Source organism: Melozone crissalis, unplaced genomic scaffold (assembly GCF_028551555.1).
Source record: "Melozone crissalis strain CALT ecotype California unplaced genomic scaffold, PUWL_Pcris_2 ptg000002l_1, whole genome shotgun sequence".
Taxonomy (NCBI): domain Eukaryota; kingdom Metazoa; phylum Chordata; class Aves; order Passeriformes; family Passerellidae; genus Melozone; species Melozone crissalis.
The window spans coordinates 10,384,134-10,672,430 of record NW_026535780.1 but is presented as its reverse complement, the minus strand read 5'-3'; the positions used below and the strand labels follow the sequence as shown (position 1 = coordinate 10,672,430).

The 288,297-nt window shown below is 41.0% G+C and overlaps 4 protein-coding genes and 1 pseudogene across 4 annotated transcripts; 4 read left to right on the top strand and 1 right to left on the bottom strand.

The window, feature by feature from the left end:
- Positions 1 to 26,511: 26,511 nt before the first annotated feature.
- On the top strand, positions 26,512 to 42,745 carry SQLE (squalene epoxidase). The gene is made up of 11 exons (XM_054271440.1): positions 26,512 to 27,161; positions 29,177 to 29,429; positions 29,720 to 29,900; positions 32,534 to 32,630; positions 35,689 to 35,802; positions 36,599 to 36,770; positions 37,613 to 37,708; positions 38,256 to 38,398; positions 39,528 to 39,624; positions 40,045 to 40,132; positions 40,905 to 42,745. The coding sequence occupies exons 1-11, from the start codon at positions 26,871 to 26,873 to the stop codon at positions 41,095 to 41,097; spliced, it is 1,725 nt and encodes a 574-aa protein (XP_054127415.1). The 5' UTR covers positions 26,512 to 26,870; the 3' UTR covers positions 41,098 to 42,745.
- A 2,357-nt stretch (positions 42,746 to 45,102) lies between these two features.
- On the top strand, positions 45,103 to 57,342 carry LOC128933415 (NADH-ubiquinone oxidoreductase chain 2-like; annotated as a pseudogene).
- Positions 57,343 to 60,782: 3,440 nt separating this feature from the next.
- WASHC5 (WASH complex subunit 5) lies at positions 60,783 to 85,450 on the bottom strand. Its single transcript, XM_054271313.1, has 28 exons — positions 85,235 to 85,450; positions 82,611 to 82,756; positions 81,514 to 81,598; positions 81,141 to 81,241; positions 80,041 to 80,233; positions 79,325 to 79,477; positions 76,754 to 76,867; positions 75,483 to 75,654; positions 74,564 to 74,691; positions 74,125 to 74,254; positions 73,179 to 73,291; positions 72,378 to 72,544; positions 71,692 to 71,767; positions 70,893 to 71,003; positions 70,639 to 70,779; positions 69,111 to 69,191; positions 68,336 to 68,437; positions 67,555 to 67,734; positions 67,022 to 67,146; positions 66,484 to 66,646; positions 65,671 to 65,773; positions 65,480 to 65,559; positions 64,035 to 64,138; positions 63,410 to 63,539; positions 63,187 to 63,283; positions 62,638 to 62,791; positions 61,923 to 62,010; positions 60,783 to 60,871 (listed from the first exon to the last, which is right to left on the bottom strand). The coding sequence occupies exons 1-28, from the start codon at positions 85,418 to 85,420 to the stop codon at positions 60,815 to 60,817; spliced, it is 3,480 nt and encodes a 1,159-aa protein (XP_054127288.1). The 5' UTR covers positions 85,421 to 85,450; the 3' UTR covers positions 60,783 to 60,814.
- Positions 85,451 to 86,555: 1,105 nt separating this feature from the next.
- Positions 86,556 to 212,906, top strand: NSMCE2 (NSE2 (MMS21) homolog, SMC5-SMC6 complex SUMO ligase). Its single transcript, XM_054292955.1, is given in 8 exon segments — positions 86,556 to 86,651; positions 86,654 to 86,671; positions 90,159 to 90,300; positions 113,416 to 113,522; positions 146,427 to 146,580; positions 208,809 to 208,894; positions 209,225 to 209,331; positions 212,491 to 212,906. Coding segments are annotated over 8 exon segments (831 nt in total). The 3' UTR covers positions 212,612 to 212,906.
- A 9,287-nt stretch (positions 212,907 to 222,193) lies between these two features.
- Positions 222,194 to 227,529, top strand: TRIB1 (tribbles pseudokinase 1). The gene is made up of 3 exons (XM_054279240.1): positions 222,194 to 222,581; positions 222,965 to 223,257; positions 225,278 to 227,529. The coding sequence occupies exons 1-3, from the start codon at positions 222,276 to 222,278 to the stop codon at positions 225,744 to 225,746; spliced, it is 1,068 nt and encodes a 355-aa protein (XP_054135215.1). The 5' UTR covers positions 222,194 to 222,275; the 3' UTR covers positions 225,747 to 227,529.
- The last annotated feature ends 60,768 nt before the right edge of the window (positions 227,530 to 288,297 follow it).

Below are 288,297 nucleotides of genomic sequence, written 5' to 3'. Positions count from 1 at the left end.
GTCTGAGCAGATAGAGTACTTGTAGTACAACTCACTGTTGATGTCTGTGATGATTTAAAAGAAAAATAAAACTTCTTTGATTTGGTAATGATATCTACAATATTCATTCTCCAGTGAACAGTATCCAGCTATTAAGTAGAAGAAGGGGCTTTTTTTTATTATTACTGACATGCAAATAGAGCATGAATTCAAATCATGAAAGCTGTTCATAAGAAAGATAAAACACCTGCTTGGATAGACACCAAAGCTAAAACACATTCTTGACATTACAAGTTATCAAGTGAAAAGATCTTGCTCTTATGAAGTGTTTTTAGGTGGTAGGTTCAGGTTGGAAAGCATACTTAAAGGGAAATCAATACTGCAGGAAAACATATTGGGAAGCTGGCAGAGTGAATGAGGCACAAATTCTGCCAGCCAAGAGGACACTGGGAAGAAAGTCCTTGTCTCTCTATTCCATGATCAGGCTCGTTTCCTTGCAGACTGCTGCTGTGTTATTTTAAGATATGCATCATAAAGATGTGTGCAAAAATACCAAGAGAAAAACAGCCTTTGTGAATCATTGTTGGAATTTAACCCCAGCTGGCAACCCAGCCCTCATTCACTCACTCCCCTGTGGTGGAATGGTGGGAACTGAAATGGTAAAAGTGAGAAAACTTGTGGGCTGAGATAGAGACAGTTTAATAGGCAAAGCAAAGGCTGTGTACACAAGCAAAGCGAAACAAGGAATTCATTCACCACTTCCCATGGGCAAGCAGGTGTTCAGCCACCCCCAGGAAAGCAGGGCTCCATCACACATAGCAGTGACTTTGGAAAACAAATGCCATCACTTGGAATGTCCTCCCTTCCTCCTTCTTCCCAGCTTTATGAGCTGAGCAGATGCCATGTGGTGTGGGATGTCCCTTGGGTGATTTGGGGTCAGCTGTCCTGGCTGTGTCCCCTCCCAGCTCCTGGGGCACCCCCAGCCTCCTCACTGCTGGGGTGAGGAGCAGAAAAGACCTTGACTGTGTCAGGCCTGCTCAGGATAATGAAACATCCCAGTATTGATTACCACACTGTTTCCAGCACAAATCCGAAACACAGCCCCATGCAGCTACTATGGAGAAAATTAAATCTACCCCAGCTAAAACCACCTTAAGTGTTCATTCAAATTATTACAATACTGTATCAGGAGTTTGTCCACTGAAACCCAAAACTCTCCCATATCACCCGTTCAGACTCCCAGAACACATGGGACAACAGTGTTTCATGATGTTCAAGTAATATGTGAAAGAAAAAGTATACTTTAAATGTTTTTGCAGTCACTTTTCACCATATAACCCCTTAAAATAATTATTAGGACTATGTTCTGCTGTTTTTGAGAAGTATAAAATATGTATCTTTTCTTCTATACAAGAAATTTTTAAGAAATGTTGGAACAATTATTTTAATTTATTTTCTAACTATGAACCTCTCTTCCTACAATTACTTTAAACAGAAGCTGATAGTTTAGTGGATGAAAACATTAAAAAGTCCATAGTCAGTCACCTGCCTTTTGTAAGCCACAATAAAATCAGTTGTGATGATGTGAGGGAACTGATCTGGAATTGGAAAGACTGAGTTTCTTGAACACTCTTACATACACAATATCTGTTTATTACAGATGTTGAATTTACTTGGTTTATGATCTTTCCTCTATATCTCTCTGAGCTCACTGGGTTGGATCTGTGAAGGGCCATGAATTATTGATGTTAGGCTTTGGTGGTGTTTAGGTATTCACTTTAAAATATGCAAATCTCAAAAATTTCACTTAGCACTACACGATGTCTGTAGAGATATAAACTTTCCCTCATAAATTTTTCCAGCAACCTACAATTCTGCTTTTAGGACTACTCAGAAGGACCAGTCAAGCTCCACAGTCAGGTCATCCCTTGCCCACATTGTTTGAAGGTCCTGATCCCATTGTTGTGCTCAGGGAACACCTATAACATCCTTTTCCTCCTGTGGCTACTGCCACATTTGGAAACATGGCTAGGAGAAATCTCCCAGAGATCATACAGCTTGTCTTGTAGCTTAGGTGCTCTCATGGCAGGACAGCAAGGACTTGCTAACACACATGAAGAAGGGGTCAACCATCTCCTCTCTCCCCTAAAGAACATTGTGTCCTTCCCTTCCCTTCCCTTCCCTTCCCTTCCCTTCCCTTCCCTTCCCTTCATTAATTTTTTCACATTTCCTGGGCACAATAACACAATAGGGATTATCAATCATATTGTAAAACCTGGGGTCATCCAAACTTCACAGAGCTGCTTTTTAAATAGAGAAAATAGCAGAGAAGGCAATTGCATATCATCCATAGGACATAGCTACACAGCAGATTTTTTTTAAGTGCTCTATTTTCAATAAAACAATACTTTAAAAATTGGTCTGTAAGCTCCTAAAAGCTCCTAAACCAGCATCCTCTCTTTGTCCCTTTTCCAACCTCTGTTCAGTTCTTCTTGGACGTCCCAGGATATGAGTCAAGAATGACACTTGAAGGCAAGGGAAATCTGCAGCAACCAGCAAGCCTATTGTTCCATGGTATGTAAAGGCATTACCTGAATACACAGTCATCTTTGGCATAAAACCTGCTTGTTGATCCCAGCCCTTCTTTACCTTTATATTCTTTACTTTTACTGTATTTTATTCTTAGATAAAATCTGAAAATTTCTGGATTCCTTTAGTACACTCATGTGCTCAAATTCAAAGCCAGAGATTGTGAGTAGGTCCTTAGCAGATTATAAGGAGCCTTTCACCATTTTACACATGGTAAAATATTAAATTGATTTATTGTAAGAATATATTGCAACAAGAGTTTGTCTTGAAATCATGGATCATCAACCAGGGGACAAATTAGCCATCTACTGTACTCTGGGCTTTATCTCCTGTGACAACCCTGGAAAATACTTTATAGTGAATTTTAATGCCCTCCTTAGGTCAATTTTGAGCTGCAATTTGTCATGCATCATCAATTTAAAAGTCTAAACAAGACCTGATATTAATTATTGCTTCATAGTAGCTGAACATTGAATATTTATATAGCTGCAGTAATATTCCTGTTCTCAATCTCTACTTACAAGCATCTGGCTGCTGAGCATTTGGTACTCAGTGCTTATTTTGTTTCATGCACTGCATTTGCACCTACTAGGACAAATACTACAATATAAAGCCTGAGATTATAGTATTAATTTTTAAACCTCCTGTGTGGTATCTGACACACACAGAGATTTTCTCAGCTCTAGAAATCGAGTCACTGTCGTCTCAGACCAGCAACCACAACTAATGTTTTCAAAGCTGTCAGAAGCTGCACTCCTTTTCATACCCTTAGATGAAAGTGATCCGATTTTTAGAAGCATAAAAACTCCAATAAAATCCCAGCTGAAATCAATGAAGTGTAATTATTAGTATTTCTAATTAGCAGTAGTCTATATTGACTCGTAGGTGTTTGTGTCTAGTCATACTCTTTTACCTCTTTAGGCCAGACATTCCCAATAAACAGCCTGTTATATGAGAAAAGGAGTTCTTAAATTTGATATTAACGTTTCACAGCAGTGGCTGCGGCACAAAGGAACATAGGTACAGGTGATACCAATACATTAATTGCAACCAGCGTCTCAGAGAACCGATTTTTGATGGTATTGGAATTACTGAGAGTGGATAAAAATTACAAAGTGTAACATGGGTCTAAAAACTTGTCTTTACATACTTAAAGAATTTGAGAGTGTTGTAATTCCAGAGCTAATCATTAGCTTTGCAAAGGCTGATAAACAAAAGAAAGGAGGGGAGGGCTATTGTCAAAGAATTTTCCCTTAGAGAATCGCCTTGAGGGCACGGTGGGAGAGGTGAAGATTCCTTCCCGTCAGGCAGCCAAAAGGCAGAGCTTTCTTCCTTCAATCCTCCCTCGCCTTTCCTGCCCCCCTTCCTGAAGGGGCACCGAAATGAAGGCTGCAAAGGCAGCCCTGGGCTCCCAGCCCTGAGATCGGGGTGGCTCCGGCCGCTGCTGATGCTGCAGGGGAAGGGAAGGGAAGGGAAGGGAAGGGAAGGGAAGGGAAGGGAAGGGAAGGGCAGGAGGAGCAGGAAATCCCCCGATGTCAGGGAACAGATAACCTTCCTCGCCCTTCATCCCAAGGGCACTTTGAAGGAGCTGCCTCCATCCATCCTGGCCTGGAATGAGGCTGTGGTTTAGCCTGCCCCACCTTTTGTGGTTTGTTTCCCTGCAGCAGCAATGCGGCCGGGCCAGCCCGGCTGCGCCCAGCGGGCAGCGCCGCCGCTGGAGCCGCGCTGCGGCCGCCGAGGAACGCGGGACTCTCACATCCAGAGCCGGAATAACAACCGCGGTTCGTGCACGGGGCAGAGCCTGGGACTCTGCTTGAGAGGCCTGGTTATTTATTAATTATATTTAAAGTTTTATAACAGCTTAAAAGGAATGCGAGCCAGAGGCAACACTTGCAGTGAAGCCTCCCTTGTGCAATGCTTGTGTAATTCTCTTACTTTAGCGCTTGGATTTGTGCAGCTGCATTAGACTCGAGACTGTTCCCTTCTCTGATGCCTCCACTGGCCCTGGTGATTTCTTCATCCTTTGACACGGGAATGTTCTGACAGACAGACCCCCCCCCCCCAAAAGCACTACTGTCTTTTGGAAGTCGAGCAGGAAGACCAATACAAAATCTTTCCCAATCTCTTTCTAAGGAAAATCGGAAAGATTCTTGCCTTTTGCTACCCTCTTGGTAAAATTAGATAGAATATTTTGCAAACCACTTTCCTTCTCCTTAAAGTCCCACTTGCCATAATGAGATGAGCGTGTTTGATAGACTGCAGGATCCAAATTTCTGATAAAGAGCCTGACAAAATTAGAGTATCAAGGAGCGGTGTCAGTGAACGCGTTCAGGTGAGTCCAGAATTGAGGCATACTGGCTTGTCGAGTTGGGAAACGCTTTGATAAACATATTTATGATTTGCCACTACCTTTTACATAGTGCAAAGCAACCATTTATTCAGTAGTAGGCACTTCTAATGTAAAAATTCCCTGGTGTGAGTGGTTTGACTTCAAAACACTGGGAACAGGAGAAATTGATTTTGGCTGAGCCTATTTGGGGCATGGATAACCAAGGGCCGGACCCTGCCCAAAGACTGCTTGTAAAGGTACGTGGTATTAATGACTCCGGTGAGCCTGCTCCGGGTCTCCTCCAGCATCCTGGGACCTGCCCCATTCCAGGCAGCCGCTGCCATCTACAGCCACCTGCTGGCCCATCCCTGCATCCTGAATGTTCTGCACAAGCTCCTGCAAGGCATAAGGAGAAGGTAGGGTGTCAGTATTTCATACCACCAATGTCTTTTTAAACAAATATCACCTGTTAATCTGATCATAGCTTCTCGTTCTGAAGAGATCTGTTGAGAACTTTTACTGCCTTCGTGTTCTCTTTTAATCACTTTATGTGAGCCAAGTTTCTTCCAGACACTTAGCACATCTTAGCTAATGAAAACATTGCAGTTTTGCATGGCAGATGAGTATAATTATACCCATTTTGCAGCAGAGAGTACTGCGAATTAAGCCAGGTGAAGCTCCAAGATCTCAGAAGCATCATTGGTGGGGGCCCTTGTCTGAGCATTCCTGCCTGCACAGTTTGATACTTGCTGGTGTTTCTTGAGATGCTGGCCCCAAGGAAGGAGAGACTGGGAAATAAGACCTGCTGCACCTTGTTAGAAGATGTGTGAGGAGTCCTTGGAAATCTTTTCACCCTCTGTCCTTCCCTACTGCTGTGTTTAGCTTTGCAGAGTGCAAGCAGGGCAAGGCAGGCCTGAAAAACACAATGCAAATTCAATGTATTGCAGATGAGCTGCGGGTTGTACTTTAATTTACCAAATTTGCATAGCCAGTATTAGCTATATACTAATGTACTTAAAAATATGTTAATCAATTAAGAAGTGCTTAGAAAATGATATGCAAACTAAATGAAATAAGGCAGCTGAAGGTATGCTTAAGCAAGTGGTTCTAGAGAGGTTTCTTCAGCTCAGTGTCTGTGAAGATGCCACCCCATTTCAGCAAGGCCTTATCAAGATAAGCTACTAAGTGACTGCTTTGATTTTAGCAGTAAACAATATTATCTGTGTTTCTTGATTTCTTTTAAATTAATGTGCAACTTTCTGTACTTGTTGCAGGTTTCATAAACAAACACAGCAAAGGTAGCAAATGTAATTGACCCACTAACCGCAATGTAATATGATAATCAACAGCTTTTGTTATTTCCATTCTTGTTTTGCTGACTGTGCTATTTCTTCCCTATTCCCCTGTTCACTGCATTAATCCTTCAGTTACCCTGTTGATTTATTTTTGTCCTGGGAAACAAAATCTTCCTGGCCCATTATGCATCTCTTCTGACCTTTGGTGCTGTCCACTTGACTAGAGACAGAACCCTTGGTTCTACAGCTCTTGATGCTTACAACTGTTACAAAGAACAAAGCAGATGAACAAAGTGACTGTGGTGGCAATAAGGAAATAAATAGCTGTGATCTTAGACCAGTTTCAGTCTGTTCCTGATGGCTCCTCTTCGTAGACATCCTCCATGTACAATCACTGAAAAGTCTACTTCCTAACTTCCAAGGTTCAAGCTTGCATATCTTGGATGATCCTCATCCTCTCTGATTTATTGCCCTTGACACCAGTATTAAATGTCTGTCCTCTGATACCTTGTAGCACTCGGCATAAGGACTTTTCTATGCTCTTTTTGTTTCAGCCTAGACTTTCCCTCAAGTGTCTTTCCCCAAAGCTTTTCCTCCCACCTCAAGGTGGATCCTTCTCAAAAGGTATTGCTGCCTCCCATCCTGAGTCCTCTGTCCTTGGGTGACCTCTCCTGCTGATGTGTATGTAATTATTACCTCTATCCAACTACCTTTAAAATATTATCTACTGTTGATCTTCCACACATCAGTTTCACATCTCACTGCCTTCCTAATGCTACATCCTGACAGACAGCTTGCTACCAAGCTCCCTGAGATCCAAGAAAGGAACTCATTAAAAAACAAACCCAACAACACAGCTTTCCTTAGGTGTCTGGCCAGCAGCCAGTGTGTGTGTGTCAATTTAAATGTCTTTGATATTTAAATTTAGCTCCCTCTTGCTGCTGATACCATTTGGCAGAAGGTATGCTTACAATATTATTCCCAGAGCTATGCACCAGACATCACTGTGCTACACTCAAAACTTCCCAAGAATTCACATTTTTGAATAACAAATATGTAGGAATGAGTAAATTATCAATGTTGTCCTAATTGGCTAACAGGATGATTTCCTTTTTTTCACTCTCTTCTTTCTGCTCTCTATGTTTTTATGCTGTACCAAATCTTCTAGCCAAGGAATATCTTTAATTGTTCTTGACATACCTTAAGGTTTCTTAGAAAATTAATATGTGTTTTACAAGTTTGGTTTGTTTTGGTTTTTTTAAATGGAATTGCAAGGCAGTAAAAACATAATTTATTAATGGTACAGTATGACTATAGAGCTGCAATGCTGATATGTGGTATCAGAGGCAAATGTATTATCTGACTGAGAATGTTGTACTTCTAGGTCCCAGATTCGACATAGCTGTGCAAGGTAGTGCAGATCAGACTAGAGCTTTTCACACATTAAATGTCTTGGTTTAACAAGAGAAGGAAATAAATTGCCTGGCAGAAAGACTCAGAAAGATCCTTCAACTATATTAGCTCATGGCTTTTCTCAGAAAACTTCAAATCTTCAGAGTTGTGCAAGAATTGCCTTCATATATTTCTGAAGAATTACTTTCATATATTTCTGAATATATGAAGAATTCATATATTTATGAATTCTTCTTCACTGAGGTTCCTAGTTTCTCTTTTGAGAGGGACTGCTGAGCACTCTGTGTTTATTAGTATTCAAATCTGTAAATTTTAAAGTATTACAGAATGAAGTTACAAAACTAGGATTCAAGTGATTCTATGTAATTTTAGGTGGTTTTGAGCAAAATATAGGTGCTATTAGCTGTAATAAAACAGTAAATACATTTTTTCAAAAGAGAAAATTAGTGAGAATTACTTAGATGTTGCCATAACCTGACAATACTAACATCTATATCTTTACAGGACCCAGATACTTTGAATTTAGACAGAAACCCCAGATTCAGGGGACAATTTTTTTATCCCTTGTATTTCATCTGCAGGATTTGATACAATGTATATGCTGATATGTAATTCTATACAGTCATGGCTGGAGGTGCCTGCTTTTCATCCATAACAGCTCAGAAGTGAAGCATTCACCCAGACCTAAAACACTTCCAGGTTTTATCTCAGGACATTGGAATTGGCTAGGTGAGTGCTGTAGTCACCCAGCTGCTCAGGGGAGAAGTTCTGAAGTGGGCATTTCATTAAATTATTAAATACCAGGAAGAGCTGGCTAAAGCACCCACTTCTTGAATGCTCTAACAACCATATTGTACTGTACTTATTTGCTTTCTTTGTCATATTCAGGTGTGTCACACACAGCAGAATATCCTGTAGTAGATGGATAAAGTGATAGCAAAGAGGAGGGAGCTCTGGACTAACACCTTCTCCAGAGGAAGGCACTTGAACTTTGGTTTCCCACATCCTGGGTGCCTTGCCTGGGCAGCCAGATTATTGCCTTGAGCATTTAGATAAATGGTCAAGTCCTGGCAATCCTTTGAAAGGGCTGTTGACCTTCATCCCACTTTTCTTCCTAAGAGGACAATTACAACTCAGTAACTGCAGAATCAGAATCCCAAAGGCAAATGGTTAGAAAGCAGGAAGTACAGTAAAGCTCCCATGGATAAAATCTTGTAAATAGATAATTGTCTTTCATGGATAACTGCAAAAACCTCCCCTTCTGTCTTTCCCCTTAGCCCTTTTTTGTTCATGAACCCCTTATCATTCGGCTGCAGAGAAGACCTGCTCCTTTTAGCTCCTTAGAACTATCCAGCTAGGACTTTAGGGGGGTGATACTCAAACATGCAAGTTATACTGATTTTAGCAGTAAATTTGGCAGATTTAAAAATTCATTGGTTCTCCCAGCATCAGCCTGAGTGTAGTATTTATCTGTGAAGTTACCTATGGCTTGTTCTGTATTGCATCTTTTTCTTATACAGTTTTTGTTCACAATATAATAAAAAGCCTATTAAATTGAGTGGGAACTGTGTTGTCGCCTCTGTCACTCAGCTGGAGAATTTTTCTCATAGTGCTTTAAAAGCTCTGCAAAAATACAAGCAGGAAAGTTTCAGTGTGAGAAAACTGTTTGACATTAATTATTAATACATATTAATATTCATAAGAAACCTAATTAGCTGGGAAAGTCATAGTGATCTTATTTGCTGATTAGCAGAGAAAAAACTGACATATTTTTCCTAAATTAACCTTGTTGACTAAAATTTGTGTCAATGAGCAAGTGCAAGGTTAAGAGCAAGAGGATAATCGTCCTGGTGAGATAATAACTGCTGAAGGAAAACTGATGCAACAGTGATTTTTCAGCATTTAAGGAATCTAAAGTGATAGATAATTCAGTTTGGAAGGACCTCTCAAGATAGGTTGGTCCAATTCCCCCAACAAACCTGGGCCAAATTCGAAGTTACCTTCCGCAGTGCTCGGAGGGGACACTGCAGTGTTTACAAAACACCAAATGGGAAATGCTTGAGCAAAGAAGGTAGATGTAATTAGGTATAAGAGAGAAAGTTAAGGGTGGTTCTTTGCAGTTTCATCCAGGGAAAAAGGGAGGTGCAGTCATCGAGCTGTCCTGTTTGGCCAGGCAGTGTTAAAAGTAACCAAGGTAAGATGCTGAAACCCTATTTAAAATGAGTGGTTTCATTCTGATCATAAGGGAAGGTCCCCCAAGTGTTGTTAAAATAAACCTCAGACTTTCTGGAAAAAAAAAAAAATAAAGACAGTGATTCAGGACAGCCATGAATGTACTAAGTGACAGCTAGGCTTTACCAGACAATTTGTTTATGATGTATCTTCTCTCCTTACTGATGGGCCACTGCAGAAGTGGCTCACAGGAGACACCTGCCTCAGGCTGCCGGGGTAAGGCACAAACAGGCAGAAGAGCAGCCAGGCTGTGGGGATGTGGTGCTGAGAGCTGGCTGGGCTGAGCAGCAGCAGCACAGGCACAAACAGCCCCTGGAGGGAAGGGCAGCACCTCCTGCCCGCCTCCTGCCCATCCTTACACTGCTCTCCATCACATTTATTAAAGCCAGCAGAATTACTTTATTCCCACTCCTAGGAAGGGTCATTACCCAGGGATTTTATCCAGGAAACATTCAACCTTGTTACAGCTCTGCCCACTGCTGTTTAAGTGACTCATGTTGAGGGTGAGAATCAAAGGCAAGTGAAGTTCTTGTGGGAGCTGACCTTGTTCAGCAGGGCTCTGCCATCTTGAGACAATTTTCAGGTTGCCTCTTCACAGCAAGAAAAGGCTATGATGGAAGAAAAGGTACTCAATACTTCCAGGGACTTTTAGAATTGGATTTTGGCTTCTACTATTTCCACACTGAGAATGTTGCTATTTTTGCAGCTGAGATTGGGATAGTTTGACAGCTAGGGAAAAAAACAATGAAGATTCTTATGGAACTACTTGTACTTTTCCCTATAACCTGTACAGAAAGCCTCAAAATTTAAAAAATCGGGAATCTTACTTAATCATGTGAAACTTTGTGGATGCCTGATTTCTTCTTAAATTTTCTTCTTATTTTTCTCCCTAATGTTTGCTTTCTGTTTTGACCCACAGCCTTACTGACTGTGCATTTTTCATTATTTGGGTCTGATGCATTGGGGATTAATTTTTTAGGATCTGCTAGCTATTCTATTGTCTCATGAAGTCTTGTAACACTTGCTTTAATTTTTTTTTCTGCTAGTCAGAAAAGCAAGTAAAAGTCCTATTAAAAGGTTGTCTTTCCAGTGGTAGCTTCTGGATTTATGTAGGAGCCAGAGACTGAGTTTTTTGACCTTTCTGTTATGTTTACCAAAGTGTACAATGATTATTTTGGTAATTTGACCTCTCCAAATTAAGTTTTATCAAAAGACAGTGGATACAAAAGAAAATTTCTGACTAATATTAATCTGTGATTACAAAATTCCTAAGATAAGCTCAGATCATGTTTTTGCTATGCTGTTTTGAATTTAAAGCATCAGAAATTCCCAACTATCTCCTTGAGAAGATGAGCACAGTAGACTCTCAGTTCAGACCTGTTTTCAAATGCACAGGAATATGCATACCCAGAACTAAGGAAGATAAATTCAGAAAGGTTTAAATGATTGAAAAAAGACAGCCTGTGGTGTAGCCTGAAAGCTGTGACTATGACAGCAGAAAGGGAGAGGAAACACTTATGGATGTGACCTTGAGGAGATGCTGAATGTTGGTCCTCCTGTGACCAGGCCCTGGAGTCAGGCAAACCCTCTTTTACAGGCACTGAAACATCCCAGCACAGCTTCTGCTTCTGCCTGCTATGTACATTGTTTGCAAATAAACAAGATTATACTAAGATCATATCAAACTTGTATCAACAATTTTTATTTCAGTAAAAAAAAAAATCCTTGCAAGGCCTTGCAGTTTGATGATCTACTTGAGTGGGAAGGGCAACACTAGTCAATAGTATTTCAAATACAAAACTCTTCAAAGGACCTTGAAAGGCTTTGAAGAGTTTACTTTTCATTAGCATTTTGTTCTGGGGTAGGTTACAAAGTAGACTAAACCATCACATTGCATTTCTAGTTTTTCTCAAGTACTGGAGAGCAGTATGTGTGATTCTCCTGTATAAAATAAGACTAAAAGGAGAATTGCCTAAACTGATATTCAGAGCAGGCAAATCTGGACACAGCAGACAAGTAAGGAAACTGAAAAGGTTTGGAAAATACATAAATGCAAATCAGCAGAAAGTCTGAAATAGACCAGAAGTCTCAAACATGTTTGGTACTGCTACAGCAAAGGCAGGACTTTACATCATGGAAACTTCTACAGAGCTAGTTAGAAATGCAATTGAAAATGTTAGAAAAAATTTCAGAATTCTTGACAAATAGGAAAACTTGACATTTGTAACATAATGAGAGAATTTTTTTTGAGGAAAATATATATTTATATGGTTTATTTTAGATAGAAAATTTCAAAAAGTGAGAACAAAATAAAACAATTTACTTCAGAAAAAAAAGGAGTGATACCATGTTTTCATAGATGACAATAAATCAGATTAAAACAGAATTTTCCTGAAGCTGCAGATTCACCTTTAGGTCCTTGACACATATGCAGTGACAGATTAAATCTGGTTGGCTGAAATTGTTCTGACTCTGGCTATCCACCAAACCCTTAAGGCACAGCTAATGCCAGAGTGCTTTAAGTCAAAAATCCAAAAATGGATGGATCCTACATACAAATTGCCTTATCACAGTACTTATTCCATGGAAGGGTGAGGCACATAGATGGGGTGGGCTGAATGTGCCATCAATTTTAATCTGCCATCACATTGTGTTTAAGCATTAAGTACAGTTCTGCTGCTGCCAGAGAAGAGGAAGCTTTAGCCAAGATATGTCATTGGACAAGACAAACTTAAGCAAAATGTTCAGTCTGATCTGTGAGAAAAAAAACATACTGAAAGCCAGAGAAACTGAAGTTTTGTGGGTGAGATCAGTTCTATTAAAGGTATTAGCTGATCTTTAAATATTTAGCTCATCAACTGTATTTGGGAACAGCATGTAGAGGAGACAAAAAATACCCTTGTTCATGCAGCCAATTCTTTTTCTTTATAGCACAGTAGCATGAATATGGCCCAGACCACTTTGACCTTAGCTAATGACTTCTTTCACAGCAGAACTGCCCACTAATTCAAATGCTCCCTGCACGGTCTACTTGTCATAACAATCCTTTTGAATGTGAAATCAGGACTTCTCTGGGATCTTCTCTTTGGATCTGGCTCCAAATAACAAGAATGCCTTCTGGCATCCCAGCCAGAGAAAGTTAATGGACAGACCTCACTTGACACAATTCTAATGAACATGTTTTGTCTTTGTTGCTCTCAGTAAAGTCCCAGCACTGTTTTCTCAGACCAGATCTCCCAGGAATATTTGAATTGCTACAGCCCATTAGGTAATTACAGACCAGGATTCCTGAAATGCCAGAACAAGGTCTGTGTTCAGGCTTATCTAGGTCTGGCAAGACCAAGGAACAGCCAAGGCTATGGGGAAAGCTCAGTCAGCAGTACAGCAGGCTGAAAAGGAGGGCTTTTTGGGCAGCAGAGAGCATTCTGTGTCCAGTTCCCTGAGAAGCAGGGTATTTGTCCAGTCCTGCTACCACTGGTTCTTCTGTCAGAGCACCCTGAGCTCACCTCTCAGTCCCTCCTGATGCCTGTGTCTGGCTGACTGGTAAATAGTGAAGAATGTGGCTCATGTCAGTGATAATCACTGAAGAAACTGTTATCCAGCAATACATTGCTTGCTTTCACTCTTGAACCATCCCACCCACCAGCCAACAGGAGTAGAGGTGGCCTGCATAACAAAACATTAAAAACAAAAAATAAAATATATCATCTGGTCCAGCTGAGTCTGAAGATCTTCTTGGCTTTGGCTCCTTGAGAAGTGGGCCCATGAAGTTCCACAAGGCCAAGAGCAAGGTCCCTCACCTGGGCTGGGGCAATCCCCAGCATCAACACAGGCTGGCAGTGAAGGGATTGAGAGCAGCCCCATGGAGAAGCACTTGGAGACACTGGTAGACAAAAATTCTGAATGAATTGGCACCATGCACTTGCAGCCCAGAAAACCAACAGTACCCTGGTCTGTATCAAAGGAAGTGTGTCCTGCAGGCTGTGATAGAGGAGGGTTTTTTCTACCTCCACTCTAGTGAGGTCCCACCTTCAGCTGCATCCAGCTCTGGATGTACAAGAAAGAGCAAGAAAGACATGAAACTGTTGAAACAGGTCAGGAGGAGGACAGCAAGGGTGGTCAGGGGGCTGGAGCACCTCTGCTGTGAAGAAAGGCTGAGAAAATTGAGGAGATCTCATTGCAGCATTTCCATAATTAAAGGGGGCTCATATGAAAGAGGGAGATAGGCTTTTTACTACGAGTGTAGTGACAGGACAAAAGGCAAGGGTTTTAAACTAAAAAGGGTAAATTTAGGTTAGACATAAGGAAGAAGTTATTTTACAGTGATGGTGAGACACTGGAACAACAAGTTATCCAGAGAAGCTGTGGATGCTCCATCACTGGAAGTGCTTAAAGTCAGGTTGGATGGGGCTTTGATCAACCTGACACAGTGCAAGATGAGATGTTGGATTAGATGATCTTTCAAAGTCCCTTACAACCCAAACCATTTTATGATTTTATGATTCTTCACACCTGTCAGACTGTTGAAACAGAGAACAGATCAAAAGGTTGCTGTAGATGATAAAACAGAAGAGGCCTCCTTTTCTAGGTTCCTCTTTGTCCCTCTGTGTTTTAAGGTCACTGAAAAATCACTTTCAAAGGAGAATTATTGGCAAAACCAGATTTAATATAAAAGCAAAAGCACGAGAAAGTTTGTTGGCAAGTTTTCACTCCATTACCTATTGGGTAAAGCACACAGAGAAACAGCAAACACAAATCCAAAATAAATCAATCAATCCAAACCGAAATAAACCCAAAACTAAATATGTACAGGCTGAGGGAGGGGTGGTGAGAAAAGAATAGGGAAGGATTAGGATAAAAAGGAATATGGAAGACCTTCCTGTCCCCTCACTAAACAGAGCCTGGACTTACCAACAGGTAATGCCTAAGGGTCCAACAGCACTTCATCTTATGAGCACTTAACCTTAACAGCATTCAGCACTTAACCTTAACAGCACTTAACAGCACTTAAACAATGACAAGTTAAACAACTTGACAAAGGATTAATATAAAATTTATAAAAAATTCATTATAAAATTTACAATACCACAACAGTAACTTACTTGGAGGCCTTGCTTGTTTACAAATCTGAAGTATTAAAGAATCTAGGAGAGGAACATTCCTGGTACATTTGCTATAGCATATTCACACTTGCATGCACACAGACATAAAGGAGTCTGTACAGTGTACATCTGTGAAAAATTCCCCTTGAATTCAGTGAATTACTCATGCTCTGCCTTTGCATCCTCTCAATGGGTAAAGGGTTGAGCCTTAAGGTGTGGGGATATCAGCTACATCATACAGCTGTCCTCTGAGTTTAGTAAACTTCAGGTTTAGCAAACTTCAGAGTTTGCTGCCTCTTAAAAGCCCCACTCAGAGGGATTTTGCTGTTTGCAGCTGCTGCAGTCCAGGAGAGCTCCAAAGGTCTCACTTTGGACTGCTCTCTGTAGGGTTGTGAGAGAGTTGGCTTTAGTCAGAGTGATTTTCCATCCTGGCTGCAATTTGCATCAGTATCTTTCTTTGAAAGTTTGATAATGAAAATATTAATTCTCTTGGATTGTTATTCGGGCAAGAAAAATAAATTTCCAGTGCTGTTTGTTAAAAAAGCAGGAGCTCATTAGACAGCACTGGTTCCTGGGAGCCCTCAGTGTTTCTGACAAACTCAAGTGGAGCTGAGCCCAGGTGCAGCTCATCAAGGTCAAGGCCTAAGGAATGTTTCTCAGGTCACAGTGAGACTGTGGGTGAAAGTGGGATCCATCACCACACTGATGCATTTGCTTCAGACACTTCAGACTTGCTTTTTCTTTTTTTTCCATCCTCTTGCAGTCACTGTCATTTTGGGAATTCTGTTCACAAGTTCAGCTCAGGTATTTGCTCATGGAGGAAGCAGTCCCTCTCCTTTCCTAATCATTACACTAGCAGAGTCATATTCATCTTCATTTCATTATGTCAGCTATCAAGAAGTAACAAACTAATTTTTCCCTCTGCAAGGCAAAGCTGGATACTGCTTTAAGGTTTTCAGCTAGCATTTTCAAATAGGTTGTTGTAACACTCACTGCTTTTACCATCAAATCTGGCATCTACAGTTGACTCTGCTACAGTCAAGTACTTTGGTTTTGTATTTGGGATTTTTCCTAATACTTTATTTAATTAGCTTCCCTTGGCATTTTATAGATGCTCACATGGTATCTGAGGAGTGCAAGGGTGACTACTTCATTCATTAGCTCTACTTTCATAGCACAATTTTCCAGCTGATAAACAGATGGTTTTGAAACCATGAGAGAATACAAATTCATAGAACTGAGTTCCAGGAGGAGACACAGTAATTTAAACTGTCACATGTAACACAAACCATCTTATGTCAACCAGTTACCTCTGTATTTAACCCAATTACTTGTGTTGAACAAAAGCACTGCTTGTCGTTGACTAAAATATGTACATGACACCTGATTTACAGAGAAAAATTCATGTCTCTATCATCTCACCAGAGATGGGTTCTGGGCATTAATCACACTCAGTACTAAATATTTGGGCCTTATTCTTCATTTGAATGACTCTGGATCTGTTGGCAACCACTGCTTTTGAGCCACTGCTGTTTGAGTAAGAAACCCATTGGCATGCAGAACTTTTTTTCTAGAGGTGTTTCTTTGCTACATCCAGTCACTTCTCATTTATTTGACAAATTCAACACAATCAATATTTTAGATATTGTAGTGAAATGCATTTTCTCATTCTAAGAAAACAGATATAGACCTATTTTTCCCATATTTTTTTTCAATTATCAAGGTTGATTTTTGTCCTTGAGGTCACAAATTCCCACAGACCATTCTGGCATCAGCAGCAGCAGCAATACCATATACCACAGTGAAATAGTTTTACTCTTCCTACTTGCTGTGGTCATTTATACATCCAAAAATTACTGCTTTAATATATCTTGCTACAGCACTTCTATGGATATGCATGTTTGGTGAATTTCACAGGTACCAGTCCCTCATTTTGTATTGATTAAAGTTCCAAGAGAGCTTTGAAGATCTGTGAAGCTAAAAATATGTAAAGCGTGAGTTGAGCCTCAAGTACCTGTAAGTTTTTTTTTAAATGCTGCATCAACCAGTTAAAATAAAACTGAAAAAGCTGAAGGTAGAGATTAAGAAGTCCAAATAAGCCAAAATTAGTGATTAAGTTTAAAATAAGTTAAATTTCTCTACCGAAATCCTCCCATCTATCCTTGCTCCATTTCTATTGCAAACTAGCAGACAGGGCAGAAGCACGGCTGAGAGACTGATTGAGAGACAAAATACAGGAGTTGTGGTGTGTAATTTAGCAAAAGTCCACAAGAGGGGGGTACCAGCCACAAGCAAAGCCTGCTCTGAAATGGGATCTGCCTGGGCAGGTTTGCAGAGGGTTTTGCACTTACATGGCAGCGCTTCTGGGGACCCTCTGGAGATGGGCATCCAGCTCCAGTGTGTTTTTTACTTACACAGCCCGACCTCAGTTGTTTTTAGGATTCCAAAATAACCGAAATAGTTTTCATACAAAATAGTTGATAATAACATGTATTGAAGTAAACAGTTGAAAATACCCTATCAGTTACTTCAATTTTTTAGATAATAGGAAACAAAGTCTGGTTCTAGAAAGAAATACAGCAGCACCTAACAATAGAATTTTTTCCATGCCTTTACAGGAAAGGTAAAAACCCCAGAGATCCCTTTTTTACAGGAGGGTTACTGAGTCAAAACTGCAGATCTCCCTTAGGCCAGCATTGCTCATGTCTGACTGCACCATACAGAGCAGTACTGAAATCCCCATTTAACCTTTTATCTTACATTTTGGCCCTAGATATTTTGTGTGGGTGTTTTCTCCAATCTTGAGAGCTTGAAACACAAAACTCTAAAGCACAAGTCTTAAAAAATTTTAGATATTTTATATGTTGATTTTCAATGCAGCTTCATTCTCTTTTTTTCAATGATGAATGCTATGTAGAGAATACTTCTGTAATCAGGACACTGTGATAGCTGTTTGCCTGAAGAATCAAAAGTTCAGCCTGAGGGTCCTGACATTTCTGAGCAATACAGCATGAACTTCTCCAGCCTTGATGAAAGCTGAAGGCAACAACCATTCTTGAAAATCAGTTTTAGCTAAGAAAACTTAGGTAACTCTAGGTAAATGTGTGTAATTTCAGGTAAACCCAGTGTATATGTTTCTTGACATTTACATTTCCCCTGAAATGCATTTGTACTCAATATGCACTTGTTTCTCCTTTTGAAAGGCAGTTGATTGCTGGTTACTGCTGCTGTCATTCTGGAGATTTGAGCACCTGGCAGCTATTGTAACTTAGATCTATTACAGGAGGGTGCAATGGAAATGCAGTAATTGTAGCTGAAACTCCAGGTCTGGAGGAAAGGGACATGGGCTCTTTTCCCACTAGAGGTGGCTATTAGCTCATTACACACAAGTACAGAGTCCTGTAGGAGGCTGTAAATACTGTTAAAGCAATTCCTACAAGGGTTTCGTGTAGGAATATTCATCTACATTTTGACAGAGGGCTCTGGAGCATCTAAAGAGTGACCACACTCTACCATGGATACATCTCTCTTGGAGACTATGCTTATCCCACTAGCCCTTGCGGTGTACCTGCCAAACTCCATGTTTTTTCCTCACTCTTAGTGACTAAGGGAAGGGAGATTACCCAACCTAAGTGTGAGTCCTCTTGGCCTTCCACCAGGATGCTTGTGGCTGGTTGTAGGAGGCAGCAGCTCTACAAAGCCTGACTTCTTCAGTGGCTGTATGGTGGATGTCCATCGCCTGTCCTGGACATCACTTGTGAGGGACCCAGCTGCTCCCCAGAGGAAGAAAGGAAGCCAGGAATGACCATCAGTAAGCCTCATTCTGCTCATCAGCATTCTTGAAAGCCAGCCCAATCTTATACACAAAAGAACAAAATTGGGAGCCAGGGACCTGCCCTAATCTAGGGAAAGGAGAAGCCATGGGACATGGGCTTGGCACTGACAAAAACATGTGGAAGATGCTTAAGCTGGGGCAGAACTAGAGAAGGACATTCAGCAGTCACCATCTAGAGAGGAAGGGTGGAGACAGGCAGCTGACTGTAATTGCAGGAGTGATTCTGGCTTCATCTGAGGTACAGGTTATATTTCTCTGGTGGAGGAACAGCATGTGAAAAGGCAGAGCAGCCTTTCATCCAGGGGTTCCACTGCCTCTCATTCAAATTTGACATAGGTGAGTGATTTTCAGTCACTTTTATTGAGAAAATTATTTAGGTGGGAAAAAAATACATGAAAGCCTCACCAGATAAGACAAATAAGTAGCGAAAGTGAAGCAGTTGAAATTCTAACACTTAGGAGCATAAAGGTTAGAGGAGAATTCTGATATGAAAGACAAAAAAAATCAGGAGATCAGAAGAGAGCAGCTCAGCAGTACTGAGGGCATCCCTGCTCCACAGAGCAATGGAAGTCAGCCTCTCCCCATCTCACTCATGTTCTCCTCTGATAAGTAAAGAGCCTTAGGACATCTTACCATGGCCAGTGAGCCCAGTAGATTATTAGTTCTAGCTCTGTATTTGTTATGTATTTTCATAAAAAAAACTTCGAGTTTGGCAGTTGGCTCTTCGATAGTGTTTATCCTGCCTTAAGAGTTCTTGCTTAGAAAATAAAAGTTACCTGAACAAAGTGGCTTCTTTGTTTCACCACCTCATCTGGGCAGGGTGAATCACTGTAGAGATCAGTATCTTCAAGGAGATGAAAGAAGGGATGTTACATTCCATTAAATTAGGCTTGGAGTTTAGAGGTCAATCCAAAAGTGCATTTTGTTTAGGAGTACTTTTTCCAGCGTTTGAAGATTAAGAAGCAATTGCACCCCCTAATGAGAAACTGAAGTAGATGCAGAAGAGACTGAAGAGAACGGGGAAGATGGATGACAGAGAAAATATACAGAACTGAGTGGAAGAACTTATCTATGTCTTGAAATGATGTATTTTCAGAAGGTTTTATCACATGTTCCCACAGTCTAAAGAGACAATCTTTAGTTTACAAAGCAAGCAAGCAAGCAACCAAAAACCCTTCTAAATTGAATTTGCTAGCTGTGGATCCTCTCCTTGTTTTGTAGATAAGACATCTTGCTGTAATGTGCTTCTCTACAGTCTATAATTACAGGCTGTCCTCATTCTTACTGACATTTCCAACCTATAATATTCAGTCATAAATTCCACCTATCTTAGATGCCAAATTATTTGGGCTTTTATTAGCAAGCAGTACTTTTTGTTATGAAGTCATGTGGAATTTAGTATGTGGCAATTAATCTTGAGATTCATAGAATAGAATCACTGATATTGGAAAATACCTATAAATTCCTCAAATCCAACCATTAACACAGCACTGCCATGTCCACCATTAAGCCACATCTCTAGGCACCACATCTACTCTTATTTGGTGTCTCCACCCTTCCCTGGGCAGCCTGTTCCAGCCTGACAACCCTTTCCATGAAATTTTTTTTCCTAGTAATCAATCCAAACATCTCCTAGTACAACCTGAGACCATTTCCTTTCATCCTGTAACTTGTTAGTTGGGAGAAGAGACCAACCCCCATCTAGTTAAAACCTCGTTCCAGGGAGTTGCAGAGAGCTGCAGAGAGCCATAAGGTCTCCCCTGAGCCTCCTTTTTTCCAGGCTAAACTCCCCCAGCTCCCTCATCAGACCTGTGCTCCAGTAAGTTTGCTCAGCAGCAGGACAGAATTACTCAAAGCAGAGTTGATGTGGATTAATTCCTGTAGGTTTGTTTGGGGTTTTTTGGGTTTTTTTAGTATTTTCTAAGCTCTCTCTCCTGTTCCCTTCTTTGCTGGCTTGTCCTTCCTATTTGCCCTCCAGAGCTCACCTGTTCTGAATTTCTAGAGCATGCATGGATTACTATAATGTGTAATTTGCAATTCTACCTCATAGGAATTCACGAATACACCCAGCTCTTCTGTTCATAGGGCTGGTGCACCTCTTGCTTCATCATTGCTGCATACTGAACTTGAAGATGTGATTGTCTTCTGGGTGAAGCTGAGCTTCAGCTATGTAGAAACAAACTACTCGCCAAGCAAACAATGGAGTGAAGCAACCTCTGGGGTCCATAAAGAGAATGTGTTTGGATTGCATGTGGCAATAAAGCAGTGCAGAGGCTGCATTTCTATTCAGTGCTGTGTAACTGCTCAAAAGGAAAATAGTTTTTAAAAATGCCACTGCAATGCTGAAATGATTCTCCACCCCAACTCTGCCTCTTGGTTCTTCAACCCTTTTTTCTTTTCTCATGATCTGTAGCATATCTACTCTCTATTAACCCTAATCCTACATCACCATCTTCTCACTATAAGCCTGAAGATTGCAGTGCCTCGTGAAAACATTTTGCTGTCTTCAGCAAGGAACAACTAGGAAATGTCTGTGAAACACATAATCAAAATCAGAGAAAAACACAAAACACTGTCACAAGATGGTGTGAGGATTGTAATTTTTAAAACAATGAGTTAGCCTCTCCTTTCCATCCTTCCACCCTGGTTATCTGACTTGTGATTATGGATATCATTGGCTGAACACACACTTACTCTATAGAGTAAGAAAAAGAGTAAACATAATGATAGTATAGTTAAAAATCACCACGTGAAATCTGAGATAAAATGATATAAAAATGGACGGCATAATCTCAGCCTTACACAGAAAACAGAAAAAAGAAGGGGACTTGTTGGAACCCAGGACATTCCTCTGACTGCCCTGGATGACTGGAGACCCTGGCAGGGGGCTCAGAGACCTTGGCACGGACTCAAAGACACCTGTGCCTTCAACTTTACCCCATGGAAACAATTACCACTTTGTGCAAAGAGTTATAAGCCACAAGGGTTTGAGTAGAATGATAGTGAATTTGTCACAGGGTGAAAAAGTAGAATTTTGGGGATTTAGAATGGGGGTTCAGGAGGCAAGATGGAGGAATCTGGGTGTGTCCTGTCCTTCTTCTCGTCCTCCATCTTCTGCTGTGATGGTGACACTTTTGGATTGGTTTAGAGTAGAGACAAACTGTCTAACATAGGTGATACGTATTGGAAATTTATTGTAAATAAAGTAGACATAGTTCTTAGTATTAAAAGATAACACCAAGGGCAGTCAGTGTGCCATGAACCAACCTGCCAGACTGATCTCAGCAGGTCAGAGAAAGAATGTTAGAGATAAGAGAAAATAACCTTGAAAAGCAGAACCAACGAATCTTGACTTCTTCTTCAGTCCCAGGGCTGGGAAAAAGAGACTTTCTAATACCTTGGGGGTCATTTCAAGCACAGAAAACCCAAGAGGGACAAATGCCTATGGGTGTAGCTGTGGGGCTGCCACAGGATATGTAGCCACTGGCTACACCACAGCCTGTGTGTTGCCTGTGTCCCTCAAACCCAAACAACTTTAAATTACTGCCAGGATTCCCCAGGGATTACAACTTTGCCCCGAGATAGGTACCATTTTAAATATTCTGTACTATCTAACTGCAAAGAACATAATAGCTAGTGGCTTTAATTCCCTAATTATGCATTAATAAGACACAAATTATTTCACAATGTTCCTGCTGGAATAGAGAGAAAATATTGCTAAACATCCCTTGGTACACTTTAAAAATACAATAAATATATCATCAAGATCAACTTTTATGATGTGTTACATAATATTTTTAACTCCTTAATATAATTCCAGTTCATGCTTTACATATATATTCGATAATGTTTTTGCTGTTGTTCAGACACTATGCTGTTTTTTTGACATTCATTAAAATAATTCTAAAAACATTTGCAGAGTTCATTGTGATCAGTATTGAAAATATCCAGCTGCACTGCCCTACTTATTTTGATAAATTAGTTCAACTACCCAGCTTCTCAATAAAATGCCCACATAAAGGACGGTGGGTTTTTTATTCCTTCACACACCCAGTGATATAAACACAATTATTATAGCTTTTTATGTAAGTGGCCTCTTGCTTCAGAGCTTGAAGCATCTCTGATTCTGAGTAACTGCAGTTTCACATAATTATTCTTCTTGTTCTTCAGGATCCCTACCACGCCTCGTCCAAACATTTACCAGGCTCTGCTGCTTCTCATGATGATGAGTGAAACACAAGAATAGATCTTCTTCTTTTTCATTTCAGTTTATACACCAGACTTGCTCCATCTATCTACCTGTGCAGGTAGAAGACCATTACTAATTATTAATGACAAGGATGCATAGTGAGACCAGGCTCTTTGTCACCTGTAGCACATCCACGGACAGCAAGGGTCAGTGTCACGCTGACATTGTACTCCTGGGGCAGTTGTGACCAGGAACCACGAGGGACATGTGTTTTAAGGCTCTGCAGCTTAAGATGGCTCAGAACAATGCCTGCTCCTGCACAAGAGGCAGGTTTCATCAAATGATTTATTTTTTATACCTTGGAGTTCAGTCATTTCAGGTTATTCCAACATCACACCGCTGCCCTGCCAATTGCTGATCATCCAAGTCTGAAAAGAGCATTTTGCTGAGGGAAGGTGCATCCTGAGAAGGGTTAAAAGAAAAGACTGCTCAACTCCAACCTCTTCTTGGGAGCCTTTATTTCCTGGTTGCAAAGAGTTCAAAATTTTAGAAATTCCTGCTTCAGCCTTTTCATATTTGCCACTGTGAGATTTAAATAATTAAAAGATGTTTCACAGTAGTCATTTTAACAGGGTAATGCAAATGAAACAAGAAGTTCCTCATTCTAGAAAAAAAAAAAGTTCAGGAATGCACATAAATTGTAAAGTTGGATAATAAGGTCATGGCATTTAACAACAATAAAATCAGTAGCTCTATCTAGGTATCCACCTTAGTTACAACAACATAAGCAAAAAAAAGGTTGCTCTTACAGTGAACTTGCATTCCAAGAAATGTAAATATGCCAAGCTCTTCACCACAGCAAGGAGATTGAGAGTAAATGAAGGAGCAGGGAGCCACCCATTTCCAGAGTCCTGGCTGGAAATACAGAAATGTTCTGATAGCATCTGAGACTCAGATGCATCTGTCAGAATTCTGCAATTGCTTCAATTCCCAGCACTAACCACTCCAAACAGAAGTACCAAGAAAAATTACTCACAAATTACATAATCTTGAAATAAATTTTGCATGAGTATTTCATATAGAGAAGGCAATTTCTTGGGGTGGAAGGAGAATAAGCATGAGGTCTTGCTGATCACCTAATAAGATTTAATTATAGCCTGCAGCCAGAGAAACACCCACACTTACTCATTCCCATCCCTTCCATGGATTGCTGCCCTCTGCTCTGGCTCAGGCACAGTGGCTACAGGGTGACTTGGACAAGACAAAAAGTTCATGTTCTGTAGTGGGTTACACATACCTGTTGTGAGCAAAATAACCTTACAGCTGCATTAAGCAGGATCCTCATGGGGTGAAAGGTTTTGTGTAGTTGGCACTAAAAGGAAAGAAGAAATTCTACTCTTGTCTTAAAATCATCATTCCACTATCTTCATTCACAGAATTCTGCTTCCATCTGTCTCCTTGCCTACCATCCTTCTTTCTATTAGCCACTTCAGCTTCTTCTGCTCCTTGGTACAGTTCTGAATATGCCCTTGAATTAGTCTGGTATTAATTTTCAGCAATTGTTGGTTCATGTATAATAATTTACATCCCTTAGTCTTCAGAAGGTTTGTGTTGGTTCCAGTAACTTGAAGGCTACGGCTCTTCTTGTGTTTGGTCTCTAGCAAGAAATACCCAGAAGGGTTAAACACAGTTTAATTCTATATGTGGAGATTGGACCATAAGGAAAAGACATTTTTAGCAGGCACAAGGAATATTTATAAACTGAACATAGGAAATCAAGTGCAGATGTATTTAAGTTCAGTCTCCAGTGGTTTAGAACTTGTTGACAGCTGTAATAACCCTTGTTCAAACTGGGGAAAAGCAGTTCCTGCTGTGAACATGTTTTTACAGATAGATGTGTATGATTTTGGATGCTTCTGCTACACCAGAATTCATTTCATTGTTGAGGGAATAACCATCATTGTTGGATGAGACTCAGGTTTTTACCAAGTAGAAAAATCTGAGTTTGATCTCTTTAGTTCACAGAATCTTTACTTTTAGCCTGAACTGACAGATCAGATGAATGAACCAAAGCCCCACCTCTTAATGGCTTCCAATTTCACCTAGATTTATTCAAAAGTGTCAAACTGGTTTAATCTCATTTCACTGAGAAGCTACCAGATATTTCTCCCCTCTTCAAAATCTATTCCATTTTACCACTGGAAAGATCTCATCTCCTTTAGCTCGATATGAGTGTGATTGGTTTTGATTATTTCACTAACCTCCTGAAGTCCCATCGTGTTCCACAGATTCCTCACTTCAATACTGTTATGCTGTGATAGACAGACATGTTTGATATTGTTGCATTGCAGCAAGTACACAGCCCAAGAAAAGTCTCTCTTGGAGAAATGAGAGGACCACAGGTTAGTGTCCTTGAGGAGTTCAAGGCTAAAAGAGGAAGCTCAGGTTAATCGTGGGCTGCAGCAAAAGCAGTGGCCAGCAGGATGAGGGAAGGGATTCTGCTCCTTGGCTCTGCTCTGCTGAGACCTGAGAGCTGTGGGGAGCCCAACACAACACACACGGATCGATTCCAATGAGCCCAGAGGAGGTGCAGCACCTCTCTTGTGAAGAGGGCCAGGAGTGATGGGGCTGTTCAGCTCGGAGAAGCCTCTGTGGAGACCTGACAGCACATCCCAGTGTAAAGGGGCTACAACAGAGCCAGAGAGGGACCTTTCACAAGGGCATGGAGTGACACGACAAGGAGGGACGGCCTCAAACTGAAGAGGAGTAGATTTAGACCAGATATCAGTAAGAAATTCTTTACTGTGAGAGTGGTAAGGCACCGGAACAGGCTGCCCAGAGAAGCTCTGGATGCCTCATTCCCGAAAGCGTTCAAGGTTGGGCTGCATGGGGCTTTGAGCTGGTCTAGTGGAAGGTGTCGCTGTCCAACCTTCCAATTTCGCTTCCATCTCAAACCGTTCCATGATTCCCGGATTTCTCCGATGGGCGGTGCTTTCTCTCGCGTTCCCCGCGCAGGGACACAGCCTACCAGCGCCCCTCAACGGCTCCGCCCCTCAGCGTCACCACGGCAACCCGCCCCGCCCTTCGCGTCACATCGCCCGGCGGGCGCAAGCCCCGCCCCACCGGCTCTCCAATTGGTCGCTGGCCATAGCGCCATCTCGGCATAGCGCCGCCGATTGGCCGGCGCTGCTGAGGCACGGGCGCGCGGTGCCCGCGGGGCGGCGGCGGCCGTTACTCATTAGCATGGCCGCAGGGCCGCCCCTCCCGCGGGCCGCCCTCGTCATTCGCGCCCATTGCCCCTGGTTCCCTCCCACAGCCCCATTCCTGCCGCGAGGCGCCGCCGGGCGTCGCGACCGGGTCAAGGAGGGAGGCAGCGGCACCGCATCTGCTCTGCGTGAGGCGGCTGCGGGGTGCCCTGGTGCGGGCAGGTAGAGCAGAGCATCAGCCGCGCCCCCCTGGGCGTGCACCGTCCTCCCCCGCCCCGCGCGGCGCCGCTGCCTCATCCGCGGGCGTGAGGGCTCGGCAGCATCGCCGCCGCCAGCCGAGGAGGGTCCCGGCCCCGGGCGGGGCTGGGCACGGCCGAGGGGTGACTGGGGGCGGTGAGACGAGCTCCGGCTCCTCCGGCATCGCGTGTCCGGGAGGGGATTCTTGAGAAGACATTTTCTGTATTGGTTTTTTCCGGTTTCGGAATCGCTGTCCAGGCTCCTGTGGCAGCCTGGCGAGGTGGGGCTTGTTCCTCTTCTGGGGCTCCTTGTTTTTCCATTGAAATCTCCCCACCTTCCAGTAAAAAGGAGATCGTCGCTTTTCTGTAGATACGTTTTTTCATCCCTTCCACGAAACCCTATTTTCGGCAGCATCCATCTGCGGCGAAGGTTTGGAGCTACAATCGAGATCAGTGACCCTCACGATGTGGACCTTCCTGGGTATCGCCTCCTTCATTTACGTGTATAAAAAGTGTGGGGACCTCATGACTTACGCTAACAAGGAGGTGCTGCTCTCCGTGCTGGTGTTTTTCTCGCTCGGCTTGGTGCTGTCCTACAGGTACCACTTCAGGGGGCCCCGGCAGCGGCAGCAGCAGAAGCAGAAGTCGCACCTGGGGGTGCTCTCTGATGTGCTTTCAGCATTGCCGCTGGTTGGCTTCTTCTGGGCCAAACCCACCCCGGCATCTCAGCAAGTTGAGCAGCCCAAATCCAGAAAGGTGAGTTGGATTGAGACGCGGCACATGAGGTGAAGGGTCCTGCTGCTCTTCCCTCTGGCCACTGACACGCTGCTCTGGTGAGGGAAAAGAGCGAAGAAAGGGGTGGACAAGGTTTGTCTTTAGATGCTGGATGTTTGATTTGACATATTTTGTGTCAGTTTTGGATGGCAAAAGAAAGAGTGAAACTTACTTTGTGGTAGACAGTGGTAGACCAGGGGTTTTCTAGCATCAAAACAAATATGTTTTAAGAAAGATTTGGAGTAAAGGCTTATTGCAGTAGCAGAAAAATATCTTCGGTTGCCAGTCTGTTGTAGAGCTGAAGGACTGGAGAATCTCGCCTATGACGAGAGGCTGAGTGACTGTCCAGAACAGAAGGCTGTGTGTAAATACCTGCAGGAAGGGTGCAAGGAAGGCTGTGCCAAGGCTTTTTCCATCAGTGCCTGGTGACGGGAAGAGAGGTGCTGAGCAGACTGAAACAGAGATGTTTGCTCTGGGCATTGGGAGGCACTATTTACTGCCAGGGTGACTAAGCACTGCAACGTTCCCAGAGAGGTGGAAGAGTCTCCATCCTTGGAGGTATCCGAAACAGGGCCCAGGCCAGTCTGCTCTGACCCTGCTTGAACGGGGGCTTTGGACCCCATGATTTCCAGAAACCCTTTCCAACCTCTGCCATTCTGTAACTCTCTGATGAGCTTCATAATATTTATGGATAAAACACATTTGTTTATGCAACTGCAGATGGAGTTAGTGGGAAATGATTGCTGACCTATTGCTTGTACAGTAGGTGCAGGACTTGCTCAGATAGTCGGTCTGTTCCCTTGCTGTGGAACAAGTGGAGAGCTGTAGGTGGTGCCTGGAGCTTAGCTGGAGTCCTGCCATCCAAGACTATGAACTGGGCATAGATATCCAGTACATCTGTGGTCAGCACTATTTGGCTCCTTTCCTGTGTACTTCTGGGCAATTTCACATGAGCATGATCCCTCACACAGAAATACATGAAACTGGTATTGGCTGCAAGTCAAAGGTTTTTGATTTTTATTTAATTTTTCTCTTCAAGCCTGCCTTATCCAATTTCTTGTGCTACCTGAATTCAGATAGTTTTGCACTCTCTTGCTGTATTGTAGATACAAACATGACACTAGGCCACTAAAAATTCTGGTGTCAGTGTGTTTCACTGATGCAATCACATTTTACCAATGTCAGCGCTGCAGTGCTGAGGCATTTGTGAAAGACTGAATTGAACTCTCATCTACCAGCTGGAGAAATCATTTGCAGCTTTGCAATGGAGTTGCCCCTAAAATTATTTTTCACTTTGAAGTGAATGTGATTAGGTGCTGTTGGGGAGGTTCTATAACAGAGCTGATTTAAGATACCAGTTCTGTATTAACTGATGTCCTGTGCAATATATATCACCTCTTAACAGCTTTAGATGTAGATGAATGGTGATATTGATTATACTTTTAGATGTTACATGAGTCTTCATTTCAGGACTACTTCTTAAAAGCATTTCCCGGGCAGCTGCTTCTGCTGACACCTTTTCATTCTGAATATTACCATAAGTTGCTGTTTAGTTAGTTAGGTAGGTTCACTCAGAGTATAATTTAAAAGGAGTGTGTTTTCCAGAGAAATACATTTTCCACTAAATCTAATACCTTTTTCATTAAAAAGTGCTAAGGCCTCCATGCTGGAGTGGTTCACTGGCATGAAGGTATCAGTCTTACTTTATAGGACAAGAATATGGGACTGCCTTTTATATTAGCTTTTATAGCAGGTTTTAGCCAGGGTCTTGATTTGCAGCAGTGTTGGTTTTTCTTTTCTCTGCTTGTTGTGCTTTTGTTGCCTTGTAGAGTGTGACAGATTCAATTTTGGACAAAACTAAGCTGCAAGATGCCTTCCAACCTCCAATGCACCCTCAGTACCCTGGCTCAGAGTAGAGCTGCTCCAAAGTCAGCCCACTTGACAAGGTTATGGTACATATCCATTGGCATGTGTAACTTTGGCTTTGTTTTCTGAAGGGTAAAAGAGAAGTGAACTTCTCAGATGTGTATCTGACAGAGACCGCTCCAAACACAACGTTGTCACCCCAGTATGATCCAGAAATTATCATTGTGGGATCAGGAGTCCTTGGCTCTTCCTTGGCCACAGTGCTTTCCAGAGATGGAAGGAAGGTGACTGTGATAGAGAGGGACCTGAAGGAACCTGACAGGATAGTTGGAGAATTGCTGCAGCCTGGAGGATTCAATGCTCTTCGAGACCTGGGTCTTGAAGGTGGGTACATTTCAGAGTGTGAACAGATCTGTAACACAAGAGTTACTACACTCAACAGTGTATTTAGTTAAAGCATGCCTACAGGAAAAAATAAGAAAAACATTATCTGAACTTAACATTTGAATTAAAATCACTTGTGTATTTCCAGTTTGATATTTTGAAAATACTCTTCTTTCAACATGTCTATTTTGTTTAAGAAAATTGGACCCTGTGTAAATAAATGCCTTTCATAAAAAATTAGGCTTTGTTAAAGACTCATTTTAACCCATCTGTTGGCTTTTATCTTGCAGATACAGTAGAAGGTATTGATTCACAAATAGTAAATGGTTACATAATTCATGATCTAGAGAGCAAATTGGAGGTTGAGATTCCTTATCCAACATCTGAAGACGGACGTGTGGCCAGTGGAAGATCTTTTCATCATGGCCAGTTTATCATGGGCCTCCGAAGGGCAGCCATGGCAGAGCCCAAGTGAGTCACATTGTGAACAGCACAGTTGGCATCCAGAGATTCAGAAGCATTGTTCCCATCATTTCCATGAGATTCCTCAACCATTTCCCAGCACAGAGGGCTGTGATGAGCAGGAGTGAGAGAACATAGCAGCTGGAGTTACTCATTCTGCTCTCTGTAGACGAGTTCATAAGTTATATATATCACACTTTGGGACAACTTAATCTTTAAGGGAGTATGAGCTTTAAATATTAGGCAAGATATTTGCCCATCTGTGAGAGAGAACAGTTCACAGGTGCAGGGTTGATTCTCTTCTGCTGATTCTTGTGTTTGGCATTTTATCAGAAGTAGTGACCTCTTCTTGGTGAGCAGTGCACAGAACTTCTTTAGGCAAGGCATGAGTGGCAAATCTGGCACGATTTGTTAGCTCACAGAGAGGTTTGGGTTAGAAGGGATGACCTTTAAAGGTCAGGTGGTCCAGCCCTCCTGCACTGGGCAGTAGCTGTAGCTTTGACACTGATGTTATCAGTGATGATAGAAAGCAAGCATTTACATTTGTATGTTGTTTTACTTTCTTTTTTGACAGCAAGAAGTAAGCCAAAGTAACTAAAAAGCAGCATTAAATGGAAGTAGCTCTTTCCAGTTAATAATTTGTATGTTTCAGAATCTTGAAGACAATTTCTTTTCATAATTAAAAGAAAAAAAAAGGTGTTTTCTCTTAACTGTTTTCTTTCTTCTATAAAAGAGATGAGAAGTAAACTTTTAGTGTAATAGAATAGATTCTAGGTGCTGCTTTCTGTGTGGTAATTTTTTTGTACTGTCTTTTTTCCCCCCTAAATAATTTTTCCCCTAAGAATATGATAATGCCATATGTCCCTTGTAAAGGGACATATGGCATTATCATATTTTTATCTAACATCTTTATTCCAAGCTGGAAAATTGCTTTCTCCTTTCATGTTTGTTATATCATGTGAATTACTAAAAGTGGCACTAAAGATAGCAGCTCTGTAGTGCAGTTACAGTTAATGGTGACTGTTCACTAGCTCTGAAAGCTAAAACCTTCTCGAGGCTCTGAGTTCAATGAAATTTGGGCATCTGAGTGCTCAACTTGTGGGAAAAACTCCAGTAGCTGTTCACAGGATTTGAAACAAAAGCTTGCAAAAATCATGTTCATGACTTGAATGATATCCTTTCCCATTTTCCACACACTCCTGAATGTTTGTTTTGTGTATGCTTGCTTGCCATTTAATTTGTGGCATAGAAAACTGCATGTTTATGTGCACTGAAAGATCAAGAACTCTTAATGGTGACAGGAGATTTTGGGTTTTATTACAAAGCTTTTGAGGATATAGGGGGTAATTATTACTGATTAGTATATCCTCTTTATAAGCACTAGGCAATATGAATGTATTTTAAATAAGTTATTTTTGCTGCAGAAGGAGGTAAGGCATCATTGGTTTATAATAATAAACTAATTATATATAATTATAAACTCACTTATAGTGGATGAGAATGAGATGAAAAAGTGAGCACTCAGGTAACTGAAATGACAGCTGTAAAAGAAATGTAGAGCTGACAGATCTGCAGGACTCTGATTCCCTGGTATGCTGCTGCTGTCCCTCATGTTGAGGTCTCTGTTGAGTGCTCACTCATAACCATTCATATTTTGATACAGCCAATGTGCCTGTTTATTGTCAAATTAAGCCAGTCATGAGCTGCTCTGAAATGTCTGTGCTGGATGCCAGGGGAAAAAAACCCCATTACTTGAGATACTTGTATTCCTTTTAAGAGCCTAAAATAGCAAGCTGTTGTGTTCTCACGTGCACCTTTAGCTCAGTTCTGAAAGCTGTGGAATTCCATCTGGATATGGAATATTTGCAAGAGATTCAGTGTGTCCCATTTCAAGCTGCTGAGTCTGAAGTGCTCTGGTGAGGTCTAACAGCTTGGATCCAACAAAGAATATTAAGTTTAGAGGGATTTAATTTCTGAACTCAAAATAGTTTTGGTTGGGAGACAGAAGCAGGGGATGCTCCACTTGAACGTGTTAGCAGAACTTTACAAGCATAAATAGAAAAAAACCCAGAACTCCCTCCAAATTCCTGAGGTGACAAACTAGATACCTGTGTCCTAAGCAGGTTAGGTTAGTTTGGACTTCTCTGAGAGTTATGTGCCTGACTTTTATCTAGTGTTCACGTTAAGGGTTTAGGTGCTGCTGATCCTGCTCTTTAATTCTCCTCAGAGTTAGTTCTCACCTGCACTGTCAGCGATCCCTAGCTTTTAGCAGGGATGACTCAGGCAGCTCCCTGATTTCTGACCATTATTAGGTGTGAAACTCCTCTCAGCATCTCTCACAGGGCCGTGGGGCACAGCTGGGGACTCTACTAAGTGACAGGATGTTTATGATAAACAGTACAGTCTTTAGAATATTCAGGCATCAAACCAAAGGTAGTGTCAAAGTGAAATTTATGACCAACACTTTTTGACATTTAATGTGGCTTCAGAAAGTGTTCAAGAACCTTTTTTTTTTTTGCAAAATGTTAATCATGTTGGCAGAGACAACATTGTTGAAAATTTGGTTTTCTATCTATGTCTAGTGCCTTGAAATGCTGGCATCATTAATCCTCTTTTGTTTTAACCCCTCTGTTTCATTTCAGTGCAAAATTCATTGAAGGGACTGTGTTACAGTTACTTGAGGAAGATGACTGTGTTGTGGGTGTTCAGTACAAGGACAAAGAAACTGGTGACACTAAGGTAAGAGCTTTCTGTTACAATCTTTGTTGAACTGTTGAGAAAATTGAGGGTTGCTTTATATATATAATTTTTTAAAAGCTTGTATTTCAGAGCCCTGGTACAGAAATAATGTAGTTATCAAGAAAGCCAAAGATTCAATAAAGGGAGATTATTTTCTAGTGCATACAGTCTGGGAATATGGGAATTCTTGTTATAACTTCTTATGAAGCTTCTGCTTTCCATTTCTCTGGATAATTTGGTTCATTATTTGTTTCATTATGTTTATGTCTGGAGTTTAAAACCTTTCAAGAGTTCCAGGTGAAAAGAACAGTATATTAAGATTTGTGCTTCATCTGTGTGTAGTGGTCTGCATTTCCATATATACTTCCACCATCTAGTGAGGGACTGAGAATGAAAAAGCTACTTTTTGATAGTGAAAGCTCTGTCTTGTCATTTCTTGAATGACAGAAAAATAATTTTGGCATATTTTAATGCTAAACTGCTGGCTAAATGCTGTGAAACTGTGTGAACTTAGGAGAGACCAGTTTGGGTGGAACATTCTGTACTGAAGTTCTGGATATGCTGCCTATTCTCCAGGAAAACCAAATTTGTAATCTTCTTTGTGGACTTTGAAGTTCCTTTGTTCCCTAAAGTTATGTAGATGTACTCTGATGGGAAAGATGGGAATCTGCCTATGCCATGCTCCTCTCAATACTAGATGGAGAAAGGTCGTGAGTAGCTGGAAGATCCTGCTCAGATCTCTAAGATCAGAGGTCTCTGACATCTTTCCATCTCTAAGTCATTTACAGATGGGACTGGTAGCACAGAACCAAACAGGAGAGAGCCTTTTAAAAGCACTTGCCAAAGCTTAGGGGAGCAAGCTGGTTTTAGATTGTCCTCAGGCAAGTGCCATTTCAGCCACTCAATGGCTGAGTGCTGCAGCAGAGCAGAGAAGGAACAACACCCTTGACCCCTCTTGAGCTAGCTGGAGGAGGAGTGAGTTCCAAGTCTGTTCCTTGGTCTGGTTTAGCTGCCATTAAAATAAATGAAACTGTATTAATTAGGAAAGAGAATAAGCCACTGAATCACAGGTGTGGGAAAGACAGGGATATTGGAGAGGAGGAGGATTTTTTGCATTGAGAAAGGTGTTTGTTGGGATTTATTTTCCAAATTCAATTGGCTTTATCATCCAGGAACATAGAAGGGTGTTTTTATTTTGTTTGAGGGGTAGAAGGGGAACGTGTGTATTTTGTTTTGAGTTCTGTTTTTAAGCTTGACACACTTATGGATGTTATTGTTGTAATTTTAAGTGTGACTTACTTGAACACTAGGTGACCAGTGTTCTAGCCTGCATCTTTCCTGAAAGTCTGGATGTTGTTCTAAAGGCATTAAGTTTCCTGTCTCTATACTGGGGATAAACAAATTCATGTTTTGCACTGAATGCCAAAGTTCTGTGGCTGGAAAGAGCTGTCTCATTTGTTGGCTTAGATCTCCTTTGATTTTAGAAATCTAGTATATTAGAAATTTCCATTAAACATTTCTATTTACTTTGTTTCCCTACCTGTCAGTTTTTACAGTTTTTACAGCTAGGAAGTTCTTAGTTGAATAAAAAACCCAAACTCAAGCCTGTTTACATTCCTTAGCCTGCTTTTATAAAGAAAAGTGCCTGTGTTGTGTATGTGTTTTTCTGTTCTTTCCATCCTACATTCTCCACCACTTTACCCCTGAGATTTTTATTCTCTTAAATGAGGTTCAAATTAGCCAGTATGCTAAAACTTGCACAGTTTTTCAAAACTGGGCAACTGAATAGACTCAAGGTTGGTTGTGTTGACTGTGGAAGAATTGTAGCATGAGTGTTCTGCTCATTAGACAGCAGCAAACTGATATGGACAGGTGACTTTGGTCTAATTGCAGGAAAAATTAGAGCTTGCAGTCATCCAAGCTAGGAATCCATAGGAAAGAGGTGAATCCATAGTAGAGGTAACTCTACTCAGGAGCTCACTTTTATAAGCACAGACACATAAAACATGTTTTACCATACTCCCATCTACTGTCACCTGATTTTGTCCAACTTCCCTTCACACAGCAAAAGATGTTAAGGTTTGTGTGACCAAGTGGAGTCAGACTTGAAGATCCTTGTGAGTCCTCCCCAACTCAGAATATTCAATGATTTTATGAATTCACTCCAATACTGGTGGCAACTGCTCATAGAGGAACTCAGTCACAGAGTGACTCATCCATACAAGAGTAAAAGATTTGCTAGGAGTACTAGTGAAACACAGTGTGCTTTTTTTGCCTTACTTGCAAACTGAAAGCTTAAAGGGAGAAATACTTCTTACTGCTTATGCCAAGCAGATGAAATCACTGAAAGCTGAGGACTAATGCTTGTTGTAAATCTATTGTCATTTGAAGTTCAATCACTGAACACACTGACACTGAGAAAGCTGTAGATAGAAGGAAGCACCTACCTTTAAATGCTTCCTAGTATAATAATGTTGTTATATGACCATAAAAGTACATTTTAGTAACTGGAATTATTTGCTTATGTTCGAGAAGAATGTATGTGTTAAACATTAAGAATTTGCACAGACCTTCAGGCTGAACCTGATGAGTTTACTCAGATTTGTATTTTGTCCATATATATACTATTTGTCTAGTTCCTAAGTAAATTTGGAACTGCTCAGAGCTCCCTGTATGGCCTTTTAAAGAAGAGCCTATGTGCTTACAGCTTGTCAGTTTGTTATACTTTGGTTGGGTTTTCTATAGCTGCTTATACATAGTTCTTTAATTTGAAATTCTTTTTTGTTTTTTTTTTCTTCTGTGAGCATTATAGCCTGAAGGGAGCAAATACTTCTCTTTATTGTATTTTTTTAATCAAAGTTTCTACACAGTTCCCATAGCTGTGTTTTCTAAAAATGCTGGAGTGTGTTGTTAGATCAGCTTGTGTAGCAAATAGATAAATAGGAATACAAGGAAGGCAAACCCCACAGTATTTCTAATACCTGTGTTGGGAATTGCTTCTCATTGTTCTGTAGCAAAATTGATGGTGTCTTATCTTTATTTTTAATTTATGCTGCAGGAACTTCATGCTCCACTTACAGTTGTAGCTGATGGACTTTTCTCCAAATTCAGGAAAAACTTGATATCCAGCAAAGTTACTGTGTCCTCCCATTTTGTTGGTTGCATTTTGAAGGTAACTTTGAAGTATAATCCTATATAAACCACTGTGCTGTTGCTGAAGGTGGGCTACCCTGTAACCCATATGAACATGTTTGCCCTCAGGACCTACAAATGTCAAGAGAGAAGGTGGTGTCCTGGTTTTGGGCTGGGAATCTGGGTTGGTGGCTGGGTGGTTGGAGAATCCAGGTAGAAATCCTGTCTGGTTCTTTCACTCTGTGTCTGCTGCACTAACTGATGCATTAACAGCAAAAATAATTAAGGGAGCATGAACTGAAGCTAACAGAATTTTCACTAGCCTGGGAACACTGACTGGTAGGAACTCCAGTACTTTTGTGTCTCTAATCCAGTTACCTCTGCCCAAGTTTGTCTACTTTTGGGATCTCCTTTAAGACCTCTTTAGATAGGGCCCTGTGATTCTTCTTCAGTTGTATTTAGACTAATGGATTTCTTTCCCTCCCACCACTTTCTTTATGAAAGGAAAACAAAATTATCTTATTGAAAACTCCTACATTGATTATGTTACAGGTTTTTAATGGCATATATTAAAACTTGGTGAGGCATTCAAATGAAATGGATAAGTTAGTGATTCTAGTAAGTATTAAAATGTATTGGCAACAGAATTGTTGCTGCACTGAAATTCAGAACTTTCTTTTTGAAAACACTTTTTCATTCAAGAGAATAATAACACAAGCTTGATATGATAGAGTATTTTATTTAAAAGTGTTTTAGAAAATTATTTTTTATGTCTGATGTTTAATACCTTTTCATTAATCAGTCTCAATCTTTCTTCCCCTTCTTTCCTTTTTAAGGATGCATCACAGTTTAAAGTTAATTATGCTGAACTTGTTTTAGCAAAAACTAGTCCTGTGCTAATCTATAAGATTTCTTCAACTGAAACTCGAGTCCTTGTTGATATTCGAGGGGAAATGCCAAAAAATTTAAAAGAGTACATGATTGAAACCATTCATCCACAACTACCTGGTAAGTCTGGAGAGGCTTCTAGAGAATTGTCACATTTAAATATGTCAAAAAAAGGAGACACATTTCATTGAATTAATAGAGCTGTGTGGCTTTTCCCATGTGCACAGTCACTGTTTCAGGAGCCATTTACCCTTCTTTGGTTGCACACCACACAACACACAGAAGTTTGTTCAGCTCACATCTGTGAGGTCACCAAATTCAGGATTGTATAAAGCAATTCAGGATTATGTAAAGGTGAGGTCACCAAATTCAGGATTGTATAAAACTCTGGGGTCCCCAGCAGAGGAAGGACACTGACTTGTTGGAATGAGTCCAGAGGAGGCCAAGTTGACCAGAGGGATGGAGGGCCCCTCCTATGAGGAGTGGTTGAGAGAGTTTGATTTGTTCAGTCTGGAAAAGAGAAGGCTTTGGGGGGACCTAACTGTGGCCTTCCAGTACCTGAAGGGAATCTACCAGAAAGATGGGGCAGAACTTTTGACAAGGGCATCAGTGACAGGACAAGGGGGATGAGTTCAAATAGAGAATAGGTTTAGATTAGATATTAGGAACAAATTATTTACTGTGAGGGTGGTGAGGAACTAAAACAAGTTGCTCAGGGATTTTGTGGTTGCCACATCCCTGGAGATGTTCAAGGCCAGGTTGGATGGGGCTCTGAGCAGTCTGGTCTAGGGAAAGTCTCTCCCCCCATGGCAGGGGAGTTGGCACTACAGGATCTTCAAGGTCCCATTCCAACCCACACCATTCTCTGACTCTGTGATATCTCAAAGAGCTTAAAATGGATTGTGTACAAATGATTTGTGTTTTTGTCTAACTACTGTAACTAAAATATTTGGTTGTTGCAGATCATTTAAAGGAGCCCTTCTTAATAGCAGTTCAGAATGATCGTTTAAGGACTATGCCAGCCAGCTTCTTGCCTCCCTCAGCTGTAAACAAGAAAGGTGGGTATTATGAAATAAAAGGAACAAAAAAAGGCATTATAAGCATCTTCTGGGGCATAGGACTTCGTTGTCTTGGATCTGTTTTTGTTGTTCAATATAACTGTCTCATAAATCTTCTATAAAAAATAATATTTGAAAAATGTGTACCTTGGGCAACATTTAACTGGACTGTTTACGTTGACACCAGATGTTAAGTCAATGCCTGCTTTATCTGTAAGTTTAATTTACTCAGTTGCTCAAGCTTATACAGTGTGGCCTTTCCAAGAAAAAAATGATAAAAAATTAAATGAATTAACTTAAAAAGTGTGTCCTTTGACACATACCTATAAGGAAAAAATAGTTTGACCTTGATTATCTTAAAGCTGTTTCAAGCCTTTTAATTTAAAGACATACTTTGTGGGTTTTGTTTTTGAATTTCTAGTTGTTACACATCTTATTTTCTGCTGGTAATGAATTCTTAGTAAGTTTGATGTTTTTACAGAGGATTTGAATTTTAAGATTCCATAACAGTTGTGCAGTTTCCTGTTGTTTTTTCTCTTCTACCTAGGTGTTCTTCTATTAGGAGATGCATATAATATAAGACACCCTCTAACTGGTGGAGGAATGAGTGTTATTTTAAATGATGTTAAAATATGGAGACGTTTGCTCCAGGATATCCCAGACCTTTATGAAGATTCTGATGTTCTTAAGGTGATTCTTTATTTTGGATTTATTTTAGACAGCTTCTGCTGCAATTCAGCAACACACTTCTAGGTTTTATGTGACTCAGGGACAAGTAAGGTACTGGTGAGGCACAGCAGTTTTCAGAGCTTTGGCTGGAATATTCAGATATCAGGCATTCTCCAGTGGATGTGAATTAACTGCTGTGCTGTGTGGCAAGAGGCAGTTTCAAGACTTTGCACACTGACCTGCTGTGTTTGCTTAAGGAGACTGGTGTGCTGTGTCTAGTCAGGATACTTTGCTGGGATAACCTGATATTCCCATTTTCATAGGGCATTTTTAACCAGATTGATGCTAAATGTGGTGGGTTTGAACCATCACACTTGTGTGAGTGGAACCTGGACAGGAATGAGCTTGTGTACCCAGTCTTTCCAGAGACATCTCAGCCTCCACTGGCCTCTTGCCTGCTGCATTAATCTGAGTAGTAAATTAGAAGGGATCCTTCTTTCCCAGGATTTGCTCCATCAGTGTTCATGCAAGGTTTATTTTTTCTGTGATACTTAGTCCCAAAATTCTGATGAGTCGATACTAAGATTTATGTGTTTACTGTTTTTAAGGGGGCTGGGTGTATTGTCTTGGCTAAATTACAGATAGGTGTAATTGTAGACTACAGATAGTGTAATTGTAGACTACAAGTAGAAGGTTCCAAAAGTGTATTTGAAAATTGAGAAGCACTTGGAGGAACCCTGTATGCCAGGACAGTTCAGGATTTATCTGAATTTGTCTTAGCACATGCAGACACTTTAATGGCAGCTAGTGACCTCAGACTTGGTCATTTCCTATTTATTTTCAGTCAACTGAAGGAACTACATGAGCATTATCCTTCAAGTTTCAGCTGTATCCCAGACACCCCCTGTAGGATGAGAAACATGCTCTGGAACTTTTCCCTCCTATATTTAAGGCAAGGGAAGCCTGGATAACTGGTTCAACAAGTTTTTGAAATTCCTTAATGACCTAGCTTGGAATCAATCTAGCATATCACTAAATCCCTTCTACATGTCCATGAGCATGACTCTTGCCACCTCACCTCTTTGAGAATCTTTCGAAGGTTCCTTTGTATTTACTCACAGAAGTATTTCTTTTTCTTTTTTTTTTTCAGGCAAAAAGAACATTTTACTGGTCAAGAAAAAAATCTCATTCTTTTGTTGTGAATGTTCTTGCCCAGGCACTTTATGAGCTCTTTGCTGCCACAGATGGTAAATATATCTTAAAGTTAACCTCTGATTAGTTACAACTTGGTAAATAAATATGACTGGGAAGGGGATGTCCATGTCTCTGTGTGTGTATATTGTTATATATTGAAAATATATCAATCAAAGAATTTTAGTAAGTTTTCTTGTGTTCTCTGCCTAGATTTTTAAATAGAGTTTTAGCAATGTAAATGCAAGTCTGGAGTTAGAACTAAATAACAAACCAAAGAAAACAATAGTCAGTTAATACAAAAATATGTAGATATTCTGTAAGAGTATCCTTCGTATAAATAAAAGCAGCTTAAAGTCCTGCTGAATTGAACAGAACAACAAAGTCCTGGATTTAATATCAGTGTTGTGCATGCAGAAAAATGTTTCAGTATGTGTTGATTATATTTGCTTTATTAATTTTAATTAATTTTGTAGATTCCTTGCATCAGCTAAAGAAAGCCTGTTTCCATTACTTCAGACTTGGAGGAGAATGTGTTGCAGGTCCTGTTGGATTGCTCTCAGTGTAAGTTCACTGTGCTGGCAGTGGTTATTGTGAGCCCCTGAGAGATCTGCTTTGCCCCCATCAGGCTGCTCAACACAGGGAGGATGGCCCACATGAGCCTGGGTTTTAAGATGATACTGAAGGTTGGAGCTTTATTGGAAATTGTGTCTTTAAGTGCTGGTTCTTTTTATTTTTTTTCCCTGCATGAAAAAGGCCACTAAAAAGCTGGTGGCCCTAGTCTAGGTGGCACAGGAATTTGAATAAGGTAGAGGGGTCCAGAGCAGCTGGTGGAGATGATTCCTACTTGACAAACTGAGAGTAGTGTTGGGTGAGGCCTCCCATAAACAGCTGTAAGGAACAGGGAAGTCTCTAGCTAGGAAAGTGTTTGAATGACCCCTCAGAAACTTTGAATGCACACTAAACCCTCCTACTCTGAACACAGGAGAATGTGTGCTTTTATATTTCTCTCCTTTTGGACTGAGAGCTAAAACTTAAAAGCCTGTTTAAAATATTCCTCTGGGGGAAGACAAAGAGTAAGAGATAGCCAAAGAGAGCTAGAAATGAAGAGAAAGCAGCAGTGTGTGTTGGCCTTGCCGTAGAAGGGAATGCAGACTGGAGCAGCCCAAGAGAACCAAGTTTGTATTTTTCAGTTGAGTTGGCAGGACCACATCTGCCTAAATCAGAAGGGGCTGTGTGATCTTGAGTGGAGATCTGTATTTGTAAAATACAGAAGTTTTTCAGTTCTTTCTGATACTGTGTATTCACTAGTTTTATCTGTTTGTTTTTAATGCAGGTTATCTCCCAAACCAATGGTACTGATTGGCCACTTCTTTGCTGTGGCCTTGTATGCTGTTTATTTTTGCTTTAAGTCAGAGTCCTGGATCACCATACCTCGAGCAATTTTCAGCAGTGGAGCTATTCTTTACCGGAGCTGCTCTATAATATTTCCACTCATTTACTCTGAAATGAAGTATTTAGTCTATTAAAATCCAGGGTAAAGTGACTGGAGGAAGAAAGCATGAAAATCACAATGCCTTCAAAATCCTTGGACATGTATTATTTAATATTGTATCATGTTCTCCTCAAAATGCAATTTCCTTGATAAGCTTTTAACTTAATTTTGATTTTGTGGTTATATACATATATAATATATGTAAATATCTTTTCTTTGCAATTTAAGTTGAAAAAGGAGTTAGCTGTTTACAAAGACCATAATTAAGTGTTGACATGGTAGATAATTGACAGTTTTGACAGAATTTCTTTCCTTGCTTTATGCATTGCTGAGTGCACCACTAATATTAATAAACTGAGAAGTTAAAATTGTGAACCATATGCTGCTATTATCCTTCATGCTTTTTTCTGTTCAGTAGTTCCACAGACTTTATTACTGTGAAATAGCAAAACATTCTCAATTTGGTTATTTTGTTAGGATTTGCATCTGTTCTGTTTCTGTTGCAGCTAAGATACTGGTCTGTTGACACTTAAAAGGACACTGTAAAGGATGTCAGATCTTGATGTGTCACTATTTCTTTAATTTCAATTACTGTTGCAAGTGCCATGTTGCTCTTCTGAATTCCCTCTTTACACCAGAATTCATTTTAACAAGTAATAACCAAATCTTTGTTGGCTACTGCAATGCACTCAGGTAGTGAAAGCACATGTTTTTGAAAATTTCTTCTTATCTCATTTCCTTTCAAAACCTTGAAAGTTTGGAGTTGTTCTGCTTGGTGTGTGTGCAACTGAAGTTTAACACTGCCATGAACTGAAGCACAGCAACAAACTATCCACTGAAACAAATTGAGTCCAGGCTATTTCCAGTAGACAGTAATCTTTAATATTACTTCTGAAAATTAATGAAAAGCACCATGAAAGTGTCCTTTTAATACTTGGAGTGTGGTGGGATTATTTTTCCTGTAGGAATTACTGCATGCTACTAAAGAGTTCATGTCTGTTCCTATTGGTCACTATTCCTCTCGATGTTACCAGTGTGATTTCCTTTGCTCTTGTGCATCTGCATTTTCTCTACCTTTCTTATGATTTGTGTGGATATCACTGAATGGCTCTGCTCTTTTGGCATGCCTAAACAATCACACATGGGTGCAGGCAGCAGTCTGGAGAGTAGTAACAGGTTTTTATTCTTCTGTACTGGTGAAACTGTGACTCTACCTTGAAAATGACAGATTGCATAAGCTGTGTATAAACATCCATTTTATCTTGGACTGTGAAAAAAAATCTGTGGAGAGACTTTATTTAGTATTTTATTTGATGGATATTTCAAATGACTTTTTCTTTTCCAGAAGCAAAAGTATGTATATTTTTCTAACCATGATCACTTTTGATACCCTCTTGAAATTACACTCATCATGAATATGTCTATGTTGAAACTTTAGGGTAAAGTACTAATATTTTCAAATATATGTGGTAACTAAATTATGCCCCTTTAAGGGTACACAAAGTTTGCAGGATTTATACAAGTGTTTTCAAAATTTGTGACAATTTTGAAAATATTGATTAATTTTACATTTTTTATTTTTTTATATTATTTGCAGTCAGTCTCTTTAAAATCATGGATAAAAAGTCCTGAGCCAAATACACATCCTCAGCTTACCTAAATAAAAAGTTGTTATATCTGTAGATTATTTTTGTTGTGTGTCTCTGCCCAAAGAGTTTGGTTAAATTCTAATTTTTATGTTTAAATGTATGTATATATATATAAGGACTTTTTCCTTTCTTGTCCTGAATTCAGTGCCTGGTGAAGTGTCTTGATCAGGGTAGCAATCACTTATTGGAAATTGCGGGGGGAGAGATAAATGGGGAGGGGGGGGGGTGTGTGTGTAAGAAGGATCAGCCTGAAAATACAGCCATGAAATGGCTTCTGCCTTGTCCTCAGGGCAAGAGGAAAGGCTTCCTTTGGATGATCAGCCAGAGTGGGATCACTGGGACACAGCAGCACAGGATGGGGCTTCTGGCTGAGATTGCTGATGAGCTGCTCTCTGGTACGTTGGCTGGGTGCCGACTCCTGCTGGTGGTGGCCCACCAGCTCTGCCCCGGGGAAGAGCTGCAGGGCAGAATTTCAAGCTGTGTTCTGTGTCCCTGACTGCAGTTATTTTCTCATGGATGCAGAGGGATGTTGGGTGGTGGTGGAGAAATCATGAGAAAAGCAGTTCTTGAGTCAGCTGAGGCTAGGAAGAGTAGAGCTGGCAGTGAGTAAGTCATGTCCATAGGTAAAACAGAGAAATGGAATCCAGCAGCACCTAGTGCTGAGCTACAGCATGCAACAGATGGTGTGTAAATCCTTATTTTCATTCTCTACACCTGTATGCCACAAATAAAGCAGCATGTGAGGAAGGTTTTGTCACAGGCACGATTCAGAATCTGAGAGGAGCAGAATGGCAGGCATATTTGATGCAACTTGTGACTTGTCTATCTATTTTCTAATTCTGAAGGGGTTAATTCAAAGGATTTCTACACTGCAACATTTAATGGCAATGATGTGCTGTTAGGTAAGTGTTGTGGGCACAAGGAGATAGGAGTTGTGAGATGTGGTTATCCCTCTGTTCCAGGACTGCTGCAGCTGCTGGAGAGGGTAGAGGAAGAAGAGAAGTAGCTACATAGTGGTGGGTTTGTAGATGTTCACATGGTGCAGGAGTATGAAAACTTGCTTGTGGTGGAAAGAGGAGACTGACAGTGTCATGGAATCATAGAATCATAAACTTTGGAATAGATTGCCAAGATCAAGTCCAAGCTTTGACTGAACACCACCATGTCAACTAAAGCATAGCACTAAATGCCATGTCCAGTTGCTTCTTGAACACTTCCAGGGGTGGTGAGTCCACACTTGCCTGAGCAGCCCATTCCAGTGCATAACCACCCTTCCAGTGAAGAAACTCTTCTGATGTACAATGTGAACTGCACCTGGCACAGCCTGAAGCCATTTCCTCTTGTCCTGTCACTGACTGCTTGGGAGAGGAGGCAGACCCTGACCTGGCTGCAGCCTCCTTTCAGGCAGTTGTAGAGAGGGATAAGGTCCCTCTTGAGCCTCCTTTTCTGCAGGCTAAGCACTCCCTGCTCCCTCAGCAGCTCCTCACAATATTTGTGCTCCAGAGCTTTCCCAGCTCCACTTCCTTCTCTGGGCTCACTCAGCCCCTCAGTGTCCTTGTAGTGAGGGGCCTGAGACTGGACACAGGATTCAGCTGCTGCACTGCAGACAGGGTATGTCACCATGATATTTTCTGAAAAATCCCTTCATCAGGATTTCTTCTGGGAAGCTGGGAAGCTTCAGCTTCTCCCTGTTTTGCTGCTTTGGAATGTGATTTGGAGATTGTTTACCCAGCATGTGAATTGTTTCAATTTAATGACCAGTCATGGTCCAGCTGTGTTAAGGTTCTGAGGAGCCATGGGTTTTTATTTTTCATTCTTTTCTAGCCTTCGGATGTATTCTTTCTCTATAGTTTAGTATAGTTTTAGTATATAATTTCTTTTAATATAATATCATAAAATAATATATCAGCCTTCTGAGAACATGGAGTCAAATTCTCATCTCTTACCTTGTCCTAGAGATCTCATAAACACCACAGGGGTGGGGTAGGTGGGAAAGGTGTGGAACATGCTGCCTGTACTGGCTTTCCATGTGTAATCTGTCACCTTTGCTGCTTCAAAGGCTGCTCACATCCCCACCAACCTGTGTTGGTCTTTGCTGCAATACTGTTGGTGCTCATGGGTTGTTTTGTGACAGGAGGGTATTAATTTACTGTTGGATCATAGTCCTTGTACATACTGCTCTCTGAAACCAGCTTGTGTATTCTGCAGAAAAGTGAAATCCATTCAATCCAGAATAAATATGGGCAGTTGATAAATTATTCATCCTGAAATTCTGGCTTGTTCAGCAGGACACAGTACTACATGGAAAATAGTGTCAGCAGTTCCTAAACTGTTCCCTGTGAAGCTCCAAAGAGGTGCACCAGCTCCTGTGCTGTGCAGAGAACAGAGGCATGACTAAGCTTGCTGAGATGAAATTACTCAAGGTACTGACAATAAAAGCGGGCAGGATTTTCAATGATAACTGAAATCCACTGTAAATATAAGCAAAGTAACATAAATAGGAAAATAATCCTGATCATAGAATAATTTGTTTTGGAAGGGATGTTTAAATCTCATCTACTCCAACGCCACTGCAATGAGCAAGGACATTTTCAGCTAGATGAGGTTGCTCAGAGCCCTGTCAAGCCAGATCCTGAAAGTTTGCAGGGTTGGCTGTCTACCCTCCACCTCTGTGGGCAACCTGTTCCAATGTCTGAACATCCTCATTGTAAAAACATCTTCCTATTGCTAGTATAAATCAGCCCTTTTCCAGTTTAAAACCATTGTCCCTTGTCCTATTGCAACAGGTCTTGCTGAAAAGTTTGTCCCCATCCTTCTTATAGAACACTGTCAAGTACTGGAAGGCCTCAATAAGGTCTCCCTGGAGCCTTTTTTCCAGGCTGAACACCTTTCTTAGTCTGTTTTCATTGGAGACTGACTTCATCCTCTAAACATCATCCAGGCCCTCCTCTGGCCCTGCTTTGACAGGTCTGTGTCCTTCCTGTGCTGGGCACCCCAGAGCTGGATGCAGTTCTCTAGGGACACTCTCACATGAGCAAAGGGGGACAATCACCTCCTTTGCCCTGCTGGCCCTGCTGCTTTTGATGCAGCCCAGGATACAACTGGCTTTCTGGCTGTGGGTGCACACTGCTGGGTCATGGCCAGACCCATCTACCAGCACGCCCAAGTCCTTTTTGGCAGGGCTCCTCTTGAGCCATTTCTTCCCCAGCCTTTATAAATACTAGGAGTTTCCTCAGTACCTGTGCAGGACCTTGCATTTGGCCTTGCTGAACCTCATGAAAGTTCCATGGTCCCAGTCCTCAAGTCTGTCAGGGCCCCTCTGGATGGGATCCTGTCCCTCAGGTGTGTCAGCTGCACCCCTCAGCTTGGTTTCATCTGCAAACTTGTTGAGGGTGCACTCAATTCTGGTGTCTGTGTCATTGAGAAACATATTGAACAGTATTGATGCCAATACAGAGCCCTGAGAGACACCACTCATCACTACAGTCTGGACATTGAGCCATTGACCACTACCCTCTGGATGTGACCATTGAACTAGTTCCTTATTCACAGAACTGTGCACCCACCAAATCCATAGCTCTCCAATTCAAAAAGGATGTAGTGGGGGACCTTGTCAAAGGCCCTACAGAAGTCCAGAGAGTTGACATCTGTAGTCCTTCTCTTGTCCACAGATGAACACACCCCTCACAGTCCTTGGTGAAGCTGTCTGGCTTGAACAGCTGAATCACCTCTAGCACAGCTTCTAGGAGGATCTGCTCCATAGTGTTCCCAGGCTGATGGGTCAGTAGTTCCCAGGTTCCTCCTTTTTACCCTTTTTAAAGATGGGTACATTTCCCCTTTTCCAGTTGTGTGGACCTGACTGCCATGAATTTTTGAATATCATGGAGAGTGGCTTGGCAACTACATCAGCTAATTCCCTCAGGACTCTGGCAGGTGTAAGGGGATAGAATATAAGTAAATTAATGTAGTATAGAAAGTAATCTTACTCCCTAAAGAGTTGCAGCTGGGTTAATTATTAAAGATTAGAAGCAGGCCTGACTTTAACAGGCCACAGCTGTAGCCAATAAGAAGAGTGTTATAAAAAAGTGGATTGGTTTGTTGAGGGGAACTGGAGTCAGTTGCCTTCTGTGAGAAGGAGGAGTCAGTGCTTAGAGGAGCTGCCCACAAGCCATTGAAGTTGCCACTAAATACTTCCTAACCCAAGCAGCTGCTTCTGCCCTTGTCTTATTCTCCAGCATAACCAAGGCATGACATACTGGACAGTGGGACATCACCCAGCTTGCCCACTCAACATCCTGCTTGATCCTCACCTCAGCAATTGCAATAAAACTAGAACTAGTGCCCTTCCACTTCTGATTCCCAGAAGTACTCCAAGGCTCTCCTCTCACCACCGGTCTCCTCCTATCTACTATCATAAAACTCCCCCCAATCACATCACTCTACATAACCTCACCCTCACTAAATCCTACTCTCTTACCTATCTTAGCTATCCTCTCAGCAGTCCTAGGGGGATGAATGAGTCTCAACCAAACACAAATCTGAAAAATCTTAGCCTTTTCTTCCATCTCTCACCTAGGCTGAGTAGGAATCATCATCATCTACAACCCTAAACTCATCCTCCTCAACTTCTACCAGTACGCTGTAATAACTGCAACCATTTTCCTCACCCTAAACACAATTAAAGTCTTAAAACTATCTACCCTAATGACTGCATGAACCAAAATTCTGTCCTTGAACGCAATGCTGCTCCTAACCCTGCTCTCCCTTGCAGGGTTCCCTCCCCTGGCAAGATTCCTGCCCAAATGACTTATTATCCAGGAACTAACTAAGCAAGACATAGCCTCAGCAGCCACACTTATCTCCCTCCTCTCCCTGCTAAGCCTATTCTCCTACCTTCATCTCGCATACTGCGCAACAATTACACTCCTTCCCCACACCATAAACCATATAAAACAATGACGTACTAGCAAACCAACCAGCATTACAATTGCTATCTTAACCACCATGTCCGTCATACTCCCTCCTATCTCCTTTTTACCCTTTTTAAAGACGGGTACATTTCCCCTTTTCCAGTTGTGTGGACCTGATTGCCATGAATTTTGGATATCATGGAGAGTGGCTTGGCAGCTACATCAGCTAATTCCCTCAGGACTCTGGCAGGTGTAAGGGGATAGAATATAAGTAAATTAATGTAGTATGGAAAGTCATCTTACCCCCTAAAGAGTTGCAGCTGGGTTAATTATTAAAGATTAGGAGCAGGCCTGACTATAACAGGCCACAGCTGTAGGCAATAAGAAGAGTGTTATAAAAGAGTGGATTGGTTGGTTGAGGGGAACTGGAGTCAGTTGCCTTCTGTGAGAAGAAGGAGGAGTCAGTGCTTAGAGGAGCTCCTACCAGAAACATCAAGGAGGTACGAAATTCTAGCAATATGGAACCTTTACAATATAATGACAATAAAACTCTTGTGATATAATGAAAACAGGCAGGTATCTTTTTGGGTCCCATAGACTTCTGTAAGTTCAGGCTACTCAGATTCCTCACAAACCTGATCTTTTCTAATAGAGGGAATCACTTTGTTCCCTCAGATTCCATCCTGTTGTCCATCCACTTGAGAGGCGTGGAAGAGAGGTTTCCATTGAAGACTGAGACAAAACTTGTTGAGTAGCTCAGGCCTCTCCTCATCCCTTGTTACCAGTTTCATGGCCTTACTTCTTTCTTTGACCCTCCTTTTCTGGTTAACAAATCTGTAAAAGTCCTTGTTATTCTTTGAGGCTTGCCAGGTTCGGTTCTAGCTGTGCCTTGGCCTTCTTCACCCTGTGCCAACACAACCAAACCTCATCCCTATAATTTCCCCAAGTTACCTGTCCTTGTTTCCACTGCCTGTTCATTTGCTTCTTGCCCTGTAGTTTGACTAGCAGGTCCCTACTCAGCCACACCAATCTCTTGCCCTCCTTGCCTGATTTCTTGCTCCTGGTGATTACTGTCTGTCACACTCTATGGAAAGCATCCTTAAAGATCTGCCAGCTCTGTTCTGCTGCCTTGTTCCAGAGGGCAGTTTCCAGGGGGTCCTATTGTCCTAAAATTCAGGGTCCACATTTTAGTCTTTGCCTGACCCACATTCCTCAGGAGTGTGAACTCCACCACTGCACGATCCCTGCGGCCCAGGCTGCCTCCAGTCTTGGTGTCCCAGCTGAGCTCACTGCACTCACGGCCATCAGGTCCAGCATTGTGTCCCCTCTGGCAGGACTGGCTATTACCTGGCTGGAGAAGTTGCCCTCCAGGCATTCCAGGATTCTCCTGCACTGCTTACAGCTTGCTGTGCTACTTCCCCAGGAGATGTCAGGGTGGTTGAAATCCCCCAGCAGGACAGGAGTCTGTGAGTGCTATTGTAAATGCACATTCACCAATGAGGAGAAGAGAATGATGCATCTGATTCTATCTTATCAGAAGGCCAATTTATTACTTTATTATACTATGTTATAGTAAAGAATACTATACTAAAGAATACAGAAAAGATACTTATTGAATGCTAAAAGATAATAATGAAAACTTGTGACTCTTTCCAGAGTGCCAACACAGCTTGGCCCCAATTGGCCAATGAGTCAAAACAGCTCACACCAGAATCCAATCAGGCAATCACCTGTGGGTAAACAATCTCCAAACACATTCCAAATGAGCACAACGCAGGAGAAGCAAATGAGATAAGAATTGTTTTCCTTTTCTCTGAGGCCTCTCTCACTGCCTTTCAGCTTCCCAGGAGAAAAACCCTGGTTGAGGGAATTTTTCAGAGAATGTGAATGCCACAGAGTGCGATGCCTCCTGCAGCTGGAGCAGGAAGGCTCCATCAGCTGGTTCCCCTTCTGCAGCGGCCTGTAGTGACACCAACCACAAGGTTCCCATCTCAATAGCCTCACTCCAGTCATGGGATCTGTCCCACCAAGTTTCAGCAATGGCAAGTAGGTCACAGCTTTCTAGCAGCATGGTGGCTTCCAGCTCATGTCTGTTGGGTTCATTGGTGTAGAGGCCCTTCAGCTGGGCTGTCACCTGTGTCACCTTCTTAGAGATTCACCCCTTAATTCCTTTGAGGTATTTCACTGGTGTTTCCCTGATTGCCTCTATTATCCCAGGTGTCCCTGGCTCATCTCCATAAGATTTACAGTGTTCTCCAATGAGGACAACACCACTAGAGCTGCTTGTCTGAGGGCCCTCATTAGCACTCTGTCTCTTTAACCTTGGTGCATCCTCCCAGAGCTTGTCACAGGCAAGCCTGATATTATTTATCCCTCTTCCCTGGCATGTCTAGTTTAAAGCTCTCTCAATGAACCCCCCTGGCTCCTGAGCAAAGAGCCCCTTCTCCTTCTGAGAAAGGTGAATCTCACCTGATGGCAACAAGCCTGGTGCTGGGTAGCCCATCCCATTGTCAGAGGAACCAAAATTCTGGCAGTGACACCAGCCACAGAGCCATGAACTGGGCTGGGTCCATCTGTTTATTACTTCTTGGTTTTGCCAGCAACTGGAAGGAGAGGGGGAAAAATTATGTGCTCCACATTCCCTCATCAACAAAGCCAAGGTGCTGAAGTCTCTTTGGATGACCCTTGGATTGGGATGTTGTGGCTCCACTGCCACCCACGTGAAAGACCAGTAATGGGTCATAGAGCTGTGTCAGGCTAGGAAGTTTCCTGGAATTGTCCTGACCTTGGATCTCAGGGAGGCATCAGACTTTCCAACAGGAGCATTTATCCAGCATATTAGACCCTCTGTTCCCCTTAGAAAGGAATCACCAACAACTACAACCCAACTTTTCTTCCTCACAGAGGTGGTTGTGATGTCTTGTTTAGGCCTTTCTGACTCTGTCAATGCCTCTGGTATAGCTGGACCTTCATCCTCATCACACATTGACTGGCATTCCACCTCCAGAGCCTCAAGCATACTGTACAGAGGCACCTGGGAGAGTGAGGTGGACAGGGAGGGATTTCATCTGCTGCCCAGGTAAGGACTTTTTATCCATTTATTCCTTTCTTTGGAGCCACTGTTTTCTGCCTGATGGGGGGAGGGAGATACAGAAGACCCTTGATCATATATTTTTTCTGGTGGTTGTTCCTGTCTCAGGGAGGCAGGTTCTACCAGTCAGTCTCCTTCTCAGACTCCCTGACACTCCTGAACCATCCTGCTTCCTCTCTTTAGCTGTGCCACCAGGCTGAGCAAATCATCCACCTGGTGACACACGTGTTGCTTGTGCTGCTGTCCAATACCAGTGATGATGGTGGAACCCAACTGAGAGTGTCCTGGAATCACCATGACTGGTCCTCTCCGTGCTTCCACCCAGCTGGCAGCACCAGATAAAAAGGTAAACAGGATGTTGGAAATTGTTAGGGAAGGGCTAAAGCAAGCACATGACAATTTTGCTTGAAATAGGCCTTTGCACTGATTGGTGTATGGCAGAGCAGGAACTTCAGGCAGGGTCAAGGGAAGGTGCAGAGTGAAGTGTTTGGCCTTTGCTGGTATCATTTTCAGAAGGTAGAGATTGTCAAGGGCCATTGAAGAAGTGATTTCTAGTATTGCATCCAGGTTTTAGAGCTTAAAACCCTCTTCAAGCACAGGTTGCCAATCCAGCAATGACAAATAGCAGAACCATGGATCAAACGCTGAAATACTCATTAACCTTAAGGCAATAGGAACACAGGTAGTCACCAGCTCTTGAGAAGCACCCAGTGGGGTGTGTTGAATACTCATCCAATTTTAGATGGTTCCACCTATGCTATTAGAGTAGCTAATTTGTTTTTTTTTTGTGGGAACATATGAGTTTTCTTTGGCTCAACACCTTGTTTACCTGTGAGCCATTCTTATGCAACTACAGCTTTTTCAGGTTTCTGTGATGCAGCTTGTTTCCTTCAGGTGCAGATTCACATCCTTCATTCAGGCAAGGGCATCTTAATCCTGGTGTGGTTTCTGATAGCCCTGATGTAGGGGCTCATACTTATATGGTCCTGAAAATTTGTCATGCCTAGTAAAAGTATATAGTATACAGTATATATATATATATATATATATATATATATATATATATATATATATATATATATATATATATATATATATATATATATACACAGTATAAAAACACACAGAATTGTATGTTCAAGCATTGACTTCTAACTGTGAGTGTCAGCACACTCATGGCAGCACTGGTGGTGTGAGTTTGACCTCATGGGTGCTTCTAGGCTGTGATTCTTTAAGGGCAGGACAGGCAGGGGAAGCTTGCAAAGGAATAAGGGTCCACGGTCCCTGCTTGACCTGCCCTGGGAGACACCCAAGGATAATGGTTGTCCCTGCCCCTCACTGGTGGTGCTCTGCCAATGATGGCCTTGGATCCTCCTGGGAACGACTTCGGGGAAAAGGGAATAGCCTAGAGGAGGGATCATTGCAAACACTGGGTGAACCAGACTGCGTATTTTGGGTGTGGGCCATGCTGCACCACAGGATGGGTCCTGACATGTTTTATGTAGTTGTGAATCAAGATCCTGGACCCAAAGGCTGATGTGGGGCTCCTGGGCACAGTGCTGAGCACTGGTTCATAAACTTTTTATGTATGGTATAAATGAACCCCTCACCTATATTTCAACATAAATAAAAGCCTGCTATTAAGGTTTTAAGTTACAAAGCTTTACCACCTTCCTTGTGACTGGATCTATTTGCTGCCTCTGCACTTCCTCCGCCAGAACAGTGCTTTGCTCTCCTGTCTGCTGGAGGAAACTCTTGCAGAGGAGGTCATTGGTAACAAGAAATCAGTCACTATTTTGGGAATATGGTGGATGTGCATGAATTTTGGCTAATTCTGGTTTTGCTTTTTAAAATGGGGTTTGAAATGTATTTTGGTGATAAGGATCCCATCTTGATGCACAAGCTGTTGCAGACACATAAATCCATCAAGATTTGAGATAACATAGGGTCACCTACAGGAAACCTTCTCCAGAGCCCCTGCCTCCATCTGCTCTTGAGCCCTTGATAAATGATTCTGTTAACCTTGAGCCTTACTCTGCTTTTTCTAGGAAAGTTTTCTTTTTCAACTTGGAATCAACAGGAACGAGAGAAACTTTTGCAACAGGCTCTCCTGGGATGCTGGCAGTCACCTGTGCTCCCTGATGTCTTTTCTGATGCTAGAAAACTTTCCTGACTAATGCTGCCTATACCTATACAGCTTTCTGCTCCAAGGTCTCCATCTCTACGGACATCACCAGGCAGGAATCAGATTCAGTACTTGAGTTTTTCTGTGCCAAAGGTGAGCTCTGAAGTGGCACCACTGTGGCTTGGGTTTGTGTCGAAGGAAGGGGACTAGGACACTAGATGGTTCATCACAGGTCCAGTTTATTGAAGAAAGCATCAAACACTTATACAGCAAATAATAAGCTTATGAATATTCTGCAAGCCAAGCAATCTATTGGTTAAACTATACCATGAACTCTTCCTCACTCCTTAGGGGTTACATCTCTCTTTTCTCATGTTTCTTTCACTATTTGTTATCGTACTACAGCTAGGCCCAAGGACACACTATCTAGCAGGTGCAGAACTTGGAATTAGCCACGGCTTTGTACTTTTCCAGTCTCTAGTCAGCTAAATTTCCCAACAGGTTTGGCCATACAGTAACTGGGCAACCACCGGTATTTACAGGGGGTGGAAACTGGGTGTTGGCATACTACAGTTTCCTATTGTTGTGGTTGAACCCCAGCCAAGCCCCAGGCAGCTGCTCACTCACTCCCCCACCAGTGAGATCAGGGAGAGGATTGGAAGAGTAAATGCCAGAAGACTCAGGGGTTGAGATAGAGACAGCTTGCAGCGAGGTGTATTTGGCCTTCAAGGGCAGAGAAGGTCAGAGTCCGGCTAGCTGAGGTTAAGGCCAGCTGCATAACCTGCCAGCACCTCTCGGCGTCGTAAGGCCTCGGGCTGTGCTGGTTGCGGACTGGATCGCTGCTAAACGACAAGAAGGAAGGAGCTGGACACTCGCTGGGGACGAAATAGGTTTATTGAAAAGCCCACGATGCCAGCCAAGGCGGGATGCCCTGATGTACCAGCGAATTACCCAGAACACAAGGTGCCTCAGGGTTATAAAGGGAAGGGGTGGATAAGAGAGGGGTTTACAGAAGACCAATAGGGGGAGAAGAGGGGATGAGCTTAACACAAATGACATAGTGGAGAGCCCAATAGGTACCAGGTATGGGAGGGGCCCCGGGACCACAGCCAACCACAACCCCCAAAGAGGAGAAGCTTCTGGAATACTAGGTGGAGTGGGGGGGCGATTGACTGGCCCAGGGAGGAGGAAAAGCATACATACAAGGGAAAAAGGGGAGGAGGAATTATATAACCTAAAAGATTGACAATATAACTGGCAGGGCTGTGGCGGGAAAATTGAGGAGGGCAGAACCAATTTACACAAAATGGGGGGGAGCAGATACATAAAATGGGGGAGGAATTAAATGAACTTAACGAACACACTACAACAACAGCTTAATAGGGAAAGCAAAATCCATGCACACAAGCAAAGCAAAACAAAGAATTAATTCACTGTTTACCATGGGCAGGCAGGTGTTCAGCCACCTCTGTTACATGTGCCCCATCACATGTAGCAGTGATTTGGGAAGACAAACACCATCAGTCCAAACATCCCCTCCTTCCTCTTTCTTCCCCCCACTTTATATCCTGGGCATGATGTCATTTGCTCTGGAATATCCCTTTGGTCAGTTTGGGTCACCTGTCCTGGCTGTGTTTCCTCCCAGCTTCCTCACCAGCCTGGCTGTAGGAAAAGCAGAAAAGGCCTTAGCTCTGTGCAAACCCTGCTCAGCAATAACAAAAACATCTCTATATTATCAACCTTGTGTTCAGCACAAATCCAAAACACTGGGGAAAAAATGGCCTCTCATGCAGCCAAAACCAGCACACCTTTGTACACAAAGGGCACTTGCTGGTTGCTGCAGGGCATACATGGAGCTGCTCTCTCTATAATGCATTTGGTGGTTACATTTTCTATCCCATACAGGCTAGTTTCTGCTGCAAATGACATCTGCAAACAGACAGTGCATAGAGATGTTATGTGCAAGCCCAGCTTGGCATAATGAAATCAGAGCTCTCCTGTTTTCATGTGTCAGATCCCATCAGTATCACCCAGCATCACTCTACCCCACACAGAGCCTGCACACAGCACCTGTCTGTAGTGTATGAAAATCAGACTCACCAGCTCAATAAGAGCAAAATGAATTTGTTTAGTGCAGAGTTAAGACAGTACTTGTGCACTTTGTGTGGCATCTTTGTTCAGTCCTTCACACACAGCCTGACCAGGCCTGCAATGATTCCATCACCCTGACAGCTGGGTGGTTTCCCCAGGCTTTGCAGGCTTTCAAAGAAACAGGATGCTTCTTCTGTTCTCACACAGTGGGTAATCCAAGTTCTTCTGTGCTTCCCAAGAATTTCCTGCAGTGTTAGACTGCTGTTTCCTTTCACCTATCAGCTACTGTATTTGTCATATACCATCGTTATTGCCAGATAAATTAAAGCCTGGAATAGGGAGGTATTTCTCCTCTCAAGTTTCTGCATTTACCAGTCATCACTGCTCAATGCTGCTAAGAAGACTCTTTTGATTCCAATACTGTGGGGAGCTGCACAGCTTCAAAATATCCCTATAATCTGCTTTTAAGAAATGGCATACCTCTAGAAGGAAATAATCTTGATTATTTATTACCTCAGTATTCGGTGAAGGTGCTTATTTTCTAAATGCAAAATAGAGATGGACATGGCATTCAAAGGACAAGGTTTGAAAGACACAAACATGCAGAAATGATCTGTTTTCATGGATTTCTACTTATTTGAATTATGGACACATGAGACATTAGTCATGAGTATAATTAATTGATGCCTGCTAGTCACACCTATATAATTATTCTAAATATTAATTTTTCTAGTTTCATCTGAAGAGCCACAGGAGTTAAAATTAAGAACCATAATTAAAATTTGCATTAATTGCATTTTAATTTCTGTAGCACACTATTCATTGGTCTGTTTGTACCTGCTTGGAGTGAAAGGGATTCCTTGCACCGGTGGTTTTCACCCAGATGAGGTCATTTCTGGGATGGAAAGCCAGTTAATTCAGGCATTGTGGATACACCTCAAAGTAGATCAGTTCAGTCAGGGCTTCATAAATAATTTCTAAGACTGTGAGTGTAATACAGAATAAGAAATGCAGGGATATAATCCCTGCTGAGGAATACTGTGATGATCTGGAGCACAGGAAAGATTCCTGCTGACGTTTATGGGCTACTTCAGATGTAGAAACCAATTACAATTAATTTTCCACGGTTTTTCTTCTGGTCTATGAACCTTAGCTTTCCTTAATAATATCATTATTGATTTTTCTGCTTGCTGAGTCCCAGCAATGTAATGTACACTGCCAGTGAATGTGCACTGTCAGTGAATGCTCCTTGTAGCTGTTCTTGCCTAAATGTGAAGCTTCATCATAAATAATTGCAATAGTAATGTAAGTCTTAATGCATTAAGAATTTTCTGTGTATTTTAATTTAGCTATCTTTAGGAAGCTGTACTACTGCAGGGACAGAATATGTGCAGTCATTTGGGGAAATGGCTTCAGAGCTATTTAAAGGAAAAGCTTTAAATTGAATTGAAATAGAGAAAAAAGAGTGTGACACCAATTCATATTTTCCCACTGTTACTCTTTACTTTCCTACCTGTTAAAGTAGAAATACATAGTTCTTGTGTGGTTAAACATTTAAGACTTCAGGTTGTTAATGCTGGGTGACACCTGACTTCCCACCTCACCCATTTCACCTTCTCCTTTCTCTTTTTTTTTTTGTGCTGTCTTACCATGGTGCTCCCTTTCTTCTGCTCTGCAGCTTCATTTGCTTATCTGGCTTCAAAGTTGAGTCATGAAGAGCAACCAGCATGGAATTAACTAAAAGGCTTTTATTAGTGATCGAACAATGAACAAATGGTGATTAATTGATATCTGAATGAAAATCAAATGGCAATCAAAGGGTGATTGGGTATTTATTGGGTCTGGCTGAGAGGGAGTTCATTTTGCCACAGCAGCCCTCACAGGGCTGTGCTCTGCACTGGCACTGAAAGGTGTTGGCAGCACCCCAGAGTTTTGGCTGCTGCTGAGCAAGGCTGGCACAGCACCAGCCCTGCCTCTCCAACATCCCCTGCCACCAAGGGGCTGAGGTGGGCCAGATCCTGGGAGGGACAAAGCCAGGCCAGCTGGCCAGACTGACCAGAGGGGTATTCCATACTGCATGACATCAGCATCACAACAGCTACAAAAGTGAGGAGCAAGAGGGTGCATTTATTTTTTACAATGTTTGCCTTCTGTAGCAACTGCTCTGTTGTTGAGGCCCTTCTTCCTGGGAAGCAGCTGATAGGAAGTAGAGAATAATTTTATTTTTTCTTTTCTTTGCTTGTGCATGTGCAAACTTCTGCTTTTGCTTTGGTAAACTGACTTATCTCAAGCTATAAGTAATTTTCCATCCTATTTTTTCTCCCTTTCCAGCTTCCAGCTGAGGAAGGAAGTGATAGAGAAGCTGATGGACACCTGGCCTCCAGTCAAAGTCAACTCCACCATAGGGCAATAGCTGAATTTGTGACTTGAGGATGGACTTAAATTATGATTCACACAGTGATACACTGGTACTTGTTACCCTTTGTAAGAACAGCTGGATAATGTCACTGGAATATGGTATCACTCTGGGCCTAAGGAAAGCTGTCACTTCCTGCAGGTGTTTAAGAACTTAAAGACTGGATGTGGAACTTGGTGATACGGTCTATTTGACATGATTGTATTCAGTCAAAGGTTGGACTCTGTAATCTTGGAAATCTTCTCTAACCCAAGTGATTCTGTGCTTTAGGGGAGATCACTATGTGCTGCCCTTCAGGGGAGTGCAGTGGGCTGTACAGATTTTTATGAAGTGATTGACTCAGCCTGCCCCGCCTCTGGTGTACGTGCAGGCTGCAGCCATTGCTGTGTTAATCATGTCCACCCCCAGCTCAGCCAGTTCTCCTCACTCCTGGTAAGAGGCAGCCCAGGCTCCTCCATTCCTGGAAATGTGTGACCCAGTACAACTCCAGATCTGTACAGCAGGGCTGACCTCAGGGCCCTTGTCAGAGTTGCCCGAACCACTGTGCTGTTCATCCACCTGGAGCACACCTGGAGGGAGATGTGGAGGCCAGGAGGGCACTGGCTGCCAGGAGAGGCTGCAGTGTCTCAGACAGCATCAAAGCTCTTGTGTGGATGGGCAGGGAGCTGGTGCTGGGCAAGCCCCTGCCTGCTGGAGAGGGAAGGGCTGTACTCCCAAAACAGGTGCTGACACAGAATGCAGGAGTTAAAATCCTTCCCCAACCTGAAAACCAGGTTACTGTGGCATGGGTTCAGCTTTTGCGAATGCTGATTTAGAACAGGTGAAACAACAACACTCAGTGGTGCTGAACCCCCCAGATCAGAAGTCAGTTCTTCAGCAGAGGAGGACCAGGTTGGGGAACATATTTAAACAATGTGGGCATTCAGGACTCCATGGGAGCTGCTGGGATGCACTCCTGGACGTGAGGAGAGCAGGCAGGTGTCAGAGGCAACTCCCACTGTCCTGTGAATGGTGGTGGTGATCCTGAGGCCTGAACATCACTCCTGTCTCAGGGACAGCAAGGAGGAGGATGAGGAAAGCTGTAGGACAGCCAGCCTCACCACAGACCTTGGGAAGGTGATGAGACAGACCTGGAAACCATTCCCAAATATACAAAGAACAAGAAGGTGCTTGGGAGTACTCAGCATGGATTTACTAAGGGAAACCCAAACTGAGTGCACTGGCTCCACAGTGGGGCCCAGGGGATTGTGATGTGCACCATGATGTCTCCAGTTCCTAGAGGAGCACTCAGGGGCTGATACTGGGGCCAGAACTGTTCTGTGTCTTTGCTGTGACCAGTGGACCCCCAGCAGTCTGCAGGTGATACAAACCCACAAGGAGCAGCTACAGGTCAGAGGGGTGTGCTGCCATTCAGGGGCACCTGGACAGGATGGAGAAGTGGTTCAACACAAAGTCCATGAAGTCCAGAAACTGCTGGAAAACAACTTGGCAGACAGGTTGTTCCTGGGGAAAAGTTGCTTCCCCCTGGATTTCCCTGGAATCCTGGGAAAAATCAGTTCACTCCTGCAGCAGTGACTACCAGCTGCTGGCACATCTGCTGGCAGGTGAGGGAGACGAGCCTTCTGTTGGCTCAGCCCTAGCAAGAGACATCTGGGTGCTGAGTTCAGAGCTGGATTCCCCACTATGACAGACAGGGACAGACTGAGGGGCCATGGAGATGATTAAGAGCTTGGAGCCCTTGTCATATGAGGAGAGGCTGAGAGAGCTGAGACTGCTCAGCCTGGAGAAGAGGAAGCTAAAAGGGATCTTATTCATGTGGACAAATATTCAGTGGATGGAGAGAGAAAAGAAGAGTGACAGTCAGTTACAGTCAGTGGTGCACAGTGACAGGAGCCAATGGGGAAGAACTGAGACAGGTGAAATTCCATTTGAACATAAGAAAAAACTTCTTTCTGTGTTTAGATGGTCAAACACCTGGGCAGATCACCCAGAGAGACCATGGAGCCTCCATCCTAGGAATACTCAAAACTCAACTGGCTGTGGCCCTGAGCACCCTGTGCCAGCTGCCCTGCTCTGAGCAGGAGTGTGGGCTGGACAGGCCCCCAACAAGGGACTGTCCCTTGAGCTGTGGCCTCTGCCTCCTCTTTTTCAGTCTGATAATCACCAGGCTGTTTCTCTGATGGGGTAACAGGCCCTGCTGCCAATTCCACAGCAGCTCCATGCAAGATAATTAAGCCAGGTGTAAAATGTTCCATGCTGTGGAAACTTGGAAGATAAGGGGGCTTGTTGTGTCTGTAGCAAACTCCAGAAGCTGAGCCAATCAAGGATTATTGTAATAACAGCCAAGCATTGTTGTGGCTGGAAAGGGGCAATAGGAGGAAGGGAAGTGAGAGACAAATGTCCTTGTTCTGGCTCATGGAGATAACTTTCTTGACTGTCTTGTGCTTATCTCTAGGGTGGGAAAAACTTATCTCTAAAAAAGTACCCCCACAAAGCCTGGGTGTGCACCCCATCAGCTGGATTGGTGCTGGAGCCAGGACGGGTGATCTCTCTTTCTCTTTCTTCCTTTCTCTCTCTCTCTCTCTCTCTCTCTCTCTCTCTCTCTCTCTATCTCCCTTGTCACCCCACCTTTCATCCCACACCTTTTCCAAGCCCCACTGCTGTGTGCTCAGGCAAGAGGTCAGGGACTAACATATCAATTTCCAAGCCAAATGTGTAATTTATTAGTAAAACTTTGAGAGTTTTTGTGAACTCTCTTATTTCTGTCATTCCTTTTGACCACAAGCATCTGTGAATCTTGGGTGCTCCCTTCACCTTAAGGCTGGGACATTGCATGTACCATGAGTTAAAATTATGTGACTAAGCATCTTGTTTCCAACATTAGAAATGTTACAGTTACATTAATATTTGTGCCTTTAATTAGCCTAACAGGACTTTTCAGCTGTAAATATTTAATTATTTTATGTCCTCCATAGAATTACACTAACTGTTTGTAGCACACAGGCAGACATCAAACCTCTTTACACTGTATAAGCATTCTCACTCCTGGTTCTTTTAAAAAGAAAATTGTATTTCGAATCATTAGTCTTGGCAAACTATCCAACACCTTTATTTCCAATTTCACTGTTTGACAAAAGTCAAACTTCCACAGATAGTTCTTCAGAACAAAAAAATCTAAATGATTTATACATAAACAATTACATGCAGCATTTATAATGTGCAGTACAAAATGTACACTGTTTAGAGGAGATACACACTGTGTATCATGCCAAGATTTAAACAAGGGTTATACAGACTAGTGCTGATGGTTACATTTCACAGAGACAGCTGTAGGCACTGCCTTGAAGCAAAGAAAAGACACAGTCCTGAACAGCTGTACTTGCCTCACCCTCAGGCCCCGAGTCCTCACTTCAGGTTTGGAGAAATCCTCATTTCAGTTTTGGAGAAAAGCCTTGGTCTGTCTTCATATTCATAGAACAGTTCTGAATTCATCAAAAATGAAGCTTGGCACGTGTGCTTCAACAACCTGAGGGACACAGGAAGGCACAGTGGGGCACTTGCATTATCCATTTGTTGTCCATTCATCCATTACAAGCATATCAGACCCATGACTGGAGCACACACACTGCTGACCTGAGCCACCCTGGCATCAGGATGTGCTCAAAGCAAGGGAGGAACAGCCCAGCCAGGGCTGGCAGGAGGTGCCAGGAGCCCAGGAACAGAGCAGGACTGGAGGAATGCTGCTGTGCTCTCTGCTGGGCTCCACAGCATCACCTGCAGCTGCAGGACTGACACAGGGACCTTCCACCACCCAGAACTGTGGGCTGGGAATAATAGACTGGAAGAATCTCACTCTCCTCGTTGTGAATATTAACTGGGAAATGGCTATTGAATGTTCATTCAAGAACCACAGACATACAGCTTATATATAGCAATCAGGATTATGACTTATTTTGAACGCTATATATAAATGATGTATCATCTTCAAATGTAGTTAAGTTGCATTTAAACATGAAACAAAGTCTCTCTACAAGTAGATTTTTAGCATTTCCCTTGCATGTGAGACAAGGAGGCTGCCTGGAAAATCAGGCTTTGGCAGGAAGTGAAGGAAAGACTGGACACAGTGTTTCACCAAAATTTGGACTTTCTAATTAGCTTCTTGCCCTGTGTTTAGAACACTGCTAAGCTTAGTATTACCTGGAAATACCTTGGAACTTCTATTTTATTTCTTTCCTTCCCAACAGCCCCCAGCATTATACACTGAAGGTTAAATTTAATAGACTGCTTTGAAATTAGCACAAAGGTGAAATCCTTTATTTATCAGTATTCATCTATTTATTCCTGTAATAATGGGACTGAACTCTACAAACCAGGGCTGCTGCATCAGCAGGACCCTGAGCTGTTGTTTGTCATGTTGGCTCATTTGTAGCACAAATGGAAGGTGTGAGCGGTGTCTCCCTGGCCAGATTCCTTCTTTGGCTAAAGTGGAGTGGGAACACACATTTCTTGCTCATTTTTCCAGGGAAAATGGTTGGGGTGTTCAGGGGCATATTTAGAGACATGGAATTCTTTCTTACCTTTCTTGGTAACTTGGTGTATCGAATGTAATCTTCCAGGAACATGAGGGCACCCACTACATCAGCAGGCATTTCTGGAATCTTCTGGCTAAAATTAAACCACCATGGGGATCACACTCTTACTTATCAACCACTTACTTGGATTAAATTACCTGAAAATGCCAGCCTTCAAATAACATAATTTCCACTAGGTGTCATGTGATTCCATTACAAATAGAAATAGTATTTTAATTTTCTATTTAGTAAAATATTGTTGTTATTGTCTAATGCAATCATGGAATGGTTTGGGCTGGAGGGAACCTTAAGTGTCATGGAGTTACAACAGACTTGCCATGGGCAGGGACAATTTTCACTGGACCTGTTTTCTCAGGGCCCCATCCAACCTGGCCTTGAACACCTCCAGGCATGGAGCATCCACCATTTCTCTGTGAAACTCATTCCAGTGCCTCACTACCCTCATGGGAAAGAATTTCCTCCTAACATTAATCTCAATGTCCCCCCTCTTTTAGTTTAAACTATTCTCCCTTTTCCTGTCCCTGTCTGACCATGTAAAAAGACCCTCTCAACTTTTTTATAAGATCCCTTCAAGTACTAAAAGACTTCAAATGTCAATTATCCTCTGCTAGGACAAAAAATACTGAAAAAGCAGTGCTTTTCCACTGCTGAAGTCCTCTTCACAGAGGTGATACCTGGGTAAAAAGTAAAACATGGGTACCTTGTGCACTGCTCCATCGTTGAACGAATAAACTGACCAATCAGAGCCAAAAATTGTTCTGTGTATCTTGAGTGGAACTGTTTCAACAGGGTAAGGAGCCCCAGAACCAAAGGCAGCCAGTCAATTTGATCAGCTGGCCGCTTGCACACCACTCCTGCACAGAAAAAGCCCAAAACAACACACGTTTATAAACCAGGACATATTCTTATAGCACAGGCTAACTTATGTAATGTACTCTTCATGGCTTTTTTTGCTGTCTCCCCTTCTGCTCGCCCACACAAAAAAAGGTCCAAAATTGTACCAACTGCATGTCTTCCATGGTGAATGGCTTAATGATATTAACTGAGGCACAGGATAGAATGAGAAACCCAGGAGTCTGGATTCTGTTTCCTACCTTATTGTATTTGACTTAAATAGTATAACAAAACTGTCTGACCTGATAAAGTCAGGAACTGTCTATTTTCTATGCAGGCAATTTTACTATCTTCCCTACAGATAATTTCACATAGGTGTTAATTAGATTTAGACAAACAGCAACTTACACATTACCTAAATTTCTGTTGTACTGAAGTTTGGGAAACTGAGAAATGAGGAACAGGAAGTTGACGGTGGGAAAATATGGCAGACGTTTTGTTGTTATGTAGATCTGAGGGGAAAAAAAAAGAGTAGTACAGAACTTCTAAATATTATTTTTTTCTCAGTTAAAAAAAATTAGAAAGAAAAAAAACCAGAAAAAAGCAAACTGCACCAAGCACCAGAATGTATGCCTGACCTTATTTAATGGGTTGTGAATGCCAGCAGCCTCCAGATAAGCTGTGATTTCATATAAAAGAGTGTTGTCTTCTTTAGGATAAGGTAGTAATGGGTTCTGATAATGTGCTTCAATGTCAGCCAGTATTGCTCTAAAAGGAAAACAGATTATATTAAATAATTTAAAAAATTATCCCCAAATAAACCTTACATGATGCCCACATGTCATATTAATATAAAAATTTCAAAGATACAAAAACCTCTACATGGCCACAATCAAGAGTAAAACACCTTTTCTGGAGTACCTTTTTACAAACATCATATTTGATTCAAAATCAGCACCACATATATTCTCTTCCCTTTTCTCATCTAAATGTGACTTCAGAACCAGGTATAATCAAATGCTATTAGAAACTGCATGTTCAAACTAGTTACTTGCCAAGTATTTATTTTTAATGTTTTTGCTGGGTTAAAATTCAAATACTGATCAACAAAAATCTGCACACAAATCAGATGCCACATTTTGCTATAGATTTTAGATTTTGTAATTACAGATTTTTGTAATTTTAGATTTTAAGGATTGCTGAGCTTATAACAATTACATCACAATGATACAAGCAGCTCTTCAGCACATTTTGCTTTCTTACTTATTGAGATTTTCCAAAGCAGCAGCCAAATGCTTGGAGTCAAACCTGCAGGAATAATTTAATTGATTGGTAATCTGTCGTCTTAAAATCTGCATCTGACCAACCTGTGGACACAAACACAAAAAGGGTGGTGTGTTATACTGAATGCAATGAAGGGAAGAGTGGAGCCAAGGACTGACCCCAACTGCACAGTGCACTCAGAGCACAGATGCAGTCACAGTGCTTGAAGTTTACACACAGTTCCTGGTCATAGGTACAGGCCAAGGGAAAAGGGCATAAAAAAGATACCAGGTATAAAACCCCAGTTACTTGCTTTTCAGTGGTTTTCAGTGAAAATGCCTCTACTCTGCTTCCCACCTCTCTGTACATCTTAGGGTCAGCACAGCAGGAGAAGAAAACATGAGAAAGGCTGATTGCAGTCAACCTTCTCCTTCCCTGGCCTTTGCTCTTCACTCCAGTAACATAAACATCCACAGCACTCTGAGAAATGCTGCTCTCCATATATCATTACAGAGACAAGATAAAGAGCCACGATAGTGGGACAGCTTGTTTAAATCTCCAGCACAGACAATGCCTTCTGTGGCAAGGCAAGTGTGGGAAGTGCTACTGCTCCAAACTTTATCCTTGGGCATACCATGGTCACAAGGCACTGCAAGGAGGCTCAGGAGTTCCTGACACTGAACACTAACTTAGTCTGCCCAGATCAGATCTCTAGTGCCAGACTCTGCTTTTGGTGAATGATTTCTTATGAATCTCAGTGCTCAGCACTTTGTGGAGTATGAGGTGCCCACACAAATGAAGCTCAGGAGCTCTCGCAAACCCAGGCCTGCTTCACTTGTGATGCTACATAATTCCAAGTCAATATAATACAACATAGCAAAATAAGCAGATTAAAATATCACAGAATCACAGCACCATTAAGATTGGAAGAGATCCCTGAAATCATTGAGTCCAACCTACGACCAAACACCACCTTGTGAACTAAATCCTGGCACTGAGTACCACATCCAGTCTGTCCTTCAACACCTGACAGTGACTCCACACTTCCCTGGACAGCCCGTTTCAATGTTTAACAACCTTTTCTATGAAGAAATTCCTCCTGATGTCCAACCTCAACCTCCCCTGGTGCAGTTTGAAGCAATGTCCTCTTGTCCTGTCACTGTTACCTGGGAGAAGAGACCAACCCTCACCTGGCTAGAGCCTCCTGTCAGGCAGCTGTAGAGAGTGGTAAGGTCCCCCCTGAGCCTCCTCTTCTCCAGGCCAAACACCCCCAGCTCCCTCAGCTGCTCCTCACAGGAATTACCCTTTAGAGCCTGCGCCAGCTCTGCTGCCCTTTTCTGGACACGCTCCAGCACCCCCACGTCCCTCCTGAATTGAGAGATATAATATATATAACCAGAGAGCCTCGAGTGAATTCTGACTAACAATAAGTCACATGAACTTACCTTCATTATGGAGTCTAAATAAGCTGTCCAGATCTTCTGTGTTTTTGCAATTGCTGCAGAATAAACCTTGTTTGAATTTGCTGAGAAAAGAAGAAGCATGAGGCATTAAAAAAAAGAACAAGTAAGAAGAGAAATAAATGCAAGAGTACAAAGACAATTGCTTTCTTCCATGTTAACCAGGAAGCACTTACCTATGATTCCTTTGAGGGGACTGACAGTACTCATGAGCGCTTTTAAGGTATCTTGTACTGATCTGTCACGCAATATATTTTTCTGAAACATGCTGAGGAAATTCTAAATAAAAGAAAGAAATAAGTAAAGTAAAATTATCACACATGCAATCTATGATTAATCTTGATGGCACTTGGAGCCACATTTTTTAACAGCAGGGGAAGACTATTTCCATAGATAAAGAGTGGAGGAATTCTGTGGTTACAATTTTGCTTTTTGGAGTTATGTTAATCAATGTTAAGACATTAAGAAGATCCCCCTTGTCAGTATCTAATATCCACTCTGGACAAGGAGTAATTCAATTTTTCAGGAAGAACTGTTTGTTGATACTTATTTCCACTAAAATCTCTAACCAGGCTAGAACTAGATTCTTCTCAGGAAACAAAAACACTTGGTTTCACATAACAGGTACTAGGGAAACATTAATTTCACAAAATCGGCACCTTACATATCATAGACCCAAACAATCTTTGTTGATATTCTAGACAGAAAAATAGAAGATGACCTGAAATCAACTTTTAAGCACACACATAGTGTACATCTTCAGAAAGCATCCCCACACAACCTGGAATTACACAGCACCATCTACTTAAGAGCACCAACTTCCATGATTTCCTCTGTAACTGAAATTCTCACTTTTGCAGTTGAACAACCATTTTTCATTAAATTTTGATTTAATTTTGCCATTTCAGTAATTAACTTTTTTAAAAAAATTATTTCATTATTAAACAATAAAGCATTGTGGCCTTGAGAAAGTGAAGTTCAAAAATTACCTGCAGCTCCTTTACAATCATGAAACACAGCAGCCTGTCTAAGCCATTGAGACCAAAGGTACCCAAGGTATCTTGGATCTCTGAGAAGAGACGACTATTGGTTACTTCCTGATGAGTTTTGACATCATACCAGGTATTCATCTGGTCAATGTAACACGTGATTCTGAGGGAAAAAATCAGCAAACAACTTCAGAAAAAGCTGCAGACAGTTCCTGTGATACTCTCAGTATTGAGTTACCTTTCTTAGACAGATGAGAAAGATTCTCCAAGTTTCTCCAGTGATGTTTAGCTGTTCGTCTCTCCACCAGGGCTCTGTCACTCATCCCTGATTTCTTTTTCCTCCATTTGTTTAACACAGTTTTCCTTCTTAGACTGAAATTACCACTTTTCTAGACTAACCTTTAAAATGTACAGGATGGACTGGGTAAATCTGATTTTAGATAAAGATATGACAGCTAAGGAAAACCTATCTTTTGTATTTTGATTTGTGTATGGTGGAATTGAAGCTATCCAATGCATGGTGACACAAAGTACTTACTTTGGGTCTGTGATCCTCAGGATTTCTCTGCAAAGACGACCAATAAATGTTACAGATTCATCCACAGGTGTGAATTTTGGTATAGGAATGTGAGTAGACTGGTATATACTTTGCCAGTCTTGAATCTGAAAAACAAGTTTTACAGTAATTTGTAGTGTTCCCATTGCACCTTTTTAATTTAGAAATTTTCCTTTTGTTCAATTTAAAAGGAGCACACTGTAACACAGTTTTGTAAATTACACATAGCAGAACACTATAAAAACAGAATAAAGCAAAGAGAAGAATGAATCTTTTACAAAATGTACTAAAATATTCTATTTTGGGTACTTTCCTTTTATGTACAAATAATGCAGGGGAGATGCCTGCAACATTTCAGAATAAGCTGGGGGCAGTTTTACACAGTAGTTAGCACATTCAGCTAAAGTCACAGTGGTATGAACAATGGGTATACATGGTCCATCAGTCACAGGCTCTAACAGCCAACTCTAAAGACATCTATCAACTTTTTTGTTGTTTTTGGGTTTGAGTAGCACCTTTGTTCTTAAGAAGTTATTGCACTCCTGCTCCACGTTGTAGTTAATAATACGAGACACTTCCTCCTGCCAAATTTTTAACCCATATATGTTGACATAATCCTGGATGTATTCAAATGATCGATGGAACCCATCCATTGTAGCTGCCATTTCCTTCAGTTTGGGCATGAGTTCACTTGGCTGGAGACAAACAACAACAAAAAGATAAAACCAGAACTGTCAACAGGTAGAAATCAAAGAAAATGTAAAAGGCTTCTAAATACCCTTATAGAGCAACCTCTAGAGAATTTCACTGTGGTCCAGACAGGTCAGAAAAGCACTGAGAAATTTATCAAAGCTTGATATCTGAATTAATTCCTACTAAATATTTTTTCCTCCCTCTTTTTGTATTTTTTTTTTCCTTCAGTGGTACTATTGATTGATCTAGGAGATTCAACAATCTGGACAGGATCAAAACAAGGAGTCACTCCTTATTTTATCATTGCCTATCTATGTTTACTTGGCTTATGTGACCTGTCAATCATCACAGACAAAGGCAGTAGTGTGAATTCAGAATTGACAGGACACTTTGGGATAGAATAAAAAGATGTTTTTTAATTCTGTGTACACTTGGCAGTTTATTCAAAGTTTATATTTAAACTCATTTGAACATCAAATAAACAATTCCAAATAACCTTCAGTAGTCCAAAACTATTTTTGCAAAAAGGAAATCTGCATGTAAAAGCATAAATTATTTTTTAGAAGGCAGTATAATAATACATAAATAAAAAATTAAACCAACCTTGGCTCTAGGATTAAAGATGAGGCCCCTGTGAAGAGCCAGGGCCACCCGTTTTACCAACTCCTTCCTTATTCCATCCTCTAGTAACTGTTTTGGGTCCACCTAAGTAGAAGAAACACTTTTTCTTTAAAGTCAGAAAGCTATAAAAAATATAAAGGATTTATTTTGTACCAAGGAAGATAGTAAATACTTTGGATGAACAGGAAAGCACTGTTAACAGATGCACTTAGCCACCAGAGTCTGTTCAAAGAATAAAAAAATTTACATACTTCTACTAGAGAATAAATGATTTCTTCAAGCTGAATGGCAAAGATTTGTAGTTCCCATATTCAAATTTTGTTCATGATCCACTGAGAATGTTGTACAATTCTAAGAAGCCAGTATGCATCAAGAAGTGTATGTTTCCTCAACAATACTTGCTTCTAGTTCTCAAAGAGGTATCAATGAAGCCTTAATGTAAAACTGCAGGACAGGTTATACCAATGGAAGAAACAGCTCTTCAGAAAAGCTTTCCAGCAGGAAAAACCTCCAATGATCACCAAGTACAGTGGATGAATCTATTAAGAAGAGGGACTGTGGGCTCCTAGGAACCTGAAAAAAATATAGTTCTTATCTGGCTGCCAATTTTAGCATCACTGTTTGAAAATTTGTATGCGCATTTATATTTTCTTGTTGTTTTATTTTTCCTTGAGGTCTCATATGTTGTGCTGAAATCTGTGCTAAAGTACTAATTGCCACCAAACAACCTTTTCCTATTGAAATAATGGATCATTACCTTTATGATACCAACTAAAGTAGTTTTCATCATGAGGATACCTTCAGTGAAGATTGAAATTGCATGGGTTAGCTTGGCAACCTGTAACAGAAAAAAAATCACTGAAGTGATTCAACAAATGTAAATAATTACTCTAAAAAAAATCCTTGTTTCCCAGTGGTAGCTTCCTATTTTAGATTTAAATAATATGCACTGATATACTTTCAACTTTACATTTTGTTCTAGACTTACTTATAAAGTTACCTTCTTTTTTTTAGTCAGATAAATAGAAGTGTATTAGCAGTAGAAAAGAACAAGTACCTCTCAGAGGCTTCAGAGGGATTACAGAAGGGAAGACCAGCCATATCTTGTGTGCACAAATATTATGGACAAACCTTTGAGCAGGCTGGGAACACAGCTCACAGTAGTTATTCTATAATAAATCCTGCTGCCACCATGAGTCCACCTCAGTATTTCCACTGATATAATATGGCAACTCTGAGCATGAGGATAATAATAACTGTAACTAATTGTAAAACTTCAAGTGAAGTTTTACAATTAGTTACAGTTATTATTATCCTCATGCTCAGAGTTCAGACAAGCCAGTCTTCTGCCCTTCAGGTGTTTACAATACAGAATAGAAAAGACACTTCATATCTACAGTTCAACAGAAACTGGAAGTGTAAACAGCTTTAGTATAATTTGTTTTCCTTTTACTGTCTCAAAATAAAACATTACTGAACACTGCCTTCTCCTTCACTCCCACCCACACACAAGCCAGACTCACTTGAAAAAGTCTCATGGGGGAGAGTTTAAACCTAATGTTCAGGTCTGAACATCAGCTTAATCAGAGATCACAGCTTGTTTGCAGAAAACACCTAAGAAGTGAGCACTTTGGCAAAATCTCCAGGGAAAAGCTGGGATCTTAATTGATTATTAGATTCTCTGGGAGAAAGACTTACTGATCTGCTCAGGTTTTTGTGTTGCATCTTCCTCTACTGAAAATAAAACCACGTAATTTTAATGTTTGCTCACTCTTCCAGACTGGTTACAAAGCAGAAGAAAAACCAGAGACAAAATAAGCAACAGCAGCTTTATCTGGTCAAATCAACGTGCCTCCATCCTCTCCTCATTTGAGAACAGCAAAAAGCTTAACCTTGCTGGCTTGTTCAGTCATTGACCTTCTCCTCTTGGAACAAGAATGCCAAATGTGGAGGGCTTCATTCCAGACTCAGGTTTTCAGGGTTTCATCCTCTCCAATAAATAAATACATATTTATGCTCATTTATAAATTTATTTAGATTTTTTCCTCTCCTTCTCTACAAGATCAAAAATTTAAATTTCTACAAACAGAAGCTCAAAAGTTACTCATCTGTTCTTGTGAAACCTAAGGTATGCTCACAATAACACCCATCAGTTTTAACTTTAGGTCAACAAATATAACTTCACTGTTAAACTGTAACTCTATGGAGCTGTGTAGATATAAGCTTAGGTTAAAGTTGGCCACCTAGAAGGTTTCCTTTTTCAGAATTCCCTGTTTTAACAGCACCTCATATCGTGGTCCCAGCTGAGCATAATCTCGTAGCTTGTCCTTATCAAGGCGAGTAGGCACTTCAATAATATCATGCGTCTGGAGCTTTATGATTTTGAGAAGAGATGTAAACATGCTTTCTGGAATTATCTGTAGAACCTTTGTAAATGAGACAAGAAACACCCACAGTCAGTATATTCTCATGAAGAAAATAATCCTCAATTTAAAAAAATAATTAGAGAACAAAGCAGTGATGCCTTATAAGCACCCACCTTTCTCACATAGGAGACCAGCTCTCCAGAGTAATACTGGGACACACTGAGGAGGTCGGGACTGTTCGCTTGATTGATGCGGAGAAGTGGCAAATCAAGAGCAGAAGCAAGCTAGAAATAAAGTTAACACTTTAACTTGACGTTTGTTTTTCTGAGGAACCTTATATGCTTAAATTCTCTTGCTCAGGCTCTTATCCTACAACTCAAAGCACTAGATTCTTCCTAAGGAGCAGTGTTATACCAGGCTCTCCAAGAAAAAAAAGTCAAAGAAGTCCAACAGTCCATCAGACTACCTTCCCTAAGATGGTTAAAATCTAAACAGCTGCATGGGACATTTCGGTTGTAATTTTATATTCCCACTCACACTAATCCCCATTCTTATTTCTACAGATGATATATTCATCTAAAGCCAGAGCTTCATCAACAGACAAAGGGAACAGAGAACATAACATTTTAAATTCCTTCAGCCTGCTCTGATCCATATGCAGAAGATCCCATCTGTGCACCAATGCCTCCAGAAAACAGCTGTAATGAGTAGAGGCTGGACAAGAGACTTATTTGCTTAACAGCAGGAATGCAATTGTTGCATTATAAAAACATGCATAACTTGGTTTTATTTTCGTTAAAACTAACCTTAATTTAATTTAATAGTGAGGTAATTTAATACTGTCTAAAAAACTAGACATAGGAGATGCTGGTAAAATGAAGCCTTAACTGATTTCAGAGCATAAGGCCTTTTAAACAAACTGCTTGAATTGACCTGCAGTGTTCAAGTACACTCAGTATTGTTCCTACTTACCTTTAGGAAAGTGGCTCTGAGTTTAGTTACCATTGATGGACTGACTCTTATGCTGTCTTGCATAATAGATGTAAAGCTGGGGTAGGAAACAAACAAAACAAATCAGCTTCTTCCCCTGGAACTGTTATTATAACTGTTTAATTCTATGTCAACAGCACCAGTGTAATGTCTAAACAGCACAGGAGATCACTAACAAACTTCACTAGAGGAGGATTTAGGTCAGAAAAACCCTATATGAAAAAGGGGAGATGGGACAAAAGATGAAGCAACAGGGAGTGCTTTCAGCCACAGCAATGAAGCAGCAGCTCAGCAAAATCCCACCATGGAAACAGAGTTCTTGAGCATTACTCTTTCCTCATTTGTTTTTGGTTGAAAAATGAACTCCAGTATTTTGGAGAACACTTAATAAGACTAAAGGAAAGAGACAGGAGGTTAACAAAGCTGTTAGAACAGGATAGACAGTAAGAAGTTACACTGTAATTTAACCTGCAGTTAACAACCTGAGAAGGATGTATGTTAATTCCTATTCAAGCTGATTATAATTCAGTATATACAACTCACAGAACAATGCTTCAAGACCGTTTTTAAATTGGCATGTTGATAGTCTTAATAACATTTATGCATGTGACTTCCCACAAGTTTTACAAATGGTCACTGCCTGGAAGAAAAAGTTCCTGCTAACATACCTGTCAATTAATTGCCAAGCATAAGAAAGATCACCAACGATCTGCATGGTGATCAAGACCTCTTCTTTAATGTTGATAGTTCGGATCATCTGATGGAGAAATTTGCGGGTGTCAGCCAGAAACTGGCAAACTTGCAGGTTACTTTCCAGCTGGTGAAATTCTTGGACCTATATTTAAAAAACAAACAAATAAAACTCAAAAAAGGACTCTTTTTTTGTTGTTTTCTATTAATCTTTTAAGGACAACAATACACACAGAATCAGTAAACTGACACTTCTGGATGTTAGCAGTAGTAACACAATTAAATCCTGGCCTGTAATAGAGTGTATTAACAATAAATTTCACAAAGTTATTAAAGGAGGTGTACTGTGAAACATCACTCTGAGTACTCTTTTATATCCTGGAAATAAAAGAAGCACACACAAAACCAAGATTTTTTTAAATTTTGCCTTTCAAATCACTCTTTCTAGTTTCAAATGAATTTATTTTCAGAATTTCTAAAAAAAGGAGTAATATTGCCAAATAATGTTAAACACTGAATTAATTTCTTTGAAAAAACTGACAAACCCTCAGCTACAGGTAGCATGACCTTTCCTACTACATTCCTTATGTTACAGCACCAAGGTTTATACAAAAGTCCTGCTTACTGTAGATATGTAACAGCAAAGATCAAATAGATTTCAACAGTTGTTAAAATGCAGATCTGTTTTGCATCTCTGCTATCAGAAATCAGTACATGTGTAAAAAATGCTGCTGTTCCAGAAGGACAAGGTCATTTATCTTAAAATGTCTTTGCCATACCTCTTCCAAAGCCTGTATTAGCTGCACCGTTTTTCTGCCTGCTGCAGTGGAATCATCATAGTTCAGAGACATTATTTGCTTGGAGATTTCTCTGAACCAAGCCTGGAGATTTTCTATGAAAGAATTAAGAAAAAAATAATGAAACCTCTGCATATATGATAGGCACCTAAAATACAGGGAACTTGCTAGTCAAAAGAAACAAACAAGCTATACACACAGGAGATTATTTTTACAGGTTCTTATTTCACTGGTACATTTATAGTCTTTCAACAGGTACACTTGTAAAGTGGCAAATGCTCAGGTAAATTTCACATGCAATATTAAAAACACCTACCAACATATATGGGCATTAAAAAAATCTTATTTTCACCAGGTCAAGAAAAAAAAAAATAGGTGTTTCAAAAACAGTGCAAGGAATTTGGAAAGAAGCACAGATTTGACTTTTAAGTCCTTAGAGAACTTGGAGAATACCACTCAGTGTGGAGGACAAATAAAAGGTTTTCTTCTTTTAAAAAATGCTGATACAATTGAAATCCAGGTTATAGTCAGGGAAAGAATTAGGGAAGAGGTTAAACCATCCCTAAATTTAATGGGCAGGGTCTTCTCACTCCTTTGTACATAGAACATGGTAAAGTGAGCTCCATTATACATACAGAAGTGAACTGATATTTTATAGTTTTAACTGGTATATCTAAATAAAGGAATGAAACATTAGTTTTACAAATAGGGCCATCTAAATATTAGGTACCTAAATATTGCTTACATATGGAATAGGTGCTGAAAACCTAAACAAGACAAGAGCTAAAGAGACCTCTTTGGCAGCTGAGGGACATGAAAATTGTTCCTATATTATCACTATTAGACCCATGTATTTTATTTTGGTATCACTTTAGAAATATAAATTGAAATAACTTTTTCCCCCCACAGTGTAATTTTTAATAATTACCATTTTTCTCCACTCTAGTAAGAGGTTTAACTCCTGAGAAGACATCAGCAAGCTCAGTCATTCTTTCAGATCCCTCTTTTTTATAGTTCTCCCATTTTGCTTGTTTTTCTGACAGCATCTGCTTGAACATCTACTGAAACCCAAAGCATTTGGTTTACAAAACTGGCAAGGAGGCATATCACAATAGATAAAATAAAATACTTAAAAACAGATGGAACTAAGTGATTACTACATAATTTCAAGATCTTGCCAGAATATTAAAAACAAAATTAAAAATATTAAGAAATACAGACAGTACGATGGACATACAGTGACAGAAGCATACTGAATTTTATAGAACAGTACAATGCAGATTTTTTGATTCTTAGTCACTTTTAAAAATACCCAGTGAATTTTTCAGGTTAGAGATCTTAGAAGACTCTGGTTAGCAGCACATTACCTCTTTTAAAATGAATTCAAATTGAGCTGTATCCAGAAGAAGCTGGAAAAGGATCCTGGAATTGTACCTTGAGTCTGTTAAAATTTGATCCTTTATCTGGCGGAGACGTTTGTTATTTGGATCACAAGCTGAAAATGGAAAGACAACATTTCTCCACTGTTACACAGAATGTGGCCAAATTTTTCAATCTTTGTAAATACATTCTTTTTTAAGAGTTTGAAGGCAAAAAAATTTTGCTCTGGTATGTAAATCCCCACTTGTTTTCCATTTACATGGACTAACTATTCCTTTGAATAGAATATAATTAAAGTTTCCGTGGTGCTTCAGCCTTCTTAAGACTTCTGCAGGCTTCTGAAACTAAATGTGAATTTAGCCCCTCTGATCAAGAAGACCCAAGATGAGTATTTCTAAAACCATTACAAAAATTGTATTGAGGTGGAACAGAAGCCCTCTTGCATATCAAGAACTCTTACAAACAGCGCAAGCATTCAAACAAGGGAATGTCTAAATAGGTCAGTTACACACCCAAACTCACATGAGAGACATTACTCAACAGTTTCAGCTGAATTTCAATTCAACAGAACAAAAACCTCAGTTTCAACCTGTTAATTACTAACATTGTAAGAAGCTGGCCACTGCCTTGTTTTTGGAGCTAGGTAGAACTTTCAGAATTATGTTTTTCTGCAGAATATTATTCAACAACATCATGACTTCTACTACTAATTTTTGTATCCGTGTTCAGCTCACAAGAACTGAGGAAATGCATGTGCTGCTTCAGACAAGGCTTTAGGAAACTATTTGCAAAACAACAGCTCAACAATCTCCTGCAAACAGCAGGGGAAACTGCTCACTTCAGCAGCAGCAGAACTGAACTTTCCCCCCTCAGTGGAGCAGGACTGAGAGCCCAGCAGTGCCTTACTGGTGTCTGCAGTGTGCAGCATCAGCCAGCGGATGGCCACGTTGCAGTCTCGCAGGCAATTCAGCAGCTTGGGAATGTTGTCCAGCACCAGCTCCTCCCTCAGACAGCCCTCCTTGAGGAACTGCTGCACTTGCGTGTGCACTCGCTCCGTCACTGCAGCGTACCTGCTGGCCTTGAAACACAAAGCTTTCATCAATAAAATCCTTGCCTCAAACGGAATTCACCATGCTCCTGAGAGCTTAGCGGGCACACAGTTAAAAAAAAAGTGGTATAAAATTATTATCATTACTAGTAGGCAATATTATACACTGCAAGTGCATGACAAAGGATGCAAGATAAAAGCAAGGTAATACTTGTATAGGATTTATATAGCTCTCAAAGTAAAGTGAGAAAGACAAGAAGTAGATGTGGCACAAGTATTTCTCACAGGTGGTCAGGGTGAAAACCCTTAGGAATAAACCTCTGGAATGACCCAAAGCGACCCAGAAGCTAAAAACAGACACATAGAGATGGGAGAAGACCTTGATAAGCAGTTTTCCTATGTCAGAAAACACACAGCACTTATGTTCCCAGAAAAAGTAGGAACATTTGGCCGCGTGTCTGATGTTCTAGAGTCCAGGCTACACAGGAAGCATAATGTTTCAAAAATGCAGACTTTTCATATATTCACTTAAATACTCTCTAGGAATTATTCCTAATAAATGGTACTAACATTTTATTGCCTAATGGGAAAGAAAAAAAAATCTACCACAGAACGGAGATACTTATTTGTCACTGTTGGTCATAACAAACTGAAGAACACACTGTATTTAAGAAGGCTTCTCTATATTTATTTCACAGCATGCTGTCTTTTTATACTCTTTCACAAAGTTTATACTTATTCATTGGTGAGAATACAGCAACATAATCTTTACTGGAACAAGGTGGCCTGCCCCATGTTTATCTCCCTCTTTCCTTTGTTTCCAGGCTGACAGCCTTGGTAAAATTCCTTTCAGGAGCAAAGGCAACTCTTATCAGCTCCTCTTTTTCACTAACTCCTTCTGACTCACAGACCAGCTGTGAGCCCCTTCCACACTTATTATCAATTGAGTTCTACTTGGTTAACTTCTTCCCTAAAGATGAAGGAAAAATTTCTACTCGTATTCCCTAAGTTTGCCAGACAATATGGTACATACATTGCAGGCAGGAAGAAAAGACCCATGCATTATTGATGTCATATACTTCAGATGCCCACACATCTTGCTAAAAATACTTAATGCTGGCTTATGTACCTGCTCTTTGACATTTGAAAGATCCAGTGTGTAGTTGAGGGCAGTTTTAGCAGCTTTGTAGGGTTCCCATGCTTCTGCCAGATTGACAGTGATTCCCATGTAAATGCTAATGACCTAAAATTAGAAGCAGAAAACAAGAAGTTGTATTTATGTTATTATTAAGAAAAAGACAAGGTTTGCTTTTAGCAATATGACAGAAAGGGATATGCTGTGGGTATAAATAAGAGATAAATGAAGTTTTTTGGTAGCAGTACTTTTTGGTGTACCACCTTTGGAAAGCAAGAAGATTTTGAAACAAAAGGCACACAATCAATTAGAAGCTTCGTCTTGAAAACAAGATGACAGTTCTTTCAGCCACTATATATGATACTCAATTATTTTCTCCATGAACTCATGATTTATTTTTCATTTCCATGATGCTCTAAAGATTGATAAAAGCAACAGGGGAAAAAAGCTATGATAGGGAGGGCAAAATGAGATGAACTAATCTTACTGTGAGCATGCCCAAAGGATCAAATCAAACTGTAATGTATCTTTCACAGTGACACAACATAAAAATTATGATTAAACAGTATGATTTTTGAGGAGCAAAGAGAAACTGATTTCAGACTCGTTGCACAAGTTTAAGCATGATTAAAAATACAGAACTGTAAGTAACAAGTATTTGTAAGATAATTGATTAAAAACTGAAGACTTGGTTTACTGAAAGATGAAGGATGTGCAGAGCTGTGAGATTATGAGGTTTGCCACACTGATGCTCCAGTATTCCTCCATACAGGCATGATCACATTGAGGGGACACTGTCAGGCTCTGAGCTCTTCTGGCAGTGTCAAGTAAAGGAAAATGGGACTCAGGTCTGCTGATATGAAGATCTGTCTCATATCGTTGAAGTGAAGCTCATTATTTCCTGTAGATGACAGTTCCTCAAAAAGCTACACTTCAACTGCTAAGAATAATTTGAAATCAGCTTAGGAGTTGAGTATTTTGTATGATGCAGCTCACTTATCCATACCTGACCACAAGAAGATAGGTGATGTCTAAAAACATCAATTTGTACTATGAAATCAAGTTAATAAAAATGCTGACATAACCAAAATTTTGCAGTGTCAAGTTCTCATTTCTAAAAATAAGCTTGTAGTTCTCCAGAAACAGAGGGATTCTAATGTCTACTGAAATAGCCAGCTATTGCAGCTTCTTCCCTACCTGCTTCACTGCTCTATTTAGGTTACAGAAGAATAAAACTTGAAACCAACAGAGATACACAATTAATGCATAGTTTCTTTGTTAAGTCTGATTCCCTTTGATATAGATGACCTAGGGACTCCAGTCTTATATGCCAGCCTATTTCAACAGCAGTTTTTGCAGACTGGGGATTCTGGTTGGAAATCCTAAATCTCAGCACTGAAACACAGTAATTCAATTTTAATTACTACACTTGAAAAGGTCTATAGAAGCACACAGTGACAGCTTTAGCTTCTATATTATTTGGACAATAGCACAGAGCTAATCCTTAAACAAGTTTTCAAGAGCATCAGTGTGGGATGATTTGCTGGGGACTAAGACTGTCCTCTACAGCATTCTTGACATGCTGGTAGAATTCACCAGCAGAAACCAATGAAGGTCAGAAATGACAAAGTCCTGTACTTGGGACAAACCCAAACCCTTGCAACAACACAACTGGCTGCCTGTGTCACAATTCTGCAGAAAAGGACCTAAGTGTCCTGCTGGACAAACCAAGCATGAATCAGGCATGCAGCCTTATGACAACAAAGAATAATCAGACACTGGGCTATGCCAGACTGCAGTCAGCAGATTGGGGAAGTGAATCTTTCCTTCTAGTCAGCTCTCATGGGGTCTCATTGAGAGAAATGGGTCCAGATTTGGGCTCCTCAGTATGAGACAGACATGCACAAACCAGAATGAAGTGAACAGGAGGCCACCAACACACCTGTGGGGACCCAGTATGCAAGAACAGGGGTTGCTTAAGCTGGAGGAAAGATGTCAAAGGAATCTGACTGTGGTCTTCCACTACCAAAAGGGAAGTTATGACTAAGACAGTGCACAGTGAAAAGACAAGAAGCAACAGCCACAAGCTATAACAAAGGAAATTCCAGCGCTATAGAAGGAAGAAATTCTTCACCACTAGAGTGTTGAAGCACAGCCACAGGTGTCCATAGAGGCTGCAAAGTCTTCACTGTAGACATTTCCAAAGCTAACTGGACAAGGCCTGAGCAGCTTGATTTAGCTTTGAGAAGGCTGGACTAGAAGACACCTAAAATACCTTCCATCACACATTTTCCTGGGATTTACTTTATCTTGATGGTATTAGGGTGTAGTTGACTGAAGCATTTAAGACAATAAATTACACTTTCAAAGGACAGCCTTCCAGGCTTATCCAGAATGTTTGACTTGAACTGCTTCACTCCGAACAAAGTAAAATTTCCACAGAGAAGAATCTGTTCTAGTTTTAGGCTATTATTACATTTCTATAACACATGCTACAACAATAATTTCAATTGTTCTTATAACATGAAATCCAGGGAACAGTTTTAAAACAGAATTAATCTTTACCCAATTATCTGGGAAGTATTTGTCCACGATCTCTCTCATTTTTGCTTGTTGAGTGTGAAGAATAGAAGGGTCAAAATACAGTATGACATAGAGCATAGCAGCCTGAGTAGCCAGGGCAGTGCTGCGGTGTTCTGGTAATGGATATGCTGAAACCTGGAAAAAGTAACAAAACAAAGCTGAACATAATACAGTCCATCATAAAGAACCTGAAAATATTATGGGACACATTAAAGAGTGCAGTGTATAGATACTATAGAGCAAGAAGTTTATTTAGGTAAGCTGGACAGGCTTACTTATACAGCATATTTACCAGATGTATTTCCAGAGTGTAAATGTTGACTGCATAGATGTGTGCTACTTTTAACAGGCTACAGTAAGATTTTACTATGCTGTAAATGAGTCAAGTAAGACATGTCCAATCATAAGACATTAAACAAAAATGGCACTTTTTACTGCAAGGTTGGCCAAGTACTGCAGCAGATTGCCCAGAGAGGTTCTGTGGCTTGCACCTCTGGAGATACTCAAAATCCAACTGGGTGCAGCCCAGTGCAACCTGCTCCAACTGACTGTGCTTGAGCCAAGTCAGACTAGCTGACCTCAAGAGTCCCAACAACCTCTGTCATTCATTTTTTTCTGTACTTCATGGCTGAGTAATTGACCTGAGAATCAATTTGATGCTCCCCTTCAAGACCCTCTTTTATCTCAGGGCAGCTTACCTGGTTGTAAATGTCATCTGACCGCAGGCGGCCGATGACCATGCTAATGAACGTTTCACTTATAGGAACCCTGCTGAAGTAGCTCTCAGGGTAGTTTGGAGGTCTTTTAGCTCCAGGCTGGCTCGAGTATCCAGTGCTTCGAAGCAGTTTACAAACATCATCTAAATTGGAGTCAGCAGAGGATCGGGCGGCACTGTTTTACAAAAAAAGAGGAACAGAAATATGAGCTGTGTGACCTAGTAATTTCCTTTTCTCCCATCCCTTGTAACCACGCCCTTCTCACAAGAAAATTAACAAATACTAAAGGAGGTTTTTGATTTTTATTCCATTAATATCATGTTATAGGACACTGATGAATGTCCATACTGAAATTCCAGATAAGCGGAAAAGCACAAACAGAAAATTAAACTCAGGAACAGAAAGGAGCTTTATATTCAGAGAAGAATTTGTTCCCTTTTTTTCCCCCCTTCTTTTTAAAATTTTCATTTTCTTTCTCTCCATCTCTGAATTCCCCTTGTCAATTCACTTCTGCATTGCAGAGTTAAAGAATCTCTCATTATGTATTGGGAGGCATAAACATAGTCAAAGCAGCATTTTATATGTGTGGAAGAATTTGCACTGATACTCTTTAAGCTCCCAGCTGTTATACCCTGATGCTGAGAACCTACCCTGTAAAACTTGTTGCTGATTTACCAAATAAAGCGCTACAAGAAGTCTGACTTGCAGTACATTTGTCACCTAGGTAGTCAGGACTTTTCAGAAAGTTTCCTTGCATGTTTGGGAACCTGTGACACTTTCACAGCTGGCACTTGCAGCCTAAAAGCTTTAGCTGAAAGTTTATTTGTGGACTTCAAATGTCTGTTATAACAGAATGAAAAATCTGTTGCTCGTTTTGCAGCTGAACTTGCAAACACAGCTAAAAGCTAAAGCAAGGAGTTCTGCTGATATTCAGAAAGCTCTGCTGAATTATCTGTATAAAGTCAGTTGATGAAAAATGTGTCAATATTTCCATTTGTCTTAATTCAATGACCTAGGTCACTGAACATACTGCAGGTTACACATCTCAGCCTTGAGCGCTCCTGTACACCTATATACACCACCTGTATCGGTAGTAGGAAACCAACATTCTTTCTCTGACTTCTCCTTCAATCTTCTGGTCAATGACCAGTAGCATGACTCCATATAAATACAGGGCTTCACACTGTTTGGAAAGGGAAAGAATGAAGAAAGAAAATCACATAAACATGATTTTGCAGCAACATTTAAAGAAAAACACGTATTGGCAAACTAACCCAATGTCAACTACGTAGTTGACACAACATGAAAAGCAGCAACCCGAAGATTTTTGCTCTTTGTCCTCCTTGAAGTAAGCCACAGCACTTTCACACATTTGGTAAACTTAAATTTTTGTCTAGCTTGGCACTTACTGAGTGGGTTAAATTTTCTAGTATTACAAAACTAGTCAATACTCACTAGAAGCTGTTTTCCATCTTCATTGAGGAGGACGGTTTCTAATGTTTGCTGAATGTAAATTCCTTCATTGAGATCATCTAAGTATCTAGGAATCATGACAAAAACTTTGGTCATTGACTATTTTGCTCTCAAACTAAACTCAATCAGTGACATCTTCTCTGAAAGCCAACAGATGCATCAGAACATTTCCCTAGAACAAGCAGCATGGTATTTTTCATAGGATTTTTCCTAAAAAATTTTTCCTAAAAAATGAGAGACTGGAACCCCTAGCTAGTGCCAACCAGATGGCAAAAGTTTCCTTCCATATCCTGATGGTGTATGTGAAAGACACTGGAGGATACCTGGCAGCTTACAGCTCATCCTCTTAATCTTGTCATGGGTGAATACAGCCTGGGAAGGCTGCCATGCAATAATGCAGTAAAATTGTCATATTTTCAAGTTATCTAAGTATATCTCCTTGGAAATACCATAAATTGATCTCAATTGCAATTTGGAAGGTAGAGCTAGAAATAGCATATGTTCACCTGAATTAACAGAAGATTTATTCCTATTAAAGGATTTTCCAGTAACACTACTTAATAAGTAATATCAAACATTTGATCTTTTCACATAACATCAATAATAAAACTAATTCTCATGTTTAAGATTCTCAGTAACTTTTTCTTAGAGCATTTAACGAAGTTTTAATTTTGCTTTTTACACGTCAGATTAGCAAACTTGAGAATATAGCAACTTCACTGAAAAATTTAGTTCAAGAAAATAATGCCAATGAAAGTTAAAAAACCCCCAAACTATCTGATACTCTGTTTTGCAAGACCAAAAAAAATAGCTTAATAATATGGATTCTTTTTTATAAAAAAAACCAACTCAAATTTACAATTGAGGAATTAAGGTAGAGAGGTTAAATCTTTTCAAGTCATATATTAACCTGGTAGGGAACTGTTGGAATAAATGTTAGTGTTTACTCCAGCAACGCAGGTTAGCTGGAATATGCTTCAACAAGGAGTATATTGGGTCTCTAAGAAAAAAGCTTCTCATCAATAAGACAAAACAATAATCCGGTCTTTGAAAATCCATATGTATTTAAGATACCATACCTGTTTAAATCTACAATGTATTTATGTACACTCTGAAAAGCTAAATAAAATCTTGTCAAAATTTCAATGTTGTTTTCACGAAATTCTTCATCTAAATCCAGTAACTCAGGCTTGGCTTCCAGTTTGCCTTCACATGTCTCAGGCCCCTGAAAAACAGAAACTCAGCTTTAGAGACAATACTTAATACTTTGATCTCTACTTGACTTCCCTACAGTAGGGCACAGACCATGTACAACCACCCCCACGTGCAAACCAGACTTACCATTCCTTACCAAAACAAGGATCTGTAGTTTTCTAACTTAATTTATGGTAAAGTATTGATTCCATAAAGACGAGTTTTACACATTGTTACAATCTGCAATGACTTTAAATATTATTTATCCAATATAACCAATGGAAAAGAATAGCCAATGCTTTCAGTGAAGCCCCAATACATATAAAAGCACTGGGTGCTTTCTGTAGTGCTATCTCCCTGATGGATTTTTTCCTTTACACATTTCTTTTGGCTGATTTCTCAGATAGAAACTATAACATTGAGGGATCACAAAGCTTAGTACCTTCTCATACATTTAAACTGCTTGAAAATATTAGACAGTCTGTAGAATGTTTTTTCTACAGACTCTACATCTAGCTCAGCACTCGTCTCCTGAATTAATGCAGAAACTTTGTCATTAACAATCATGGGGGAAAAAGAGTTGGGATGAAGAACCTGACTTCCTTAAAGCAATAGTACAACTTTCCTAACCCTTTACCACTGTCATATTTCTCATAAGCACCATGCAATCTTACCATCACCAACTAAATGAAAATAATGCTAAAGTTTAATTGGAAGTATTATTAGAATTTAATTGAAAACACCCAACTGACAATGTGAGTTTTAAAAAATACTCTTCTGCTTCTCTTTGTGTGCAAAATATCTACATAAAACAAAGGATAAAAGCAGATGCCAAACTGCCATTGAAGTTCAAATGGACAAAGTAAATAGTTTCAACTTTCCAAATCTTTCCTCATTAAATGATTCTAAGAATTGTGCATTGTCCTAGATTGCAAGACAATGTGTATTCTATTTGCCATCTTTTAGAGGTGTGGCAGTTATCTGTTAATTGGGCAGTTTTCTTCATCTCTTCCACAAACCAATCCTCCCTTGGGGAGGCATCTGCAGTTAATGTGCCAGTGAGTGTCACTGCATGGCTGATAAAAACTACAGCATCCCACTGTGAGATGCTCCACCCAGGGGGAGGAGCCAAGCATTCCTACCTGGATATAATCTCAGATTTTGGGACACCAGGGCAGCCTCTCCATTGGATTCCCAGAGGTGCAGCTGCCTCTTCCACTGGATCTTCAGAGGAAGACTGATCCTTCTACAGATCACTGCTCCAGCAGAACCATACCTGCCACTCCAGCAGCCACCATTCCAACGGGACTGCTACCAACACCCTCACCCACAGGGTGTCAGGCTGTATTCTGACTCTGTCAGGGTTGTTTTGTTTCACTGTTGTTTTATTTTTATTTTCCTCCCTAATAAAGAACTGTTATTCCTGCTCCTATATCTTTGCCTGAGAACTCCCCTTAATTTCAAATTTATAACAATTTGGAGGGAGGGAGTTTACATTTTCCATTTTAGGGGAGGCTCCTGCCTTCCTCAGCACACATCTGTCTTTTCAAACCAAGACATGTATACAGAAGGGGGGCATTTGCAGTAAATATATCTATAAATTCTCTAATCTCTGCTTTATCAGTATGACTTCTGTGGATTTATTTGGTTTTAACAGCACACTTATGCTTTCTTAACATTCAAAAATACTGAGGCTTTAAGGATTACTGTATTTCTTACCAATTACAGCTATCTGCTTTTAAATTTTCAAGTAATTTGTGTATAAAAAAAAAGACTTCAACCAAGCACTTAGATCTAAAGGTAACTGTGAAATCATTTGCGCTCTGGATTCTCAGTATCTAAGCCTTACAGTGTCTGAAATTTACAACTTTTACTACAATGAAATTGAATTGAATTTTAGAAGTGTCTGCCTTGCTTTATTACCACCATTTCTTGTATTGTACAGTCCAAATAAAGTCAGATTAGATAGTCTCTGTTGTTCCTTCTTAATCATGCTAGAAAATGACAGAGGGAACTTAGTACTGCAAGCCGAATTCTGAAAGGGAAATAAGGGCTTTCATGGACACTTCTCCTCGACTTATTTATTTATTTATTCGGCCCATGTGACAAGTCCAGAGCAAGAACAATCACAGCACTGTCAGACAGGAAAGCAGAAAGCAGTTTTCATGGCTGCAAAGAATAAGCTACAGATTAAGAGAAGAAAGATGGGCATACTGCCCACAGTACTGCTCCGAAGGAAAACAACCAACCATGCAGGCTCAGAACCTGCTGGAGGAAGTTTAATTTAGTGCTCCTGCAGGAATTACTACTACTACTACCTCCCCAGAATCCAATACTCACATTTTATACAATTGGTATCTATCAAAATTCACAGGCCAGATGACTCATCAAACATTTTGGAAGATGTAGTAGCAATAAACACAATAGTCAGGAATGGCTTTTTCACAACCCAAAACATCCTCATGTGGGACAGCAATGCTTTAAGCCGTTGAACAATAAAAGGATTTACCTTGAAATAACTGAAATCAAATATGATGTCTCCATACTTCTGCTGATCAGCTTTGTCCTTTAGCCTGAAAACACCAGGAATAAATTCGGAAAGTCTCAGAAGTTCTGCAATGATGGCATTTCCACAGGAAACAATCCGAAGAATTGCCTGACCACAGAGATTGTTTTCAGCCAGAAAATCCACCATGGTGGAGCTGGATGTGACAGAGCAGCAGAAATTCTGATTCTGATCCTCACTCTAGGTTACTGCAAGCAGAAATCCTGATGAAGAAACCAGCTGCGCCATTAATAACCTGTAAAAACAAACCCACACACATCCAGAGTGGTTTATATTCATGTTTTTAGTAGTTTAATTTGTGGATATTTAAGCATACTCTCCAATCTTTCAAATTATGAAATCTAAATTATCCACAGCTTTGTAAAATGAAACAAATGCACAGAATTAATTTTCAGCATGTACACTGAGTTTGAGAAGTGATCTGTGTGAGCAGGCAAGGGAAGTGTGATCTTCTGGAGAGCAGCTGAAGAACACTATTGAAAAACGAAACAGTCACAAATAGCGAAGCAATTATGACCAGGAGAGGAGACTGGGCCCAAGGAAAGCAAAACCACTTCACAAAATGTGTTTTTAAGAGCCCCTTTAAAAGTGCAAGCGAAGTGATCATAATGGGTTTTAGCAATAAGGAAAACTTTCTTAGCAGATGGAAATGACACAGCTCTGTTCCTTCATTTATTGCTGAAGGACGAGCTTCCATGCTGTGCCGGCGTTTCCTGCTCAGTTTCACTCGTTCCCCAGTTTCCTGCGGGACATGGCGTGCAGCACCAAAAATAAGCGTCTGTGCTTCAGAAACATTTACGGAAAGTTATGACCAGGCTTGACTTTTCAGCAAACACTTCCCGAACCACCGCGATACATTTCAGATGACAGTGAGCCGTTCCAAGACAGTTCCGACCCAGAACGAGCGCCCGGAGCCCTCCCAGGTCCCCAGTGCCGCGGCAAGCTCGGCTCTGCTCCACAGGGTGCACAGCGGGCCCCGGACAGGCAGCGGCCGGACGGGCTCCGAACCCGCTCCGCTCCGGTCCGGTCCTGTCCCGTACCCTCCGAACTCACGGTTTGCGCCCACGCGGCCCCGCTCCCTCAGCGGCTCCCGCCGGCGCCCGCCCCGCCCTGTGCGCTCACCTTGCCCCAGCAGCGCCCGCGGGCAGGGACGGCGGCGGCTGCGGGCACAGAAGGATGGAGGGAGGGTGGGAAGAATGGGAGGGAGACGGCGGCGCTCCCTACGACGTAGCCGAGCCCTCTCATCACATGACGGCGCCGGCTGATGAGGCGGTTCCGCCCGCCCCGGTGCCCGGCGCTACCGCCCGCCTGCCTGTATCGCCGGGAGGGCGGCGTAGGGCCGCCCCCGGGGCAGCCGCACTCTCGGCCTGCGAGGACGAGGTGAGCAGCGGCCGCTGGCGAGCGTGGCTGTCCCCGCCGGCCCCGGCCTCTCCGTGGGTGAGGGCAGCGCTCCCCGGCGGGGTGCGGGAGCGGCGGCGGGACGGGTGCGGGGCCGGGTCTCGGTGCGGGACTGCCCGGCCTGCCCGGCCTGCCCTGCAGCGGGTGAGGCGGCCCTGGGGCGCGGAGCCTCCGGCTCGGCGGGCGCTGCTCCCCTGCCCGAAAAGGGAAGGGTCTCCCTGTGGCCGCTCGTCACCGAGTGAGCCTGGGGCTGGACACTGATCCTGCTGCTCAGAGGGCACTTGACACCTGTAGGGCTGCTGTTACAGAAGCAAATAATACTTTTTTCTTACCTCTGCTTCGTAGTTTGAGATATTGAAGCATAGAGAGTTTAGGTATTTCCGCAAATATTTAAAATAGCGAACAGAATAGAAACTAGATTTTTTTGGTTCTTTATCCTGTCTGGACCATTTCATCACTTGCTGAAAGAAAAAAAATGTCCTCAGTAGTCTCTCTATGCAGCACGGAGTTAGCTGGTTGTGTTTCCTGAAGTGAGGGCTTGGGGGTTGCACACGGTAAAGGTGCTTTGAGGCACCCACTGAAGTTTCCTTCCATTTCCTGGCAGAAAAAAGTGTGATGGAAACACTGCAGTGAAACCAGTTCCAGGGAGGAATGTGCCCTGCCTTGGAAGGCAGAATGGACAGCTCCAAGCTGAAGTTGAATTCACTTAGAAAGTTCACGAGTAAAATCTTTGCCTTGGGATCGATAGGAGAGCTGAGGAACAGCTGACAGGCTCAAAAGGGCCAGCTGGGAAGTGATGGGGGAACAGGAGCTGTAAGCTGAAGTGGCAGAGCATAGGAGATAAAAGGAAAGCAACACATGTGCCAAACACACTCCACTGCCAGGGTTTAGAAGCTGCAGAGACAATGCTGGATCCTGGGGTGGTGGCCATCTGCCTTTCTCTCCCCATTTTCTTTTTCTTTCATTCTCTGGATTTCTTAGATATTCTTCGTCTCAAAATACGTTCTAAGTCAGACTGAAAACTTCCAGTGTCTTCTTGTGTCTGGAGAAGTTAGAGTTTGCTGAGCTAAAGTTTGGGAAGTGCTTTATTTTTGTCTGGTTGTTTTAAAATTTGCCAAGTACCTTATTCTACTTGAATGTTCCAAAGTTTGCATATATAAGTTGTTATTGAGTCTCTTGGTAATTTGGTTGTTTTTCCCATGCACTGCCCAGGGTATATCCCAGTGCCTTCCTCTGAACCCCTCAGGTAGGCTGGGGCATTACAGGATTGCAACCAGCTTCCAAGAAAAACAATCTTTTATTAAAAAACAAAAAAAGGAAAATTAATCCCAAAGAAATTACTTTCCAAAAGACAAATTGAGGTGAACCTACCACTGCAATGATTTGATTTAATGTCATAACCAGTAACTTCTGCTCCGGTGTAGTTTGCTCATGAGAACGAAGGAGCCTTTTAAACTTTTCAATGTTGTTTTTGTTTTTTATTTTTCAGATTCCTGCTTTCACAGTGTGTGTCTGTGAAATTTCCAAAAGAACAGCAGGCTTTCTCAGCAAGATTTACCAAGTTCAAGAGGGGAATTAGGCTCTATTTGTTAACTTTGATGCACAAAATGGGCTCAGAAAGATCAAGCTGCTAACATGTGACTATTCAGTAGTGTACGTTTGGATCACAGAGGTTCTATAAAAACAGTCTTGCTAAGATGGCAAACAAGTACCTTAAAAAAAAGTTAAATGATATACTAGCTGAAGGAATTTGTTATTAAATATTCAAGAGCATCCTTTTTCTTTACTTTCAGGGAGTTCTATAAGGAACTTTTCCCTTGCCTTCTGTTGTCAGTTTGACAGCCTCTAAAGCTCTGTAATGATAGCAGTCACAGTCTTCTGTCAGGGAGAACATGAGCTGACATAACAAGAGGTGTAGTTGAAGTCTCCTGCATCTGTGGAAAGATGCACCTTTAGAAGGGGATAGAGAGGAAAACAAATTTGCATGTAATTAAGAAGTTCAGTTGTGGTGAGGTTGAACTGTTGTTAAAATGTTGCTGGAAGCACATGACCTAAAGATGGTGTAATAAAAGATCGTACTGACTGGCCAAGCACATTTTATAAATGGAAATAAAAGGAAAATTATAGGAAATAAACATTAGGAGACAGCAGGTATTCAGGTCTCCTAGTCTGCATGGTACTTGTGAAGAATGTGGCAATGTTCACGTTAGGGGGAGCACAAGGTAGAGTTCTGGAGTCTCAGGGAAAGCAGTAGAGAGAGATACAGCCTTAGGTATACAAAGCATGGGAAAAGCACTGTACTTTCTATACATCTTTCCCACATTGCTGTTGGATTATAGCCTGTTAAAGGCTGTTATTGATAGAACAACTCTTCTCTCTCTGGTATACCCCAAATTTGTTTGTGGATTCTGCTCTCTATCTTCCCCAATGGCATCTCAGTATAGTTCTTGAACATACTAGTTATTCTTTACATGAACTAATGCAGTAGTTCTGTCTAAGAGTTCTGCTTTGCTGTGTCTATTTTTCTTTTTCTTTTTTTTTTTTTTTGGTGTAACTAAAGCTGAAGCAGAATTTTTCTAATCTGCAATTTGAAGTATAAAATTCTTCACACCAGATTCATGTTTGTCACAGTGGCTATGTGACTGAGTGGGTTATGGCAAAGCATGAAGAAGGAAGAGCAGAAATTAGGAATTTTTGAGAAGAAACCAGTGGATGTGAGCAGTGTGGATCGGAAGGGCATAAGCAAAAACACTTAAAGGTTCTAATGACAGAGCAGCTAATCCCCACAAGGGTGTAGGCTGTGGGTGTGTATTGCAGAGCCAGGGGGTGGTAAAGAAGATAAACAATGGTACCTGGGTGACTTTATTTTATGCTAATGCAAGATAGGTACCAAAAGTTTGTAGCATCTTTGGCAGAAGTAGACAGCATTTTAAAGGTGGGCTTTTATTTAAGAATGATGCTAGATGTTTTAAGTACATTCTTAGTAGAGTGACTCTTTGTTAGATTATTTTTTCCAAGGGCCAACTGCTGGTGAAACTAAATAGAGTGTGAGAAACCATATTTCTTCCTAGGCTAATTGATTACATGCCTAGATAACCCAGACAAGTTTTTGGGCATGTGGGCTTTTTTGCATCTTCTCTTGCATCTGAAATAGAGCAGTAGTTTTAAAGCAGATGTAATTGTGGAGTTTGAACTTCACTGTGGTTTAGTGGTAGAAATGAGCAGAGGAAAATGCCAGTTGCTTTTAGTGGTGTAGTTTTGTTTAATACTGAATTGAAAACCTGTGATGAACTGCACTTTGACTGGGATTACTGGTATCTTGGGAGCTAAGTTTTCATCCCTGCTCCCTAATGCTTCAGTGATTCTGTTGACACTGCTTTATGTTTAGCTATCTATTAGAACTTATGTTTTCTCTCCCAAATTCTTTGTGTGCAAACTGCTTTTAATTTGTTCTCTCTGTTGTTTCTAGAGTAACAAGATGTCAGGTGGTCCAAGAGTCTCGTTCAATGCAATTGATTCTGCTCTTTCTTCCTTGAAAAACTGCCAGTCCTACATCAACTCTGGGATGGATGTGGCTACTCAGGTTGCCCTTGACCTTGTGGAAAGTTTCAGTAAGTATATTCTCTCTTGTATTGCATTCTGAGTCATCTGGGGCAGATGAGTCCCAGACCTGTGTATTTTGACTTAGTTACTATTAATATCAATCTTTATTATAGCTCTTCTGGCCTCGCTAGGGTGTTTTCATTACAATCATTTCACTTAAATGAAAAATTTCATTTAAATGATAAATTCAGTGAAAACATAAATACCAGGCAAACATTGTCCTTGCTTTTGTGACAGCCAAGACTAATTGTGTTCCAGTGATTGTTACCCTACAGCTTTGTAGAAACTTTAACATTGCTGAATGAGATGGAGAAGGCCCCTCAAGTGGCTGAATAAAATGAGTTTTCATTATCATACTGCTTCTTTGTGTCTGTTTTATTTGACATTCAGGGCAAAATATATTAAAATAATGCTAAAGATCTTGAATACAAAGCTTGAGACACCCATTAGGGTATGCAGGTTTTTAAATGCCGTCTCTCCTGAAAATCAGGCCTTTTTTAGGGTGCTTCAATTTGGACATTTCCAAAGTGGGGTACTTTAAATCTCTAATTACTGCCAACAGTATTGTCATTGCTATTTCACAATGAAAGGAGCACTGCAAAGCTACTTTTCAAGGACAAACATTAGCTGACCCATTTCCCTATCTTGGATCTGTGTTAATGTTTTCACTAGGGAAAAATAAAAACTTTAAAGCTCCAAACCCCTGATAGTTTCAATAAAGAGTGGGGAACAAGAATCTCCTGAAAGAAAAGCTCTGCTGTTCATTATAACTCTTGCACTCAGCTAAGCCAAGGATTGTGTACAATCAAGATTCATGTTTTTCTCATTGTCTGGTGTGATGGTTCTCTCTCCTTTCACCTTTTTATCCATACTGCTGTCAGAGACAATTGACATGCCATTTCCAGCAGGAAGAGGAAATGGAAAGCTTGTCTGAGCCCTCACCTGGGGATTCCCTTTGACGTAAAGCTCGTGTAACCAGTTCCATTTCCCTCTGCTTTAGCAGTCACCATCTCTCCTACTTTGTCATTAGGAATGCATAGAAATACATTGAATGTATTGAATTCTTTCATCCCTAAGACCACAGAAATTAATTATTTATACAAAAATTAAAAGTTTTTTTGTTAATTACACTTTTCAGTAAAGCCCCTGTTGCATTCCTGTTGGGAAGGTTGTAAGGCAATTTAAGCTCATTCCTGTGCAGGTCTGCAGCTGCAAGTCTGTGCCTTGTACTTCTAAGAAATGTCTCTTCCTCATTTACAGGCTTCTGACACATTAATCTTTAATTAAAAGCTTGAAATTATTTTGTTCACTTAACTCAGTAACCAAAAGGACCATTTTTAGCATTCTGTCCTGACAGGAGGAGATTACTCCTGCAAAATACCTGGTTACAGTTAAGCTACATCATGTGACTGGAAAATAGCTCCTACCTAGACCATAACACATTTTATTCCAGCAGAGGCAACTTTCCTTTTGAATCATGGTTATAGAATTATGAAGCATGATCTGTTATCATAGTACATCCCATTGCGCTACAGAGAAAGCGTTCCAGATTTGTAAGATTTGTAGGTCATACTTCTTTGGTCTGGTGTTCCCAAATTACATTTTCACCTACAACAGTTGTCTTCTTCACTCCTACACCTTTCCTTGCAGTATTTACATGGAATGAACAGATAGTGGAGGTCCTCACTTCTGTAAGGTTTAGTTTTCGTTACCCTGACTACTTTGTATTGTATTTGTGGGATGAATCTGACTCCATGTTCTCAGAAGGTTAATTTATTATTTTATTATACTATATTATATTAAAAAATACTGAACTAAACTATACTAAAGAATACATAAAGGATACTTACAAGTAGGCTAAAAAGTTAATAGTGCAAACTTGTGACTCTTTCCAGAGTCTCAACACAGCTTGACCCTGATTGGCCAAAGAGTGAAAACAAGTCACAGAAAACCAATGAAATAATCACCTGTTGGATAAACAATCTCCAAACACATTCCACATGTGAGCACAACACAGGAGAAAATAATGAGATAAGAATTTGTTTTCATTTTTCTCTGAGGCCTCTCAGCTTCCCAGGAGAAAATCCTGGGCAAAGGGATTTTCCCAGAAAATATGAATGCCACAACTCTGCTTGGACTTCAAGTTTTTGTGCTCCTTGCAGAATACCATCAGGAAGGATACTGGGTGTCTGTGGCATGACATGCTTGGCAAACTCTCGGTGTTTTAGAATTAGCATCATCTGATCTGCTCGACTTGACTGTTCAGCTCTCACCTCCAGCTCATATGCAGCAGTTTCTGTTTCTAAAGCTGTTGCTCATCTGTCCTCCTTTGCCTTCATGTTCTGAGGCAAAATACTAATTTAGTTTTGAGATAGAGTTAGATAATATATTTCTGTGTTTTTCTGTCTAGTTTGTAATTTGCTTTTATTTCCTTTGCAAAATTTGACTGTCCATCTTCTGACAGGTTTCATTGCCAGGCTTTGTGGAAGCAAGGAATTCTGTTGCAACTGTTTTTTGTAGTTTACAAGCACTTTTTCTGTGTGTTTATTTTGTTCCTTTAGTCTTTCATAATGGACAATGCTGTTTTTTGTGAATAGTAATGAAGTACATAGCAAGTACATAGCATAGTACATGAGAAAAAATTACGTTTGCTTCTTAAGGTAACTGAAAAAACAGAAAAGTTAGTTCAGTGAGTAATTTTTCCTCTCTTAATTCCTATTCTCCACAGACAAAATCCTGAAAACATTTACTATGTTATTGTATTTATAAATACAATACATGTTAAATGTATTTATTAAATGTTTATTTTGTTCTACTCCTGTATAGATTTATGAAAAGAAATTACTTGTGTTCAGTGTTTGGGTCAGGCATTGCTCATTTATGAACCTGTACAATCTCTAGAAAAATAAGGCAATTTCTTATTAATAAGACTATTATTAATAATAGCTAAATGAGTGCAGAATAATTTTAATGTATCTGATCATGAAAACCTCTAATTTTTAAGGGGTTTTGTTGATGTCCATGAAGTTAAATTGTTGATTAAGATCTCCCTGTCAGTTGAGAACCTGCTGACTTTTAGCATTGAACATTGGTGTTATGAACATATGCTGACAAAGAGACGGATTTTTAAAAGATCCTGGAAGGGTTTAAAGATCTAGAGGTGAAAATTAGTTTCAGCAAACTGAGTAAGACAGGGAAAGAGTCAATAATTTAAAAGCTCATTTTATTTAATGAGTCAAAAAGAAAGATAAACCTTTTGTCCTCAGTCTTTCTGCTGATTATCTTTTAGATACTGACCTTATCTAATGGTTGGATTATCTTTTCTTTACAGAACATTCTTGTTGTATAGAAGCAGTTTGAAAAGTTACTATATAAGTAAATTATGTAAGCAAAAAAACAGACTGCCAGACTGTGCACACTTGGTTTCAGTATGTCCTGCCTATGCTCAAAATACTCTTGTACATTCTGTGGCCCAGGCTAGTAAAATACTGAAGGAAAGGACACACTGATATATGTGAGTGGTCCATCAGCCTTCCAAGTCTATTTTTTAATAAAGAAATAGAATATTTTAAAACTAAAGCACATGCTCATATCCTTTGCTGGACTGGAGACCTAATAGATTTGAGAATTTGCATCTTTCTAAATTTAGTGTCATTCTGGTTTGAACTTTAGTAGTGTGATTGCAGAAAGAGAATTCATTAAGTTGCTTGTCACAACTGCTTGTTTGGCAACATCTCTGAATTGTAATGCTTTGAGTATTGAACTTTGAGCCCTGTGTTGGCACCTCTGCACACAGAGGAACAGCTGTTTGCACTGCTAATTTAACTCCTCTTGGTTGAACTTGCTTTACTTACCTACTTGGAGTAGTTCTGTAGACTTAAAAATCTCTGATGGACATCCATGTCAAATACTTGACTGATAAGTTTTATTCTCTGTTTTTTGAATTAGTGAAACCTGCAATTCCATGTTGACTGATGTGCTGATTATGGTAAGAATAAGGACAAATTTGTCATATCCATGACAGACATCCATTCTCAGGTTTGCTCAAAATTTTTGGGTGTAAATTTGGTCAGCTTGCTGAGGATGGCAGTTTCAGGTGACTCTTTAGCAGAACTTTCTCAAGAATATAGGATTGTAAAGTATGGAGAGCTGTGGATATTTGAATGAAGAAATCTAACTCATGGTCATCTCCAGGCTTCCAGTCCAACAACTGCTCTCTTTAGATGGAGTATTACTTTTGTCTGGGCTGGAATCCAAACTGGGATGATTGTCCAGTACAAATGGGAAATACCTTGGAGGTCTGGAGAGTATCCTAACTACAGGCAAGGTAAGAATTTCTTAGCATTAAACTTTTGAAAAGCGTTTTCAAGAATGAACAGTTAGGGGTTTGTCTAATTAGCTGAATGGGTTCTCTGTAGAAAGAAGATGCTTCCTTGATGTCTGGAACACCCTTTCAGCCACACATCACTTTCCCAGTGTGAAGTGTAGAGGCCATGAAATGTGGAATAGCTGTTTTTGGGAAGCAGTTATTGCAGGTGAATTCTATTCTTACTTAAGGATCAAAAGAAAGAGCTACCTTTTCTTCAAAAACTTGCTGAAATGTCATGGTCAGCTGCTGCCCATGGCTGTTTGCCATCTGTATTACAGAGCAGTGATCTTCCTGTAGCACTATCAGGATCTGCTTGAGAATTCCTCCTGTTTTCTTACCATCCTTTGAAGGGTTTTTCTGCTCACCACTGTGTACAGAACAGGCCCAGGGTTCCTAAAAATGTCAGTGATACAATTCTTTGGCATGTTCCCCAGATTAAGTTAGAGTTACAGCTCTGGCTTTTCTTTCTTGTCTGGTTATTACATAACCTGCTCCTTCTGCCAGCAGAGTTTACCTCAATTCTGTCTGCTTACTCCATTTGTCTGATTCCCTGTCCCAGGGCTGCCTCTGCACTTTTCTTCAAGCAGTGTGCAGCACTGCATCCCATATGTGCAATGTCCTCCTTTTCTGGCTGCTTTCTCATCTCCAGTTGATGGAGGTCCAGTGTGTAAACAGTAGTTGATAATGTAGGATCTTCTAACCCTGTGAGATTATCCACATTACTTTGACTTCTATCCCTGCTCACTTAGAATAGTTTTAGCAAGAACAGGTCTAAATGGTGCAGAGGGTTTTTGACATAGGACGAAGTGTGGAGCATACAGATCTGTCAATTAGCCTTGTTTTATGAAATTATTACCAGCCTTTTGGTAGACAGTTGATGAGTTGGTATAGAATATCCACTATTCTTTGGAGTGACTTTCTGAACCCATTGCAGCAGCCTAAAACAGTCAGACTTGAACATTCTAAGTTTGTTCATCCCTGAGAGAGGGGCCCTTTCTATGCAAGTTCCTCTGTCATTGACCTAAAACTTCTATTGGAATGGTATAAACTCCAGTATGAAAATGGACTCTGTAGCTATGCTTGAATATCAAATTATTTGGTTAATTTGTTTTCTTTGTTCCTTCTTTTTTTCCTAGCCTGTTTTTCCTTGGAAATTCAAAGGCAGGATTCCTGCAGTATCATACCATAACATGAATCTTGACATTGATAACGTTCTTGTGCATGAAATGATTACAGTGTAATTGTTCTGGGGTCCAGAAATCAACCTGCTGACACCTGTGCTTCTGAAATGTTTATGGTCTGTTAGTTTCCATGGTATTAGAGATCATTGGGCTTCATAAAAATAGTCCAAACCTGAGGTACTTGTCCTGAGAACAGGCTGTAGCAAATGGGCTGGAATGACACTTTGTGACTTGCTTGAGTAAGAGGAGTGAGCATGAAAGTCCTCTGACTGAGGAAATAAGCAGGATAAACTTTGCCTTGCTGCCCTGTTCTTGTCAAGGCAAGATAAGCCATGTCAAGATGTTTTCTTGCACATCCTGCCCTCTGTCACATACAGAGGGTGATTTGGTCAAGTCTCCAGCTCACAGTGGCCCTGTAATGGTCAAAGCTGTGGTCTGTGCTGCAGGGACAGTTCATGAGAAATCAGACCTTGGTTTTCATGCTTAAGTCCATATATCTGTGAAGGTGCTCGTGAGAAGAAAGTAGCAAAGTTTTATATGCACTGTAGGAATACAGGTTTTTTCTTAGTGGAGAACCTAAATGTAGATTTTCTTTTTCTGTTTTATTGTTGGAGAATATAAGTGTAGAATGTCAAAGTCCATCCTGGAGGTAAATGGCTTTTCACTGACACTTGCTATACAGAAATGTTTTCTAGTTATGAGAAAGCAGAAAATGAAGAGAGGCCAATGATGCATGAAGTTCATCCTTCTGTGTTAGACTCTGCTAGATGCTTCCTGTGAAGCTGCAAGAATTCCCTCATGATACCATGCTGTTCACAAAGGAAGTTTTATCCTAACCCCAGTTTTTTCTCTGCCAGAAGCTGTTTGTTCACTGATCTGCTTTGTTGCTACACCACTGTCTGTGGTGTTGATTGGTGACATGCACAAACTCAGTGTAGGCACCAAAATTATATCTTTCTTGGGAAGTTCTTTTCCTGTTGCCCAAAGTAAGCTTGTATTTTGTGGTATGGGAAATAAAATGTTCCATATTCCTTTCTCAGAAATACTAATTTTGCTTTCCTTCAAATCCCTTTCTTAAGATTAATCATTTTAGAGAAGATATGCTTTTAATCTTAAATTATGCTTCTGTTGTGCTGTGTTTCTTGTATTCTTTTACAGATATTTAACCTTTCAACTAACATTGAGAAAGATATGGTTTTTGGAAGAAGAAAAGTACGTGGAGTATATACACTTGGAGTATTTCTTCTTCAAGTGATTTTATTCTTTGAAACAAGAAAGACTGGTTGAGTTCTTGTGAAATGCTTTTCTGAAAACAAAAAAGTTACATTTTTTGCACTATGCTCTGCAGTCAATATAAACATTTTGAGAAGATAGAGTTGGATTAATTTTTTTTTTCTCCCTCTCTTTACTTGCAATGTTTATATCCAGCACTGATGAGCCTGTTGCTGGAAGGCACTGGTTGGCTCTGGAAGCTGCTCTTCAAAGCAGTCCAAAAAAGGAGAATTTGGAAATGTGCCTTGTTTCAAAATCTGGAAAAATATGACTTGTAATGAAAGATTTTTGTTCTTTTATATTTATCCAAACCCACTCTGACTGTAGTCTGTAATCTTACAAAGTGGGAAGAAACAAATATGTAGTGCTGTTACAATTTCCTAGCTGTAATTTTGACTGCAAGAAGAGCACAGTGCAGTGAGGGGAAAGCAGCTAAATTAAGCTGTGATAAGCTATATTAAGCAGCTGTATTATTGTCTTAAGCAGCATGCTTTTGTTCTGATAGCTCTTTTTCAGTTTGGGTGCTCATTAAGCTGGGTGCATCCAAGTATTTTTGTTCCTCAACTTCAGAAGTTCCAAGGACAGAGAAACCCTTTAGGTGGCAGCAGAGTCTTTGCTTTTTGCTTCACCTGCTGTGGCACTCTGGAACTCACTCCTAAGGATGGATCTGGAGGTGTTGCTGCATACCCTTGCATTTAGTGACAATAGAATATAAATGGAGGAGTCAGATGAATAGAAGGAGAATTTTTATTATCAGATCAATATAGATAATTGCATTTTATACATTTATTCTTGCATGAAGCTGCTATGTTGTGGTTGATCTAGAGAGTATGAACCAGACTGAAATCCAGGGTTGATTTAAAGCTTAGCTGAATAACTGGACAGAATAACTGTCCTTAGTGTGTTCTCATGGAAATGTACTGACAGTGTGCACCTGAGCAAAAGGTCAGAGCTGGACAGACCTGGATTTTGTCAGAACTCCTACGAGTGCTCAGATAAAAACGGCACAGTTTTATTTCACAGCTTTTGGTAGGTGGTATTTACATAGTGTCTGGTGTCAAATACATGCATATGTATGTGTGAATATTTATTCCATTTTCTTATGTATCTTTCTAAGGTAGTGGGTAGTTTTCTCCCCCAAAGGTCATTGTGAGTCAGAGAGATTTGCAGCCACCTGGTGAGTTACCTCATGTACCCATAGTTACTATAAATTTCTCTGTCCTGGACCTCATAAAATCTCAGTAGTCTTCAAAATAGATCATAAGTGGGATTTAAATGCTGTGCAGACCTTTTTGGAGACCCTCTGTGCACTAGTGATGTTAACCTTGAGAGAATGAGTGAGCTTACGGCTGTGAGTTATAGGCTTGAAATTGCTGGGTGAGGTTCTTTGGCCTCTGCTATGCATGAGATCAGAGCAGAATGATGCTGATGGTCTGCTGCAGCTTAGAAATACTATGAAGTACTGCAGAGGTCCTGTGTGGGCTCTTTAGCACAAAGATAAATCAACCTTTTTGAACAAAAGCCAAAGAGGAATATTTTATCTGAGTAATTTACTGTATGAAAATATTCTCTGTAGTATATAAATCTGTCATTTTCTTATCATCATATTTCTGCTAAGAAATGTGGCAAGAAGAAAATACTACTAACTCCTGCTTAAATGCAGAGGCATACAGTATATATAGAAAGTAGTGTGGGCTTTGAAGAACCCATTCTGAAGGCTTTAATTTTTATCAATTTAAGTAGTTCAGAATTTAGCTTTCAGTGATCTAATTGTGTGCATAAAAATTAGGGAAGGAGGAGGAGCCCACAAAAGTAGAAAAAAACCCTGAGGTTGGCAGCATTCAGAAAGATTGGGAATATAAAACAATTGTATTTCTTTTCTTGATTCTTTCCACTAGGAAAAGATTTATCTGGGTAGAAAGTGAGCATTGTGCTGAAATGTTCTTAGTGTTTGGTCAAAACATGAAAGGAGCCCTTATGTAGATGTGATCATTCTGAAACTTCCTCCAGAGCCCTATGAATAGACACAGGACACTTATCAAAATTTTATTTTTCCTTTCTTTTCCTGTCTCTTTGTTTGTCTCTTCAAGAATTCAGAATTTTGTTGCTAATTTTTACCTTGTTTTTTTTTGATATTCACAAATTTTGTAGGTGAACATAGACTTAATTACTAGAGGTTTTTAATACTTTCAGTTGAAAAAACCCCTCTGACTCAAATCCAGGTTTTATGACATGTTTAATGAAATTTATACCAATGTTATATAGCCCTGATGCTCCAGTGAAGAATGAATATTGTAATATGTACTGATTAAATTCCAGGAATTTAAAGGGGAATGTTTGCTTTTTCAGTTAGAATTGTGTGTAAGACTTTTGTGTTCCTTACTGACACTGAAACCTATGAAAAATGTCATCCTTTGGAGGACAGGCAGGGGTTGGTGGTCTGAATTGGAGATTTAGAATACTTTTAATTATAATTTTCATAGATTATTTTGTTTCCCTTCTCATTTTGTTTACCATTTTCTCTGAAGAAGAACAAGGAACACATTATATGAATGAGATAAAATAACTGAGGTACTCTTGAGTCTAATTTTTCTGAGTCCTTAAGGCTGGGACTAACTGTGCTTTCAAACTGGCATCACACTGTGGCCTTGAGGAAGTCACTGGAGTTCACAAAACATGAATTTGCCTTCTGTAAAAAAAGGTGTCAGGAATGTTTTGTGAGGATGTATGAATATCTCAAACTCCTGTGTAGATATTCACTTCTGGTTTTGCTTATGTCGTCTGTGCCTGGGGAAATTATATTACAAGAGTCTAAAAATAATGTGAATTGTCTGTAATGGTGGTAGGTGATTGGAAAAAGTAGGAGAAAGGTGGCCAGGAAAAATGTGTGTACAGGGGAAATAAGAGGCAGCAGAAGACAACAGACCAGCAAAGATATCATCCTTGCCTTTTAGTAAATTGACAAACAGGAAGTGTCACAACTGTTGGTGTGATCCCACAATTGCAGGTGATATGAAATGGTTTGAGCCACTAAAATACACACAGGGCACTAAATGAAGATTTGTGTTTAGATGAAGTTTATGAGTGAGACACAACCATGTCTACAGGAGGGTAGTCTGGTGATTATTATTGGGATTAATACTATGTGAAGAGAGAAAATTTTACACTGATTCAAAAATGTGCTACTAGAACTGCTTACAGAAAGAAAATTTACAGTGAAACTCACAGTTCAGCAAGAGGTAGGCTGAAGAATCCATCCTATCTCTGAATAAACTGTTCAACCTTGTGGTTTTTTTTGTGTTGCAGTTTTCAGGCACTGGATCTGACATTTCTGTCTGATAATCAAAGAGCCCAATGTGTTCAGAAATCTTCAAGATGTTAATGGTAGATCATGAACAAGTCACCTTTAGCATTTTCAACTTTACAAGTTGAGCTGTTTTAGTCAGTCTTGGTGTAAGACCCACTTTCCAGGCATGAGTAATTTGTGTTGTTCTTTCTTTGAAATACTGAGAGAGCTTATTGAAGGACAATGCAATTAGCAGGATTTAGTCTTTGCCTGAATTATACACTATGTGCTATTAAAGATAGGGATGCATCTGCCAAATTGTCAGCATACAGTCAACCCCTTCTTAAAAAAAACCTAAAAGCCAGAACAATCCCTGTACTCCTCTTAGGCATTGAACAAGGGTCTGACATTACTGATGAGCATCATACAGCAAACCTGGTGTGCAGGGCACGTGGTAACCAACCAACCAACCTGAGTGCTGTCACTCAGGCTGCCCAGCCACCCTCAGGAAGTGTTTGTGTTGGGTGAGTTCCCAAACTGCAGTTCCCTCTAATGACTGGGGAACTTATGCCCTTTTTCTTAATTGTTATTTCAGTTTGGGTTATTTTTTCCTTGCTAATGGACCTTTATGCCAAATAAAAACCCCAATAGCTATGAGTCTGTTTGAGCTGCTCTTACATAAAAGGATGGGAGAAAGAAAGTGAGAGGTGACCCCCAAAGATGGTGATCACTGGGAAGACAGCACTTGGACATAGAGAAAGAATCAAAAAGCCAGCTAGCAAATGCTCAGGAGTAAAAAAGTGTGAATGGGGGAGCTGGATGAGAAGGAATAGAAGGGAAGAGGAGTAAGTGGTAAAGAAATGTGTAATGAAGGATGAGGAAAAGTAAGAAATAGGAAAGCCACATCAACAGGATTAAGCAGGACAGTGTGCTGATCAGTCTCTAGATGACAAAACTTAATTGAATGCCTTCCTAATAGTGTTTCCATGCAAGCAACTTCTGTAGTTGCCACAAAGGTGTTAGCTTTTACAAAGGGGAAGAGTAGTCTGGCATATAAATGGAAGGAGGACTGGTCCATGTGGATGAGAATGAGGGGATAGATGTGATCATTCTGATTAGTCCCATGCTAAAGCTGTTCAGCATATGTGTGAGTGAACCTTTTGCCTTTTTGACATTATCAACAGATACTATAGAGTGCTTCTGAAACATGCATCTGCAGTAGCACTCAACAGAAGGTGACAATCTCAAACTGCTCCCTAAATTACATATAATGAACTTTCCTATTAAAAAAGACTTAACAAAAGGAGGCAGCTGGCTTAAGGAGAAGGTGGCAGATGAAGAGAACACAATTCAAAGAAGTGTTCACACATTAAGGAAGTAATTTTAACAGGCTTTCCCCAGACTGTAAGTGGGAATGGAATTATACATTGCATGTAAATGTCAAGTGACAATAATATCTTCTGAGTTAAATGAACCTTGCAACCTCTTTCCTATTTTTCTTCAGATGAATAAAGTTTAACTTGTGATTTCCTTACTAATCATCTTAGTAAGCAGTGGGTGAGTAGACATTTACTGCATGGGTAGATTAATGTGACATTTTCACAAGACTTCATTTTTTGAAGTTTATTACTTGTGGGTGTGGATCTAATTCACAGCTGTTTTTGAGAGAATTAGGTATGCCATAACTCATTCAAATTCTATATTTTCTTGGTATTTTTAGATTTTTGTTAGAGGTGTGTAGTCTGGTCTGATGTTTCAAGGTAATCAAGGCTTCTCCACTGAATATACTTTTGTGTACAGATTTGGCCGAATCGCTTTTCTAGAAAAACAGATTTTAAATGGAACAAAATTCAAAAACACACCAGTATAAAGGAGAGAAAATTCTCTCAAATAGTGCATGTTAGCCACAAAAATCTCAACCAGAGTCTTATGGTTCTGAATTTAATTTATTTTAATAACACAATGACTAATATCTATGTCATAGTTTACCAGTTCTGGTTAAGCTGAAACAGAGGCAACCTTTTACTTCTTATCTGGTTACAGAACATTTCCACATTCAGTTTCAATTTATATTCCTGTTTTTTTGAAAACTACCCTTTGAGAAGCCATGAAGCCCCTCAAAGCTCTTCTTGCCTACTATGGACAAAGATAACAGCATTATATAAAAAACATACTGAGAGACTATCATCTGTGGTGTACTGTAAGCCTTCAAACAGATCCTGTTTCTTCTCAAAATCATAAATATTTGTGTCTGTATAAGAGACCTAGGCAATACAGACTTGCATTGCCTTTTTTTTTTTTACATAGAGATATGCATTTCCCACATGATAAGAAAGTAGCAGCTCCTTAATATGACAATTTTTATATGAATTTTGTGGGAAGTGAAATTTCAGCAATGGAAAGATTTAGCTCTGTCACTTACCAGCATTCAAGCAGCAGAATGAATGCCACATACCAGCAATCCATGCCAAAAAGAGATCTGCCAATTCACAGAAGAGGTTTTATGCAAAGGAAGCCTGCTAGAGGCAGAAAGAAATGCTGGTTTTCATTACACTTAAAGTTTGTGTTCAGTCTTTGCCTTTGCCTTGTCTGTGTAAGAGGATTATGTAGGTTGGGTTTTTTTGTGTCAGGGTTTTGGGGGTTTTTTCAGTCATTTTGAGGAATTATGGGCTCTGAAAGCAGTAGCTTTAGTACTGTGGCATGGTTAGCACTTCAAGTGCTGCATCAGTATGTGATTCATAATGAATTGGATGTTTGCTTGGGAAACATCACCTGACCTTTGCTTACACGAGACACTACTTTTCTAGATTCCTTTAGTTTAACCTTGATTGGTTTCTGTCTGTCACTTCTCTTCAGCAGAAACTGGAAAATGTCCAAAGCACATGAAAGTATCTGCATTTGCAGAAATTAACTTTGGAGATGATACTCATATCAGATTTCAAGTAACCTTCACATTTCTAAGAATATTACAAATCAGTGTTTCTGATTTTAAAACACCAACCTTTCTTTTGTCAGCTGTATATAATGAATCTGAATCGCCTTTTGTTTATTCATTTATGTGTATGGACCAGTGTCAGCTCTGTTTTAAGAGACTTCACTGCTTTGTTCAAAGTGGTGCAAAATGTGGAGTTGCTGCCAGCCAGATTTGTCTCAAAAGCTGCCTATAAAACTGGATTGTTTTCCCACCCTGAGCTTGCTGCTCAGCTGCAGCACAGCCAGTGCCCCAGCTGGTTAGCAAAAGAGCAGCCATGCTCTGTCTGGGGCTGCCGATAACCGTCTCTAAATTCTGAAGTCAGGAATGCCAAGGGTTGTAGAAGCAGAAATATCAAAATTTAGATTGGGAGGCGGTGTGGGTTCAGAGAAAAAAAAAAAATGTTTTTAAGCATCTAATCAAAATACTGGGCATTGAAAAACCAGACATATTTTGGCATTTTTCCTCCCCCATCTGTTTCATTTTGGGTTGGTAATGTTAACATTTAAGTGCTTGATGAGTGTTCGTTGGTGTCTGCATGAAGCTGTTGCAGTTGGTTGTGGAAGCTTAGCTTGGATTCTGTGGGGTTTTTTATGTGTGTGAATGTAGCTGTGACCACTGAACTGTGCTGAAGTAAGACAGTGATGGAGTGAGGGGATTATCTTGGTTTTACCTTCCTGTTTGATGTGTGTTTTGTTGCTTTCCCTGTACTAGGGCTCATGCACACTGCAGCCTGCTCGTGGGGCTTTGGCTGCACTGCAGAGAGAGCAGGTCCCTGGGCTTTGCTGGGTACTTCAGTGGTCACCTGGCTTTGCTGAGCACTTTGGGCACAACAGCAGGACTGACCCATGTGCAGTGAGAGTCTGAGGTGAGCCCTTGGCCACTTTGGGAGGTGACTGTGCCCTGCTCTGTCCCAGGCCATGGCCGTGTCTGGCCAGCACGCTGCTGATGCACCATGTGGCTCCTGTTTCCTGTAGTGCCACAAGTTCAGTCCAAGCAATTGGATTTCAGCTCAGATGTAGCTGCCCCAGACTCAGGAGCTATGGTAGCTTAAGCCCAGAACCAAGACAGCAACATTGACTGAAGCATTACAGCGATTAACTAAGCTCTGATGAGGGCTTGTTAGCTCTGAGCTAGGCTGCCTCCACTTTGGGACAGAGAAGTAATGTTTCTGAGAATTTTGAAGATCTTGGGTGACAAGGGCTTGTTTTCCTGTCTTACTGATTTTTTTTTTCTGAAAAGTCTTTCCAACCCATTTCCCATTTCCCCTAAATAGAGGAAATTCTAAGTAATTACTGCACTTACTTTAATGAAGGTACTCCTTGAATGAGCTTCTCTGAGATGAGAAATATAATTGGTTCATTAACAGAAGCATGTTTTTCTTGAGAAGAACCTAATGGTATTATTTACTGCTGGCTCATAACAATCATGCCTTTTATTAGAGACAGACTTGCACTTCACACTAAAATATTTGTTTTTCACCTGTCAGTGCAATTTAAAATATGAGAAGAATTGGGTTTTGGCAAGAGAAAGCATTAATACAGTTGATTTGTAAATAAAAACTGCGTGGATTATCTCTGTAGAATTCGTCATGTGCCAGTAAAGATCTTGAGTAATACAGAAGAAATTGTGCTTAAAAAAGATCTAGCAAGTTAGAAATTAGGACTTGAACTTGTTGGAATAATAAAAATAATATTTTGTTGATTCATTTCTAGGGGAAATCATACATAAAGCAGCCTGTGAGTCTTTTATAGAGCGGTAAAGACCCATTAAAAGTCTTGAAATGAAATTCTTCATTTTAAATACTGGTTTTACAAAGTATTCTGAGAGATCAAATAATAGCAATTGCAAGGTCTTAACAAATATTTTGCTGTTCCTTTTAAGGGAAAGTATTTCAAGAAAATTGTTCCCAAATTCCAATGTTACCTTATCAAGTTCTGAGAGGACAAAATGGGTAGAAGAAGGACAGCACTAAACCCCTTATTTTTGAATATTCCCAGCCCTCACATCTCTTGTTCTGGAGAAGGCAAGGTCAGCAGCAGCTCGGGCCACTGAACCAGGCTCTATTGTGTGATGCAGACATGTCCATGCTTCCAGAGGCAAGAAATATTTTGTTAGCCATAGGAAAATTCTTTCCTATTAAAATTAGTTGTAAATGTTGTTTTCAGCCTTAGTTTCATCATATGTTGAAATCCACTGGGAAGAGAGTGATATGTGAGTGTGTGTGTGTATTTATAAGTAGGTATTTTATATATATTGTAAATATATTTAGGAAAACTTGGGGGAGGTATTTTTATTTACTTTATGAGAGATTGTTAGATTTCTTTGAGAAGATAATGTATGCCTTTTGCTCACATTGAAAATACACAGGTGTGGTTGCTTTACTTTTTTCTTGGCAAACAAGTTGATTTATGAAGTTTTCCTCTCCCATCTCCACCGTGCTACAATTTGCTACTCCCTTAATTCTACTGGTACAGCTGTTTGAATATCCTCACTTCAGATTCCATTACTGGAATGGCATGGATTTGGGTTTGGAGGACAGATTACTATTTTTAGCTTGAATTGTTTCATTAATCCAGTTTATAGTGTGACCCTATGAAAGACTGTATTATCCTGGCTGATGGGCAGCAGAGGAGGAATGTAAAAGCAACATCAGGGATGAGTGCCTGGGGAAATGACCTGTGAAACTCACTTTGTTGCCAAAGAAAATGTATCTCAACCTCAGCCTTGGTGTTTTCTTGCTGCTTCTCTGTCAACATAACTTGTGTTTCTGTTCTTCTTGGGCTTGTGTTGTGCTAGTGTTGAGGAATGCTGATATAGTAATTTGCTGAAGAGAGAACTGTAATTCTGGATGGATATCACAGTAATGCCAGTTGAATTATGATAGTGCAGAGTTTGAGTTGCTTCTCAAAAGTATTGCATATTGTAAATGCTTTATCCTCCTTTCAGTGCTTCTGCTTACTAGTTATATTGTCTTCGTTAACTTTAAATTGGTCTTTCTGCAAAATGAAGTAGGCATTTATTGGTAAAATAAAGATTATCCTCACCATGACCTTGGAATTTAATAAGGAGAAAAGAGATGCTGCTCAAGGGTTGGTCTCTTGTCAGAAGGGTGGGAAATAGTCTGGGAATGGTACAGGCCTTAGTGTTTAGTCAAGCAAAATGCCATTTTTCTTTGGGAAAATTGTGTGCATACTACCTGTCTTCATGTCTTGGTGCTGTATGTGGCATCAAGTATAGAGCTTACAATAGCAAAAAATATTTAGACATCTATAAAACTATTTTTCTGGTTCATAGCAAATGTTTACTTCTATGAGAGTTTAGTTTGTGTCTTTGTATTACTTGTGTGTCTCAGCCTAAATTGAACCATCTCCATTTGTTGAATAATATTTTACTTTGGATTTTATACAGCAAAGCAAGTCGGCACATGTTGGGAGTGTTTTGCTACATCAAATTCTGTGTGAGAACCTGTTTATTTCATTAGCTCAGCATAGTGTCATTTGGTGTTCAGAGATAATGCCATTCTTTACATTGCAGTCTGTATGGGTGCCATGGTTGATATACCTGGTCAGATAGATCATTGCCACTGCTCTCATGTCTAAACTGGGATCTTTATACCTTTTTAGCCTTCCCCTGGTAGTCTGGAGAAAAAAAAGTACTGTAAGGAAATTGCTTTCAAAAGTACTGTAAGGAAGTTGTTTTCAAAAGCACTGTTGGCCTTGTTCTGCTGGCAATAGAGTTTAAGGGAGTTTCAGGTTGAGGAAAAGTGTTGTGATGATTATAGAGTAATACAGTTCATTTGAATAGTGGTTAGTAATGCCAAGTGCCTCAGTTTTCCTGTGCCCACTCTGATGTGACTGCTTTCAGAATGTGTGCAACACCCACTCACTGGAAATACTGGCCCCCTGAGATGTTTCAAACTGGGCACTCAGCAGCTGAGATATTTCAAGCTGGGTGTTCAGACCATTCATGGTCTGTTTCTATTGACATTCTGGTTCTCTACAATGTAATGTACTTGGGTTTCTTTTCCATGGGATTGGTAGGAGTCTCCTGGGCCACTGACTGTTCCTATTTCAAACAGTCGTAGCCTACAGGGAAATGGTTTGTAGTACAAGACAAGGGTTTTTTCATCAGGCATAGTTTGTAATCTAACAGACATACTCTTGGCTCAACTGACTTTAAAAAAACCCAAAAACCTAAGCAAAGAGAAACAGATAATTTAAGATTTTTTTTCTCGTTACTTGGCAGATAGAGCAAATGTTTAAATCCAGACTAAAAAGCACAGCCCTTTCTTTTCTAAAATACAACCTCAGATGACTTTACTCAGGAACAGGAAGATGCTTGACCTAAATTAATGTATTGCAGTTTAATTTGCAGTTTCTTAACAGAAGCCCAATAGAAAATAAGATGAAACTCTAAAAATCACTCGCAAGTGATAGTTCTGGTGGTACCTGTGTTCTTGTTCTCTGTGCTAGTCTTTCCTTTACAAGTACTGCTAGTCCTGCCTCACACTCTCCTCTCAATTTTGCTCCTCCTACTTTGATTTTTTTCTTTGGTAGAATACTGGAAACTCACATTCCAATTCCTTCTTTCCTTGAGAGGAGCTCACTTAAATCATCTTTCAGGAAAATGGCTTAGAGATGAGGTTGTCGAACATTGAAGAGTGTAATGGAAACCCAGAATGGCTGAGTTTGGAAGGGACCTCTGGAGGTCATCTTGCCCAATCCCCTGCTCAAGCCAGCCCACCATCTAGTGTAGGTTTCTCTTTCTGTCACTCATGTCCTTTCATTTTGTGAGCCTGGTATTTAGGTGGAAGTATTGGTCTCTCAAATAATGCATGCTCAGTCTCTGTGTGTGTGAAAATTTTCTATGCAGAAAGAGTGGCTTTGTTAGGGGACACTGAGGGAAATACTCTTCAAATACTCTAAAGCTTAGTTAAGGCATTTCCTGACAAGCTGGAGATTTCATTATGACTAGTTTCAGCAGTAAGTAGCTTCTGACTATTACATGGAGGGAAATTTTGCAATTACTGCCCCACATTCTCCTTTACTCCACCAATTGCCATTCCCTGTATGGTTGTTGCTCCTCTTATCAGCAGTAATTTTTCTTCTCTTATGGATTGCAGTGGTTAGTGCCCTATCCAGACAGTTCCATGGAGATTTTTTGGGTATTCTACTTTCAACCATTTCTCTATGTTAAGAAACCTGCATTTGGGAGATGAATTTTATTTTCTCCAGTTTTTTGCTGTTCCTTTGTATGGCTTCTCATTTCCTTTAGTTTAGAATTTTCTGTATTTCTGTTTAGAATTTTCTGTAAGCTGCTCTTTCTGCAGCCTAATAATTAAAGTATATAGCAGGTCAGGTAAATGAGATTTTGAAAGAAATCTTTGATGAAAGTTTTCTGAGGAGCTGTCCATGTATCTGCAGGAGCTCAGTGCTGCAGAAGCAATCAGTCTCCTGCTTCAGTTCCTCTTGGTCTGTATAGTCTGGAATGCTGTGGCAAACTTCTCTCCTGTGTAGATGGAGAGGGGAGATGAGACAGTGCTCTCCTACATAGGTTGGAGTCTTCTCCAAGTGTATTCTCAATCTGTTCTTAAAGACTGTGGGTTGGTTAAGAGTTCAAGATCTACTGTCCAACTTGAATTATCAGCACTTTTGAGTAGACCCAGTGGAACTGGGGGTGCAGAGGGCAGTCTGAGCACTTTTGGATCTGTAAATGAAGACTTACTAAAAATGACAGCAAAAATACTTAGTTTTATCTTGAATTTGGACTGTATTTTTTCCTCCAAAAGATGGAACTAAATCAGGGAGTCAGAGAGCTTGTGTTTCTCTGCTGTCAGCACTAACTTGAAACCTGCTGGCAAAGTGTGTATTTTATCTGCTGCTGGGGCACATGAAGACAACTGCTTACTACCACTGTTGCTATTGGCTCAAGTGATGGGTTTTAAAAGTCTGAAATCTACAGTCAAAATTTCCAGGCAATTACTGTTCCTCTTCTGCCTTGAATCATGGGAAAATCACCATGTAGCCTTGAATTTCAAAACAATATGTTGTGCCAGAGGTAGAACTGACATGTCCTGCTTTCTTTAAATTGAAATTTTGACTTTAGTTAGCAAATAGTAGAAAGATATGAAAGTATGCATGCATTCATCTTAATCCACATTGTGTGTGCTTAAACATTCATTTAAAGTACACTTGTATTTGTAAGTTTGGAGCCTTCCTGTAATTTCATGGCATTCCAAGCTATTTTGTGTTTAAGATAGTCTGCAGTGAAAGCAAATGCTCATTTAGATTGGTGTGTACTGGCTGCAGCACAGCTGTAATACCCTAAATAACAAATACTGATGTGGTGACTTTTGCACAGAAAGAGGTAGTTGTGAAAAATCTTCAGAAATTCTGCTAACTTGTGGATATATACAGGAAACTAAAGTAAATGTGAACTCAGAAGTTAGGAAATGCAAGTTTTGGATAAATTTTAGATGAGTGTTACTCTAGGATGTATTAAATCAGTGCTGACTGGACTCTGTTGTTGCAACTTCTGTTTTAACACTGTGAGTTCATGAAACATAAGTTGCTCCTGACTTATTATGGTTTAAATCAGCATTAAGGCACCTAAGCGTGATTGGTCTCTTCAGAAGTGAGAAATTGGACACTTGCTAGTCACTTTATGCAATTTTGTTCTTTAATATTTAGGGAGACTTTTCAGAATAATATTCCTGTTTCCATTATAATAAGAGATCATAAAGTTGTATGAGCTGGAATTCATAACTGCAAACTGCATATTCAGCCAGCTAATTTTAACATGATGCACATGGGCCTTTGAAAATGAAATTATGGCCTTGAACTGGGCTTTCTGTGAGTAAAAAATGTAATATTGCAAAATGTGTAATCTCTGAGTGGTGAGGGAAATGACTTGTGAAGAAATGCTTACTAAACTCAACATATTTAGCCTAGATAACAAGGAGACTACAGTATGCACTTCAATGGTATTTTGTGCCAGTAGCTAAAAGCATATGCAGACAGTTTGGAATGCATTCCTTAGATATGAATTAGAAATAAGATTAGGATAACTTTTGATTAGATAATAAAAGGCACTCATCCAGCACTTGCAAAGTGTTTGATTTTGGTGTTAAGCTAGGTTGTTGGTCTGCAGAGTGCAAGGTTTGAGTACTTTGGAGAGTTGTCTGGCTTTGTAGCTGGAGTCTGGCTGGAGGGTATTGAGCAGTCAGTGTGCTCATGGTCTGCTGGAAGAGAGTCAGTGCCTTGCATGGATCAGTGGTCAGTGCCTTTACATGGATCTCCACTGTCACCCTCACATAGGAAACAAAAGCAGCAGCAGGGCTTGCAGAGTGAATAACAGACAATGCCTTTTGAATATTTGAAAAGCCTGATGCAATTATTACATTTTAATTAGTTTTGATATTGTAGTGCTGCTAAATCCCAGTGGTTGGTGGGATTTGTGAGAATGAGTTGTGGGATGGTGTTGAGGAGAGAAAAGTCTTTTCTGATTTCTTGTTCCTTAGTAAGGTCAGGTCAGATGGTGTGTTCTGATTAACCTATGGTGGAGTCTGTTGTAAAGGAGCCTTGAAGGTGCTGGGATCCCTGCCTTGGTGAGCTGTAAAACTTTACACCCCCATACAGTCACCCACAGTTTCTTATCATGTGCACCCAAGCTCTGCCCTTCATGTGCTCCCTACTAAGGAGGGGAAGAAATGCCCTTGGCCCTTCAGGGGAAGGGGAAGCAGAGGAGGTTGTTCTGTGTGTAATGTAGAACAATGAGAGTTTTTAAAAGGCAAATAGAATAGCTTGTAAGTTTTCTTTTAAATCTTGTTTAAGAGATGGGGAAGTAAGTGGCTGGGTACAGCAAAGGAGATTTACTCTTAGCTCTCAGCACCCTATGGATTGAACCTCAGACAGAAAATGGACTGTAGTATCTGTCAATGAGCAGAAATAGGGTATGGACAACAACTGACATGTACACAGTCCTTCAGATCTGTCTGTATGTCCATACTGCCTCCAAGGGCAGGGTATGATTGTGTGTTAGTGACATGTTCAGCAATTTCCCAGGATGTGTCTAATGTGTGTGAAGGAACAGCATCAGGGAAACAGCAGGGAACAGTACTGAGACTTAAATCAGACTGGTGGATGGGTGGAATGGTCAGTACTGGAAGAATGTAGAGCAGGATGTATTTGGAGATAATGTCCCTCTTGCTGAGATGTGTTCCACCTCTTTGAGCTTTGTTTTAATATATCTCTCAAGTTGCATGCAACGTTATTACTCTTCACCTGAAGTTATTTTTATACCATTAGGAAAGACAGCGTTTGTACAACTCTCTTGGCATTTAACAATACACTTCTTTTCCCCTAAAAAAAAAATTAAAACATTTAGGCCAGTGTAGTTTCTTTGAATATGATTCATTTTGGCCATGGGAGGAGAATGACAGTTATTTGCTACACAAACCTTTCCTGTGATTCATGGAGTGTCCTTTGTGTCAGCCTTGAAGGAGGCACTTCATATGCTTCCTAGCAGGAAGGAAAAATAGTGTGATCATAGTTACCAGATAGGACATGGAAACTGGGTGGGAGGGAAGGGAAAGGGGAGAGGGAAATGCTGATTATTCAGAAGAAAATTGCAGGAATGCCAGGATTCTGTCTGCAGTATCCATTCATCTACTTAATGAAAAATGGATACATACCAAGCCTATATATAATTAAGGGAAATGTCATGACTGTAATTGTCATATTCACAAAATAGCATAGCTTATTATGTAACTTCTTTGGTGTAAATATATCTTAGCACTTTTCCTTTGTCTCCTTGATCCATCGCTGTTTCAATATGGTGTGATGTTTCTGTCTCTGAGTGATGTGTTTCAGATTTTGCTCCCAGACTGATGGCCATGTACAATCATGTCAGCTTTCTGCAGAGATAGGTTATGTTCTAACATAATAATATAGTTAGCAACTTAAGCAATGTGCCAGCTTGCCAGATCAGATGAAAATTTTCCTTTCTTCACAAAAAAAAGTGATTTGAAAAGCTCTACTACAATTTTCTTCCTAAAAGCAACAGCACAGATTGGCTATTTAAGGGCTTTTAAAGAATCTTCCATCAAATGACAACCCCTGATGCTGCATGGCAACTTTGGGGCTCTTTCACAGAGTCTAGCTGCATCCAGCTGCTTTCTCTATACCTGGAAACTGCAGGATAGGAATAAATGGGAGTAGCAGAAGTGGAAACATAGGTTTCCTAGCTCCCTGATTTCCTGCATGGATTCAGGGCTTGTGGCTGGCTGTCCTCCTGCAGTTGGCAGCATTTGGTGTGGTACCTGCAGCTGTGTCAGGAGTAAACAGCTGTGGCTGTTCAGCCTTGTGGCATCTACACAGGGTAGTTATCTAAGCAGATGCACAGCAGCGTGAGGATGGGAAAGCAGAGGTGTAGGATGAAAGGAGGGGAATTAGGAGGCGTGCAGAAGAGAATAAAAGTAGAAATGAATTACTAATCACATGACCTGTGTTAATTGATTTTCCCTGGCAATTAGAATTTTACTGCTTGAATCACAAATGCTATCCATTCTTCCATTATTTCCTGTGTTATAAAATGCTAGCTTTGTTTTGATTTTCCTGTAGCTGTGTTTACTGGGGATAAGAGGTCTAATTATAGCTGTGAACTATACTGTACTGCAAGGGCATTTAAGTTTCTTCTGACTATTTCTGAGGCAATGTGATGAGTCATGAAATACAACTTTTGCAGAAAATATCCCGATTGCCTAATGACTCGGTGTTGGTAGATGAAATTACACATACTCTCTCTTGTTCACATGAAACCAGGAAAGTGTCTTTCTGAGTAAGCTGTTTGTTCAAGTTACCCAAGAAATGTCAAAGATTACAGTTGCAAAATGAGAAAAAAAATATATGTTTGAGTAGCTTGAAAACACCTGCTGAGACTTACAAATGCATTAGATATTCACAGCATGAATACTTGTAAATAAAACATCTGTGAAGAAAAAGTGCTGCCTGAAAATAATGTTCCACGTATTTTATTTTGCAGATGATGAAGAAGATGTTAACAATATGGAAAAAGTCATGTTAGAATATGCTACAATGGACAGAGAACTTAATCATTATATAAAAGCATTTGAAGAAACCATAAATCAGGTAAATTATCTCTTTTCATTAAGTGATTAAAGCATACCCTTATTTAAATATTATCTTTCAAAAGACACAAATGTTACATTTAAACAATACAAAATTGCAAAGACAGCTCTTCAGCAGGTATAAAATATTGAAGTCGCCACCCTGTAGGAAGCTAGGAAGAAGAGTTTTTAACTTCACCCCACCAAACCCACAGCGTTGGGAATATGGGTGATGCTTTGGGAAGGATTGAGGACACCGTAGCTAAGACACCCCACTCTCAGGTGATGCCACCTCTGTGTTGTGGAAGATGGAAGTGTGGCAGTTGAACTGAGGAGCAAACTGATGGCTGTGGCTGCAGAGAACCGAGGCTTTAAATCTGCTTCCCACTGCCGTCCTGCCACCTGGCCTGGCTGCTGAGTGTACAGTCAGGTGGCGGATTGCTCGCTCTATGAACCAGGGCCTCGCTCCGCCCCTGGACAAAGGACGGACAGACGGACAAAGGACGGACAAACTCCGGGCGCGGCGGCGGCGCTGCCAGTGGCCGCCAGGGGGCGCCGCGCCCGCGCTCTGCCGGACCTGGGCTCGGCGCGTTCCCGGCCCGGCGGGAGCGCGCGGCGGCTCCGCGGCAGAGCCGGGTCCGGGTCCGGAGCAGGTCCGGGTCCGGTGCAGGTCCGGGTCCAGCGCGGCCGAGCTTCAGTTTCAGGGCACGTTGGTGCCGGGAGAGCTCAGTTCTTTTCTCGCTGTCGGTTTTCTGTGCGTTTCTCTAGAACATGCAGAAGCACATCCCTGATATCCTTTCAAGGTGGGAAGTCCGTGTTTCAAAATGTTAAGGTAGTGGAGCTGTTCAATTAAACCCACCTTGCTATTTTTTTGCTTTTTGTTCTTTTAAAAGCAGTACAAGAAGAGCAAAGCAATGCATGTCCCCTTAGGTTTTCCTTTATTTTTTTAAAATCATCTGATCAGATGCTCAACTGAAAAATCTTCATTCAGATAATTAAACATACATGTTTAAAAGGCGTTCAAAACTATGTCAACATCAACAAGTGTTGGACAGCAGTAGATACAAGCGCTGTTCCCCATGTAGTTTTTAAATATACATTTCACTTCAGATGTCACCATAATTGCATAAATCCTAATTTATGTTGGATGGTTCAGAACTTTTTCCTTTTATTTGGACTATTCATGATTTTTAGAGCTTTCCTGGCAAATTGTAACACAGTCCTCATTGTTAGAGACTAATGATATATATCCAGACTTGGGCAAAACACAGGTGGTTTATATTTTGATTATAAGCCAATTGATAATTTATGTGTTATTGTTCTAATAGGAATTTAAAGTAATTTGAAACAATGACTTTTAAACTTTTCTCATTATTTCCATTTATCAGCATTTTTTTCAAGTTTAGGACTATAAAGAGCAAATCTGTGCCTTCACCAACAAAACACTCAAGTCCTGTTTACTTCAGATGCATCACTCATGATATTTTAAGTGGAGCACAGGTGCAACTGCTTCACTGAAGTGAAGGTATTTTTGTTGGTTTTGGCAGAGCAGTGATACATTTGTGAATTTTAGGATTGAATTCAGCAGTATCTGTTGTGTGTATAGCTGTGCTGGTGTGCAAAAAAATATACCTGGAAGGGTTAGTTTTCCTTTCCCCCTCTTTTTTTTTTTTCTAATACAGCTTCTTTGTGTCATTAAAACAAGCTCATTTCCTGTTATTTCAGTCCTAAGGTGCTAAAAATACAGCTCCAAGATATTTAACATGTTCTAGAGTCTACATGGATTATAAATTTGGTAATGGCTAATCTGTTAGCCTCTAGCCACAGTTCTCCTGTCTCTGCTTCCTACTTCACTCTAGGGAATTGCTTGTCCTTTCTCCTGCCAGCATCCAGAAGCCTCTGTGAATATGAGAAAGAAATGCATATAACTTGTGCTGTAGAACAATCTGTTCTCTGAAAAATAACAGCTCATGCTTTATTTTGGAGGCTAGCTGCATGCCATGCCTCTGGAGCTGCTCTGCCCATCTCCAGTTACCTGTCAGAGACAGCTCAAAATCTTTTTCTGGGAAACAGATACTGTTGCTGAATTTAGGGCTGCACCTGGAAGAAGCTGTAGAATAGCTTGGGTTTAAAATAGCCTCCGCTGCCCTGCTGCCTGCTTCCAGCAGAATTCCTTACCTGAGGGCTTTCTCTGGGGAGTTGCAGCAGGTCATTAATTTTCACAAGCAGACTGTTCTTCGTAGACAGGATTTGTCTCCAGCTGTAAAACACATTTTATCTGATTCTTTTATAAGTTTGTATGTTGATGATTTTTCTGGTCTGTAATTTCCTCGTACAGCAGTGAATCTGAAAGTATTTTATAGTCTGTGTTTCTCCTTCTAACCAGCTGTTTCTAGTGAAATGTCCAACTGGAATTTAGCAAGATAAGAGACAGTAGCAGTTACAATTCCTGATATATTATTTTATTATGTTTATTTTTAAATGGCATTGATGAAAAGGTGATGTTGTACAACCAAAGGATTGTGATGTAAATAACTTGAAACTAGCATGAGATATAGTCACATGTTTTCTCAAAGCCAGTTTTTTTGTTGATTTAGTCTGCAGTAGGTGGAATGCAGAAGGTGAGACATACCAGCATCCTCTTCTGGTTGAATCAGCAGCCTGTTGAGCAAGAAGTGAGCAGTTGAATCACAGTGTTTCCAACAATAGGCTGTGGGAAATCCTTTGTCTGTGGAAACTCCCTGTGCCACTGGATTTTCTTGTACCTGTGTAATGACTGGACTTCTGTTGCTGCTTCTTCTTTCATTTTTAATGGGTATTTTTAAAAGAAACGAGCCAGTATTCAGGTCCTTACTATACAAAGTCCAGACAGCACTCTTATTTTTTATGTAACAATGAAAGGCTGATGGAGCTGCAGTACCTCTTGGAGATTTTTTTTATACTCTTGAAATGGACCCAAATGATTGGAACCCAGGCTCAAGTGTTCCCTACTCTGACAGAGTTCTCAAGCGGCCAGAATGCCAGCATATTGTGTTGTTCTAAATATGGATTCTTTCACCCAGTGTGCAGGAAGACAATCCACACACAGAGTCAAGATACTTGATTTTATTTCATGTCTGTGCAGAGAACAGGTTCTAGGTGGTGAATCCTTACAGCTAACATGTCTTCTGTGTGCCAGAAGCTCCTTTTTATACCCTTTGAACAATAAAGAATTGGCATTTCCCATATATGTAACAACCTAACTGTGAAGTCATTGGCTTTGCAGTCTCTTTTCTGCATGTAAGACCCAGTGCACATTTGTTTTGCTGTGCATGCTCTCTGAGGAAGTGGCTTATGTGAGCAGGGCATGGCTGTACCCTACAGACAGGTGTTATACTGAATTTACTTAATGAGCACAGTGTTCAAGCAAAGTTGCAGTTGGCATTGTAGTTTGATTTATTGTGTCCTCCTGTTCTTGCTTCTTGGGTCATGGCTCTTGGTTCCTGCAGGTTTAGTTTTCCTGTACTGTCTCAGGATGTTTCATTTCAGCAGTTGTGCCTGCTCCCTCACTTCTACTCTGCTCTCTGCCTTAGCAGGGATGGTGGTGGTGGACTGACCCCTCTCTCAGCTTTTCAAGCATTTGGTTTCTTTGGGACTGTAAAAGCTGGGGTAAATTTTCTGTAGTCCCCAGACTTCTCTAGATAAAATGAATTACAGTGTATTGTAGATCAAACTAGAGAACAAGGAAGGCAAAACTAACTTCTAAAGTCACATTATTCCCACTTCTCTTTTCTTCTCTTTTAGGGAAAGAGAACCTGGGCTATTTTGTTTCTTTTGCAGGTGACAGGAAATTGTTGAATGTGGTAATGGCATCTCTGGCAAGGATTGCTTAGTGCTTCCTTTTGCAAGTTACTTCTTTGCCAAACATCACTTTGTCTGCCTTTTGCTAAACCTGAGCACTGTCACAGAATCAAATCCAAACCTTAGCAAGGTGGAAGAAACATAGAGGAGACATATTTAAGGAAAAAAACAAGAGAAGGAAGCACTCAGAATGAGGAGAGGCAGATGAAAAGGCAAAGGACATGGGCTTGGAAAGTCTTGAGATCATGTAGACATATGGGGAAGAGACTTGTTGAAAGAGTGCTAGGAAGGAGGTGGTGTTGAGATGAAGAAAAGATGAAAATTCTAGATGTTGCATTGGTGCTTGGGTTTTATCCCTACTTCTGCTAGAGCTTTCCCACATTGTTCTTGGTGAATCACATCTATCACTGTCAGTGGCTGCTGACATCTTTGTTTTCTGATTATCCTGCATGGAGACTGATTTGAGCAATTATAATAGTAATTTAATTCAAAGTTAATTATAGTTTGAACCCAGGAAGTGAAATTAAAATGTTCTTTGTTGGGTTTTATCTGCAAAACTATTACATACAACTGATGTAAGTCTCTGTCTTGAGAGGATTTGAAGTCTGGATGTGTTGGTCATTTATGCCTCTGTGACTTCACACCCTGTCAAATGTTCATTCTTCCTTTGCAAAGGTGAGGCGTGCACCATGTTCCTTTTACAAGAGTGATTTTGTCTCTACAAGATATATAGAAATTACTGTTAAAATAGTTTTGTATTTTTGTAAATGGTTCTTCCCTTTAGACTAGCAAGGTTCTTGGAGTGTGAATAAGAGGGGATGTTTGTCCAGTGGGTCAGTAATTTAGAGCAGATTACTTAGATTACTTGGGGTCTGTTATTTTAGTGGCAAATTGTGTAGGTTGTAATCCTGCAGAGGATAATTCCCTTCAGTGATGTAGGTCATATTCCAAGTGTGCAGCTTGTGAGTGATCTAAAAGCCTCTGCAGAAAAGTAAAGAATCCTGTTTTAAAACTACAGTACAGTTGAATTCATGGTCTCTGATTTGCCTGTATAGCAGAGTTCTAGTTTCCTCACTTAAAACTCAGAGTATAATACTGTAGTGACGTGGATGGTCTTCCTTGGTCTCATAAGAATGAAAGGGACTTAACACCTCTGTTAACCAGCCTCTGGCAGCATAACTTTGTAGGCCAGGAGTCCTATTGGAGAATGTTCTGCCAATATATCCAAGTAGTCTCTTTTGAAAAAGTAGACTAAAGCAACAAAACACTTCTGCAGTGGTAGCTCCATTTGTAGTGTGGTCTTTGAAAGAACAGTAAGGTCAAGCAGAGGATGTGGTTCCTTCCAGCCAGGTCCCATCTTCATTGGCACAGCTGTGTGAGCAGAACTAATGTGATGACTGACTTCAGTGTATGTGGCAAATGCTGCCTGTTAGAGACAGGGCTGTGCTTAAAAATCAGATTGTCACTTAGTTTTCTGTAGGGATAAGTACCAGGAAGACTATCAATCCCAAGGGATTCACATGTTTTAGCTGATTTGGGACTCTCTGACAGTGACTGGCACTGAGATACTCATTACAGTGTTGTCAGTGAAACAATTCTTGACATGGAACTTTCTAGTTTCATGTTTGGTGCTGACACTTTCTTAATAAGCACTTTGCTCTTCATTTTCCCTCTTGCTACACTGTCATGACAACATGTTTTAGGGCAAAATCCACTGATGATATCCATATCTGCAACTCTGACCTTCACTGTACAGCTGAGCTCACAGCATTTCCTCTGCCATCAGTGTTTCCTGATTCTTGTCTGTTAGCTATGACAATTTTGGGACCTTTTTTATCAGAAAGGTTCTCTGCTGCACAGAAATTGCTCAGGAAGGTCTTTGTGGAATACCAGAAAAATAGGTTTAGTGGAATGGATAAATCCTTTTTTGGGCTGGCAGGGAGAATAAAAGAACCTTTGTAGTCTTTTGCTGCATTTATCCTGACTCTCCAGTTGTAAAAGCAAGTGATTCTATCTTGAAATTCAGTCAGAGCATACTGAGGTGCACCATCAGCAGCAACAAGTCAAAACCCTGGTGAAAGATGTTGTACCAATGCCAACGTCTTTGGAGACTTTTGGAGAACTTACTTCATCTTTAAAGCCTCATCTTTAGAGGTTTTTTTTAACAATGGATCTCCTCTTGGCTGTTATTTTGGTACCTTGAATTCTAATTGGAACTCCTCTTTAGTTGTTGTTTACTTGCTATCTACTAATGAAGCCACTTGAGACTGATCATTCATCTTACAGAATAAGCAAAATGTGGGCATTGGATTAAATCCTTATAATGACTTTGGCAGGATAGTAGAGGAAAATAATATGTGACTCTATAATTATGCCTCTGTATCTATATATATGTATATAATGCCACAGGACTTACTGAAACTTTTGCAGGGAAGCTTATTCCTAGCATTAGCTAGCTATGGAGTTTTTTAATATTTTAAAGTTTCTTCAGTACTCTTTGATGCAATTTCTAATCAATAATGTATTTCTTGCTCTGTCCTACTGCCACCTCCAAACAGTAATTCAAATAATACAGCACTGTTGTAGGCATGTTCTCTGCTTCCTGCAGAAACTGGGACAAAGATGCATTTCAACACTTTTCCAATATTTACTTTAAAATATTTGCTTTACTTTTTTCTGTGTCTCTGTATGTGTTGGGCTAAGCATTTGATTGAAGCTGCTTTTTACTTTCTGAGAATTAGTGATCTATGTGTGTAGTTCTCTACAGTAATATGTTAGAGTCAACATTTGGTGAGCTGCAATTAAAATTTTTTTTTAGTGAGTAGCATATAAAGAAGTAGGAATAAGGTTTAATTTTATATGGGTTATATAGCACATCTTCAGTAGTGTGTCTTAGTGTGTCCTAGCAAGCATAAAAATGTGTCCTGCTTTTTGGAGAATAAACCCTGGAAACTCTTGCATATGGACATAGGTTTGTTTGACTTCACTGTGGTTGCTTACATTGGCCAAGCTAAACATTTTCCTAAATATTTGCAGTGTCAACACTGTAGTTGCTGAAATGGCCCTTGGCTTGTGTGGGTAGGAGTGGGGCAGCAGGGGCCACAGCTGGATAGCAGGGAAGATTTGGGTGAAAAGAAATGTTCTGGACCTAGGGCCATCACATGGGACTGGGACCTCTGTAGATATGGTGGCAGCAGGGGTGGTATTAAGAACAAATGTGCCAGAGAAGTCCTGAGAACCACATGGCAATTTGAAAAGTGAGTCTGCTATGTTGGGCAGCAGTGCTGCCCAGTAGGTAGCAAACCAGCCTGCAATTAAGGAGGACTGGATGCTATTTTCAGGTCTCCTAGCAGCTTGTGTGGTTGACCTTGACAAATTGTTTCACTGTGTACCTTGGGCTGTGGTCCTGTGTTTATTAACGCTGCATTTGTGCAGTTCCAAATCACCTGGTAGCACATGCTCATCAATTAAGCCAGATCACATGATACTGTGTATGCTGGCTGTATTCTGGCTGCAGGACAGACACTACCTGATGGAGCTTAACTGTGCAAAATTAGAATTGGCAGTGTGGGTTACACTCAGTTGGTGTGTCATGCAGCTGTGGTGGTTTTGATCTCATACGAGGCATCCTGAAACTGAATTTACCGTCTCGCTCAACCACGATCTCAGTCATGTGGACAGCATCTCATATCACTGTCTCTTATAAGAGAGTCTGTAAGAGATTTATATTTTTTTCTACCAGAAGAATTCAAAGCTATTTGAATTCAGTTTTTAGTGATTTTATTTTAACACTGAAGATTGTACTTGGCAGTCTGAACTTTTTCTGAAATTCCAGAAGGTCACACATAGAGCAGCTAAAGGTCTCTGTGATTTGTATCCTTACTTTTCTAGGCAGTGTCTACATTTCAGAGTCAATGTGAGTTAACTCTGTCTGGTTTAGCCAAGCCTAGAGAAAGCAGATAAAATTTTGAAATGTAATGAAACTAGTAGGTGTTGAGGTAAGATAGCCAGATTAAAAAACTATCTTAATCTCAAATAATGGAATTTTTTTTTGGTAAATGAAATTTATTGCTGGAAACACTGGTGTTGTAGTTTCAGTTGCTCAGTAGTGAAAATAGTATTTCAAATTAATCGTCTCATCTAGAAAGCTCTTGCTGACAGTCAAGGATTTAAATCCTTGGAGCCAGGGGGTGAAGGTTGAGTGTTAAATCCTGGATGATTCTCAGCAGCAGGAGTTTTGCTTTAAATTAGTTTCTGCTGTTAATTGAACACACCCAAGTTGATCAGTGTCAGTGGGGAGGCAGTTTCTGGGATGCCATCCATAAAATGTCTCCCTCCAAAGGTTGAGTATTGTTTTAATTACTGTAATTGTTTCCAGAAGTTATATGTATATGTTGGATACTTTAAAATTCCTTCTCAAAAATTTTAAATGTTAAGTCACTCATTTAAAAACATTTACTTTTTCTCCTAGTATTTTTTAAACTGATCTTATCAATAAAAATACTCAGTTACCCAGATTTTCCCTCAGCAAAATTCTTAGCAGATTTATAATGAATCACAGATATGTTGCTAACAGCATTAACTAGATCACACTTTTTTTTGGTGGCTTCTACTTCCATCAATTTGTTTTCATTAAAGAATTTCAGCTAAGAAGGAGTTAGTGGTAGGAGCTGCAACTCTCATTCCTAGCTTCCTCATGAATTATATTATTTGGGATTTTTTCTTGTTGAGCTGTTCATTACTGGATGTAAATGGGAGTGTGCATGCAACTTATTGCATGACATTTAGAATAGACCAAAGTCATACAACTTTGTAGTATGGTTTCATAGTGAATGTTTTCACCTTTTACAGAACTGTGTATTCAGAGCTTTTGTTAAAGTGGAGAGCATTTCTTTGCTTTATGATTTAAAATTGTTTTTCTTTCTCAAATTCTACATTGCTCCTGTTGAGGGAAGCTAGTGCTGTGATTTCAAAGCAGCAGCATGATTTCTTTGTGCTTGTGATGTGCTGCAGTATGTAACTATGTCCATTGCAGTGCCTACTGAAATTGAAAAATATTAAAAAAAATTATGCCTAGTAGTAGGTATGCATTTTATTATCTTTCCAATTTGAAGAAGAGGATTCAAAAAATACCTGAATCTTGCCAGAAATCAATACCAGATGTCACAGTATCTCCCAAATGTGGCCCCATTGTTGATAACCTACTGTGAGTTACAAACAGTGTGCTTGATAATAAGGGTTGGCAAGTTGAGCTAATTTCTGGGCTCTCATGTTTTTCAACTGAGCTACGTGCATAGCTTGAGCACACTGATTTCACCAGCTGAAGTATTTCTTTTGTCCTTAGACTTGTGTATTAACACTGACAAGAAATGAAAAATGTAAAAGATTTAAGAAAATAAGTGTACATCAGATGCACTCCAGACTTCCTCATAAAGTGCAAAGTTCCCATGTTTACATGTACTCACAGGTACCACATCTAATGAATTGTACATAACCAGAGAAAGTAAAAGCTCAGTGATGTTGCTACTCTTAACTCTGCTGGCACTCTTCAAATGTTAGTGCCTCACTGCATTGCCACTGCTTCTGTGTGAACAATTCACAATGTTTGCTCAACTGGGTACTCATCCACTGTTCAAAGCTGTTGTGATGCTGTTTTTTCTTCTGTTGTGTGGGGAGAAGATTGGATAGCGAGGGCTTGGATGCAGTGGTGAGTTTACAAGAGTTGCTGGGAAGATGGCAACTTTGGTAAGGGAAAACATACAGGGTGTGGTTTTGTGGGGTGTGATAATTGTTGTAATACAAAGTGTGGGCTGTAAATGAAATGTTTCTCCATGGATATTTTTATGCTTAGTTGGAGGTGATCAAGGGCTGCAGGTAAAGGCTGGGCTGTGCTAGAGGCAGTTTGGTCCAGTTCAGTAAAACTGTCTCTTGAAAGAGGGAGTTTCTGGAGAAGCTATTAACAACCCCACTGTATGCCCTTAGTCCTCACAAAACAACCCCACCTTTCCCCACTGCTCTCTGCTAAATTCCACTAACAATGAGCCATAGCCCTCACCACCACCTCCTCTGAACGGAATGCTAGTGTTCAGACTGGTGGGCAGCTTCTCTGCCTTTTTTCTTTCTTCCCCTCTTTCATCCTGTTTAGGCTTTGGAATCCCTTTCCTACCTTCTTTTGGTGTAACCCAGAGTTGGCTCTTGTTGGTTGGTCACCTGCCCTTGGAGAAGACTCAGCACTGTTGCCTTTTCCCCCGCTGACAGCAGTGCTTTGTATCTCTTGGCAGATATAACCTGACAGAGCACATGGAAGTATCATTGAAGAGTATTTTAGGAGAATCTGGCCCATCAGTATATGTGTCTACCAACCCTCTGTGGACTAATTCGAGCTGAGTTTAGCAAGCCATCCTCCTCAATCAGTCAGGCTGGCAGATGCTCGGCCACCTTCATCCGTCAGGCTTACAAACAAATGTCAGACAAATCCTATCAACCAGGTTTATGTGCACAGCACAGGTCACTGTAGTTGTAATGGTTGCTGCAGTTCAACCTGAGTTTACACTTGGCCATTTCCAAGCCCCACTAAACTCAGACCCAAACTCCTTCTGCTAGTCCCTTCTTGTACTAGTTCTTTCCAGCAGTTATTTACCTGGTAAATTTTTAATAGTGAAAGATTGTTTTATGGTAAGGGGAAAATCCAGCTAAAGCAAAAAGCACCTATACAGGATTACAGGTGTGGCTTATGCTCAAGGAGAAGCTGTCAGTTAATTCAGGTAAGAGGTGACTGTAATAGCAGTGTGTAGTCAGGGATGGAACAGAAGTGTTTGTTCACCATGTGTCACATAAAGAGCCATTTAATGAAATTATCCAGCAGCAGGTTTTAAATCAACAAAAGGAAGTAACTTTTTACACAGTGAATAATTACATTGTGGAATTAGTTGCCACAGGATGTTATGGAGACCAGATCATTAATGAGTTCCAAAAGCTACTGGACAAATTAATAGAAGAAAAAATCCTTGACAGCTGTTAGATGCAAAGATTCAAATACAGTCACTGTCTTGATAAATCCCTAAACTGCAAGTTGTTAGTTGTAGGGAAAGCATATGGAGAAACAGGGAAAGATCTTTCTATTTGGTGGTCATTAGATTCCTACTCCAGCTTTTTTTCTTCTGCCATTGTTAAAGGGAAGAGAATATGCTGGATGGGTCTTTGATGTGAGGTACCATATCTGAAAGAAGCAGAAAATAAACTTCATAGAAAACCCAGTCTCCACAAACACTAATGCACCCTGAAATTTATGTTCAATGGCTATGGAGCTTTAGATAAATTACATTTATTCTCTATTTCAAACCTATTTTGGAATATTATTCTATCTAAAAATGACCTTCCACCTCCATAATTTTAATATTTGGAAAGTTTTCAGGATATCTAATAATTTATCTTTCTGTTCTTACTTATATTTGATGATTTAAAAAATAAGTAAATGAACAGCTCCTGCTCTGGGCATTGTTACATAATTGAAAAATTCTTAATCTGAAAGCTCATTTCAAATCCATATAATGTAAAACCACATAAACCATTTAATGATTAGGTAGCAGCAGATAAAATCCAACTTGAAGTTTGCGGAGCTACACCCACTTGGACTAAAAAAGGGAGGAATCTTCAGCTAGATCTTAGTCTTGCAGTCAGTTTTCTCCCTTAATGCCCCAAAAAACCCCTTAATAACTTGTTCTAAATAACAAATCTTCTTGTAGTACAGATGGGAGGAGGTGAACTACAGCTCTGGGTGAGTACCTGATAGGACCCTTTCTTGTAAACTTGATGAAATTTCAGCTGAAGTACCTGCTCTGGTCTCAACCACACCAAATGGCATAAAATGTTTTCCTGGATGGTTAAGTAAAATACAATGTAGGTTTTAAACTATTTTGATGGATCATAATCCGAAAACTTTAGGATCAGTGCTTGAGGTTCCTGGGTTGGTGAATATAAAAATGCCTTTTACATCCCCATCAACAGTGTCATAAAATAGATATGTAATCCAATTGGGATATATAAATTTGGTCAACTAAGTTGTGATTGTGGGCTGCTTAGTACTGGAGATACTGGATAAGACACAACAAAGCATGTCTTGCTTCTTAAGAAAGAAAACATTAAGTTCATAGCACTGTCAGAAAAACCCCTCCAATTTTATGTGTGTTTTCATTACTTGAGGAAAGCTTGGCTCCACCATTTTTGTAACTCTTCTTCAAATAGGGGTTGGTTTTTTTTTTTGCCTCTCTTAGCCTCATGTTTATGGGTATAAAAAAACCCAGCTTCTTCAGCTTCTGTCAGTCATGAGCCCATGGACCCTTCCCAGATTTGGGTTTCTCCAAATGCCTCTTGAACTGGGAAGTCTGATGTGTGGAGCAGTATTTCAGCTATTGCCTAATCAATGCTTCATAGAGAGGAAGAATAACTTCTGCTGGCCATGCTGCTCCAAATGTAGCTGAATCCAATTTGCTAATTAGCAGTGAAAATGTTTCCTGAAATTTCACTTGGCATCTACCATGGCAGAGCTGCTGCAGAGCCAGTCAGTCCCTAACATCTGCTGATGCCTGGGGTTATCCTGTCCCTAGAAAAGCTGTAGAAGCCTTTTTCTTGAACTTGGCATTACCAGTTCTGATTTTCCTCAAGGTCCTTCTTGATTAAAGCTCTACTGCTTGATATGTCAAATGCTGCTGGGTTAGTTATGCCTAGAAGATTGCTGAGAGTGCATTTGGTTTCATCATCCAGGCCTTTGGTGAGGATATTGAACATATTCAGCTCTTCTATTCAGCACTACAATAAACCTCTTGGTACAGGCTACCAGCTGGATGGCAAACTGGTGTTTGCTGTGAGCATTACCCTCTGAGCTGGCTGGCCCAGTAATTTTCTGTATACCAAACAGACCATTTGATTACATCCACCACTCTCTCCACATCTGCATTTTAGGTCAGTCCATCACAGGAAGCAATCTTCAGTTTCATCAAGCATTTACTGCCCTTTGTGAGTCCGTGCTGATTGTGGCTGATTACCTTTTTGTTCCCTGCATATTTGGAGGTAGATTCCAGAAGGGTGTGGTATGTAATCCTTCCAGGGGCTGGGGGTAGGCTAAGTGGCCTGTAGTCGCTTTTCTTATGTCTTTGCTAAAGCCAGGCACAGTGCTAGACTTCCTCCAGTTTTCAGGGGTCGGGTGTCAATGATCATGTTTTTTTAGAGGTGAGAGGCAGGTCTAGTGACACATCAGCTGACTCTTTCAGCACTTTCAGATTGTGTGTCTGTCCGCATAGATTTGAATACATCAGCTGTTCTAACTCATTCCTAACTTGTCCCTAAAATGTTTCTTCTCGAACCATCCTGCAACATCTGGAAATCTAGGAGTAATCTTTTCCTGTGAAGATGGAGGCAAAAATGTGTTCAGTACCTCAGCCTTTTTGATCTGCACAACCACTGGGTTATGTCCTCCATTCAGCAACATCCTCACATTGCCTCTGAATTTACACAACTCTGTCTTGCTACTATTTACATCCATCACTTGTTTTCATTCTCAATGTGCTTTCATTTTTTCAGTGTTTTTCCTAAGTGCCAAAGTAATGGTTTTGTACTCTTTTTTTTAAAATTTGCTGTATGCTGTCCTTTTGCCTTACAGTTCATTAAGAAACTCCTTGCTTAGTCAGTGAGTCTTCTACTGAAATGCCAATCTTGTAAAATAGGATTATTATTAGTTCCTCAGTTGGCAGTAAGTTTTCTGCAAAAATGTACCAGCTAAGATAATGGCACTTTTTGCTTCAATGTCCCAGGAGCCATGTCCTGTATAATCCAGAGGCCATTTGCCTAAAATCCTCAGTCCTATTTCTTCTTCTTATCTTCCCAGACTTCTGGATCCTGAATACAGTCAGCTTGTGGTCACTGCTCCCAAGCTACTGTCTGTGACCACATTTGCCACTTTTCTTCCATGTTTGTGTACAGAGGTCACATAGGATATTACTTTTGTTTGTCCTCTCTAGCATTTGCATTAAACTTTTGCATTAAAAAGTTATCACCCATCCGGTCTAGAAATACCCTGAATTGTTTGCACAATGCTATGTGGCTCTAATGAGGACCAAGTCTGGTAATTGGGTTGCTTTTGGTCATTGTTTGTATACAGCATTATCCAGTTCATTGTCCCCTTGAACGTGGCTCATGTTTCTTTTGCCTTTGCTTTTGACCAGGAGTTTCCTGTCAGATGAGTCTCTGGTTTCACACTGGACCTCGGCATAGACAAGGAAATGCTTTGAAGAAAGTGCAACTTCCATTCTTCTCCATTTTCTCCATGAGTAGCCTCCATGACACTCCTCCAGTCATGGCTTCTATCCCATTTAATCTTTATGATCCTGATGACATCAGAGCACTCTGAGTGTGCACGGACTTCCAGTTCTTGTTTGTAGGCCAAGCTCTGTGTGTGAGTACCCAGACACCCAAGGATAGCCTGTGCGTGCCCTCCCTCCAAGCAGAAATGTGTAACTTTCCCAAGTGCCCTTTCCTTACACAGACTTCATCCTTCCGTTCTTTACCTCTGGGCAAATGCCCCATTGTTCAATGAATTTAGTTTACAGTCCTCCTCATTAGAACTGTAATCTCGTCACAGAAGTATTTTTGTCAGGTGGCTTTAATATCTTCTTAACAGTCCATTTGCATTGAATAGGACATTGTAGTCAAAGAAACCAAAGTCTTGCTGCTGACAGCAGCTATGCAGACAGACATCACTCTGCTGGTTATATCTACTGGCCAAGCCTCTCCATGGACTACAAGGGTTGAAGAGAGCACCCCTGTGATTTCTGCCATCTCGTATTTGCTCTGAGCTCTTTCTTCCATTTGAGCTGCTCAAGGTTTCCCTTGGCTGTGTTACTCCTCTCCCACAGGGGATGGCAGCAAGAGGTAGAATTTGGAGGCTGGGTGAGTGTTGGCAATTGGTCTGCAGCACCAGTGATCTAGGTTGTAGGCAAGCAGCAGACTCATGGATAGTAGGGGTTGATTCTTTTGCTTCACATGAGAAGCATCATAAGCCACTAACACCAGTGCTTTCTTTGGTACTGATACTAGTCCAAAGACTTGAGATTCCCCCTCAGAATTTTATCCCCAAACACTCCAGCAGCTTCTGAAACTGTTAGCTAGGCACAGCTGGAAAAGGAAGCAGAGCTGTATTCCTGTTACCTGAAGTTGTGGGATTCCAGCTTCCAAACAGCACAAGTTTTTATCTGCCTCTTGGTCCTTCAGTCATACCTTTCTGCCTGGAACCATAGAATAGAATCATAGAATCATTAAGGTTGGAAAATACCTTTAAGAGCTTGGAGTCCGGTCATAAACATCACACTGCTTACTCCACCCCTAACTCATATGTACCACATCTCTACCTGTCTTCTAAATACCGCCAGGAACAGTGACTCAACCACTTCCCTGGGCAGCCTGTTCCAGTGCTTGATAACGTTTTTGGTGAAGAAATTTTTCCTAATATCTAGTCTAAACCTTTCCTGGAGCAACTTCAGGCTGTTTTGTCTTCTCCTGTCCCTTGTTACTTGGGAGAAGAGACCAACACCCATCTGGCTACAACCTTTTTTCAGGGAGTTGTAGAGAGCAATAAGGTCCCCTCTGAGCCTCCTTTTCTCCAGACTAAACAGCCCCAGCCCACCAGCAGCTTTGTTGCCCTTCTTTGGACATGCAGCAGCACTTCAGTGTCGACATTCATTTGCAAACTGACTGAGGGTACCCTTGATCCCCTCACCCAGATCATAGATGAAGATATTAAATGGGACTGGCCTCAACACCAAGTCCTGGAGAACCCCACTTGTGAGCAGCTGCCAGCTGGATTTAACTCCATTCACCCCAAACCCGTGTTGTCCGGGCCTGATCCCTTGCTTGTCCTGTATGTGCCATGTGTTGGCACTCAAGGTTATCTGCTCTGTAACCTTCTGTGGCACTGAAGTTAGGCTGACAAGCCTGTAGCTCCTCAGATCCTCTTTCTTGCTCTTCTTGTAGATGGATGTTACATTGATTTCCTTCCAGTCAACTGGGACCTCCCCATTGAGCCAGGACTGCTGATAAATGATGGAGAGTGGCTTGGTCAGCTCTTCCACAGCTCCCTCAGTACCCTTGGGTGGATCCCATCTGGCCTCATGGACTTGTGTGTGTCCAAGTGCTGTAGCAGGTCACAAGGACCAATTGCCCTTGGATTATGGGGGCTTCACTGTGCTCATTGTCCTCTCTTCCAGCTCAGGGGGCTGGGTCCTCTGAGAAGAAATAATCTGATTATTGAAGACTGAAGCAAAGATGATATTAAATATCTCTGCCTTTTCTTTATCCTTTGTCACCATGTCATGGTGATAGCCTCCAGCTATGACATCACCCACAAGTCCTCTCTCTTCACAACAGCAGGTCCAGCAGGTGCCTTCCCTTGTTGGCTGCCTCATAATTTTGTCAGGAAGTTCTCTTCCACGCACTGTGAGAACCTCCTGGACTGTTCCTTCTCTTTTATGTAGTATTTCTAGCAGGCATCTGTAATTCTTACTTCACTGGAACTTAAGTTTATACCTTGGAGAAATTTTTTTAAAGATCCTGCTGCTCTCCTGAGCAGCACCCCTGAAGTGAAGCCCACATGCTCCTCTTGGCTGCTCCTCACTGAGCAGAGCAGTGATTTGACCTAAGCAAGGCTCCATGGCTGCCCACTCTGGGAGGAGCACTGGACAGCTGAGCAGTCTCTGGAAGGCAGAATGCACCCTCACCACTTCCAAGGAGTTGTCGAAGTACCAGGAAGACTGCAGCGGTGACCACTGGTGACATGTGCTGTGTTCACCACTGTTTGGGAGCAGCTTCTCTTGGTGACATCTCTGGGATTTCTCTTGCACTCCCTGCAATCCATCTGGCATATTAAGTGCATTGCGCGTGGTTTTGTGCCCTGATGGCAGGACTCCTTGTTGGTAGTGTTCCCTAAGGAACACCATCTCCTCTAGGTGAATATGACTCTGTCCCTGGTGGGACTCTCTCCTGGCAGGGAGCTCCCTGCTGCTGGTTAGTGAGTTCCTGCACAGTTTGTTTGCCTTGGGATCACGTCACACATTGCTTCTCTTACTCTGCTGTTCAAAACACGGGTTGCAAGATGGGTGTGAGTTAGCTGTGCTTGTTCAGGTCAAGAACTAGAACTCCTAGTTTCAGGGTAGGCAAATTAGGGCAGTTTATCTGGGATTTAGTTTTATGTACTTTTCACAACCACCATTCAGTAAAGTAAATATATGTTGTTATTTTGTTCTGTAAAGTATTTTTAGTAAATCCTCAGTGCCTCTTTTATTGAATGACTAATACATTTTGGTACATCTGAATTGCATCTATACTGAGTCATATAATTTTGTAATGGCATATTTAAATGTTTAAGTCTCTACAAAAATTAAATATTGTAAAAGACTAACATTTTGTTCTAGGAGTTTGTGCCTGTATCACCACAAAGCTCTGCTAAGGGGAAGAATTCCTGTAACCTGGACTTGATAACTAACAGGATGCTGTATTGCAGAAACTTTTTGGGAAAGCATTCATGAGCCAGTATGTCTTTGCACAGCCAATTTTTTTTTTAAATCAGTTTTTCATCTGCTTGCTGTGTAATGTTGCATTTAACATTTCACAATAGGTGTTGCGGTCTTAGTTTTTCCTAACTCAGTGTTCACCCAACATTTCTAAAATTTTCCCTCATCTCAGACTATATTTACTTTACATTCTGAAACTCAGGCTTTGTTTATGGGGGAGGTTTTGCCAGTAACAGAATTAAAATAGTTATATCAGTGTTCTTTGCAGTCTTGCTTTTCTCGTAAGTGTTTGTGTTCTTTGGTTTTGGTTTTTTTTTGGTAGGACTCTCCTTTATTTTGTTTTTTTTTTAATTCTCATAGAGGACATGTAAGCTGAAATAAAAAGAATCTGCAAGTTTTATACTGGGATAAAATAATTGCTTGTGTAGACCAGTTGAAAAGCCTTCATTGAATTATTTTGTCATGTGCACTACTTCTTGAAGTACTTTTTCCCTAGTCTTATGTTTTTCTCTAATCAGCTTACAATGCCCTTATATTCCTTGAACAAATGCCTGTTTTGCCAGGCTGTCCTTATTTTGAAACACCTTGCAAGCTTTCACTTGTGCATCATTATGCTGGATTTGTAATCTGTGTTTCTCCTGATGTGTGGTTGATACCATGTCTTTGCTTTTGTGCCAGCTCCATCATTTATCCGTGAGCTCTTCAGGGCAGAGAGCTGCTCGTTACCTCATGTGCTTGCTGCAGTGCATACCATATTTTTAGACTCTGAGGAGTGATCATCAATCATTGTGAAATATCAATATCCTTTTATTCAGCTATCTATGAATACTGCTTGAGGCTTCTCATTGCCTTCTTCAGGCAAGGAATCAAAGCTGAGAACCACAGAAAAAGTTGGTTTTGTACTTGCACAAAGGGGTTGTATGGTGAGAAAGGGTTTGAAAAGGAGCATCTGCCACCACCAAACAAAAAAACCACCAAGTTTTCACCACTGAAAAAGAGAGCTGGGACTGTATAGGAGAAGAATGGGAGATATTTGTAGTGGTAATTCTGACATGAAAATAACTTTCTGCTCTGTAAATATTTGTATGTAAAATACAGAGAGCAGGATTTTCAAAAGTGCTTACATGATGTAAGAAACAAAATGAGAAACTGAATCCACAGCTGAATGGTTAGGCAATAATCTGGGATGTGGGAGAGTCAGGTTCAAATACTTGCTGCAATTATCTTTTAATTAGTTATACAAAGTGGAACAACTTCAAACAGGAGAGATCGAGATGCCTTACCCCTGAATACCCAATAGCCTATGGGCTAGGACAGCTAATATGGGATGAGCAGAGATTTGAAAACGGGTCACTCACCTTACTGATGACTGTTTTAACCACTGAGATATTAAATCTGATAGTATGTGGATTTCTCTCATCGTTGTTTATGATGAAGGATTTGTCTGGCTTAAGCAACTGACTAAAAGAAAGGATTTGTGGAGGAGGCGCCCATTGCCATTAGAGGAGTAGAACTCCCTGTCTCTTAGACAGTATGCTTTGATAGCTGGCTTTTGTGATTCCTGTTTTTTTGACACTGACTTTCTCCATCTATTTTATACAACGTCTGAATGTCTAATTTAAGGAGGAGATTTCTTTGGATAGCCAGATCTCTAAAGCTTCAGACTACAGTTTGCATCTTTGCAAAGACAACATAGTCTTTCTGTGCATTTAGTTAGCCATCTGTGACAAAGCAGGGAGTTACAATAGTGCAACAGACCAAACAGAAGGATGCAAAGAGTTTAAGCAAGGCTGACATATTAAATAGCAGACATAAAGACATTACATATTGTTAAAATGTATTTACTGCTAAAGGAGGAAACCATGCTAATATACTAATTACATCATCTTGAGACTGATAATTATCTCTGCAGGATTTCATGAGTCCGCATCCACTTGATTTGTCCTAATTCAGAGCCTTGTCATCCTCAGCTGCAATCTCTCGCCCAGATGGAGCATGGAAATCGACACAAGCGTTCCTAATATGCAAATAGAGATCTGCAGTTCCACTTCAAAGTGGCAGCTTCTCAAGTGGGAGTTTTAATTATTCCATTTTGAGTTAGTGACTCTGCAAAAGAGTGGTTTTTTTTCTTCTGCCAGTGAGTTGGGTGTTCTTTTTTTTTTTCTGCAGATTTGTTACCCAGGTTTGCAGTAGGCATGTCTTATTCTGTCATGCAAACAATGAAATGGTTGACTAGTTAATGATGCATTTGTTTACTGATTGCAATCCATAACTTCCTTGAGGAGTTGTTTGTCCTGTTCTTCTTGAGTTCTTTTGCATGTAGTATTTTATATAACAAGACGAGATTCCTCATTGCTCGTCACAGGAATTATGTCATGAACTTGACGAACAAGGTCATGTATCAACTGCCCTGTATTTTTCAGAGGTGAGCTGTGTCTCCTGTCAAAACTAAAATCCCTTGAACTAGAGAATGGGCTGCTGAGGTTGGAGAAGAAAAGAAATTAATGAAGCAATAAATGTTATAATCACTCTCTATGGCATGGCAGTAGACAAAAATTAAGGGGAATGGGATTGTCCCCCTGCACTCGTGAGGCCACATCTCAAGTACTGTGTCCAGTTCTAGGTCTTGCAATTCCGGAAGGACATTGAGGTGCTGGAGCAAGTCCAGAGAACGACAGAGGAGCTGGTGAAGGGTCTGGAGAGTAAGTCATATGAGGAGTGGCTGAAGGAGCTGGGAGTGTTTAGCCTGGAGAAAAGGAGGCTGAGAAGGGACCTTACCACTCTCTACAACTCTCTGAAATGAGGCTGTAGCCAGATGGTGGTTGGCCTCTTCTCATGGGCAACCAAACACATGGTTGCCCATGTCCAAGAGGACTTGGCCTCAAACTGTGCCAAGGAAGGTTCAGGTTGAATATTAAGAAGAATTTCTTCACTGGAAGGGTGGTTAAGCCTTAGAACAGGCTGCCCAGGGAGGTGGTGGATTCACCATCCCTGGAAGTGTTCAAGAAACAATTGGATGTGGCACTTTGTGCCACGATCTAGTTTGACATGGTGATTGTCAGGATTTGGACTTGATCTTGGAGGTCTTTTTCAACCTTAATGATTCTATGGGAATTGATAATAATTATACTACAGGCACTGACCAAAATATAAAGTGATTGGCTGAGATATAGCTGAAATTTCATCTGATTGCAAATAACTACTGGGTAGAATCAGATTAAGTATTTTAGTGTGACATGTACTCATAAGGAAGATTCCTGTTGAAGTGTGAGATGCAATTACAAGGTTAATTACTTACACTGAATTATACTGTTCCACTTTGGATGGTGTATTTTCACTTTATAATGAGCTGAACTTTAAGAGGTCACTGACAGTGAGGAAACTGTGCAGCAGAAGCACTCAGAGCAAAATAATCCTAGGTACCAGTGGGTGCACTTGGGAGGGAAAGCACTGCAAGACCCTGTGAGGAGGTCTGTGTAAACTGCTGCTCTTGTGAGCCTGCTGAGCCCTGTGTGCAGGGGAGGCAACCTGCAGCATCTGTGTCTGCTCCCTAAATCCTTTGCCAGTGACTCAGCAGGTGTTCAGTGAGAATGTAATATATAAAAGGAAGAATGGAGGCATCCCATAATTAGGGCTAGTAATAAGACAGGAATCAGTTTAGCATGTGATAGACAGTGAGTCAGAGAAATAAAGGAAAAGCAAGTTTGATAGGGTTATAAGAAGGAAAGTGCAGTACTAAAAACTGTGATGAATGGTGATGAGATGAGCGTCAAAAGAATCTAAAAAGGGAAAGCAAAGTTATATGAGAAAGAGGAAGAACGAGTTCAAAGCCTAAATATGAGAAGGCTGTAAATTCAGGAAGATGCAGGGAGAAGTTCAAATGGCAGGAGAGGTGTTACTAAGAGAATTGGCTAGCATAGGGTTGGTGCTAGCAGCCTGAAAGAACTTGGAGAACAAATGTGATAGCTTTGTAGAAAGTGAGAAAAAGACAAAAAAAATCTATATTTTGAATTTAAAAATAACAAAGAAAATACCTGCAGGCTCAGAGTGATAAGTTTAGAAAAAAATTACTTTTTAATGCTTTTAAATCTTATGGTAAATGACAGTTTCTAATCAGACAGCATAAAATTTCTGTGAGTATCAGACAGCATAAGGAGAATGTTTTTGATAGTCAAAAAAGTACTGTTTTTTTTTTTTAGTATTATGTCCAAACTTGTAGTAGTGTGGCTTCCTGTGTCAGTAAGTTCTTGGAGAGACAAATAAGATTTCCACTCTTAACACCTTTTCTTGTCAGCCAGATGAATATTAAGAAAAGTGTGTTTAAATTTAAGGCTAAGCTTTTTAATTTATTTTGCTTTTAAAAATAACACTTTAACAGTGTATCTGAAGAGTACTTCATTTAGGAATTGTTCTGGTTTGTACTCCTGTTTTTCCTATTGCCCTGAAGACTCTCAGGCAGAACTGTTTCCTTCAGCCTTAGAACTGCAGATGAGGACTCTCTTTTTTTCCTGTTTCTTCTCACCCTGCTGTCACATTTTGAAGACATGAATAAATTGCTACTGCACTCACACATTCTCATTTACAGAAATTCTTATTTTAAATTATGAACTATTTAGAAAATGGATTTTAATTACTTCCAACAAAAAAACCAAGGGCTTGTGTGTAATGGGGGAGCCTATACATGCTGGAATATGATTTAATTTCTAGTCATAACTTTAAACCTGGCTTGATAATTTGCATTTAGCTTTTTAAAAAGGCATTGCGTATTAATTGCAAGAGAGTTGCAAAACAAATATCCATGGATTTTTAAAAACTCTTCTCGTGTGCTTCCTCTTCTAGAGTCAGCTACTAGATTTCATGCAGTCCACTCTACAGTTAGGTATTGCTATTGCTACTATTGTGCTTAGTTGCAGTTTTTTACACTGCTCACAGTTTTTCAGGTTTCCTTTATTGCAGAGAGCATGAAGCAAGTTGGCTTCGAACCAAGATGCAGATACTGATGTAATGACCTATAACAAAAAAAGTGTTCAGGTTTTGTCAAAGTTCTGAGGACCCAATTTGCAGGCTCAGTACAGAAGGGATGTGCTGGAATCAGGAAGTTTGGCTGAGTCTTGCAGGACACACTGCTGGCACAGAAACAATCAGCTGTGAAAGCATTTGTTGGCGTCACAATAAAGGAAAATTATCTAAACCAGGATTTTGAAAAGGATTTAAGGATATATTCCCAGATGTATGTTAGAAGCTTTCCTCCAGTAGGAGGACCAAGAGAGAGAGAGTGTAAATGCATTTGTTTTGAAAATCAAACAGGTAGAGTGACAGAGACTGGCATCATCAGTTATCTGATGGCAGGAATCAGCCTCTTGATACTGTGATAGATAACAGGGAAGGTGTGGGTAGACTCTAAGGATTTTGGAAGGTCAGTGGGAAAGATGTGAGGGTGGTTATGTAAACAAGATTAATCCAGGCTGCCACACTGCACACCTTCTCTTTGCAAAAACTGATAACTACAGAGGAACAGCAATATGATCTGGCATACTAGGAGCAAAGGCTAAGTTGAAATGCCCATTTTCTGGTCCAGTTCTTTTTCTGAAGCTAAATTACAAATATGGACCTATAAGCAAAGAGGAGGAAAAGAATTGCAGTTGAAAACATCCTTCTCTGCCTGCCTGCAGGGAACCTGTGAAAATTAGGGAATGGGGATATCCTGTTACACCTATGTAGCATAAAGGGTATGTTACCATTTCAGAGTGTGCAGTGCAAGGGAAATAATCACTCAAGCATGTACAAGGAGGGCATGTAGTGTTTGGCAAGACAAGGGAAGAGGTGCAAGCTGTCACCCAGAACTGGTAAATCAAGAAGGATAAGACTGGAAGTAAGGCCTAGGATTTAGTGGCTAACAACTCCATTGAGGGCTGTCCCAATAGGAAGCTGGATAAGTAAACATCACTAATATGAATGGAAGAATTGTGGTATGTAGAAAGGCTCAAAGGAGAGACTTGTCTCCCCAGCATTTGCATTAAAGTGCAAAATAAAAGGCAATTCTGCCACCACCCACAGACTGGGACAAGTGAGGTATTTGTATCTACTGAGTATAAGTAAGGTTGGTATTCCCAGTTTAAAAGGAAATTGGGAGGCTCAGTACAGTTGCACTTGTTGGGTTTTTTGCTTGTTTTTCTTAGTGCAGCCCTGTGCTATCACTGAATTCACTGCTCTGTGTTAAAGGTGGAGCTCACTCTAATGGAATTATTGCCATCCTGATCTGTATATTAATGAAGATATATTAATTTGATGGGTCTAGGCTTCAAGTTTCAACCAGGATTTGTGTTTTTCAACTAATGTCAATTCGAATGAAGCATGAGTCTGTTCTTAAGATATCTTATGGCTGTTTCTTGAAACTATAAAGGTTACATTTACTCCTAATGAAAAATGACGACATGACTCACATTGCTGTTTTAGAGACTATGAAGAAGAAATGCTGTCAGGGCTGAAGAACTTTTTGAGGACAAGAATTTCATCAGATGAATGAAAAAAAAACCCAAGAGGGGTAAAAATTGAAAAAGCTTGCCTGACTTTCACTGGAGGTACACCCAGAGAATATGGAAAACATCCCTCTGGAAAAATAACAGATTTTAATGATGGTTGCTGTATGAAGGTCTTTGAAGGACAAGTCACACTTTGTATTTATACAGGAATAAGCTACACATCTGGCATAAATCACTGTTTTGTTGGAGCTTCTGAAGATAAAACTGAACTGTTCTTGTTTTAGGATTTAGCCCTTTATTTCCATTCAGTAGAAAACATAGGTTTTAATGATCTTAGTCAAACAAGCAGAGCCATACAAGAGTAAACAGGTTGTTAATCCGAAATCACCTTAGGGCCTTCTTCTGCTCCCACTGAAATCAATGTCTAAATTCCCATCAGTTTGAGTGGGATATTAAAGAAAGAAAAATAGCTCTAATATCCATGTTAATGTATTTGCTAAACATGAGAATTCATCAGCAGCTTGGTAAACTGGTTCAGCAGCCTGATGCATTTGCTGAATCAACCTTGCCAAAACAGATGCACCATCTGCCTCACAGTTTCTAAAACACTGCTAAAACAAAGAAACATTTTTATAAGAATGAAATTGTAAGTTGGTTTTGCTGTATCTGTGCTCAGGCAAAACTACTTAGCACAAAATGCTATGTATCTCTAGTGCACCAAAATTAATTTTCATATAAACTCTGTTTATGGCAGAACTTTCAGGTATGAGGAGAAGAAGATAGCCTTGCTCCTTCACCATGTCTTGAACCATAATACTGTGTATGAATTGCAAGAGCGTTGCAAAACAAATATCCCTGAATTTTTAAAAACTCTTCTTGTGTGCTTCCTATTCCAGAGTCAGCTACCAGATTTCATCCAGTCCACTTTACAGTTAGGTATTGCTATTGCTACTATTGTGCTTACTTGCAGTTTTTGACACTGCTTACAGTTTTTCAGGTTTCCTTTATTGTGGAGAGTATGAAGCAAGGTGGCTTTGAACTAAGATGCAGATACTAATGCCAACTGTCTAGCATTTCCAAAGCAAAGTTTTTGCTTTGTCATATTCGTACTTCATATGTAGAATAAAACATACAGAAAACAAGGTGAAGACAGACTTCTGTTTTGTTAAAGTCATTAAGAATATTTAGTGCAACCCTTACAGCAAATGACAGGCTTTCAGAAATGCTGAAAAGATTAAGGTGCTAAATATCCTTGAGCTTTCTTCAGTATGGTACCTTGGGAAAACCACATCTTTAATACTCACATTTACTGTTGGTTTTGTTTTTGGTAACAGGTAGTTTTAATACTGGTATTTCAATAAAATCCTTTTTTGTTGCTTATATTTACCCCTTTGCATTTTGAAAAGCATTGCACAAAGGGTCTTGGGGAGAAACAAAAGGGTGTTCACCATCTTCTCTCTGCCATAGTCAGTAACTGGGGTAAATACAAATGGGTGGATTTTTTCAGTTAAAATATGTGGAGTAGAGCATTTTGCTTGAGGTGAAACTTCTAACATATGGGAACCCCAAGAGATGCTGTTCAGACTGTAAACTTTGCACTCATACAGGCAGTTTTGTTTCTTCACCTGGTGCTCATTTACATTAATCCCACCCTATATATATGGTTCCTTTCTAAACAGGAGACAGAAAGCAACCAGGGTGGCCCAAGTCCATTAACAGCCTTACTGAAATGACTGTCGGGAGTTGAGAGAGTTTGCTTGGATGCACCCCAGTACCCCTGGAAGCAGTGTGTGCCTCTCACTGCTTACCTTCTTTTTAAGGGTTGAATGTGTGCAGCTGTGTTTAAAGTAGGGGAGGGAAACTGTGGAAGGTACAGGCAATTTTATTTTGGGGACACCCTAGCTACAACCACTTCGTTGATGTGCTGTTTTGGAACCACGGCAACCCTGCCTCACCTTCATACTGTTACTTTAGCAGTATTTGGGATATTTGAATCCTGCTGACAGTGATTTTCTGTTGTGCTGGCCTGGTTTATTAAGGCAGTATGTGTCATAAGTGTGGGTCAGCCCTTACAAATCTGCCTCTGTTGGTATTTCACAATAGTCTGCAAAGGTGTTGCTCAACTGGAGTCCCAGCCCCGCAGCCATGATGTACAGAGGTGTTGAATCTCCTGAATCAGATGTGGGCCCTTAGGCAATCCTGGCTGCACCTGAGCTGTGCTCATACTGCAGCTCCTGCTGCTGAATGGTGAGATACTTTTTGACTGTCCTTGTAGATGTTTCCAAGTGCAGTGTTTTATTTGTGCATCAACAAATGATCTGATATTTGCTAAGGGTTTGTATCTAGCCATTGAAGAATAATAAATGACTGTTTAGGTTGAGCTGAAATTTTGCAGCCTGATTCAGTTACAGTGGTGACTCACTTAGAGTTGGTTCTCACATGATTCACAAAGTGTATGGGTGACTCAACCCACAAATTTACTTAGCTCCCATGTTATTTTCCCTCTCAGTGAAAAAAAAATTGGTTATAATAAATAATCACAGCAAACTTTGACTTACCCTGAGGTAAAATAAATATGTGTGTTGAAAGGCTGCATATTTGTAATAATAAATTATTTAGTGAGGTAAGGATGAAATAATAGGATGTAGGAATTGTTAGACAAGAAAGAAAGGTGACATGCATTTCTGTTTGCTTTTGTTGCATAGCAGAGATAAATAAAGGAAGAATAACTACTTTCTCTATGATATGAGATGCTCAGAGAGGCTATTTTGACATTCTTACTTTTATTTTCAGCCAATTCTTGGCATTTGTTCTCTGAAATAAGCAGATTTAGATATGTCCATGTCTGGTTCAGACATTTTGAAGTTGTGTCAGTTCAGAAAATGTGAGGTTTCCAGGTTCTGAACTGGCTCTTTGTAGGATGTGGTAGGCTGGCACACCTGTTCCTGAAGGACCTGAAGTTGGCTGTCTGAAAAATCGAGTTCCTTAACAAAATCAAATTGACAAAGGTAAGAAATTAGGTCCCAGCAGGAACTGTAAGAAGTTTTTCCTTAAAAGATGCAGCTGCTGTCAGTGTTTGATAACTAAATGCAGAGGCACGTGGCTGTAGTGTAAATACAGTATAAATTAATTTGACTTTGGAGTTAGGTGGAAACATCACCATATCCTTTTTTGTGCTGTCCCAAAAGAATATAAATATCTAAATAACTGCATACCTCTGAGCTTTATAGCACTGAGTGACTAATCATCCTCCCTTTCATAAATGAAACAACAAAGAATCTGGAAAATGAAGAAATTCTGCCCTGTCAGCTGACTTTTAAAAGTCTTTTAAAAGTTCATTAACAAACAGGAATGTTTCTATACCTCACAAGACTCAAATGTCAGTAATATCCATAAATTAAACTTCAGAAGTCCATATTTTGCAGGAATTAAATTAGAAGGAACAAAAAATGCATGGTTTGAAAGACTGGTGAGAATTCTGAATTCTATGAAAAGACAGTTCTTTTGTAGATTGTGTCACAGATTTGAGGAAACTGCAACATAGTTCAGGAATGGCAAGAAATTTCTGAGAGATAAAATGGATGGTAGTGGCAAGCTTCCAAATACCAGGGACATAAAAGATAGCCCTGAGAAAGAGTACCTTGGAACAGTGACAGGATAAAAATATGCAGCTAGAGGACTTCTGTGCTAGAGAGAGAAGAACAAAAAGGCTAAAAAATAACCATGGTGTGTCACATGCTGAACCACTGCAATGCAAAGACCAGTGGAGCATTTCTGTGACAGGCAGAATGCTGCTCTTTTATCATAATGTTTGCCAAGCAGCCAGAAGCTGTTTCAGCCCTCTTTATAGAGGGTGAACCAAATGCACATGTTAATCTGAACTTTCCCTCAGCTAAAGGAGAAGGTAAAAGGATGGCTTTGTGCTCAAAGCACAGAACTGGGATTTATTTATTCTGGGTTCTGCCGCAGCCTCCTTGTGCAACCTTAGGCCAAGTTATTAATCTCCAAATGCCACAGCCTCTCCATTTGTAAAATACATGGTACATGTCACAATGGGTGTTTGAGCTAAATTCTTTAATGTTTGTGAAGTGTTTTGGGACTGGGCAGGACAATTATTAAATGCTGCAGTGCAGCATGCAGGGTTATGCTAATTATTCATTTTTAGACACTGATCCCTTGCTGTATGGAGACTAATACCACAAACTGGTCCAATTTTAGTCTATGCTACCTTTGACCTTACTCGTTCTGAGATTGGTCTGGAACAGAATAATTTATTTTTGACTTGGTGGTTATGGTAATTGATGAAATAAAAATACCTCAGACTGTCCCTTGGAATACTCTGCGTTTACTCTTCCCTTAGGCTCTCCAAGCTGGCCTTTCAAAAAGCCTGATTTTTGGAGGCATAGTTTTAACAGTTTAGGCATAGAATAGACACACTCCCAGTGGAAGAATCCCTGAGAGGAAGGTGTATCCTTACAGACAGATATTGGCAGAAGACATGTCATGAAGTGGCTCATTCCATACTGCCTGTCAAGCACAGAAACCCTTTTGCACATATGGCTTTGACCAGGTGGTATGCTGTGAGGCCATGAGTAAATGGATCTTTTGATAGTTTAACTACAGCTGTTTTCCTAAACAATTATGTGTTTAGTGTTTGCAAATGTGTTTTCTTATCAGGACTGCTGGTAGATCATGTATGTATATGTATGTTATATATAACACGTCTGTTTTCCTTGTTGCTGACCCCCATGTAAAAACACATGTGGTTCTTTGCTGCTATGGCACAGCAGATGCTTTTGCTTTTTCTGTTGCTGTAAACAAGATGTTGTGACTGATACTTCTTTCCACCATATGTCCTGAACACTCCCAGTTCATCGTTACATGTAATTTCCAGGATGCTTTGTAGGGTGTGTGTGCCTCCACCCCATTTCAAAATCAATGTAGCTCTCAATGGATTGACTAATGGCTGCAAGGTGTTACTTAGCATGCTGGTTTTGGCTGACAGTGCTGCTAAACCAACAGTTGTTTGCTTAACGTGTCTTTCATGGTTCTCATGTGAAGTAACTTATTCTGAGGAACTGAACATGTCAGTGACTTCAGGTGTGCTGGCAAGCATTTATCTGACATGCTGCTGAGACCAAGAAGGAGCATGACCCCAGCTTGGTGCCCTGTACACTGATAATTTTGTCCCTTTAGCCATACCCTGTGTTTGTATTGCCCTCAGACATTTTGTTATGCTGATCTCATCATTCCTATATCCATCAAGAATCTGTAGAGTAGGAGTGGGTGGGTGGCAAGAGCTAAAGAAAACTGTAATGAACCTGTAAAGGTGTTGTGCTGATGTAGTGTGTAAGATGTTGTAATTCTGTCCCACTGTGAGGATCCAGGACTGATGGGACATTTTCTTTCATTTGTTTTCCTTTATGTTGTTGTGTAGACCATTCTCAACCCTCTTCTAACCCTCTCTTAGGCATAGGATATGCAGCACCAAAGAGAAATTGCTTGTGCAGAGCAAAATGTATTTGCTTGTTATTATAGTGGGTGGACATGCCTTATTATTCACCTGTGATGTGTTGACCTTCCAGAAGGTCTACCTGGCATTTCAGTAATAGCATGTGTGTGGTACAGTACTGAGTGTGGTCAGGAATGGTGTCTCTACCAATCATTTTAATGAAAGCAATCATGTGGAAGTGAACAGAAACTGAATTTAAATTGTAAACATGAAAGAAGTTAAACTACAAGAAAGTGCATTCTTTGAGCATCTCTCACATCTGACTCTAGGTTTCTGTATGAGGTGGTTGTCTGAGCCTTTGTCACATGTGCTGCATTGCTGGGCTGTCCCCACAATCTAGTAATATGTTGCTATTGGGAATTTAGCTGGTGTGAATGACTTTTTTTTTCTCTTGATAGCTGGTGGAATTGTTCATGTTGCCCTTAGCAAATAGCAGGCTACTCTTACTTTAACAGACCTATGGCAGCAAGCTGTGTGATTAGTTAGGTGCTGAGGGAGAGCTTTATGTAGGCATTCTCTTGAGGTTGGTGAGATGTCTTCATGCAAATTTTTGTAGCTCCACAGCGGCACAGACAAAGTTTATTTGTGTGCATACAACCATAAGAGTATCCTGAGCTAGAAGAGAGACACAAAGGCCATTGAGTTCAGCTCCTGGCCCTGCCCAGGACACCCCAGGAATCCCACCATGTGTCTGAGGGCATTGTTCAAATGCTTCTTGAACTCTGTCAGGCTCGGCGCTGTGACCACTCCCCTGGGAGCCTGTTCTGGTGCCTGGCCAGCCTCTGGGTGAAGAACCTTTTCCTAATACCCAACCTAAATCCCCTTGACACAGCTTTATGTTGCTCCTTTGGGTCCTGTTGCTGGCCACCAAAAAGCAGAGGTTGGTACTTGCCCCTGCACTTCCCCTCGTGGGGAGGCTGCAGACTGCAGTGAGGTTCTCCCTTTAGTCTCCTCTTCTCTGGGCTGAACTCAGCCATTTCTCATACAGCTCCTCCTCTAAGCTGTTTACCATCTTTGTGGCCCCCCTTTGGGTGCTCACTAACAGATTTATATCTTTCTTACGTTGTGGTGCCCAAAACTGCACTCAGCACTTGAAGTGAGGTAGCATCAGCACAGAGTGATGTAATGCACCCTCTCAAACATATGTTCTTTTTGGTAGCATAATGCTGTAAGTTACAGTTCCTGCCTTTTTTTTCTGCTCATATGTGTAAAGTCTTTTAATTCTGGAAGTTGGAGTTGAGAACCACTGTTTGAACTAACATTGACTGTGCCCTTCTTTTCACCTCTCAGTCTGAGGGTATGATTGAAGATGTTATGTTGATGCATATCTGCACTCAAATCTTCCATGAGTCAAGAAGAAGATAAAGAGATCCTGATGTAACTCTATCAATGTGTAATGTGGTCCCTGTGGAGAGGAAAAGATTATTGACATTGTCTTTACTGCTGATGGATGCCTGTGATGAATGTCCACATAATTTATTTTACTCTTGGTGTCAGTCTCAGCAACTTAGAAGCACTTCAGGGTTATTTTTAGTATACACAGCTGCATATTCTATATGTCTACAGTGCTGTCATTTGTCATGAAGGCAGATCTTAGTGGTGGGCTGTTATTTGAACTATTCTTGTGTGTGTCTCCATGTTACTTTTATGTTAAAGAGAGAATGTTGGTAAAACCAGTGTGATGTTGCAAAAGGAATATGTTTGCACTACATGAGTCCAGATCAAAGCATTCTTTTATGTCTTACATTTTAAATGAATTTTGATTTAGTAAGTGCCTTTTTGTTCTTGAATGCACTTGATAGCCAAGTTTCTTCTCCAGCTGAGTACTGAACAATGCTGGTTGGGGTTGTGATAGGTCTTCTGTTGCAGCAGTGTGCTGTGATGCTGGCACAGGCAAACCATTTGAGTGTGAATGATTGTCCTCACTGCACTGGGCACAGGATGCTCTCTTTTCCTTTGCTCCTTTGGTCAGGTTTCATGGGATAAGAACTCTACATTCCTGCCTGGCTCCTGCAGCAGTCCAAGCATCTCTGAGGACGTGCTGTTGGTCTTTCATAGTCACTGTGCTCCTTTGGTACCAAAGTTTTACTGAGTCTTTCCCTTTTACAGCTGGATGTTGGGGTAGGTGATCTTTTATCTCCAGGTGCCTTTGAAAACTTCATGCTATCACCTGGCAGTGCATGTTTTTTTCTTATTTTTCTTCTTGCCACAACTTGTGTCTGCTGAAAGTAAATGTGCCAAACTGAGTTTGCTCTTGGAAGAAGTAATAGTTCTATGGAGTACTTTGCTTTGCTGAAGCAATAGTAAAGTTTGGCTCTTTTTCATCTTATGTATCTGCTAAGTCCATTTTTTAATTTATTTGACTCCTGAAACAAAATATATTCTGTAGGATTTCCAAGGTCTCTGTAAACTTTTAAACCTGTAAATGATTTGATGAAGTGGACTGGGTTTTTTGTTTTTTTTTTTCTCAGTTGGTTCCTTTTTTCCTGTCTTTCACAATGAATAGTGTCATGGTCTGGTGAAGGGCAGAATTTAGTGTGTGTGGTAGGGGAAGAGTGGCTCAGCAGAAATGGTGCTTACCTCCTTTTTTTTCAGATTGTCATGTTTTGACATGAAGTAGCTTTTTTTCTGGTTCAGAAAATGCTTAGCATTAAGGATTTGACAGATGTCCACCTTCTTTCTGACTTGGTGCTGTTGCTGATCCTCATTGCACAGCACAGTCCCTACCACAGTCCCTGAGCTAGCTCTTATGAAGAACTGTCAAAGTTACACTTCACTAGAATTTAATGTTGCCTTGAGAAACAGAGAACTCCAATTATTGATTCTAGGGGGTTCCCAATGTGCTTTTTGCATTCTTAGAATATCTTAATATTGCCTATGTGATGACTTCCCTTTTCTGGGTATTTATTCTTCAGATCATTCCAGATGTATTTGCTGTAAGTAATACTTTTCAAGAAACTCTGTTTTTGCCTGCTTGTGTGGCTTATTACTTCTTGTCCACACAGCACAAATAAATTGAGGTGGTTTCCTTTCACATTAGCTGTACTGTTGTTGCTGGTGTTATCACACTAATCTTGCATGTAGATTATGGGCTTCTGTAAACCTGATTCCAAAGTGATGAGAGTGGAGGTTTTTGCAAAACTCTTAAAAGTTATTTCGGATTTCTGTTATCTTCTTGCTTTCTGGACAGAGTTGTAGACTTTGGTTTCATTCTCGTCAAGTGTTACACTGGTTCCTATTAACATGTTTACCTTCACCACTCACAGAGATAAATTTGACTACAAGGTTCAATTTTCCCTTTTGCTACTGTGAGAAATACCCAGAAAATGAGTTAAATGACACTGAGAATCTAATATCTACATTTCATACTTACTTTTGCTGAAATGAGTTACTTGGAGGTTATGGCTTCAGAGCAGGAAGCCTAACTGTAGTCAAAAGAAACTGAGATTATGGTAATGAAGTTTTGCTTGATGTCTTCTGCTTTGTATTAAAATGTATCATAATGAATACATTTTATTTCTTCTTCCCTACAGGTAAAACGAGAAAAACCAGAAAATTTACCAGATTTAGAAAACTTGGCGCAAGAAAAATTCCTTGAAATGGAGAGCATGAACAGTGACTCAGATTTACAAAGGAATGAAAAATATATGCATTTTAAGGATCAACTTAAGGAGATGAAGAAACAATGTAAGTCTGATTTTTTAAAAATGATCTTTGAATGCTAAGCAGTAAAATCTGACTAACTGCCCTGAAATACAGAACTGCCACTTATGGCTGAAACTGATGTAAGTATTCTTAAAAACTTACTTAAATTGATGTCTGTGTAGGAAAAAACCAGTGTAGTTACCTTGATAGTTTTATTTAGACTCCTACAGCTCCTGCTGTGTTTGAACACAAAATCATGAAAACCACATTTTTTTTGTAAGGTGGGCTTTTTCATTTGAAGACCTTTTGCATTTATTTTCTTAACTGATAGGATCTCCTAAAAGGATTAGGTAAGCTGTTTTCATTTGTCACTTAAACAAATTGCTCCTGTTTCACAACATAGGATGTGTTGCAACCCTAAGAAGACCTTTGCTTTAATGGTAGAACTGTATTGTTGGAAAATGCTTACTGTACGTGTTCTCAGGTTTACAGCTTCTGTGCACGCACCGTCCAACACTGCAGATTACTAAAATGCATTTTTTCCAAATTCATAGAATTTTTCAAGTGTTAGAATTTTAAGTTATTTGTGCTTAAATTACAAAAAAAGTTGAAGAGTAAACAGTTTGGTTATTTATGCAACAGAGCAAAATTGTCTACTTTTATTGCCCCACACATATAGCAGTCATTAAAATGTTACTCTGATTACTGGTGCTGGGAAAGTTCATGGGCTCTGACACTGTTTGTGTTGCTCTTCCCTAATCATCATGATTATGTTCTGAAATCATATTATTCTGCTTGCTGTCCCTTGACCCCTGTACCTATCCCCTCCCATCTTACAATTTGATTTCAACATAAACTGGTATCTCAGGAACTTCAGGAGTCATAGATTAATGATTTATACCATTGGAAAATGATATTCTGGGTGCTCTCCTGTAGCTCCCCTTGAATTCTGGGTTTTTTTGAAGCCCTATCCAAAACCCAAAGAAACCAGTGGAAAGAATTTTCCCACTGGACTTTGGATTGCTTCTCTATAGAGATTTATAGGACATGCTTGACAAGGTGAATTTCAGGTCTGGTATCTCAAGACTCCCTAGGATTAGAGCTTGAAGGCTTAATATATTTGTTTCCCATCTTTATGCATTTTAGCACTGATCTCTGAGTTTAATAAAGCTCTTGGCACTACTCTAAGAATGAACATACCAAGTTGCAGACCACAAAACAGTGTAATTTTCACTCCCTACATAACCATAAAATTACTACTGCCCCACCATTATGTTGTAATTTCTAATTTCCAGGTGTTTGTAACTAAGAAGATAAAAATCTTGATAACAGACTTTGGATTTACTTTCTACCTTGTAATTGCCTGAGGAGGGGGTGTATGCTCAAGTGATATATTCAGTTCAAGCTGTGGGATGAAGTTCTAACTGGCTGACCTGTTGAAAAAAACCCCAAATTAAATAAACACAATAGAAAATATTCTTAAAAAAAATGAGGACATCATTCTTCTACTGCTGCCTGAAATCCAGATTTGTCTTACTAAATGCTTCACTTGCAATACCAGCTGAGCTGAAGACTAAAAAAATCTGTAAAAGATATTACTAGTTTCCATAAGCTGGTGATTTTCCTTAAAACATCCTATATGTACATATGGTTTTGGTGGGGTCGTTTTGTAAGAAGAAATTAAGGTCATCCTGTTAAATTTTCAGCACTCATGTTTAAGCCAAGTTATCTGTGTATTCTTTACCTTCTCCTGTATGAGTTGTGATTTCAAATGCACGAGTCCTACAATTCTGGACTCATCTCAACAGCACAATATAACGTGTCTGCAGATTTTGGGACACACTTGAGAACTGCTGGATGTGAATTACATGTATGAATAACTTCATCAACAACTACTGGTTAATATATTGTTTTCAACTATTAGCCTTGCCAGGTGCAACTTAGTTCACAATTCCTGGCTTATTTTGAGTACACATACACTATTGAGGTTCAGTTTTTAGCTTTTTTCTGGCATTTGGTATTATTGCTCAGTTAGATAAAACATAAAAACTTCTGCCAGGTTTTGTCAGACGGGCTTTTGCTTTCCTGTTTTGTTTTGGTTTTTATTTTTTGTTTGCTTGGTTGTTTTTTTTTTTTTTTGTTCCAATTTTTTCTCTCTCAAAGGAGCAGACTGATTAGATGCTAAAATGATTTGCTTTCTAGGATGAGTTACCATTAATGATTATGTATCTTTTATGCAAAGTTTGACATCTGTATTCTAGAACAGCTGAACAAGGAAATAATATATTCTTGCATTGTTTTGCTATTTAGAAATTAACTGAGATTTGACAGAAAAAAACTTTCTCAACGCAGTTTTTAGGTATGGTGCAAAGTGTGAAGCAGTTAAATACAACTTTTATTAACAGAAAATTAAGGTAATATATTTTCTCTATATTTTTCTCTGCCACCATGATGAAAGGAAGGTGCAGGGTTGTTCCCTGTCCCCTGACAGGTGACAGGCAGTGCCATAGGTTGCTCTAATACTCCTGGAGGAGAATGGTGCTGTGTCACCTTCTGCTTGTCTTCCTTCCCTTGGCAGTTCTGTGGGAAGGAGACCTTCTTAGCTTTGAACTTCAGCAGCAACCAAGGTGCAGAAATGAAATTGGGCAAGTACATCTCTGTGGCAGTAAGGATGAGATCATGCCTCAGAGCAGTTTCTGTTCTGCTCATCGTTCAGACAGTTTTCAGACATTTTCTCTCAATCTGTGAGCCTTTATTATGCAGCTACTTTAGCTGGGGTTTGTGAAGTGATGAAAAATCTTCACCTCTGATATGTGTCAAAACACTGTCAGACAGGTTTTATGTGAACAGCAAGTGATTTTTCTGAAGTCTGTTTTCAGAACTATCTTAGTTTCCTAAATTCCCACTTCTTATTTTTAATGGAAAACAGTTTCATTTTTCTACTCAAACCTTCTTAGACTCTAAAGCAGTAGGAAAGAGTGTTGGTTGATTTTTCCTTTTTTTAACTATTTCTTGTACCCCCAAGTGGCTACATTGTTTTTTCCAAATAACTGAGTACTTGGAGGAGTATTCACTAAATTTGGTAATACCAGAAAGTTCAAAATGACTGCATGTGTGGTAAAGAATATTTTTTGTGTCCTTAATGCTACATGACTGGTGCTGTCCTTAGACATAAGGGTCCCAGATCTGCAAAGTGCTTAGTGATCTCCTTTTGATTAAGTGAAATGCTTAAGCAAGTTGCATAAATTAAATTTTATGAGCAGATCCTTTGAAATGAGTGAGATTGCTGGCATGTTTCACTTCCTTATTGGAGCATGACCACAGTACAGAGCCTTGCAGGAGTGAACCCATAGGAACGAAACCGTGCAGGAATTGTAACTTTGCATTTTCTGTCTTCTGTAAGTTTAAAATCCCACCTTCTGTTTGAACTTGTATTACAAAGTCTTTTTATTTCATGCCAGGATATATATATACATATATTTATACACATACATATACACATATCAAAGGCACCTATCTTCTGGCAGAAAGGATGAGAAATTTTGTCTTCACAGAATGAAATTAAGAGCTGTCTTTATTCTCCATGTATCAGTTTAAATGTATGATACTCTGTGTGGAGAGCTAATCAGAAGGTATAATCTCTGCTCCTGTGACCCTAGCTGCCACTAGTGTATTTGCTGAAGGTTATTTAGTGTCACGTTTGGTGCACAAAGAATGACAGATTTCATAGCCCTTTTGTAGCAGCTGATAACATGCACTTTGGAATCCTTGATAACTGCAGGTTCTGCAAACACACAACAGATGCATGCTTCAGTAGTGATTTTGTGGAAAATGATAAGATTTGAGTGAACGACAATATTGCTGGTTTTGTCAAACAGTTTGTGAATGACAATATTTATTGCTGGTTATGCCAAACAGTTTCAGGACTGGATTTGGGATATGGCAAATGCAGGAAAGTCTGGTGTTGTTTTTTTTTTGTTTGTTTGGGGTTTTTTGTTTGTTTTGTTTTTTTTTTTAATGGGGGACAAATAATTTTGAGACTCAGTAGTAGTTTAGACAAGTTTTTGTCACAGGAAACCAGTCACTGTAATGTAGTTTGGGAAGTAGCTACACTGCAGTTGTAAGGATCTTTCTTGCATTCTTCATTGAAGAAAAAAAAAGTCTCAGAGTCTTTAAAAGGAAAAAGTATGTATCATTTTGCTAGTATGGATTTATAGTCATTATCAATAAGCAAATATTTTGAAAGGAGAAGATATTAAATTTAATTCAAGTAGATACCATATGCCCTGTTGATACGTATATTTTAAGTTATGCATATGCTGAGAAATAATGGTGTGAAAAAATGTTTTTTTAGATACAGTTTGGGATAGAAAAAATGTCACTATGAAAGAAATTATCTTTAAATTTTTAAAACAGTCTATCACAGATTCCAGCAAAGACTAAGGTCTTTGATTTGCTTTTAGTAGTATAAGAAAACAAGCTGCAGCAAGATACTGTGTATTACATTGCTGGATGAGTTTCATCCAGTTAATCCTCACAACATCACATTGAGGTAGGCACGTTAATTTTACTTCTTGCCACACAGCAGTGGTGAAATTTGAGGAAATAGTTGGAATTACTTGTATGGACTCACATAACTGATTTGCAGATCTGGGTTTCTCTTCAGTTGTAGTTTACTTCTTAGCTGGCCGATTTTTGTCCCTATACTTTGCTCTGATGACAAAGAATCAGCTGAAAAGTAATGCTAGTGTATTTTTCCTTATATTTTCAATGTAAAAAATATTTTAAAATCCCCTTACTGACTAATTATGAGAAAACAACTTCAGCACAAGAGTTGAAAATTCCAGCTGAAAGTGGGATTGGTGTTATGACAGTTCAGTGATGTGTGTGGGATATGCACTTTTCATTTACGTAAAATCCCTTACAGACAGCGCCTTGGCTAGTAAAGAAATGAAAGAGGATCCAGCACTTGAGAAGGTCATTTGAAGTTTAGGAGTCTTTGGTTTAGGTCTTTGCTTTGTTACCTTCTTGTTGTCTTAGATCAAGTCATTTAGTTTCAGAACAGATCACTGGGAGTTGGGTCCCTAAAAACTTTGTGGGTCTGGACCTTACACCCAAGTCTGGAATCCAGTTCTGGGTGTATTGTGTTTGTGGAATGTGCAAGAAGAGACCTGGCCTGGCTCATATCCTGCTGCTCTGGGCTGGTGGCCTGTGCAGTTGGCACATGTCCAACTGAGTGCAAAACATTCAATTGCTCCACTTCTCTAGTGGCACTAAAGCATCATTATTATGTTTTTGTGATTTTTTGAGTTTCTAGAACTGTAGATAGTAACCTAAGTGTGCTTTAGTGTGCCAGAGTAATGTTTTCATGGCATGATGCTGATGGGGAAAACTGCAGCCCCAGAGGAGTAAAGCAAGTATGTCAAGAGGCATTTGTGTGAGTGAGAGCTGCCTTGTGGGTAGGGCATAAGGACTGTCCTGAGAAGAGAAACTTGGCATGGCTTTTCCTTTTGGGACTGTCCTTTCTGGGTATTTCCTGGAAAGAACTAGTTGATTTGCTCAGGAGTGAGCTAGCCCACTTGTAGTTTGAAGGATTAAGAGATGAGTGCCTGATCATGGAACTAGTCAAAGCTACTCTATTTCACAGTTTTTGGAAAGATCAGCTAGAGAAATAAACTAGATAAATGGGATGCTCACATAACATAGCAATGGGACCTGTAATGGTACCCAAGAACAATATCCAGAGTGCAAAATTACCATCACAGCTACTATCCTTGCTAATTTGTGAAGACCAGAATGAATGAAACCATCAGAAGTTTCCTTCTGCAATCTGTATGACTTTTCAAGGGTAAAAATTAGTGGGGTTTTTTTGCTGAAAATGCAGAAGCTTGCATTAACAAGAACTGTGTTAGTGGATTAATGAAGAACATTAATTGCCAATAGACCTGGTGAGGGTTTCTTTGATGAAATGATTGCCTTTCTAATGCAATTGATTGAAATAAGAAGTTTCTTGCTTTGACATTTAGAGCTCTGACATGTAATTCACAGTTAAAATGAAAGAGGAATCAACCCACCCCTCCAACAACTCTTCTCCATTATGAGTAACCTGGAGTATAAGAGACCTGAGTTTCAGTCTCGGTGATTTAAAATCAGAATTTGACTGACTCTGGGCCTACTAAGTGATTGACCTGTAACTCTGGAATCAGTCTCCCTCTCTCTCTGTCCACAGTGTATTTAACTATATGTCAAAATGACAACAACTGCAGAAGGAAATACTGAGAGACACTGACTTTTTAGTCCTATAGTAAAGCACTCAGCTCAGGGAGGACATATCTAAATCAGAAACAGCATCTGATGTAGATCTTTCCTGTTATAAATATCTGCCCTTCTAATCAGCAGATGCTTAAGGATAAGATCTTCTTATCTCTTTTCTATGTCTGCCATCTAATCTATACATATATTTTTTAAAGAGCTATATTTGATTCCATTGCAAAAGCCTTTTCAGGATGTAATTTTTGGTTTTATATCAGCCTGGCTTTCAGATCAGCACTGAGTCTATAAAATTTAGAAAGGAAATAGAGTGTTACATGGAAATAATTTTTTATTGTTATTATACACTTAGGGATAATACTTAGGTTAATTTATTGTTACTGCTATGGGATAATTCTCTCTTAACTGAGCACATTGATGGCTACCAGCATGGCATTTTTACTGTTCATATGAATATATAGGTCAGGAAGGGAGCTTGTAGATACTGCTTCTATTCCCTTGATGTTGCATTTAATCACAATATCTAATAAAATGTCATCTTGAAATATATTAATTTTTTCTTTGTTGTTTCTCTTGGAAGGATGATGAAAAACCTTAGGACTTTGCTCAGATGGTGAGAAATTTTCAAGCAAAATAAATCTGTGGCCAAGTTTTTGCTCATTGTTCTTGTTCCAGCACTGTACTCTGGCTTATAGAGATGCTCTCCCTCAATGGTGTTTAGTTTGATTCAGTCAGTTCCTGTCTCTCTTGACTCTATGGTAATCCAGTTATGCAACATGGAAACTTATAAAATCTCATGTTTTGTGACCATGCTTGAACTCATCAGAAATATTTTATAAATTTCAGATGAGTGAGAAGCATGGGGATACGTACTAAACCTTGAGTGTATCTAAAATTCAGAAATGTTAAATAGATGTGTTATACCCTATGGGAATACCTTATTGCCTTCTGGTAATAAATCACCAGTGATTTCACTTAGAGTTTTCATTCACTTCTTTCCTGGTGTAGTAATACATACTATTTTGCAAATCTGAGCAGTGAAAATACAAGGAGTGCCTCTGTCAGCTAAGTACAGTTTTACTTGCCATTATATCTGTTGTCCACTATTCAGAAAGGTTTAAAAGTCAGATGATACAGGTATTCCAATCCTTTGCCATGAGCTTACAGTTTAAATTTTAAGTGTGATCACAAGAAAAGAGGTGAAGAGCAGTCCAATGAGAAAAAAAATCAAAGAAAGAATAAAGGGAAAACATCTCAGTATTAAAATTTTTAATGAGATGCTCTCATTTTGAAGTTAGTATATTGAGGAGGAAGGAGAAAAATAAAGCTTAGCGGAGCTTTAAAATTAGAGAACTTTGTTTTACTTACTCATTTTTTCCTGTTACTTGAATATTTAAGTGGAGGGACAGTAGGTTTTTTCACTCTTTCTATATGTTAATTTCAGTCATTTGTGTGGTGGGATTTTGTGCCATCAGTATGCACAAGGATCAGTGGAAATTCTAATTCAAGTAGAACTCTACTACTCCAAGTAATGTGTTTGTGTTGACTGCTGGGACAAAACACATTTGAGGAGAAACAGGCAAGTAGTTCTGAGATAATGCTGACTAAATAATCCATCAGTTCATATCACACTGCAGGGTAACTTCAGAATATCCAGTTCAGAGAAAGTAAAACTCTTGGTGTTTTTATGGGTCCTGAAATTATTTGCCATGTGGCTCTTTGGTGTGTCCGTCAGAAGTGTGGCAGGTTGAGGTAGCCCTTGCTTTGATAAGTGCCAGTGTAGGTCTGAAATCGGTGGAATTTTGCTTTTCCCTGATCTATACTTGCAACATATAATAACATACAAAATAGTAGTGTACAGCAAGATTAATAAACATATCAGATGTTCAAGTGCATTGGCTGCTTACTGTAATTTTTGATATCACATTATTTCATTTCCCTCTTAAACTCACAGTAGAGCCTGGTTTCTTTCCAACTTGAATTTTATGCCATTAATATACTGGAGATTATCTTCACACTCCCCCAAATCTGTTAGATGTTGAGCTGAAATGGAGGAATAAAGCTAGAGAAGCACTAAAGGACTGCAACACCCATCTTTTAGGTCTGTGGACCTCATGGAGCCTTGAGTTATGTGTCTTGGCTCCCAGGAGGAGAGTTAGGCACACCTGCTTGAACAGCTTTGTTCAGTGACAAATCTGTTTGTCAGCACAGAGTGCTTTACATCTGTATGTCAATCACGGTATTGCATAAGTTCACTAAAAATGTGCCAACTTTAAAGTAACACAAAGGTAATGAATCTCTTTTACTGTGACTCTGAGCACCTGTGCTTATATTATGTAGCTGGAGAGGAAATGGACCATGGCTCTAATCTGTAGATTTAGAATTTCAGGCTCTCAAAGGATTACTGATGTTATCGGGGAGCTGAAGTGCTAATTCTGTGTACTGTTTCTCAGGGGTAACCTAAGAGATGTTGCTTTCAATCTCCATTAGCACAAAGTCAAAGAAATCAAACACCTTTGTTGGCATTAACACTTAAACAGGCTTGGAGCATTCAGCTATTTTGTCACAACTGAGGAGTGGTTTAAGTTGTCACCTTTCAGCAGTTATTAGCTCTGATTTCAGACATAGCATCTGACTTTACAAGTGTGGATAGGTTTATCGTGTCGTATCATCTCAAATGTGGATGTAGATTTGTGTTACCAGACTTGCAGTGAATGATTTTAGGATTAAAGACAAGTTGCTTAACAGGTATTCCAACAGGCACTAAAAATACCTGTTGAGGGAGAGAAGCAGTTAATGGAGTGAGGGTGAGTGTGCTTATGGTTTATACCATAGCCTTGTGACTACAGCAGTTTCCCAGGAAGCAATGCCAATAAATTCACAAATAAGCACCTAAAAAAGCCCTTAAGAGGAAGATGACATGTTTGACTCCTCTGTGGATCCTGCCCTGACTGCATTACTGGAGACTGGACGATACCAGGAAAACATTGCTGTTGGCTTTCCCTGTCTCATACCCTCTGTAGCAATTTTCATTACTCATCATCAGAGGCTGCTGGATGGGATGGGGGTTACATCTGACATCACATAATTGCTCATAGGCTCTTCAGCAACCCCTTGGCTGCAGGCAGGTGTGCAGAGGGCACTCTCCAGTCCTTCAGTTGTAGCAAAATGCCACCATAGCATTGGAAGTGGAAGGGGGCTGGGGAGGACTGGAAGAGAATGCATGACTTTGTACTCCATTAACTTGCAGCCAAGATATGGAAAGAAATCTGGGTTCTGTACATCTCCATCATCACCTTCTCTGCTTCCACCTGAAGGGAGCTGTGCCTCCTTTCAAGAGCCAGGGCTTGCAGGACAATCAATGTATTCTTAGATCTTCTCCCTGGAGAACCTGGGAGAGACTTCCTGGAGATAGATACCTTCAGGGTTAAGAGGCCATGGAACAGATTTTTTCATGATTTTGGACTTTAGTAGTTTACTTCTGTTCTCTGGATCTGGCCCACCCTCTCGCTTCCTCTTTGGAAGTTGAAGGGTCAGTTTGAGACTTGGTAAAATCAAAAGAGGTTTTTGCAGGAAGACTGTTCATCAGGATCTATCTGAGCTCCCAGTATAAACTAAGTGGCTAGTTTGTAGTCAGATAGGAAAACATGCAGAAGAACAGTCCTTGCTTATTGCAGCATGGAAGACTTAATGCAGAAAAGCTAAAGAGTTTCCTTCGAGGGAAAAAATGTAAAAGCTTTCTGATTGCTTTATCAGCTTCTACAATAAAAATAGTAATTACTGCTATTTAAGACTAATGAATAAATCACTGTATTAAAATGGGAACAAAAAAGGTTAACTAGCAATCACATGTAGTCATTTGGCAGCTCTGTTATTAGTGTGGGCAAAGTAAGCTATTCACCTAACCTTTGCTGCAGCATCCATTTCTCTGGTTTTTTTGTGGGGCTTTTTTTTTTTTTTTTCCTACAATGCAGATTGAATTCTTCTTTTCTGATCCCCAGAAGGGTTTTGTTTTGATGTCTATATCTGTTTTGTCATATGTCTACATTAGTTGGGCTCATATTCCAGAATTCCACAAATACCTGCTCACCTAAGAAGACATGGCTGTGTAGATTGCTGCACTGAAATCATGCCTGCATATGGGTTTTGTCATATCACAGCTATGTCATGAAAAGATATTTTCCAGCTCTGTCATGCTCTGTCATCACCACTTCTCTCATTTTACCCAACGGCTCCCCAGCCTCAATCAACGTCCTTCCTCCTTTTTCTGGAGCTGCTTTCCCTTTTCAGGTGATGCCACAACCTCCTGCCGCCCTTCAATCCTCCTCTTTGGCTTTAGCTTTGCCAGCTCCTTCTTAGAAGTGTCACAGAACATTTTACCCTTGGTGGATGTACTTAGATTCACTAGTGAGGCCTTCCTGCCAGTCTGTTGTGTCCTGAAGAAAATACTTCATTATCATGCTTCCAGCTCAGCACAAGCTTGTACACAGCACAAGCTGTAATTTAGAGGAAAGTAGTGGCTATTGACCACTAACATAACAGTGGTGTGCTAGCTATGGCTTTACATTTTTGTTAGAGTTGGAAAAACTAGTAGCTGTGTGAGTCATGAAAGCCAGTGTAGCAAAATTCAGTTGTAAATGAAAGAGGAACATTTCCATATTCTTAATTTGGCTTAATTCCTGTGCCTAATGGCTGTGTATATACCATAAACATTGTGAAGGAGCAACCATGGAAACACTTGTTTTCTTGCATTGCTAAATTTACTCAGGGTTGAATATTAACACAGCGCCTGGCATTACTTTAAAAGCAAAAATAGCTAAAGCGTGACTCACTATGAGTCATTTACTGCTAGTCCTGCTATACTGCCTAGAGCTTGACATTGAACAAGTTGGCAGCCTGCATTGCTGCATTTTTTTCTAGGAACTTTGAACACATTTCATTCTTGTGAATTCTCTTGTGCAACAATATTGAACACAGCAATGTGTTTATTTTTCTTCCAAAGTCGAATTAATCAGAAAACGGTGAAACAAAGAGTATTTTTCTTGGAGATTCTGGAAGAGATGGATTCTGAGAATTATTTTTTTAGCTGCAATAATGAAATCATTGCAAGGATGTTAAAAGTTAATTACATTTTATTCAGGTTATGTAAGACATATTTTATATATATTAAAATACCTTTATTGTTGTTATTGATTTGCATTGTCGGCAAAGGTATATGTAGAATCAGAAAGCCAAGCCTGTAGGCTGAGAATGTGTTCTCTTGAATTGGCAAGGATTTTGTGGTGGGAGGGCAGACAGCTCTGAAGGGGCAGACAAAATGAGGCAACTGCGTTCCTACTGGCCTCTGTGTGTAAAAGGCACACCCTAAATATGGTGCTGGGGATCTGACAGTGAGTAGCCTGTTGGCTGGCTGTGGGAATGCCTGGAAAGATCAGCTGATTCCAGTCGGATGGGAAGGGGTAATGAGAGAGGGCTGAAACCAAAAGCAACTTGCTGAAGTAACCATGTGATGAGATCCTGAAATGGCAGAGCCAAATATCACTTTCATTCTGCTAAAATTTTGGTTCCACCTAAATGTTATTTCTAACTAAAAGCCACTTCTTAGAACAGTAGATAAGGAAATTCTTTAATATTTTCCATTTTTTTTCTACTTAAAAATATCATTATGATAATTGAAGAAAAATCTTATGCTACCAGCATGCAACCTTCTGCATGTGATCAGAGGAGGTACCAAAAATCAAACTAAAATCTTAGTTTGATATTAAATAAAATATTAATAATGTAAGTTCAAAACACCTACAATTGTAAAATCCCACACCCCTTGGTATGGAGAAGAAACTTCCTATGTATCTCTTCCTTTAACTGCAGATTATGGAAATAGAGACTGTAAATTACATTCATCTGTACATTTAATAATATGTGCTGTTCAGGGTCTTTGTAAGCTAAAGCATTTTCTCTGTCTAATCTCTTAGAACATCAACTTCAAAAATTTCTCTTGAAGTGGTTTCCCTATTAAAAAAATCTCATTATGATGACTCAAGAGAGAAATAAGAATGATTAATTAAGCTTAACAGTGACATCCTAAGCATTGTCCTGATATGCACTCTTCTGTCTCATTTCAACATGAATTTGTGATCACTGCGCTGAAGACTTCTCTTTAAAGTTTAAAATTGTTCAGGAAATTTAACGAAATAAGTTTAAAGTATTTTTCTTTGTTTTCCTGACTAACAATCATACTAAAAATGATACCATGTTATTTTCCCTAAACCCAGAACAAAAAAATGATTGTGTTATATCAAACAGTATAAAGTGGAAAAGGATTTTGGTTTATTTTTGTGTTAACTCTTTGACAGTGACCCCCAAATCCCTGTTATTAAAATGTTTTCAGTAATTACTCATGGTATATGCTCTTTAGCAATCTCTTCATAGCTACTGAATAGGCTGTGCCTCAGACCCACCTCCAGGCATGTTAGGCAGAATATAGACATGGGAATGTATGATAGGAGTAAGACTGTGCCTTTTAAAAGACAGCTCTGTGTAGGAGGTTTTTCTGCTCAGAGGATCATCAGAAGGATTGGAGCTGCCTAAGGCATGATATCTCTTGTGCATCTCTGTACATGCCGTGTAAGTAATGTCTCTATTAAGCTATAGCAAATTATTCCCCTCCCTGTGCAGTGTTTCCATGTACACGTTCACACACTGACAGAGCAAGGCTGTGCAGTCTCTGGGACAGATCAAAAGACCATGTGCTGAGTTCTAGATTGACACATGGAAGCAGAGTCTAGAACTTAATGAGAACTTTATTACAAAGTACTCACTTGTTTTTCCCACACATACATATGAAATACTCTGTTGAAGTGAAACCAACATCCTGTTACGTGTGCATCTAAAAATGACAGGTGAGAACTCTCAGTTCTCAGATCACTTGCTGTTCCAGTTATGAATCCAAGATGATTTTCTTTAATATTTTCACATGATGGAGCAAACAGAACACATTATAGGAAGCTGTAAGTCATGCAGAGTGCTGAGAGAATTCATACTGACTTAACCACTGCAGGCTGAGAGGATGAAGATCTTGCTGCTTTCTTTCCCTGAGTCTTGAAGTGTGCTTGAGGTGCAGTATTGGCACCATGGTGTCTGTGAGTTGTCAACAGAAAAGTGACAGGAGTTTTGGACTAACAAATTAGGTTCTGTGGATATATCCAGGTCCTGCACTGCTTTCAACACCAGAGTAGAGGCTTTTCCCCCCCACCCTTCAAATTGATTTTATCAGGTACTACATCTAACCTGAGGAACTCTTTCATATGTAATGAATGGATAGGATGCTGAGGGTGTAATTCCTTATTCCCATGGAGTTATGAATAATATAGTCATTACTAAACAAATTTGCCATTAAATTACTTGCACAGCATGAGCTACAGATGGCCAGAAAAAACTGTTCTTTGTCTGTTGCACCATTTTTATGTGACTGTGCCCTATTAGAACCAACCTTTCTGACTAAGGTTGTCCTGTGAGCCTTTAATCTTAAAAATAGCCCTTTTTTGCTGCAGTTCGTCTGAGGTTGATTCACAAGCATAGTCATACAGGATCCAGTGGCATCACTGAACTCTTAATCACTGTCACCTTTTGTAAAGAGTCTGAATGTTAAAATGCTCATTTCTAAACAGCTGCCAAGTGCTTTCCTTTTTCAAAAGCCATTAGTCTAGCAGATTTTGTTGCCTCTGTGTTTTGTTCCTTGCACACTTAAAACCTATGGCAAGCATTTTATACTTCTTGTAGCAGTTGTGTCTGTGATGTGTTAGTGGATAAATTTGCCCTGAGATTAACTTCAGATCAAATGACAAACAGATGTTTGTAAATGAAGAGATCTTCCAAGTCATGAGAGTCCTTCATCAAGTCACCAAAGGTGATGGGAGTGAAGATAAAGGTTTTTAACTAAACAAGTTAAAAACTCCTCCTTTAAGGCATAACTAGCTTGTGTATTTCAGATCAATTGTGCTATTTGAGGAAATTAACATACTGAAGGTTAACTTGCTGCATCAACACTACATATTGCAAAGCTAATTTCCTAAATCCACATTTAGCAATCTGGATTTTCCTAAATTCACATTTAGGAATAAGTCTGGAGCCATATTTTTAGTTTATATATGAACTTGGAGTATCTCTGGTTCCCTCATTGAGAAATTTGATTAACATCTTTATTGTGTGTTCCTCTGTAGGATGGGGAAGGTCTGCACCTCAGGATGAATGTCTACAGACATGTGCAGACATATTGAGTTCCTCTGCCTGCCTTGTCTCTACATCTAGTCAGGCCAGTGCCGTGCAAATGTGGCTATACAAATTCTGAATCAGCACTAGTCTCCATCAGTTTAACCAAGGGAATGGGCAGAGGAGCTCTGTTTACACCCACCTGTGAAGATGTGCCCTGAGATTCACCAGAATTCCAGAGAACTGAGATTGTAATTAGAACAATGTGCTCATACTTCTGCTTATATAGATGTCTCAATGTGTGGGATAATTTGCTTTTGGTGCATGTTCCTCCTGAGCAGAGGTGAAGCCTCTGCTAGAGACATCAGCATGATTAATATTCCACTGAATATCCAGCTCAGCATCATTATTGTATTTTTTTAGGTGGGTAAAATTAGGCAGCAAGAGCAGAGAAGCTTTTAATAGGCTGTGAGCCTGTTGACATAGAGAACAGGCTCCTTTTTAAAGAGAAACACCAAAAAAGAGAAAACATTTTGTATGTAGGATGGATGAAACTTATTCTAAAATTTCTTGAATAGTGGTGTTTAGTGAAAAAGATCATGTTTGGAGTTTGGGTATTGTTTTAGACCTTAGTAAAATACTACAGAATGTGAATCAGTTGATGGTTATCTGTGATGAGCAGGTAAACAAAAGATGTATTTCCCAATGGGGTTTTCATATGATGGTGACAAACTCCATTGCACAACAATGGTCACATTCCAAAGCTGCAACCAGGTTCTGGAGGGCTTAATTTCACAACTGCTTACTGTGTCCTATTGCATTACAGTGACCTTTCAATAAAAAGGGAGATTGCTAGCTTGTTTTTTTGTTTTTTTTTAAACTTAAAAGCTCAATGACTATATAGTGCACTACCCTACTTTTACATATCAAATTTGTCCTTGACATTTTAAACTATGTCCTCTAGAAAAACATCCAGAAGCTTTTGTGTTTTCTACCTTTTTATTAATCTCTAATGTGCAGATTTACTTAAGATTTTCATTTATATTGGCAACACAGCTAATTGTAAAAAAATAATTCTGATATTGAGTGACTGATATTAAAGTATGTTTTCCTGTAGCAACTTATACATCATCCATCTGACATAGCAACACAACAAAATTATGTGTTGTTTGGTTCATAAGGGGTTCTTTTTTCAAGGTCAACTTATGAAATCTCATTTCTAAAAACTGTGTAGATGCAAGGATAGCTACAAAACAAAAATAAAATCACGTTAACATGATATGATATGAGAAGGATATAAACATCTAAACACTATTTACTTCTTGGCTGTTAGAATTTTTTTTATGCTTATGACATTCCCTAAATAGTGACTCTGCTACAAGTACACTTGTACCTCATATTGTGAAACAGTCATGTAATCTTCAAAATTACTTCAGTAAAAAATTACTCTGAAGCTGATAAATAAGACAGTATTCTACAGCCTGAAGAGAGCAGGCTGACAAGGCCAGACCTGCAATGAAAAATGTTTTACCATTGATCCTGGGAAGGCAAGGAAGAGAGAAGCCCAGCAGGCATAACCTGGCCATAACCAGGAAAGAGCATCTGGTTGGATGGTCACTTACAGCAGCTGGGTCTTAAATAATCTGTGTCTGTGATGTGGGAATGTCACATTTAGATTGAGCAGGCATCGATTTAATAGGCTACAGATTCTCAAGTTTGAATAAATGGCTGTTCAAGGTAACAAAGGAACTGTTAAGCCCATTCTCAGCTACAGACTCGTAATGTTGTGCCATTATCCACCTTGTGTGTGTTGGGTGTGCTCAGGTGCACACTTAGGTCTCACTCTGGGAGGATGCTCTCAATGAGCAAAGCTTGAGGCTGCTATCCTGACCCCAAATTGTCAATCATGTGGTCTGATCTGAATAGTTGCAAGGAAGACTTGAGCCTCTAACAACCACAACTCACCAGCAGATCTCATAACCTTGGCTGTTTGTAATCATGATTTGGATGCTTTGAGCCTGAGCCAGCCACAGCTGTGCTGGCAGCTGGCAGTGTGGTACCAGATGTAACACCTAGAATATTTTGTTTTGAGTTGCTGTTCGTTTTACAGTGTAGACAAAGCTCAGGATTACCCCTAAATTCAGTGAGAATTAAATGAATATACCTTCAAATTGGTCTGTATTGTTTATATCAATAGGTGTCTTCAGAAGAGTCCATGCCTCTGCTGAGATTCCTAGCAGTGAGAAAAGGTCACTTCATAGTGAGAATCTCGCCCCCCCACCCCCTGTTTCCACACCAAAAGGAAGCTTTCCATGGTGCCAGAGAGTCTGAAAGCACTGTGAGCAATTAGCAAGAGCTTGAAAATTCCATTGCAAGAAGAAGGACTGCTCAGGAGTGGAGACACTTGGGATTTTTCAGCCTGATTAGCTGCAGTGACAGTGAGGTGATGTGTGCTAATTACAGCTCCTTAACCTCCTTAGATGCAGTTGCATAAAAGCTCAGAACAGCTCCATGATGAAACGTAAGGCACTGCAGCATTCCCTGGCTCCTCTGCCTTGGTAGTCTCAGGCCATATGTACAAACCATTGACCTGCCTGGATGAGGCATAGACAGGTGTGTCTGTGAGCCAACCTGCCAGTGGTTGTGGTGCAGAAATGGGAAAGTTTCTCATTAGGATGTGTGGCTGAGTAATAGAACCTCTGATATTATCTCTGTGGGTCAGCCAGCCTTTGAGAGTGGATCATGAAAGCTGTGGTCAGTGTTCAGGCACTGCCTTGTAGTGCAGGTCTGACCCAAGTATAGAGGAATAGAAAAAAGATTTTTGTGTAAAATGACATTTCAGTTTTACCAGATATATCTTCTATTCTGGTGTGGTTTTTGTGCTGTGTTCATTATAACAAGAAGTAACAGCATTATAACAGGCAACATAATGAATTCTGATAATTCAGTGCTCCTTGGAGAGGGGAGATCAGCATGATATTTAAATTAACTCTTTGTAAATACAAGTCTCATTACAGATAATGACTGTCACATTTTTCCAGGAATTATAATGAAAGGATGTTTTCAACTGTTTTTCAATATGGCTTTTTCCAGGTGGTTCATGGAACAGATTGTTTAAAGTTTAAAATAGAAAAGCAGTCATTAGACAAAAAATTGTTTAAGACACTGTGTTTAAAATAAACAACCAAAGTCTTGAACAAAAGAGCTAACTTGAAACAAGGTTTTCTGTCCTGCTCTTTTTCTAGAAATCTCTCTTTAAATTGATGATACTGTTGTAATCCAGAAACATAATGTCCCTCTAGAAATTAATTAAAAAATAATAATTAAATAATAAGGGATGTTTCATATATGGAACAATAGAATTTAATCTGGAAAACCTTGCATATTGCATGGTCTAAAGCTAGGAAACAGTACAGGAAATATGTCTCGCAGCAAGAATTTCACACCATCATAACATATGCCAAGATTTTATGCTGGTCAACACTGAAGTAAATGTCATCCCTACTCTACAGTGATCCTCCAAAAGTTCCAAAGTTCCACATATGCTTGGCTTAATATTTGGTTTCATCATTATTTCAGGTGAAAATTAATATTTGAGTTAAACCTGGTGACTTAAACATGGCAAAGAAATGTTAACACTTTTTTTTTTTTTTTTCTGAGAAATTGCATCTTCCATCTGGTTAGTCATTGTGTGTGTGCATTCTTTTGTAATCACTGACAATGTCATTTCCCCAGATCCTGTTGTAACTCTTGACATTGACAGTCTTTTTTACTTCTCAGTTACCTTTTCTTCAAAAGTAGAACTGGAAGATATTTGATTGCTCTTCCTCCAGAATCTGCAAAGTACAGTATTCTGCTGAGGTTTCAGAATAAATGTAGAAATGACTTTCTTTTCTTGGACGAGATACATGAATTTTACATTCAGAAATAAGTATTTTAAGCACACATCAAAGGAAATACCAATGTATTTGAAAAGCTGTTAGAAGTGTTAGGAGTTACATGCATTAAGTTTGAGTGTACTATCAAGTAATTCAAAGTATGCCCAGAAATACTGAAGTATGCAAAATACACGAGCTAAGCATGTACCCACATCTACTGTAGGAGTTGACACAGCACCATGATTCTTTAAACTTCCATTTATGGTCTTTTATAGCTACCAGCAGGACCAGTCTAAGCAAGAATTTTCCCTCTTCCCTGAAGTTTTTCAAATACCATGTGTGTGTTGAGTGCTATGTATACATGCACTTCTGTAGCTGTGTCTGCCACTTACTCCTGCTGAGTGTTGTGCCAGTCCCCCAAACCTGGGGATTCACTTCCTTGCAGTGCCTGTATCTCACTTCCCTGCTTTACAGCCCTGTGGTCTTTCCTCTTCTGGTCAATGGCTGATAAATGTGTTCTGAAGTTTTGCTCTCACAGTGGTAGTGCCTTCTTCCCAGATCCCAGCTTGACATCTTCATAGAAGATCCTTTCCTTGAGCAGCAGCCTGGAGCCAGAGCCCTCTCTGTACATTCAGTCTTGTTTGACCTTGCTGAGGACCTGGATATCCAGTGCCCCTGTGGTGTGTCCCCAGGTCCTGGGAGGGTCATGCCTCAGCCTGGAGTTACACTGAGAAATCCCCAATGACAAGTCCTGTAACTGTACTCCTGAATCCTGCCTGCTGGTGAAGTAGGAACAGGAATTGTGCTCCAGGTGATTTCTGCTAATTCTGCTGATAATCCAGCAAGAGCAAGGCTCTTCTGTATGAAGCCTACAGTAAAAGCTGCTTGATGTGCAGTCTAGTTTGTGTGATAGTAAATATGTCTAACTGGTTTGATAGTGTATTGTGACTGTATGTGTTTGGGGAAAAAACCTCATAATTTTTAGGATCAAAATACCTGCTTTAAAAGTTAGGAAAGTAAAACACACCCAAAAAAAGCCTTTGCTGCTTTTTTATTAATATTGTGTTCATGATTTATTTTGGTGAACTAATTTTCAAGGAAATAGATTTTGTATTAATCTTCTTGCTCACCATCTCTTGTGATTTTTTAAACTTGTTTTGATTAATCCGTATTCTGATGAGTATTAGCATGACAAGGCTGCCCAGCACAAGGCACATGTACTAGGACAGTTCCTTTTGTTTTTCAAGGCCTTAGACATGCTCAGTTTCCCTTAATTTTAATTTCCTTAATTTCTACTATTTTCAATTGTTGTCATTATTTTTCTGCTTTCAGTTTTACTCAGCTATTTTTCATCCTTGATCAGTATTTTTGTTTTGGGATGCTACAAATCCAGGCACACAGCTGTGACAGCTATGAATTTCCCCCAGATTTTGTCTTAAGTACAGCAAATCTGCAGCTGTCAGTACCTATTGTAGAGCTGTGGTTATCTGCAGGGTAATGGTTTCAGTCATATTTTGCAGCCATTCGGGGTATCCACCCATAATGTGAACAAGCAGTGTGACTTTCTTTTTAAGAGCTGGCTTATCCATACAGAATTTTGCAATACTGAGGCCACAAGTTCAGTGAGCTGTTTTTCCTGTCCTAGTAGAAACTGAAAATTACTTTACATTTCCAGAAAGAATGTAGCATGTAATTGTGGAAAACAGTGCATTTACAGAAAATTTACATAACATGGAAAGTACTATTTTTGCATTTTATATTCAGTAGATCTGTTGCAATGCTATAACTGTTTATTCTAAACTTCAATTCCATGGCTATTTACTGCATAGTCCCTGCTCACATTGTAGAGTGATTTATTTATCTGAAAGAATTGAAAACAAAATCCCAAGTTCTTCACTTCAGAATTAAAGAGCACTAATCTAGATGCATTAAATAATTTTTGACTCTACATATTTAGGAGGTTTGAAGGTGAATTGTGTATGACCATTTTATTTCAGCTGTTTAAAACAGCAATTGCTGCAGTAGGTTAAGGCAGCAAGTGATGAAAGCAGGTTATGTATTCTGTTTTCCTGTCCCAAGAGAGACAGACATACTGTTTTAGAAGAAAGGATAGAAACTCAAGCAGGGATCATTATTTCTAAGGAAGAAAAATACTATTGACTTCCTCATTTAGAGAGATTCACATATACCCTAAAAAAATATGGTTTTAGTTCTTCTAAATCACACTTACAATAAAAACATCTTCATTTCTCTGCAGATGATCTCAGTGTGCTCTAAGAGGTAAAAAGCAACTGTTCAATGCCAAGAAATTGAGGTTTTACCTTTTTAACTAAGTGTAACTGGAAATAGCAATTCCCACCTCACTGTAAATGAGAAGTAAAACCAGTCAGCTTAAACCACCATGAATGTGACTTACTGTGTGAGCAAAACCTTAAAAAAACAAGCAGAATATACCTTTGTGGTGATTTAGCCCTTTCTGCCTGTGACCTGTTACCTCACTAGGTTCTTGACACTTGGGCATCTCTGTGGACATCTTTATTTAATTTGTCTTATGACACTGTACTAGGCACAGGAGAACTTTCAAGACATAAGAGAAGGTCTCCTCCAAGCACCTCTTCAAAACTGCTCTGCTGCACTGCATAGAAAGAGCTCTAATCTAATTATGGGTGGGCAGATGGCACATTGGGATTGTTTTTCCTCACTGGCTGCAAATCCTGTGCATCCTATTATTTGTTACTTGCCACCATCCCCAGACCAACCCACTTGTTTATCTCCTCTGCCTGGTTTGTCCTGCCCTTTAGGTTGATTGTTTTGGAGCAGAGATTGTCATTTTACATAACACAGATGTTTTCTGACCAGGCTGGCATTCAGGTGGTACTGCAATATAGATATTATATTATGGTAGTACTTCTGCAGAGGTGGAACAAGTGTTATATATAAAAAGAGCCTAATTCTTTTCCAAGGTGCACCACATGCTAATATTTTGTGTGTTTAACTATGAGCAGAAGCTTATATACATCTAAATAGAGCTACTTTGGCAGACTTCTGTGACAGGAGCCAGCATTCTATGAATGTAGTTTAATCAATGAACTGTATGTAAACCACTGAAATTTATTCAGTCTAAACAAATCCAGAGTCTTTCATGACAAACGTATAATCCTTCAGGATTGCATAAGTGGGGGATTTAGTGATTAGTTAGCTTTGAAAATAGGTCAGGGAAAACATCTACATTTGGTTAAAAGCTAATCAGGCAAGGAAATAAGTAAAATAGTGAAAAAGCTTTAGAAGAAGTCTTTTGCAAAGTTAATTTTATGGAATGGTACAAGGAATGTTTTCTATTTATCTAAGAGATGCAGGGCCTTATTCCCCTTTTCATTTACACTCATAGAATTCAAGGGAAGCTCCATTAAACAAGTGATGCAAGTGTGTGCAGAGTTAGGAGTTGTGTATTTTGTTCCTCTGTGTCTAATGCTTTGGAATAACTTCACAAAATTTTATGAAAACTTCAAAATCATTGTAAAGAGATATAATCTGTAAGTATGAACACTATTAAAAGTTGTAGTGGAAATAGGGTTGTAATCCTAGAAGTGAGGTTATGAAAGAAAAGTTTAGGAATCACTCCAGTGAGGCTGTTGACCTAAATCTGATAATCTCCTCAGCCACTGAAGTCTGAATTCCTTCTTTCACCTACTATTCAACTTTTCTTCCTGACTTCACCTCTTTTGCCCACTGAATGGGCTTTCTGCATCCTAGGGCTGTCTGGCAGCATGGTATGGCTGGTGTTGTCACAGGTTATCCAGTCCTATCACCTGGGTTCATAAGGATTTTGTTCTGTCACATTACTGGAGAAACAAGCTTCAGTATCACCTACAATCTGGTGCTCCAAGTTTAATCAAGGTCTGTGTGATGCATGGAGAAAGAGATGCTGTCTCTGAAGTGCACTGTGTAAGTCTGTGTAACTTTGTGCACTTACGTGTTCTAAGAAGCAAAAAACATCAAAATATTTTGAGAACTGCATCACAGCTCACAGCACAAAATGTGCTCCCATGCCCAGGGAGTGCAGACTGGATTTTTTGACCTCATGAAGTTTCTGTGTAATACACTGAATACTTTGCAGTTTAATATCAGCAAAGCTAAAATCCATCACAGCACGAGATCTGCACAGTCTTGTAGTCAAATGAGCAAGTTGAACAATATTAAAAGAAAACCCAAAAAGTTTTATTTGCTACAGGAAGTGTCTCCATCTCCAGCATAGCCTGGACTAAAACAATGAATGTTCTCAATCACTATAGAGAATTGATGTAAAATAAGTTGGTCCTGTAATTCCTATGAATACAATTCTTGCAATACAATTCTTCCTTTCTCTAACAAAACACATTTGCCATGAGTAAGGACTATGAGGATTTATTTAGGCTACTAGCAGCGTGTATTATTGGTTATTTGTTCAGTGCTTTTTAGCTCTCTAAAATTTCATTGTTACAAGGTGATATGAATGTAATTAACTCAGTTCCTCTTTTAAATAAGTTTTCCTTGCAACAGATACAGTGTTTTATTTTCTATCTGACAAATAGTTTTAGTAAGTGACAGTGCAGGCAGTGATGTCCAGATGGGGGTTTTGTTAGAGAAACACTGAAAAGCATGTTAAAGGTTAGTTTAAGTTGAGCATTCAAACTTAGGTAAATTAATAATGAAGCTTCTTACCAGGCTGGCAAAATTAGAAAGGAGGAAAAAAAATTATCCAGGAATGCATGAGTCATTAACATGTGATCCAAAATTCAGCACTTAGAGTCCCTTTTAGACTATTACAAGTATTCTTTACTGTAATAATGTAGAATTGATTTCCTCTTTGTTCTTTGCTGTTTTCAAATCTTATTTTATAAGTGATTATTTTCTATGCTGGGCCTTCTCACTTAACCCGATTCCTCTGTTAACCATCTGATTACCTTGATGCTTTTTTATGCATCTTGTTTCTTGTCTTAGATTAGATTTTGTTGCAGCTGAGAAGCAGGAAGATAAATGGCACAGAGTTTTGAGTCCCAGTTCTGGGCTCAGATCTGAGCTGCACAGGTGCCATGAGACTTTTGGAGGGCAATAGGAGCAGCAAAAAATCAGTGAAATGTGAAGATGGCCTGTGCCAGTCATCCTCTCTTGCAGGCTGTGCTGCTTCCTCAGGGAGCAGTGGTGGTGTTTTGACCTGCAAAGTTTAAAGAACATTGTGGAATATGCAGAGATCTAAACTTGATAGAAACCAGTGCAACTTTTTGTGGGGCTTATTATAGAAATGAAGTTTCTTTGGGTTGTAAATTCCACCTCTCTTTTGTCCTTGTGCTTGACAGATACAGTGAAAACAGCCAAAAATATGATTTTTGTTTGCTGAACTGATTAAAATAGAAGATTTCTTATGTATTGAAAATTGTAAAAATACTTGCTGGGAAAAAATGGACAAGTTGTTGCCCTGAAATGCAACACAGTCTCCCAGTATTGACACAAACTGTGATGTTCTTGTTCATGTAAACATTATGAAACTATCAAGAATTGCACTTTCAGCTTCAGGAACCCTAAGACTGCTCTAACACAACCTCTCCTTGTGAGACCTTCTTCCTGCCTCTCTGGGCTGCCATATTCCCACTCTTGGAACACCTACAGTCTGTTGTTGGGACAGTCAGAGAAACTATAAAGGCAACAGAGCCTCTCTCATGTAACATGGCTTTGAATCTTGTGGACCTTGCAATGGCCAAATTTCCTGCCTCTAAGAGCTGAAAATTTGGAGCACTTTGTACAATGAGATTGTTCTGTGTTTGAGAAGTTCCTTTCCCCTTCAGGAACATAAAAAAAATCAGAAGCATACTGGTGACATGAAAAAAAGGTGCATGAATACACAAGGTGTTTTTATTAAACGTATGAAAATGGTCAACATTATGTTTTTCATTTTAAAATTTGTGGCTAGCTTTAGCTGATAATCAGTTACTCATAAATTTAAGACAGAAACCTATTTAAAGGCACATCTGGTTTGTGGGACTATCTGCAGCATCCTATGTAAGATGGCAGGAGTTACATGAAATTTCAGGGTATCAGAGAAGCAGAGAAATGCCATTTAATACAAATATCCAAAAGATGTTCATTTTCTAATGTTGGGGATTTCATTTCAATGTCTATGCTCAAATGTTGAATTTGGAAAATTCCATATAGATAGCCATTCTGTGGTATCCCTACTTGTCCTTATTATCTGGGGTTTGCCAGTCAAAACTAGTATTTTCTCATGACCTTTTGAACTGGGATTAATTACAGGCACTAGATTTAGTAGTGAATCCACTGGTGTAACTGTGGACATAAAAATGTGGCAAACATAGAATATTTATTAGTTGAGGACACACTTTGCAGAAGCCAGTTGTGGAATCTATAGTATAACACAGACTGGGCTCCCTTACAGGGGCATTCAGTCAGAGCAGAGGAGTTTGTTTCAATCAGCAGTAATATATGCTTTTGATGTTGGCTTTCATGTTCACTTGTTTGTGACCCAAATTTTGATTTTAGCTTTCAGTTACTGTAGAGTTCACTGCATCATCTTTTGTGAACTAACATAAAAGTATAACATACTAATGAGAGGAAAAGAGAGAACAACCCAGCCTTCTTGATATTTTACAGTCTAAAGACAAACAAATCAACACAAATGTATTTGATACAAAAAAGTAAATGTCTGTGCTAAAAATCAGCAACATGAACTGCAGTCCAGAAGCCAAGCTATAACTGTAATTGTTTCCCTGTTAACTTGAGCAAATACCTGTCTTTTGTTATCCTGTGACAAACATGGGAACACAAGTACAATGACAGATCACTCATACCTAAATGCTGTTCAAAACATAATAGTCATTTTACAGTCAACTTTTTATATTTGTTGCGTCACAAAGATTTATTGAAGAGATAAAAGTGATTATGGAAAACACTGTCCAGTAACTATGGCAACACTTATTTGTTCTCACAATAATTAGCTTAGCATTTGGTTGCACAATAGTTTCACAATACCTCCTTGGTTAGTTCATTAAATAAAATTAGCTTTTGTTTGAACTTTCATCATTTGTTATTTTAAGATTAGTCTGAGTTCAAAAGAATTGAAAAATACATTTTCAAGCTGCTATTGTACAGGAATAATTTATGCTACAAGTGAATTTGTTAACGTCATTATGTAGTAGCACTGAATGTGTTAGTTCTGGATGTGTTTTATTGGTTTAACTGAAAATTACTTAATATATATACACAGGTGTGCACACAGTGTCAGTGTGGAAGATTCATGAGTGCCTGATGAACGTCAGTATAAGCACACACATAATGTGGAGTTAAAAGGCAGTTATTGGAGTTAAAAGGCAATTAAGAAACCTGCAATCTTAAAAAGTGTCTGAATTCAATTATTGTTTTGTCCATTCCTACTTCTCCCTCCCATAAGCAATCAGATAGCCTTTAAGTTGCAATCACAGTTCACTGTTTCCTCTCAATTCTGGTTCAGTATTTCATATTGTCCTTGTTCTTGGCTATATGGTCAGTCCCTTTTACTTACTGCTCTTACAGGTATTGCTTAGTCTGTGAGTTCTTAAATACCAAGATTTCATTTTGCTAAGATATAAATATAGAGAACAAAAGTCCCACTTGTTGTTTACTACAGACTAATTAAACTCTGTTCCTAATGCAGTTAGTATTTCTGTTGTGCTTTTGTATGATCCTCGTTATTACAGTATCTGCAAGCATTAATGAATTTGTTTTTACATTATCCATATGAGAGGATTATTATTATTCCTACTTGACAGATGGGAAGCTGAAATTCAGAGACATCAACATAAATGTTTTGGGTAGCTTTTGAGAAACCTAGGACATGGTATCAGAGCTGTTACATGGCACACAGTTCCCACTGACTTCAGGGTTTATGCAAAGCAGACTGCAGTCTTGCGTCAGGTTTCATAGGTCATCTCAAAGCACTCTTTTTCTAAATTTGGAATAAGGAAACTCCCTTCCTAACTTCCCTTTTCCTTTCCCTACCAGTCTTCTATTCGTTCCATCCCCCTCAGGCTGCTTTTCCCAATCTTCCCCTTTCTTCCTCAAGGCTTCCATCTTATCTCGCTTTGATCAGGAAGTTTCTTTCTTCATGGAGTCCACTTAGGGAATGATGATATTCCTTTCTTCTCTATGGACTCATGCCGAATCTAGATTACATCTCACTATTACTAAGCCCAGAAGCAAATGTGTTGGCTTTTTAGAAAGTTCATGTTGAGTAAAATGGACAGACCTTATAGGGAAGACAAAAATTTATTCCCTACACTTGGGCTCAACTTCAGGTCCCTGGTTCAGCACAAATGGGTAATGGAGCTGTCCAAAGAACAAGTTGTCAGAATTATGAGGGAAAACTGCATAATTTTCCTTGGCTCTGTGATTTTGGTGCCTGGATGTATTTTTTTGACTGAAATTCAATCAGTTTCAGTCCAAGTTGATACCATTTAGGAAAATTGTAAGCCCTATTTTACTGTATTACTGAAAATGCTATTTCTGATGAAACTCCTGTTTGTGCGTATGTTTGAGAACAAAGTACCGTCAATTTAATTTATTTGATACTAGCCTTGTCAGATGGCTTTACGTGGGGACATGAAAGAAATTTATATATTTTTCTTTAGTAATTAGTATTTTTTATTGAAGCGCTACTGTTTTGTTGCATTCTGTACAGTAGAGTGTTTTGGGTTTTTGCTTACAGGTGCAACAGAAAGGAGGCAATAAAACCTGAGTATCTGCAGGCAAAGTATGGGGCTGGTACAGCATCCAGTTGGGATGACCAGTGATGATCCTCTTGTAGCACTTTGGGAAGATTAGAGCTTAGAGTTTATCCATATTTTAACAGTAGAGAATGTTACAGTTAGTCCTTTTCCAGAGAACAGCGATCTCCTCTCAGTTCTTGAAGCAGAAAAAGGCACAGGTAGTGACATTTTTTGTTTTTGACAAGCAGAAGTCTACGCCCACCCTATAAGACAGCCTGACAAACTAGTAAATCCAGTACATGGTATGGACTAAATAATGAACAGAGTATTAATGGAAATCCAGGATACTTGGCATCTTTTAAACAGCTTCTCTTTTTTTAGGAGGGCTGGTCTTCATCCAGCAGGATGATCTTCATCCTTCTAATATTGGTGTGATTTATCTTTTGCTAATGTAGTAGTTAACAATTTCAAATGCAGGCTTCACACACTAAAGGTGTTGGCCCTTCAAGAACAAGTCTAAGCCTCACAAGGATAAGTTTGCTTAAACCCTACAGTGTTACAGATCACAGACTGAAAACCACTGGCATACAGCCTGTTGATGAATGGAGTCTTATCTTGGAAATCCTTGAAGAAAGAAATGTTAGTTTTAAATATTTTTTTAAGTAGCATGGATGCACAAAGCACCACAGTAGTGAATAGCATTTCAGGACTGGTGCTATAAATGGTACTAAACTACAAATGTAACTTTCAGAATTGAAAAATTCACAAGTGTTTTACACAGATATCATATATATCTACATAAAAAGACATTATATTTAATTGTCCAGATTAGTATTTTGAGATTTTTAAAGGAAAAGTACATTACATTTTGTACTTGCTAATTGCCTACATTTTGTCTGTGAACTTCCCAGGTGTGCAGACACCTATTGTTCAAAATACTTGCCTTTGCAATAGCTCTCTATTTGCTGTAGAAAAATACACTCAAAACTTACTCTTGCAAAAATGCTTTTGTTCATGATAGTTTTGTATTCATAATGATATATATTCATAGGAATAAAGAGTATTCAGCTCCCTCAGGGAGTGTTTGGGTTTGAATCTTAAATGCTGCAGTTCTGGCAAACAAGTGGTATCAGGGGAGAGATAATGCTGGAATGGCTTGAGAAGGAGTGGATTGGAAAGGGTGAAGGGAATGTGGTCAAAGCTGCAGGTGTGGGAGCCCTTTCTTATCATAAATTAGAAAAGTCTGATTTGCTGCAGCTACATCTGTATGGTAGCTCTAAATTTCTAGGAGAGGCTGATTTCAAAAGATAAGCAATCGTGGATGTACCTCTACATCAAAGAATTTTGCATTTGGTCCATGCTATTTTATCCTCTTAACAATCTCAGAAGAAAATATCTGGGCAAAGGCATATTGTAGTTGGAACATTTCAATTGGTGTTCTGCTCTGGGTATGGAAGTAACTCGTGAAAACTATTAAACAACAACAACAAATTTTGATTTATAAACTCACACAATGTCAGATTATTTAAAATATGCATGCCCAATCTGCTTCTTCTTTTTTTGTTTTTTTTTTTTTCTCAATTGCATTTCAATTTTTTGTCCTTTTGGATTGGCTTCTTTAGAGTTGTATAAATAATGCTAGCATGTATTAAAAGTGTGGTCAGCAGAATAGGAGGAACAATAAGGGCATAATGTGTTCATCGTTTGGATTATTTGTTCTCAAAAGTCACTTTTAAAGTTACTTATGAATTTGGGCACGTGGAAGATTTTAATTTCCTCTTCTTGAGTTTTAAGGAAGTTTGTAATTTTTTTGTCTTCTCTTTCTAAGAAGAAATAGCTATAGTCCAAAGTTCGCCAAAATGTGCTGTTCCAGTAATTATTGTTTCTGTAGACCCAAACCAAGTGTTTAAAAAGCTTTAACAAAAGCTTTTTCTGTAGGAGATGTCTTATCCCTTAATGACTGTAGAAATTGTGAATGTTGGCTATAGCTCAGGATGTCCTGAACATATGATTCTGAATGTTCATCCAGAGACTACGGGGATGGTGTACCTGGAAGAGACTGGAGATTTTTAGATGTGAACACCTTTTTGAAAATTAAACCCAAACCCCCAAAACTGCTTTCCTATAATTTAAGGTAAATCACAAATTTTTAAAAAATCATGAAAACAAACCCCAAGTAATCAGCTACATTATTTAAAGTGAGATTTTGCTTTCTGTTCCTTAGCCTCTAATTCATAGCAGAGCTGTAAAATCAAATCTGTTCTTTTGAACTTCGAAAAGAAGAAAAAGTCTTAAATGTGGTGCCTAATGTACATGGTTCTTATAGATTAATTAACAGTGTCAGGTCTCTGCTCCAAGCAGCTTACAGTGCAAATGCCTTATGGAATGTGATGTGCAAGAGAAAATGCACATTGTTTGTTAATTCTGGAATTTTCACTTTAGTGCATTTATGTAGGATTAGCTATGGATTCTGTATCCACACAATACAGTGTGCATTTCCAGTCTCCTCTTACAGCACTGTGAATAAGCCTCTTATTTGAAGCAAAAGTGCTTAATTGAATTGTATATAAGCTGAATCTTTCTTCTATTGTGTTTCCTTTCATTTCTGGGACAACATAAGCAAAACTTTCAGGTAAAACACTATACACAGCTGGGTGGTACCTGAATACAGATAAACCTGAAAAGTAACAAGTAATAAACTCACTTATTCTCTTCCAGCTACACAAAGTGATCCAGAAATATTTCATCTTATTAAACATGCTTGTGAGAAATGTTACCTGTCTGTAATCAAACTTGCTCTGCCGTGTAGACTCTGGATGGCAAGATAAAAGAGTGTTCAACATCAAAATCTCTGTTCTCTACACTTTGGCTTGTGAGTCTCATAATTGTTAACACAACAGAAACTGGAGCATAAGCAAATTCCTGATATAAACAGCAAAACTGAATGTCCACCTATTGTGTAATCAAGGAAATATTTTTATTGCCCTATAAAAGTGGAGTTTGATAGGTAAAACAAGGCACTAAATGTGCACAGCTTGATGTGCCACTGACCTGGGCTGTCGATAGCCTTACGTCAGCCCCTGTCCTGTTAAGTCTCCTCTTGCCTCTGTGTTTGGTGCCTCGTGAAAGGGAGTGTGGGCTTGTAGAGCTAAACACTACTGAGATATGTGCAACGTTCTGGAAGGGCATTATGAACCCCAAAACACAGTTCAGGAGTGCTGTTGCTTACTCTTGATTTCATCATCATTTTTTTCCTAAGCCTGCTGGTTTTCTGTGGTGAAATGACATATTTATTCCAGCCATTGCCAGCTGAAAATGGTTTCACATTATGCCAAGTGCATCTGTGAAATAATCTCCTGACAGCTGCCTTGTCTGTTCCTAGAATCATGTTTCTTGAGCAGAAAGTGGTAGAACACTCAAAACGATCCAAAGCAGCTTCTCACTTACTAGCAGCTGCAGAAACATGAAGGAAACACAAAGACCTCAGACTGAAAGAAGGCCATCAAGATAGGGGAAGTAGAAAGTTTATTATTTGGTTATTAAAAATGTAAATAAATGTAGCAACATAGAAGCTGCTGCAATGTTTAACTACCAAGAGGAAAACTAAACAGAAATGCTGGGATCCTGCTACAGAGTTGATGAATGTTCCAAGTATTACCCAAGAGGAAAAATGCTTTAAAGCCTGGCAGTTAATTTCCTGCAGATGAATTACAGGCACTGTTAAATGGAGAGTATTGCTTTTGACTTCAGCAATACTAAGATTTCTTCCATTTGGAAAAAAAGAGTAAAGAATAGTTTGAATTTGTCTGTCAAGGACATTTGTAAAGGCTGTAGGCCAAGTTTGGCTTTGCTGTGTATTTTGTACAAGGTGCTTTGTCTGCTTTAATTTCTTCACTCTCAGATCTAGGTTGCCTCATCATCGCGTTTCTGCTGAATGGCAAAAAGAATGTTTGATTGTGGTTTATTGCTTGGTGACTGAGGGACATTGCTGATATGTTGGAGGCTATTCTTCTTGCTCTTCATGCACTTCTGAGAAAAGCTTAGCAGGTGCTGGCAGACAACTGTGTGTCATCATCAGCTGTTTTGAAATGTGGCAGTCCTTAAGGCCATATTCTGTCTCACAGGTAGTTTATTATGATGCTTTGTAGAGCCATCACTTCAGAATTTAGAAAGCAGGCTCATCAGTATGCTGGTGAAATACAGATGTGTCTCTCTTCTCTCTTTACACAGAAGAACCTGTAAGTTCAGCATCTCCCATGGAGTAATACTTGGGTGATATTGCCAACTGGCTGTCTTAAAGCTGTCTTATTTTCAACCCTGGAAAAACTAAAGTGCTGCTGCTGAGTGAAGGTCATTGATAGAGGGAAGCTTATTCTTTGTCTCCCTGTTTATTTAATAACTGTGTGTTCACAGGTAACAAAGCCAAGCTAAAAATCCCAGAAGTTCTTAGAACCTTGCCCTGTTGACAGAAATTCTTCTGTTGGATTGTCAGGATGCATATTTTCTCACTACCCAATTTGTACTCCTTGCTTTATTTTGCTGGTAATAAAATAGCAGCATATACCCTATGCATCAGAGCTCTGATGGACAGATGGATGTTCCTGTTGCCTTTAATTTATTGATTGACCAGCACAGCTGCTCTCCAGTTTCTGTGCACCGTTATGGATGTGACTTGGGTTTGGATTCCTTATACTAACTCTTAGCAGAGGAACAGGTTAACTCTGGGGTTGCACCATCTCTTAATAATGAAATGGATTCTGGCAGCCAGTTTCCTTGGAGTTCTTCATGCTGGTATCCATTTCCCTCACATCAGGGTATCTAATACCTGAAACCTTCATTAGCTCCAGCTGTAGGCACAAGTTCTCGTGGTACCTGACCTCCAGCAGTCTGTTGCCATGTCTCCTTGAATCATTGTCTCTCATTACAGTTTTAGTTTACTGAGACAGTTAGCTTGAAAATATGCAGTTGACAATTTCATCATGAAACAAGAGGCTTAAGTCTTGAAAAGCCTTAAAATAAGGGGTTGTGGTGCTGTCAACAAGCTTGCTTGTATTAATGTTTCTTGAAAATGTTTGGGTGCTCTTTAATTTGCAGTCTTGCAGCATTAAATCTCCATCTGTTCAGCAGATTGTTGAACACCATACATGGTGATTTGTTCCATTTTATGTTACTGAACTTTTTAACTAGGACATTTTATTTTTGAGCAGAACATGAAAGTTCCAAACTCTAGGAACTTCAAGGAATGTCTTCTCAAAAACTTTTACTGTCATCAAACCCAAGACCTGTTTTGCACTGTTTATTAGAATAGATTGTAAATAAATTGAGCAAATGACAACTGCTCTCACCAATGTGAGAGTTCATAAAGAGAAAACTTTTTCTATACCTAATGAGATAACTTGATTCTGAAAAATATCTCTTAGCTTCACATCTCTGTGACATGCTAGGATTCAACTACACTGTAGATTCTTAGTGAGGCAATGTGAAATAGCTGCTAAAAATAAGTAAAATGTGACTCAATTCTGCCTTGAGCTTCACATCTTGTAGTGAAGTGTTGATCCAACTGAATTTGATTAGTATTTTCCAAATAATTGCATGTGTACAACTTTATTTTTCTCTTAAAGTTTCTATCAGTAATTATTTCCTATAAATAGCCATGACAAGCAGGCTGTTGGAACACAGTAAGTTTTTGATTACATGCCTGCTGGAAAGGAGAGTTTAAATAGGAGCAGCAGGAAGCAGCAGTAAATCAAATGCATAAAACTTAATGACAGCAATATTTTGGCAGAAAATCTTTGACTCTGTTTCAAATGTAGAAATGTTTCTTCTTTCTATTAATTTTTTTAAAGGAAGGGTAGGTTCCTATACCCTTGCTGGTAGTCTTTTTTCCATCCTAATTGAGTCACTAAGGTTTTTGTTCTTCTGGAATCTTCCTAGTGCAGCAGTGTGTGTCAGAGAAACTGACTGCTGAGACACTGGGACTGTTTATTTTAAAGACAAGTACAGCTTTGGGATTGAAATGTATTTCTCTAGGTCTCTTTTTCTCCTCTCCATTTGAGTTACCACACACAGGCAGTACAGTCTAGGATTTCTATACTGTGGGTATTAATTGGAATATGTGAGCTGCTTCAGAAGGAATGCTGTTTTATAGTAATGCCTGTTTTGTGGACGAATACTGGAGACCCAGAAAAAGAAGACTTAATTAAAAAAAAAAAATAAGGGGGGCCTTAACTGTCAGGAGTTTGATGGGGAGTCAGGCATATAATTCTCTTTGTTGATGTTAATTATAGTGATTTGTACAGTAGCTTCCAGAAAGTGTGTCTGAACAGAGTCAGAATCCATTTATCCTCTGTCACAGGCTAATGCATTTTCTTTCAAATCATTCTTTTTTTAACCATAGTGTTTCTTTATTTCCCCTGTTAGACAGTTCTTTTACACACCTTAAAGCCTGGAGAGTACTTGCTGCACAGTAACTTTGGCCTGAAGGAGCCCCAATAAAATGCCTGCTGACCAGGAGTAAAGTTGTGCAAGGGAAACTTAACCCTAATGAACAGAGACAATTTTCAGAATTAGGGTGCCAGAACCCATAAAGCTTTCAGAAAGCCTTAAAAGTATTTCTGTTCAGGTGGTAAACAGGTTAACATTGTTGAGCTTTTTAAGCATGAGAATAATTTCAATAGAACTATGGAATTAGTTTGGTCTCCTGACTCATGGCACAAAATCTGAAATTGTTGTGGTTAATAAAGTCTTTATCAGATTTGGAAAAATTAAGCTCCTTTCTATGCCACACTAGAAGCATTTTATTTCAAAAACCAATTAAACATGTACCAGGAGAGGATAAATTAAGCAGAAATAAGTAACACATTTTGTCATGACAGAGGGTCAATTTGAGGTGACTTGGGGGTCCATTCCAAAAAAAAGGTATAAGAACTTATTGAGTAAATTTAAAAATATATATATATACTTGATCTAGAGTAGAAAAACTGTGAGCTGTAGTAAGCATACCACAGATCACTTCAAGCTGGCACAGATAAGTTTAGGGGTAGCGCCTACAGAAAAGAGAACTTCAGGTGTGCAGAGGTGTGATTAAACTCAGAGCCTCCTGTCTGCCCACAGGACATCTGGGAAGTGTCAGCTGGGTCCCACAGCCTGGCACAAGCACAAGGAGTGCAGGAAGGGGCTTCTCCTTGGCAGCCAGCAGCCTCTTCTTCCAAAGGAGGTGGTACAGAAAATCAAGGCATTGCAGAAGGAGGAATTTAGTTCTTTTCTGCCAGAAATTTTCCTACTTAAGTCAGTATAAAATACACTTCAAAACAGAGTCAGCTCATGAGGTCAAGTAGATGTTACAGTCAGATGGTTTTGTTGTTCTGCACTTGTGTTCTTTAGAATAACTCTGTGGAGGAGAGCTCTGACCCTGCCAGGAGCTGATCCCAGCAATGCACTAGGGTCCTTGGATAAAGCTGTCTGCATTGCAGGCTCATTCTCCCAAGCTCCTTGGAAGCAGAAATAATTTCAGCCTAAACCTCTCCAGCAAGATGTTTTGTTACTAACAAAGGGACAAGAAGGGCCCAAAATAATGAGCGCTTTCTTTACTGGATCCCCCAAATCAGGCTCATCACAGTCCAGCAAGAGGAAAAGGATCATATTAAAAATGAATAGAGAAAGCTGAGAGATTATATCCAAATTATGAATCCTCACCATGAATGCTGTATTCCTCTGGAGAGATTTTATCTTCAAAGAGAAGGCAGTTAGAGTTCAGAGACAGGCAGGAAAACCTATTAAAAGCACAAAAATACTTTCCCATATGAAGAAATCTAGACTGGAAATGAAAAGACAGAAGAAAGGCTTGTAAAGTGATAAATCATGCCAAGAAAACAAATTAGAGAGCACAATCTTCTTGTTTTGGATTGAGATATGCTCTACAGTAGTCAAGTAGTCTCAGTTTAAACCTGCAGAGTGAAGCGCTCTCTTTATCCTAAGTGCAGAATCTTAACTAACACAATATTGAACCCAAAAATTGAAGTATGTCTTTTGAATGCCTCCTCAAATAAACCCTAAAAAACTTTTTAAGTAGCGTCTTGAAATAGTTACATTAGGAAACAAAAGATATTCTGAAAACCCAGAAACCAAACCTTTTTAGAAGTTCAAAGACCAAATAGGAGAAAGTCATGTGAGCAAGGCTGATTTAAGAGTGAAACGGTTTTAGTCTTAGGTCTGTGATGCTAAATAGCCAGGCATTCAGGCTGAAGAGGTTCATCATAAGCATGTGAAAAGGAGAATCTTATAAATATTTCTCATAAGTACTCAAAAAGCAACATCTGAATCATTCCAGGCTGCATTTGAAAAGATATATACGTTTTTAAAAGTTGATCTCATTCAGAAAGAATTATCGCAGGACAGTGATGCAAGAGAATCCCTCAGGAGTGTAGTGAACATCAGAACTATTTTGAGAGAAGAAAGCATTCTGCTGTAGTGATCAGAGAAAAAGTAGCTGCATTTCTAGTGCCTAAAGAGGGCCAGTGGCTCCAGCAGACGTGTGCGTGCACTCTCACATGCAGGGCTCCCTTTAGTCACAGGGTAATGATCAGCCCAGGCTCTGCGATGACTTTTGCATTGCTCACAGAAAAAGGAGGTGGAAAGTGTGCAGCTGGAGCACGGTTGCAAAAGTGTTCAATGTCCTCTCAGTACACAGAGTAACAGGTTCAGATGACATGCTGAGTCACAAGTTTTACAGGAAATCAGTAAGGAAATAAATGAACCTTTAACTGACATTTGTAGATGTTTGCTGCAATAAGAGAACAGGAGGGTAATGGAGAGAAAAACAGTGCTATTCTTTTTAAAAGTTGGATACAACATACATTAAAAGGGAAAATAATTCAATATCTTCATTTCTTCTCAGAAATCTCTGAATGCTGCATGTATTTGGTCACACTGCTGTGACCAATGTCAGTAGCACTGAGTTCTGCACTGTTCATGTGCCTATTTGTATTTCCAGTTGCAGAAACTAAGGCCCTCTACCTGTATTTTGCTGTCAGCATTGTCAGGCAAATTAGTATTGTTTGGAGGGATTTCTTGAGTGATTGCTTTAGTTGTTCTTATTGCATACATTTTCAAGTTCCTCCCCACCCACCAATCTGTTCCCATTGCTGTGTTATTCATATTTATGTATGCATTCACAGTTTTCACAGGAATAAATTCTATCCATCTTAATTAAGATGCTTATCCCATCAAACTGTGTGCTGCACAAATGTTTTGTACGAAATAATCCCCACTCAGAATAAACTTAAGTCTAGATACAGAAAAGTGAGAAATTCAGTTATCTTCCTAATTTCTGTAAAGCACAAACCCAAATGTTACACTTGATAATGCCCAGATCTTCTAAGTCCCAACCTATTCCTTTGCAAGAAGATTGATGCTTGTTTCAAAACACTTGTTGAGGAGTAATATTTACAGCATCTAGTAATTTACGTTTGGGTTGGTTTTATTTCTTTTGGTTTTTTTCATTATTATTACTTTGCAGTAGTTGAAGGAGGAGAGTGTGGTATAGAGAGGCTTTTTTTTGGTTTTGTAAGTAATTTTTATTACACACTTGGAGTCTTATTTTGAAGTCATATTCTTAAAAGAAGGTGGAAAACAGTGAATGGGGGGTCCAAATCTAAATTAAATGAGCAAAGGTATACTATAAGAAATTGTAAGGTAGAACACTAAGCATCACAGAAATAATTTCTCAATTGAAGTCAGCTTTTTAGATTGGAGAGTTTATATTAAAATAGAGAAGCAAAGCATAATCATGTGCTATTTGTTCATTTTTAGCAGAAGTTTCTTTAAGCATACTTTATTTCATAAGTACTTGGAAGTGAGGTTTCACATCCTTTCCGAGTCTTTTGTAATATCAGCTCTCTTTGATATGCTTAAATATCCAGCAGTCCCTTTTTCTAGCAGCAATTTTGTCATTTTATAATTCAGAAAGTATTAGCACTACAGAATATATCTTCATGCAAATAGATGATCTTCTGTGAGGGTGTAGTGGGTGGCAGCAGTGCAGGTTCCTGCTCCTCTGTTCCCTCTGGCACCTGTGTCCATCACTGTTGCACTGTGAGCCCACACACAGCTGGGCTTTTTTGGATGAGAACCAGCAATAAGCCCCAGTGCTTGGTTATTTTCTTTCACTGCTACTGTTTGTATTTTTGTCTTTAGATTGTATATACAACTCCATTAAATATGTTGAGTATATTTTTGAGTTTCTTTAGAAGCTGGAAACAGGAAAAAAAACTTAGTGAAATTAGTTCCTTATCAGCAGGTTCACCGAGAACACAAAGTGAAGGAAGAATGAGCATTCAGGAGTCCATTGCTTTTAGTGTTCCTCTTTACCTCATGTTGAATTTCCTCACTCTAATCTGGTATTTGTCAGCACGTGTACAGAAAATAACTTCTTTGGTAGTCATGTAATACCAAAGCCAGTAGTCACTGTCATGGGTCCTTGTCCCCACCAGACTGGTGACTGTGCTGGTGGCTCTATGGGCACCATATGTACAAGATAACTGGCTTTTACTTAATTACTACTGCATATACCTTGGTTTTAATCACTAGGTCTTCATGTGTTTTACCAACAAAGGCATCTCAAATGATGAAATTCAGACACTGGAAGGGAAAATTATTTTCTGAAGGTCACCCCACCAGTCAGTGCAGCATCTGGAAGAGCCTAGGAGGAAATGGGTCTTTGTGTAATTCTGGTTTTGGTGTCTGTAGTGAATGAGACACTGAACCACACACTGAGTGAGTCACAATGATAGAATGAAATGTTAGACTGATCTATTTATTGCTCTGCAGCCTTCTTGTGCTGACAATAACACAGGCTATGCTGTATTTTTTCAAGTATGAAACTGTATAATTAAAAGACTGTTTCATAATGCACATGACAGGTTATCTTCAGGAGAGAGTGATGTTATCAAAATATTCATGTGCTCCACTGTAGTTCGTTCAGAAGATGCAAGAAATTAAATTCAAAATTTGTAAAACCAATATAAAAACTTAATTTAGTTTCAAGTTCAAAAGTCAAATGCACTTGGTTTTTAAAAGCAAAACCATAAATTATGTATATTAGAAACTCAATAGCTTTTCTTCTTTTCATAACTTCCTGGAGAATTTATGGACAATCACTAATCTCCCAAATTTAGATTCTGCGAAAAAAAGTGCGGAAGTCAGTGAGTTTCTTTTTCATAGTGTTAATGTAGTCTAATGAAATTCTGTTTTATTCTTTTAAAATGTCTGTGCAGGAAATAGGTAAAAAATACAAGATAATTATACAAGAACAACACAAATATATTTCTCTTAAAAGATAAATAAGATATGCAAAATAAGAGAAATAAGGTAAAATAAGGCAGACAATAAGCCTAGAAGTTAAATTATTGCCTTAATAAAAAAAGAAAAAACTAAGCTTCCATAGAAGCTTTTAATATGAAAAAAGCCAAATCAAAACAAAACCTGTGAGGATATCTGGGAAACAACTGATGCATGAAGTTATGTCTAAGGCATCTAGAACGCCAAAACTATTAAACAGCTCTTAAGCCATGCTCCTAGGAGATGATAGCCTTGTCAAAGTTAGATAGCTCTTCCATTCTTCTGTTCAAAATGATTGTGAAATATTTGGATGGTAATGGGAACAGAGGACTGCAGGACTCTCATGTAGTGAATACAGGGTAGCTATTATTAAACTTTATTTGATGTTTTACATCACTGGATTTTAGATGAGTAGTCATTAAAATCTTAGGAAGAAGTAGTTAATTGAGTTTGTATACAGTTCTCTTTGTAGCAACTGGATAGATTTCTCTTGCTGCCCGAGACTTTTATGATATGTGCAAATACTGTTAAGAAAGAAATGATGTACTTTATACAATTATCCTGTTAAAAATTATTTTTGATGTGACATGTCCTACTCTCTTCTTTAGGTTTCAAGACTTACAAAAATTTAACACAAAAAACCCCAGTATAATGAATATTCAGGAAAATACAGAAAACAGTTTATGTTGGCTACTTGGGTAGATAATGTCTTTCTAAGTGAACATACAGGGGCACTTAAGACTGGCAGCAGATTTTGATGAATACATTTTTAATTGCATGTTTTTAATACAAAGGAAATCATACAAGTGGTGTCAAGGAGTATTCTAGCAAGATGTTTCAGAAGAGTATTGCATAATTCAAGAAGTTCAAGGTGGAAGTATTTAATCACACTTGCTGTTATGAAATATTTTGTTATTCAAGGCAAAACTATAGATATGCATAAGTATGAATGGAATTATATTTAGATATGGATAGTCAGCTTAAAAGATTTTTAGTTTAATAATAGCTTGAAGAAGGACATTTATTTACTTAGACATGAGGTCAAAAAGGTACATTCTGAGTTCTAGAGAAACCAAATATATTTACATACTTAAACATTTTTAATGTCCATGTTTTTTTTATTTTACTTCCAGTAAAATTACCAGCCATATATGTTAATAGGAAAGTGTTTTTTTCTACTTGGGAATGTTTTTTATTAAAGAGTATGTAAGCAGCTCATAGAACTATATTTGTCACATTTTCATCTAATTTCTGGTTTTCTCATGAGAGAAAAAAGTGATCAATTCTGTAACGTTCTGCCTGGAGTTTTATACTTAGAAGTGTTACTTCTCTTTTTCAATGCCCATTTCTTCTCATACAAATGATAGGAATAATAAACTTACCTGTCTGTATAGAGTGGCTGAAATGAGTTTATTGCCTGCTGACCCCAGCTACATGCAACCTGATGAAGTCTTGCCTTTGTAGTTCATATGGTCATCAGAAATCAAAACAAAAACACATCCTTATGTCATAACATTATACCTTGTAATTGGTACATCTTGTGCAATTCCTTCAGTGGGGATTTCCTTTCTTTCCTGTAAACTGAAATTTTTGTAAGCAGTGTTTAGACACATTCTTTTGTAAAACCGATCTTATCAGGATTGTGCAGAGCTTCCCATTTTTCTACAGGGGTTAAGGAGTGTTCACCACAAATGGTATGAGTATTTCAACTGAAAAATGAGATATTTTCAAAATGAGGGGAATTTTTTAGTATAAATGTTTTAATTTTTTAAAATGGAACAAAAGCTATTGTATTTTAATGAAGACTGTATACTAAGTAGCATATGTAGACTTAGACAACTCTCTCTTAGGGATGTAAGGAATCCCTTGTTGGTTTATTATCCATTATTGCAATGGCTAATAAACAGACTTGAGTATTTTGTAAGTTTTACTGGTGTTAGAAAATGATTCATTGAAATGTCACAGAAATAGCCTTATAAAACTTAAGAAATATGTCTCATTGTTATGCCTTACTCCTCCCTTCTTTTCCACCTACCAACCTTCTGCTAGCCCACTACCCCACTTCATCTGTTTTGTCGAGCCAGAACAAGACAAAACTTGTGTACAAGACTTGAAAGAGGAAAATATTAGAACTTAATAAACAGAAGAGGTGGTATTGCTTTTAATTTGGTGGTTGTTGTTGTGTTGTTTTGTTGGGTTTTGTGGGGTTTTTATTGATTTTGATCTCAGATATATTAAGATTAGAATTGGTTGAGAAAGAAAGAATCCATCTTTTCACTCTGACTCAGACGGAAAACTAGCAAACTTGACTTATTTTCATGCAGGAGGGGGGCGAGGGTGGTATGTGTGTGTGAAAAGAAATGCCAGAAATGTTTGAATAGTTGTATTCCATTCCAAGCAATAAAACAGAATGGTGCAGGTGGGTCTCCTTCACCTCTTGAGAAGAGACCTGCAAACCCACTGGAGGAGTGGGGTCAAGAACTGTCAAAGAAATTTCTTTTCAATGTTACTACAAGCAATTTAATTTAACGTGGCACCATGCAGAAAAGATTGAAAGGATTAATTTGTATAGAGCCTGCATTTTATCAGCTGATGTGAAACATTTGGGTATAAGATGTTCCCTGCAGCTACGACTAAGAAATAACAGCAAAACAAGAGCTTATGGTTGTTTTTTGACTAGCCGTTAATGTGAGATTTTCCCAGTGCCAAGGTTCTGGAGTTTCAAGTTTCATTTCAGACTTAGGGAAAACATAATATATTTGTAGAAAATCTCTTGCAGCCTTGGGTATTTCTTCCTGCTACCCTTTCCAGATTTTCCTGACGTTCTGCTGCCCAGACTGTTCTTGTGCCTGTCACTCCCACCTATTCTGCAACCCAACTGCTACAGTATTTTTCATCTTACCATCCTAATTCTTGCCCAATTCATCTGCCATGTGCCACTTGACTTGTTACCCAAATCTGCTTCCCTTCCCCTTTCTTCTCTTATGCTGGGTTCTCTGTTTTTGTTCACTCACAGTCTCTGCAGACCCAGTTCTAGGCTACAATTTTCTGCATTTTTAGTCTCTCTACATAAAGCACTTTCCCCCTCTCCTTCACTGTTTTAGTGGCCTTTTTCTGTACCTTTTGTAACTCCACTTTGAGTTGTAAAAACCAGAACTGCACGCGATGCCCTAACTGGGGGACACCAGTGATTGATGTCCAGGCAGGGAGGTCCCAGTGCCATGTTCCTAATGCCACTGCCAAAGATGCACATCAGCTTCTTGGCTTCCTAGTCCTGTGCATTGAGCTGCCTTAGGACTGGCAGCTCCAGGATCTCTTTTCTAATTTGTTACTACGAGGTCTGAGTTCAGCACTGTGCAGATGGTTTAGATTATTTTCCCTAGATTAATCATTGTACATTTGTCTGCATTGAAGCTCTTCTGCCACCTTTTTGAACCACTTACTTTTGTGAAGTCTTAATGTAGTTCCTCATTATCAGGACAGCACTTGGCTTCCTGAGTTAATGGAATCTTCTCACTTAGAGATGTCACCACCTTCTCATTTCTCTGTGTCATTACTGAAAATATTGACTAATATTGTTTCCAAAAAAGATTCCCCAAAAGGGATCATGGACTCTAGTGCTGATTCTTTTCCAGTTTTCAGTACATTAAAGCATCTTTCCCTAATCCTGCAGAAATATTTTTTTAATAATCTTTGAAGTGGAACCTCCTACATCTCAGTTCCTGCTTGTGGGGAAATTCTAGGAAATATTAACTTCCTAAGTAATAATAATTTAGTAAGATATGAGTAATTTTTTCTATTATTCTTGCTAAGCATTTATCATGTCCAGTTTTGAGTGGAAATGCTGAGTGTCAGACCCATGGCATGATTGTCCCTTTCATTGCCAAATATCTGATACTGGATATTTTTTAAATCATTATTTACAACACAATTTTGCTAACTTTGTAATTCTTACTGTGTGTCTTGGCATAATTTAATCTCAGAATAGACTTGTATCATGTTTGCTGGATTTGGTATCAAAACATACATACCAGTCAGGCTGCTGGCTCAGAAAATTCCTGTCTGGATCCCTACAATTTCACAGTATTGTATCTTCTGAAAATTACTCTATAACTCTAGTACTGCCCATGATTTCTTCTGGTAAGTTCACACTATGAATCTGCTGGGAATAAAGGATTAATGGTATAACATTTTGGAATTGTAATTTGGGAAGAAAGGAAGCTAATTCACATTGTTATTGTGGAGTTTAATTAATTCAGATGAAGCATCATTCTTGAAAATTATTCTGGTCTAAGGGAGGTCTAGGAATCCTTACAAAGTCATATGTTACTTCTATAGTTTTAGAAGGGCAGAAGGTTTAGAGGGGCAGAGAGTATTAGAGGGTCTTTGTATCTGCTAGAACTGTAGAAAAGTGGCATTTCACTACTGAGCAGGACAAATGAATTCACTTTTCTTGTCCTGCATTTAAAATTCTTCATGTATCTACCAGGTAAAATACACAGTGATTCTTCCCCCCTCCCATTTTCTCACTCTGCTCACCCCAGAACACAATTCTCTGATATGATTTATGGTGGTAACTAATCAAAGGATTTAATCACAGCTGTACAGAAACTGAGACTTGTTTAAAGCAGGTCTTAACTTCTGTTTGGCCTCTTCTGGCAGGCCTCCACAAATGGCAGAGAGGTTGTTCCATGGCCTTACTGAGCTTTGCCAGGAACCATTGGCAGGATGCAGAGAGCAAATCCTCTGAGAGAAAATCATTAAGAGCAAACAATGCTAATTTGTGTTGTGAACAAAAATATTTAAAAGCTAGGAAGAGGTTCAAACATTTTTAACTGTGCTTTTAGAAATATGGCCGGAATACTTAACTTTCCTTGTAACTTTCCGTTGGACTTCAGGAATGATCTTGAGCCATCTGAGATCAGTAATTTGTGTTAATATGCTCTTGTATGCCAAAAATATGTAGGTAACTTTAACTGTTTACTTTTAAAGATTTTGTTGTCATTAACACAAGTCTGCAGAAGGAGAATGTGCAAATAATTGCATTAATATGTAGAATTTGTTGGAACATTTTGTGTGAAGAGAGGAAAATAACGTATGGCTAGATACTTTTGAGCTTGTGGATAACTAATGTTCTAATCTGAGGGCCAGCTTTACCATAAGGTTTCATTCAATGCATGAGGTAACCAGAAAAGCCATTTCTTAGAAGAGATGCTAATTGACTCTTACAGCATTTACTGGCACAAACTGACCCCATGTTTAGTCATGGGAGTGGGTGTCCTGATTTCTTAACACAGAGGCACAAGTGAAAGAATAAGAGCACCCTGTGAATGAGGACATTTTTGTTCAGGTGCCTAAAATTCAGTCTGCAAGTGATGTGTTAGACAAGTTTCAAGCTGTTGCTCTTTTTTTTCTATAGGTTTTCTATTTATACACTTTTTCCTCTGACTCTCATGAGTTTACATTTGAGAGCTGCTTGTTGAATAGTGATGTAAAACAGGTGTTCCCTCACTAAACTCACAGTTCAACAAAGCAAAACAAATGATTCTGTGACTTCCTTAGAAGTAAGGGTCATCCTTGTAAAGGCATCCCTCATTTATTAGCATCACCAGGTTTCAGAACAGCCCTTCAGGTTCAGGCAGACAATGTGATTTCTCAAATTCATGTTTGGTGTTGAATTCTAGAGAGCTTAAATATTTTTCTTTCTTATTCCTCACTTTGTAGGCTCTTATGCAAATCTGAGATGTACATTCTGGCCTAAAAATTTTACTTCAGCCCTTTCTATGTCCTTCTTACGCTTGAGATATGTGAAAGGGGGAGAATCATAGAATTGTTTGGGTAGGAAGAGGTATTAAAGACCATCTAGTTTCAACTCCACTGCCATGGGCAGGGACACCTTCCACTAGATCAGGTGCTCAAAGCCACATCCAACTTGAAAAGGAGCATCCACAACTTCTCTGGGCAACCTGTTTCAGTGACTCATCACCCTCATATTAAGCATTTCTTCATAACATCTTATCTAAACCTACCTTCTTGCATTTTAAAGCCTTTATGCCTTGTCCTGTCACTCCATGCCCTTGTAAAAATTCCCTCTCCAGCCCTTTTGTGGCCCCTTTAGTACTGGAAGGTGCTATTAAGTCACCCTCGATCCTTCTCTTCTCCAAGCTGAAGAACCTTAAGTCTCTCAGCTTGTTGAGAGAGAGTTGTTCCAGCCTTCTGGGCATCTTTGTGACCTCCTCTGGACTTGCTGCAGCAGTTCCATGTCCTTCCTGTCCCAGGGGCCCCAGAGCTGGCACAGCATTCCCAGTGGGACCTCACAAGGGCAGGGCAGAGGGGCAGAATCACCTCCCTCCACGTCCACCTGATGCCCACGGGGTTTTTGTTACAGCCCAGAATATGTTTGGCTTTCTGGGCTGCAGGGGCACATTGCAGGGTCGTGTTGAGCTTCACATCAACCAACACCCCCAAGTCTTTCCCAACAGGGCTGCTCTTAACCCACTCTCCACCCAGCCTGTATATATTGAATACATGACCAGGTGGAAAGAGGGAGGTTAGAAAAGCAAAGATGTGTACAAACTGCAAATACTAGTTGAATCTGTGACTGGTTGAAGTCGCTCACTGACAAAAGTCTAGTGACAGAATAAAATATATGTATTGTCTCTATGACATAAAAAAGTTAACTCAGCAGAATTCTATAAATATAGTCTGTGAAAAGTTTTATGTTGTTTTTTTTCTTTTCAGGCTGTCTCTAAAGAAACTACCATTGCTCACATAAAAATGAAATAGGCAAAAATGAGATGGTGATTCAAGTTTTACTTAAATGACATATATTTTGAATGTAGAAAACACAGATAAACTGAAAACAAAAAAAAAATCTTTTTTAATAAGTATGTTCCAGCATTTATAACTGCAGAAAGGAGAAAAAAGTTGCTTGAATGAATTGGTCAACATGGTATAGTTCAGCTGTATTTTTTCCACAGTTTGTTTCTAAGCAAGTGTAGTTTTTGAAGCTCTTATTTTTTCCCCTTGTTAATTTTTTTTTTCATTGTAATGAGTACACAAGTCTACACTTCAAATGAGATTGGCATAGAATACACAAATCTGTGCTAAAAGATTAGTGGTGTGGTGTGTAGCCAGGTATTGGCACTGGTACTGCTTTCAAGGTACTGAGGAACTGCATTAGACAGCATGTGACTAGAAAAAACCCAGGAAGCAAAGGAAAAAGCTTAAAACTTTATCCCTCCCAGCTGAATGCCCTGCTCTTGGAGCTGCAAAGTCATTCTCAAGGTTTTTGGCTCTTGTTTTCAATCCATTGCTTCAGCTGCACAGTGGTTCTGCTTCTGCAGATGTCAGAATGTCTCTTTCCTTAGTAGGGCTGCAGACTATCCAAGAGTAGCTGAACTTTTCTCCGACTTCTTAGTTACTAAGAAAGGGAAAGACTGCTGCTATTGCTTTCTCTTCCTGGCATATTTTGAAAGAAACAATATTGCCTCTTGGTGTTTTGAAAGAAAGAGTTTTGGACTCTAAAAAAGCCTTAGAACTCTAAAGCTTTGATAGTAGGAGGCTTTTACAGAAAATACACCAAACTCCCAAATCTGAGAGATCAAAAGTGCTGTTATCAACACGTGCTCTGTGAACCTTTAGCAGTTACAAGGTCCCTACAAACAGTTGTAGATCCCTTTGCTTAGCTGACTTTCCTGAGGCACTGTGTAAGACTTTCCAGCACCAGACTTGGTGCTCTCTCTGCCAGCACAGTGGCTGGGCACCCTTGCTGGAATCACCCACAGAAGAATCTCTTCCAGTTTTACATAGCAGGTACTCAAGCAAGGCAATAATAGAAACATGAATAAAATACCAAAACTGATAAAAACATGCCATAATGTGGGATAGTTTATGTGTCCTTGTAGTACCAGTTCTGAGGCAGAGCTTACTTTGGCCACAAGATTTGGTTATCTCACTCCAAACTGATGATTGCTGTACATTTTCAATTAGCAAGTTGGACTACTATAATAATATAATAGGTTCTAATATAAGAATCTTCCTGACCATCCTATACTAAAATTTCTATATCAGCTCTCCGAGCCCTCATTTGCATGCTGGGAAAGGGAATCACATTGTAATTTGTGTCCTAAAAGAGAAAACCTCAGAAAACGACCTAATCCTTGTAAACTGGACTGCATGGCTGACTGGTGTGCCACTGCAACAAATAGTAATTAGACGCATGCTCGAAGCAAGGCTTTCATAAAACTGAATGAAAAGTATGATTCATTTCCCAGGAAGACTGACCCACCCATTCAGCCATTGACATGTCTGTTGTCCTCTTTTGCTTCTTCTTTTTCTGAAGTTTCAAAGGGAAATAACATGTCTGAAATAGAAGACCTGCCTGAACATATTCCTCTTCTATATTTAAATCAATTTGTAAAATAATGTTTTGATTATAAGGTTTCCTAATTTCTCAAGTGTTAATAACTCTATGCATTTTCACCCATCTACATGCGTACTAATGACAAGTAGTGCTCAGTGGATTAAATCTTCTGTTGTCCTCTGATAAGAAAGTTTCCATAATTTCCAATCATACTGAATATATGTTTCTAATATTGTTAAGTACTCTATTTAAAAAAAATTTACATATAACATTAAAAAGCTGTGTATTCTCTCAAGACAGTTAAGTACTTTTGTAAAAAAGTTTGTAATGTTGTACTGCTAACTTAAGATTTCAGTTGGAGACTTGCTTTTACAATAGCATAATCCTTAACCCACTTTAAACATTCAAGCATTCAATAACTAAATCTTTATGATGCTGCATATGAGAAAAGATGCCTGTGGCTACCTATGCCAGACATGTTTGCAGGATTAAAGTGAAAGTGCAGTAGGGTGGTGCTGATGCTACTGGTTTATACCAGTTTTTTTTTTTGTCCTTTTTTCAAGGTTTTAGATCAGTGTGAGCAGGGTTCTAATTAAATTCTTTCAAATAAAATGTCCCCTTGTCTTCAAAAGCATTGTATTCTTCGTCTGAGTATTACTTAAATTCTAAATTTTGTATGATCAACAGACCAGAAGGTTTTTTCCCAAGATTTTGGCCATGACAGCAGGATATGTAAAGAGGGATTTCCATCCTTCAGTGAGCTTAGGGACAACAAGATATCTGTGAAACACAATTAGCAAGACTACTGGTACTGCCCTCGTAGACCTCACTTTATAGTCAGGATTGTAATATAAAGTCAAATTCCCTAATTCAAAACTAAACCAAAATGAAAAGAGCCCTCTCCATTTGTGATTCTCTTGGAGGGGGAGAAAGTATTTCATAAGGCCCTTGGAAATTCATTCCTGTCACAAGTAAAAAGAGATAAAAGACGTACATTCTTAGATCTATTACTGGGTCAGTGTGCAGACAGCAGAATGCATAACTTATATGGCACATAGAACAGTGTATATGGTCAACCCCAATGTCTGAAATGCAGCCTCAGTTTACCAAATCCAGCCAATCAAAACATACAAATAGTCAAAGATGTATTCGTGTTTCCAGAGTGAACTTTACTCTTGTGGAGACCTGATTAATGTGCTTTGGAGACCTGTAATGAGGGAGAGCTTAATTATTCAGATTTATCAGCTTGCAGAGGTTTTGGATGATCCCACATAAGCCTGTTCATTCAGCATTCCAGAATGTGCAACCTGCATGTTCAGCAGTGGTCGTGGTTTGTTTAAGCATGCAATTTAACCCTAAATGGCAAGATTTTCAGTAATATTTTCCATTAACTGAAGAGATCCCCTCTTCTAGACAATTGAGTTTATTTGAGAAGTTCCACTTTATATGCTGCATGAGTTATTATTAATTCTGTGTATAGTGCCATAACAGCACTGCCTGTTTACTATGTAAAGATGAGTTCCCTCCCCCAGAATCTTACGATCCAAGATAAGTGAGAGGAGACAATGAGAAAGCCATACCAGAAGAGGAGGGTGTGGAGTAAAACAAGAGACAGATAAGATGGCAAAAAAGAACCTGACAGATAGGCAGGAGCAGGCTCTGGGAGCATTTGCCTGTGAGGACCTCCCGTCTGCAGCCACACCTGGCTGTGCTGGTGCTCCACGGCATCACCCACTTCCCCTCTGCTGGGGCACCGCTGCCAGCCCTGGTTCCCAGCCTCACTTGTTTACTCCAAAGTGTCCCTTTGTGCCACCCCTTCATGAGACACTCTCCAGCAGAAAGGGAGCCCTGTAAAATAAATTTGCCTTCCCTCAAACTCCCCCTTCAATGACTTCTGTTGTAGAAACACTAGTAATCCCTGAACCAGCGCTAAGCTAACCCTAATATCTTTTTGCTGATTAAAATAAACTAAAAATGCTCCATAAGTAAAAGCTCTGTGCCCAGCTAATCTGTAGAAACAAACATGCTGCTTGTACACAATCACTCTCACTCCACCATCTGTTTGCTTCCCATAACTATTGCTTTGTCTTTAGTGAAGTGTTTTTTGGCTTTACTAGATAAAGTTGGTTTTAAACTTGCACAACTTTGCAGCTGGACACATAAACTTGTAGCAGTGATAATTATGAAGAAGAAAAGTAGAAGGTGCTTTTGACAGAGAAGTAAGATTCCGTTCTAAACCTAAGTGCAACATATCCCAAAGGATACAGCAGATTTGAAAATAGCACTGAAGAGGTACAAGAAGAATGAAGGTCGGAAAGAAGAAAGACATTTTTCTTCTTTTGACAGAAATCTGGGAATAATGTACCCAGCAGCTCTTCTTTTATGAAATCTCCAGCCATCAGCATGAGCCATACTTTCCATTTCTATCCACCGAGTAGCTTTCTGTCTGAGGAAAACTGAGCAAAATTTAATGGCTTTTATTAGTTAGATTCCCAGCAAATGCAGAGTCACTTGTGATCACAGAGAGCATATTAAGATTAGAGAGTTAAGGAAATGTCCTGCTCCTCCTTTTGAAGAGCTCTTCTGGCAGATCAACCTCTATAGTCTTTTGCAGAAAAGTAGGCTGAAGCTTTCGGTGGAAAAAATAAGAACAGAAATACTAAGCGGTTATTCTGTCCTTGACGAAATAATTCCACATGTAGGATTTAGCTAAATGTGCTGGACTAAAAGGAGCTGTTCCAAACTTGGCTTGTTTTCTACCTTTGCAATAATTTTATATATTTTATTGTTCTTGAGGTGGCTGCAGTAGTTCTCCAGCAAAGTCTTGTCAGGGAAGGTGCTTAGAGACCTATGGATGATGCCAAAGCCAGGGAAAATATGGACAATCTAGATGTTCCAGAATGCACTTGTGGACTGCTGCAGTGCATCTTAGGTGTTCCACAGGATCAGCAGGAGAGGTACTGAAGCAACCACATATACATGCAAAGTAAATAGTTTGCTCTGCCACTGCATTAGCAAGGAAACCACTTCAAACAACTCTCTCTACCTGGGGAAAAATGTAGTAATAATAAGCAATAGCAGAAGTCTCCACTCCTTGCCCCAGAGGTTGTCTACTAATCCTTAGGAGCCTTTGCACTCTGCAGGCTTCCTTTTTCGAGCCTCATTTGTCACTGCAAAAATATTTGTATGGGTCACAGGCATACTGCAATTAAAAAAAAATATTAGAGAAAAAATGTTCACCAGTGAATCCTTTTATATATGTAAACAACAAACAAGGTATGGTCTCTGAGGAAAACAAAAACTTGTTAAAGAAGCTAGAAATCCTTCCTGCTTGTGAGTTGCTGGAAGCCCATTGTGCTGATGCTTCTGAAAGGGAACTAAATGCACTTGTGAGGGTTTTCTTTTCTTTCATTTCAAAAGCATTCTCTGGTTTGAGATCTCCCCATAGCTAATTAAAACAAGAACACAAGGCAACATTAGTTATGCACCAGAGTGGGAGTCAGAAGATGTGAGTTCAGTTCCCAGCCCTGCCACTGACTTCCTGGGTGACCTTGGGTAAGCCTCTTGATGTTGATTTTCAAAAGACCTCTGGGGCCAAATTTTCATATTGAAGTTTGGTTTTCAAAGGAGCTCAGTATCTAGTGATTTCCATGATGGTGATTATGGCCAGAATTTCAAGCAAGCTCAGCAAGAAATAGGCTGAGCTCATTTGAAAATCAGGCTCGTAATCTTTTTCTGCCTCAGTTTCCCATCTCTGACAGTGCTGGTGAAATATTTCCCTTGTCTGTCCTGATTGTTTAGACTGTAGCTCTGCAATGCCAGAATTGTCTTTTCATGAATGTATATAGTGTCTTGTACAATCTTGTTTAATCTCTATTATGGTTTTTAGGCATTGCTGTAATGATTATTACACCAGTGTTCTGTTTTAGCAAAGAAAGAAACTGTAATCAGAAGAAAGCCTAATTATTGTGTTGCTTCTTGGATCTGGGTGAAGATCTATACTGATTTCTTTAGTTTACCTGGGAGGCTGTCATGTGGAAAGCACCAAAAGCTGTATTTAAGATCAGAATATGTGGGTGAGCTGACTTCTCTCGCCCCAGCAGGGACAGTTCATCTATCAGAGCAGCCAGTTAGGTCGGTTTGGCGTGTTTTGATTTGTCAATAAACCTATTGACTGTCTCCTACTACCTTGTTATCCTTTAGCTGCTTACAGTCCAATTGTTCAATAATTTGCTGAAGAAAATTTTCAGGCACTGAGTGGTGTGAATTTCCATACACCTTCCTGCCTCTCTGGTTAATAATATGATTCTGTTTGTAGTTCCTACCGCACCAGCTCTGGTTGCACTTTTCCCACACTGCTTTCATGCTCTTGCAACATCTCAGAGCAACATAACATTCTCTGTTGGCAAAGGCATAGAGTGCTTCTTCACTTCATAAGTGCTGTTTGCTTCCTGGGACCCACTACAACCCATTCCTGAAATTCCAGATCAGCATTGTCAGTGATAATCGAGCTCCTGGTTTCAAGCTCTGTGCTGTACAAGCCAGAGGCCAAATGTAGTAACCCAGGAATGTGTGATTGCAAAGACTGTCACTTCCCAAGGAACTCTGCTTACTGCTAAATGACTGCCCTTTCCACATACCTGTGGGTGTCACTAATACGGTGACTCTTCCCTGCTACGTTTGTCATATATGGGCGGCCAGCACCTCAAGCAGCTGAAAGTTTGGAAGTGATCATTTCCTATGTTTACAAAAACAGCATGCACTTGCTGCTGTTTTCCAGATTCCCCTGTACTCCCCGGCTAGAAATAGTTATTATTCAAGTATGTGCCCTCTGAAGAGTCCTTTTGATACTTTATATTTTCCTTTACATGAAATGGGATGCTGTACCTTGATTAGCTCTGCAATGAAAAATCTAGCAGGACACCTCTAGGAAGTGTATGATCTTGGCTGTTTTTCAGTAAAAGCTGAGTGTGTTTTGTCATGGGGAGAGCTTAACTGTGCCATTTGTCTGTGACTAGAATTTTCTATTGTTCCATTTTTTAAAGAAGAGACTCCCTTTTTGGTCCTTACTAAAAGTGCCTTTCATTTTCTTGATCTAAAAAATAATCTTCTAAATTGTGTTACATGTTCTAGTGTTGGCATGCATGCCATGCCAAGGTGGTATTTGATTTCAAAGAACTGTTATCTGCCAGGACTGGTATCTGTAAATAATATCTTGGAATCAGGGAAATACTATATATGGTTTGGGTTTAAGAGACCTTTAGAGATCATCTAGTTCTAACCCCTCTCCCATGGACATAGTCTGCAAAATCAGGCTGCTCAAAGACCTGTCCAACATTTTCAGGCATGGGGCGTTCACAGCTTCTTCTGTTCCAGTGTGTCACCACACTCCAGTAAAGAATCTGTCCTCTTGCAGTTTAAAAGCTCTGTTCCTTGTCCTGTTGCTGCAGGCCCTGGTAAAAGTCTCTCTCCAACTTCTGATCCCCCTGAATATATTAATTTAGTCCTTAAAAGTTTCCCATTCCTTCCAGTTACTGAACCCAGCTCCCCCATATTATTACTAGCTCTATCCAAATGTATAGAAAAGGGGGAATTTTAAACTACCTTTACAAACCAGAAGGTGCCAGTAACACTGAGCTAACCTAAATTCTGGGTTGTAAGGCTACAGCCTGCTTGATTGCTGATGTGAAAGAAGCACTGACAAAAAGGTGATTCCTTGGAGTAGCTCTTTTGTATTCAGTTTTGGTCTGCTTCTGTAATTAGTGCAGTTTGATTGTTTAATTTATATTAAACTGTTTATTTTGAGAGATAAACCCTCAATCTTCCTCAGCATCATGTAAGGATTGTATGTGTTTCTGCAAGGGCTGAAGTGCCAACCAAACAGTGCAAGAAAAATTAACAGTTCTTAAGAGGTAAACTATAATGTTATTCCATTCTGGTAATAAGACTAAAATAATGAGTGTAATGTTAACTCCTTTGCTAGAAAGATGAAGACTGTGCAGGATGCCCTGTGATTTAGCTGTGTGCTTGTTATCCCTATTACAAAGCACCAATGACACTGCAACTGCTGTCCCATCAATTCATCATTAGATTCCCTTGTTCTGCTTGTCCTGCTCTGCCATTCTTGTTTCTGCTGCTGTGTGCATCTGTGCTGGGACTGTTCAGGTCCTTTCTCTGTCTCAATTCACTCCTCTATTAAAGCTGATCTGGAGAAGAAAGTGTAGGCACAGAGGGACCTTGAGGCTTTAAAAGACTGTGCCTAGTGTTGGACCTTAGTTAGGCCCCTCTCAGTCATCCCAGCATGTTTGCCGCAAAGCACAGGCATTTCCAGATTGTTCTGTTATCTGCACCATGCAGAATGTCAAGGTGAAGTCAGAAGTGCACGTTTTGTGATATAAATGACAGTGATAGAATGATAAGAGTTTTCTGATGCATGTAGCATTAAAGAAGGTGCACTCTGCCAGTTAAACTCCTTGGCACATGAGAATCTGCAGAAAGGGATTTAAAATAAATATCAATCAGACTTAAAATTAACTACTAATTACCATCAGAAGCTACTAGGCTTCTGCAGTTATAATCCATGAGTATTTATAGCTCAGGGCTCTAGCATTAGACTTTTTTCTACTGACTGCCACTCAAGAAGCCTAATCTTACATCACAGGACAGGTTGAGAAAAATCATCTCAAACCAATGCCAACATCATGTTTGGCTGCACAAGGCCACCATGACATTGTTTTGGAGGATGCTCTATATACTGGGATTAGGAATATTTTTTTTTCTTTTAGGGAACATTTTCCTGAGGGTTTTTACAGTGAAGATTTGCTAATGCAGAATATCTTCATACACATGCAGGCAATATGTCACCCTGCTTTAATCTATGAAACCATGCAGTTTTATATGGAGCAATGGCCAATTGCTGTAAGTCCCTCTTAAAACCCCCCTAAACAACACCTCAGTTTTATTTTTTATTTTGTTTTGATATGAATTATTATTTTTTCTTTGTTTTCATGTAGCTTAGCAAAGATGTATTATTTTATAAATATGACTTACTAGAAAATTATCATGTGTTCTCCAGTGCAAGTGTTGATGTTCTTAGAATAAACAACCAGATATTGTGCAATTACTAGAACATACTGGATTTTTTCTGTGTTTTTTGCTTTTAGTGTGGAACTGATGCATTCACTAAGAATGTATTTGGAAATCATGTGTAGCCTTAGTTACTCAGGGGTAAGACAGTGTGGTCTAATGGGAAAGGCAATGGTGTAACACACAGGGTGCTGGTGGTTCTGGATGTACTCCTGCCCTGTGCCTCAGTTTTCCACCAATGAAATGGTCACAATCGTATAAATGACCTCTTTCTGGAGTGCTTTGTGTTCAAGAGGAGCTTTGTGTTCAAGGGTGTTAGTACTTCTACAAATGATTTGTTGCTTAAGAAAAATTCCTCTTCTGAGGAGATTGTCAGGACTATGGGCTGGTAAGCAAGGCAGGAGCAGAGCAGGAGATGCAGCCCCAGGCAAGTACCCAGCCAGTGTCTGAAGCAGTGCCAGGCTATCACAGAGGTGTTCCAGGCAGTGCAAAGCTGCAGAATTCAGAACAACTGGAATGGTGAAATTTATATGCAAAATACAGAAAAAAAATATTTCCATTAAAAAACTTGGGAAATTAACACAACTTCTCTTTTTATACATCCTAATAATAAAGCACAAAATGTTATGTAGATATATGTAGTGCTTCACTGCACATTGAATAAAACCAAGTAAACTCATTCTGAATGTAGGTAAGAATTTTACAAAGCATGTAAAGTATTGAAATGCATCACTAAGAAGAAAGTTGCAAATGCTGTCTTCATTAAGACTAATTTTAAAATAAAATATAGCACCTAAAAATTTCTTTCAAGTGCTTCAACATTTATGGGGTGGAAAAAAGGATATTTTGTTCCCACCATTTTGTTTTCACATTTTCTTATTTGTACTCATGTCTTTATTCAAGAACAGTATTTTACATCAGTCTTCTGGTAAAGCGAAGCACATCTGTTCTCCCCTCCTTTCTTTGGGTGAAAGGGGTGGTGGAGCTGGTTTCCTGTATTATAAATCTGCCCATCCTCAAAGGTGACAGGTTGCTCTTTCCTGTGCTTTCCCTGCAGTTTCAGAGCTGCTGAGCCTGTGTCATTCTTGCCAATCACAAAATCAACAGTCTTCAGGGATTAGAGCTTCATCCCTCTCATGGTATAGTTTATAGATATTCCTACCTGTGCCCCCAACACGTGACAAACTCCATGTGTCTGTATTCACAGCTCTCCTGGCACCAGGGCACATTACTCTAAGGTGTTTTCAGAGAGCTGTTTAGAATAGGAAAACAGGGAAATCTTTGTCAAAAAGTCTTGTGAGGAGAATGTGAAGAGAGAGATTGAAATGGCAATCTGAGGGATAATTTTCTAGAGGTATGATCATTTGGTGTAGCTGGGGGGTTTTCTGCCCCCTGGTTCCATAGCAGCCTGTTGGATGGACTGCAGGGACACTGCTACCTGGTCTGCTTGCCCCATCACTGCTCTTTGTGTTTTCTGTCTGTTATCCTGGAACAGTTCTATTCAGGAGCATATTCTAGCAGAATGTTCCACCTGAAAAGCCCTACCAGTTCACCTTTTTAGAAGTAGATGTCTACAGGAACACACAAATGACATACTGAAATGGGCAAAGGGACTCCCAGCCACAGGGGTTACAAGATACACTATGTTACCTTTTGTTGACAGTTGTCATAGGTGTGATTTCAGCTTGTACAGAACACTTGCAATGGACTGTTCTGAGAAAATATGAGTTAAATTTACAGAGTAGGCCATCCATGGACTGCTAGGGACTTCTGCAAAAATGGATGAGCCTCTCCTCTGCTGTTGATACCAACAGCTGTCCTCTCACTACTCGAGCCCAGGATTAACAGTGCCTTCCTCAAGTCCAGTGTGGAAGTGGATTAGGCTAAACAGCCAAAAGGCACTCCTAGTGCAGAATAGGAGTATCCACACACTGAGTTAGTGCCAAGAAATTAATGCATTCTGTATTCACACCCTCGCTTATTTTGCAACAACTTCCCTGTGTAGGCAAGCCCTACATGTTCATGTCATTTGATGGTTAGCATTGCATCAGTGACATTCCAGATTCTGACCACAATGTTAGTAATGGAAAGTGGTTCATCTTCTAATGAAATGGTAGGCTTTTTTTTCCTGGTTGCATCTTTTGCAACTTTTTCTTTCATGTGCCTGGAGTGAATTTCTTCATTTTTTAAATGTGTGTGATATTCTTCTCATCTCTGATACACGAAATTATGCTCTCTAAGCATGGCAATTGCCTTTATAAATTAAACTGCATTAAGCAGTGATTGCTCAGCCTTTTTTCTTTTGAAGAGCAAGAGAAAGCCCAAGTAATAAAAATGTTCTTTACATATATTTACAATTTAGTAGTTTGTGTCTGAAATATTTTTTTCCTCATAAGATATTCCAGTTTTCATGTTTCGCTCATACTGTGGCATCCTTTGTACTTGTGCTCCATTGTCCCATGCCTGTCTTGCGTTCATGTAGACCTAGAGTTTCCTGGTTATTTAAGCAGTGTTTATCAGTTTGGTTTATTTTCAGCAAGTCTCTGGTACTTAACCTGCTTCTAAAGTTTACATGTCATCGTGGGCGATGGTAGTTAAGATGGAAAAATAGGACCACCTTAGGTTTTCCAGAAACAGTAGCTCCTCTGAGCTTACTGATGAGCCTTCATGACATCTTTTTAGGTAATCTTCATCTCCCCCAGTAGCTTTTTCAGGCTGAGTCCCAGCAGCAGAAATGAGGAAACTGCAGTTTAAAATGTCATCCGAGGACTTTGAAGTGTGGATTTCTCATGGTTTTTTGCAATAACAGAAGGAGCAAGAAAGCTGCACTCTGTTTGCCTACCAAATTGTTTGAGTTGTGTGGTTTATAATCAAAGATCTCCTTTCTGTTCTACAGACAGAGTTCCCACTCAATTTCAATAGGAACAGTCTGAATTTCCCAAAATATAAAGGCAAAGTTGGTCTCTTCTCACTTTGATTAGTGTGTGAGTTGGAGATTTCACAGGGTTTTCTGGAGTTCTTGTTGTTTTTTCTTTCCCTAGGATTTGTAGTTGCATTTTATTATTAATATATTAAACAGTAAATTGTATCTAGCTGCAAGTGTCTTTAAATCTCCTTCACATACATTATTTCTGTAACATACATTATTTCTGTAACATACATTATTTCTGTATATAGTTGTCCAATAACATTTCCATCAAATCACAGTTTCTCTTCTTTTGAAGGCCATTCTGGAAAACTGGCATCAAGCAGCTCTACCCAGCTGGGTAAAATGGGAACAGTATTTCCATTTAGAATGGTGTATTTTATAAGACCTGTAACTTAGTGGGACAAAGTACTGTAAAATATACAAGTGCTCTGAATTTGATGGCATTAAAGGAGTTTTTAGAGGATTGATATTTAGTGCAAGACATGATCCTTTCCTTCTTCACTATTATGTAAAGGAACTAAAAATTTGCTAATACATTAATCTAATTTGTATTTCATACTCCAGGAAAATAAGAATGGCTTATATTTACAGGATTGTCATTTTATTTTGGATGGACCAAATGCACCTCTGTGTGCTTTTTACACAAGTATCTGTCAAACAGGGCACATACAAAGCACTTGGCAGTAAATTACCAGCAAGTTGCTTGGCCTAGGCAGGAGCAAGTAAATTTGCAATTGCAATCTGGAGCAACATGTTAGAGGCCACCTTCCTTAGATCAACTTTGTATTGCAACACCAGCAAGTAATCAAATTGTAATGTACTTCAATGCAAAGCCTAGTTTGGCTTGGTTGGCAAGTTAAACTATCACATGCCTCTAGCAAAAAGCACAAAGCCTTTGAACTGTTTGACTGCAGCTGTAGCGCTCACACCTTATTTTCCCTCTTAAAAATCAAATTAAACTGTAACCTGCAGCCTCTGCAGTAATTTTCAAGGAAAATTAAACTGCTGCTAACCTTTCTAGCAAAGATAACTGTCTCTAATCAAGCTGAAAGGTCCAGGACGAAATTCCCCTCTCCAAGTTTAGACAAAGTCATTGAAGGAAAACTCCAGGGCTTATTAAGTATGAAGATATTACCTCTGACTCAGGAAGTCCTTGGCCACAAATTGCTAGAGACTGGAGATTTTGCCAGGAAGCTATTACTCTCTGCTTCCCCTCTTCTTTCACTCCTACAGCATTTACTGCAGATCCATCCCTAGGGAGGGACACTGGACAGTTCTGGTCAGCTTCTCTGGACTGAAGGCTAACCCAAATTCAGAGCAGTGATGGGCATGCTGACCCACTTTCAATCATTATCTGCTGTTCTCAGCAGTGTCAGGTCCTTCCTTTAGACTTGGCCTTGGCCTTTCCTCAGCCCAGATGTCTTCTGACTCCTGGAGCACAACTCGTGGATGTGACAACGTCCTTCACCTCCCCCACCTTTCATTATTTTCTGTGCCCTGCTGGCAGGAACACTTGGCATCTGACTTGTCCTCATAACATTCATGTTTTTCTTGGAGCTCTCAGAGATAGGATTTTTCCCAGCCTGGATGAGTTGCTGTTATTTCTATGGAGTCAGCAGTACAATAGACCCTCTTGGGAGCCAGGACCTTGTCTGTCTGGTGGCTCAGGCTTACAAAGACTCAATCCCACATGCTTAACATTACCCTTTGATTCTCAGGATTAGCGTCTGACTGTGGCAGGTGAGAAGGCAGAACAGCCCAGCACAAAAGGAAATAAATCAATTGAGTTTACATTGCAACATGTACTCACTGAGAACCAGGTTAGAGAAACAGAAATTGGGGAGAGGGCATTGCTGACACTGGGAGCAGTGAGCAGGCAGCAGTCTCTTGGTCATAGAAATAACAATGACAGTGGAGAGGATTTTTCCTCTCATGTTTTTTTAACATGTGTATTATCTATGTTTAGTATAATTCACAATCCAGCAGTTAATAACTCTGCACTATGGTTTTCCTGTTTTTAAAAGTTGGCTTAAATGTTCTGAGTCTCTCTCAGCAGAGTATGTAAAAGCTGAGCAAAGGCACGTTAGTCACAATATTATCAAGAGATGAAAGTGATAGAGATATAAATTAATACCAGCTTTTAATTAAAATTGAATAAGTAAAAAAACCGTTGGCAGTTGCAAAATTCATTATGATGTGTTACCAAAAATAGATACCTTTATAAGAATGCAGTTTTATTACAACAGCTGTAAACATCATTGCTGAGATAGCAAGATAGAAAATGTGTTACTAATACTTATAACATGTTTCAGTTGGCTGGAATGGAAAACTAGAAACTGTTAAGGCACTTAATATGTGATCTTTCAGACTACCAAAATAGATGTATGCACTTCTGTTACTTAAGGCAACATCTGAATTTTGGGAACAATAACTTAGTGTTTTCTGCATCTGGTTTTAATTTGCAAGGAAAACTCAATTTTATAAAAATATAACCTGACTTAGCTGAAGTATGTATGATCCAGTGTTTTTATTTCTTTCTGTAGAATAGTCAGACTTGCAATTTAGATCCTCGAAATTTTCATACATTTAATTTGGTTAAAAAAAGTCCCTTTGACCTTAATGAAAACATCTTTCAATGTGAGGCTACAGATGTAGATCTGCAGTTTAGAGCATCTTTCTGACCAGCTTAGGATGTGTGTGTCTCGTGTAATATCTGCAAAATTTACTGTCACTGAAAAAAAGTGATTTTCCTTTCTTCTCCTGTAATGTAGAACATCAAGCAATAGCAACAAATCTGTGGGTGGTTTATCTGATTTATGGTAATTTGCTATTGACATGCTTGAGGTATTACTTGCATCATCCCAGTCTTGCATATTTGTTTTTAAAAATATTAGCTGCTTATGAAAAGGAAATATTTTAAATAATGATTCATTTGGGCTGTGATCACCTCTTGAAGCCAGGGCCCCACTCTGATAGGCTGTATACAAAATCTTTGCAAATGAAGTGCAACCTGAAGTGTTTAAGATAAGATTGCAGCAAGAGGACACTTTGATTTCAAGAAGATTAATATACCCCACCTACAAGGATTAGGTCTCAACTCATGAAATTTCAACCATTAAACATGAGGCATCTGAATCACCTCCAAAGCCAGTATGGGAAAAAGTTACCCCAGCCTGGGATAATTTGCTCTTTCCAAAGCTGCCACCTGCCAATAACTCCAATATTGCTTAGCCTTGCTGTCTTAGTGGGATTTCACCCATTGCTTGGTATTTCAAAAGCTTTATTTAAAAAAACCCTTTCTCCCAAAGTTGTGGAAAAATTGTGCTTTCTTCAAATACTATGTGCTTATGATAGAATAAGCCATCTACATGAGCAATTTAAGAATAATACATCAGAGAGTTTTTTTCTGAAAACAGATGACTAACACAAGTGCATTTCTGGTGTCCATACCATTGCAGCTTTGGTATTTATAGTTTAATTGTCCCCACTTTTTCCTTCTGATTTTCCTTCTTGTTTGCCTTTGTTAGGTGGTCAGTATCTGATGAAGGTATGTTTATATTCTTGGAGATTAAAGCCTTGAAATTATGATTGACATTGGACATTTGAGCTCCTTTTCCCCCTGTTGATTGCATGAGACCTTAGTAGCAGACACAGAAATATCCTTGGTGAATGCCTGAGTATCCTCATGATATTCACAGGAGTAGAATCATAAGATGGTTTGGGTTGGAAGGGACCTTAAAGGTCACCTTGTTCCAACCCCAATACCTGTGTTAGAGCTCTGGGGTCAGAGACATTCCTAAATGCTTGGAATATTTAAATGGAAAGAAAGGCAATCTCTATTAAGGAGGAAGGTCTGGAAATAGGGCCTGGCATACCAGGAGGTGCTGTGGTGGAGCAATGGCTGCAGCATCAATGCCAGGAGTCCCCAGCCAGGGCTGTGCTGGCTCCCAGGGCAGCGAGCTCTGCCCAGGCTGGATGTGAGAGGTTTGGTTGCTCCATGGGTGATGTCTGCTGGTATCACCCGGAAGGTGATGGTATCACACAGGCATGCAGCACTGACCATAAGTTAGGAAACACTGGTCCTTAATAGATGTGGCAGACTGAATACCAGGGAGGCAGAGATTGGCTGATAGTGTGCAACAGCAGCACAGGGAGCCCAGGCTGAGGCACTGCAGAAGGCAAATCATGAAGTAATTCTAAACTCTCTGTGTTCACTGGTGTTTCTCACTCCTCCCTTGGGGTGCAGCTCGTGCAGCTAGAAAGAAAAATGTTCTCCTTGTTTGGGACACCTTGAGGACTGCACCCCAGGGCTCTTCTCTGCCTCTGCAAAGGCATTGCAGAACTACCCCAAAGGAATGGAAAGCAATGGCAGGTGTTAAGTTTGCTGTTATTACCAGATAAGATTCAAAGATAAACAAATGCATTCAACTAAAAGCCTAGATTTGCAATAACAGAGGAGAGCTAGAAGATAAAACAACATGTATGTAATTAATTAAGGCTATACTTAGGTCTTTCTCTCTCTAAATATATATTTATTTATTTATTTATTTATTTATTTATTTATGTCTCATATGTCTCAGCTTTTGACTTTGGCTAACTAACTTTTGCATGAACAAAAATTGTTCATAGTTGGTGTGCCCCTGGGTGCACAGAGTTGCTTATATCTTGCTTTCCTCTTCTGGTAAAGGTGGAGACCTGCAGATCCTCCAGCTCTAGATGGATTTATTCTCATTTGTCTGCCCTTTATCCCCTGGCATTGGGCCACTGGGTGTTTTCTGGGAATTGTCAGAAATTTCATTCTGCTCCTCCTCTTTAAGCTTACTTCAATAACATTTCTGTTGACTGTGACACTTCTTGGCTTTTGTTTTTCACTAATTATAGTCTTATCAAAATACAACAGCATCACTTTATAAATGATGCATTATGGTACAGTACAAATTCCTTTTAAAGTATGTACAGTATGTACAGGCTATACAGGAAGCCCATTTATGACACTCAAATACAAACTGATATTGAGGGTAGGACTGCCAGATCTGCTCCACCTCATCTTTTGTTAGGTTCTGGGGACTCATCTGTGTGTAACTGGGTTTTGGGGAACTTGAATAGTGAATACCAAAGGTTTTGCATATCTTCAGGCCAGCCTGCTCTCCTTCCCAGCCTTTCTTTCTGGCATTGCCTGTAAATAGCCACACACACACAGACACACAGACACAGACACACACACATGCAAAGTGGTTACAATATAAAAATCCACATTTTCTAAAAGACATTCTAGTACAGTATTTTTTGCAGTGTCTTGTCCGTGGAGTGGTGCCGAAACATGCTGTGGTATTTTAGATATCACTGTGAGATAGTGCTTGGCAAATGTTGGATTTTATCAGCTTATTTTAAGTATTGGTAATCTACATTAAATAAGAAACAATTTTTTTCTCTTTTTCCCATTCTACTTTCTCATAAATCAGATCATAGTAATGACACCATTGAACAAATCGATGAAGATTTAGCTGTGACTCGGAGTCAGATGAACTTTATTTGTCCCATTACACAGGTATGTATCACTGCTACAGTAATTGACAGGGAAATAGTTATTTCATATTCTTCATTGGTTTGATTATTACATCTGCAGTACCTATTAAGCAACATTCTATATAACAACAATATTATAAATTTTAAGCATTTTCAGAAAAGAGTAATACTGCTTGGGAAGAAAACCCATGTAAGTGGGAATGTACTTTACCAAGCAGGATCTCATCCTGTAGTTTGACTGGAATGCCATGTATGAGTGGCAATCACACTTCTGCTGTTTCACAGAAAATCTCAGAAGCAGCATTTTCATGGGCATTAGCAGTTCCTTTAAATCAATCCTTACTGACTGTAGGTGACAATGAAGAGGCCAGTGAGGAACAAGGTTTGTGGACATATTTATGAAGAAGATGCCATTCTAGAAATGATCCAGACTCGGAAGCAGAAAAAGAAAAAAGTCCGGTAAGCTAAAAAGAATGTGTGGAAAGGCATTTGCTCTGCTGTGTAAGTGGAATTTTACTCCACTTGTTCTAGGAAATGTATTTGGATTGGAAAGGCTGCAGGAAGTAAAACTTCAGCATCTGCCCAAGTCACAGCCTCCTCATTAGTACTAGACACGTGAAGGTGCTTTTCTTTTTAATGAAAACTGTGTGTAAGGAAATATTCAGGAATTGTGTGGGGAAGTTACAGCTACTTGTAGCTGCACAACAGAAGTAAAGAGATTTCATATAGCCATGACCAACAGAGAGAGACCTCAGTTTCCTATTATTTAGTTGCTGATATGTTCCCACTGCTTATGTAGCAAGCCTTAAAGTAAATGAAAAAAAATTCCTCCATCCACCTTCTTTTGCAGTTATATTCCAATTCAGCTCAGAAATAGTAAAACAGCTGAATGTTAAAGTGAGAAATATTAATCCACAACATTTTAGACAGAATAGAATTTAAGAATGAGATCAGATAGTGCAGTGCAGTTCCTACCATGATGGAGTTAAATAATTCTTTCCTTATATCACCATAATAATCTGTCATTTTTTCACATGGAACATATTTTTTTGAATGAAAAGATGTAAGACAATAATTTTAAACCTCAAATTCTCCACAATAAATTTGAAAATTATAATGATTTTAAGGGAAAAAAAAATAAAAAATAGAAAAAGAAGAGGCTTGAACACGAATGCTTTTTGGAGCAAGTTGAGAGGACATATCATCTCATCATTGATTTCACCTTTGTTTTTACACCATTTATGCTAGAGCCTCCTGCTTTGGGGCTGATGACTTCATGGAAACTTACTAGTTCTGGACTTCTTAATAAATGTGCAGTTTGCTTAGGAAGGTCTGTTAGGGACCAGCAACCTGATTTCCCTGAAGATAATGCCACAGGCAGCTTATTTCCTCCATCTGTGGCTCTGGTATTTGTGTGAGGCTCTACGCAGTCCTCCATGAGGCTTACAAAGGTGGAGCTGGAGTTTTTATTCCATGCTCATTCCCTGTTACAGGAAAGCACTGCTATAAAACCAAGCATCAGTTGGGATGCCCAGCCACTATCTCAGTGTCAAGACAGCTTGAAGAACTAGATGGAAGCACCTTGCTTGTGTTACAAAATCTAGGGGAAAATCTGGAATGGGAGTAACTGGGAATAACAACAAAACCAGCAACATGGATGGACAGAGACTTGGCTGGAAAAATGAACAGGAATTGGGTAATAGCTCTCAAGTTGGAGGAAAGTAGTGTTCTGGAGGATAGGGAGAGGCTAAAAAGCATGTGCTCAACAGCCCAATGACAAGAATACTTTCTCTGATACTGAATTTAGGATGTTCGTATCTAAATATTTCTCTGTGTTGTTAAATCCATCAGAACAATGTCAATTTAGGAGGAATTGTTGTAGTGGATCAAAAGTTTCTGCTCTGCTGAAAAACAAATAGGCTCACATGACTGAATTTTATTTTACCTTTTAAGAAATGGAAGACTAGAGAAACTCTGGAGTTAAAAAAATCATATCAGGTGTACAACACCCAGCTTTAAAAGCTCCCTTATCCTCAAACCAAAATTATTTGTGCAGTCTGAACACTGGCAGTTCTTAATACTGAGCTTTTAGCTGGCAGCCTTACCATTTTTACAGCAGTTATTCCAGTGCTAGAAAAGCACACACAGAGCAATGCCACAGCTTCACTGTAATTAAATTAAGAAGGACTCCTTGGTTTTCTCTGCCCAGTCTGACCAACCTACGGTAATTTTAAACTTTCTCATGAAAATGCAGTTAAAACCCATCATCTGCTGTGGTGGGAAGACAGGCCAGCTATTGCAGCAAGTTCCCTGTTCAGTGTCCCAGTGTGATGGCCTGGCTGCTGGGCTGTGCCCCTGCCAGGGATATTCCTGTGGGATCAGGTGTCCTGGCAGAGCAGGGCAGGATCCTCGCTAGCCTGGCTCTGCAGTCGGAGCTTCTGCTCACTCTGCAGACACACAGTGGCTGTTTCCTCACAAGCACTTCCCAGCTGGAATCCACAGGATGCCTTCAGTGCCCTTGGCAGTGCAGTACTGCCTGCCAGCCCTCCAGCTGACGTACACACAGCCCGTGCTGACAGACCTGTCACACACTCCTTGAGGCAACTCTTACGTCTCTTGCTTTGCTCACTATTTTCCACTGCCTGGAAGGACATACTAATACTTTATGCTTACAGGAAATGTGGAAAGCTTTCTGAGCCCTTGTTATTCATTAATCTGGCAAGCTATTGCTGTATTAAGGTGATAAATGGGAAAACTGAGGCACAGAGCAATTAAATGACTGATCTATGACAAACACAGTAACCTGTGGACGAATCTGGAGTAAAAGTTATTTGAGTATTGAGTGTAAATAAGTTCAGCACCTCAGACAAACATTAGTCTAAGAGAGGAAAAATTTCAGGAAAAGTGCTACTTCTTACTATAGATACCACCTGGGTATGTTTGGGCTGCCACCAAAGGAAAATGACCTTTGGTCCCTGAATATCTTTTACCCTGCTGTCTTTATCTGGCTGTTTCAAGTAGTTGTAAGAAATTTTGTATTTGATTATCATCTAGAGGCTGTTAATTTGGTCCCATTTCTCCTTTCTGAGCTTTCACAGCTCATAAAAAGTCAGGTTGATTTTTACACCAACTAGATAGTACACTGATTCACCAGTCAGTCATGGCAAGACTCACTCCCTTTTGGTTCCCTAGAAAATAATTTCCCTACTTATCTGCCAGTAAAGATTATACTGCTCCACTGCAGTTTAGTGAGGTAAGCAGTATCTACCTGCAGTTTTTAGAGGACTGCAGAGAGAGAAAGCAACACGGAAAGGTGTCCATGCAGTGCTGATATCATTGCTGATGAAGGCAGCTTGTGTGCTTGCAGCAAGAGAGTGATTACAGGTGAAAGTCTCCATCTCTCACTGTGCACCTTCTTTCCTTCCTTCAGCTGCTGATTCTCACCAGTTGAGATAGATTTATTTTTTCCCACATAGAACTGGTGAAGAGGACAAGAGGTAACAAGGAACTGAGAGAAAGAATGAAAAAAAAAAAAAAAAAGCTAGCAGATGTTATGCAAAAGCCAATATCTGTCAAATACAATTCTTCTTAATGGAGTCTCTCTTTTCTTTTTAACAGATGCCCTAAAATGGGCTGTAGCCATGTTGATGTAAAAGGATCAGATCTTGTACCAGATGAAATACTTAAAAGACTGATTGACAGTCAGAAAAAACAAAGCTGGTCAAGCCTGGACACGTGAGCTGGATATGCTACTGCCACAAAGAAAATTTGTTATTAAAGGTCCTGTGAGATAAGTTGCTGATTCTAAATAGGTTGTATAACTGATTGTTATGTGTTAAGTGTTTCATTTATAGGTAAATCATTGTTAAATGCTTCATTTATAGCCGAAGTTGAAGGTCTCTGCTGTAACTGAAAGCATTTTTTGAAGTCAGGAATATAAGGAAGTCCAGTTAAACTTGTTTGGGTTTTTTCTACCTTCCTGAATTTCTAAAAGCTTGCATTTGGTAAATAAAGTATGTTTTGCAGCATTTAAACTTCCTTTTCAGTGTGCTAGTTTCTTCAGCAAATTAGAGATGCAGATCCTGCCAGCATGTATTAATGAGTGCTTTGCTCTTAGTTCTGTCACTGTCTCTGTAACTGCTGGGCATGATTGGAGTAGGGCACTGTGACCAAGGATTTTCAGTGCTTGGGACCATGCCCATGTTGTAACACAAACCTTGGAGATGAATTTGCAGAAAGTGTTGCACACTTATACCTTGTTTGTGGCCACAGAGAGCAACCACTCAGCTTTGAGGATTTGGCCTTGTTTTTTTATAATTTTGAACTCTCTGCCCTGACTTAGGCTTTTATTTCAATATTCAGAAGCATTTAATTCAGGCCTTTTTCATTTGGGAGTCCCAGAAGGCTTTACCTTAATGTTGTAGGCTAGAAGACTACAATTATTTACAGAAGTATTCCAATAACTAAATTTCAGATAGTACAAATATATTGTAACCATATGTCTTTGACTGAAAAACAGTTAAATCTTGTTATATAATCTTCAGATATCTATGTTTTTGGGCACAGATCCAGAAAAGAACTTAAACTTTGTGACACTATTTATTGCCTAAATTGATCTGAACACATCAGGCAGGTAAGGCATATATATACATGAATTAGAAATAGCCATAGGTAAAAGAAGCTGCCTTGGCAGTCAGATGACAATTATCTCTTGGCATATGTAAGCAGAAAATACAGATTTCTTTGAGCTTTGGGATCCTTAGTGGGCTAGATGTAATTTTTCTGAATTTACAATCTGACATTTAATGTAAAATGTAGCTGAGGTACCCATGTGCTAAGGTTTCCACTCTGGGTTACTGTTTGCTAACAGCTCTCCTTTCATAGAGGAGACCATTATTAACCCCAATTGCACTTAAGAGCACAAACCACTTCAAGCTGAAAATTGTTATTTTGTAATTGAAGAATATTAATCTGCAAGCTGATTTCATAGCTGAAAAAGAGAACTGAACCATTATTACTTGCACTGGGGTTTTGTGTTCAAAACACTTCATGGGAATTGGCTGGCTAATTTTCATTATGTGGTCTAACCCTGAAGTCCATCCTTCCCCAGCTCTGCAGTGAGCGTGGGTGCTTCTGCCATGGAAGCCCAGCTGAAACAGCTGAAAGGGACTGGGGGGTGGTTGAGCAGTATGTACCTGTTTGTATTTTTGTGTGTAAAATCTGGTCTCTTTTAAAATACCTCAGGGCTCAAACCTGTAGTTTTTAAGGTGGGTCACCATTTTTCAGTCAAATACCACAAGGGAGGATGTTAACAATAGCATTTTTCAAAAAAAAACAGGGAGGGGGAGGGAATGTCCTTTTTGTTTCATCTTTAAGATTGTGGTTTAAATTATTCTTGAACCATTTCTAAGCAGAGTATCAGAAACAGAAACTTGCATTGGTTAAATAAGCTCTGCAGTTTCTGGCAGAAGTGCATTGAGATTGTCCTCTTGGATCTAATTCAATCCCTAGTGATAACCAGCCTCCCAAGTTTTCAGATGCAAAGATGTACATACATTTTCCATGGCCACAAGTGCTGCACCTCAAATTTAGTTTGTGTTGGTGTTTGAGTGTGCTTTCCAATAACACATAACATATAAATGGTAAATTATACCCAGATTCCTACCAACAAACTGGTGGCAGCAGGTTTGGTTTGCTACCTGTGGCATTTGTACCAGTATAGCCTTGGATTGCTGCAGTTCCTGATATGGTTCATTGCCCTCATGTTCCAGTGAGTAATGCTGTGAGGGAGATTGCTGTCTTGGTTACACCTTGTTGTCCTACGTGAAAAAGAGACTTGACCCATCACAGTGCTGCACTCAGCCTCTGTTAGCTAATCCACAGGTAATAAGGTGGACTGCCTGCTTAAGATGATGCAGCTGGGAGACAAAAACCAAACAAATCTGAAGCAACACTGTAAATGAAAAGAACAAATAGTCAAACAGTCACTTACGGCCACTCCAAGAGGAAAGGTATTTTTGGATGTTCATATTCCTGCTTCAAACTACATCATCCTCCTTCTCTCTTTTGCTAGCCTGAGACAGGCAGTGTCAGTGAATCAGAGAAGCTGAACAGCAAATGAAGTTCTGAAATCCTTCTTGGTTTCACCTGAAAGAGATGGCAGCACTGGCCTGCCTAGCTTTAGTAACAATCACATCTGAGGTGAAGAGGCATGTGTATTTAAATAGAGGTAGGTTTCTTTCTTTTATCAGCAGAGATGCCTCTTTTAAAATATGACCATGTTATCCAGGAAAAGACAGATACTTGTTCACTTGTGCCAGCGTTGCTGGTGAGAGTACTTGAGTCCCATTAGAATCAGTGATGCACCAAACAGATTCAAGTGCTAGAATAAACTGCCTGTGTTTACTGAAATCAATGAAGTTTTCACCAAAATGTTTGGCATTTCTGAATTTAAACTATATCATAGCACTCAAGGAATCCTAGAGTGATGAATGTTTTTTTTTTTTCTTTGAACTTGGAATTTGAGCCATCCTGCTGATTTTGTCATGGCCGGTTCTCTTCTGTTGGTTCTTACAAGTAATTTTCCTCCTTAAATTGAAAGATTCCAGGGTTGGCCATCAGCATCCATTGCAGCTGGCTCTTCTCTTAACTAGGTAGATGGACAGAGTGACCGTGGCAGCTGGGGAAGGCTTCTGTGCCTGTCAGCTCACCTGGTGCAAGATACAAACCACTACTGATTCACTCGGGTGGCTGCAGTTAATGGCAGCTCTTGGCTCTTTCATTTGCAAAGTTCAGGGTTTGTTGTGCAGTTGTGATCTCTCTGTTCCCACATGTCCCACATTTCCCCTAAACTCTACTCTGGGAAGAAGTAGCTTGAAAGAGTTAAAGAATAAAAATAAGTGCCTGTGATGAATAAGCTGTATGATCTGTATGATTCACATAGTGGAAACTCAACAGCAGTTAAACCTTCAAATCTTAATCTGCTTTGGCTATAAGATATCATATGTAAACAGGCATATGTTAACAGTTCACAGGGTAATTTGTGTCTCATTGTCTGACGTCAGAAATTTTGCAATGATATTTTTAAAAAGAAATTCAGAGGTCAGGTGTTTGTTTTTTATTTTCTTTTTCCCATAAGGTGTGCTTTACAAATCCAGCAAACCTCAGGGTAGCTGAGAAGGATCTGTCACTGAAAACTGGTGAAAATCTGTCTCTGCTAGAGAAGTTCCACGTAGTATTTTGAAGGTTTAAAGAAATGTCTAGGCAAATAGTGAATTAAAGGCAAGAGAGATCCACATACAACAGATTTCAGTGGTACCCTGAGGCACAAGCCATTAACACTTGCTCACTTAAGCTTGCTCTCTCACTTGAACAGATTCTTCCTGTGAATTCTCCATTTTACAACTAGAGAGTCTGAAGTTTTCAAATCAGTGAAGCCATGGCGAATAAAGATAAAAACTAATCAGGCAGGCATCTCATGGAAGAGTTAGCACACTTGTGCTAAAAGGAGTGCACATACCTCTGAATCAAGGACATATTCATCATTACTGCTCTGGAGCTGTGATCTTATTCATTCTAGAAGAATCAAAAAGACTAAGTCAGTGCTCCCTTGAGAAATACCCGGAGCAAAAGCAGGGGCTGCAGGAAGTGATACTGATGACTCAACAGCCAAGGCCAACACACTGCCTTATTTTAGACAATGTCCTCTTGGATACTCATGTTTCCTCATGAGTGGCTGATGACAAAGGTCTTACCTACCTGTGGTCACAAGTACCTCATGACATTTTTCTCAAGAATAGCTCCAGTATTGTGGCCAGAACTAGCTTAGAATTCACTGTGCAACTTTATTAAATTTCACTGCCATTTCGAGTGAATCTTAATCCTCACCTTCCCTAAAAATCTTCATGTATGGATCCTGCTGTGTCCATTAACTAAACATTTGCCTAATGGATAGTGTTTTATTATACAGTGAAGAAGATGCACTTAGAAAAAGGCTTTCTGGAATGGAAAATGTAAGAATATCCCAAGGATAGGTCTTCCTTTCTGTTACTACTGCCAAAGCCTTAAGCTGATGGCTCCTCACTACAGGTACTGATGGCAAATTCCAAGTCTTCCATAAATAATAATTTATTTGCTGGTCATAAAGTACTTATTGTTAATACATAATATTTCAAACACCTGACGTGGTCACAGAATGCTGAGAGGAGAATCCTGTGTGTAGGTGCCAGCAGATTCTAGGCTCCCAGCCAGTAACTATAAAGAGCAAAACCATTAGATTGATTGTTAAGCAAGTAAAATTCTGGAATGGGTGTACATCATCCAGTAGATACCCATGTATGTGCTTAGCCTCTTGATGCATGAATAATCACAGTGACTTGACAGGACTGCAGCAGTGTGCAGAAAACACTGTGTGTTTCATCATTTCAAAGCACTGCAGAAAAGGCTGTGGTGGGCTGAGAAGAGAGCCTGCCTCTCTTGCTTGTTCTGATGTTAGTCCAGACCCAAAGACAGAGCCTGAAAGCACGCACATGAATTGAATTGCATGGGAAGCTTACCAAAGGAAGTGTTTGCTTGTAAACTCAGTATGAATAGGATCTTCTCTGACCGCAAGGGAAACGGAGACACTCATTCACTGTCCGCTTGTGCAATCCACTTCTGAAGTAAAAACAGGATTTGAGGTCTAAAACCTGAACCTTCACACGTCTTCCAGGCAACAGAAGAAGCCTTCATGCTCTCCAGTTAGCAAAGGAACGAAGTCAGGAGGTGCTGCTCATAAGACTCCTTGGATTTGTTAACAACAGGCTTATCAAAAGGGAATCATTGAGAGTTCTGAGCTACAGCAGCCCTGAGAGCAGCTTTTGTGTGGGCTTGAGGGGAGACATCTGAGCACCATTACACTGCACTGCTTTTGATGTCACTACGTGCTCGTCATGTGTTTTATATCTCAGCAGTGAATCTGCCGCCAAGTTCCACAGTTCCAGAGAATGGCTGTGGGTTATCACAGATGCTGCTCTGCTATAAAAAACATCACTTTGAGTTCTTTATCACCTGGCCATACGACTACTCTTTGAGCCCCATCTGTGCAGGGTAATTCTGTACACCATTAGATTATAGATGACATGCTGGTTTTAAATTGTCGTCTTTCAATCTGGCAGTAGTTTAATTTTCATTACATGGCTTGAGATAACTTTAAAAATAAAGATACTGATTTTTCATCGTTTACCAATAGTTTGATATTAGCCAAAATATTTGTGTTCCTTGCCTTTCTCATCCATTAACTAAAATAAAGACCTTTTCATTTTTTTCTGTGGCAAGCAGCCAGTTTATTTATAAGTGCCCTAATCTAATAGAGATTTATTCAGTGTGTCCCATGAGACATACTGTCAAAGTTACCAGACCTGTCCCAAGCACTTGGGAAGTGGGGAGATGGTTACACAATTCTCATTGCCTCTGGCTGCTCTAGTTATAGAGATAAAGGGTCAGAGAACTGGAGCAACAGTGGTAATTTTGTGAGCATCTAAGGAAAAGCTGCTGCTCAGGTGAGTGTAAGCACTGGCTGAGGGCAAGGCAGGTAGATGCTTAAAAACCATGTAACAAAAATTCCCTTAAATAAAATAAGAGAAATGGGAGGATCAATGCCTGAGCACCAGGAATTCTGTATTCTTCAGTCTTCATCTCACAGATGCACTAAGCTGCTTGTCTGTTTCAAAAAAGAGAAAAAATATATGAAGAGCAATATTCACCTTGCCACAGTTCTGGCAAATCTGTGCTATGTAAGACCTTTCCCTCTGCTAGGATGTGCCCAATCTGTGATACACATCCCACAGGCTCTTTTTTCTGCTGCAGTCCCAGATCCTTGCCTAGCAGCTGGGACTCCAGAAGTGAGGACACAGCCAGCAGTCCTGCTTGCTTTGACTGGCCTTTTCCAAGGCAGGATCTACTTTTTGTAACGATTTTGCAATGTCCTTTGACTGAGAGCTCCTCAGACTTTGCTAGTGTTGGGAAGGTGCCTGTTGCACATTGTTATCCTTTGTCAGGCATGAAGCCTACTGAACTCTACTTCCAAAGGTCATCCCTGCCCACCTCACAGGTACCAAGTCCCTTTGGAACACCAGGGCTGAGCGCTGGTTCCTTGTATTCTGCTGGCTCACAGCAGTTTATTTTTTCTGGCACTTGGATAGCAGGACTCATCCACAGAGTCAATGTTTTATCCCAGCATTAGGTCTGTAATTGTGCACTGATCTGTGCTCCACAATGATTTTCAGTGCTGTCCACTGGGGATGTATAACATTGCCCTGGTTCATTTTGAAGGGCTGTAAAGCCATTCAGGCTCAAATTCACCACAGGCACAACTGGGGATTGCCATGACAGAATTTATCACACATGCTAAGCAGGTAGAGCCTGAAAGGTCTTTTTTGGGGAAGGGGGAGATGGAATGGCAAAGGCTTGTGCAGGGAATAGAAGGAAGACCCCAAAAGATAGCTTTTGATTTCTGGAGGAGACTAGTGCAGGAGATAAGCCTGCATGCTTAAGAGCCAGTGGTGTGATGGCAACAAACACAAGGCTGCTGTGTCAAGTGTGGTAGCTCCATTTTCTGCAAAAATCTTATAATACCGAAATGTTGCAACACTTTTTCACAAATCTCTTCCTGGAATTCCTCCTGTGCTCAGCACTGGTTCCCACCACACCAGGGCTGCATGCAAGCACTGGCAGAGATGGGCAAGGAGGACAAGTTTCAGCCCTTCAGCCTGCTACAAAAGGAGCAAAAGAACATGCCATGCAGGTCATCAGACAACATCCTTGGCATCCCTTCTTCTTTTCCTTTTTTTTTTTTCCCCTAATTTTGGGGGTTGGCCAAAATTAGAAAAAGCAGAAGAGCCAAAGTGGGAATCCCTTCTCTGCTCCGCATCTTGAAATGAATTTGGTGAGGATGGAGGGGAGTCTGGATGTGAACCTTTTGCTATATTTTGTACCCAAAACATAATACTAACTTGAGTAGTAATTGCTACAATATGTTAAGCCATGGCATTAAGGCTTTGAGTACTGAAAGCATGCCAGGCATTTTAAAGAGGCAACAAAGGTTTCCTTCTGTCAAGAACTTCACCCATTTTTCATAGACGTGGGAGATTTAAGCTTTGGTTTGTTTCTGTCACATGTAGACAGTCAACTGTAGTTCAGCATATACAGTCAGCTAGAAGAGGGCACCCACCAGTGCTTCTGGGATGAATGCCCCAGGGGTTATCTTTTCCTGGCCTTTGGGAACTGCTCACCCAGTTTTAGGGCACCAGTTAGCAGGGACAAACACAGAGCATGAAATTGCTGGAATCCCTGTGAGGAAAGGCTGCCCAGGCACCAGGAGAATGTGGCAGGACTGTGAGGTACAATGCTGTGTGTACTCTGCTCTCCTCACGTGCCAGGTGGGTTTGGGGGAGCCAGGATGAGAAGAGGTGCTTTTTTCCCTTCCTCAGGACCAGTGGGTGCCATCTCCCATTTGGCTGCCAGTAGCTCTAACCAAGCCCTGTGCTCAGGTGCCACTGTGTCCCCATGCTGTGGACCTCGAGGTTTTAGATGGATGGGAGTCTGGGCAGGTGAAGGATGCAGTTTCCAACAATGTATGCAGCAGATCCTTGGTACAGCCTCTCCTCAGCAGGGACAGTGATCTGACACAGGAGCTGAGTGAGAGGGATCTTTGGGAGGGTGGGAATACTTGACACCTTCATTCCTGCTCACACTGCATCTCAGTTCTGAGAGAGCTACAGGGGACACTGGTACACACTACTAATGCCCATGAGAAGCTTTATGCTGGTCCATTGCTGTTTTGTGTGCACCCATTTGTTTTTGTCTGCACCCCTTCCCTGTCCCCAGAGGTTCTGATACCCTTCCCCCCCACCCTGCACCTTCTGCTGTCTCAGATGGAGGAAGCAGCCTACACATGTGGCATCCTACCAGCTAAATTCACCCAGCAGCAGCATTCCAATCATTAAACTTCCAGGAAGGGAAAAGTAAAACAAAAGGTCTGATAGATACTTGCATGTGTTTTACCTATAAAGAGGAACCAAATAAAATAGCGTGCTTTGAGAGTTGTGGTGAATCACTCAGAAACAATCTGCAGGCATTAACGGAATTTTATTTCTGGGGAACAAAAAAAGAAAGAAAGAAATGCAGGCCCTGGGATATCCCTTTATGGCATATGAGTTTTATGTTTAAATGCATTAATGGGACTGCTATGCTATGAGTCATCCCGCACAAGAGTTTCATGTGTTTCTTAAAATACACTAGAAGTAGCTGAAGGCATGCATGGGTTTGCTGTGCAGTTATCTATCAGGAATCTGAGCAAATACCTGCACACGTGGCATCACAGGCTTCAGAGCTGGGTGACCCATCCTCACTCAGCCCTCTCTGCCTCTTGCACAGACCCAGGTTGGGGAAACCAAAACAAAGGAGGAGTTGATCCTACTGAATAACAAAACGCAGGGTCCCTGTGTTAATATTAGGGAAGCTTCAGCGCTAAATTACAGAAAATTTGCATATATAAAAACAGAAAACTGGAGAATTTCCTTCTGAAGCATTCTTGTCAAAACTACAGCTGTTTTTTTGGGGTTTTTTTGGGTTTTTTTTCCCAGGGATGATTTGTTGTCTGGTTTTGTCTCTTTTTTTTTTTTTTTTTTTCCTTCTCCATTTACTCCCAGTCCGGGCTGTAAGTCTATTTACTACTCCTTTAAAGCCATGCTGTTGAGCTGTGTGCAGCTCCTCTCAGTCTGCTCCTCGCAGGTCACTGCAGCTGCTGGCGGCTGCCTGGCTCTCCGAACTATTCCTTTTTCGGACAGCAGATATAGTTTTAACATGGGAAACACCCAGTGCCAAGTATTTCTGATGGTGCACGTTACGTCTACGCTTATGAGTAAACGCTTATGCTCACACAATAGCGCTGTGATGCAAACCTTGGGGTGAGGGATGGTTATTTAGTGATTAGTGAAAAGTAAGGACTGTGGCTGGGAACCTGCAGTTGTATGGACGAGAAGATCCTGGCAAGGAAGGTGGCCTCGCTTTCTCGACATAATTATTTAAGGTCGAAGGGGAGCGGGGGTCCCCGCCGCCCCCTTCAAGTCCCGCGGCGGCTCCGCGGCCGCCCCGCCCGGCGGGCCCGGGGCGCGGAGAGCAGCGGGCGGAGCGGAGCGGGCGTGTCCCAGCCTCCCTCCTCCCATTTCCCCGTGCGTCAGCGCCGGGAGGAGGAGGAGAATCACCTTTTTTTTTTTTGTAATTTTTTTTAAAAGCCTCCAACTACTTTAGCGCGGACTCGGCAGCAGATGGTGGACACGGCCCGAGGTTTCGGCGGGGAGAGCGAAGGGATGCGCCCAGCGCCCTGCGCCCGCCTGTAGCTCCGCGCCCGCTCCGCTCCCCCTATGAGCCGCCCCGCGTCCCTGCTGCCGGCCGCCCGCTGCCGCAGCGCCCCGGCCAAGCGCCTGCAGCCCCTGCACGACGGCCCCGCCGAGGAAGCGCCGGCCGCCAAGTGCCCTCGGCTCGCCGAATGCGGCCCCCCGGACTGCCTGAGCGCTCCCGGCTCGCCGTGTGCCCCCGCTTCTCCCGCCGGCGGCGGCGGCGCGGCGGGTCCCAGCCTGATCGCCTCGTACCTGCTGCTGCCGCTGGCCGAGCGGGAGCAGGTGTCCCGGGCGCTGAGCGTCAGCTCGGGCCGGGAGCTGCGCTGCAAGGTGAGCGGGAGCCGCGCGGGTGGGGAGCGGGTCCTGCCGGCCCGGGGACAGCCCTGCCGAACATCCTTCCTCCCGCTGCTCCACGGCCGGGAACGCCCGGCCAGCCCCCGGCGGCGTTTGCACGCCCTGCCAGTGAGCCGGGACTCCGGCTTACCTCGGAGCGCCTTCCCCCCAGAGGCTGTGGGAATGGTGGTTTGTTTTAGTTTCCCCCTCAGCCTTTCAATGTACAACGAACAGGAAGGGTCTCGGTAGCCGCTCCTGCCGGTCTTGCCGAGCCCTGGCTCCCCTCCAGCTCTCTCGTCATTGTTTGGGGAGAGTTGCTACGCGAGCTGCAGCTTTCAACGCCCTTGAGAATGAATTTGGGTTTAATTTCCTCTATACAGGTGTTCCCCCTCAAACACTACCAGGACAAGATCCGACCTTACATTCAGCTGCCGTCACACAGAAACATCACCGGGGTTGTGGAAGTCATTCTCGGGGACACCAAGGCCTATGTGTTCTTTGAAAAGGACTTTGGGGACATGCACTCCTACGTGAGGAGCTGCAAGAGGCTGAGGGAAGAGGAGGCTGCCCGGCTGTTCAAGCAGATTGTCTCCGCTGTAGCTCACTGCCACCAGTCAGCCATCGTACTTGGTGACCTCAAGCTCAGGAAATTTGTCTTCTCTAATGAAGAAAGGTAAGTGGCTGTCAGCAGCCAGCCTTGGGGTGAGTGGGGAGGGAGGCATGCCATATCCAGAGACACAAAAAGCGTCCCAGGGAGTGGAAACAGCCCCGTCAGCCGGGCATCACCTGCGAGCAATCCGAGTAGGTCCTCATCACGTGTGTGTAGTAGGTCACGGATCCAACCGGGCGCACTCCCTCTTAGATCTTGACTGATGAAAGGGAGGAAGCTCGCCGGGAGCTTCCTCTCATTCAAGAAGTTCAGTGAAACCCGCTGGCAGACAAAGGGATGATAGTTCAGATGCTCGTTAGCGCCAGAAGATGTCATGTGTGCCACTCATTCAGTGTCAAATGAATAAAAGGCAGAGAGGAGGGGGAGGGGGGGGGCTGAGGTGTTGTACCGGCGGGAGGAAGCAGCCCAGCTGGGAGAGCAGGAGGTGTGAGGAGCTGGAGATCTGGTCCCTCCTCGGGAGAGCTGCCTTGTGACCCACGCTGGAGCCCCAGCACTTGGGTAGGGTCTCCTTGCTGAACCACTCTGCTGATGAGAGTGATGCTGCTGAACCTTTCGAGGCTTTTATCCCCTCTCCACTGCCGTGCTTGCCATGCCCCCCATGCCCGTGGATCGTGGGCACATACAGGAGGGAAGGTGGGACATGGTTAAATAATGCTTTGGGAATCCTGCATCAAAGAAAATCACTTTAGTAAAACTTAGCCTAAAGCCGAGGTTCATAGAGGAGATCACAAAATCTAGTTGTTAAATTTAGATTAGGGAAATAATTCAGTATTCCCCTGGAGTGTTTGCTGCTCTTGCAGTGCTTTACCACACGTAGCAGAGTCAGAAATACAGCAAAACTGACTCTTGACCAGCTGCTTATTCCAAGGAATGTTAACAAACTAAGTAAAAGCTGTAATGGAGTTGTGCTTAATATCATAAAAATGTTCGGTGATACTACTGATGCGAAAGAAAAGGGGTTTTGTTATGTTAAACTGGGCTAATGATTCTTCAGGATATCTTTTACAAATGTGATAAGAAAATTAACCAGCACGGCCCCTCTGAAACAGCCATATATTGACACGTAAAGAAAGCTATTCCTTTGAAGGAAACTATTGCAGCTTTTCCCTCCCATAAGAAGATGAAACATTTGTTGAAATGTTACGTTGCTTACAGTCTCGCTCATTTGGAAATAACGTGTTGCACAGGCGATGTCATGTGCATCACATTTGGCAAGAAGAGGGTTAAGCAATGGCAGGCGACGCGGGCTCTGCACAGGTGCAGTTTCAGGGCTCCCGGCAGCCAATCCCGGGCCCACGGTTCTCGTTGAGTCATATTTTCCGTTTGCAGAACCAATGGGTATTTGCCGAGGTCAGGCTGAGGACAGGCTGAAGCCAACATATCTACACCCCAGCAGGCTGCCAGGCAGTGCAGAGCCCTTCCAGGGCTGCCTGGTGGCTTCCCTGCTGACGGGGAGCTCCCCTTACCCTCCAAAATAGGAGGCTGGGGTGGACCCATCTCCACCTGGAGATGGTGAGTGTGGTGATACGTCAAAAAATAAAAAGAATAAATTACAAGCTAAAATGAAAAAAAAAAAAAAAGCTTAGGGAAGGCAATGATCCTCACGAGTGCAGAGGGGAGCTGGGCTTTGTGGTTTGTGGAATCGCACAGCTGGATGCTGTTTGCTCAAAGCCTGAACGGCACACAGTGGCTGTAAAGTGCCATGTCACCAATTAACCCCCTGCAGTGGCACTGCAACCTGCGTGGGTAGCGGAGACTCAGTGTTCCTCAAGAGTCCTCTGTGTTGTTAAAGTCTCCAGTTAATAAAAAAACATGAGTGTCACTGAATGCTGGCCTGATGTACACAGCAGCACTTCCATTACACATTCCTGGGCGTCTGGGCAACTTCTCTGCTGCAAGTTGAGGTGTTTCCTTTCCCAGTGCCAATGCAAGAGAGAATGGGGCCATGGCAGGGGCTTGCTGTGCTTGCTCATGACTGCTGTTGCTATTTCTCACCTGTGGCTTCCTCTCCTGCCCTCCCTAGGACTCAGCTGCGTCTGGAGAGCCTGGAAGACACACACATCATCAAGGGTGAAGACGATGCACTCTCAGACAAGCACGGCTGCCCGGCGTACGTCAGCCCTGAGATCCTAAACACGACGGGGACTTACTCTGGAAAATCGGCCGATGTGTGGAGTTTGGGAGTGATGCTTTATACCCTGCTGGTGGGACGCTATCCCTTCCATGACTCGGACCCTAGCACTCTGTTTTCCAAAATCCGGCGTGGACAGTTCTGTATTCCTGACCATGTCTCCCCCAAAGCCCGCTGCCTCATCCGCAGCCTCCTGCGGCGGGAGCCTTCCGAAAGACTCACTGCTCCAGAGATCTTGCTTCACCCTTGGTTTGAGGCAGTCTTGGAGCCTGGATATACAGACCAGGAGACGGGAGCTTCAGATCAGATTGTCCCAGAATATCATGGAGACAGTGATGATATCAGTTCCTTCTTCTGCTAACCCCGAAATCTCAAAAACCTCGTCGGTTCTTACCTCCGGCATCTTTGTAGGGTTTCATTTTCCCACTTCTGCAAACTCAACTGCATCTTAAAGTGCCAGTATGGTCAGAAAAGTGACCTTGTCTAAATGAATGCCACCCTGGAGGTCTCCACTCCCTAAGTGTACTCAGAGTTCCATCCTCTTGCTCTGCTGGTTGGTCCCACCAGCCCCGGAGGACTTGTGCAGCCTTGTGAGAACTGTCTGGCTCTTCTGCCTCCCGCATCCTCCTCCGCTGTAACTGGTCACATCTTGGCTGCAGAGTCTTACGTCTGGCAAGGTGTGGGATGGAAAGGCAGCTCCTCTTGCTTTCCTGCAGCGGCTGCAGAGGTGTGGAGCCCTGGCCAGGATGTGCAGGGGCAGAGGGGCACATGGCGCACCTCTGCCTGAACAAATCTGACAGAAATGGTTAAAAGGGGAATCGCCTCGGCGTGCCCCAGCAGCCAGCTCACCGAGCAGCTCTCTGACTGTAAGCACACGTTAATGAGGGAAGGAGCTCTTCACCCACCACGGCCAGCTCTCTGCGTGTGCTGCTCCTCCAGCTGATCCTGCTTTCAGAGGCGTGAAGCTCCTAGATCCACCCGTAAGACAAATCACTGCTGTGGCTCTTTCTGAAGCAGAAATCAGTGGATCTCCAGCTGGATCCCTTCTGATTCCATTCGCTGTCCAGGAAAGTGTTTTAAATAGACTTAAGCCTCGTGTTACCACGGTGTAGCCTATATAACTTAATGCCCTCAGCGAGCTTGTCAAGTAGCAGGTCTCGTTAGCTCCGAGTGCCAAAACGTATCCGTTTACCAAACCGTAACACTATCGGCTGGGGCACCTTCCCCTGGAAAGGATGAGGGGTGTCTTGTACAGTACCTGTAAACATGGCCATGTTTTTCACCCGGCTTAACTCTTAAAAATAACACATCACCTCCTCTTTCCCCCTCCACCCCCACAAAAAGTTAGTCTTAAGAGTAAAATCTCCGTACACCCTTAGTTGATTATTCAGGTATGCTGTTTGCCTCCAGCTTCCCCCGCTTTTTTTTTTTTTTTAATTTTTAAAATTTTGTTTTGTTTTTATTTTGCATGATTATTCATAGTCTTTCCAATATGTGTGAATAATGAATATATATGAATCATTAGCTTCCTGGGTTGGGGGTAAGTAAACCTTAGTCCTGCCTAAGATTTCTGCTTAGTTTCACATGTGTCCAGTGGTTTATGCAGAGATGTCCATTCACCTTAGGCAAGAGTGTGGCTTCTAAAATGGCTGTGAGGTGGATGATGCACGTTCCCAACACCACCCAGTTCGAGTGAAGTCATTTTAAGTGTTAACCCTGGCAAGCTGCAGTCCCACCACGCGTTGCAAGAATACCATGTATACCTCATGGACTGTGTACTTTGTACATACCTTACTGTTTGGGGTTTTGTTTTCTTGTTTTGTTGTACTTTGTCTCAATAAGAGGTGTCGAAGAGCAGTTCAATGTGAATTATTGTTGGCAATACTAACTTGACAGAATCATGAGCATTAAGAGCAGAGCGCTCCAGCTCTCCGTTGCACTAAACCTCTCATGATTGCTTGACATTTGTATCTGTGATACAGTTTAACCCTTCTATGAAAAACAGTACATTTGTATATATTGGTAGAAAATTCTGCCAGAAAAGCTAAAAACACTATGTCCAATTTGTACATATGTATATGTCTGTGGAAACCTGGATGATAAAGTCTGACTTGTAGAAAGTTTTAATAAACTTGGTTTCATAATGTTTGTCCCCAGTTCTTGTGGTTTCTCAAGAGGAATGCAGCTCAGTGTGTCTGGTTTAATCTGAAAAAATGGGGTTTGGCCTCAGAGACTATCAGCTCCTCTATGGTCTGTATATGCATTCCATCATGCCTTAGCCTGAGCTCCCTGAACTCAGCCTGGGATTGAATCCCCAGGGAGAGGGGGACAGGGAATGGATCCTGCCTCTTGTGAGGTGGAAAGGGCTTGGGGTGTCCCCAGGGTTATGTGAAATGGGATATCCTACTCCTCTGATAAACAAGGGAGAGAGGAGCTAGAGCTCTGCCTCTGAATTTTAGAAACCCTCTTCCCTTTCAGCCCATGCATTTGTTTCCCTCTGTGCCCTGTGAGCAGAAGATGCTGTGGCACAGCAGGGCTGTCATCCTGCACCTGTGTGCCTGGCAATGTGACGCTTCAGCCAGTGGAAAATCCGATCTCAGATGTCTAAAAGTGAGCAGCCAGAAGGAGAGGCAGTAACCAAGAGCATTGGTGTTAGAGGGAGCTGCAGCTCGTGGGCAGAGGCTTGACCCTGCTGCTGCTGGGAGGCAGCACGGTGCTGTCATTAGAACCAAGGGAAGGATTATTAGAGCTGCTTTTCTTTGTGGTGAGAAGAGAGAAGTATAAATAGCTGCAGTATCAAGGTTAGAGAATGTGCTTTCCTGAAAGAGATCAAGCCACCCTTGCAATCCACCCGGAGCGGTGAGATCATCGCTCACAAGTGGAAAGGAGGAGGAAGAGAGTCTTGATTTTTATTTATACTTTGCCTCATGTTTAACTTTGTGTCCTTTTGCTTGAAATCTGTTTAGTGGAGCAACTGCTTCTAGGCAGCTCCTTGAACAGGAGCAACTTTAAAAGCAGCTTTTACTTTTAGAAGGGGAGTGGAAAGTGAAAAGGAGGGAAAAGGGACCTGGTCAGTGATAAAGGAAAGTGCGCTGACTCTCATGAGTTACCTTGACTCCCACTCTGTGAAGCAAGTGATCTGTGCAGTAAGCATATTTTCTTAGCACTTGCTGAGTGAATGTCAGACACCAAAATATCTCAAGTTACTTTACTGATGTCATTCTTGCAAGACTTGTAAAAATATGCACACTACATAGCCTGGCTGATTAAATTACCCCCTGCCCTACCATGCTTTCAGGCTTGGACAGGAGCCCTGATGCAGCCTTTCAAAACAGCTGCAGGAGGTTTGTATTTAAGTGAAACCTCAAAAACTTTCAAAAAAACTTTTTTCTCCCCCTTGCAGTTAAGTCACCCTCAGTAGGTGAACGTGTAGGTCATCCCGTGACTTTGTTTCACATAAGCTGTGCTGCAGAGCAATTAAAATAAACGCCAAATTGTAGTAACATCTGCAAACAGCCTCTGTATTGCTTTAGGGATTATAATGCAACATCCGTTTGTACAGCAGAATAAATTGCTATTGCTTCGTTACCCCATCGTTTGTATTATTGTATACAAAGTTTCAGAACGTGTTGAAAGAATCAGCATATTAAGTGATTAAACTTTTGATGGTGGGTGTGAGAACTTTGAGTTATGCAATGCACACATTTCTTTTTGAGAGAGTCATAGTTTGTCTATTTTTAAATGGTCCTTTTGGCTGAGGACCACATGAATCTCTTAGGTATTTTGCAGACCTGGTCACCATTTTCACCTTGAAATTGCCCTCTCTGAAAAGTGCTGTGAGACTTCAGTCCTCTGTTGTTGCTAAAAACACAGGAAAAATTGAGGTTTTTCACAACATCCTGGTCTCCATCCTAAGCTGGCATTGAACCACCTCCTAGTCAGGATGGATCTTACATCCTAAGTATGTATTTTTATCAACTCTTGGTACTTCAGCTGCATTTTAGGCACCAGTTCAATCATTTTCTTTTGAAGTAGCACAGCAGAATTTGTAAACCAGCTTCCTCTGGAAGTGCCAGGTAAAACAGCCAGCTCAGCAAGCTCAGGTTTAAGGTCAACATCTCTGCCAAGGAGGTGATACTGCTGAGGTTATTTGCAGTCAAAAAGGACTGGTAAAGGTTCAGCTCTACCTATACTAAACAGTGCCCTGGTTTTAGTGGAATACCTTCAAGTTAGGCCAAGGCACTTCTGCATCAATGTAGTATTTATGAAAGCAAAGGGGTGAAAGAACAGGGTTATTTTGTAGATGTACAAGAGGAAAATTCATTGCCCTTGGCTGGATCACGGTGCCAGTGCAATACTCTCCTCTAGCTCTCCTTTAATGCACTGAGGGCAGGCCTGACAGATAACTTGAGAAACACTTATTATTCCAGCAGTGCTGAGTGCACTCTGTCAAGCAATTCTCAACAGATTTTCTCTTTATAGAAAACCAAGATTTTTTCCCTACTTTTTTCATGCTGCTGCATTCTGTCAGGGGAAAAAGCCTAACATTCAGCCTTATGGCAGTGCACAGATTTAGCAGCACAAATACTTCTTATAAAGATGTTTTTCTAGTGAGCATTGAGAAGAATAACTTGACATATAACCATGGTCTGAATTAATCCCTTGCAGAAAATGGCTTTGTTAAATGCAAAGTCACAGAAGTATTGTTGATAAAAGTACCATGAAATTTGCAACAGTTCTTGCCATGATTCCTCCATAACTTGCAAAATCCTTTTCTCTAAGTGAAATCCAATGTTCAGATTTCAGACAGGATCAACTTTTGTTGCAGCAAAATGAGAAATCCTTCAGGATATGAGTTCACAGCAGCATCTTTTTCTTCTTTTTGTGAAGCCAGCCATTTAGAAAATGCCTTAAAGAAAACTCATTAGTTTTCATTGCCCTGCATGTATTTATTTACAGTATTTAACCAGCTAAACAAGCTAATGTGCAGCACTTCATTTCCTAATTTGGCTTTGAAACTGGAGCAGCCGAAGTATCAATTACATTCTGTCAAATGCAAACATTAACATAACTGTATGAAGCAATCATGTTTCTAACAACAGCAAGCACTGCCCAGAGGACCAAAATAAATAAAATTCATAGAGCAAGAGGTAAGGCTTTTCTTTAAGGCAGGATTAGGGCTGGTGAGCGCTTCCCTCTGCGGGGTGTTTGTCTGGCAGGGCTGTGCAGAGCTCCAGCTGAGGTGCAGGTGATTAATAAGGCACTGGCTCACCAAGGGCACGGTCTCATCACGGCGGGTGTGGATTTCTGCCTGCAACTCCCACTGTTATTAATGGTTAATTAATGTGTAATTTGCACAAAGAGATGAAACTGGGGCCTCGGCGGTGTGTTGTGAGCGCACACACACAGGCTTATCATTCGAAGAAATATCAGGGTGACACCAAGGGTGGATGACAGAAAATAAGTGTGGCGTGAATCAGCTGCCCTGTGTTTATGATACGGCGCTGTTGTGGGGAAACATTCACCTCCATCAACTGCCGTCCCCTGCCAACAACAAAAGTTGAGTTTGATAAATTATTAGTGGAGATGTTCTCAGTGGCTTTGCTTAGATTTTACTCCTCTTGCGCAAATTGCAGATTAGGAAAGGATTAAGTAACAACAGTGTGGCTAAAGTATTACACATCGTGCTGGCAATTAGCCAAAGAATGTAGCATGCAAAAGCTGACATTGCCTAAGAAATCAAATATAGCTCTGGTCACCACAGAAAATGACTCTTCCCCACCACCCAAGATAGTTGCTCAGTTTCTTTCCTGTTTCAGAGCCTTGCACCAGCAAATTGTTCATTACAGAAATTTATTTTCCTTTTCGTGATTTTTAAAGAAAAATTTCCTTAATTTCCTGGTAGTGAAAAAGCCATAAACATTTAGATGAATTGAAGAAACCATAAATGTAATTGAGTGTAAAGCATTGTTGGGCCCTGTGATAACATCCCTGTCAAGTCTCAACTTGTCAGATTCATAGCCTCACTGAGGCTCAAATACCACGAGTTTCCTTTGCTGCACTAACAACTGGAGACAGAATACCCACATAATTTGGGGCAAGACTTGCACACGCAGTGAGGATGACTTTGCAGATGGGCAGTGAGATGCATGGTGTGAGTGTTTCCCCCAGTGACTAATGGCAGCAGAGTTGGGCTCACAAAGTTCAGCCAGCAGCCTCTGTTGCTAAGCAGGGGGGCAACAACCCTCAAACATCAGGTGAAAGTGCAGAACCCACCGGGTGCATTTGTGAAGTTGCTGGCTGACAAATGTGGTGGGGAGCCCTGCTTCTCCCCACCCTCCTGCCTGTGCCAAGCTCCTGGATGTGGGGGAAGGCAGGGTGCTGGACCTGGGGATGCTGTCAGGTCCCTCTGGCCCCAGGAGAAGCACGTGCCCTTGCCTGATGCCTACAGGTGTGCAGGGAGTGTGGCTGGGGCCCAGCAGGCTCCTCCCTGAGGTGTTTCCCTCAGCACAGGGACACAGGACCTAGTGGCGACCTACAGGAAAGATGGAGAGGGATTTGTTATCAGGGACTGTAGTGATAGGACAAGCAGTAACAGTTTTAAACTGAAAGAGGGCTGGTTTAGGTTGGGAAGAAATTCTTCACTGTGAGTGTAGGGAGACACTGGAACAGGCTGTCCAGAGAGGCTGAGGATGCCCCAACCCTGGCAGTGTTCAAGGCCAGGCTGGGTTAGGCTTTGAGCCACATGTCTAGTGAAGGTGTGCCTGCCCACAGTGGGGGGTTTGGAACTAGGTGGTCTTTAAGGTCCCTTCCAACCCAAAGCATTGCATGATTCCATGACACTGTGGCCCACTGATACCCACCTTGGTATTTAAGCATCCTCCAAGGACCTTCCTATCACTGGAAGCCTTGCTTGGCCCTTGCTGTGACTCTATCTGTACCTCAAGGTCTCAAAATCCTGCAGCAATGAATTCCACAGCAGATCTTGGCACTGCTCCAATAAATTACCTTGCTTGGAAGGGGAATATGTTTCAAACAACAGCAATATAACAGGAAAGACTAAAGAGGAGCAGCTGGCCCAGTTTTGGAGGATCTTTTTGCTGCCCTCACTCCCCATGGGCACTGGAGGTGACACTGGGCTCTGTGCCGGTCAGGAGCCTTCTGAGGCAGCCACAGCACCCAGAGGGGTGAGGACTTGAGCCCAGTGGGCAGAAAGGCTTAATCAGTGAACTCATGGGATTTTTTATCATGGGTCTTGTGATCCTTGATATGTAAGGGCTCTGTCTGCTGAAGGCAATGATCTCTGGGAGATTTTGGATTTTCGTGTGGGCAAGAACAAGCAAATGTCCAGTTTCTCTGTTCAAAGAGAGATGTGAAAGAATGTGTCCCATGAACCGTTTGGACTATCCCCTGCTCGTTACTAGTGTCCCAGCCAGATGCTTCATGCTGCAAAGACATGCTTGACTGGCTGCCTCATTACAGCAGGCAGTTTTGTCCTTTCATCTGAGCAGCTGGCAAAACAATAAATTAAAAAATAAGGCAAAGTCAGCAAATAGTTTTCTTTCTCCATGTGCAAGGTTAGAGGAACTGCTGCCCCTCCTCCAGAATGATTTCCTGACTTAGTAACATTTTTCTCAATCTCCTCTTCTTCTTTCTTTCTGGGCACATGGGGAAAAGTAGGATTTGTGTTTTGAGCGTAGAGGGATCACCTTTACATGCTGTGCTGTGGCCCAGGCTCTGCATGTGTGCAGCCAAAGCCCTGAGCAATCTCCAGCAAGGAGCTTTGCAGGGAGAGTGCTTTTGTTGTGTCAGGGTGGGGGTTGGACCCCAGATAGGAGGTACCCCCCTGCCTGCAGGCTCCTCAGGCAAGCCTTGCTGCCTGCAGACAGACAGAATGGCCAGCATTAGGCACTGGCAGGAGCTGGTCCATGCTGGGATGTCCAGGTGTGCTGCAGAGAAGATGCTGCAGTGGCATGCAGCTTGTCCCAGCCCTGGGCACGGCTCTGGGTGCTGGCAGGGCGCCGTGGGCTGAGCTGCTGACCCGGGGCTGGCCCGTGATGCACATCCTGCTCACGCATGTGGGCATGAGTCAGAGCCTGAGAGGAAAGGGCCTCACCCAGCGACAGGCAGAGTGGTGCAGGGAGCTCAGGCTGTGTGCTGATAGAAGAGATTGCTTATTACAGCTGACATCCTCCCTGGGCAGAATCCCTGCACCTGTGACACGTGGAAAGGGGTTTGATGCTAACCAGGGCTCCCACCTCATGGTCAGGGGTTCATTGGAACCTCCACAGGCTGGGTTTGTCGATGTAGCTCAGTGCCTGCCTTCAGCACCTGCAGTCTCAGAGCTGAAGGAGCTGCTGGGGGCTTCCAGCACACACATCCCAAGCAACTGAGAGTCTCCACAGCAAGAAGGCAGAGTGAGATTGATCAGAACCACCTGCATTCCTCTCTGCTCTTGTGAGACCCCACCTGAAATACCTTATTCAGCTTTGGAGCCCCCAACATAAGAAGAGCATGGGCCTGCTGAGCAATTCCAGAGATGGTCCTGAAAATGACCAGAGGGCTGGAGCACTTCTCCAGGCTGGGAGAGCTGGGGCTGTTCAGCTTGGAGAAGAGAGGGTTCTGGAGAAACCTTGCAGCATCTTCCTCTGCCTAAAGGGGGCCTTACAGGAAACACTGAGAAGGGACTCTGTCGTGGGGTGTAGTGATAGGATAGGGGGGAATGGTTCTAAACTGAAGAAGTGTAGATTTAGATTAGATATTAGGGAGAAAACCTTTACTGTGAAGCTTGAGAGGCACTGGAACAGGTTGCTCAGAGAAACTGTGGATGCCCCATTCCTGGCAGTGGTCAGGGCCAGACTGGATGGGGCTTTGAGCAACCTGCTCTAGTGGAAGGTATCCCTTGCCGGGGGGGGGGGGAGTGGGTTGGAACAAAAGGACACTTAAGGTCCCTACCAACACAAATCATTGCATTATTCTGTGCTGTGTAGAGGCCTCTGGAGAAGCAATACAATATTTATGTCTCTTCTTCCCATCACTTTGACCTCAGTCTTGCTGTCTTCAGCACCTGCCACCTGCCCTTTACCCAGGTGCTAATCTTTCTTGGGCACTGGAACAGCTGAGTGATGGTCCAGCTGCCCCCTCCCTCCTCACTGCTTTTCCAGCAAATAGGTGTCCAGATCTTTTGACCATTACAAATGATTGCATTTAATTACTTCTAGAAAATTCCCACTATGATTTTAGAGTGTTTCTTCCAGAAATCTGGTTCATCTTTGCTAGGAAGCCATTGTATGTCTCAAGCAAAGGTCAGGATGAATCATTTTGGAAAGCATGCCAGCTGCAATGGACTCCCAGCACCAGAGGAGTGGCAGCGTGTCCATGGTTTGCCACTTAAACACAAAGCCCTGAGCGCCCCCAGCTCCACTTGGAGTCAATGGGATGACTTGCATGGAGTAAGAGATGCTGGGTATGACTGCAGGCAGTTCAAAAGCCAGAGATGGATGGATCACAGCAGTAGATGGTCTCAGAGCTGTGGCTTTAAAAGGGTTATTGATTCATTTGGAAACAACTAGCATGAGTGACTTTGTAACAGACAGGATTATTTAGTCTCACCACATGCCAAACATAGAAAATGTACAGTTCAGCACTGCGAATTCTTCCAGTGATCATCACATAAAACAACCAACAGGATAAGCTACCAATGGACCGGATGATGCATTTTTCTTACATATGTTTGCAGCTACCAAGGGATGTGAGTTGTCCTCAAAAACAATAGGAGACATTTCTCAGTTAAAGATCTAATAGGGAGTTAAATTGAGAAGGAATCAACCAAACAAAAAAAAGTATGTGGACAGTGATACAGCCTTGATCCAGACTGCTGCAGCTGTTCAAAAGAAGGAGAAATAAATCACTCTGAGTATGTATAGAAAAGGCATGATCAGAAATCACACAGAAATACCTTTTCATCTCATATCTGCTTCTGTGCTGGGCAGCCTGAGGGAGCTGGGTCTTTCCTTTATGGGCCAGCTGAGGATGCTCCTGGTGACAAGGACACACAGCATGGTACCAGTGGCCATCTCCAATCCCAGTTTCTCCTCCTTTGCAAGCAAAATGTTAAAAATGCCAAGGAGTTATGGAAGCAAAGACAGCCAGGGACAGGAGTGACCAGCAGGGCTCTGAGCTCTCTGCTGTGAGCCCGTGTGGGTCCCCACTGGTGGGAGCTCAAGAGGCTTCACTCAAACCAGATGCCTCTGAGCAAGCAGAGAGCTGCAACTACACCCTGGCAGCTCCACCAAGCCTTCTGCAGGGATGATCCAGTTTCCATGCTTGGGGTATTTAGTTCCACAGATCCCACATGCAGAAAATCCCCACCCAGACTGTAAGGGTGGATCTAGAAATTTAGCTCTGACTTAAGGCAGCTACATTCAGAGTATACTCAGGAGTTTTGCTCTGGCATGAATCATAACACAACCACTGTAATCTGAGGCGAATCAGGCTTGGCCTGCACTCTGTGATGCCATTCTACAGGGTCAAACCTAGAGATTCAAACTCAGCAGAGCCCTTGGAGCAAACCAGGGAGAAATTCTCCAATGCATGCAACATTCCTGTATAAATCAGTGGGAACTGTAGAGTCTGGCCTGAAGTCAAGATTTCAGGATTTGACCCAATTTAACCTTGGCATAGTTGCCTAACTCCAATTTTTTACTTTTTTTGTGAGGCTCAACAATTAACTTTCAAAACAATTACAAAAAAAAAAAAAAGAAAAAAAGAAAAGGCAGCTGGGGTTCAGAAGGGCTGTGCTAGCAGCAGGGTTTTGTTAAAGCTACTTCCACTACTATGGTATTTGTTGGCATCAGCATTTTGTGCAAAGTAAAGCCCTGCTCTGGGCTCTCTATCCAGGGCAGAGCCATATGAGCTGGGGGCAGAAGTTGTGACTCTTCCCATACTTGACACACAGATGGGAAGTTCCTTTTCCCAAATTCAGCTGTTGGGGTTTTTTTTACTCACAGGACTGAAATTCAGCCACGTGCAAAATGCAAGGATTGCTCATCTCAGATCCAATGAGTCCCAGTGTGGAAAGTTTATTGGAGAGGCTTGGGGGGAACCAGGGCATGAGATAAGAAGATGGGAAGGAGCAGGACAGGATTACAGCCTTGCAGAGGACTGAACTTTCTGTCCTTTCTGTCCCTTCTTGTTTCTGTGCTGGGAAAGGGTGCTGTTTCCTAGGCTGTTTTCAGGAATCTCTTCTGAAGAGCTGATACAGATATAAAGATCTCTTTTTCTGTTCACCTTGTGGGTGGACAATAAAAGGCATAATCTCAATATTAAAGATTTTAATGTTTTAATCACTCCACTGCATCTTGGAACTTACTGTGCTACTGCTTGTTAATATATTCAGTAGAGCACAGGGGACGCCAACATTGCTGGAGTTTGGTGATGTTTTGTTTCAAGTTTCACACCCTGACTTGTAAACCTGCACTGTGCAGTCCCCTGGCTCCCTGTCCAGCCTGGGCAGTGGGGATGGGTTGGGAAGGACAAGCCCAGCACTGAGGAGTCACTGCAGCCCTGTTGTGCCCATGGAAGTACTGGGAGACATCACTCACCACATACCATCCTAGGCAAAACAGACTCAAATTTGAGATATAAACTGAATTTACTACTAATAAAATCAGAGCAAAATAACGAGAAATAAAATAAATCTTATAAACACCTTATCCCCACCCCTACCTCCATCCCAAGTTCTACCTCCTCCCCCTCAGTGGCACAGGGAGATGGGAATGGGTGTTGTGGTCATTTCATCACAGGTTGTTTCTGTCCCTGCTCCAGCATGGGCTCCCCCATGGGAGTAAATCCTCCACAAACTTCTCCAGTGTGAGTCTTCCTATGGGCTGCAACTCTTCACAAACTGCTGCAGTGTGGGTCACTCTTCCACTGGGTGCAGTCCTTCAGAGACAAGCTGCTTCAGCGCGGGTCCCCCACCTGGTCACAAGCCATACCAGGACACTGCTCCAGGGTGGCTCTCCTCCCCATGGCTCCATTGGTCCCTGCCCACAGGTCACAGGTATCCCACAGCGTCACAGCTACTTTTCAGGCATCCCCCTGTTTCAGCCTAGGTCTCCTCCATGGGCTGCAGGTGGATCTCTGCATCCCTGTGGATCCCCATGGGCTGCAGGTGGGTCTCTGCATCCCTGTGGATCCCCATGGGCTGCAGGTGGGTCTCTGCATCCCTGTGATCCTCCATGGGCTGCAGGTGATCTCTGCTTCCCTGTGGATCCCCATGGGCTGCCAGTGGGTCTCTGCATCCCTGTGGATCCCCATGGGCTGCAGGTGGGTCTCTGCATCCCTGTGATCCTCCCTGAGCTGTGGGTGGATCTCTGCATCCCTGTGATCCTCCATGGGCTGCAGGGGCACAGCTGCCTCCCCAGGGGCTGCACCAGGGGCTGCAGGGGAACCTCAGCTCTGGCACCTGGAGCAGCTCCTGCCCCTCCTCCTGGCTGTCTGCAGGGCTGTTTCTCTCACATGTTCTCACCTTGCTCACCTCTGGCTGCAATTACCTCTGCACAATAACATTTTTTCCTTCTCAAATATGTTATCACAGAGATGTTACTTTCCTTTCTGAATGGCTCAGCTTTGGCCAGCAGCGAGTCCATCCTGGAGCCGTCTGGCATTGGCTCTGCTGGACATTGGAAAATCTTCTGGTAGCTTCTCACAGCAGCTACTCTTGAAGCCTCCCACTACCAAAATCGGGTCACAGCCCATCAAGAAAATCCAGGCCTATTTTCAGGGAGAACTGGTTTTATTTCCCCTGGGGCAAGAACATGAATAATTTCTTTTGGGTTTAGAATAAAATCAGCAGGATGGCCAGTGGCAGGGTGTTAAGTAGGAGTGGGTTTTAATCCTTTTAAGAGCTTGGATTAGTTTTGGTTCAAACTCCCTCCCCTTCACTGCAGATGAATCTGGATGGCTCCTTATTACTTCAAAACAGCTTCTGAGATTTAGACTTAGGGTCTGAATTTCTTTTTGCTCTCAAAAACATCTTCAAAGCTTACTTCCAGCAATGAGACATCCTCTGGGCTCTTCAGCTGCACCTTCATTTGCAAATGACTGAAAATAAGAGAAACATGGCCATTTCTGAAAGTAAAGCCAGCCCACGGAGGTTTAAGAGGCATGGGAACACCCATATTCAGCACCATGAGATGCTCTGGCACTGGAAATGTTGCTCTGTGTTAGGGTGTGTGTTGTGCTCAAGAACCCACCAGTGCTTTGGCAGGGAGAGGAAGAGTGAAGGTGTGGAGGGGAGAGCTGGGACTGGAGCCACCGAGGGAGGGAATTTCCCAGGTGATACCAGGAGTGATGGTTGTATTTTATAGTGGTGTGGGTGATGCCAGGCCATTGGCCACTTTGCTCCTGCTTCCCCTTGTTTCCATAAGTGCCTGCAGCTCAGCCTCCTGGGTTATTCACTTTGGGGAAGGGAGGAAAAGGGGTAGCAAGGCATGTGCTTGCATGACTCTGAGGGTGCACCCAGTCTAATGAAAGCAAAGAACACCCTAGGACTCATTAATTGGGCTTTCAAGCAGACAATGGGAGGGCTTCAGTAATAGTGAAAATCTTGGATTTGTGTAGGAACTTTTTACTTTTAGCCTTTTACTCCCGTTCCTACCCCCTGGTCTGTGACACAACAGCACTGCACATGGCAGGGTAACCTCAGGCACACAATCATCCTCCAGGTATGATGACTGTCAGGCAAACAGATTGCTCACACCATCCTGTGCTGGGCTGAAAGGATCACAATATAGATTGGGATCAGGATTGCCTTCTGAATGGTCTCAGCCTCAAAACAGATGTAAGGGAAAAAGACATGAGGGAAATTGTTTGCCAGTGGAGAATCTCTCCAGGAGGAATTGTTGGATAAATACTAACTGAAGATTGGGATCAGGCAGCTGCTGTGTTGGGCTTTTCCCACTCAGATGTAGCCTGAGAGCAGAATTACAGGCTGCAGGCACAAGCAAAGCAAAAATGCTGTTGTGTGCATGCATGAAGGACCTGTGCACTTCACACACTGAGTCCTGAGAGGGTCTTGTAAAAGGGTAATAAAATAATAGAATCATAGAACTACAGAATGGTTTGGGTTGTAAGGGACCTTAAAATATCATCTGGTTCCAACATGGTCAGGGACACTTCCCACTGGACCAGGTGGCTCAAAGCCCCATCCAGTCTGGCCTTGAACACTGCCAGGGGTGGGACATTCATAACATTTCTGGGCAACCTGTTCCACTGTCTCACCACCCTTACAGTAAAGAATTTGTTCCTTCTGTCCAATCTAAACATACCTTCTTTCCATTTAAATCCATTCTCCCTTATCCTGTCACTGCAAGAGGTTCCTCTCCAGCTCTCTTGTAGCTCCTGTAGGTACTGGTAGGTGCTACAAGGTCTTCTGAGAGTATCCTTTTCTCCAGGCTGAACAGCCCCAACTCTCTCATCTAGTCAGCCTGGAAGGAGAACTGAACACACCTCTTTGCCAGTGCAGGGGACAAGGTGTGATAACCCACTGCTGGAGGGTTAAAAAATGGAGTGAAAAGTGTTACTGCAGAGCCAGATCCTAAGGATTTACCCACAGGGATTGCACCCATATATCTTATATACCCTTCTTCAGGCAGTCCTGCATGTGTTGAGATTGTTTGAGAACTGCAGATGCAAAGAAAGAGCCACAGGCCCAAAGTCAGTATGTATTGCCAGAAGCCTGGTGTCCTTGTTACAGAGTATTGACTGCAGCATGCAGTGTGGTATATCAATTTAGATTATTTCCTGTAAATGCATCTGTGCTGGAAAGCTCAGGTCGGACTCTGCATGTATTTCTCCTGCCTTTTTCAGCTGGATAGAACTTGAGCAAACAGATCATGTGACTTGCCAAAACCACCCAGTGAGTCACTGGCTCAGCCCAGATTAGATCTCAGGAGTTTCTAGCTTTGATCTAGCCACAAGACCACATGGCCTCTTTCTATAGTCTTTGATGAAAGGCTACATAAACACACATAAGGGAGATCACTGAATTTTTTTGGAAGTTCTGAAAAATGTTTTGCCTCTGCGGCAAGCAAAATTGGAAGGAGCTGTAAAAGGGTGCCATGCACGTATCTGCTGGAGTAAAAAATATTAATGACAAAGAAAATGTCCAAACACCTGAAAAAATCCCTGTGCAAATGACAACAGGATGCTCTGGATAATAGTGCTGTGAATGCTGTACCTGCCATATGGATTCTTCCACAAGAGCTTGTTACCTTATAAAGAGACATTCTTGCGTCATCCTTCAGAAAGTATAAACACATTAAGCAATGTTATTCTCTAAAACATCAACACATGAGCTACTTACAATGGACTAAAAAGTCATTGTTGCTTTGAGGATGTATTTGTCCCAAGTGATTCATAACAATCCATGGCACTGCGGCTATGAAGACTTCTAAAGGATGCCTCCACTTCCAGGCAAGTATCCACGGAAACAAGCCCACAAGTTTGCTTTGTTTGCCTCCTTTTACCTAGGATAACCTTTTAAGCTGCTTTGTAGACAGCCAGGCTTCCCAGCTGAGGCAGATGTCTCTCCCTTCTCGATGCTGGGCTTTCCTTTCTGTACCTGCTGTGCTCCTACTGTGGTCTCTCCAGGGGGAAGGGCAGTGGCTCCCTTTGACGGAGCCAGATGAAGATGAGGACATCTCAGTGGCAGTAACTCCTATAGTACAGTACTAATGTGGTTCCAGAGGCAGCTGCCAAGAATTGCTTCCCATGCCTGCCCGCGCCAGGAGATGTGTGGAATGATGAAACCGAAGCTAGCGGAGTGCAGGCCCCATGTCACCACAAGGAGGGATTTGGAGCAGGACCTGAGGGAGCTCGGATACCCTCATGCTCTCAGGATGGGCAGCTCAGCTAGGCAAAGACCATTCTCTGGCAAGAGAAAGCCACATCAGGAGCATCAATGGCAGAAGACTGTTTAGACCTGTAAATCACCATTTTTACTTTCTTCCTTCCCACCCCTGCTTTAGCCTCTCTGTTCCTTTGAAATCAGCTCTGAGATATAGGGAGACATCCTACAGTGCTTTGGATCCCGTATAGCCCCCATGGCCACCTGGAATTTAGCTCTCAGTTTTCTGAGAGCCTCACGTCATTAGGGAAAGGCAGCGTGTGTGTGTCTGTGTCAGCACATAACAAAACACATTGTAAGCACCCTGAGCTCAGGAACCAATACGTGCTCTGGCAGGAACACAGCCATGCCAGCAGGAGCAAAGGGTCATGAGCAAAGGCAATATTGTCTCCTGTGGGACTAATAAAGACAAAGGACAAAACAAGTGTTTACTGTACTGTTGAGGGGACTGTTAGGGACACTGAGGGGGGAATGCAGCAGATACTGATACGTAGTTGTTAAGTACAGGTAAATATTCAACCTGAAAAGCACACAGAAACTCAATCCCAGACTGCACATAGATGTTCTGGGCACTGAGGTAAGTGCCTAGCAAAGGCATGTTGGAGCAGCTGGTCTGCTGTTCTCCTCTCATGCTGCTGTTACCTTTACCTGCCTTCCTAATTTGAATCAATTGAACAGCATCCACATGGACTCATGCAGTCTTCTCAGGTCAGCTGTAAAGGGGCAGAGTCAAAAGCATTTTGATGCTCTCAGAAACCCAAGACCTCTGTCCTCCTGCACCAGGATGGGCTCTGTGCAGCTGCCAAGCTCTAAAAGCCTGCACAGCATTTGTGCCCAGTACCAGCAGGAAATGTCTTCCTTCTGGTACTGCAAGAAATGAGATGTGATTTATGGAGTGAAGTTCCACTTAATAAAACTGGAAATGACATACTGATGGGTGGTTGAAAAGACCACCACACTGCACAAGAGAACAGGGCGTTCAGTCCTCCAGTCACCTCTTCACAGCTCAGAGAAGGAAACCACACTAGGATTTTAATTCACTGTTAGTTGGATCATTTCATACAGCAACAGCAGTTCCCCAGAGTTTAAAAGAGTAGGGGTTCATTGCTTAAACTTCAAAGAGCACTGGCTAGCTCAAAAGAGAGCCTCCTTCTGACAGAAATGAAAGGACTAATCGCTCAATCTAAAAATTAGAAATTGTTTTTGTACCACAGACCATAATCAAATTACATTTATCTCATTCAAGTAGATTAGAGCACTAATTATCAGCCTATGTGTGCAGTGTGTGCAGACATATCTGTGAACCTCAATACCCATATGTTTCTATATTCAGAAATACAAACAAAGTTGAACCCAAAACCCATGGGATGTTATTGCTGCCCTGTGTGGGGAGGAAGATCTCTGCATCTATAATGCTTGACAATCTTCATCAATGGCCTTTAATGCTCCAGACATCTGGGCTTGTCCATGAAGATGGTATCTTGGAGGTGGAGGATTTGGCAAAGCTTGTGGTGGAACAACAGTTAAGCCATAGACATGAGCATGGCCTGGTAGGACTGGAAGAGATTGCATTGAAGATTGGGTTTCTGCCAATGAAATATTAGTAGCCATGGGGCAAGGTAAGCCCTTGCAACCTTGCGGTCAAATCTCTGGCTGTAACCTCTTCAGGAGAAAATCTAAGTGATGCTGGTGCCCTTGGTGAAATCAGCAGACCTGAAGAATGTGTGTCACTGTCAGAAGCCCAAGCAGAGGCTGACAGGCTGTAACTTCTAAGAGACATGGGCTGGTACATCCCATTACTTCACTGAGACCTCTGTGGAGCAGCAGAGACCACCATCCAGAAGAAAAAGATGACAAAATTGTTTTAGTAATGACATGACCATATTGAGGGTGGGTAAAATGCAGTCTCTCACTTTGATGTCATTACAACACATTGCCAAGTCTGTTCTTTGGCGTTCCCACTTCATACAAATTATTGCTAACGTGACCTTTTTTTGTCTTGGTCTTCTTATGTCTGAGTGGTCAAGGTTGTGCTGTGTTTATGTGTTCATGCATGTGTGTGTTTGCATGTATTTAAAACTGTTGCTGGCATAGTTGACTAGGAACATAAACATAAAATGTGAAGTGTTAATGAAAACTGGAAAATATCCAAAACTATTCTACTGGTTGTTCAACAAACCGTGATATCATGGAGATGGAAAATAGATATGTGGGGTAAGAAATAGCCTGTTTTAGAAGAGATGTAGAAAGAGCAATATAACATGAAGAAATTATGTATAAATCAGGCAAAATCCACAGGAAATACAACAATGATGATGATAAATTACAAGTTAAAACAATGTAAGTGATTGATAAAAGGAAACCAAAGGATTAATAGGCTATCAACAGCCAAGAGAGGGAAAGAAATGTGGAAAACATTGACATAATCATGTCAGGAACAATGCTGCCTCTTCTCCCAAACTCATCCCCATGGCTGTATAGATCAATTGCCAAATGCAGATGGTAAAATCACAAACTGTGTTAAAAAAAAAAAAAGTCTATTTCTATTCTGCATTTGGGAAGAAGATGGATGTTCATCCCTTATGATATTGCAGATGGAATGAGTACATCATTTACCATCTGGAACAATGGAGATGTGAGGCAGCATCTGCTAAAATTAAACATTTTTTACATCATCTGTACTGGCTATCTTTGTGTCTTAAAGGAGAAGATCAAAGTGTTTGGTAAAGTTTTATATTTACTAATCCAGGGGAATTCTAAAGGCATGGGGGACTGACAGAGTAGCTCTGGAACTAAGTACATGTGAAAAGGGTACTCCAGGGAGCAATAGGCTGGTGAGTAGGACAGTCTCTCTCAACACAATCACCAAAAGTTCATTCAGGCCTCCAAGAAGAAGCCATTAGAGGTTAAAAATAGGACCAATGCTAATCAGCAGGGTTTGGGGGAAGGCAAGTCTTGTCATAGAAACCTGTTGCCTTTTCCTTTGGACAAGATTAGAGATCTGGTTCACATAGTATTCTTGGCTTTCTCCACCACATGACAGGTCGATTAATGAGCTCATATTACACAGCATGAATAGGGTACAAGCTAAGAGCTGGCCAAGTGACAGATGTAAAAAAGTAGTTATTAATGGGGGATTAATGGGGAAGCAACAGCCCCAGGATGCTTGAGGGGGTGAAGTCAGCCACATGGAGTTCAGTGTTTCTGTAGCTTCAGTCTGTGTGACTCAAACATCTCCATCCTACAGCAAAGGGTTAGAGATCCTGATGTTACACATTTGTCTTGGCAAGATCTTTCTGTTTGCACACCACTAGGATACATTGGAGAAATTGTCTCCATTATCCAGGTAGGAAAGCAAGGGCATAAGAGAGACAGGCTGCTATTTTAGGAAGCTGTGAAAAGCTGTGAGTGGATGCCAAGAAACCAGCTGCTTTCTGAAGGGGCAGTTTGAGAGTGCAATAACAAATTTCTGGCCTGACAAACTCACAGAGGCCATCAAGCAAATCAGTAGCAGAGCTTGGAAAAGAGCTCAGCAGTTGCTGGCTGTGGGCCTGACCTGGGATGACTCACTTATCTAACACATGTTGCATCTTTTCCATGCAGGGAGCAGGCATTGACATCAGCAGGGCCGAGAAGATCTACTCCTGCTGGCCAGCACTGACTGTTTGCTCTCCTCCCAGCACATGCATCAACTTCCACCAGCAAATAGCTGCAACAGCACTTCATTTAACACCCCCCACACCCTGTTACTAAATGTTTGATAGAAGATTAAGGAAACAAGTTCTTGTATGCTAATGTGCTCATCAAGTATTTGCTCCTAATTTATCACTTCACTTGCTTTGTTGTCTTTCCTGACAACCTGACTATTCACAGGAAATGTCACCTTGCAGGATATCATGATGTAACTGTTGTGCACAGTCACAGGGAAAAGCTTGATAAGGTAAAATTCATTATATGCATTCATTTTTTGATTCTGCAGTCGGCAGAGGAAACCTTGTGTCTCAAAGTTTCCCAGTACCCTGTCAGCAGCAGCTGATACCTGGTTTAATGCTGTGGGCTGTCTGTGAGGCTGCAAGTAGAACCCTGTGTTGTCCTGAGAGGGCTGGAGAGGAAATGAAAAATCTCTCAGGGATGCAATGCTTATGGCAAAGCTGCTCTGCACTCTCCTTCCAAGTGCTGCTCTCTGCCAGGCTGCTGCACAGCAGGGAGAGAAGCAATAGCTGTTCTGAAGGTGATGGTGAAGTAGTCTTTATAAAAAAAAAAAGAACTGGGAAAAAAGGTAAAATAATTGGCTTGCAAACGTTTAATTATCTGTTGGAAGGCAGCAAGATTCCTTTTATTTCCTCTGCAGTGCCGGTGCTTGACATAGGAGAGCTGCCAGCTATGACATCTCCCCCAGGATCACCAACCCAGAGAACAGAAATAGCTGACAGCTGGACCTGCTTGGGCCTTTCATTTCACCTGCCTAAACCATGAAAACTTGTGATTAATAACCAAAACAGAGGGCAGAAAGTGTCATGCTGGGGATGCTCTGGGAAGACAGGGTTCAGAGCTGGGCTCCTGTGCCTACCCCACTGATGAACAGGTCATTTCCCACCCCTGAGGAAGGAGAGTCCCTCTGAGGCAGGGGCTGTCACTGGTGCAACTGGGGACAGTGGCAGGAGCAGAGGCAGTGAAGATGTGGATGGAAATTCCCCCTGGGTGCAGGGGTCTTCAGGAGCTGGGGAGGTGAAACTCAGCCCTTGCTCACACAGAGGCTGAGGTGACAATCTCGGGGGGCAGTTGAGAAGCCCTTCCTGCCTGCAGCCCTGTGACAATATGTGCTGGCATTCTGTGACTCTCCGTGCTGGGATTACAGCCAATCACCAGGAAAACCAGCAGAAACTGGAACCTCTGCAGTGGCAGGACTGCAGCAAAGCCCAGGTACGCAGCTGGCCCAGCCTGCTGTGGCATCCTGACATCCCAGGGATGGCCCAGCCTGGACACCTCTTACAGTGGCAATGGTCACCTTTCCTGGAGAACCTGGCACCTGAGCATGGTAACAGCCAAAGCAGATGTGGCAGGGCTGGGAGAGCCCCGGGGACCCTGGGCTGGAGTGCTGCTGCAGCACTGAGAGTCTCTTGCCCTGGTCATCAGAGACAGCCCTGAGGAGGCAGGGAGACTGGGCAAGGAGACTTTGCTGGCATTGTGCAGGGACCAGGGCACTTGCTGAGGTGTCTCAAAACCCTCTGTTCACTCATCACACTCTTGGGTGAAGAAATCCTTATTGTTTCCAATTATCTCAAGATTACTCCCAACTAGAGCCCCAGCCAGTGTGGCAAGAGATGCAGAAAAAAAGCACAGATGTACAGTGGGAAAAAATGCCAGGACTCATTTCTGAAGGGTGGAGATGGAGACCACTTTTGCTTACATTAGGATGAAGCTGCAGAATTTGTCCTGGACATCACAACCATATACTGCTTCTTCTGATGTGGAGGAGGAGGGGCTGCCATTCTTCTTAGGCTCTGAGACCCCTGAGATATCCATCCCAGTAGATCCAGATAGTTTCAAAGCCTGCCTGGACATCCTCTAAGAAAGCATGGCAGTATTTACCCATTTTCCCAGAAATTACTTGATTGCTTCTTTTTCAGGGCTTGGTCTGGTAGTTCTTGGTTGAATAAAGCCCTCCTTTACCTGCTTGGGGCTCATCTCTGTCCCTGTGTGATGAACACTCACATTCTGTCCCTCACATGTGGCTGGCCAATTTTCCTCCCTCCTCTCAAGTACCTGTTTGAGTGGGAATTGCCCTTTCCTGAAAGCAGTACACCACAGCCCCTGGCATGGATCTGAACCTGAAACTAAATTTAAACAAAATAATGCATATCTCAGTACTTGCTCCTGATGGAGATCATTCACTGTGAGAGTGGGTGGAGGTTCTGACTAATAATTTTCCTCTAGGCAGAGTTTAACACAAATTTCAAGAGCACAGATTGATGGGAGAGTCCTGGAGCGGCAGCTTTTCTCTGTCTCCATCTTGTGCACCGGCACTCCAGCGTGCTGCATGCTAAAACATCTCCTGCCATATCTGTAAATAATGCTAATTACTCCAAGCTCCTTCAGAAGCACTAGAATTAGAGGGAATAAGGAACTAACTCTATAGCTGCCCTCTGAGATACTGCAAGCCTGGGTTCATCACCCAGCGTTACTGAGCACAGAAACTCAGCAGCTTCAGCCGTGCTACAAAACAAAACAACACAAAATGAGCACAAAATGCATCCGTACCACCAGGGCAGAACTGGCAGCTCTCACCTGGGCTCAGACTTCCCTATAGCTTGTCTGCAGTAGAGGAGGACAACAAAATGCCCAGTTCTGAACTCAGCTGAGAAGTTAAGATTTAAAGGCTTTTTCTTGTGAAGAAGCAGTGGGAAGCAGAGGCTCTTGGGGAGGCTGCAGAATGAGCAGCCCTGAGGCCAAGAGCAGCCCCCACACGGCAGCCATAGGAAGGGGCTCACATGGATGTACAGTGGCTCCACAGCTGGGCTACAGGAGCAGGAGTTTCTCAGGAGCAGTAGCTCAGTGAAGTCCTTAAATCGATATGGAGAATGCAACCAGTGCCTTGGGAGGCTGTGAACAGGCCAGCAGCAGCCAAGGCTGTGATGCTGAATGCAGGAAACTCTTTTACTGCTACTACCAAATTGTGTCATTTTTACAGATTGCTTTCTGCTGGTTTTTTTTTGTTTATCATAGAGAGAGAAAAGAAATTTTTTTGAAAGAGCATGACAAAGAGCAAATACCTTCCCTTTTTTCCTTTTATAAAGTATATAACTTTCAATAATAAAACTAATGACTATGGGAAAATATCATTCTCATTCATGCATGGGTCAGGCACAAATCACCCTCATTTATGCCCAAGTACTAAGATTAATTTAGGTTTGTGCAGCCACAAACTTGTCACTCTCTGACCCAGCCACATGCACTAGCCACGGGCTCTCCCCACCGCTGGCATGTCCCTGTGCCCTGTGGTGCTGCCCATAGAACAGGAATAGCTGGGGGAAACCCACAGGTGAGTCTGGCAGCCTGCACCAGCTCTGGCTGAAGCCAGGTGGTTGCACACTGACCCAGTTGCTCTGATGTGGACACGTCCAGCCGCAGTGGCCGGGAGCTGCAGCAGGAGATCGATGCAGGGCAGAAGCACATCGGTGCTGTGTCACAGGGGGCTGCCAGGGGCAGCTGAGACCCAGCTGAGACCCAGCTGGCACAGCACAGGGCACAGCACAGGGCACAGCACAGGGCACAGCACAGGGCACAGCCAGGGCCTGTCTCGCTGCAGGCTGGAGAAGCCAGGCTGTATTTACACAGCGCTGCCTACGAGCTCCCAAGCCCCGGCTCTTGGCAGCTACAGCCTGATTTGTCTAGACTACATCTGGACTTGAGCTGGCTCCTGGCCAGCTCAAATGAATCTTTCAACACCGTGCTTCCCACGTGTCCAAGCCTGGGATCAGCAGGGGCAGTGAGAGCTGCCATCTATCTGCATCAGCATCTGTATCAGCCCAGGCAGTCAGTCCCATACATGTTGATAATATATCTTGAATTTGCAACCTTTGAAGCAGACACTTCTTGTTTTGCATTTGCAGCTCATGCAAGGGTTCTTGCCCCTGACTAGTGTTCCTTGGAAAATCTGCAACATAAATACTAACAATATGCACTATAAAGATATATGTTTTATAGCAGCCAAGCTAAAATTGAATGAAGTCTATAGAGAGGCATAGACAGTCTTCATTTGTTTTACAGAGGAATATTTATTTTTGTTCTGAATAAAAAAATAATTTTCATCTAACAGGAGACTTTCAGGTCATAGCTGATTCTCAGGCTGTGTCCATATTAGTATATTAAGCAGCACACATTCCTGGCCTCTGATACACAATCATCCACGGTATTGAATAGTTAAAATGCTCCATTGTGCAATGCTGGATGGTGTTAACCAGCAGGCTTCCAAACAATTCCAAAGCATTGGGAGTCCATAGAGGCTATTCAGCTCTCAATGAAAACGTCGGATATGGCTGCTCTGTCTTGATGGATAAGGGAATTTAATTGTACAGACCGGCCAGTTGGCCTTAGGGCCAGAAATAGTCCCAGGAACATTTATTTTACCAGTATAGACATGGCCTTTGGTGGTGACCACTTATTTAAGTGTGTGTAAACAGGTAATTAGGATTGCACAATAGTTGCTTGGTCTAATTGCAAATGCCAGGCCTTTACAAGAGGGTGGGTGCTAAGCACCCAATATGGATCTATTTTTTTTTGAAAGTAGCAGTAAATGGGCATGATAAACACTTGAAAACCTGGCTTCAGGGGTCTGTTTAAAGCAGTATAATTCCATAGGAGTAGTTGAATTTGCTATTTCCATGGTGGTTTGGAATGGTTTTTTTTTGTTTGTTTGTTTTATATTTATTGCAGTTTCTGAAATTTGTGGCTTATTGTGGCTGGCCAGATGGATGTGAGAGTAAAGAAAATTGGCTACTCAACCTTTTTTTCAGAGAAAAATTTGCAAGCTAGAAAGTTACATCCTTGAGAGACCAGCAGGGAAAAAGAACAGGAATGGTTAAAAATGTAGGACTGGAGCTGGGGCTATTGACCTCTGGTCTACAGCACTAAAAACATAGCATCAGGTGAATTAAACTGATTATTTGAATAGTGCTAATTAGCTCTATAACAAAAACCTTATTTTTCCCCACTATCAGAATAGGATTTTTTTTCTTTTAGAAATATATGCCTTTTTCATATTTTTCAGCTTATTACATCCTCTACTGCCCTTTAATTCATGTCATATTAATAACAAGGAAGATTTCAAGTGCAACTTGATTCATTATAGCTTGTTCCCTCTTGATCAGTGTGATTACCTGGGGACAACATTCTTCAAACTCATTCCTGCTGTGCTGGTCATTCAGCACAATCCCAGGCCAGGCTATATCCTGAATTGCAGTGAATTTCTGTCAGATTCACTTGTAATTGCAGACACTCAAGTTGGGGTTTTGAGCCCTTTAATTGGGCATCAGGATATTAGTGTCAAATTTTTGAAAATGTTCTTCAGTTCCAGTTGGCTCTAGTTTAGGTATGCAGGTAAGTTTGAGGGTTTTCTGATTCAGGTAATCTGTTTGCAAAATGAATATAATGCTTATTAATTAATCATGATGAAAATCTTATTCTGTGTAAAGATCCTTTTTTTTTACATCCTTGTAGGATTTCAGAACCTCTTGAAAATGTTGCAAATAGTTCCCAGAGGTCACTTTATCTCCTGCTGAAGTACTGCCAGCTTTGGAGTGATCTGTATCAAATATTTAACATTCCAGAGCAACAATTTAGGCTAGGAAGTGGAAAGGAAAGCCTTGTTCAATTGAAACTAGAGGGAGATTTCAGATAGGCGGGATGTTAATACTTCAGTTGTGCTTTGATTAATTGCAGCTACCTCCCCCCAGTTGTCATAAACTTGGTCACCTTTTATAAACAGTCATAAGAGGAAAGGAACTTTAGAAAGGGAATTTCAGAATCATCCTTTGCAAACATGAATGAGTTAAACACTATCTGATAAGAAGGCAGTATTTTGGGTTTTATTTTCAAAACATCCCATGTGTAAATGAGTAATGCAACTGTTCAACCTCTTGAGCAAGTGGCCATGTACATAATGAGCTGTTTACTCAAGATACTTCCATCAAACACAATCAGGTTGCCTAACTAAGTTTGCAAGACCCCCTGTTGCAACAGGTACTGACTGCAAAGGCCTGGAACAAAAATCTAAGGAAGGATGTGACTTGGATAGATAGTGAACATTGACGTACAGAAATGTTATCTCTGGGAAAACAGGGACAGTGACAGTTGGGCTGCTGGAAAACAAAACCTGACTGGGAGCCATCGAGTGTAAAACTGGAGAGAAAACCTGCCAGTCAGGGGAAAGGTGAGAGAGGGGAAAAGTTTAGTGGGAGATTTTGCCTTTTTCTGTAACTGATTAGATCCAGTGCAAAGCCCGGAGCAGCTTGATTTGGTTTGACTGCTTAAGGCAGCCTGGCCTGGAAGTGCACATGTTTAGCAAAGGCATGCATAATTTACTTTTAAGACTCTATCTGATAAATGAGACCTCTGATAAAATGTACCAGTTTATCTCAAGAAAGCCATAAAGCAAAGCAGTAATAAGGAAAAGGTTCATAATAAAATGCCAGGACATAGATATATTATTTTGACACCAATTACTCTCTAGTACTAAGTGTAAGATACCTGCATATGAAAATTCTTGATCTGTCCAGTATTTGGCACAGGAGCTATCAGTTTCTGCTAGTTAGACATCATTTTTTAAGCACTGACATTTAGAGGTGGGAATTTTGAAAGTCCTATTCAAGTTTACTCATGCATAAGTAGGTCAGTGTCCTCTGTCTTATGCCAGACAAGAGAGCCAACTCATGGATCAGAGACCTGGAGCTGGAATTAAAGTCTCACAGACCTGGCCAGTCCTGAGGTTCCAGCTTGAAGCTCTGACATAAATTCTTGAATACTTTTCCTCTGGACTCTTCCATAAAATAGGTATTCTTGATCAGTATTGACTGGTTATTTCTTTAAAATGAGGAACCATAGAGGAGAAGGAAGAGGCAGACTGATGTCCATTTTCCAGACCCTGGAAAACTCTGGAAAAAGTATTAAACAAATTGTATGCTAGTGCAAAATGTGCACCAGTCAACATGAATTTATCAAAAACAAGTCATGTAAAGCAGATCTTTCCTATTACAGTAGGGCTAATGGTTTAGGGGATGGGGGGAAGGGAAGGATCTTCCATCTTGATTTTTGTTGCGATGTAGTCTGACATGACAGACAAATGCTCTCTAGAATAAGTCACTATGTAATAGTGACTGTTAGCTTGTGCATGTGCAGTACACTATTAGTTTAACTATAAATTAATCACCATCCATCTAGAAAACTAGCTGGTGGAATTCTGCAAGGCCTCTGCTGGTTCACCCTCTTCTATAACCAGCTGGTGATGACAAAGTTGAGTGTATGCTAGAAGCCATGGTCAGAATTCAAAATGTTTTGTGACAAATTGCAGAAATAGGTTGAAAAAGGAAGAGCTCAGTGGTGCAGGTGCAAAATGCTACATCCGAGCCGAAATAGAGCAACTAGACCAATTTGGGACAGGGAACAATTGTTTAGCTGGCAGTTCTCTTTAGAGAAGACTCTAGGGTTATAGTCAATCACATGCTGAACATGAATCAGCTGTGTCATGGGATTGCAAAAAAGGCAGACATTGTATTGGGTTCTGGTAAGAGGAATGCAGCTTGCGAGACAGATGAAGTCATCCTTCTGCTCCACTTATCACTGGTGAGGCCTTGGCTTCAGGATTATGTTGAGTCTGGGGCACTCCAGTAAAGATTTGGGTCAGATGGGGAGAGGCCAGAAGGGGGAAATAGGAATGCTCAGAGATCTGGAAAGAATTGTATTGTCATGCTGAGACTGCAAAAATTGTACTCAACTTAGAAAAGACTAAAAGGGAGAACAAGAGCATTCCCTAAATACAGAAAGTGACTTAATCTTTCTTAAATGAATACTGAGTGCACTATTAGAGTGGTTTAAATTTCATTAGAAAAGATTCAGGTTACTCATTGGGGAAAAAACCCAAGCAACTTAATGAATAAAGATAGTGAAATACTAGAATCGATAGCAGAGCTTGAAGGACAAGCTAAGAAAGCAGGACAGGAATGACACAGGTACCATTCATTGTTTTTAAAGGGCCTTGTTGTCAAACAAGAAGAATCAGTTTTAGAGATCCTTCTGCTTCGCTTTACTTGGGGTGTATGGGGCAGCATATTTAAGGTAATCCAATATCACAGCATCACATCAGGACTGAGGCTGGAATGAGCGTCTAGAGATGGCTTAGCCCAGCCCTGTGCTCAAAGTGGGGACAGCCAGAAACAGTGGCTCAGAGCAACATTCAGTCAGGTTTTGAGTATCTCCAGATATTGAGGTACTTCTCGTTTATTTACAATGCCTCTGCACTTTCTCCAATGTTTGACCACACTTTTCTATTTTCAGTTATTGGAATTTATTGCATTGCACCTTGTGCTGTCCTTGGATGCCACTGAGAAGAGTTTGGCTCCATCTTCCTAACAACTCCCCATAAGGAATTTATTCACATGGATAAGATGCTTCTGAGTCTTCTCCAGGCTGAACAGCCCAAGTTTTCTCAGCCTCTTCTCATGGAGCATATGCTCCAATCCCTAATCAACCTCATGACCTTTCTCTGGATTGACTTCAGTGTGTACCCAGGACTGGACACAATACTCCAAGTGTGTCCCACCAGAGCTGAGCAGAGAGATAGCAACAATTCCTGATGATGCTTCATCATCCAGGTCATCAATGAATATCTTGGAGTTTTGGCTGCAGTATCAACCCCTGGGGCATACCACTAGTGATTGGCCTCCAGCTGAGTTTGTGACAGTAATCACTGTCTGGCAATTTAGCAAACTGTCAGTCTATATAACTATCTAGCTGTTTGATCTGTACTTCATCAGTTCATCTGTGAGGATTTCATACTGTATCAAGAGTCTTGCCAAAGTGAAGAAAAACAACTATCCCAAACAGATCCATTACTCTCCCTTCATCCACGAAGCCACGTATCTCATCACAGAAGTCTATTTGGTTTAAGCTCTATTTCCTCTTCATAAATCCATGCTGAATAAGCCTAGTCATCTTCTTGTTCTTCATGCTTGGCAATGATTTCCAGGAATATTTGTTTTATCACCACCCCAGTGACAGAAATGAGACTTGTAGTTCCCCAGCTCTTCCTCCTTGCTCTTGTTGGAAATAACAGTGACATTTACTTTTTTCCAGCCCACATAAACAAGCTAGTTTGCCCTGACCGTTCAAAGATAACTGAAAGTAGCCTCACAATGACACTGGCTAGCAGCCTAAGTACTTGGGGATCAGGTTTTATGGACTTGTGCATATTTGCTTTAAATTCCCTAACTTGGTCCTCAGCCACCAATGGTAAGAATTTCATGGTCCAGGCTTTCCCTCTAATCTCAAGGCCCTGCAATTTCCGATGGCAGGTATCATCAGTAAAAAGTGAGGTAAAATGGGCACCAAGTACATTGCCCTTTTCCATGCCCTTTTCATCAGGCCTCCTGCCCCATTCAGCACCAGGTGTACCTTTCCCCTGCTTTTCCTTTTGCTGCTCATTTAACTGCAGAAACCCTGAAGTCCATGTTGTGATCCTGCACGCCACCATTTTATGTTCACTATAGTCAAGACTGCCCCCGATCTTCATATCCCAGATGAGTCTTTCCTTGTTTGCAGGAATGAAGCCCAAAGCTACATAAAGGTGTGTCAGCATGCAGGGAAGGGGGACATTGCAATGTGGGAAAATTCAGCAGCCAGAATAACTTCCTGACTGTGTTCTGAAAAAAATAGAGAATTAGGGTATGGATCTCCTTATTTTCAGCCCATCTATCCATTCCACACATCTGCCACTGCATTTGCACCGTAGTTGGCTCTGAATTAATTTTTCTACCTGGCAAGAAAGCCAGCAGCATTAGGCAGGTGTTGCACTGAACTTTTGAGTTCAGCCAAATTGACTCACCTTTCCCAAAATCCTCCATCTCAACTTGGCAAGGGGAATCATCTTAAACTCCTGCTGGGGTTGTGAGGGGAGGTAACATGTCTGGTTAAACGGTGAGGATGGGGATTGAAAAGGACACAAATAAGGGAAAACAGGCAAAAACAATAAAAAAGAAAAAAAGCATGACAAGAAGACTTTTTTGTGTGTAGAACAAGGGTATCCAGAAGGCTGATTCAAGTCATACCTCCACTACTGACTTACAATATACCTTAAGTCCTGTTGTTTTTTTTGGGCTGTTTGACCACCTCCATTTGGCTGCAGAAGTGTTGAGGGCAGGAGAGGGAAGAGGAAGGGTTTGGCTGAGGAAGATCTGTCTCTGCTTCCACTCTGCCAAACACTCTGCACACAGCAAGCACGTGCCTCCCATCATGAGGTCAGCATCTGTGTGGCTGTGCAGCTCTCCTCCCTCCCTGCCTCAACCTGATGCAAAAGCTTGTCAGCTGCAGGAGCTTTTCCTCATTCTGCAGTAAGGCTGTGACCACAGGCTCCAACAATCTTCTGGCTGAGCCCTGGACTGAGAATGCTGTTTTTGGTCCATCTTCTCCATGCCTAGGAAGGGCCTGAGTTCAGTGCTGTTTCTGGCCTTTCTTTTCCCAGCTTAGCAGAGAGGGAGGATGTTTGAGAGGCTGGAAATGAGTGAGGTGAGTTGGAGGATATGGAAGTGACTTTGTCAGGGAAATACAATAGGTTGGTCTGTTCTGTTTCTAAGGAAATATTTTCTTTTCTGCCAGGGCAGATGGGAGAGGTTATTCCTCTGCATTGATAGCTGTACTTTATATAAACTTGTCCAGTGCCTGAGATGGTCACTCTGAGATGTAACCACCGGATTAAAAATAAAAAAGAAGGCAGAATTCCCTTGCTCTGCAAATAAAACATGAAAAATAGAACCTGAACAAGACATAAGGGAGAGGAGGATGGGCAAAATTATCACCCTCCATAGTCAAATGGCACAGCCCCAAGAAAGGATATGGCTTACACTTGCACAAACAGGCGTTACCTTTTGCCCTTGCTAGAAGTGACTCAGCTGCAAATATCCTCCACAATTGATTGTTACCTTGGAAAAACAAATGATTGGAACTTTGTAGAATGGCTTGTGCAAGACACCACAGTCCAACAACAGGACACAAGAGAGATCAGCACTCTGCTTGCAAAAAACCTCTTTCTAAAGAGCACAACAGCCTTTGAAGCCCACTGTAAGGCACAGAGAAGCACTGCAGGCAGGCAAATAAAACCTGGCTCTGCCCAAAGTTAATGAAAGTATTGCCACTGGCTAACTTCAGGGAGAACAAGCTGGGAACTGTACTGAAGCCTCTAGCCTGGGATTTTATGCTCTGCAGCAGTACTAACTGGCCTTGGCATATGAATAAACAGCAGGAATGAGCTTCTATGCAATAAGCAATGTAGAAATATTTACCTCCCTGAAAAGTCAATATTTTAGCACAAACATGATTGGGAGAGTTTATGAAGGCATTTTGTTTGTAAGCAAACTTCAAAGCTTTTTATGGGTTAGTTTTTTAGCTGCTATTATTTACATTTTTAACAGCAAAACAGTTCCCAGAAGACTGAATGGGATGAGTTTACAGCTTCAGCAAACTGAGGGAGTGACACACAGTACTTCAGTGGAGGCTGTGTGGTGGGAGTGAGCATGTTAGGATGCTGGGTGAAGCAGTTTCCCAAGGAGGTATTCAAAGTGATGTCCTCAGCCAGCCAGAGTTTCTGGCTCCTGGTAAGTGACATGATGTGCAAATATCCTGCAGATTAAAGTGAGTTTTCCAGAGCTTTCTGAATACTGTGTGCATTGATTGAAAGTTTAGTTTAGTTTGTTTTTTTTTTTTTTTTTTTTTTTTAATCCTGTCCAATTCAGTCTTCCAGTCTATTCCTCTAAGAAAATACCTTTTGGTATCTTGAGAACTATTTTATGATTCCTAATTCTTCTGTCAAAGGGAAGTACTCGAGAGGAGTGACCTTGGACAAAGGAGTGAAGCCAGGCCATCCAGCTTTAGCAGCGAGCGTTCCTATAGTTGATAGACATATTACCCTGAGTTCTTCATAGGTGTGCTTCTGAGTTTAAGCTGTAGCTGGCATTGTTAACTCTTTCCATTCACAGTACAGAGAGCTGAGATAACCATTTCCCCAGCCAAGCAAAGTACCAAAAGCTGGGTGATGATACGGCTAACCTGACATTACTTGGCAAGCCCAAAACTTCAGCCTTATTCCCCAGCTTAATTTGTGTCTCACTGTGCAGAATCCCTGCTTAGCTCTGTAAAACTGCTTAGAGAAAAACATTGTGTCTCTTTCTCTAACTTCCTTACCAAAAGATTTCACTTTAATCTTGAAATGCTTTAAGAAAAGGGATACAAGTATATGTTTCATATAAAACCTCTCTCTAAATAAATAGTTTAAATAAAAGATAAGGTGCTAAACTGAAAGGTCACAGAAGGATCATTAACCACATGCAACTGTAGAGTTTGCAGTTTTTCTTCTATCTCACAAATTATTTGTTTCCTGCTTTGACGACCTTAAGTGTAAATGTGATACTAGTGTGGCTTTACTGAGAACCTCTGTCCCATAGATTTCAGTGAAGAAATATGCTGTGATTTGCATCACTTTGCTGCACATGAGAAGAAGATCTGTTTCTCACATATAGTGCTTCAGAACTGCACCACTAAATCTGTCTTGATAACTCTGGGGATATTCCAGCTGTACAGCTGTAGCTGTTGCTGTATCCTGTGCTGTAGATGGCTAACATGGCAAAGAAGCCAGGGTTTCCTGGAGTAGCTCAGTGGTTAGGATGCTGGCAGATGACTCAGACACAGAGGGGTTTAATTTTGTTTCTATTCAGTGACCTTGCATAAATCATTTCCCACCGTCTGAAAGCACTTTGAAAATGATGGCTGACAAAAGTGGTATATAAGAGCTTGGTGTTTTAGCAGGGCCTGGCAGTCATTTCAACACAGCCATTTTGTAATCAGAGAGACAATGGTTTATACTGGTGCCAATGTATTTCATTAGGGCTCTCCAGGACTGTGTGGTTCCCAGTGGTACTGCTCACTGCTGTGCCATGAACACCTCAGCTCTCTTTCCCTCTGCCCCGAGCTCCCCATGCCTGTGCTGCTTGGTGGGGGTGATTTCCTTTTCCTTTAAAGGAAAGCTAATGTGGTTGGTGGGCAAACACAGTTTTTTGGTCACAGTTCCCTTCCCATATTTTCCCTTGGTCACAGTTCCTCTGACCAAGGGAAAATATGCAGCATGGGAGGATGACAGACAGAGAAAGGGTATATGAAGATGGATTTCAGGAGAAAGCTTTCTGACAATGAGATTTGAAGCAAGAAGCTCATGCAATGAGGACCCAAACCACATGGAAATTCCATGCTTGCTTTTGAGTGTTGAGTCAGTGGGAGCTCCCTTCTTGGGAGCAGACTGGAAGGGAAGTACTTGGCATTCAGAGGAGTCCCTACATGTGGGGTAATGGATGCTTCAGTGAATGTCTACTCCTTGCCTAAGATTATCTGTGTGCAGAGAAAATCCAGTATCCTATACTTTCTTCTGCTACTTCAGGTTTTGATTATTTCTGAATACTTTTGGCCTTTTGATTGCCATGAACTAGGTGTCCATGATTGTACTCTGGACAAGAGAGAGCTCAGTCAGGCTGTTACACAGAGAATCAGTGGAGCACAAATGAGATTTACCCTTTTTGTTACTTTGTCTCACATGTGGGAATATTTTCACAGTTAGCTGTCCAGATGTTTCTTAATCTGTATCGTTCCCTGTCATCCTTCCTGTTCTTCTTCATGGTCTTCTCTTTTTCTTCTGCAATCCTGAGCCTTTTTTTTTAATGAGGGGCCTTCCTTGCAAAAGTCCAGTTGTGGGGCAGAAAAACATGACCCCTGAATAGTTGTGCCCCATCTGAATGGTGTGTACAGCACCACTGTGTTGAGTGCTGGCTGGCTGCATAGCATGGATCATTAATTACCAATGGAAGGCTGCTCTCTGCTCTGCAAGAGAGAGCAATTTTCCAGTAAAAAGCTTTCTATATGCAAATCACCACCTCTGTTTGCATTAGAGACCCGATGAAATGGGTACAGAGGATGTCTCTCTGAAGGACATTTCTCTGTCTCAATATCAGGAGAGAGTTGAGTAACAAGAACATTGACCTGCGACATCTCTTGTCTCTTTGGAGAGCATTTTGGAAATAAGCATTTTGGAGCTAGATTATACCAATGTCCTTAAATAGCATCACACTGCTAGAAAGAATAAGAAACATTAGAGAAGAGCTTTTTTCTCCATGTCCTATCAACCTCTTTTACATCTCTGCTGTTGCTCATTGTTTGAGCAGGTTTCAGGGGCTATGTTTTTTACCGTGCTGTCTGATCAAGCATTCTGAGAGGCTGTGATCTAATCTTGTAAATTTTTTTGAAACACTGTTCATATAAAAGGTATCCAGCCTGATGTGATGGCCCTAAGAATCTTTCAGTGTTTGCATTTCAAGTCAGAGCTCTGTCCTGACTGTGTCTTTCTGTTTAAATGCTCCTTTTCATACCACCTACAGGTCTAACAGGTTGGAGACCTAAAGGATCTTTCACTGTCTTGTGTATATGGGCTAGATTGCTATATTCTTATTTTCCTAAAAACCCCACATGTTTCTTTGCATCCTCTACCATGTAGCCCTGAAGAGTAAACTTTTGGCTCAGTGAAGTAAAAGTTTTATTTACCCTATTAGGAAACTGACACTGCTTTTGCTTGTATTGTGCACCTTGAGTTCTGAAATCCCATTTCCATGCCAAGGCAAAGAATTAGGAGGAATCCCAGAGTGAGAAGGTGAAGAAATTATCTGGGAGCCTCAGTGACCCTCAAGCAGACATTAGATTATTGTGACAAGGGACCCAAATTTGGCTTGTGCACCACATTTTATTGTATGAGTTGGCCCAGGTACATCTGGTCCTTTTTCAATTCTGTTTTGCACACCTGCCTTGCTGTGATTTTGGAGTTGAGGAGATTTGATTTCCATAAAGCAGTTTGTCATTTGGGTTTCCTTCACTGCCCATGACAAACTTTCTGGCAAGAACTTTCTGAAGGCCTTGATCTAGGCCTCCTTCACACACAAATGATATTCTACCCCAGAGTCAGCCAATGGGCATTTTGAGAGAGGGTGGTCCAAAAGCCTTGTTTTCCAGTGGGCCAAATGCACAGAGCTCTAAAATTTCCAGCTGGATTTCAGATGTACTGTAAAAGAAACCAGGAACAAATCCAGTCCAGTCTGCAGTGCTGAGGCTGAACTTTCACACCAGTGCAATTCTGTGCATATGTAACAGCACAGGCTTCAGTTAATATGGGAGTGAACAGGAATTCAGAGTTTTTATGCCAAAGGTGCCCTTGTCCTGATGGCCTGGGCCTGTGGGCTACCCTGTGTGCTTTCCACAGCAGGGAGCTGCCCTTGCACCAAATACCCATGTGTTTAAAGGATCTATCAGAAGTTGTAGTTATTTTGCCAGTATAGGAAAGGTGCTCATCATCAGGCCTGCAGGTTCTACTTTGAAAGATTTTTAAGAGTAGCTGTGAACACTGTAAGGAGCCCTTCTCACTTCTCAGTCTGTTTGTGCTTTTGTGGTGGACATACAAAGTCTGGGCTGGGAAAATCTCCAAGGTGTGGGGGACAAGGGCCTCAGGTTTGAACCACAGCTCAGTGGATGAGGTCTGACAGGTTCCTTATGTGTGACTGGGCTAAACCTAATGTGCTTATGTGTGATCTGAGCCATCCTTCAAGTGATCCACACCAGGGTATGGAGCTGAGGTGGCACACCCCAGATTGTGAATACAGCAAAAAGTGCAGAGCAAGGCCCAGGTGGAAGGGGAGAAGGGATTGGACAGCACTAATAGGTGCTGAGTGGAAAAAAATTGATGGAAAAACACAGGTTCCTTTATACCTGCTAGCCTTGCCTTAGCTGCTCAGCTTAAAAGTAAAGAAAAACATCAGCTTGGCAAAAAAAAAAAAGAAAAAAAAAAAAGAAGGAAAAACACTCTCTACAGATTTGTCTCCCGTTTTTCGTTGACTTTGCACATTTCACTTCTACAGGGGAATAACAGCTGCAATCTTTCCTCATCACAATTGCAAAGAAATGATCATCCCCTTTTGCTGCATTTCCTAACTCCCCCAGTTCCTCTTTCAGGTTTATGCCTTTTCTGCATGAAGTTCTCTTGGCGGCATGGAAATTAATTGAAATGAGTGTGACTAAGAGGGGAAGACCCAATAATGTCAGGATTTCAGTAGTAGCTCCTGAGTTGCGTAAGTACTATTTTTACAGCGATTGCAGACAATCTCATGAATCATTGCAAATGTACACAGCTAAACACAGGCTGTTTCTTCCCAAAGGCTGGGCCTGAGTGGTTAAAGCTTGTACATCCACGGTGCATGGATGCTAATAATAACCACTGCCTTTAGACAGCGCCCTGAGCTGGTGTCACTCACAAACATGATGGGGCCTGATTCTACAGAGGTGTAATGAAACCACAGCATTCACTGAAGCAAAGCTCCTGCAAGCAATTACCAATTCCTGTAGCCTCCTTGGACTTCCTGCAAAAACCTCACCCCCACAGACCATTAAAAATATCCCTGCCAGGAATCTAGAGGCAAAAACCTGTTCAAATCCCCACATGCTGTATTGCTCCCTTCCTTCCTCATCTGTGCATTATTTAAATGCCTTCCACTTGCGTTCAAGGTTAGCTAAAACCCTTAGAGGTCCCTATTTGAGGCAGCTTCTGTACACCATGTACTTTTTGTCCAGTTTTCCTGTGGAGGCTTTTGAACTTTCTTCCATGTGCATGCCTTGCCAACTGTAATGGGAACTTCTTCCTGAACTGAGAGTGGCTCACTGTTTAGTGCCAATCTGCAGAATTATCAGCCAAGGTTTTTTTTAAAGAAAGAATTAAAAGAGGAAAAGCGAGAGACAAAGCTACCATCTTTACTATACTAAAGGCAGTAATCCCAATTAAGTTCCTCTATAATCTTCATTGCTATTGCCACTTGCTTTCCTCCGCTCTGCACTCCTTTTTCCTTCTTTCAATATGAGCAAGCTGGGAGTTTCAGCCTGATGCGCTTCTTCATCCATGTGCTGACCTTGAGATGGCATATTTCATTTTGGGAGAGGCAGCATTAATCAGGGTGCCTGCATGAGTATCTCTAATGCCTCATGGAGAAGGCTTCCTGTGCTTCCAGTCCCGGCTCCTCTTGTGCCTCTTGGCCCCGTGGCCGCATTACATTGCCCTTACTTAGTGTGCTGCAGTCTCCGTGCTGTCTGCTCTGGCAGGATGCATCACAGCAATTTGATGACTGCAGTGCATTATGGAGACGGACTCCAGCCAGGGAGTCTCGCTCATGCAGCAAGAAGCAGTCATGGGGCCAGTAAATGATGGGGACTGGGAAGCACAAATGACATTAGCTGGGACACACAGGTACAGGGATGGATGAGAGTCTCACTGTCATGCAAAGGCTATGCTTGGTCCCTTCTCTATTACCATAAGGGTTGTGCAGGCATTAATGGGGTCGGGGAATCATAAAACACAGGGTCAGAAGAGACTTTGTCTCCATTCCCCAGCTAAGATGTGGGAATCAGTGACTCAGTGACAAGAGACAAAGGAATGTCATTCTTGAGCCATTTATAAGACTGCCAGACCATAGCTTGGAAGATGAGATTGCTTGCAGTTGGTTTTATAGCCTTGCTGTCCTCCTCCAGGCGTTTGTGAAGCATAAGGGTGTATGCTCAGAACACTGCAGATTGAGAACCTGTTTCCAATGAGATGCATATTTACAGTTTGCTGCTGCTCTTAGACTGGATTGTTTTCCTGTTTTCATCTGGCACTTCTGGTTTTGAATGGCCAAGTGTGCTGCTCCTCTTTCACTATCCATTTGCCCTTGTGCTGAAGAGCAGCAGAAGGACACACTTTGAAGGTCCTTAAATCTAAAAGTTAAAGTAGGTTGCAAATTGCATCTCCTAACCGTATCATTAGGATTAACAGAGAGGGTTACCCATGAATCATGACAAATTGTTTTTATATTTTCACAGAGCATGTATAGCTGTATTTAGAGTTTAGGAGGTTGTGAAGTCACTGCAAGCATGCTTTTTCAGCCAGAAGCAAAAGATGCTTGAATGTAAATTGGAACAGGGTATTCTATTACTAATAATGCTTCTATTTGTAGGAACACTGTATAGCAATGTAGTAAAATATTCTGCTTTTAAGAAGAACAAGCATACCCACAGGGAACACAAAATATTTTAAATCTATGTATGAGATAGAAATATGATAACAATAATGTAATAGAGGTGCACATGTCTGTTTACTATAATATGTAACTGTACCAGTCTCAAAGTAGTGGACCTGCAGTGAAGAAAACATGAGCTTATGGGTTAGAAGGCTGGAAATCTGGGGCTCTCTGAGCATTGATATGTATTGATGTAGTGTCTGACATGATCTGATTCAATAAAATTTCTCCATCTGTGAGACTTCTTCTCCCCTCCAATCATCTGTGTGTTTTCTTGAATAATTTTCATTTCTGTAATTTTGAAGAAATCCCAGGATTTTTAATTTTATGGAAAATGAAGGTTGTAAACCTTCTCTGCAATCCTTTCCCCTATGCCTTGCTGCCTTTGAAAGCTGGGCAATTGGTATATAAAGGCTGCTGAGCAGTAGGATGGAAAAACATGAATGTTGTTTCAGTGCTTTTACAGATGAGCATCTCAAATGCCCAGTGACAAGTTTGATGCAATTGTTGCTCTAATGAATCCTCAAAATACTAAAGATGGTGAAGATGCAAGAAATTATAGACCTTAACTGTCACATGCCTCAACATTCAGGGTGCATTCCTTTTTGGATCCCTGATAAATTAGCTAGGCAACTATCCTTTATCTTATCTTACCAAATACTAATTATAGCAGCCTGGACCCTGTAGGGACTGGGGATTTGCAATAGGAACTGCACATGGACAAAACCGTGGGAAACAAAACTTAGCAGTATAATTAAAAGCAATCTGCTCCCATTTCATTCACCAAAACTGTGCATTGAAACCAAAGTGGGGCTGAGAGGGGCTGCATGAAGCCTGGCACTTCTGGGGCAGGTGGAGTTTGTGGCACTGAGAAGCTCCTGTAACAGCTGAGAGGATTTTATGCTGGATCTGGGAGGGTTTACTGGCACTAAAACATTAAAAATGTTGTCAAGGGTCCCTGTGGAGTGGAGCCCAGTGGTGCCCATGGCTGGGGTGAGTGGGTGCTGCTGCAGCACGGGGCAGGCACAGCTGCTGAGGGAGAGGAGCCTGGCACGGCCTGAGTCACCTGCACTCGCCCTTGTTGTCCCGCCTGGGCCCTGGCCAAGGCACTCAGCCATTTTCTCTGAGGTGATCCCATGAGATTGCAGCACAAGGAGGGCAGGCCTCCTGCCAGCAGCTGAGATTTTGTTTTCTGCAGCTGCTGGTCCCAGTCCTACTCCTGAGGGCAGGTGGCTGCTTGACTGCAGTGGCTGTGTCAGTGTCCCACATGTGCCACCAGCACGGGGCCCTGTCAAGTCTTTGAGCCAGCCACCATCCCAGCCTTGCCTCATGTCTGTGGCCATGGTGGCAGCAGCAGCATCTGCCCCATATTGCAGCCTCAAAGCTAAGAAGGATGTTGCCCTCTACCACTGTCAGGCCTCTGGCCCAGCAGCAATATCAGTCCTGCTCCCTCCAAGCCTCAGCCCACAGCACCCCTCTCCTTCATTACCTGCCCATGGCTGCAGCAGCCTGGGGCTCTTGAAGGTGCCTGGTTATAGAGCTGGGGCTGTGGCCATGCCCATTTGTCCCTGGAAACATTAACACTGTCTTTCTCCCTGCACATATGTGAACAGTAACCTGTGCGGCAATCCAATCTGCTTCTCTCACCGAGATAGCAGCACATCCCAGCTCTTACTAATCATCCCAGAGCCCACAGCTGCTTGTTTCAGTGACTGCTGCACACCCAGGGGTGAGCTGCTCTTCTCCCCATGCACTCGCACTGAGGTCACTCTGGGCTGCTCCGGCATGCAGTGAAATTTCTGCCTTGATGTACTGAAGGACTCTCAGCACCTGATGAAAGGACCCAGGGATTTGTTGGCTTTGCATGGCCCCTGTGTGCTGCTGCAGACAGAGACCCAGGCAGGTTGCCAGGAGCTCTGTCATGGTCACACTGTATGGTCTGCTGTGGAAATTCAGCAAAGGAGTGGAGGAATGAGGCCCTGTCAGTCAGAGCTCAGGGCATTGCAGTGCAGGCTGGGTGGGAGAATGTGACCTTTGTCTTGTTCTCTCTAATTTGTCACCCTAAACTATAAACATTGAAATATGTGAATATTATGTTCTTCTGCAATGAGTGGGTTACAGATGTTCTCACCTGGGCACTATGATGCTTTTGGTGAGATAAGTAGGTACCAGAGGAGTCTGTACATAACATTGCACAGAGTGATGTTTTCTTCCCAATACCTCATGTTGACAAAAAAACTGTTTTGGGAGGTGTTGAGAGGAGAAATAATTTGGCTCTTTACCTATATGGCTCACAGTTAAATTCTTTTCACTAAGAAGCAAAATTTTCTTGCTGGATGAAATCCACCCTTATGCTAAGGTGCAAGGGAATGTCTCACCATTTGGCTGAGCTGGCGCCTAGAGGTGAAAGACCTGCTTGGTGAATATAAAAAGAACCTTATAGAGTTGTGGGACAGAATTTATTTCTCTGAATTTAAAGGTGAGTCTGTGGTGTTGAATATGTCAGGAACAATGATACATATTTACTAGTTTACAAATGAGAAAGAGCATGAGAGACAGTAATTTAGTTTAATGTGTTTAATTTGAGGTATGACAATGTATTTTGTCATCCACAAACACAGTCCACATAGGCTGGAAATCCCCTAGGGACAAGATAAATCAGGAGAGTGCTTGTTTAAATGTCATCTGTGGGGACATCCAGAAAATGAGGCAACTGGCAATTTCTGTGGAATGTAGCAAAAAGGAAAGGGTAAAGTTCGCGGGTTCTGAGCAGTAACTTGGTTTCACTTCCCAAGTGATTCCACTGCTGTGAAGAAGGCAAGGTGCGAAGAGGATTAGTGGAGCAAACTTCTGTGGAAAACAATATTAAATGCCTTGAGTCAGCGCTAAAAAGTCCATTTGTCCTCCCTGATGAGCACTGCCAGGACTGCTGTGGTGTGCTCTATTATACCACCTCCTACTTGAACATGAAATAGTAGGTTTCAACAGGCAGCCTCTTTCTTCATGGGACGTTACTCCATTTCAACGGCGCTATATTGCTATGTACTGTGGAATTTCTGAAATGTTCTGGGGGAAAAGTGATGACTGCTTGGAGCTGATTGTGGATGGGCAGGAGGACAGCAGCTCTTTATGTTTGACTTCCTTTCTGGTACACTTCAGAATGCAGGGAAGTAGGAGGATTGCCTTTTTCCTGAAGCACCCTCACAAGCAGAAAGCAGCAGGCTGCCTTCCCATGACACATGCTAAGGCAGGTTACAACAGGGTTTGTTGGTTATGCCACACAGTGTGATCTGGTGTGGTAACAATGTGACAGCAAGACGAAATGCAAGACCCTGTGTCAAAGAGTCTGCTTTCAAAACTTAGCCTGCTCCTTACCATCCCACAGTGCAAGAAACTTTTCACCCAGATGTCACATGCTCTCTAGTTGGTCTGCCCTTCTATTAAGATTGTATCTCTAGGAGCTGAGGAAAAATCAAAAAGAGATTATGACAATGTAGTTTTACTACTTCTCCCTCCTCTCCTCTACCCATTATGAAGAACAGAAGTGTATTAAGAGCTCTGAATATGTTGTTGAGCATTTCTGAACTCTCTGCTTATCCCAGTGTTGCTCCAAATTCTCTGGATTTTGACAGGAAGCATAGATGAAAATTGAATGCTTTTGAAAAAATGCCTTTAAAGCCCCTAAAGGAGTGTAGCACAAAGTGTTCTCCCTGTATTTACCTGTGTGCAAGATTGTGATGTTAATTATAATGCTCCAGGAAAGAGGATAATTGTGTAATAAGCTAGGGAATAGTACCCCTCAACCCAATAACCACTTTCCATTTCATCTAGTTACCTTTTCCAGGCAGGATCCACAGTCATATTTGTGTCTAAAGTGTAGGATATAATGACGCCTTGAACCTAATTGTCCTGCCTGACTACATGCATTTATATCCACACATTTAATGGATATAATAGCTTATTTACCAGTTTTTAATGAGCTCATTTCTACTCAGCTCCAGTCCTTGCAAGGGTGATGTATGGGGACAACAGAATCAGTATTTCTTCTACTGAACAAACACAGGTAGTGTAGAAAGGTGCTGAGCTACTGTAGGTAGAAGGACATCGAAGATCCTCATGATCCAGAAGCATGGAGATAAGCTTGAAAGGCACATTTAAAAGGCTGATTGTCAAGTTAAGCTCTCAAAACATCTCTCTCATTTTTTTTTGTATCTGAGGAGTACCATTTCTTCCAGGAATGTCTCTGTTGCTTCATTACTTCTACGTTTGCATTTCTGGATTACTCTGTGGAGAAACCAGGCCATGGTGTGCTTCTTCATTAATGAGATTCACAAGGTAGGTGTACTTCTAGCTGTTTGTCTGTGATGGTCCAGTCTGATTCAGGAATTGCATATGAAGAAAACTGACTGATGTCTGGGAGGATGAGAATGCTGGGAAGCGTTTATGGCATGTGGGAAGCCAGGGCTCAGATCTGCTTTTGGGTGGTGGTGGTGCCCTGGCATAGGCATGCAACTCCATGTCAGCTGGGACTTTGGGAATCATTATGAATGCCTCTGGATGGTGGGCTTCTGTTTCACATTAAAAAAACGACACAACTATTTGGAGCAGGGACTGGAACGTGACTCTGCCAGATGCTGGTATGGTGCTCTTAGTACACCAGCCATTTAATTATAGTCAAGAAGAATTCACAGTACAACTTCAGCATTGAAAACTCAGCCCTTGAGAAGAGCAAGCCCAGACATTAAACAAATGAATCTACTACAAATTAGGAGGTATATAAAGCTAGCAGACACCAGGTTTTTACCAACAAAGTTCTGGGAATCTCTGAACTCTGCTTCTAGGCATGTCTGCTCTGTTTCTGTTTCTGCTTCTGCTTTGCTTTGACTAGAGGAATGCCTACACCCCTCCATGATTCCCCCTGCTCCTATTTATCACTTAGGACCTGAGTCAGAAGACATCACAGAACACACATATGAAATCAGAACTTCCCTCTAAAAGTTTCACCCAGATGTTCCTGTGGTGTGGGACATAGAACCTCCATCTCTTTACCAGAGGAAGTCTGAGCCACATCTCCAGTATGACTGTCACAGTCAGTGGGCTGCGAGCTGTCTCAGGGTGGGGCATTCTTCACCCTGCGCGTGGTCTCTGAAGGACGGGGAGGGTGCTGGTCATGCTAGGGAGGACCCTCTGCAAGCAGCAGTCAGGGCCCTGACTGGAAGAAGGCTGAGGTTTGAGAGGTATCCCATTTTGGGGTGGGCACTGCCACACCCAAGACGAGAGTGAGTGCAGAGCGAGGTCTGACAGCAGAGCGGAGCCCCGACTCTGCAGGGACTGCAGCGGGGCCCCGGCGGGGCAGGGGATGGTCCCCACTGCTGTCTCAGGGCTGGAGAGCTCATCCGGGCAGGACAGACTCTCAGAGAGGGCAGCGTAAGAGTGCAAGTGCCCTGGCAGAGCTAAGCTTCCTCAAGCCAACCCTACAGTGGAAAGGAGTGGAATAAGAGGGTGGACAAAATTTCTGATGCACAGATTAAATTTAATTTCTTTGTAAACATGCAGAGGACTATTAGATGTCTTGTTGTTCTTTTCCCATCAAATAGAAAAGTACATGCGACTCCACATTCCTGAAAGCCTCCTGAGAGATGGCAAAGGTGCTTAGGGAGGTTAGCTTTTCTCTCCTAGAGCCGTGCATGGGTAGGAGCTACACTGTAGTTTTGTTTTATTATCCACAAGGGCCTCCCAGCTGCCTGAGCAAAGGCATCCGAAGTCCTAAAGAGGAAATTTCTTTGGGGAATGTGCTGTGAAAATGCTTCTGTGATGTGGGCAATAAATAACCCTTTGGAGACATTGTGCTTTCTAGTATGGGGTTTTGCCCTTTCCATGCTCAGGGGACTTGGGAGCCTCAGTTGCCAGAGGGAAGCTTGAACATTTCCCGGCTGCTATGCTTTCTGGGAAGATGTAGTTAGGACTATCTAAGTGGGCAATCATGCTCTCTTTTGTCTGACAAAAAGAGGTATAATATGATACATTTGCTGAAGAAGCAATTTCAGAATGTCTTGATGAAATGTTGGGTAGAATGGTAGAGTAGCCTAATTTTCAGGTCAGGTTTTGGTTAGGGATGTTAGGAGGTAGCCCCTTGCAAATGCTTGTATAGAAGAAGGCTTCTTTGGGAATAGCTCTGTCTTGGTGGCATGGAGGAATAGGAGCTGCAGTTTTGTGTCTACACCAGAGAGGACTGAAAACACTAAAAAGTACATATATTTAAAACATTGTTCTTTGCTGATTGAGTGGAAAGAACTCATACTTCAGTAAAATCAACAGGTTCTTTAACAATGAGGGAACCTGAGGCTATACTGATTGGCAAAATAACAGAAGGTGTGTTGCTTTTTTAAAAATTCTGCCTGTCATGTAGGAAAATCCAAACAAAAATAGAAAGTGTCTGTGTCAGTGTTCCTGAGAATAGATGTAATGGAATAAATTCTGTAAAATGGGGAAATATGAAGGGAAATACAGATTTAAACCAGAACGCATTAATCTCAGTAGTGTCTATTGTAGGGGAATTCATCATATTCTGACCTTTTAAAATCCTGTGCAACAATGATCTTCTAAGAAATTTGCTCCCAGATGTTCCTACCAATTTGTTTCACAGCGGCCTCTGACCACTTACTAGGTATCTCCTTGTGGAAACAGGGGTTTATGCTGGATTAAATCTGGCAGACTAAAGCTCCATTCCTCCAAATCCTCTTCATTTACAATATGAACAGGAAAAAGAGAGACCTATTAAAACCAAGAGAAAGTCATCAACCATATATTTTAGAAACATTGACAGGGTTTTCAACCAACCGCTGCACTATCTGGTTATTAGTTTTATAGTGGCTTGAATTAGATTTTTAGTGGTTTGAATTTGACCTCCATGCAGAGAATTAGCTTCAAGCAGGCACCACTTGAATGAGCAAATCTTAGTCAGTATAATTTTATTATTCCTCTGACTATCACAATCAAGGACATTAGTATACAGGGCATACTTTGAAGAGGTTATTACTGAGCACTCATCGTTTGCTTAAATCCTCAGATCTTTTTCATGTAGTTATAGAGAGAGCACTTTCATGAGCTTCAGGACTTTTTCTTCTGGCTGCATTTACATTTCCAAGGAAACAAATAAGAAGGACTTTGAAGAGATGATTAGCCTATGAGCTAATTTATGGATTTTTCATAGTCTAGTTCCTTTAAGCCTCTTGCATGGAACTGATTTTCATTTGGAGTAAGACTGTAGGTTTTAGTCAATACAGACAGGATATTTTAAAATAGATTAGCACTGCTTGCAGTGTTCTCCTCAAGTTTAATGGGAGCATTTGCTTCTAATTTTAATGAAAAACAACAGTGAGGGCTTCTGAAAATCCGATTTTTCCTGCTTGTTGTACCCTGAGTATTCACATAGGAGATTTATTTAAAGCTCTTTTTATGAAAGAACAGACCTTATTTCATCAAAAGTGAGTTGGCACTAAAATATTTGATGGCAATATCTAGGCCAGGATATTCAGGGAAAGTGCTTTGCACTGAGTGTGGGGGAGAGGGAAGAGTTGTGTTGAGGCGATCATGAGAATTCCTGATACCTCAGTTTCCACAGGTGGACATAGGCAGAAGTGTCCAAGGGCTGACATATGGGGTATGTCGCAGCCTCTGCTCATGTTGGCACTTCACAGGATTCTCAGATTTGCATTTCTGGGGTATATCTGGCTGCACAGCATCTTAAGAAGAGAGCAAGGACTGTGCCTCCTTTGCATTATAAGCATTTGGAGGAAGCTTGCTGGTGTTGTCTAGAAGATGGCTAGTGAATATTGCACATACATTGGTGCAGCATTTTTTCTTTGTCATAAAGGAGCTCTAAATTCAAGGCCATTCCATCCCCCTAACACAAAAATTTCAGAAATCTGAACCCAAGAACTATAGCTGTATGATTAAGTTTTTTTCTTTAAATTGTCGTTTTAATAGGAAAATGTTGGTTTGGGAACTTCCCTTCAGGAACAACTCAAGACTGACAATCCTGGGAGCACAGAGGTGTGTTCTTCTGATGTAGACTGAGACAGAAGTGTCTCGCTTCAGACATCTCACATTCAGTTAATCTCTGCTGAGCATAGAGCTTCATCCATTAAAGCCTTGCCTGGGTCCCTGGCAGACTGCCCTGCCTTTGAGAACTTACTGCCTCTCTGTTCAGTGTACAAGGGGCTGTCCAACAAATCTTTTTCCCACACAAATATTTGCAAGAATCTGAAAGTTTTTTGGGTGATTTTAGATTGCTCCTTTACCCTCTTGTTCCTTGCTTATGAATGCCAGCAAAGAAGGCAGTCAAGAACCCATTAGAGCAGCAAATCTGAACTGTTCTTTGGTCTTGGTGTCTCGATTCTTATCATTTAACTTTGAATGCCGTATGTAGAATTTGGTATTCTAGAAAACTGTGTGTACAGATCAGAGGTTGTGAGAAAACTAGTCCTGGCCCTACCACTGACCCCCTGGATGGCCTTAAGTAATTTGGACCCCATGTTCTCATCGGCAAACAGGAAAACTATAGGGACCCTCTCCATTGTTCTCTACTCAGATAAAGCTCTCTGGTCTGCCTGGCAGCTTGCTGCCTCATTGTAGCCCTGGGGTATTTTTACCCTCTTTTTCTCCTCTTGCAAGTGGACAACTCTGAGTCTCTGACACAACAACAGCTGCTGCCCCTTATTCTGGTAGCAGAGCTTTGTCCTGCTGGCTGTGATATTAGCTTTTTCCTTTGGTTTGTCTTAGCAGGCCCAGGATGGGGAATTTGTGCTTGTTTGCCTGGCTAAAGGTAACACAATGGATCTGAAGCCTGTAAGTTCTGAGGACCCCAAAAAAATAAGAGAAAAAGGGGAGAATAAAACTCAAAATTTTTAAGATTACCAAAATGTGGTGCAAAGAAAACGTCCTTCATGGTTTTCGGTTTCCTTAAGTATCCTGGTACGGTGGAACCACAAACTATAATATGCTAAGTGAAGCAAAATCAGCCAAACAGATAAACTGAAGTTATGAATCTGGGACAGGGTATATCTGATTATCCTTTGCAACTTAACTGATGGAGTTTTCTCTATTTATGGCTAAGCCATTCTGTGATCTTACAGGAAATTGCTTTCTGTACACACAATTCTTAATAGATTTTTAAATTCATGCCTACTCTAGGAAAGTGGATTATACTACAAGAGATTATGCATTTTTCCCCAGCTTTTAAGGAGCAACCGTAATGATGGTTATTGTTGATGAGGGCATTACAGAGCATTGGCGCAGCAAACACCTTGAATAGCTTAGTGTTGAAAGCTTTAATTTTCCATTTAATAATAGTGAAACTTGTTAATACTAATTTTATACAATCACTTCCTAAGCTTCTTAGAAAGCATGCAGTCATGGATTTAGTCTGTGCCACAGGGGAATGCCATACATCATGAGGCTCAAAAACCCCCAGAGTTATTAGAGCTATGTGTAATATTTTACATCCCATCTTGGATCCAGTTTGTAAGCCCTTTGATTCATGGGCAATGATGACTTATCCAGGGATGGCTGCTGTGATTCCTGCCGCTGGCTGTCTGCCCCACCTCTCTCTCGGAAGTGTTCATTCAGGCTGTGAAGGTGGCTCAGCTCTTTGGGAAGCAGCTGTTGAACCAGCACAGTTTTCAGACCAGTAATATTAACAGAAAAACTGGCACTGGCTTTGGCTTAAGACACCAGGCTGTAATTTTCAGTGGTTCAATTACTGCCACACCAGCTGTCTCGAAGCAGGGGCAGGGCTCAGAGGTGAAGGTGGGAACCCCTGCAGCCATCTGCTGCCATCCCTATTCATCAGCCAGATACCCAGACCTAGACTGGGGTTTGTAAACATGCATGGCAGTTACTTGGTGTTTCCAACCAGCTCTTTTCTCAGATTCAGCTTGAGACTCCTCTGGGGGTTTATGGTCTCACTGCATCCATGGAGATTTCCAAGGGATCAAGGCAGTTCTGACTTTGGGACAAGGACCCCTGTGGAGTTCTTGGGCCTTGGGAAGGATGAAATACACTTTCTCGCACAGGGCTGGTGCAGGACTAAAGCGCTGTGTGTTTCACTGAAACCTGCTTTTGAGGTTTCTGTGGTAACTTCTTCAAAAGCAAGTGTCAAGGGTAATATTGGGCTGGGATTTCACAATTCACTCTTACCTAAGATGCCCAGCCACGGGGCAGAGTCAATACTGTGTTATTTAACCAGCTTAGAAGGACATACCAGCCTGCTACTGGCTCACGGGAAAGCCTCCCCTCCTGTGGCCGTCCCCCTGCGGGTGCCAGTAATCCACACCCAGACTGCTGCAAATCAGTCACATTTTTTCACTGTTAGTCACTCATGGGTTGATGATCTTTTGTGAGCAGCTTTCCACCTGCATTTGGCCTGAACAGCATGACAGAGCATCACATTTGCCACCCAGTCAGACAATAAATCAGCTGCTGGAAAAAAAAAAGGGGGGGAAAAGGGAGGAATGAAGCCAATTTTAAGGGCTTCAACAGCTCTTGCTTTTCATTGGATATGTTCTTTTAATCTGTTTTCAGGTGCCATTGAGGGAGAATTTTGGAGAAGTGTGGCCCATGTTTTAGTTGTATCCTTCAGAGCAAAGACTGAAAATTGTTTATGTGGGAAGAGCAGGTCAGGGACATGGTCAGTTGTGGTAACTAGCCCTGTCAGCCCAATTACTGCCCTCCCCAGGGCAAAGTCTGTCAGAGGGCATCCTCCTCCTCCTATGGACATGCTGCCTGTTTGAGCTGTCCACTGTCTTTCAGCAAGGGCAGATCTGAGGAGGGATGAGAGGTGGGGTCGGGGTAGGATGTCTGTAAAACCGGGATGGGCTGAGAGGGGATTTGCAAGTAGAAAGGTGAGTCTGGCAGAATAAGAGAGAATAAGGGCTTTTCTGGGGCTGGTTGCTGAGAGTGGTTGGAGCTACTTTGGTGTCCAGGCTGGCAGACAGGGGTTGCAGGGATGGAGAAGGGACTGTGAGGTAACAACCACGCCAATGAAACAGGACAAGTAGGGGGCTTAGAGAGTAAGGCACCCTGTCTGAGACTGTATTTAAATTTTCTGTGGAGCGCTCCTGCTTCTTCCTACAGCCTCAGCTTTTCTTGGCTTTGAAGCAGGACACACACAAAAGCCTACCAACAAGTTCCCATCCTTTTTGTTTTTGCTGTAGGAAGCAGAGCAGTCCTAGTTGCATATTCAGTAGTAATTTACATGGTTTTGGTTAGTTACGCAAGATATGTGGAGTTTCTCTTCCCCTAACTTGAATGTCTTGCACAACTAGTCAGCATAGTGTGAATTGTTAGTGTGAATTGTCAGCCCTACAATCAGGACTACCAACTGCAGTTTGCCCTAACAAAGGAGACAGCAGAAACACAGGGGGCTTGAGAACAGGCAAGAAAAATAATTAAGCATGGACAGACTTCCCTCAGGAAGAAACTGAAAAGAATAGGACTACTTTGTTAGGGAGTAGATGACTAAGAGTTATACAAATAAATGAATGGGAGAGGGAAAGTAGAAGGGGGGGTGGTGGTGTTCCTATTTAACCTCTCAAGCTATAAAACAACAAGGCAACATTCAATTAAAGGGAAAGAAAAAATACCAGGTGACAAAACCTACTTTGCTTAGGATGGGATTGAGTTGCCTTTGAGAAGTCTTGTCTCAGTGCAGAGCATAGATGGAGCCTCAAGGACTGCCCAACTTGTAGTCTAGTCACTTCAGCTGATGAATCTGACAGTGTCGGTTTTTTAAGAAAATACTTGTCTACATGGAAAATGAGGGTCAAAATAGGAGATGGTATGTTTGAAAGTGTTAAAATTTCTTTTTCTAAGTGTTAGTTTCATGAATGCAAGGTAAAAATTCCCATTCTGGACAAATGTATGATTTTTGATCATCTTTCTCTGCTGCAACAGAGTGCATATACTTGGTTCCAGCAGTCCTCTTCTGGACTATCTAGCAGTTACATGGTCATTTAAGATGACATTTTCCTTTGTGCTAATTTTCTGCTATTAGCATCTTAGCATGAGACATCTGATTATTGGCTCCTTTGGTTAGTTAATTTGTTATATTGTGCTTAGAATCACAGGTTGAAACTGGAGCTATGCGAGACATTTCAGATATATGGGAATGCTCTATCCCAGTGGTAGAAAATGGTACCTAAAACTCATCTGCAGTGTTGGGTCACCGATTAATCTTAAATGCAGCAGATGATATGTATCAATGCTCTCTACTGCCCCAATCAACTAGGACTGGAGCTGTAACTGGAGTTATAACTTTGAGTTATTTTGCTGTCTTGCACGAACATGATCTGATGCCTAAAGGCTCCAATTAGGAAAGGGAATACCAAATGAGCTGCTCACCTTATTGGGATGATGTTCAGCTACCAGAGTAAATATGGGTGAGGTGGAAACAAACTGATTACTAACTACTTGGGAAGATAAAGGACTTGGCAGAACTGGACTAGTGCCCAAATCAGCCGGAGTAATGAGAGAGGGGAGGTTTCCCTTGCTTGTGTAGTGGTCACACACTGACATATAATCACCACAGAAACTCAGTGTGTGCTCACAGGGCTTTAGGACAGTTCTTCTGAGACTGGAGGTCATGCTCCAAGTGGGTTACAAGTGGCGTCCTGACTCAACAGATACTAAACTCTTTGGATGAATATTTAGAGTCATGAGAATGTCAGAAACTGAATTATAACAGGGAAGCATTTGAAAACTGCTGTGTGAACAGCTTTGCCCCGTATGCTGTTGAATACCTGGCATACCTGTCCTAGCAAAGTCAATGAAGATATACCTGTGCACTGAGTTGAGCAGGTGCTTAAGTGCTTTGCAGGTCATAGTGAGCACACACAGCTGAGAGCTGGGGCTTGAGCAGTTCCTGGTGCTTCCTCCCCTGCCATGGTTTAACCACACAGCTACTGACTGCCCCTGCAAAGGGATAGGGGACAGAACTGAAAGGGTGAAAGTGAGAAAACCTCTGGATTGGAGATATAGACAGTTTGATAGGCAAAGCAAAAGCTGCACATACAAGCAAAATACAACAAAGCAAAACAAGAAATAAATTCACTGCTTCCCATAAGCAGGCAGGTGTTCAGCCATCCCCAGGACAGCAGAGCTCCATCATGTGTAATGGTCACTTAGAAAGGCAAACACCTTCACTTCAAAAGTTCTTCTTCCTTCCTTGTTTTTCTCTCAGCTTTATGTGCTAAGCATGGTGCCATATTGTACCCCCTGGGATATACCTCTGGGCAGATGAGGTCAACTGCCCTGGCTGTGTCCCCTCCCAACTCCTTGTGTACCCCAAGCCTCCCCACTGGTGGAGAGCAAACTGAGTAAGGGTTGTAAGAAACAACTGAAATGGGACTAGGAAGTTCAGTTGGAGTAGAAGGGTAGAAGGAGCATTTTTTCAATCAATATTTGATGAGAACGCTACTTTATAGGGGAAGGAGAGAGGCTTGGTGAATTATATATTTATTTTCTCATGTTTGTAGGTAAATCATGCTGCTTACCTAATCCTTCAAAACATGAGTCCTTTTCTGTTTGTTAGCATGCCCATGCTCAACTGATCAGCAATCCTGTTTGTTGGTCTGACTACTATTGCTTCTAAGTGTTGCTCCTGTGTGTCTTATTGATCCAAAATTATTTTCATGTTTTTAGAACTTCATGTCCCAAAAATTTTCTAATGGATCTTCTATTTGGATCAGAAACCTTGTCATCCAACTGTAAGGAGAGTTTACTGTGTTGACCAAAGGAGAAAAAAAATCCTACAGAATTATGAGATTTATTGCTCCTGGTTGCAAAATTAGTGTCTCTTTGATGTTTTTTGTTATCTCATGTACTGGGCACATGGCTCAGAAATCCAACATAAGAAAGACTTTAAGATGTACCTGGATTTAGATGCCACCCCAAATTTTGTCAGTACAAGCAGTGATGTCAAGCAGATGTATATCCTAGGATTTTTTGGGATACATTTTTTGAGTGTTTGAAATTCACAGCATATTTCAATCTTCTGCCTAATGCTTAAAAATCAAGACTTACTAGTAAAAAAAGGTGATGATATTTTATTACCAAATGTGTTGCAGGTTCCATCATTCCATCAAAAAGACTTCTGTCATTGCTGAAAAGCACATTCAAAGTGGACTCTTCAGATTCACCTTGTCTTGTTACCTAACCACTTTGTCAGCTTGTTGCCTTGTTCACCCTCTGCCTTGGTACTGTCCTGCTTAAAGGTAATTGAAAATCAAGAATCTGACTAAAAATTTATTATTTTTCTTCAGCTGTCATCACTGAATTGCAGTACAGCTGCTCAAGAAGGAATCAAATGAAAGTAACTGGATTTTTTTTTTGGTTCGTTGGTTAGGGGTTTTGTTTCTTTATTTGTTTGGTTTTGTTTTTGCTGTGTGGAGGCTTTAGGATTATTGTTGTCATTTAAACCTTTATCCATTAGTATTATGAATCTCCCATTCAAAGTTAACTCTTGAAAGCATCAGTCACACTCTATGAAGGCAGATGTGATGGTCTGTATCTCAGTTTATACACCTGCATCTCAGACTGATAAACCATGTGTGAAAGCATTTGAATTGGGCAGTATGAATACAAACACCAGGAAGGGGAAAGAATCACGATGGCCTTGATTCCAGCTTCAAGGTTTAGTGCTGGTTTAGCCCTCTCTGTGTCTAGATTACAGGGTACATAAATGTGTGTTTAACAGAGACAACTTTTATCTTTTGCATTAAGTCAAAGGGAAGAAGAAATTGGGGTGAAATTGCTTGTGAATTTTTTCACTGTTTGTGAAATAGTGAGCCCATGGTGATTAGAGAAGATCTTGGAGTTTGACTTTTGGAGAGTGAAGAAATGCCACCCACGGGGACCAGTTGCCTGCCATGCAAACCTGACTCACAGATGTGGCAGGGTCAGCATTGTAACATTTCCTGAAAGCAATCACACTGTATTACATTCTGAAGATTTTGCTTATCTGGAATATTTCTCGGTGCTGTAGCAACTTATTGCAGGCCCCCAGTAACAAACTGCTGTTTTCTGAGGAAATCTGAGCTTGTGCAATTCACTTCTAACAGACAGTGCATTCAAGGTTGAGACAGTGCAGACTTCACATGCACCCAGGAAGCCTCTCCTGCAGCCCACTGAGTGTTAAAAGATGCTTATTAACTTCTTTTCTTTTCTTTTCTGGGCATCTCTTGTAAATGGAATGATAAGGGTTGCACAAAATCATCTCTCTTGGCAGTATTCAGGCCTCCTCCTTGAAATCCAGCTACTGCTGGCTGCATTTGTATCAGAACTGGAAAATCAAGACATACAAATGAAATATTGGGAATTATTTCCAGGCTCTTGATATTGCTCCAAAGCTTAAAGAAGTTCCAGCCTGAGGATCATCTTTGAATGTATCATTAGTAGTTGGCTTGTTTAAATTCCCCTAGGTGGGCAGTTACATCATTTAAGCATTAAAACTCTTGGGTTTATGTCAGGCTTCTACTAAGTGAAAGAGTTCATGTTAATGAGAAGCAGTCTTTCACTAGGAGAATTTAGTCTAACAAGAGCAAGGGATGGCAGAGCCACAGAGGGAATAAGAGATGAAGGTCAGGCAGTCCAGGACCAGAATGAAGTTCCTGCGTACTGGGTCAGGCTGCACTTAGCTTCTTCTGTCAACTGGAGGGCTGGAAAGAGGAGTTTGAAAGAGGCTATTAAATGGAGAAAAGGGCACTTACATGTTTCACTGATTGTACTGATAGAGGTTCTTGGGAGAGGGTTTTCTCTAATAAGCAATGTGGTTTTATTAAAAATAGTGGAAAGAGAAAAATGAATAATTTACAGCACATTCAGTCTGGTGTTTAAGATGTTACAGTTTCAAAGCACATGCAAGTACAAAGCACATGTTGCCAACACTCGTGTTCACCAAGTTTTTCACAAAATCAGCTGACTTTGCAGGTTCTGGTGTCAAGTGTTGCAATGGTCAGAGTCTGTTTCATTTCTCTATGAAATACTACTGAGGCCCTTTGGGCCAACTCCTTATGGGCTCATAGACGTTGCATCTGCTGTCTCATGGTGCCCTGACTCTGGGCTGCTCACCACTCAGACTTCCTTACCATGCATGAAATGGGGGAAAAGAGCTCAACAGCTGGGTCCCTTGAATGGGCTACCTTCCTCCAGGACAGTCCTGGTATAGACTGTGTGGGATTTTGCTGTTAGAATTCTTGCCCACTGAAGAGAGGGACATGTCTTCTCACTGGTACCAAGGTATTCAGAGCTAGGTCTACCATTTAGGAGACAAGATACTTGTTTTTCTATTCTTCCACCTCTTGAGTTGTTGGAAAAGGGAATAAATGTAGATATCCCCCATTCTAAAAGTAATCACCTAGGATTGGCTTTCTGTACAGGTATTCTGTACAAGCCCTGGCCATTAATTGGGTCCATGTACAGAATATACCTAGAATATATTTATTGGATTGTAACCTTGGAGACAAGTGGGAGAATATGTAGGTTCAATCCTGCCCAGACAGGATTCAAGCATTAGTTAAGATACTATCAAAAAGCTTGACAGTGTCAGAAGGAAGAGGCTGCTTCTGGCATGAACTTGATTGCCTGTGGCTCTAGATGTCAGCTGAGCAGCATTTTTGAAGATCTTAGTGATAGTAAGATGTCTTCTGAAGCCTTTGGAAAGCAGGCCTTTTTAAAGTCACACCATCCTTGTCCAGTCTTGCCACAAATTTAGTCTGCCTCACAAATAATAAATGCAAGTTTTGTTTGCTATTAGCAAACTCCAAAGTACAAAATGTTAGTCTTTATGTGAACAGAAATAATTTCTTCACTACAGTTTAAAAGGCTGTAGATTTTTCTATGAAATTATCTAAAAGCTAAAACTGTATTTCAAATCCTGACCAGCTAATTACAGCATACTGCTCTTTTGATGGAAAAAAGCAGTTCTGCAGAAGGCAGAACAACCATCTCCTCTACACTGAGATCTATTTCTTTTCACAACATGGGAAAATTCTGGATCAGGGAGAATAATCCTTTACTTTCTCTTAATTAGAAGTTTAATGTAGGTTTATGAGCAAAAGCTTCTGACTGCAAAAATTTTGAGGGATCAGGAAGATGCATGAGCCCTGTTTACTTTGTTTTTGGGCAAGAAAGTTGATTTGTGTGGTCAGAATTCAGTGTGTTCTGTTGTCCTTTAAGGGAACAGACAACTGTCTTTCCATTGCCCTCTACTTTGTACAGTCCTTTACAGCAGCACACAAAGGAGGAACCAACACTTACTTGTGACAGCACCATATCCTCCCTCCATGGTGCACAGCTGTAAATGGCAGCACCTTGTCCAGGACAATGGCAGGCTGGACAGCCCAGGAGTGAGCTGGAGCTGAAGAAATGAACCTTTACTCCATAAAGAGATGCTAATAAAAAGTAGGGCTCAGTTGGAAGAGAGCTGGTAGAGGAATGCAAACTTTGAAGAAGTTAATGACCCACCTACCCTACAGGTGAACAGGTCTGAAAAGGGTAGTGATGTGCCAGCCAAGGTGTTGCCTCATATCTCTGCCATTGTAGAATAACATCTGTCTGTGATCCTCTAGAAGCTGAAAGCTGAGTGTGAATTCAAGGGCTTGGAAACTGGACAAGGACTCTATCCTAGTTGGTGTCATGTTAATCAAAGTGGAGGAAGAAAAGCACAACTTCTGTGACAAAATATTCAGGAACATGGCTAATTTAGGTTATCATTTAGGACTATTCACTAACTAGGATTTTTAGTATCAGTAGTGGTACTCCTGAGTGCTGCAACATCTGTTCCAGCCAGGCCCACTGAGGCTTGGGTCATAAAGGTGTGGGAAACATTTTCCCTACAAAGAGTTAGTCCATCCCATTTTTCAACAGAAACAGTAAGACCTATTCAACTTCTGTTTCATTATGCAATCCTTTCAACTGATGGAAGCACTAGGATATTCTAGGGAGGTTGTTGGTCACTTTTCATACATACATAGTTTCTTGCCCAATTAATACACCTTGTCATTAACCACACAAACAAAACTCTGTACTTGTGGGAATAAATATGCAAAGGAAACCTGTCCACAAGAAAACTCTCATTTTATTTCCCCCATTTTTTTTCAAAACAAGGGAAAAAAGAAAATTTCTTCTTACAATTCCAGCGCTGTAATGTTCAGCTGATTTGAAGCAGATACCCTCATTTTAATCCATATAATTGAATAAAGAATCAGGCTCTGGCTGAGAGGTACATGTTTCTCTAGCACCACATTACAAGAGCTCTTAATTCTCTGACCCTAACCCTGGAATGCAAGGAAGAGTCAAAGTTTGGCAAAGGTTGTAGCCAGATGCAGTGTGTTTCTATGTTCACACCCTCCCTAATGACTGCTCTTTAAAAAATAATAATAAAATGCAAATAACTTACACCTGGTATAGCTGGAAAGTCAAAGAAAAGAAGTAAAGAACATGGAGGTTGTGGGAGTGCTGTTATTATTGTTATTATTATTACTATTATTATTAATCAGACGAATGCACACCTGTCTGAAAGTTCCTCAAACATTGTCTGCTGTTGCTTTGGTAGGCCCTGTGAATACACTGAGGTAATGTCCTTTGGTTGGTACTTAATTGAACAGATGATGGGGGATGGAGGAAGCTAGGCAGGGAAACATGCTAGAGATAGAAGAATTCCCACCCACGCAGTAGGCATGCACTGTAATAATGGAATAATTATGTGCAGTTTGTTTATAGCTGTCTTCCCCTAGCATTGACGCCTTGGGCTAGAAGTGAAGCAGGACGGGTCCTGCAATCAGTTTTCACAATCATGTTTTCGCTGTGATTTGTCTTTTATTCCCCATTAGAAAGCAGAGCATGTCTAGAGCAAATGCAGTGGCTTCAGCCCTTCAGGATACTGCAAATTTGCTCAAATTTGGGGAGGGATGGGTGTTCATGAGTTACGAGTTTGGATTTATACCAAGATCTGTGGATCCTGACATCTGTAATGATGGTTCTCACTCCACAATCCCCATCTGTCCAGAGTTGCTCAGAGCCGGATAACTTTTGGCCTGAGACATTTTCCAGCCTTTCAAATAATGAATGTTGGGTTGTGGACAAAAACCAAAGCCAGATGGCTTTGTGTGGTGAGACAGCTAAGTAACTGTTACTGCAATGGGCTGTACAGTGGAGATTTGTTCCTGGTGGTTTTGAAGCAGGTTAGACATTTTCTTGTGGATTCTTCCTGCTGCTTGTTAATAAAGTTGATCATGCCCTGGTTTTACATTTCAGTGTGAATTCACAGTGATGGTAAAATGCTGATGATTTGCTTTCTGCTGCCTCTCTAAATGTATTAGAGGATGTTGTAATCTTCATGCAGCTGCCATTTTGTGTTCAGTTCAACTGCAATCTGCCATGAATGCATACACAGCATTTCAATTCCAGTGGCACTTAGGAAAACTTTTCCAGGCAAGTGGAGTATCCACATGATGAACTTTTATCTTTCTCTTGCAGCAGGCTGCATGGCATGTCTGTGTTGTTAAGAAGAGAAATGGGAAGTATTCACAGATTAACTGCAGGGAGGTCAATAAACAGACATCGGACCAGGAAACAAGTGGAGAACACGATAGTCACACCTGCTGCATTGGATCTTCACACAGGTTGTGAACTTTGACAGCAAATGGCTTATTTCATATGCATTTGTGCAGTACATCTCATCATGAGGGGCTCAATCTGGGGTTTAGTGGATATAACTGTGTCTTGGAAACTCAGAGCAGCCTGCAGATATCAACTAATGAAATGCCTCCACAGCATTTATATGCAGAGTTGATAGCAATGCGTTCACCACACATTGGCTTTGGAAATGCCTTGGAAATTGAATAGAGCTTTATATAAGGGGTAAGAGAAGTAATAATTATCATGAACTGACAATGAACAACATACAAGGCAGGTGTTACCACCGCCTTACACATTCAGCAGACATCCCTTTCCTCAGGATGTTACCAGCTGGAGTGCTATTTTAATCAGCTAAAACTGTTGTGTGGAATGTAGAAAAGCATGATTTTCTTATCAAAACTGTTCTGAACAAGCTGAAGTGAAAAGTCAGCTTAAAAAAATTATCATAGATCTTATTTAAAAAACAGTTTTGGATTGTATGGTTTTTAATTGTTTCAACAGTTCTGGTCAATGCCTTAGCTTTGTAGGGATACAGGGGGCAATGGAAAGCCTTCTGGGTTGCAGGCAGATGCCAGCCATGGCAGTGGACATTCCTGTTCCCTGAAGTGCTGCTCAAGTCAAGTAGGAGGAATGAACCAAGCAATGGCTCTGTCAGCCACTTTGACTCCAACTGGGAATTTCGATGGAATGAGTGCACTTCTGTGCAATACTGATCTCACTTAACCAGCCCTTTCTGATGGGCGTCCTTTCTGCTGAAATGTGCTTGCAATGTCCCATAGCTCTCTCCCTTGGATCCTACCATGGCTAAGGCTGTATGGTCATTTGCACTGGCCATCTTCTCTTATTCCAACAGCATATGTAGGAAGTTTCCTAAAGCAAATGGATGAATAAAGAAAAAATAGCAAGGTGTGGTGAGCTAACAGAGATTTAGGAACTAGCATGTCTCTGTTTAACTTACTATCAATGATTTAACATGGGGCCTTGGGTAAGTCACTTCATATTCCTATGACTCAGTTTCTGCTTTTGAAACAACTCTGTTGATCTCACTGGGGCAGTTTTAAAGCTTAATTTACTTATATTTTATAGCACTTTGAAGATTTGAACTGCACCGTATTATGGGAATCGTTGGGAGTCATAAAAGAAGGAGTCGGTGTTGCAAGAGGAGGTATGATAATGAAGCCTAAAGTCAGAGACTTAATGCCTCAGTTCTTTGCTGAATCAAAGCCTAAGACTGTGAGTTCTTTGAAACAGACTCTCCTCAATTAGAGGCCTGCTCAGAACATAATAGGGCTATGACATACCTGGGGCCTCTGAGTCCTCTGTAACAAATGGTTACGTACATAAGCTTGAAGACGCACCAGCTGCAGGAATGCTACAGGTCCTTGGGATCTATCTCCTTCTCTCACAGCTCTTAGGTTTTTTATTATCTTCAAACCTCTGTACCTTACTGCTTGTTCCATTCCCCAGGTCCTTAAAGCATTCTTTAAGCTATAAATAAAGAAGATAAAATTACAGGGTACTTATACGCACACGAGCTAGGAAGCTGAATGGGCATGAAAGGGCTTCCTGGTCTCCTTCCAATTCAAAATGTTATTGAGTTACTATGTAATCAGATAAATGAGTTGTTAATCAAAGTGATGTCAGCTTGGGACATACTATAGAAAGATGATTCCGTTGTAATCACAACTGTATAATTAAGGAATGAGGCATGACAGGGCTTGAATTATAGCACGATAATTTTCACCTCAGTGCTGCTGATGGCTGTCTGCCATCCAAGTACCCGATTATGTCTTGCTGTACAACAACCCCAGCGCTGAAACATCTGAGACAAACGAGAGTAAAAAAAATATTCTTTCATCTCACCACCCCCCGGCCTGCTCCAGGGAGAAGCATTTCTGTGATCAGCTGGGTCAGGCTGAGCCTTGTGTATCTGGAAGCAAGTTTGACTATGTCTCTGCTGTTAGAATATTTATAATGTGAATGCATTGTATCTGACATGAGACTAATGTGACAGCAAGGTAAGGGATCCTCTACAGGGCCAATGATTCCATCCACAGGAACTATTAGTTAAATTTCAGCCAAATGCTTATTGTTACAGAAGCAGCACAAAAAATGGTCCCTACCTAGCAATACTTAGCATTTCCTAGATTTAAACCCCATTCTCCTCTTAGAAGTTTAAATGAGGAATTAGCTTTCACATTCACAGTTCTCTAATTTTTTTGCTCACCACACTTGGGATAGAGAAAAATTTGCATTGACTTAAAGAAGAGCTTTGAGTAGACATTGGAATAACACGGACTTTGGCAACCTCTTACATGAACAGTGGCATAGATGTGAGTAAAAATGACTTCATATAGAATAGCGACCAAATTCTCCAGTCACAGCTTGGGTGAAACTCCCAAGGAAAGCACTGGGCTTTTGTCTGAGTCAGCAGCTGAAAATTTGTTCTACAGGCTCAGTTTGGAGGTGAAAATGCCAGGGCTGAAAAGTTTCCTTTTCTCATGGTGGGGGCAAAAATGTCACCTAAGAAATATAAAATTGTGCCACCTAATTTTTCCTCATGAAGTGCTGACTTTGCTGAGGAGGTGGGAAATGTTATGCAATTTACCCTTTCCCACTACAAGCTGTCTCCTGTCATGTCACCATCAGCCTTGCTGTGCATGGGCATTGCTCATACTTCTGCTTTGGGAGTGTGATTGTCTGGTGAGCTGATGCACTGCACCAGCGACTGCCTTGTTTGCTTGGGATCCCTGGGAACGAGAAAAACCCCAGTAGATCCAAATAAAGCATTTTTGCACCTTCTCTAGAGTCTCTTCCAAGGTGTTGCCTGTGAAGGCAGTGCATGCAGTCCTGCAGGCACCTTTGTCTCCTTGGAGGTGGAGCTGGGCAGCTTGCCCCAGAGCTGGCAGGCACGAGCAGCCCAGTGCAGCTGCCTCTGCCTCAGGACAGAGAAGGGCAGTGCTGGAATCATGTGGCCACTCAGAACACCTGTGCTGGACACTTTGGCTCAGGCCCTTTGTGACGGCTGCAAAAGCATTTATGGACTCCAGTCAAGACCAGTGAAGCACATAATTTTCCCAGTGTTGCCTCTGTTGCAAAAATTATGTGCTCTTGGCAATACTGTCAGGAAACTCTATTCCTGAGGCTAAATGCATGCAAAGTAAAGCTTCCCTTCTGACAAACAAAATAAAAATATCCCGATCTTGGCTGCAGTAGCAAAAATGCTCCTGGCCTAATAAAATTATGTCATTGAAAGAAGTGTCTCTGTGTCTGCTGGTGTACCTGTAAATCAGTTCAAGAGAATTGTCCTTTGAAACTAATTTCAGCTGATATATATGCTCTTGAGGATGAATGAACTTTTGAGCTGCCAATGCTGCCATCCCTCATAAGTCAAATCTCTTCTCCAGATACTTGAATCCCATGATGACAGTAAAAACCAGGGGTTTACAAGATACATCAGCATCAATTTTTTGAGAGCTTTCACCTTGGAAGGCAAGAAGCGTCCTTGGGTTGAGTGCCTGTCAAATGAGTACAGATGCAACAGAAAGAAAAGAGTGCTGGCATATCTTTCAGTGCTGCCATAAGAAGCTGAGAGATCCTCCATTAACAGAAGAGGTACAAAGAAGGCAGTCATGACACAAGCTTGCCTCTGCTTATGATTATACTCATGTTTCCTTGAATATGGCCAGCAGAGAAGCTATAATTTTGGTATGCTCAGATTACTGCCTGACTTCCTTTCCCATCGTAAGGAAAGCAGCCAGTGTGGGGGGAAACTGGAAGTTTCTCTGGACTGATAGCCTGATAGGAACAAGGCTTTCTGTGTAGGATGTTCCAAAGGCATGTGTCCCTGCTAGTTACTGTTCCTGGCATCTGATGACAAAAGGAATCAAGGAGACTGATGGTGACAGATGCATAACTGGTGCAAGAGAGGCATATTTTTGTAATATAATTTCTTGAACACTTGGAAATTCCTACCACACGATGCTCCTCAAAAAAACTTTTGCAGGACTCTGAAAGCTTGTGATTTTGCCTACACTATTCAGACAGAAAAGTGTTGACCTTCAGAGAACTTATTCAGGAGTTATGTATCAGATGTTAAGTAGATAGTGTTAGCAGGAGAAACTACACATATTGTTGATATTTTCATACATGCTTGGATTTGTCTGGGACTGCCCTTCTAGTGTCAGCCCATTGTTAAGTAGCCAGCTGACAACTTGGCTCTTGCATAGGGAGATGTTCTGGTGAGTGGTTCTTGTATCATCATCAACTGTATGCTGTGTGCAGATGCACTGAAGTTCTGTGGCCTAAGGATTTGAGATGGGATACTCAGGGATGATGAGGGGTGAACATTATCCTCTACCCTCCAGATGGCTCTTTTTTCCCACTGCCGCTTTGATTTTTCCTTCCTTGACTGACTGTTTTAGTTTGCTGTAAATGTCTGAATTTGTCAGTAGAGCTGGAGACGAAGAAACGATTCTTCTGCCAGATAAGAAGCAACATGGCACTTGTGGGAATCTTACAGCACTGTTTGTGAGGCACTGGAATTGCTAGCAGGAGCCAACAGTAGGCAGCATGGCTAATTTAACCCAGGCTGTGAACTGAAAGAGAAGCACAAGTTTTTGCACTGGAGGCAAGAAATGTCTGACACACCTGCCTATTACTGTGTAACCTAGAAGGTAGGGAGATCCTGTAATTGTCTTCTTGAGAGGAAATTAGATCCAGGATTGTCCATCTGCTCTGAGATCCTAGCAGGAAAGTATTTGGCTGATGATACAAGTACAAGTCTTTACCTTTCGTTTCTTTTTCCCCTGGACTTTCACTGGATAAAAGATCAGACACAGGATCCTTTGTGCCTCTGTGCTGCTGGGACAGGGAAATGGCGCCCGTGGTTTGGGTTTTCCACTCAGATAAGATTACTAAACGAGTGAGAACTTCAAGTTCACAAAATTCACTTTTGTTAAAAAATTTAGCAGTGCCACCTGCAGGAAAGCGCCGGGAAACCCAAAGCGTGTCCGGGGAGCTCAGGACCGATTGTCCTCTGCCTCTGATGCAAGAGAAGATGTGGCTGTCAGTGTAGGGCTCCCCTGATGAGCTGGTTTCTCATCGACATCAAAGAAAGATCTGCATCTGCAGATAACGCAGAATACCTGAGAACAAAACTTTGTCCAGAAACCACTGTCTTTGATAGCTATTACCTTTTGATTTTAAAAGCCTCCTTTTTTCCCCCCAGAGAGCTTTCCCAAACATGATGCATTGCATATATAAACTCTGGTCCAACTCCCAGTGGAAATGATGGCAGCTTTCCATTGAGTGTGATCCAGACTTTAATGCCTTTCATGTATGCCAATGAAAACTCTTTACATTGCATACTAGTGCTCTTTAAAGGCTCTCAAGTAGATAGACAGATTAGA

Coding starts and splice junctions, on each gene's coding strand:
- SQLE (XM_054271440.1), top strand. CDS start 26,871: ATGTGGACCTTCCTGGGTATCGCCTCCTTCATTTACGTGTATAAAAAG. Junction 27,162..29,176: donor AGCAGCCCAAATCCAGAAAG/GTGAGTTGGATT, acceptor TGTTTTCTGAAG/GGTAAAAGAGAAGTGAACTT. Junction 37,709..38,255: donor CTCAGCTGTAAACAAGAAAG/GTGGGTATTATG, acceptor TCTTCTACCTAG/GTGTTCTTCTATTAGGAGAT.
- WASHC5 (XM_054271313.1), bottom strand. CDS start 85,420: ATGGTGGATTTTCTGGCTGAAAACAATCTCTGTGGTCAGGCAATTCTT. Junction 72,545..73,178: donor TAATACAGGCTTTGGAAGAG/GTATGGCAAAGA, acceptor TTTTAAATATAG/GTCCAAGAATTTCACCAGCT. Junction 65,560..65,670: donor TCCCCTCAAAGGAATCATAG/GTAAGTGCTTCC, acceptor TTCTTTTCTCAG/CAAATTCAAACAAGGTTTAT.
- TRIB1 (XM_054279240.1), top strand. CDS start 222,276: ATGAGCCGCCCCGCGTCCCTGCTGCCGGCCGCCCGCTGCCGCAGCGCC. Junction 222,582..222,964: donor GCCGGGAGCTGCGCTGCAAG/GTGAGCGGGAGC, acceptor TCCTCTATACAG/GTGTTCCCCCTCAAACACTA. Junction 223,258..225,277: donor GTCTTCTCTAATGAAGAAAG/GTAAGTGGCTGT, acceptor TGCCCTCCCTAG/GACTCAGCTGCGTCTGGAGA.